Below are 277,339 nucleotides of genomic sequence, written 5' to 3' on the forward strand. Positions count from 1 at the left end.
GCTTAGGGCAGAGCTCCATGCAGCCGCCCCACCTCCACGAAGGCCTCCACACAGCGGTCAATGTCCTCCTCACTGTGTACTGCGGAGATCTGTACCCGGATCCGAGCCTTGCCCTTGGGGACCACAGGGTAGCTGAATCCGATGACAAAGATGCCTGAGAAGAGAATACAGGCACAGAGTGGCAGACAGGCTTTGGGGCTGTGACATATAAGGGCTTACTGTCCCCAGGTCCACCCACAGAGAATAAGGGAGCTGCCGAACTCACAGACATGGGGCTACCTTGTAGCCTGGGCTTTGTTAAGTTTGGACAGATGGTTGATCCAAGAGGTGGTGTGGGCAATGAGGAGCGAGACTTGGGTCTCGGGAAACTATGCAGTCTATAGGTGTTCTCGTCTCTGAGGACACTCTGCCCTCAGTTCTCTTACCTTTTTCTTTTTTTTTAAAGATTTATTTATTTATACAGTATTTATTTACAGATCTCACTACAGATGGTTGTGAGCCACCATATGGTTGCTGGGAATTGAACTCAGGACCTTTGGAAGAGCAGTCAGTGCTCCTAACCACTGAGCCATCTCTCCAGCCCATGGTTTTTTGAGACAGAGTTTCTCTGTGTAGGTATAGTGCCTGTCCTGGAACTTGCTCTGTACACAACGCTGGCCTCGAACTCACATAGATCTGCCTGCCTCTGCTTCCCACGTGCTGGGATTAAAGGTGTGTGCCACCACTGCCCAGCCCTTTCCTTACCTTTCTTTAACATGTCGTCTGCCATTTGAGAAGACAACCGAGCATCACCCAGCATCACAGGACAGATGGGATGATCAACTCCTGAGATAGTGAAGCCAGCAGCTTCCATCTTACTGCGGAACCTGGGGACACAGCTGAGTGTCACAGGTAGCTGAAGGCCATGGAGCCAGAAGAAGAGGCCCAGGATCTAGACCACCTATGAGAGGAAGAAATAAAGACAGAAGTACAGACCCAAAGAGCAGAGGAGGCACAGGCGGGGGCAGACAGAGGCAGGCAGGATAAAGGGAGGTGGGAAAGTAGGGTGAAAAGAAGGGTACAGGGGGGTCCAAGGAGGATGCTGTGACAGAGGCAGGTAGGAAGGAAAAGAGGAAGGTGGGCAAGAGGAGGTAGAAAGGTGTGTGACTACCATCTCTCCCCTCATCTTGCTCCACCCCTGTGGGCATCATACCGCCGGGTCTTAGCAGCCATAGACTGGACAATGGCGCTGTTCTCCATGAGCAGGTCCAGGGCCTTAGAAGCACAGCCAACAACAGCAGGGGGCGGGCTGTTGGAGAAGAGGTAGGGCCGAGAACGCTGACGTAGCAGGGATATCAGAGGCTCAGGCCCTGTGGTATAGCCCCCTGAAGACAGAAAATAATGTGGAGAGGAGCCAGTCAGGTGCCAGGAACTGTCCTCCCCTCCAGTTGCCCTCCCCCTCCTTCTCCACCCCATACAAAGCAGGCACTGCGTGTAGGGAAGGAGACCCCACAGACAGGATCTATAGGCACCTGATGCTCCCCCTAGCGCCTTCCCCAGAGTGGAGTTGATGATGGTGACCTGGTCCATCACGCCTAGCAGCTCATCTGTGCCCCTGCAAAAGAAGCAGCCACTGTTGCCACTGGCCTCCTGACCTCCCATCCACCAACAGAAGCTCCCACCCAGGCCTCAAATGTCCCCACCGTCCGGTGGGCCCGAGAAAGCCAGTGGCATGGCATTCATCCACAAAGACCAGGGCACCATATTGAGCAGCGAGGCGGCAGATCTCCCGTAGAGGAGCGATATCACCATCCATGGAGAAGGCTCCATCTGTGGCCACCAGGCGCAGACGGTGCTTCTGTGGGGCAGACAAGAGCAGGTGATAGTAGCAGGACCAAACCACCTGCTCTTCTACTGCCTTGGGGCTATATCCTGACCCTCCTCCATCTCCTCCAACCTCAGCCACCTTAGCTCTGGCACTGAGAAAGGGCTTGGGCCTCCCCGTCCTGACTCAGACCTCAAGAGGACAAGCTGGCGTGGGACAGGTCCTAGTCACACATCCACACACCTGCTCCTCAAAAGTGCTTCCCGATCTCAGACCATGTGGAGCTATAGAATACAGTCTTAGGCCCGAGGGATGAGGAAGTTCAAACGGCTCTCTCAGCCCTTCAGGCTGTTTGTGAAGAGGGGTCCCCTCCAGGCTGAGTTTCCTTGAGCAGGGGGATATAGACCTTTTTCTGGAGCCCCAGGGCCTCACTGCACCTGAGCCTCCTTCAGCTTAGTTTCCAGGTCAGCCATGTCCAGGTGGCGGTAGCGGTACTTGTGGGCCTTGCACAGCCGGATGCCGTCAATGATGGAGGCATGGTTCAGTTCATCTGACAGGACTGCGTCCTCGGAGGTCAGCAGAGCCTGCGGCGAGGAGTTCCTATATGGCCACCCAGGTTCCCCTTCCCTCGTAACTTCCCCAAGGCGAAACTCTACTTCTTTTGCTTTTTTTTTAATGGTTTATTTAATTTTATTTTATGTGCATTGGTGTGAAGGTGTCAGATCCCCTGCAACTGGATCTTCAGACAGTTGTGAGCTGCCATGTGGGTGCTGGGAATTGAACCCGGGTCCCCTGGAAGAGCAGTCAGTACTCTTAACCACTGAGCCATCTCTCCAGCCCCGAAACTCTACTTCTTCCTAGGTGCCTAGGGCCAGTTGAAAACGTCAGGTTGGCACCCGGCCCCCTCCCTCGCCTTCCAGGGTACATAGGTTGCTCTGCGGCACTGTCACTCTGCCACACCATCCCAGCTGCCTACCTCCACGTCATCCACAGCCTCTACACACCTCAAACAGGCCAGCATTGGCATCAAAACAGCTGGGATAGAGGATGGCATCCTCACGCCGGTGGAAAAGGGCTAGCTTGGCTTCTAGCTTCTTGTGGATGCTCTAAAGGATACAGGCAGGTGAAGGTTAGTACCTGTGGGCTTTAAGGGACAAGTCCTAAAGGACAGAGGCTTAGAGAACCAACAGACCCAGGCAGAAGGCCTGTAGCCTCAGCCACATTCTTGCTTTGGCACTGCACAGGTGACTTCTGGAGCTTGGACTGGAGCCGCTGCTCCCGCCTTAGAGGATAAGGCCTGGTAGGTCTCAATTCCTGAGCGGACCTTTGTTTGTATTGGGGATCTGTCTAGTGTTTGTGGATTCTGAGTGATGCTAGGGACAGAAGATATGTCTTCACATCAGACTGTCTTTTTCTCTGCAGCAAAGAAGTGGATCACATTAGGCAAGCCTATGCTTATTTGGGGCTCAACTTCTTAGATTTGGGAGCTGTTTGGTAAGACTCATGAGTTTTATTAGAAAATAAATGCATTAAAACTAAGCATGAGTCAGGCAGTGGTGGTGCACACCTTTAATCCCAGCACTCAGGAGGCAGAGGCAGGCGGATCTCTGTGCTACCCAGCACCTGCTGCGTACCTGGGTCCCACAGATGAAGCGAGTAGAACTGAGGCCAGCTCCAAACTCTCCCAGAGCCTGCACACCTGCCTGGATCACCTCGGGGTGGCTGCTCAGGCCCAAGTAGTTATTGGCACAGAAGTTGAGGATTCCTGGGGTGGAGAAGACCAACAATAGGGCTCAGAAGAGCGAGGAAGGGCCTGTAAGGACCATGGTGTCAGGTCCTGGGACAGGGGCCAGAGAAAAGTCAGCTTAGATTTGCCCTTGAGAGGCAACAGCTGCACAGATGACCCAAGGTCAGAGGCTTCGAATCTACTGTCACAAGGCAGGAGGGTCAGGGGAGGTTTGTACCTCTCCACCTTGAAGGATGAGAAGTTGAAAACCTCGCTATGAATAACGTCCCATCTGAGAGGATCCCAGACCTTCCTCACAGGTTCTGAAGCCAAAACCATCACCATTTTGATTTTTCTTTTCTTAATTGTGAAAGAGGCCGAGGGCCTCGAACTCCAGTGCTCAGCCACCCATTGCCCACAGAGTTGCAATTCCAGAGGGGTATCTCAGAGACCTCGGCTATCAACCCTAAAAAGTTCACATAGTTGGCCCAAGGAAATTGAGGCCTGAGGAAGGGATGGCTCACGACCTGGGACCCAGACAAAGAATCTTTAAGAACTTGGTTCTCGAGTGTGGTGAGTGCTGGGCCATGAACTCACAGCCTTAGGTGAGCTGGGCAAGCACTCAGCCTGTTGCTTATCTCTCTGAAATCACGTGAAGGCTGAAGGTTCTGTTAGGGGCTGGGAAGTTCTTTCTATAGTCTTAGGAGAAGACAGGCGGAAGACACGATCTCCTAGCTTGCTTAAACTTTAGCCTCTCTGGTGGACGAGGGTCTTCCACCCCAATATCCTGTGACACTTGAGCTGGCCAATGGAGGGTCTGGGGAAACCTAGCTGTATTTCAGCTGCTTCTTCTTCTTTCTTTTTTCTTTTCTTTCTTTCTTTTTTTTTTTTTTTTTTTTTGGTTTTTGAGACAGGGTTTCTCTGTGTCGCCTTGGATGTCCAGGAGCACTAGCTCTGTGGACCAGGCTGGCCTTGAACTCACAGAGATCCACCAGCCTCTGCCTCCAGAGTGCTGGGATCAAAGGCATGATTTCTTTCAATGACAATTGGTCTCTCTAGCCCAAAGGTGGTGTCCCTGTCTTTAATCTCAGCACTCAGGGGGCAGAGACAGTCAGATCTCTGTGAGTTCGAGGCCAGCCTGGTCTACAGAGTGAGTTCCAGCACGGCCAGGACTCCACAGAGAAACCCTATCTCGAAAAACCAAGGGGAGAGGGGAGAATTGGTCTCTCATGCAGATGTCATTAGGAATAAAGGTATAGCAACTGGTAACCTTTACAGCTTGCATTAATGAAAGAATGAGGGTTTTCGTCCACTCTTCCTGGAAGCAGGGTGTAGGAGGCCAATGCAGCTGGATACCGCTCTCTTTTTTTCTCACAGGGTTGGGTCTCTTGGCAGCACAGCCTTAGGCGCCCAAAAGGTGCTGACGGGTAAATCACCTCCCTCCGTCGAACAGGTTTAAACATGTGGAGTTAACACTAGGAAGCCATAGTGTGCCTGGGACAGACTAGAAGGAGACCAGCAGCTACGCATGCACGTGCATCCCCCACACCCACCCGAGGGCCTCCGTTCACATGCAAGCCCTGCAAGGGCTCTGGCCAGACATGATGACTCCCAGGAGGGGACGTTACCTCCGGAGATACCGTCCACACGAATGCTCGGTCCCTGGGGGGACGTAATCACTCGCTCACTCTTCCAGGTGCCAGCCCCGCGGATCTCTTCTAGCTCGCCCTCCAGGATACCGCGCAGCTGCGCCAGCGCTGAATGCGCGCGGCGACCGGGTGACAACGTCGTGCGCCATACGCTGCTGACCCACATCGCGCCCACGGGATGAAATGTGCCTGCCAGCCGACTGCCTAGCTCTCCCCGTCACGTGGCGTGGGCAGGGCCCCGACAACCAATCAGAGTAACGGGAGCTTACTTTCAGAGGTTGGTGGAGGTCCCTCCCACAGGCGGGGCCTGACACCGTCGGCAGGCGACAAAAGTGGATTGATTTGAAAGTCGAGACCTGGGAGGTCCGGGAGGTCCGCGCTGGGGAAGCTACTTCAGGGCCTCCCCGCCCCAGATCCTGCCTACACATCCACCTCTCCTGAAGACCAGCCACTCTGTAGAGCCGGCCGGTCGGCCGGCATCCTGCCCTTGCGTCTGAGTATTCCCGTCTCCTTCCAAAGCTTCGCTTTTTTCCGGCGCTAACGTGGCACCAGGTTTCCCCACATTGCCCATCCGATCGTTCCTCACTCTCCTCCAGTTGAGGAAAAACGCACCACTCAGATTTTTTTTCCTTTTCCAGTTTTATTATTTTAAAGTTTAAAATTACAACCACAGCAAATCTTTCCCGGCACTGATAACACTTATTTAAAAAGGGGGAGGGGGCGCGAGTGCACGAGTTTCCTATTTTATTAAAATAAGAGAGACAACTGTACAGGTTTTTTTCTCCCAGCTCCCGAAGTGAGACTAAGTACTAGTCTTAGATATGGATATATACATATACACACATGCACACAAGCCTGGCTCTCTAAAGCTACCTAGCAAATTCAAATCAACTATTTTATTTCTTAACAGCCCTCGCCCTGCTTCTCGCCCTCCTCGGCTACTTAGAAAAGACTCAAAAAGTACAAGAGGTTGGAGGGGTTTTAAGTGGCAGCTGGTAGAACTGAAGCGGCACCAAGCAAAGCCACATCTTATACAGGAAGGAACAACAAAAAGACACAGCCCATCAACCGTGTGGAAAAAACCCAAGTTTCCATAGGCACACTGAGGCACTTGGCTGACTTCCCACCCCTCCCAAGTCCACTCCCATTTAACAAGAGACCGTTGAAAAGAGCCCCCCTTCCCCAATGGCTAGATCCTGATAGTGAGAAGCTATGGTTTCTCTGGCCAGCTGTCAATTGGAGCCCTTTCCCCTCCTAGACAATGGTGAGGCACTAGGGCATAAGTGACAAGGTCCCCAACTGCTCACCACTGGAGTTTTTCCTCCGTCCCTCTCTGGCCAGTTAGGTGGGGTGTCACCCTCTGCTTCCCACCAGAGGTTTTGAAGCTCTCACGAGGGATGGATGAGCAACTTAAGAAAGCCTTGAAAAGACAAACTTTTGTTCCTGGGTCCCCTCATCTAGCCAGAACTTTGCCAGTTCCATTTTCCTTCACAGTAAACAAACCACCCAACAATCCCCCATCCCTAACCCCGTAAGAAGGCTAATATCAAGTCAAGGGAAAAAAAAATACATCTTCATCATTACAAAGATGAGGTCTGTGGCTATCCTTGCACAATGGGTTAAGAACCATTCCACAATGTCTGTCTGAGGAATCCGAACTCTGTCCTTTTTTGTAAAGAGTCAGAATGGAATGGGCAAAGGGTTGCAGACGAGATCAAGAGAGAAATGTTATTTACAGAAGAGAGGAAGGGGTGTCCACAAGCAAAGCCTTCATCGTCATTTCTTCTTGCTGGCCCTCTTGGCACTGGACTTGGCTTTGGGCTTCACAGGTTTGGCCTTCTTGGGTTTGGATGTCTTGACTGGCTTGGCTTTGACAACCTTGGGCTTTTTGGCTTTCTTGGGCGTGGCAGCCGGCTTCTTCTTGGCTTTCTTGGCTGGGGTGGCTTTGGGTTTCTTGCTCGGGGCTTTGGAGGCAGCCTTCTTGGGCTTGGCTGCCTTCTTTGGAGTGGCCACTTTCTTGACTTCCTTCTTGGTCTTCTTGAAAGCCACCGACCTCTTAGGCTCATCGCCCTTGGCCAGCCTGAAGGACCCCGAGGCACCCACCCCTTTGGTTTGCTTGAGAACACCGGTGGTCACCAGGCGCCTGATGGACAACTTGATCTGAGAGTCGGCGTTCTCACCCACCTTGTAGTGGCTCTTGATATACTTTTGGATGGACTGGCGCGAGGAGCCGGCGCGGTTCTTCTCTGCCTGGATGGCAGCCACGATCATGTCTGAATACTTGGGGTGGTCCGTCGACTTCTTGGAGGCCTTGGCCCGCTTGGGCTTCGCCGCAGGGGTGGACGTGGAGTTCTCGGTCATGGTGGCCGGCCTGCTCCCGCTGCTGAAGGAGCCTTCCGAAGGGTCAGCCCTCGCCGGAGGCTGGGCACAACCCGCCTCGGGATCTGCACTCCCGCTCGACTAGCAGGCCACCCCGAAGTGCGGCTGCAGGGGACGCACGGCTCCTGTCCTCCCCGGCGCGGCGCGGGTCGCAGGCGGACTCGCGGGCTGCTCTGCGCGGCCCAGCCCCCACCGCTGTCGCTCGTCCGGCGCCTGGCGCTGCCTCTGCCTCCGCCTCCTCGGCCTCCCTTTTCCCAGCTCGGCGTCTGGCGCTCGGGCGGCGCATCCGGGTATTTAGCGGCGGCGGGCGGACCGCGGTGAGGACTGGGCTGCTGGCTGCCTGCTCCCGGCCCGGAATGGCGCCGCGCCGCCGCCATCTGTGTTTCTTCCGCCGAGCAAACCCGACCTTTCCTGGCGGTCCCGGCCTTCCCGCTGCCCGCTGTCTCTCGGGGTCCCTGGCCTGATCCCTAGGCTTCCCCGCTGGGGACCCCGGCTCGCCGGCCGCCGTCCCCCGCGCCCGCCACGAGCCCCAAACTGTGCCGAGGAGCGTTGGGGCGCCGGCACATTTCCCCTTTGCGGGGGGCTGGCTCTGCGGGACCTGGGAGCCCCGGGGTTTGAGACCCCCCGTAGGAAAGCTCCCCCCTGGGACTACCAGGGCTCCCACTCCCGGCCGGCTGCGGGGTCCCCCAACCTAGAGGAGCGGCGCAGAAGTGGCCCCAACTAACACACGCGGCCCCGAGCTGGGCGACTCCCAGCCGGGCCGAGTCGGGACAAGGGGGAGGGGTCGTCTCCCCGGGGTCTGGTCACCTCTTGGGGGTCACCCGGCCACAGGCCCCCCAGCACCCCTAACCGCTCTCTGTCCCCGGGGCCTTCAGGGAAACTTTCCCTTGAAGAGTTGGATGGGCACTTTCAAACTTTGTCCCTTCCCCCTCTTGAGTCGCCTCTCTTCTAGACGCGCCCCCAGATCTCTGCGTGAAGATTCCTGTCTGAGCCCGAGCCCCCAAAGCTTCCTGGGACCCCTGGGAAATGGGGACTGGCTTCTGGGGAGGCCTGCTCTCCTCAAAGAAACCCCCACATCTTCCACATATCCAAACCTAAGAGTTCATTTACATGCCTTCCTAGCTTGGGAGTTTTGGGGTATGCAAAAATAGAACCACGAGGCCCACCGTGGGGGTGAAGCTCCCCTCTCCCACTGGCCTCTTGAAAGTAGGGTGTGCCTGATGGGGTGCAGTCCACACCATTAGCGCTATTCCTTAGATGCTAACCAGAGACTCTTCTGGGGGGCCCTGGGATGAGCAGAGGCTCTTGGGTGCTTTAGAAATTTGGAAAAATGGGGGGAGGAGGAAGTCCTCGTTTCTCTGGCCATGACATGTTCAGGAGGTATGCAGTCGACCAGGGAGCCGTGGTCCGGACCACCGCCATTTTGCTGGGAAGATTCCATGCCTTTGTTATAAAATGTGTCCATCTTTCCCGTCCTGCTTGGCACAAATCCATGAAGTGAGCATGGGGAGCCAGCGTCTGTAGTGCAACCTGGGCAATTGGGAGTTCTAGGCTTCGAGGGATTTTAGAGGCGCAGAGATTTGCGGAAGAGACTCCCAGAGAGCTCAGGATCTCTTGTCTGCAGCCTACCTCCCTCTCAAAATGCCAGATCCTCTTGGCAATGGCTCTAGAGTAGGGTTCTGGTGTTCTTGCCTATCTGGGCTCGTTCCCTGGACCTCGGTGGTTTTTTTTAGCAAAAAGGCGTGTAGCTGTCCAATTATATAGTAACCTGGGACTGGGTGATTGATTGTAGCTGATGAAGGAACCTCTGCTAAGACCTGGGGCTTAGATGGTGGGGCTTTGAACTTGGGGGCGGGGTATGGGGAAAGCGCTCCTGAGCTTGGGAGTCCCAGACACTAGGGCAAGTTGGTGAGCCTCCCCACCATAGTTCAATGCAAATGACTGGAGGAGGGGAGGGAAGGAACCAAGACGGGTGTCTTCACCACAGCTTTCTAGGTGAAGCGACTGCTGTCAAAGGCCAGGTTAGTTCAAAAGGTCAAGGCTTTTAATTCTGATGATGTCAGTGACCCCGAAGTTTCCTAATTTGAAAACATATTCTGATAGGTTTGTTTGGGTTGTTTTGAAATCCAGTTCTCTGCGATTCCACTAAGACCTTTCTGAAGGTACCCAAATGCACCTACTTCTGAGATACTGTGCCACCCTCCCCACCCCACTCCCTCGCTATGCATGCCCTAGAATTCAAGTCGAAAGAATCGGGTGACACGTGTTGAAGTTTTTTATTCTCATAGCCCATTAGGGCTTGTAAGGTGCTCCCAGTTCCTTGATCCTTCCTGGGAGGGTGACCCTACCCAGAGGCCTCCGGGCTCGGAAGGAGGAGTGAGAGGCATTGTATTGTGAGGTTCGGCTAGCTCCCACAGACCCCAGATCTTTCTTTAGTCTTGCAACTCTAACATCCTTACCTGCCCCCACAATCCCAGAACATTGGCACTGGGTGGGGGCACCACCCGCTGAGACACAAGATTAACAACTCCACCTCCCCACTGTTTGGGGGAGTTAAGGGAAGAAAGGGGATTTTCTGGGAGATGCCGAGGGTGTCAAGATGAAAGAGGCTGCCCCCAGGCTGGCATTGCCTAGCCTCACCGGGACACTTGAGGACCAGGAGGCAGGGTGACTCCTCCCTGACCCACACAGTCTCCTTGCAGGTGGCTGTCTGGTGCTGGCTTCTATCGGGAGGATGCTCCTACCCACCCCACCCTCTACACCGACCCGCCCTGAATTTAGTGAGAGGCCCTTTAAAAACCCCAGAGCTGCAGCGCTGTGGGCAACCTTCCTGGGAAATGTAGTCTCTGTGTGGAGTCTCCCTGCTAGCCGGGCAGCTTCTTCGCGGGCCAATAAAAAGGGGGTTTGTGTGACAGAGAAATGAAACCCAGCATGGAAAAAACCTGTCCATTGAATTAGGGTGGGAATGACATTCTCACGGGGAGGGGGCTTACTGAGCCCTTGACTGGAACATCTACAAGTTACACACAGGAGCCCTGGAAGGCTCGGTGACTCTGCAGTCTCTGTCCTTGTCTTTTCTTTCCACCTCCCGGTAAGACCCCTGGCTCATGCTGAGCTCCAGATTCCCAACGTGCTGAGTATGTGTCAGGCACTGGGAATAAAGCCATGAGCAGAAAAGAGAAGCCTTCCCGTGTGAGGCTGAAACTGTAGTGGAAAATAGAAGCATAAGGAAGAAAATGAACGGTAAAGATTAAATTTGCTGGGTGGGCATTGTGGTGCTCACCTGTAATCCCAGCACAGGGGAGATTGAGGCGGGCGGATTGTGGAGAGTCTGAGTTCAGTCTGAGCTACATAGATCCTGTTTCCAAAGAAGAAAAGAAAATGTTGTATATATTGAAAAGCAATGATTATGAACAAATAGAGGTTCTCAGAGGGACCTGGTGTTCACCACCAACGCCCAGCAAGTGTGATTTTTTTTAAACTTTTATTTATTTTTTCGAGACAGGGTTTCTCTGTGTAACAGTCTTATTTGTCCAGGAACTTGCTTTGTTAGACCAGGCTGGCCTTGAACTTGCAAAGATCCACCTACCTCTGCCTTCTGAGTGCTGGTATTAATAGAGTGTGCCACCACCGTTCAGCTGTGATTTAAAAAAAAAAGCCACCATCTAGGCAAATATTTGAAGGAGGCAAGGAAAGGAGTCATTCTTTTTACAAGAGAAAGACTCTTCCGTGCAGAAGCACCAGCCGGCACAAAGGACATGTGACAGGAGTGTGCAGAGTGGCTGGGACGAGGGCACGGGGAAGAGGGGATTTAAAATGGTACATGAGGAGGTGGCTGAGGAAGGAGGAGCACCCAGTGTGTGCAGCTAGCGACTTCGGCTTTTTACTCAGTGAGGTGGGAACCCCTGGAGAGTCTTGACCTCACCCACAGTGAACTCCAGCTGCAGAGACCAAAGCAAGACAGGGAGTGCTGGTGGCATCCATATGGGCAGAGTGTGGAGGTCAGTGGATGAGAAGGTAGGAACTGACACCAGCTATGTGAAAGAAACCCAGGAGGGGCCAAGGTGAGTGGGAGGATCAGAGGGAGGGGTGGTGGCCAATGAGAAAGGAGAGTGTCACAGGGGCAAAGAGGCCAGTCATATCAGATGCCACCAACTAGGGTAGCAAGGACATAGTCCACCCTGTAGTATGGCTGCTACCCTCCAGGAGATGAAAGTTGTGACCAAGGGTCCCCAGAGTCTCTGAACCTCTGTGGGGTCAAAGCTCACTCTCAAATATTCGCATATTTGTCTTCCTAGATGAAAAGCAGGGCCTTGATGGGGGTGACGTGGGGGCAGGAGGGCTGGTGGGAACATCAGGTCAGACGAAGAAAGGAGTCGTGTTTTGGAGGACCAGAGTGAGGCTTACATAGGACCACTGGAGCAGCTCCAGCCTTGTGGGACAGCTTGGGCAGAGCCTGGTGATGGGAAAATGGGGGGCTGTAGAGAGTAGGGGACCTGAAAGGGCAGGAGACCCTAAGGAGATCCAGCAGAAGAGGGAACCGGGTACAAGGGGAGCTGCCCCAGTGTGCAGGGAAGCCAGGGTGGGGGGTGGGAAGAAGAGTCTGTGAGAGGGCAAAGTGGTGTGTTCCTGAGGGGAGGGAGGGAAACCTGGCAGCTTCCCCAGTGTTACACAGTATCAGGATGTGGACTATGGAGGAGGGGACATGCTGGGAGCTCCTAAAGGAGGAATCCCTTAGACCCCAAGGTAAGGCTCCTCAGGGAGACCTGGAGAGGCTAGAACTGCAAAGGTCTGCAGCAAAGTGAGCTCTCCAGGGAAGTGTGGACACAGCAAGGACACCAGGGGACATAGCCACCATGACTTCCAGATAAAACAGAGGAATCTATCCGAAAAGAACAAGGATGGGGACAGAAGCGAGCATGAGCTGCCCCTTGCCTCCTAGCCTGAGCCCCTCATTGGAAAAGCCTTGTCTGGGCTAGAGAGATGGCTCAGTGTTTAAGAGCACTGGCTGCTCTACCAGAGGACCCAGGTTCAATTCTCAGCACCCACATAGCAGCTTACAACTGTCTGTAACTCAAGTGTTCCAGGGGATCTGACACCAATGCATATAAATTATAAAAAAAGGGGGGGGGAGCCTTGTCATTGTCTCAGCCTGGCCCATCCATCACTTCAGCGAGCCTGTGCCTTGCGGTGTCTTTACTGGGGTTGATTTTGCATCCCCAAAGAGCACTTGGCAATGCCTGAAACAGAGAGGTGAAGTAAGTGCTCAGAGTCACACAGCTGGACTCCCAGGCTGGGTTGGCCAGGCAGCTGTTTGTCTTGCCCATCTGCCTCCTGATTAAGAATAACTGCAGAAGGAAGTGTCAGACGTAGCACTCAGGGAGGTCCTGGACATTGGTGCCAGTATCCTTACTCCTATTGCAAATTTAAGTTGTTAAACGATCACCATTGTTTTGAAGTAAGAGATCGCTCATCAGATTTTCTCCAATAGACACATGGATTTGTGTGTCTTCCAGTGGGCAGAATCCCACATCCTCTTTTTATGTCCTCAACCAGCCACACAGCTTTCCCTGGCATCTGTCACACCCTCCCGTAGCCCTGTTCTGTCAGCTCTGAGCGCTGCTACAGAGTGCTATTAGCAAGACCCAGCAGACTGCATAGAACACCTCCTAGCCTGCTCACCTGGGGGTCGCACGTGCTGGAGCCTTTTCTCTTCTTTCATCATCAACATCATTATAAATAGTGTCTTACTTTGTATTTCTGTCTGTCCTGGAACTCGCTCTGTAGCCCAGGCTGGCCTTGAACTCATAGAGATCCACCTGCCTCTGCCTTCCGTGTGCTGGGATTAAAGGTGTGTGCCACCAATACGTGGTGAGACACATTACGTAGTGAGACAGGGACTCTTGAATTCTGAGACTCAAATTGGCCGTGAACTAACTAACTAACTTTCTTTCTTTCTTCCTTTCTTTCTTTCTCTCTTCTTTCTTTCTTTCTTTCTTTCTTTCTTTCTTTCTTTCTTTCTTTCTTTCTTCTTTCTGATTTATTTATTATGTACAGTGTTCCTCCTGCATGTATTCCTGCAGGCCAGAAGAGGGCACTAGATCTCATCACAGGTGGTTGTGAGTCACCATGTGGTTGCTGGGAATTGAACTCAGGACCTCTAGAAGAGCAGCCAGTGCTCTTAACCACTGAGCCCCCAGCCTTTAGCTTTCAAAGTAGCCAAAGATGACCTTGACCTTCTCCTCTCAAGCCTGTGTGTCCTGGGATTACAGGTGTGCACTATCACGCCTGGTTTATGCAGTGCTACAGCTTCAACTCAGGACTTCAAGCACAAAGCCCTCTTTTTGTGATGTATTTCTTTTTTAAAAAATATTTTATGCACATTAGTGCTTTGTTTGCCTGTATGTCTGTGTAAGGGTGTCAGGTCCCCTGGAGCTGAAGTTACTCAGGGAATTGAACCTGGGTACTATAGTCAGTGCTCTTTACTGCTGAGCCATCTCTCCAGACAGACCCATGGTGTATTTCTTGTATTTTTGGTTGTGAGCCTAGCCTTTAACGGCTGAGCCATCTCTCCAGCCCCCATGGTGTATTTCTTAGTGGGGCTTCTTTTAGGCAAATATTCTTATCATTAATGTTCTTTTGTTTTGTTTTGTTTGTTTGTTTTTGATACAGGGTTTCCTCTGTGTAGCTCTGGTTGTCCTGGAACTGACTTTGTAGACCAGGCTGTCCCTTGAACTCAGAGATCCACCTGCCTTTGCCTCCCAAGTTCGGGGACCAAAGGTATGCCACCACGCCCAGCTCATTAATGTTCTCTTGTTTCTTTGCTGAACTGGAATTGTGGGCTTGGGTCCTTCGCAAGAGCAGTGAGTGAGTGTTCTCCAGAGATTAGGGAAGAGATAAAGAAAGAGAAAATAGAAGATTCAGGAAGTGACTTAGTGTATCAAGCTCTTATGTGCAAGCATGAGGACCTGAGTTCGAATCTCTGAAGCCCACATAAAGCTGCATGAATTAATGAGTCTGAAACCCCAGCATGCCTATGATGAAACTGGAAGCAGAGAGAGGAGAAGCTGGCTAGCCGGGTATATGAAAAGGCCACATTTGTTCTCGTGCTACTGATGGCAGAATGGACCCCACACTGCCCTGTACCTATTTCTTTCCTCGGGGGGAACAAAGTTACAGATGAAGGCAAGCCCCTTAACCCTGTGTCATCCACATAGGCTCAGTGTCCTCATAGGATCCTCCAACAGGACACCAGAGAGAGGTTTATCTCAGGAAAGTCCCTTCCCTTATGTGGGCATTGGAGGCAGGCAGCTGGGGGAGCTGAGCAAGGTAACAAGCAGAGAGGCTTCTCCCCTGGGGCCTCTAGAAGGGACAGGTCTCAACTGGCCCAGTAATCTTAGCCCACTTCAGACTGCTAACATCCTGGCGTAGAGAGTGATACATTTGTATATGTGTATGTGAGGTTAAGACAGGGTCCTACCAGGAAAAGAAAAAGCTGGGTGTGGTGTGTGAGTTCAAGGCCAGCCTGATCTACAGGGTTCCAGGACAGCCAGGCTACACAGAAAGACCCTATCTTGAAACAGAACAACAAAGACAGGGTCGTATGTACTCCAGACTGGCCTCAAAGTCGCTATGGAGCCACAAATGACCTTACGTTTCTGCATTGCTCTAGAGTGAGGCAGCCGGGAGGCATAATTTTGAGGACAAATCCACAATCAGGCTGGCTAAGGTGGCGGGGGGGGGGGGGGAAGGAATGGGGAGGACTCCCTGCTTTTCAGGTTGGTTAGAGACGTGATGGCCGGGGGTCTAACTCCAGACCCTTCCTTTGGCAAGCTTTCCCGTGCCGATCCCACTGGTGGTGGCAGTTTCTGGACCCTTGTCACCTTTAGCCTCACTCACCCTGGGGAAACTAATCCTTCACTCTCTTCTCCCCAGTTAGGAAATCAGTTGTCATTCCACGTGGATGGAGAGTCAATGGCCAGAAAGATAAACACACACTCTCAAAGTTGTGACGATGCGGGCAACAGTTCTGGGGCTCTGTTTTAACTGATCTAATTAGACTAAGCCAGAACTCATTTCCCTGGGTAGCCTTGGAGAGCATCACAGAGATGAAGGCTGAGGGCCTGACCCTTCAGGGAGCATCCTTCCATCTCCCTAGCCTTCCTCACCAGGATCCAAGCTCTGCCCAGGAAGGAAAGGAGGTTGCTATGCAGACGCGAATACAGCCTCAGGTACAGGCTAAGACACCTAATTTCCTCCAATAAGAAAGTCATACAGTGATACAGTTCACAGTGTTCGATGGAGCAGTCACCATATCCCAGCACTCCCAGTCCTTTGCAATTATTTCTCTTATGGCCAGATGGGGACCGAGGTAGCAGACAGACTCCCATGCTTCACCAAGTCTCAGAACTGCTCCTCCCATAACTGGGGAGGAGGGGCACAAATTTGTAGATGACTAGGGAGCCCTAGTAGGAAAGAGTTCCAGGCCCCTTGTCCTGTGTAAGGGACAATGGGATTAGCTGTTGTCTGGTTCATCAGGATAGTCCTGTCCCAGGTCAACCGGCAGAGAGGACACCTAGACTTCAAAGGAGAGATGCATCACTCTGTGGGGGGCAAGGTGTGGACTGGTGACCTATATCCTGAGAGCCTGAGGCCAGGCACTGGGGCGTGATGCAGATGACGAATGTGTCTTGGGCTAGGAGCCACACTGGACCCACAAACTGCATTCATTCCCCTTTCCAGCAGACTAGGTAGGAAGTAGGAAAGTTATGACCTTCGGGTCTACCGGGGGCCCCTCGTTCTCGTGATGTAACCCTGCCTCCTTTGAACCAGCAGGATTCCAAGACTCTTCTGTAAGAGACCTCAAGAGTCAGGTGCTGGTCTTTTTACTAATGCAGGAACACACACGAGGGATAGGGATGCCTGGGGCGGGAGTACCGTGAGTTCCAGGCCAGTCTGAGAAGTTTACCCCACCCCCATCTTTAACAGACAAGCAAGCAAGCAAACAAGAAACCCACCAACCTCAAGGCTGTGGCCACACCGCATGCTGCATGAAGGTGTGGGCACTCTGTGTTATTACTGATATTTCCTGAGAAATGGGACTGGTTCATAACTGGCTTTTTTTACTTCATGTACTCCCATATTGTTGTAATCATAAACAGCCAACATGTATTACTTCCCCCCTTTTATTGTGTATTTTAATTTATTCTTTGTCAGTCCCATACACGTACATATATGACGTCTCCTGTGTGTGATCCATCAAACTGAATCCGGGTGGCTGACATGCACTTGGGTGGGGTTATTTTGGAGCGTACGGCAACTTACCAGTGGTTACACCATTGAAGAAAAATGACTTCCCCTTCCTAGTGCCTACTAATTACCAAGAGCTCCTCACCTAAGGGCAGGGCCTCATGAACCCCTCCCCTAGTTATGACGGAATGTGATAGCCTCCATCTTGTTACCATACCCACAGCTGTGGGGCAGTTCATGAGGGCAATGGCTGTGTCACCTCCAGAAGACAGCATTTCCCAGCACTTCCTCTCCTGGGCTACTTCTGAGAGAGAGAGAAAAGAATAAAGGCTGGTGAGGTGAACCAGTGGAAGGCAAGTTTCTGGGTTCCAGCCTAAACCACTGCCGCCATCATGTGTACATGTGCGCATGCCTGCACGTGCACCCAGCAAACAGAAAAACCCTAATATCCAAATCATGAATGTGATCGAAAAGCAAAATTAGAAAAAATAATAATCCTGAAATAAGTAAGCATGATAAGTGTCAGATGTCTGTGTGTGTGTGTGTGTGTGTGTGTGTGTGTGTGTGTGTGTGTGTGTGTGTTTCTAGACAGGGTTTCTTTAAGGTTTTGGAGCCTGTCCTGGAACTAGCTCTTGTAGACCAGGCTGCCCTCGAACTCACAGAGATCCGCCTGCCTCTGCCTCCCGAGTGCTGGATTAAAGGCGTGCGCCACCACCATTCAGTTGACAGCTGTCTATAGTATATCAAAGGCTGCAAGAAATCCCTAAAAGAAAAATATTAGTATCTGGAGACATGGTTCAGCAGCAACGGCTCGTTCCACTATCATGGAGACTGGGTTTTAGATCCCAGAACTTGTGTAGCAAGTCAGGGAGCACTACAAACCCCTGTAATCTCAGCCCTGCCAGAGGTGGAGATAGGAAGATGGCCGGGGTTTGCTGGCTTCCAGCCTAGCAGAGAAAATGCAAGCTCCATGATTCAAGGAGAGACCCTGACACAAAGAAACAGGTGGAGAGAGATAATGAACAAACACATATCAGTTTAAAAAAATGTTATTTCCCCAGGACAGACTGTCCCTCCATTGCTGTGATAAAAACACCATGGCCAAAAACTGACTTGGGGAGGAAAGGGTTTATTTCCTTGCGGTCCACTACTGAGGGAAGCTAGCTAAGGTGGGAACTCCAGACAGGAGCTGATGCCAAAGAGGCCATTGAGGATGCTGCTTGCTGGCCTGCTTCCCCTAGCTTGCTCAGCTGGTTTCTTTTATATGACCCAGGACCACCTGCCCAGGGGTGGCCCTGCCGCCCACATCAATCATTAATCAAGGAAATGTCCCACAGACATGCCCTACAAGCCCAGAGGCCAAGCGGGTGGAGGCATTTTTCTCAGTGGAGGCTCCCTCTCCCCAGGTGACTCTGGTTTGTGGAACCAACCAGCGCGGCAGGAAAAGACACATCAGTAGATCTGCCTTAGCCTGGTTGGTGTCGGTAGCTTGTTTCATCTCAGAAAGCAAAGAAAGAGCAGCGATCTCTCTCTGTCTCCTTTCTCTCTCTCTCTGTCTCCTTTCTCTCTCTCTCTCCCTTCTCTCCTTTCTCTCTCTCTCTCTCTCTCTCTCTCTCTCTCTCTCTCTCTCTCTCTCTCTCTCTCCCCCACTACCCTCCTGCTGCCAACTTTCTGCCAACCTACGCAGATCTTGCAGGACCCGAATCTGAGGCCCTGAAAGAATGGGGCACTACAGTCTGATGCTGTAGACAGCCTCACTCAGTTTCAGGGTACTTTATACACAAATACAACAAAGAAAGCAGTGATCCAAGGGAGGTTGTTTGAGTTCAGAAAAACATGATCAGAAATACATGACCAGAAAAACATGTAAATAAACGTCAGGAAGCACATGCTGAATATCAACAGAGCTGCCTTTTCCCAGAACTCACTCAGGACAGACCAATTTAAACACAATTGCCTGGCACGTACTATAGATTATATCTGGGAAAGCACGAAAGCAAGGCAGAAGGCCATATCCAGATTCAGGGCACACTGACCAGATGGGGTTCTATAGCTATGTTCTATAGACATCCAACAAGAACAAACATGTCTTATAAATTGAATGCAAATGGTTAACACAGGAGGCATAAAATCACACCCAAGAAAAATCCAGGGAACCAAATGCACATGGGTAAAAGGCCCTCTGCCTTTTTTCCTGGAGCCTCTCTACAGTCTCCCAAGGCATTGTTTACCTTGGGCCATTCTTCTAACCATGTTCTTAGCACCTCCCTCTCTCTGTCCCTCCCTCCCTCTTTCTTTCTGAGATAGTTCCACTTTGGAGCCCTGACTGGAACTAGCTATGTGAAACAGGCTGGTCTCGAACTCACAGAGATCTGCCTGCCTCTGCCTCTCTAGTGCTGGGATTAAAGGCATGCGCCACGACCACCAGCCTCAACTAAACTTTTTAGAAGCCATAGTGTGACTCAGCGACCGAGAGACAAGCACCACCCGCATCCCACCAGCGGATGCTCAGTCTACACATTCAGATGTCAGTTTGCGGCTAGGAATGAGGGGGCCTTGTTCAGACTGCTCTGATGATGAGCAAACACCAGGACAGGAAGCACATTTTACAGGATGCTAGGCAAGGACCCTGTATCCGCTTGGAAGTCCAGAAGGACCACATGAGATCAGGCATAGAGCCCGAACTGAAAGAGGTAAAGGACAATCAGTGCAACACGGGCCTCTAGATTGACGCTTGGGTTTAGAAAAGAAAAAAACTGCAGCTGGGTGATGGTGGTACACGACTTTGATCCCAAAACAATAAAAAGAGAATAAATAAACAAAGAGGTGTGGCCTTATGGGAGGGGTGTGCCACTGGGGATGGGCTTGAGGTTTCAAAAGCCCATGCCGTTCCAATGTCTCTGCCTCAAGCTTGTGAATCACGAGGTGAGCTCTTAGCTGCTGCCCCAGAGCATCCTGCCTGCCCACCTGTTGCCAAGCTCCCTGCCATGATGGTCGTGGACTCTAATCCTCTGGAACTGTGAACTCCAAATGGATTGGCTTCTTTTTCTTTTTCTCTTTTATTGTTTTTTCAAGACAAGGGTTTCTCTGTGTAACAGCCCTAGCTGTCCTGGAACTCACTATGTAGACCAGGCTGGCCTCAAACTCACAGAGATTCACCTATCTCTGCCTCTTGAGTGCTGGAATTAAAGGTGTGCACCAACACTGCCCGGAAAATGTTTTTTTTTTTTTTAAAATTGTCTTGGCCAGGATGTTTTGTCATGGCATTAGAGATAGATGTATCTAAGACAGTCATGGTGTCTGCAACCATGCCTCTCAGCAACCTGAATTCAGAGATGTCCATGGCTGAGTACGTAGATCCAATCACCTGCCACTCAAATATTCAGAGAAAAATTCTTTCAGAGAAAAGACTGTGGCAGGGAGAGGGGGCGTCGTCGATGAGACAAAAATGCTTGATATGCAAATCTACAGCCAGTCTTTGTTCCTCAGAACCCTTGGTGGAAGGAAAGAAAACCAACTCCTAAAAGTTGCCTTTTGACCTCCAACTGATGCCCTGGGACATCTGTGCCTGCATCTGCATTCTCGTTCACACACACACACACACACACACACACACACACACACACATCAGCAGTAAATACATAATTAAACAAAAAAGGTGAAAGGGCCAGGGGTGTGGCTCAGTGGTGGAGTACCCAGCATTACCAAGGTCCTGGGTTCCATCCCCAGCTTTTATCTGCGCTGAACAAGCCCAGGCCTTTCCAGGCTGGGTCTGAGACAGTGTAGCAGCTGTGCATATAGTATTTACATTGTATCAGCGACTGGCTAGAGTTCGTACAGAGATGACTGAGGGTGTTCTGAAGGCTGTGCACAGTTAATTTGCAAAATCACGTCATTGTGTATGGGGGTTTGGCATTCCTGGCGGTGATTCCTTAAGGGATGTTCTGTTCCCAAGGATTCTGAGGGCCAGTGGCACAGGTAGACGTAGGCGTGTCCGCAGAGAGCACAGAGAAAGTGGTAAGATGGCAGAACCCTGGAGGTTGGTGACCCCAGGTACCAGATAGATATTATGCCATCCACTCATGCAGCTCTTCTATAGTTCTGAGAGTTCACAGGGTCAGTTAGAGGAAAAGTGTTCAACGCTCAGTGAATCTGATGGCCAGGCTCACTCGGGCCCACGACAGGACCACTGGGGTCCTTACCAGCTCAAAAAGGCTATCCCAAGTCCGGCCCTAAATGCCACTATCCCTGCTCCTGCTCTCCCCTCTCCTGAGAACAGCACCTCTTGAACCTCTGGACTGGGAACTTCTGCAGACCATTCTCTTGGAGCTCTTAATCCATTTTTTTTTAGTATTTATTTTTTTATTGATTTTATTGAGCTCTACATTTTTTTCTGCTCCCCTCCATTTGCCTGCTAATTTCAAGATGTCATTACTTTTTTCTGCTGTGTAGTGCTCCATTGTATAAATGTACCACATTTTTCTTATCCATCCTTTGGTTGAGGAGCATTTAGGTTGCTTGAGCTTCTTTACAAACGTCCAGGGCACTTTCCCTGCTGGCCTTGAAGGCAGCAGAATGAACCTGAGGGTGTAACACAGGGCCATGGAAGGCACTCCGTATTTGCTGTGAGGTCTGAGGCAGTTGACTCAACCTCTCTGGGCCCACCTGCTCTCCCGTATATAGTCTGGGGGTAGGGATGGACTTCCTGTGCAAAGTCACGCTGTTTCCAGGCAAATCTCAGCCCCGATAGTTTGAGCTAGGGATCCACTTTCTGGGCCTCAGTTTCTCCTCCTTGGAATTAATCATTATGGATATTGATGGGACCTTACAGATACAGTTTTTATGAGGTCTAAGTGTATTTGGGTTTTAAAATAGAAATATACACCAGGTGTGATGGCGCAGGCCTTTAATCCCAGCACTTGGGAGGCAGAGGCAGGCGGATCTCTGTGAGTTCGAGACCAGCCTGGTCTACAGAGCGAGTTCCAGGACAGCCAAAGAAACACAGAGAAACGCTGTCTTGAAACAAAACAAAACTACACACACACACACACACACACATACACATATATATATATTCCAATAAGGGGTCCAGAGCACATATCCTGGATGACTTGAGACAGAAGAGGAGTAGGGTTTTTTGTTTTTTTTTTTTAATGGTCTTCACTGCTGGCGTTTCTGACTCCTGGACAGGGACTGTGTTTACCTGATAGGCAACCAGACCCTGCACTTCCACCCTCAGTACTTTACAGGTACTGTCTCAGGTATGCCACACCCCTGTACAGATGGCGTGCTGTGCCCTGCTAGAGGCAGCAGAGCCAATCCCAGAGAGGTGGGGCTTTTTACCTGGGGTCATCAGGACAGCCGAAGGCCCCCTGGAGGTATGGTCATGGCCACATATGAGCAGGTGAGCATAGGATGGGGCAGGTATAGGCAGGATGTCGCTACCACCCTGTTCCTGGAATGTGGGCGGGGTATGTCCAGCAAGGGACTCCCAGCACCTCACTCGTGACTTGTTACCCTTCTTGTAGGCACCTTCTTGAGTCTCCTCTCTTCAGCTCTGGTTTGTCTGTGAAGAGACTGGACGTCACTGTTGCCAGGCAGCCTGCCCTGTTTCTTCTGGGTGAGTGGGTCCACCATCAGCTCTCCAGTTCTTATCTTGTTATTTTATCTTGTTATCATCTCTCCTTTCACCCCTGCGGGGTGAGGGCAGGGTACAGGACTTGTCTCTTCACAGCTGTGTCATCCTGATTCTGGAGCAGTCTTGAGAGGGACATTAGAGCAGGCCTATGTACCACAACCCACCCCTCTCTTACAAATAAATATTTAAAAATCTGAGAAATATGTGATAGGCGCGCGCGCACACGCACACGCGCACACACACACACACACACACACACACACACGGCTGGCGCTGCCATGATGTGTGTGGGGACGCCACACTGCCAGAGCCAGCAGTAACGTGTGGTGCCCCCTCATGCTCTTCTAGAGGACCCCAACCTTCCTAGCCCTTTGACAGGAAACGCACCTTGGGAAGCAAGAAGTACCCCAAACCTCCCCATGCGCTCCTCCCAAGTGGGGGGACCCAAGGTTCCTGGTCTCCAATGAAAAACCCTTGGTCAGTCCTGGAGATCGGCTGGACTGTGAGACGGACAGGTCTGTGACCAGGTGAGTCTCTGTCCTTTCTGAGTCCTGGCCCCTCTCCTGCAAATGGGCCGAGTGTGCCGGTCACTCACAGGCTTGCTAGGGGTCAGAGTGTCTGATGGCTGTGAATTGCTTCTTACAGGGCCTGCCTCTGTCCATGACCAGCTCCAGGAGTTGTCTAAACAGGACAGGATCTGGGAGCCGTGGTGGCTGAGGTGTGAGTTACTATGTCCCTCATTGTCCTCAGGTGAGTCACGGCTGTTCTCTGATCATGGTTCCTCCTCTGTAAAATGAGCACTCAGGCACGGAAGGCGTATGGCGAGCGTTAGGAGAGAAGCTGCCTGTGAAGTCTGCTTGGGGCGGATGCCCATCAAAGTGAACCCCTCCCTCCCAGGGCCTCTGAACCCACCAGCCTTTGTTAGGCCCAGATGGGAAGCCAGGATGGCTGAAATGAGTCACAGTTACAGCTGGGCCCTTTTATGTCCAGAAACAGATTAGCCTGCAGCCCTTCAGGTTAGCTTCTGGGATTCCTGGGGTTGGGGTTAGGGTATGGGGAGAAACAGTCTCCTGCTGCTTGGCATGAGGCTGAAGCTATGCCTGTGATCTGCTTATAGGGTGTTTGGCTCTCGATCATTTCCAGTCGATCTGGAAGTCAATCAACAAATGCCCAGCTGAGACCTCAGGTGCTGGTGAATTAGCAAAGTGAATGGATCTGGCTCCCTGGCCAGGGGCTTGCTGCCTGGGAGGGGTACATGGAAGGAACATGCCACACGGAGGGACAGTGGGGACCAGAGTGTCGGGGTCCAGCCTCGACGGTTCACATGTTCCAGGGTAGGAGCGTATGGATTAGAAATTTCAGGCAGAAGAAACAGAGATATGAAAGGAAAAGACACAGAATAGAATCAGGAGGGCAAGCCAGTGAATACTGAATCTGCCCGTCTTTCCTTCTTTCTTTCTTTCTTTCTTTCTTTCTTTCTTTCTTTCTTTCTTTCTTTCCTTTTTTTTTTTTTGGATTTTTCGAGACAGGGTTTCTCCATAGTTTTTTGGTTCCTGTCCTAGAACTAGCTCTTGTAGACCAGGCTGGCCTCGAACTCACAGAGATCCGCCTGCCTCTGCCTCCCGAGTGCTGGGATTAAAGGCACGCGCCACCACCACCTGGCTGCAAGACTTTTTTTTTTTTTTAACCACAGTGCAAGGAACAATAAAGTGATTACCTTCTTAATACCAAAAACACCAAGAAACCACACCCTAGGTCAAGACGTCCCATTTGTAGCCACACCTTAAGTCAAACCTCTTATCAATGACCTTGAAGGAGCAATAGGCCAGAACTCTCTGACCTTTAGTCAAGGTGGAAGGGATCCTCTTCTGTGGGCTCCCACGTCACAGCATAACTCTGGGACCTCTGCATCTGGGAGGGGCTCCTAGAGATGGCAGGTGGTAGGTAGCTGGGCCTAGAGGTTGCACAAAGAGGATCTACCATTGGAGAGGACGTGGGATAGGGAGGGGAGGGGAGGGCAGGGCAGTAGGGACAGGCAGGGCAGCTCCCTGTGAGAACTGCACGCAACTGCCTGTTGGGGTCAAGGGCTGGAAGGGAGTGAAGGCAGGCAAGGGGATCCTGTGCCAAGAGTCAGCCAAAGGCAATGGAGGGCAGAGCAGGGCCTCGTGAGAAGAAACAGCGCGGACATCATTGCTTTGAAAATCTAGCGTGCCCAAGCCTGACACCTGAGTGCAGTTCCAGGAGCCCACAGCAGGAGGAGAGAACCAACTCCATAAACTTGTTCTCTAACCTACACGCATGCCATGCACGCACGCACGCACGCACGCACGCCATGGCATGCATGCACCGGTACATACCAACTCGCCCCACTTCCCTGTCAGGGCGCCCTCATGACCCGAGGCTGACTGAGGACTGTGCTTTCCTATGCAGAGAGCGCCCGTCACAGTCATCCTGCCCGGACAGAGATCTGAAGTCACAGCTTTACCACTGAGCGTGAGCCACGTCAACATTGTAAACTCCAAGCACCCCAAGTTCAGTCATCACAATTAGGGACCATTTGGCTTTGTGCCTAATGTGCCTTTGTGCAGTTGTTGGCACCAACGTTAGTGGAGCCCCAGGAATCCCTGAAGAGTGATTCATGGACATCTGCCCAGATGGAAGGGCGGGTCTGGAGTCTCAGAGGCCGCTTGGCTTTAAAGCTGACCTGGGGCTGACTCGTGAGCCACAGCCCCTACTGGTGTGATGAGCCACAGCTACCTCAGTCATAACAACTCATGTTTGCCTTGTGTTTTATGAGGCACCAGGCACTCTCCTCAGCAGGTCCTGCCTGTCATTAGCTGTCTTCACCTTCACAACACTCAGCAAGGTGGCCACTAGCGTACAGTTGAGGAAACAGGCTCGGAGCAGCTGTATATAACCTGCCCAGGGTTGCAGAGCTGGGAACAAGATGGAGGGCTACTTGTTTCTTAGACCTCCCACAGCATCTGTGCTGGGTGAGGGGAGAGACTGAAGGGTAGTAAGTATGCCCAGGAGGAGTGGAACCTGCTTCCTGAGGGAATATTGCTATTGAACTTGGGGGTCACAGCCTTCGCCCTAGGCCAGGTTCAGACCCCCATCTTCAATAAGACAATTTAAAGAGCCAAATGAATAGTGGAAAGCAGAACAAGATTTGTTTAATGTGGCCTCGACGGGAAGAGGCGCAGACCCATTTTCTGGGTACTGAAGTGAGATAAGTTGACAGAGAGGGCCAAGGATTTGCATATTTAGACAGTCCTGGGGTGGCCCCTCCACACTGACACATAGCTGCCTGACCTCCCTTCGGTCAGCGGCTCTAGGGTGACCCCTGCCACACTGATCCATAGCTGCCTGACCTCCCTTCTGTAAGTGGCTCTAGGGTGGCCCCCTCTGCCCATAACTGTCTGACCTCCCTTTTGTAAGCAGCTCTGGCAAGACGTTAGAGTTGAAATCCTCCTGGTTGTGCCTTCTTCCTCCTAGCATGAGATTCCTGGGGAAGTCCCCATTTCTCTGGGGTCTGTGGTTTCAACAGTCTGAGAGTCAGATTACGAGACATAAGTGTCTCTTTAGAACATCTTCATTTCATGAGTTTGAGGCCAGCCTGGTCTACAGAGCTAGTTCCAGGACAGCTAAGGGTGTTACAAAGAGAAACTGTCTTGAAAAAAAACAAAACAAAACACCAGGCTTCATTTCTGCCAGTCCAAGTGCAACATTCTTCCTTCCCTGCAGGTCCCCAGAGCCAAGAGTGGGGTCACGGAGTCTCCTTGGTAGGGAAGAGGACTTGAGTGCTCCTGTGAAACATGGAGAGGGACAGGCCAGCCTCTGGTAATAGGAAGTGTCACTACAAGGAGCGGGTGGGGCTTGGCAAGAACCTCCGGGAATCAATGAATTGAGTGTGGGGAACCAGGGACATTGAGGGACAGGCGGGATTAGAGTAGTACTACTAGGTCATCAACCTTCCTTCCCCACCTCACAGGCCCTGGGAAGTTCAGCATCCTCTGTGGCCTTTTGGTCCCAGCACTGCTGGCCACCTGTTCCCCACTGCAGGGCGCCCATGTGTCCCACTTCCCTGTGCCCTTGACTGCCCCTGGGATCTACTGTACCTGGCACCTCTCTCGGCCCGCCTCCTTGGCTAGGCTCTTAAGTAGCTTATCAGTGCATCAGGCTCCACCCAAGCCGGGAAGTTTTTGCACCCCAGAAGCTCCCCAAGTCCTAGAGCCCCTTCAGGCCCCACTCTCCCTGCTGCAGTCTGCTGCCCCTCCCCTCTGCAGACTGAGCTCCAGGCTGTAGCAGCAGCGCATTCCTGGAATGAGAATCTCTCTAGACTCAAACACCATGCTCAGAGACAGACCCATTTCCAAGTCCTGGCCTGGCTAATGCCTGCTCAGCTCCAGCACCTCTTCCTCCAGGAGGCCTCCCCTGATCTCCCCATCTGGGTCTGTGCTGATTGTGGCTTCTTGGAAGAGCTACCTGCCTCCAACTTCCCAACCTCCTCCATAGGCCAAGGCAGCCCCAGAATGGGGGGCTGGTTCCTCGGGCCTCATCCAGAAGCTGCACCCAGGTCGGGGAGGAGCTGTTAAGGCACAGATTAGATGGAAGATCCATTCCGTGTCGATCTTGGGATGGAGGTTCCCCAGCTGAGTTTCTGAGAACAGGCTGGATGTTGAGAAGCCAAGGACAAGTGGCCAAGATCAGCACAAACACAGAGGAGCTGAGGGCAGACCCCAAAGAGGACCCTACAGAGGATCCCATCTCAGGAACAGGAGGCTGGGAAGAGAGCTGGCCTGAAGAGCCATCTCTGCTGACCAGGCCCTGCTACTACTCTTTGTGCCTGGGCTGGCCCCGATTTGTTTTTGACCAACAAGAAGTGACGTCATAGCATTTCCAAACGCTGCTCATATGCAGCTTGGATTCCACAGCCCTTTCTAAAGGAGTCAGCCATCCGCTGTCCCAAGACCACCGTGCATCCAGGAAGTAGAGGGAGAGTCACAGCGAAGCAGGCATCCCGCTAAGGTGGAGCACCTAGAAGGGAGAGGCTATGACAGACACCCACGGGGAACCTCGTGGCTTGCACTCTGACCACCTGATGTAGCTGAGGAAGGACACAAGTGATCAGAAAGTTGCCATTCTCAGCTGTCAAGTTACAAAGGCACAGATACCTGAAGGTTACTAGTTTAACACCCACACCCTCCTGGGATGAGCATTATTGCCCCATTTAACAGGTGAAGAAACTAAGCCCAGAAGCTGAGATGACTTCAGGAGGCAGTAGTGAAGTATGAGTCAGTGAGGCTGGTCCAGGTTGTTTCTAGAACAATGTCTTGATGCCTGAGGTCATAACCAGACTGAATAGCCAGACGTCTGTGCTTCAGGCCAAATGTCCAGTGATGGAAACGGCTGAGCTCTTCTCCCACGTGGCCTGGCTAACCTGATACCTGCTGGAAACCTAGTTTGTTCCTTTAAAAGCCAGTTTACTGGGCTGGAGACATTGCTCAGAGCATCGGCTGCTCTCCCTAGGTTTGACTGCCAGCATCCGCATGGCAGCAAACCACTGTCTGTTACTCCAGTTCCAGGGGATCCGATTCCCTCTTCTGTGAGGACCAGGCACTGCATGGTGCACAGACATACATGCAGGCAAAACACGCATACACGTAAAATTAAAAAATATTTTTTAAAAGCTTACCAACTAAGATTTGTATATCATAAGATGCACAGACCTAAGTGTGCAATGTGGTACCTCTTACATGGGTATATGCCCTGTTACCACTACTAGACTGAGTCAGAACACACCTGCCACCCCACAGAACCCTATGCCTACTGTTGGGCAGTATTTCTTCTTCCCCCATTCAGGGCCCCACTGTTTTGCTACTTTTGAACTTCATGTGATCTTCACGGCTTCTGCTTAACTATTAAGTCTGGAAGATTCACCCATGTTTTTTGTATGTAGCAGTTATGGTTTCTTGCCACACTATATCATCATGTACAAATAGACCACAATTGTTCTTTTGGGGGGATGGGAAATTGGGTCACATGTAGTCCAGGTTGTCCTGGAGCTTGCAATATAGCTGAGGGTGACTTTGAACTTCTGATCTTCCTGCCTCCATAACCCAAGTGCCGGTATTAATAGGTGTGTACCACCACCACCCCAGCTTACACAGAGCTATGGACTGAACCCAGGGCTTCACCTTGCTGGGATGGCACTCTACCAACTAAGCCACATTCCCAGCCATTTACGCTACCATGGAGGGGCAGCTGAGGTTTGAACGACCTTGAACGCCACTGTCTAGTGGTGCAGGGGGCTGGCCCTTGATGCTCCTAGTGCCTATATAGGTAGGGAAGCGCTGAATCGGAGGGGAGAAGAAAGTTTATCCCAGGAAGAAACTGCCCCAAAGCTGCCACGGTGTGCCAAGTATGCTCCTGATAGCAGAGCGTGACAATCCTTGGTATCCCAGTCTTGGCCACCTGACACTTGGTACTGTTGGGTCTTTTGAGCTCTTCTAGAGCTGGGGAGTGAAGACTTTGTTTGCCACGACTACTGTGGAGTGCCTGGTGACTTGTGACCCTAACCACAGGAGCAAAAGCTTTCAAGGAAGGCGGTGAGGGATGATGAGAGAGTGGGCTTGGGCTCTCAACCCTGTGTGTGGATGCCGGAGCAGCCAGCCACAGACAGCCATCATCTCTAAGAAACCCTGGGAGAATAGGAATAAAGGAAGCCCGTGCAGAATCACACCTCACAGACCTCCCTTGCATCTCATCAGTGGAATTGCCTGCCATCCGTGGATTCTGAACCAATCACAGGGAAGGATAGAGACAGACACAGAGATACTCTTTAACAATGGTTCTCAACCTTCCTAATGCTGTGACCCTTTACTACAGTTCCTTACGTTGTGGTGACCCCCAACCATAAAGTTATTTTTATTGCTACTGTTATGAATCATAATGTAAATATCCAATATGCAGGATGTTTAATGTGCAACCCCTGTTGAGGGTTGTTTGATGAACTCCACCCAGAAGGTTGAGAATCATCGCTCTATGAGGGTCCCTGGGAGCTGTGCCCTTTCCAAAACACATCAGGGATGTTCAAAGAGCAATTCTTCCTGCTGATGGCTCTGCTTGGAATACCCTTCTTGAATTTTCCATTTGGGAAAACTGATCCTGAAGCTGTTCTTGAACCAGCATTAGGTCAAGCCAGTGTCTCCTGTGGGATCCCAGGCTCCTGGGACTCAATCCAATGTGGTTTCCGGATCTTGGTGACCGTGGGTACAGACTACCATGAGGGTCACATTCACTGTTCCCACTCCACCTTTGTCCAGGGCTGGGGAACCTCTGGGTAGAACCCCCAGCCCAGTGTAGGGAATGATAGAAAACACCCATTTTCTGGAGCAGCAAACTGAGCCTCGGAAGAGGATGTTACGGTGTGTGGGTCAGCACAGTCTCGGCACCTGCCCTCTTTTTGCAACTCCACAGATTCTCAAATAATGAGTTGATAAGTAAGCCTGAAATGAGCCATTGGTGATCCACCAACAAGCCAGGCTAGAGAGCAACTTCTGTTGTTGTCAGGGTAGAGACTGGTCCCCCTACCACTGCTGGCTTAGTGCCCCTCAAACCACTCAAATGTCCAAGACCCAGGGGATGAACTGGACTCAGCGCCATCCTCAGAAACCCACAGATCCCTGCTTCAGGTAAGGTGGAATACAGAAGCCATTCAGAACCTGGTTGTTACTTCCTACCCTGCCCAGCCATCCACAAAGCCAGAGTTGCTGGAAGGTTTTATTAAGTTAGGGTGACTCATGGAACAGGAGAGATACGTCTTCATGGGTAGCGCTAGTAGGCCACACCCAGCGCCCCTCAGAGGAGTGGAGCTATGGAGACAGCTACGGGCTCCTCTCTCTGTCCACTTGTTCCCCAGTCCAGAGGCCATGGTGTGGACCTGGCCAGGGCAGAAGTAGTTAGCAGAGGTAGGGCAGGAAGAGAGGGCTGCTCCCGGTCTTTTCCCTCTGGGCAACTCACCCTGGCCCTGCTTGGGCCTTTGCAAGATGCCCAGAGTAGGAAGGAGGCCCAAGCAGGGGACTGGAAGGGACAGGAGCCAGTGCTAGAGGCACACGCCACCAAGAGATATGCCTTTTAAAAAAGTTTAAAGTGTTTTAGAAAAAAAAAAAAAGGCAAAGTTCTATATAAAAATCTCTTCACATATAAAATCCTGAAGAAGGTGCAAGGTAAGACCCAGTGCGAGGGACGAGCTCAGATCCGCAGTGTGTGTGTGTGCATGTGTATGTGTGTGCATGTGTGTGTATGTGCACATGTGTGTGTGCACGTGTGTCTGCATGCATGTGTATGTGCACATGTGTACATGTGTGTAATGTGTGCATGTGCATGTGTGTGTATGTGCATGTGTGTGTGTGCACGTGTGTGTGTGTGGCAGGTGTGTGCACATGTGACTCAGGGTGGGGAGAAAGCTTGGCTTCTGACTTCTGTAGAGGAGGAGGGTGGCTGGTCCCCTGGGGCCGGAGGGTTCTCAGCTGAGCTGAACCACAGGGACCTGGAAGGCAAGAGCGATTCCTGAGCACTGGGAAGGCGGGCCTCAGGCTCTGGCCTGCCAGCTTGGGCCAAACCGAAGTACAGGCAAAACTGCCCATGGTTGCTGGCCCTGAAGCTGCTCTGCACATGGCTTGGGGTGGCCTGACTGATGAGCCTTAGGAAGTCTAGTCTGGTCAGGATGAAGAGGCAGACAGGCCATGTCATGTCACATCATATCACACATCATATATAATATCATATCTTATAATATCTATCACATGGCAGCATTTCAAGCCCCCTAGAGGAGGGCATCTCTAGGGCTCTATGGTCAGCGCTGGCTGTAGTGCGGAGCTCGGAATGCACCCAGGGTCCCCACTAGCCCATGGAAAGGCAGACTGAGGGCGGTGAACATGACAGTGGCTAAGATGCAGGGCTGTGGGGTCCTGACCCAGCCATGTGTCATCACCTGGGGACGAACATGCACAGGTTGACATAACAGACTCTGAACTGTCGCAGGGCCACAACAACCCTTTGTAGCCAGTACCACAATGTGCCACTTCCAGCATTTCCTTTCCCTGGCCCGTTAAGCTGCATGTAAGTGACCACGCATTGCACTGCAGGTCCCTACTCACCTCTACTCAGCCAAGCTGTTTCTCACAGCCTCCTTCTCCTGCAGGGCAGCCATGGCCAGGCGCAGGTGCTCCTTCAGCTGCTCAATCTCGCGCTCTGAGCGCGTCTTGATGTGGTTCAGCTCCACGTACACATCCTGGTACTTCCCCGTGAAGCGCTTGTCCTAGGGCCACCAAGCAAGCACTGAGGGTTGGAGCTGCAGGTCCTGAGCCCTGCTACACACCCACCTTGCCCCCTGCTGGTAGCACAGAAGGCCAGGTTCCCCCAGTGATGGGGACTTCATTGTCCTTCCTTGTCCCATTAGAGGAGTAGCGGTTAGGGCCCTGAGAGGTGTAGCCTTTGCCCACGGTCACAATGAGTGGCAGGATGAGCCCTAGAAGGGCGTGGCCAGGGGTTTTGGTCTTTCAATGACTTTTCTCTGCCGATTCTCCAAGCACAGCCAGGGTACTGCTGGCTCATACATACATCCATGACTCGATGAGGGCAGGAATGAGCCAATGGCTGTACAGAACTGGATGGGCATCCCAATTTCTAGCAACACTTGGAGTGAACCCACAGGCAGGCTGGGGTAGTGACCTGTTCTGTTCTGTTTATTCCTGGCACCCAGCGGGTGTTCAATAATAATAAAGTCAAACAACCCTGAATGCCCAAAAGCGTGTGACCTTGGGTGAGTCACACCCTTCTCCCTTCTCCTGCTAGTCTGTAATGGGATGGTGAGACCTATGTGGCAGGCCCAAGGGGAGGATAAGGCCCAGAGTGGACGGTGCAGGCGGGCACCTGGAGCACCCCCAGCCCCCACTCCCGCCGCTGCCTACCTTGTGCATCACCTGGAGCTCATCCCGGAGGCACTGCACCTCCTTTTTCAGGTACTGGAGTTCATTCTCCTTGACTCGCAGTAGCACCTAGGGACACATGTGCCAGGCTGAGCCAGGGACCTGGGCCAAGGCGACCAGATCCACACTGCCCTGCAGCCTGGCACCTCGGTGACTCAAGGTTCCCTGTGCAGCCTGCACCCTCACTGAGAGCCCCTGCATCCTACAGCCTACTGCCCCAGGAGGTCCTGTGCCTCTGCTGTCCTTTTCCTCACTCTTAACCCATGTATATTGTGAGTGGGACTCTCCCTGCAACTCAGCGGCAGCTGGACACAGTGCCGGGCTTGGGTGCTAGGGTCGAGGGGGTGGACAGGAGACTGTGTTCTGGCCCAGCTACGAACTATAGCCATATGTCTACCGCAGGAGCACCCCCACTGAACTCTGAGGGGCTGTGCTATTGACATGTGGGGTACATAAGCTCAGCGGAGCAGGAAAGCCTTAAACGTCAGACTGGTGATCTACTGCCTGGCTCCAGACCCAGCTTTCACACCAATAGCCGTATGACCTTCAGGAAGGTCATTAATTCCTGTTCCTCCATCGATTTAATGCAGACAGTAACAGGGCTTGACTAATGAGCTTGACAGAAGGGAACACTCAAAGGGCTTAGACCTTCTAGGCACAGAGACAAACCTCAGAGCATCGGCTCTCAACCTGTGGGTCATGACCCCTTTGAGGGTTGAATGACCCTGTCACAGGGGCCGCCTAAGACTGTCCTACATAGCAGATATTTTTATTACAATTCCTAACAGTAGCAAAATTATAGTTATGAAGTAGCAATGAAAATAATTTTATGGTTAGGGTCCCCACAACATTAGGTACTATTCTGGGTTTTGTTTCGTTTTTTTTTTTTTCAAGACATTGTTTCTCTGACTGCCCTGGAACTCGATTAACCACCAAGCCCAGCATGAGGAGCTGTGTTAAAGGGTCGCAGCAGTAGGAAGGCTGGGAACCACTGCCTTACATGTTTGCTAAGAAATGAAACAAAAAGCTGGGTGATCCTGGAATCCCTCACTTTTTCCTTTCAACTCCCCCTGTAAGCAGAGTGCTGCCCTTGCCACCTTAGATTTTTTTTCTTTTAATTTTCTAATTTATTTTTGGTCTTTTGAGACAGAGTTTCTCTGTGTATCCCTGGCTGTCCTGAAATTATCTTTGTAGACCGTGCTGGCCTTGAACTCACAGAGACCTGTCTCTGCTCCTGGTGTCCTGGGATTACAGGTGTGCCACTACGCCCAACACGTGAACTGTTTTATATTTAAGTCACTGGGACTCACAAAAGCAGGGTGAGCATGGTCACATAGCAGGTAGATGACAGGATCAGATCAGAGTCTAGAATTCTGACTTAGCCTGGAAGACTCAGGAATTTTGAGTGATACCTGCAGGTGACACCCAGCCTGCTAGGGAGCTTCCACATAGGTCCCAGAGCCAGGGTTGCCTAGCACAAGGCAAAAGAGGGGAGGGGAGGGGAGGACGTCTACCTCCAGTTCACAGGAGCTCCTCGCATTGCTGCGCCCGCAGCTGTTGCCCGTGCCCTGCGAGGCGATGAAACTGCGCAGACGGTCGATCTCCTCCGACAGGTGGGCGTGTAGTTCCTGAGAGAACGGAATGGTCAGGGGGGGATACCAGCCCCTCACTGCCTACTCATAGCCTCCCAGGGGCCAGCCTACCTGGTTGTGGCGCAGCAGCTCCTGGCCCTCTTGCTGGCAGCGCCTCAGGGTGTGCTCGCGCTCCTCCGCCTGCTGTGTCAGGGCCCCGATCTCTAGGCACTTCTGGGAGTACCTCTCAGACAGCACCTGCAGCTCCTGCTTCAGTGCCTCCATGTCCAACCTAGCCAGCATAGGATGAGACAGAGATGGACCTTGCAGGCTCTCTTGCCGCTGCTTGGCCTGGAGTCATGTCTCAGCATTGTTGGTTCTAGGTACCTTGTGGTTTTGAACTCAGCCCACTGTGGCTGTGGGCTAGTAACATTTCCTCCTCTCTCTGTGAGAGGGTGAGTTCAGGGACTACCTCTTACACCACCATAGCCCAGGCACCTGGACTGTGCTGAGGCACCCTAGCAGCCAAGAGCAACACTGCAACCCAGCTCTAGGAGACACACTAAAGGGGCACAGAGGCCAGGACCTGGGCACCAACAACCCACGCACCCTCTGCCCAGGGCCCAGAGCAAATCCCCAGTCACATTTATCAGGGCGAGTGGTGCTCCTGGCGCAGAGGCAGACCCACCCCAGACCCTGCTGCCGTCTTACTGGTGTTGCTTCCGAAGGCCATCTGGACCCTGCTGGAGACTCCGTGTTTTGCTCAGCTCCCGACTCAGCTCTTCTTGATATGCCTTCTTCATGGCTTCAATGGCTAGGAGCAGAACAGACAGGCAAAGGAAAGGTTGGAAGGGGATCCGTACAATTCCATTTGTACTGGTGCAGACAGGGCCGAAGCTGTGTCCTGAACCCAGTGGCTTTGGGTGAGTGGGTCAACCCTCTGGGTCCTGCTTGAACTAATCCTGTGGGAGGGGCTCCCCTGGGGTGACATGTCGGTATCTAACCACTGACACCTCCTACCAGCATTCTCTGGCTAGCCTTGCACAGTGCTTTGCACCAACCCCATAGCCTGGAGGCAATCCTTCAAGGCCTATCTGCCCTGCCTGGCCGGTGGTCACTACAAAGCTGTGTAAATCTGACTCAATTCTCTGCCTCAGGACCCTTACTGGAAGGTGCTTAACCATGGTTTTTCCTTCTCTAGAGGTGACTAGAGCAAGGCCAGCCAAGGAGAGTAAGGCCCAAGTGCTGGCTCCTGCTGGCTGCTTCTAATGGGGAGCTGCCGAAAACCCAGCATTTTCCCATACTGCACAGGGTGGGGTACGGAGTACGCAAGCCTCCAGCCTTAAGTTTATCCACAATTCCAAAATGCAACACCTGTGAACATTGGGAGGATCTCATTCCTCCTCAATGGCAGTCCCTGCTACGCAGGGACACAAGGCTGTTGGTGGTCTGCTATTCAACACAGCATCACTTGCATCAAGTTCAAGTTCACTGTGGAAACTTTGGGGCTGGATCACTGGGCAATGCCTGCATCCTGGTGGGGAGGGGTGGCTACTCTAGGCTGCCTGCCCTAAAACATGAACATGGCCCAAGGCTGGCAGAAATGACCATGTAGACTTGACTGCAGGAAACACTTGGCCAGTATCGGCAGGATGCAAGCTCCAGGTCACATGACCTCACTCATGACTCTACAAAGTCAGAGGGGCTGCCCAGGATATGCCATGCACACACAGCAGGTGTGCAGTAGACAGAGGAGGGGATGGAATTTGTCCGTCTCTGGTGTTTCCTGTTTTTGGTTTGGGAGGAGTGAAGCTGTTTAGAGCCCAGCTTTGCAATCAGAGTCGCTACTCTAGGCTCAAAGCACTGCCCTGTCATTTCCAAGCTGGGCCATCTGGACAAGTCACTAACCTCTCTGAGGTCCAGCTTCCCTACTCTCTGGATACCATAAACACGCAGGGTGCTCCCGTGAGGAATGTGTGGGTATAGAGAGGTACACACTGCCAGTACAGCAAAGGTCACGACCATTCTTTGAACATCCCAGGGTCTGACCCAAGTACCTAGGCAGGTGACACTGCCAGAACTGACTGTAGCAGATCAGTGTCGATCCCCTACATGGAAGTAGTATGTGGCCTGAGGTACCCCTCAATGTCTATAGAACTCAAGGAAGCAAAGTCCCAACCTATGGGAGAGGAGGTCTTTTACTGCCTCACTTTCCCCGGTTCAAGCTGGACCACAGATCACTCCTGGGGCTTCCAACCCCTACTGACTTCTTACCCCAAATCCTTCCTCAAGGGGCTTCCCAGCTCAATGTGGAAGCACAGGCCCTGCCCATGGTGCATCCTTGGTCCTCACCTGAGGCTGTGGCCGCCGTCTCCTCGGCTAGTAGCCATTCCTTCTCTTGCTGCAGCCGCTGCAGCTCTCTCTCATGGTGCCGCTGCAGCTGCTCCATCACCTGCTGGTGTGAGGACTCCATCTCTGCCAGGCTGCGCTCACAGGCTTCCTGTGGGCCAGAGGCCAGGGAGGTCACGAGGCTGTCCCCAGTACCTGGGCTAGAAGTCCTTCCAGGCTCCAAGCCTCAGTGCACGCCTGCCCAGGGCCAGGCTCATGACCCTGCTCTGGAATGCAGCACCACGTGTCCACACGGTTCCCACTGCCATCCACCCCTCTGGGATCAGCACCACGTGTCCACACAGTTCCCACTGCCATCCACCCCTCTGGGATCAGCACCACGTGTCCACACGGTTCCCACTGCCATCCACCCCTCTGGGATCAGCACCACGTGTCCACACGGTTCCCACTGCCATCCACCCCTCTGGGATCAGCACCATGTGTCCACACAGTTCCCACTGCCACCCACCCCTCTGGGATGGATGCAGCACCACGTGTCCACACGGTTCCCACTGCCATCCACCCCTCTGGGATCAGCACTACGTGTCCACACGGTTCCCACTGCCATCCACCCCTCTGGGATGATGCCCTATGCATCCACACCGTTCCCAGTGCCATCCACTCCTCTGGGATGATGCCCTATGCATCCACACCGTTCCCACTGCCATCCACTCCTCACCCACTCACAGACTTCACTCACCCCCTTTCTGCTTCGAGTCTTGCAATGATTCCCCAGCTGCAAGACAAAGTCTGGTTTCCCTGGCTCCATCTCTGTCCAGCCCACAGCTAAGCAACCTCACAGCTATAAAGCAAGTTCTTGGGAGGGTGAAACAGCTCCGTGGGCAAAGGCACTTGCTGGGTAAGTCTGAGAATGCAAGGAGAACTGACTCCATGAAGTTGTGTTCTGATTTCCACATGCCGTGGCATGCATGTGTCCACCCCCCTGCAATAATAACAACTTAGAAAAAGCAACGCTGTCTGCCTGCAGTGGGAACTGTTCTCCTTCCTGGATATCTCATATTCCCCACAGCCCATCTTTTGTTTTTGTTTTTCGAGACAGGGTTTCTCTGTAGCTTTGGAGCCTGTCCTGGAACTAGCTCTTGTAGACCAGACTGGCGTTGAACAGAGATACAGAGATCTGCCTGCTGGGACTAAAGGTGCAAGCCACCACCACCTGGCTCCCCACAGCCTATCTTAAACATCTTTACTAGTTCTGCCTCTGGGCAGCCTCTCCCCTGCCTCCCAAGGTCCTGCTTCTCCGAAAACATAATAGCCTGGTGACAAGGAACACCTGATCTAGCTTAGGCCTGGGGTGCAGGCCAGGGTAAGTCACATGGCAGGGGCTGAGTAAGTGAGCTGGAACTGTTGATGCCATAAAAAAAGGCTTTGTAGACAAGATGTAGGTAGACCCATGTGTGCTGCTGGAGTACCCACTGCGGCTGATGGGTATGGGCAGATTGCTGTCATCACCGTCCTTTTGAGAGAGGGTCTTGCTACATAGCCAGGCTGGCCTTGAACTTACAACATTCCTGCCTCAGCCCCCTAAGTGCTTAGGATTACAGGCATCCTTGAGTTTTTTTGCAACTCTAGCCCTTGCCTGGGCAGGTCCACTCCTAGGGACATGCCACAGGAAGTTACCTGCATACAAAGACCAGGGGACAGGGGTGGGGTCTAAACCTGCAAAGGGCAATCGGCAGCTGCTGGAAGGCAGAGATGCCATGCAGACTGCTGTGGAATGAAAGCTGACTCCGGACAAAATTCATGGGTGCAGAACAGGCCACGGCCTGCCCTAGTCCAGGTATGCGAAAACAGAAAATGCTGGAAGGATATTATGGCAGCTAAATAACAGCTCTCCAAGGATATCCATATATGACCTGGGACTGCCTTGGTCCGTGAGGAAAGGAACTAAGGCCTCTAGCCAGCTGACCCTAGAAGCAGAAGACTGTCCTAGACAATCTGGTGGCCGGAGGAACAGACGACGGATGGGGGCAGGGAAGGCACAGAAGATAAGCATCTAGAGACCAGGAGAGGACACAGGCTGTGAGTGAAAAGTTTTGAAATGAAGGAAGGGAACACAGGCAAGGCTGCAGAGCCCACGTCCCACCTGCAGCCTAGGAGAGGAGCATGATCCAGGCCCCCACCCCCACCCCAATTAGCCTGCGTTGGGCTTTAGCAAGAGAACTAGCAAGTCTGTGTCCCTGACCCAGCTGTCGGTGGGGTTTGTCGCCTTGGCCACAGGAAGCTGATCTAGACACGTACAATGTTGGACAGAGGTACACATGGGGCTGGGGGCAGCTTCAAGGTCCATTTCTTCTTACATTTTTTTTAGGGATGGGGTCCCGAATGCCACAGTATACTGGTGGAGGTCAAAGATTCTTTCCTTCCTTCTACCGTGTGGGTGCCTGGGATGGAAATCAGGTCTTCAGACTTGGAGGCAAGTATCTTTACCCAGAGTCATCTTGACGGCCCTTGAGGGCTCATTTCTAACCTTTTAATTTAGATAAATTTTGCAGTGGAACCCGAACCCTTGAGCATGCTAGCTCTACCACTGAGCTACAGTCCCAGACCTTTACTTGATTTTTTTTAAAGACAAAGTCTTGGTCTAAGACTGTAGCCTCCAGTTAAGGCTGGCTTTGTGTTTACTATCTGGCCCCAGCTTCCCAAATGCTGGGATTCTGCACCACCAATGCCTGGCATCTGCATTACTTTAAAAAATGTAAATGTGGTTCTTGTATAATTTTAATTATTTTTTGTTTTGTTTTGTTGAGACAGGGTTTCTCTGTATATCTCTGGCTGTTCTGGAACTTAATCTGTAGACCAGGTTGGCCTTGAACTCATGGAGATCCACTTGCCTCTACCTCCTGAGTGCTTGGGATTAAAAGCGTGCACCACCATCACCAGGCAAATTTTTGGTTTTCTGAATCAGGGTCTCACTATGTAGCTCTGGCTACCCTGAATCTCACTATGTAGACCAGGCTGTCTGAACTCATGGAGATCCGCCTGCTTCTGCCTCCTGAGTGCTCAGATTAAAGGTGCGCACCATCACGCTAGGCTATGTTTCACGTATAATTACAAAAATGCCTGGGAGGTGAAGAGATAGCTGGATGGGCAAGCTACTTTCTGTGAGTAAGAACCTGAGTTCAGAGCCTAGCACCCACATAAAAACACACTAGTAACCCCAGTGCTGGCTGAGAAACAGACAGATCCCCAGCCACACAGCCAGCTCTAGCTTCAGTGAGAGACCCTGTCTGAAAAACATAAGTCAGGCATGGTGGCACACACTTTTAATCCCAATACTTGGGAGACAGAAGCAAGCAAATCTCTGAGAATCTGAGGTTAGTCTGTCTACATACCAAGTTGCAGGCCAGCCAAGGCTATGTAGTGAAACTTGGGTCTCAAAAAGGAAGAGGAGGGGGGCTGGAGAGATGGCTCAGAGGTTAAGAGCACTGACTGCTCTTCCAGAGGTCCTGAGTTCAATTCCCAGTAACCACATGGTGGTCAACAGCCATCTATAATGAGATCTGGTGCCCTCTTCTGGTATGCAGGCATATGGAAGCAGAATGTTGTATACATAATAAATAAATAAATCTTTAAAAAAAAAAAAGGAAGAGGAGGGAATGTCTAGAGAGATGGATCAGTGGTTAATATTTCCTGCTCTTCCAGGGGACCCAGGTCAGGTGGGCCAGTCCCCTGGAACTTCAGCTCCAGCGGTTCTAAAACTCTTTTCTGACCTTGAATCCACACACACAAAACTTGCACACAGAGCCGGGCAGTGATCGCGCACGCCTTTAATCCCAGCACTCGGGAGGCAGAGGCAGGCGGATCTCTGTGAGTTCGAGACCAGCCTGGTCTACAAGAGCTAGCTCCAGGACAGGCTCCAAAACCACAGAGAAACCCTGTCTCGAAAAACCAAAAAAAAAAACCAAAAAAAAAAACCATGCACACAAAATCAAAACAAAAAAAAAAAAGTAAAGAGACAAGGCAGGTGTAGTGGTGCATGTTTTTAATCCTTGCACTCAGGAGGTAAGGCAGGTAGATCTCTGAGTTCCAGGACAGCCAGGGCTACATAGAGACCCTGTCTCAAAAATAAAAACTAAAACAATGCAATAGCAGCAGCAGTTCACTTCTGTTCTCCACATTTTCACATTAGCATGGCGCCACATGCAGAAACACAAAGGAAAATAAACACATTTAAGATCACTAAAAAGGGCTGGGACAGGGAAGAAACCAAGGCACAGAAAGCCACATGAAGGAATATAGTTCTTCCCCCACCAAGACCCCACCCACGTCTCCTGCAGCTACTCCTGGGACCACAGTAGGTTTACAGCAGAGAGAGGCTGGATTCAGATATTCTGAGTATGTGTGTGTGTGGTGGCAGGGGATACCTGTCCTGCTGGGCCCTTGCTCCTGTCCTCTGACTGCCCCTTACAGACCAGGCCACCTCGGGAGTAGAGATGAGCCAACTATACTCCATGCTTCACCTGTGAGCCTCGGGCTCCACCATAGAAGTCTCACAAGGGCCTCCTGTGAGGCTCTCTGGGAACAGCACTCCAAATCTGTGGAGAGCTCAGCAGCACGGGGCTGAGGGTCAGCCAGGTGCCAACTGTGACCTACCTTCCTTAGTGCCCAAGACACTGGCCTGTCTCTGCCATGACATCACGGTAGAGGGAGAAGTGCTGGTGTCCCCATTGCTTAGCTAGAGTGTCCTACAGCTACTGCATGCTGCAGCAGGCTCGCTGCTGAAGTCCCACCCCTGCCCAGCTGTTTGCAGTGGTGTCCCCATTGCTTAGCTAGAGTGTCCTACAGCTACTGCATGCTGCAGCAGGCTCGCTGCTGAAGTCCCACTCCTGCCCAGCTGTTTGCAGTGGTGAGCCCATCCCCAGCCCTTTGAGAGCGGCATCCACTCAGCCTGAGAGAACAGACCGTGGGATCACTCCTGGAAGTCACCTCTCCAGGATCAGCTAAGCTTCTAACCACCTCCTCCTGCACTCCTGCACCTGGGAGGGACGAGTGACTCCGCCCTTCTTTTCTCCAGCGGCTGCCATTCCAGCCACCACTGTTTCCTGAGCGTTTCTGTCTCACCTCTTACCACCTCAGCTCTACTGCCCTACGCCTGCCCTGACTTACTGAGATGGAGTGCTGGCAGCGCCAGTGGGGCAGGAGAGAACCAGAAAGCAAGGGCTCCAGGCCTGCCTACAGTTCAAAGGTCACACCACACTTCTGAGCCCCAGTTTTCTCACTGAGATGCTTAGGCGCCAGAGCCGCGCTTTGAAGTTTTCAGTTGAGTAAAGCAAGCTTGTTCTCAGGTGAAATCTGCAGCTGGCTTTCACTGCAAACAGCGCACACAGCTGCTCTGATCCCAGCGAGTGGGCCCTCCCAGAGAGGAGTCCTCAGTTCCACTCAGTGACCCCAGACTGTAGTATTGACTCAGCCTGCACGCCAGGCCCCACCCAGGGCAGGACCTGACAACACTGGGCTGGGCCACTTCCACCCTCCCTTAGCCCAGGTAGCCCAGGATAGCCTCCTCAACAGTTTCCCAAACCTTGGCTTCTTCAGCTGATCTCCCCACTCACAAGCCAGTGGTAGCCAGCCCCCGCTAGTATGGTGGTCCAGCCTGGGACCCCAAGGGTGCCCTCCCAGACCCTAGGCACCAGGGCCCCAGATCTTCCTTCAGACCTCTGCCAGCACTGTCCTGGCCCTTTAGGCTTGGGCCTTGTCCTCTCCTTATCCGCAGCACCCCAAGATCACCCGTGTGTCACTGTAGAACTCTTGGCCTCCTCAGCTTGCCCTTGGGGCTCTACTGTAGGCACCAACTGGCCTTCTACCCTCACCACAGCCAATATCCCCACCCACTCACCACTAGAGCTCTGATCAGTTGTGACCCTCAGGGTACTTTCCAAGAACCTCCTCGCGTCTCACACCACACACACACACACACCCGGGACCCCAGCGTTCTCTTCTTCTCCTGGCAGCGGTATGTATGGGATAGACTACAGACAGCTGACTGACAAATTATTCAGATTCTGTGACTCGGCGATTAAGCAAAAGTACTTTAAAAAAATTAAACACATATGCTCACAATGAATTACACACACACACATACACACAAAAAAAAGGAGGCTGTGAAGGTTGGTGTTAATTATTAACTAGACGAATCTAGAGTCACCTAGGCAACAAGCCTCCAGACACACAGAGGGATTATTTACGGCTAGCCTCTGGCCGTGCCTGTGCAAAACTGTCTCGAATTCACCTGAGGTGGAGAGGCCACTGTAAAGGAGACCCGTCATGGGCTGGGGGCCCAGGCTGCACAAAACGTAGAACAGTGTCTGAGCACAAGCACTCATCTCTCCTGGCTGTGGAGGCGGTGGGACGGCTACCTCAGACTCCTGCTGCCACGGCTTCCTGCTGACGGACCCTTTCTCCCTCAGGTCACTTTGGCCAGAATATTTTATCGCAGAAATAGAAAGCAACAAGACAGAAAATGCCATGGCTGGTACCCAACATGTGTCCACCCCCCTGCTACAATACGTTTATGTTGTGTGTGCACCCTGACCCTCACCTGGACAGCAGCGGAGTGCTCAGGGCCTACTCAGGGGGAGGCGCAGTGTGGACACTGCTCAAGGCCACACACTGGGACTCAATTTATTGTTTCTACACTGTCAGGAGCTAAGCCAGCGCTGAGAAAATGCTAGGAATGCAGATTCGCCTCGCACGGGTGTCACATCTAGAATTACATTTATACAGGCGGAAAAGGTGAACTCTTCTGACTAGAATATTCTCAGTCTCCACATAAAGCAGTCATGCAGTTCAGCAAAGAATATGCTTACAACACTGATCTTGAGAAGTTCTGACGTCTTTTCATCTTACTCATTAGCATAAAACATCAATCAAGACACAGAGAACCACCCGTGTTTGTTAATCAACTGTGGCCACAAGAATAAGGAGAAATCATTAAAGCAGCCTGAGAAATAGCCATCTCTATATGGAATTCACAATAACAAGGATTGTACACTTTATTTGCACATTACATACATTATATACTAAACAACCTTTTATAATTTATAATAAATATGCACACACACAGTTTATTTCTGGTGAACTAGCTGTCCAGTTGTGAGAACCAAAATCATTCCCAGACATAGACAAATGTCCCCAGGGGACAAAGTCATTTCCCAGGGAGGACAAAGTTGCCCTAGAGGGAGAAAGTCACCCTCCCTTGTTGAGAACTGCTGTCCCAAGCAAACTCCCGAGGACACAAAAGAGGCTCCCAAGTCCCACAGACCTCCTCGTAGGCAGGGAAAGCTCCTCCCTGCACGCAGAGAGTGACACCCAGGGCCACTGGCTCCCCGCTTCCCCAGTGAGGCGGGAAGAGATCCAAGTGCAGAGTGTTGCACGGGAACTCACACACAGGCTCTGCAGTCAGCCGGACCCATGCTCAAATCCCACCTCTGACACCTGCAGGCTGGGGGACCTCGGGCAGGTCACATACCCTCTCAGAGCTCAGTGGCCTTGTCTGTAAAATGGGCACAGTGATCATGCCCACCAGCTGTGGGGAGATTAAATGACACGCTGTGTAGCAAATGGCTGGCACGATTCTCACACACAGAGAGGGCTCCCCAAACACAGCTGCTCTCTGACAACACAGCAACCAGAAAGCTGCCCCCACCCCACAGAGCACCTCCTCAGCTTACCTGTGAGATGTAGCCTGGAGGGACATGGCTGTCGTCCTGGGGTCTGGGGGCATTCTGAGGCGCTTCTCCTCGGAGACGCCATGCCTCCAGCTGGGCACGGAGAGACTGGACCTGAACACAGGAAGACTAGGTCAACAGGCATCCTGAAATGGGGAAGGGTGCTGGTGGGAGGCAGGGAGCCCAGTTTTCCCGGCGTGCTTAGTAACAGCTCTGGTTTGCAGAAGGGGCAGCAGCCCCAGCAAGCGGTGCAGACAAAGGGACTTCGTGGCTGGGTCCAGGATGGCTAGGTCAATGACCCGGGTGAGCTTTGACCCAGACAAGGCTGGGAACAGCACACAATCATGGATGTAGCTATCACCCATGATTGTAATGGGGGACATCCCTGCGCCTCACTTTCCATGTATGAGAAAGGAGTGGGGCCTAGCGGGACAGATGTCACGGAGGGCAAAGAGGCACCTCGCAAAGCAAAGGGCCTGTTCTTTGCCTCTCCTCTGGTGTCTTCCCTGTAGTTAAGGACAGAACAAAGACAAAGCCATATGAAACAAAGTCAGCTCTAAGGGCTGGGGGAAATAGTCGCCTGTGAGGTGCCTAAGATGTCAGTTGGCAGGTCAGATATGGGGTGAGATCCTAGACACTGTAGGGCTGCCAAGCCAATATCAGGTCATGCACACTGGTACCAGAGGAGTCCTGATGGGGAGGGAGGCCTACCTCCTTTTCCAGGGCTTCATGGCTGTCACTTGGGGACCCCTGTCGCTCGCTGTGTCCTTGGTTGAGCAGGGCAGTGAGTGGCACTCTCTTGTTCTCCCGCAGGGGCAGCTTTTCCAATTCCTGCCACTTCTTTTCAATCTCTTCACTGAGGCGGCTCTGCTGGTCATCAGTCAGGGGGGCTCCCAGGCCCCTCCGAGTCCCATCACCACTGGGCGTCTCTGGGGTCCTGCTGTCCGTGGACTCAAACCATTTGCGTCTTTCCTCAGAACGTTGAGCCAGGTCCCGCTCCAGATCCTCATGTTTGGTTGGGCGCTCAGGAGTAGAGCGGGACAGAGTGCGCACGCGCTGTGGGGAGCTTGGCGTTAATGGAGAGAGCTCCACGTAGTCCAGCGACTGTCGTGGTCCATCCACTTTGCGAGGGCCACCGCGGCCGATAACTTCAGAGCTTGTCCGCTGCTCGCCTATCTTCAGGGAGCCCTTCTGGGTGCCATAGCCACGCAGCGTGTTTTCCTTATTGCAATCTGAGAGCCTAGGACATCAGTGGAGCTGCATCAGGGGGCAATCTTTGCCCACTCCAGCTCATAGAGCACTTTGAGAGGGGTCCAGGCCAGGGACTGGGCAGGGACTCCAGGGAGCAGGCAGTTCTGACTAGAGGTGGAGACCTTCTGCCTCATTATCAGACCCTGGGAGGACCCTAGCAAGAGCATCTGCCAGCAGATTCCCTCTCATAGTCTCATCGACCGTATCTGGGACACGGGGCAGCAAGGCCTCACATGGCACAGGTGTGGGGGCTCAGTGTGCAAAGTAAACGGGAGAGTCTTTACAAGTGCCAACGCCTGTGTTATTACAGGCATAAAACAGTAACACGGCTGCAATGCCTGTGTTATTACAGGCATAAAACAGTAACACGGCTTCACGAGGAGCTGAGGAGATGGCTCCGCAGTTAAAAGGTTTGGTTCCTGGAGTTCACATGGTGGTTCACAACCCAGGGGACCTGACACCTGCTTCTGACCTCCAAGGGCCCTGCACGACATGATGCATATACAGGCAACACAACACACAAAATGCATAAGGCTAGGCCCTGGGTTTCGGGTCAGGCTCAGGGTAGGCGATGCTGATGAGGGGAGACACTGACACCTGAGTGAACAGAGCACAGGAGGTTGAGACACCGGTGACAGCTGCAGCTCAGTCCAGCAGTGTTCATTGCCATTCAGCTCCAAACTATACTTCCCAGCATCCTCTGCAGCACTGTAATCATGTGACCACATTCTGGCGTGGGGTAGAAGCGACTCCCTCTAAAGAGCCTCCTCAGCACTTCAGCTGTGCCCTCTGACCTGACGACCAAGCAGTAAGCTAAGGGCTGCTGAGCTGTGCACTGGGTCTGTACTAAACATCTGATCCAGTCCTGCAGAGCACTCCAGCCTGCACACTAAACAGTCCAACAGCACGCTTCTGCAGAATTCACCAAGGCCCCGGGATACATGCCTACACGGTGCAGACCCGATACCTAACGTGCCAGGTGAGGAAGCTGAAGTGCAGATGGGAAAGCCTCTGGCCTAGGGCTGAACAACCACGATGCAGCCAGGCTTGGGGACTCAAGCGGCCTACCTTACTTCTGTCCTGCAGCCACCTCAGCTCCTCACACACTGTAACAGACAGACCCCTGCCCTTTACCACAGCAGCCAGAGGGGGCCGTGTGCAGAAGTCACAGTACCTAGCACACAGAAGAGCCCACTTTGCCTCCTGAGCCTCCTCTCTAAATCACCAAGACCTTCTCCAGCTTTTAGAACGTAAGGGGACCTAATGAAACAGGGCGTCACGCCTAGGTTCTCAATGGATTCTGGATGGCCAAGAGCATGTGCTGGTCTTTCACAGTTGGTTGCTAGCGGAACTGAGCCCCAGAAGGTACAGCCACAGGGCCCTCAGGTGAGTATGCAAAGCCCCACACAGGAACACAGCATCATCCCTCGCCCAGGGCCCAGCCCAACACATACTTGGTGACATCTGGGGCTGAAGTTGGACGCACAGTCTTCCTGAGAGCCTCAATCCAGTTCCTCCGGATGCCCGAGGTCATGGCCGACAAGGTATAAATGGCGTCTTTGGTCTGCAAGGGCATTCTACATGTAGTTTGCCACATGGCCAGCCCAGTGTCCCCTCCCCTTGTGGAGCTGGTTCTTCCTTCCCAGGAGGGTGTATGAGGTCAGGTAGGTAGAAGGTACAAAACCCTCTGCCAGCCTTGCTTCAAGTCTCCCTAAATATGCTAAGTACGGGCATCAGCACTGCTGACCGGCGGAGGAAGGTCTGACGGGAAATGAGCGAGTGAGTCAGGCTGACACCTGCCCAGGCCTGGGTTACACACTCCACCTCCCGGATCTGCATGCGGCCTTACATGGATCTGGAAGCCATAGTTGCGCTGTACCGCGTACTCCGTGACGTCTGTGCAGGAGCGCAGGTCGATCTCACCATCCAGTTCATCCGCCTAAAGCAAGAGGATCCACCGCAGTCTACATGGGCCCTGTGGAGCCCCACTCCACAGTCCCTAACCATGAGGACCCACCCACCCAGGCACCTCACCTCCTCGGCGGTGGAGTCCCTGTAATATTTGAGGCTTGAATCCGTCAGCACAAACCAATGCTTTTTCCACTGTGAAGGAGGAGATGGTGAGGGAAAGGCAGGGGCAAGGAAGACTGTGTGCACTTGTCCCATCCCTTACTCCCCTCCTTACAGCTGAGGGGTTTGACAGGAGTCACAGCTTAGAAAGGCAGATCTGAACAAGCAGACAGTGGCTGTGAACCGGCCCAGCCCGGTAACTATGTCTTCTGTGGCCCCAGTGGACAGCCTTTCTTTGGCCTGCTCACCCCCATGTTACTGTTTTTTGAGACAGGGTCCCATGTAGCTCAGGCTGGCTTTCAGTCTTTGATGTAGCCAGCATGACCAGGATGTGTATGGAGACATGCACCACAGTGTGCGTGTGCATCAGAAGACAACCGTGGAGAGGCTTCCCTTTCCTTTACCGCTACCCGTCCTGGATTCTAGGAATCAACTCAGGTCACTAGGCTTGCCGTGGCAAGTGCTTTACCAGCTAAACTGTCTTGTTGGCCCGACCCTGAACTTCTCATCATCCAGCCTTCATCTCCCGAGTCCTAGAATTACAGGCATGCGCCGTCATGCCTGGACTGTGTGAGGCTGGGGATTGAATCCAACGGTCATGCCTGGTAGGCAACCATTCTGTCAACTGAAGGATTCTCAGGCCACTCCAGACCCCTCAGAAGACATCAAAGCTCAGCATGTGCCTTCCTCCAGCCAGACAAGGGAAGGGGCAGGGCTCTGAGAGGTTAAATGCTTAGCAAGTCAGTGACTAAGTTGGGCCAGACCTCTGCCAGTCTTTTTCCACATGCCCACTGGATTGACACAGTGTCAAGAACAAAGATCTCTCAGACAGGACTAGAAAGAGGCCTGGGGCAAGCAACTAAGTTCTGCTTCCCCATCTGTGCTGTGGGCCGATTATGCACAGTTTCCACTGTGAGAGCGCATTGGTGAACCCTAACGTTTGTGAGCTGCAGTTTGAGTGTCCCTGCTCTGCCTCTTAGGAGGCCAAGGTTAGGCCACCAAGCGAGGTGGGCAAGGGACAGGCAGACAAACCTGGCATTCCACGCGCCAACCTCAGCCTCCCTCTGGGCTCTTGCCACTTTATTGGAATCAGTTGGGATCAGCCCACTGCCAGGATGGGTGTTTCCCTGTCCAGCCCTCCTGGGGCTCCCCTGACACCCCATCCCTGTTGGTGCTGTTTCTTGCTTTTGTTCCCTAAAGACATGATACGGTTTCTAGCATTTGAGGGTGAGTCTTTCTACTTCTTTCTATGTGCTCTCCCCGGAGAAATAGGGTTTAGCACCAAAAACCCAGAGTAAGAGTGTTGCCTTGCTGTGTGCCCATCAGTCAGTGTTCCACTTCCCCAGTCTTTAGTGTTCCGATGTACAGTGGGGATGATAAGAAGTCCCCAGGCTTTGGGTCAGGTTGGAGGCATCCATCCCTCATGTGTCTCTCATGGCATGTGGTACTTGATCTTGGGAACAGTTCAAAGAGGTCAGCCTCTTAGAACAATCTTGCCCCTGGAGTGGACTCAGGTAACACTTGGGACTGCAACTGTCTCTGCAAAGTGGGTGGGTTCTGTGGAAAACGGCGTCTCGGCCCTCTAGGCCTACTCTGTCACTGTTTGCAATAGAAGCTGGATGGAGCTCTGAGGACCTAAGGTTCCAGGGTCTAGGCTTGGGCTGCCCAAGACATCACTTTGCCCGAAAGAGGTCTTACTCTTGGGGGCCTGATTCCCATCTGTGCACAAGGAGCCGGGCTGGCCACACTCCCAAAGCCCTTCCAGTTTGGACATTCCAAAATCCTATGAACGAGCATGAGTAACAGCCAGTTCTGGGTGGGGCCCTTAATCCCTCTGCCCTCCAGGGACCTTGGGTAGGGAGGCCAGGAAGGGGTCACTGGCAGGGTGCCAGGGCTTGTGTGAGCCTGGAGAGCAGCCACTAAGGGATGTTGAGCAGGCAGCAGGGACAGAAGGCTGCTGGCTGCGGGGAATAAAGCGCGTGGGCAGGAAACACAATGCGATTCCCCTTGGCTGGGAGCCCTGCCCGGCATGCGGGCCGCACGCAGATCTGAGCCACAGGCACATGCAGGAGGAGTAGGCAGGGGGCCAGATTAGCTCCCAGCCTCCAGCCTGCCTGGCAGCTGACAGAGCAGAGCAAGTGACCAGTGCTGCTCCAGACACTTCCAAGGACAGATACATTAGACTAGATAGATGGAGGGTGATAAGTTGAGCTCCCAGCAGGCAGTAGAGGCTTCTGGCCCCTCACACAGCAACCTCTGTGACTCTGTTCTCCACTTTGTCCGTCATTTGCACGTCATAGACCTCATGACTGAGGCTGTGATTTCACCAACAGAGCCCCAGATTTGAGAGTGCCCCACTCTATACCCCAGTGTCTGGCAATCCGTACAACTCAGGCTTCTGTGACGCCTCCGCCCAAGACCCTCGGATTCCTAGCTGATGTTGTCACAAGGAAGGAGAGCCAAGATGCTCCTGGTGAGAACTGGGGCTAGCACCAGGAGTGTGCATGGCGGGGAGGCTCCACCTGCGACTTGTGTGTTAAAACTGATGAGGAAGTTCATAGCTGGCCTCCCTTTCCCTGGACCAGAAGTTCTACTCCTTTAGGGTTTTCACCTGGCCCTCATCTCGGACCCCCCCCCCATGCCTACTCCAAGGGCCTTTCCATAGAAGCCCTGCATCAGCCCAGCCAACCTCTCCCCTCCAGCCCAGCCTCCTACCTCTCCAGGCTCATCCAAGATCGACATCCATCCCTTCTTGAAGTTGAGCAGGTCGGGCTGCAGGGAGATGGAAAGGTAAACGGTCAGACTCAGGAGGAAAGTCAAGCAGGCTGCTAGGAGGGACCATGACAGTCATCTTGCCCTGGTCCTGTGACACTGGTCCTGGGAGACCAATGAAGAGGGCAAGGGACTCAGGGAACTTTCCCCCAAACCAAGCAGAACCAAGTAGGCTCCCAGCCACAGAGACAGCCTTGGCTCTTTTCCTCAGCATTCTCTGAGAGCCAAGAGGTTGGGCTGAGTGGCTAAGACACACACCCCAGATGTCCAAGCTCCCTGGCCCCACCCAAGATGGAGAGAGAGGAGACAGAAGAAGTTCGCCTATGAAGAGAGCTCTAGGAAGTCCAGAGCGTAACCTTGAGAAACAGCCTAGCAGAAGTCCACGACCTCTTCAACAGGATCCAGGCGGACCATGCAGAACACAACCCAATGCTCTACCCAAGCCTCTGTTCATCCTCCCACCAAGCCTGCGACCCTAAGGGTTGAGCCAGGCCCAGGCTGAGGACCAGATGGCCTCTTTCCCCTAGGTCTCCTTGGACAGGCCATGGCACCTCAATCCTGGCAAGCCTTACCTGGCAGGTCCTACCCAAGGAGGCAGAGCCCTGGAGTTGGGGGCTCCCAGCTGCAGCATGTCCCAGAGGGAGGCTGTGAGCTAGCTCTCTCTGCCCAGGCCTACATGAAGCTGCTCTTCCTGAACTGCCCATCTGGAGGGCATCATCCCCCAGACCCTCCCTGACCACTGGGGCCCTCACCGATCTAGGCCCCCGTCCTTTAGTAGCCTCAGCTCCTGCCCACTGGCAGGGAAGAGAACTGGGCTGGCCAAACAGGCTGGCAGGGAGGAGGTGGCCACCTGTTGCCATGGCTCTGAGCCCACCTATCAGAGTCTGCAGCAAGTGAGCCTCACCGGGCCAAGGTGTCTGGTTGCGTGAAGGGAGTCAGTGACATAGTGCAGAAGGGTAGCGGCAGCTGGGAACCAGAGCCACCTGACCTGGCCATCTCTGTGGGCTTGCTCTCTGCTAGAGAACCCCATTTTCCTCAGGTAGAGTAAGCGTGCTGAGAGAGCCCCAGGCCAGCAGTCTGAACACTTAGAACCATCCACAGCCGAGGTTGGGGCTCCCTCACTCTGCATACCTGTCTGAGGGAGGAGGCGGGCTATGCTCCAAACCCGGAAACCCCGGGGCTGTGCTCGCCCTGTTTGTTCCCTATTCTGTCAGTCTCCCATCTGTGACAAGGCAACCCAGGATGACCCCCAACTAAAACTGAAGACAGTGACCAACCGTAGCTGGCTCCACTTCCCTTCAGCATGGTCCGCCTACCCCCACAGTCCCAGGATCTGGAAGAGAGGCCTAGTCACAACAGGTCTCAGGAGAAACAGTGTATAAATATCGTCCACCTTCCTGTCATAAATTCCTGTGCTTTGGGGTAGATCCCCTGACCCCAAACTGGCCCCAAGGAGTCAAAAGTCAGGGCTTGGTCTATAGAGCTGGCACTCTCAGTGAGGCTGACCTAAAAAGGAAGGCCCCCAGGCACAGTGTCAGACAGGGACCCAGAGTGCTGCATTAGAAGTGAAGCGGCAGTGACCACCACCTCCCCTCGCCACATGCGCAGCCCCCTCCAGGCTCTGGCTCTTATGTGTGGCAGTGACTAGGGGTTCTGCCCCAATCCCAGTATTCCAAGGGCACTGAACATACTGTAGTCAGAACAGCTCCCAGATGACTCCCAAGACCAGTACCAAGAGAGGCACCGCAGGTCTGGTGTGACCTAGCATGACAACTTCAAGGAGCGAAGAGCAGCAGAGTGAGCGTCAGAGAAGCATGTGCCACACAAACAGGAGGACCTGAGGCTAGACCTCAGCACCCACATAAAAGCCTGGGTACGATGGTACATGCCTATAATCCTAGTTCGGGAAGGTGGAGGAGGAGCTCTGGGGTTTGCTGTCAGGCAATCTAGCTAAACTAGAAAGTTCCAGATTCACTGAGAGATCCTGTCTGAAAAGTAAAGTGGAGTGCAACATACCCAAAGTCACCCTTTAGCTTCTGCCAGGGTTAGGTTAGGTGTGTGCACACACGCATGCATGTGTGCACATACACGTACGCACACACAAATAAAACTGAATCTGACAAGCTGCATCCAGAAAGCCGCCACCTCCCCAGCTCCTCAGGCTCAGCTGCCCATTCTCTACCAGCAAGGCAGGAACACCCAGAGGCTCTCATGCCCTCCTCCCCAACCAGTACCACAAGTCATTCCTGCCCATCACCTCAGCCACAGCTGCAGCCCCTTCTAAGTACACACCTTTAAGGGGTCATCTAATGCCTTAATCTCCCATGCCAGCCTGGCCTGCCCCCACCTATTTATCCCAACGATTCCACCACAGTGCGCACAGATCCCAACACACAGCAACAATCCCCCAAATCCTTTACATTCGCTATGTCCTCAACCTGAAATACTAAATGTCCTTCTCCACTGACCAAACCTTCAGACCTGCCTAACTGCGTCATCTGAGGCCTCTTTGCAGGGCTTACTCCACGCCACCCACCTGCTGCCCACAGCCACCTCCCATAACCCCAAGAGGCCTCTGCTGCATTAAGATTGCTGTAAGCACTTTGGTTTTCCCTCCAGGTGGGCTGGTTAAGAAGGGGGGGGGGGGTGCGGCAGTGCACACACCTTTAATCCCAGCACTCAGGAGGCAGAGACAGGTGAATCTCTGTGAACTCGAGGCCATCCTAGTCTACAGAGCGAGTTCCAGGATAGCCAGGGCTACACAGAAAAACCCTGTCTCGAAAAACCAAAACCAAAACCAAACCAAACAAACAAAAAGCACAACAAAACTCTTTCAAAGGCACCAGGTACTGTTCTAGGGCAAGCTATCAGCTGTGAACAGGAGCCATGGTCCCTGCCCTGGCGGGGAGTTTAGGAGACAGACTGTAAACACGCAGAACAAGTATATAATTTGATGCCCATCGGTGACTGCAGACTGAGGCTCCTTCATAAAGCTTCCCCGGCGAAGGAGAAATGAGAAAGAGCTCTGGAGTCCAGGTCAGCCCGGATCTACCAGCTCCCTGAAACCTTCCTTGGTCACTTGCTCTGTACAGAACACTCAGCTGGTAGCAAGGTGTGTAAGTCAGGGGGATGGGCTCCATGAACAAGGAGGCTCAAGTCTGAATGGTGCCCAGGACGAGCCCGGGGAGCACTGTGGACGGTGACCACAAGCCTGTTCCTGGCTCCAAACCACTCGTGGCTCCCCACTGCTCCTGGCTCAAGCTAGGGCCCTTTCTCAGACCCCTTCCCTAAGTTTCCAGCATCCCTGAGATGGTCATTAGCCACGCCCCTTTATCGACACGCCCCTTCCTCCACAGTCCATAGCCATCTGACAGAGTCACATAATCAGAGGACAACTCCTGCAGGAAGCCCTGACCTCCCACCAGCAGGGATGCGCTTCCCTGCCCCCTGACATCCCTCTTTCAGGATACAGGCACACATGTGGTGCTTAGCAGACTCACCCTGCTTAGCACGTGCTTCCTGGGAGTGGCAACTGTGTACATTTCTTATCTCTCCCCAGAAAGCAAACTGAGACAGACCAGGGTATAAATTTTGGTCCAGTAAAAGGCCAAACTGCATCACCAGGGCTATACTTTTCTCTGGTGCACCTCAGTTTCCCTAACTAAATGACGGAGATGCTATCATCAACCTTGAGAGGATCAATCTGGTACTATCAAAGTATCTGGCAGGCACCCAGTGGGCCAGGCAACCACCTCCCCCTAACCCAGGACACTGACTCAACTCCTCCCCCAACATCCCTCCGTTCAGTAACAGGGAAGGGGAGGCTGCTGACGCCAGGAAAGGCCAGTAGGGAGGTGGCAGGATGTGCGGAGGCCGAGGAAATCCAGGCAACAGAGCCAGGTCATCACACACACACACACACACATACACATACACACACACACACACACACACACACACACACACACGCGCGCGCGCGCGCGCGCGCGCGGCAGGGACCCCACAGGCCACACCCCCAGCAGCACAGCCCACCCCTCACCAGGCCTACCCTTGCGCATGTGCATACACACCCTGTTCATCCTCCTCCCAACCCCAGGAGGGCCAGTCTGGGTCACCAGGCAGAAATCAAAAGCAGCCCCACCCCTCCATTCCAGAACACCATGGCCAGGTGGTCAAACCGTCCTGAAAACAGGCTGTTTCTTCTTTACACCTCACCAGCGCCCCTCCCCAAGTCTCAACTCACTTGGCTGTGAAATGGGGAGAACAGTGCTCTCAGCTGTGAAATTCGATAGAATTATCAGAGCATAGCCATTGATTGATAAATCTTGGTAGAGCCCACCTCCAAGAGAAACTGAAACTTCTGACCCCGCCCAAGGTCCCCAGCGCCCAACGCCTAGAGGACTCAAGTTTCAGCCGCCCCAGGAGGGGGCTCCCAACCGTGGGGGTGGGCGGGGCCGGACCCCCCAAACTCTGGCTAGAGCCCACAAGGGCTGGACAGCTATCACACGACCCATCAAGGCCCGGGGCACCTCTTCCCAGGCCCAAGCCAAGCAGCCTGGGGGGAGTGGGACTTCCACCAGGGGGCTGGCAGGCGGGGCAAGTGTCTCCCTGAGTCTGTCAGTGACTAGTACCCTCCACCGCACGGGCTCCACGGCGGGGAGAAGGGCAGGGGACCAGGGAGAAAAGTCTGGATCGAGCTGCCCCGCACTCAGCTCCCGGCCTCGCCGGGTCCGGGCTGGGGCCACTCACCGTCATGGCGGCGCCCCGGGACGCTGCTCCGGACTCTCGGGCCGGGCTCCGCGGCGCACCCAGCCCGCCGCCCCTCTCGGCCGCCGGCCGCCTCAGCTCCAGCCCTTCCCTTCCCCGGAGCTGCCCCGGCCCCTTCCATCCGCCCATAAAACTTTTTTTTTTTTTCAAACTTCCTGGGAGGACCCGGGTGGTCCAATGGGAGGGCTGGAAGCCGCGGCAAACAGCGGCGGGGGCGATGAGAGAACCAATGGGGGCGAGGGCCGGGCCAGGGGCGGGGCCTGCGCGACGGGGCGGGAGGTTGGGGCGGCGGGCAGGGAGGGCCGGGCTCCGGCCGGCGGCCTGCAGGAAGGAAGGGCCAACGTGCAGGTGACTGCCGGCGACGGCGCAGGGGCGGGGCAGTTTGATCTCCACGGCTGGGGCGAGAGCCTGAGTCCCCCAACCCCGTCCGAATGATGGATGCACCCGGCCCTGGCGCCTGGGTCGCAAGACGGAGTACAACACCCGATAATAACGACTCAGCGAGCTCCACTCGTTATCTACGCAGTCGGCATTCGTGCTTCCCACGGACCTGGGGCTCATTTGTTTGTGTTTTACTCACGAGAACGCAGTGGTTCAAAGATGGATCTACTTGCCCGAGTTCTCACGGGGTGGGGGTGAGAGAAATGGGGCAGAGAGGATCCTAACAAGTAAATTGCGCACAAAACGAGCGCAGCTTATTTATCAGAAGTTGGTAGATTGAAAGAGAAAGCTTTCTCGAAATCTCCCAAGTGGGACTTTCCATTAAGAAGTGAGGGTTACCGGGTGTGGGTGTGCACCTGTTGCCCGTGTTCCCAGCTCCCTTGTCAATATGTTGTGTTTTCTTTGCCTATGGAAGGAAGCTCATCGTGGTCCTTTAGGTGAGAAGGGACGTCAGTAGAATTTGTTGCTGATTGCACCGGAAGTTTGTGTGACAGTAGCCATTTAACCCTGCTAGCTTAAGCAAGCAAGGTACTATAGTACTCTAAGCCTCAATCTCACCCTGGGTAAATGAGTTGATGCAATGACCCGTGGGTGTTAACCAAGTCAAGCAACTAAAATAACTTCTCCATCTCTAGTTAGCCACCCTTAGGTGTGGGCCAGGGAGCCTGGGTTACTTGCAGTTTAGGATACTCTGCCAACTCGATTTGGAGCTCAAAAGCATTGCTCTTGCTGGGCATACTGGTATAGGCTGAGGAAGAGGGTGAGACAGGGAGCTCAAGGGTTTCGATCCAGCCTGAGCAAAGTATGTAATTCTAGGCTAACCTGAGCCTGCGCTAAATAGGAAGACCCCAAACAAAGAAAGAAACAAACATGGGAGTATACCACTATAATCCCAGCACTTGGAGACAGAGGCAGGAGGATCACCACAAGAAGTGAGTTGAAGGCTACATATCAAACCCTGTCTCAAAAATAAAGAAATAAATACTTTTTTTTTTTTCGAGACAGGGTTTCTCTGTAGCTTTGGTGCCTGTCGTGGAACTAGCTCTTGTAGACCAGGCTGGCCTCGAACTCCCAGAGATCCACCTGCCTCTGCCTCCCGAGTGCTGGGATTAAAGGCGTGCGCCACCACCGCCCGGCATAAAGAAATAAATAAAAGTGTATTGTATACTGCGATTACTATGGCGCTCTGATTCTCTGCCCATTTCACAGATAAGGAGCCGGAGGTCCAGGGAGTGAGTTTTTTCCTAGCGTCTCTGTTGAAGTCTCCTTGCAACAACACACACATTAAGTTTACTTCCTCTAGACACTAGTCTTTTGATGCCCATCTGCTTCCCACCCTCCCCCTGCACTCCTTAAAGGTTGTCAGCCCTTGGAAAGTGAGTAAGAAGAGAAACCGCCTCCCACCGGGTGCCTGGGAACAGAAAGCACCAGCTTCCCGGCTCTTGGCCCTGAGAGTCAGGTAAGCTCAACTCAAGGACCAGAGTGACGGTGACCAGCTCACTACACTGGATTCTGCACAGTCAGCTTCCTTTATAACCTGCCTGGGACTGCACTAAATTTTCTACATGCCTCTTCCATATGACGGACACAATGCGGAACTCCTGGAGCCCTGTGGAAGGGCAGACCTTTGGACTCTAGACTGCTGCCTTCTGTATGCATGTGTGTGCGCGCACACACACACATACACACACACACACACACACACACACACACACACACAGAGAGAGAGAGAGAGAGAGAGAGAGAGAGAGAGAGAGAGAGAGTTTCCTTTCCTACTACCTCACAAAAAGATGCATGGAAAATTCCCTTCACCCTTGGAGCCCCAGTATAACAGAGCCACATACCCCAGCCAGACATAGCCCTCACTGCTTAGTGCTCCTATTCCTCCCCTAGCGCTCCTTTCATCCAAGCACCTTTCCCAGCAGGGCCAGGGGCATAGCTACATGATATAGCCTGGCACCCACAAAGTTCTGGGTTCCATCTCCAACACTGGGGGAAAATGTTTTGCCTTGTACTCCCTGCATCTGGCCCTGCATCCTGTGCCCCTGCATCTGATTCCTTGCCCATATCTCCTATGCCCGTTGCTTTGCCTAATACTCCCTATTTCTGTCTCCCTTTTTCCTTGTCTTCTTCTTGCTCCTCACTCGGTGCTCCCAATATGTTGCTCCATGCCCCATGCTCCCTGAATCCACATCTTTGTCAAGTGCTCCCTGTATCTGACCCCTTGTTAATGTTCCCGACTTCTGCCTGTCCCTCTGCTACAGTGTCACTAACCCAGGAGCCTGTCGTGGTATTCGCCTCTATGTGCTCTCTGTGGGCAATAATGGAGCATGTCTTTCTCTATCTTGGAGGCCAGCCCAGGGCCTTAGCCTACGGTATACCCTAAGTAAACACTGGCTAACTGAATGAGTACACAAAGGAAACGATCACAGATCACCCTAGCACAAGAGAGATGCGGGACCTCAGAGGCCCGGAAGTGACTTATGCTGGCAAAGACTGGAGCCACCAGACTTCAGCAATATTCAGCATGGAGCCACATCTCTCCTGAGGACTCTAAGGTATGACTCAGGGAAGGGGAGTGGACCAGAGCACACATCCCGGTATGGACAGAGATAGAATTCCTGCTAGTTTTCTGGCTCTTCAGCAATCCTCAGAGAGACCCCAGACAGTTCCATCTCTGGTACTTTACAATTCTAGTCCCTAGAGAAAAAGATCATTACCCCAGACTCACCAAGCCTCGGCTGCCACACGGCCGGTAGGGAACACGATGGTAACTAAGAGCTGCCAGACGGCTCTGGGAGGCCAGCAACGCAGGGGTGGGTTTGTAAGTATTCAATGCTCAGATCAGCCAGAGCAGGGTTTGCATCTCAGATGCACCCATGTGTGACATGGAACAAGAGACTTCACTTCCTCCTTAGTGTGTGGACAACATGAATCTAATCGTCCTTAAGAAGAGGACCAAACATAGTCAGGCATGTCCTGCATGGGCTATGGAACCCGGAGATATAGTAGATACACAGTAACGGCTGGTAGTGTAGACACTGCACACAGACGTGGGAGTCTAGACTACAAAGATCTGTCCTTCCAGGGGGTTCCAGAAGTCCAGAAGCAAATCTATTATCCTAATCCCCACTTCGCTTATCCTCTCTACACCAAGGCCTTCCCTGCAGCTCCTCCCAGCTCTGCTGTGTGTTGGTGACCTTTAGTTAGTTTGATAAGGCAAATCCTGCCCAAGGCTTGAAGGACCACTGCACCTAGATAGCCAAGTTTGCTTGACTGCCTTGGGTGCCCCTGCCTGTAGGGAATGGCAGGAAGGAACCATAACACAGACAGGAAGCAGTACTAGGGCAGCCCTGGTCCCCAAGCCTCTAGGCATTCTAAGCTTCTGGGACCTTCCCCTTAGCCCTGGGCAGCTCAGCAGTTACCCCAGTCATGTGATAGGCATGACATCCAGTGCTCTGACTTTCTCTGAAACACTCTTTCTTGGGACTGTGCAAAATCCAGCCCTGTGATATCCTGGCTGTCGTCTCAAGTCTGTGCCCACCCTCTGTAAACTAGGCATGCGCCACCAAGGGCCCTGCAGTGTCAGGGCCCAGCACCAACAGGAAAGTCTAAGAGTCACCCAGTCACCAACAGTTAACCCCCAAAGTCAGCCCTTGGTTGTTTCTTGCTTGCTGTGAAGGGGCAGAAGGGGTCAAGTCGTAGCTACCTCCTCGCCCTGCCCTGGAGGAAGCCCCAACCAGAGGCCCCAGTGTTTACAGGCCTCTCTGGGCAGGGGATGGGTTACGTAAGGCCAGATGTTTGTGAAACTGGCCCAGGCCCAAGTCTGAGACACACTCTGTAATCCAGAACCCCTTCTGGCCCTCCTCCTTCTTCCCTCCCACCACCTGGCTCCCTGGCTCAGGCCAACAGTTGCTGACTGGATAGTACCCAAACATCCTTCATCCTAAAAGCTTTCAGGATCTGTGCCTTGCACTGGAGGCAGAAAAGCCCACCATCCAGAGCCTGACAGAGCTTTGTAGCGCCCTCTCCTTCCATGAGGTTCTCCCCCTCCTCCCTTTCAACTCCCAGTTTTTCTTGGCTAGGACCAGCCTCCTCCCCGCTTCCCTTGTCTATCCACCCTCTCCCCTCCAACCCCTCAGGAGCCAGCCTACCCTTTGCCACCTGAGGACCCCCAGAGACAGCAGGTATGGATTGAACAGCGCGGGCCGGTCCCCAGGCATCCGCCATGAAGTCACCAGTCGGCCCTTGAGTGGGCTCTCAGCCTTGCCCTCTGCTGGCCTCTTGGCTGCCTGTCAAACAGGGTCCAGTGTTGGCTGAAGGTCCCTGATGGGATGGAGTATCCCTGGTCACAGCCTCCCCTGACCATTCTGGTACTGCAAAGGCCCGGGGCTCCCACCTACCTCCCTCGTTCAGAGCTACAAAGGAAAAAAACTGGTTATCTTGCTCGCACTGCATAGTGTTTGACCAACAGGGTCTCTAGGACTCCATGCATCCTTGGGACTTGTGTCCAAAAGAGTTACAGATCACGTATGTTTAGCTCACATGGCATGCATCCATCATCTTGCATTTGGTTCTAACATTAATAACCAAGAAGTCTGGGCCAGGTGTGGTGGTGCACACTTGTAATCCCAGCACTTCAGAGGTGGAGGCAGGAGGATCAGGAGTTCAGCTTCAGCAACAGAGAAAGCTTGAGGCCTGCCTAAGCTACATGAAGCCCAAATTAAAACCACATTTTAAAAAATTAAAAAAAAGAAAAGCGGGACAGTAGTGTCCTACGCCTTTAATCCCAGCACTCGGGAGGCAGAGGCAGGCAGATCTCTGAGTTCAAAGCCAGCCTGGTCTACAGAGAGTTCCAGGGCAGCCAGAGCATTACAGAGACAGTGTGTCTCAAAAAACAAAACAAAACAAAAATCTGATTTCTCTTGAAATGTGGGAAAGATGTGGAGACTCTAGGTCCATTGTATCTCAGCAGCAACCACCTGGAGACAAGGGGTCATGCATGTGACCCCAGCTCCTGTTCCTATCACCTTGATTACCTGCCTGGCCTTCGGGGCATTAACATGAAGGAATGGACACAGACTTACACAGATGCCTGTCTCAGAGCCCTAGTGCTTCCATTTTGAAGTCACTTTTGTTGGGGCAACTGAGTCACTAGCAAAGCATAGGCCCTAAGCCACACAGCAGGCTCCAGGCTGAGGAAGGGGACAGAACCTCCTGTCCTCTGGCTGGAATCTGCAAGCTCTGGAAGCGAAGTCTGAAGCCCAGGAACCTGAGAGAACTGAGGAAAGGAGAGAGTCCCAAGATCACAACCCATCACAGCCCACAGCCCTGACCACCACACGGCCCCACTGTGGCTCACCTCAACTCATACCACCACACAGAAGGTGTTCACTAAGTGCTGTGAGTGGAAATGAATGAATGAATGAATGAGTAGTTAATACTCTGTCCAGTAGAGGTGGCAGGGGTGTGTGTCGGGGAAGGCTTTCCACATTGCTAATTTCCTCTTTGCTCACAAAGCCCAGGCTTCAGGAAGCATGAAGAAATCAGCCCGAAAGAGGAAGAGTGAAGTTGTCAGTGCCCCTGTTAGCAATGGGAGACCTCTGTCCCCTCCCCACTTCACAGGAGGGAAGACCAGCCACCAAGTAGATCGAGGCACATAGATGGGACAGAACCAGGAAGCAGTGTGGACAAGGGTGGGAATGGGGAGCCCAGGGATGCTTGTTGTGGAACATTGTTTTAACTAGGCAAAGATGTGTTACATTTGTCTATGCTGCAGACTACTATGCTACAGAATATATAAAGGTGAGCTACTTTTGTTTATGCTGAATGTGTCTAATGATGTAAAGATGTGCTACTTTTTTTTTTTACCTTGACTGCCTAAGGCGCCTGATTGGTCTAATAAAGAGCTGAACAGACAATGGCTAGGCAGAGGAGGGATAGGTGAGGCTGGCAGGCAGAGAGAATAAATAGGAGAAGAAATCCAGGCTCTAGAGAGGGAAGAACAAGAGAAGAAGGAGGAGAGAACGAGGCACACACCTGGGGCAAGAAGTCAGGCAGCCACCGTCCAGTCAGACATAGAGAAGCAGGGGAAGTAAGATCTACAGAAGTAAGAAGGGTAATAAGCCCAGAGGCAAGCAGTAGATAAAGAGAAACAGGTTAATTTAAGCTAAAAGAGCTAGCCAGAAATATCCCTAAACTAGGTGAAGCATTTAAAGCTAATAATAAGTCTCTGTGTCATGATTTGGGAGCTGGTTGGTGGCCCAAAAGAAAAATCCTGGTACAGAGCCAGGTAGGGGGACCAGAGTCTTGGGTTCTATTTGGGTCCAGCCACACACTGGCTGTTTCCTTGTCTGTACAAATGGGTTGGACAGCATAAGGCTGTGTATGACTCTGATCAGTGGCAGGGCCAGACTCAGGAGGCAGCACAGGGGAAGAGAAAAACATAGCCAGAGTCTCCGGCTCATGCTGTCTGCCGCTTGCCACCTGCTGTCTGCCTCTGCCTTCACCCCTCCAGAGGCTTCTGGTGAGAAAGCTCTGTTTGCAAGTTGCAGAGAGGATCAGGGCACAGCCATGCTGTTACAGCCGGGCCCCAGGCAGCCTCCCTGGTCCACCCCCTGCATAAAGCTCCAGCCTCCAGGGCCCTCCAGGTTGCTGCAGCACCTCCTTTAGCCCACTTTACCACTCCTGACCCCAGCTCCAGGAAGCATGGCCCAGCCCCACCCAGGAAGCCTGGCCCAGCCCTCTAGACCCAAAAGAACATTGCCCTCAGGAACTATTGGGGCCAAGCTGCCACTTGCTCAGGGAAAGACAGTGTGCCAGTAAGTGGGAAGCTGTGCCCTGGGCTTCCGACTCCAGGACCATCCCCCACCAAGTCCCCACGCGATGAGTAACACTACTGACCACCTCCCCCAAAGTTTCTCTCCTTAAGGCCTCAGCAGAGCCAGCCTGGGTCTGGATGGCTTCAGGACTCTTTGGAGGAGCTCATCCCACCTCCAGCCTGATTTCCCGTCCTTTTCCCTCCCCATGTGTCCAAGCCTAGGGCCCAACTACCGAGTCAGCCTGCTTCTGGTCAGCCAGTGAGTCTTCACCTCTGCTTGGTTCTGATGACTCAGGCTCTTCTGCCTGGAACCGAAGAAAAGAAAGAACACAGTTTAGCCTGTATCCCTCACGATTCACCCATCCATCTACCTTCTAAATTGTCTGTTTATTTTCTGTACATCCAATGTCACTAAATCCATGTTGCCAACCCAGCCGTCCCTCCTCTGTCCTCCATACCCTCCTGGCACCCTGCACCTCCATCACCCAGTCTGCACCCTGCCTTTGTTTAGGCACCATCTAGCCATCCATTGACCGTCCATCATATTCCACCTAATAACCATATACTCAGCCATCACGGAACAACCACCGCTATCCATCACCCCACCATCTACCTAACACCACCATCTGACCATCCTCCACTCACTGCCCACCTGCCACCTAACTACTGTCCCACCCAATCTCCCTCTTGTGTGCAATGGAGCAGCTGTAGATTCCACTGGTCTGCCATCCACTAAGATGAATTACTCTTGTCTATCAGACCTTGGGCTGAGAGGCAGAGGTCCTTGCCCCCATGGAACTCATCTTTGCTTGTTTGATGATGCTGGAGGTTGAACCCAGGGCTTTGGGCAATGCTGTGCAAGTGCTCTACCACTGAGCTGTATGCCTAGCCTGTGCCCATGGTTCTAAGGGGAAGTGGATATCCAATGTGACGGATGGAAGCAAAACCGTGAGGCCCACGAGGGGACCGTCACCAGCCCCAGGATGGGGTTAGTATTGGAGGACAGGACATTAGACAATGAGCAGACATTTGGCAGGTGACAAGGGAAGGTAGCGTGTACAAAACCCCATGCAGAGTCCTCCAGCCAGCACAGTGAGAGGAAGATATGGAGAGGAGGGAAGAGGAAGGGGCTTTGAATGACACACAAGGATCACTAGAGAAGTACCCGGGACCCCAGCAGGACCTGGAGAACTCTCTGCTTTGCCATCCAGGAGATGTCCCTCATGCCGGATTGACACACGTACGACGCCTGTGGTGTTTCTGTAAAGCTAGAGCCTGAGGGCAGCCCCGCCCTGCCCCCACCTATGCTCTGGGATTGGAGGCATCACCAGGTACAGCACCGGACCCATCCTGGCTACTAGGCTTACTTACCCAGTGAGCACTCTGTAGCCTCTCCTCCCTGCCCGAGCTACTGAAGTGGCCAGAGGTTCTCCATCCTTCATGTCACCATCCCCTAGTCTCCAAGCGATGCTGAGCCTCAAGTAGAGGAGCCCCAATCTTTGTGACCTCCCACCTCCCCTTTGACAGCGGCCACTGGGCCACAGCACTGCACACACATACCCTCCTCTGAGCATCAGGCGATGGCCCTGCCTCCACATTGCCCGATGGCAACTTGAGGGTAGGGCTGTGTCATTTGACCCTGCACCCCTGGTGTCTTAGTGCTAAATTAGATCGTTAACTGAGAACAGCCACAAGGTGGTGTGAGAGAGAGTGTCTCATAGTGCGGTAAGCACAGGCTTCGGAGTGGGTACTTTAATATCATTTACCAAAACTCTGGCAGGTATGGCCCCTAAGAAATTCTATTGAGTACGGGTCTTAGTTTTATCATCTATAGGCTGGGAACAGTGGCAGCTGCCTCTTCACTGTGCATGGCACCTATGACCTAACACACTGCCTGTGAGCTGGTGACACCACTGCCGATACTGTCGGGGAACAGGGTGCACACAGTTTGGAACAGCACCTTTGCTGGACCCCCTCCCGATATGGGACAGACTTACCGCCAGGTCAGGTGGGCTGTGGCTCTCTAGGTGATCTGTTTGCTCCAGAGCAGCCAGAGTTGAAGTTTCTGGTCCACTTGTCACTTTGGTTGTTGGCCACTGGGTGGAGGTACAGGCAGGGCTGGGTAGCTGTGCTGGGCTCTCCAACTGCTGCCCAGGGCTATGTCCATTGGCTTGGGCGACCTTGGCCCATCCTTCAGGCTGGGTCTGTGGCTCTGTCTTCAGGGTGTCCTCTGTTCCCGGGGAACCCAACTCTGGTCCTGAAGCCCTGGCTGAGTCCTTTTGGGGCAGCCGAGCCTGCAAGAGCTCCAACAGGCCTTCCCAGTCCAGACTTGGGAGCCGGGTCCAGGCTCCATCCTCAGGTGCCCGGAGAAGGCCCAGCAGGTCCCTCCAGTCTAGGTCGGGTGGCTTCTCAGGGCTATACTGATGTGGGGATGCTCCCTCAGCCCTCCAGCCTGTGGCAGTGGTGGCCTCAGGCTGCTGGGCACACAAGCATTCTGCTGGGCCTGCCCAGGAGCTGTCTGGGGGGGTTGTAGGCTGGTGAGGCCTGGACAACTCCTGAAGGCTACCTTGGCCCCTTGAGAAACCCCCCTGTCGCCCATTACTGGGAGGTTGCTCCCAAGCCTCTGACTGCCCCCACCTTTCCCTGTGCTCCTGGGCAGGACCCCTCCATATCCCCTCCAGGCTGGGACTATCAAGTTCTGGCCAGCCCCCCAGGCCTGGACCCTCCTGGCTGCCCCAGATCTTCTCTGGGTGTCTGTTAGGACTCTGGGGTCTTGACAGCTCCTCCTGACTCTGCCACCCTCCCAGAGGCTGCCTTAGGCCAGTGCAGCCACTCTCTAGATGTCTCTCTGTCTGAGCCTTCCTCTCAGGGGACTGGGCTGATGTCCTGGCAGGTGCTGAGGACCTCTGGAGTCGCCGGTCTACCTCAGGTCGCTTCTCGGGGCTCTTAGGATGTGGGGGCTCTGTTCGGCTCCTCCGGGCTGGCTCTGCCTGCTTGGCAGAGGGCTTGATCACCTGTGGATGAGGTGAAGGGGTGGGTGAGGCTCCGGACTGCACGGGATAGTCGCTGTCTGTCTTAGCCAAGCCCCAGAAGAAAGGGGGACTGTGAGGTGAGGCTGGATCTTCCTAGAAGCCTAGACCAAAGCAGGTGGAGAGTTGCAGCTCTCTCTCCTCTCACCCAATTTTCTTGGTTCCAGAAAGAGAGCAGCTCACTTTCTGGGCTCCCCCTCCGTAAGATAGTCTTTCCGAGCTGAGCTATCAGGTGCTGAATTTCCACCATGGGTAACTGTGCCCTTGGGGTGTGCATCACCCTCTGAGTTTCATTTGAGATCCAATCCCTATGCTGGACAAGGCAGCCCCTGAGGCACCTGAGGCTCCCTGAGATCTCAAGATAGCAGACACCTCCATGGGGACAGCTCCGAGGGGCTGTCTTCACGGGTTTGTATGGAGTCCTTCACACCTTGCCAAGAGCTTCCTGCCCTTGGAGAAAGTGGAGTCTGACCCCATGCTGTGGCCCTGGCTTTCCCACAGAGGACCTCCCTGCCCAGGACACCCGCCAGGAACCAAGGGTGTAGAGAGAAGCAGTAAGACCACTCATCAGGGCTGGTGGCTAGCAGTGCTCACCTGCCTGCTGGGGGTGGGGCTGGACTGTCTTCGACCTTGGCCGGGCCGCTGTGACCGTCCCTCATCCCGAGCCTGGAAGGCCCCTGGTGCTTCCGACTTCCTAAGAGCAAACGCACCTGTTCCAGAGGGCCTTTGGGACTTCATGCCAGCACCCAGCATTCCCATCCCACCCCAGAAAAGAGACTCATTGAAAGTCTAAAGTGAGGATGACCCTCTCGGGGCCTCAGTTTCCTCTTCTGGAAAATGGGGACAGTCAGCACCATCTAATCTGACTCATAAGGCCATAAAGATGGCACAGGAGAATGAATGGAGGGGGCAGCTCTTGGCCATGGCTCCCTCCTGCCTCATTTGGCACTTCCTATTACTCACCAGCCATCAGCCAGCCACCCCTGACAAAGGAATTCCCCTTGTAGGAATTCAGATTTATTGAGCATCTATTGTGTACCAGGCACTGAGCAAAAAAAATAATGACAATGTTTAAGAAAGCATTTATTGAGCGCTTCCTATGTTCTGGATGACAAGTATCTGTGTGCTGAGTCCCACAGCCTTGCACAACCTACTTCAGGGACAAGAGCAGTGGCTGTTAGGTGCCTCGTTTTCCCATTCTTTCTCCCCTTCTCCATCCATCTGCAAACATAGGCTTTCTCAAGCCTCTGGGAGCTAACAGAACCCCGACACTCAGCTTTGAAAACCCTGGCCCTTCTAGCCATGGGCGAAAGAGCTCCTAGCCAGGTGACTGTGAAGAGACACTCTCTCGATCTTGACAGTCCCAGAAAGGTCACCAGCAAAGGTCATCATACCCAACAGAGATCACCTTTAGCCTGTGCCAAAATCCTCGCTTCCAGATATGTGTGTGGGTTAACAATGAGTGGCTATGGTTATATTCAACATAGCATCACTGTTACTGAGCTAACAGACTGGGCACAGTCTGCCCCTTCTCCTAGTAAGAGACAAAAGACTCAGCCTCCATGAGCAGGTACCTCCTGTGGGGTCTGACTATCGGACTTCATCTAAACTGGCCATGGAGAGAGGCTTGTGGAAGACCCTAGGGTCCATCCCCAGCACAGCAAAAATAAGTCAAACCCACGAATCAGTGGGGCCATGACCACTGGCTGAGCAGAACCAGGAAGGAGAAATGCTTTCAGGAAGCCCAGGGTGAGTCCCCAAAGGAGACAAGAGGGAGGCTGTACAGGTGTCTGTGAGGACTGTCTTTCTAAAGTTTGCCCACAGTTGAAGAACCACGCAGAACACTGTAGAGGTTTGCAGAAGGAATGGACCTTGGGTGGTGATGACCCCTGTGATCCCAGTGCTCGGGAGGTAGGGCAGGGAAGCTGGGTGTTCGGGGGCATCACTGGCTACGCGGAGAGTGGGAGACCAGCCTCTCAAACTGAAGCGTGATATCGAGCTTTATTGTCCTGTGGTCTTTGCTGATGTTCTTAGAATTCGAACTGGAAGCTGTTGGGGTCCTTAGAAGCCCTAAGGTCCCTGGATTTTAAGCTTGAGGACTCCCTGATGAGTCAAGACAGGGTTTCTCTGTGTAGCTCTGGCTGTCCTGGAACTTGCTCTGTGGACCATGGTGGCCTTGAATGCAGAGGTCTGCCTGCCTCTGCCTCCCAAGTCCTAGGTATGCACCACTACTGCTATTTTTAGTAGGCTCCATTTTTAGTCAAATTTGAGACCTTTGAACAAGTTTCCCCCAGCACTGAGGTCTAGGAACTTCAATGAAAGTACCAAAATCCAAAGTCCCAAACATGATGAGGACCCAGTAGGGAAGTGCAAAATTTTTGGTCTCTTTCGAACGCCCATTTTCCAGCTTGTTCAGTGGTCATTCCTTCCAATAAGTCTTCCCTCACCCCTCATAAGCTTTGAAAGATAGGGTTAAAGAACCCTCATGGGAACCCAGCTCTTTGGCAATAGGACCCACGCAGAGCCACCTGTTCCCAGAGGTTGATGTGACTGTATCATGGATGACAAGGAAATGAATTTCCTCTGGATACTCAGATGGGTATATGGGCCTCCAAACAGTGTCAAAGAAGCAACAGGACAGATGGTGCACACTTTTAATCCCAGCACAGGGAGACAGAGGCAAGTGGATCTCTATGAGTTCCAGGCCAACCAGGGCTACATAGTGAGACCCTGCTTAAAAACAAAACAAAGACACTGTGTTCAGCAGATCCAAGGAAGGCTCTTTCAAAATTCAGACATTTAAGGGAGTTGGGTGGGAGGAAAGGCTAAAACACCAGTCAAATGCCTAAGTCTTTGACATGATCCTTCTGGAAAAATGCTCCAGGCTTGGGCAAAGTAGATGCTCAATAAATGTACACATCAGAGGAGTAACTAGGAGATAATGAAAATACAGCCCTGCACAGCCCCATCCCCCAGACTCATAAATTCTGCCTCTTATGCAAATGCATGCTGTCCTCAGAGGGCAAATGGAATTCCACCTGGAAAAGTACTAGATAGAGAAAATACCCTAACTGAGGTGGAAAGACAATGTACTAGGACGGGGAATGAAGTGGATAGAGGTAACTGTGTGAGCCCAGTGTGGTGCTGTATGCTCGTAATTCCAGCACTCAGGAACCTGGAGCAGAAGGACCTAGAGTCCAAGGCTAGTCTGGGCTACACTGCAAAATCCTAATTCAGTCGGGTGGTGGTGGCACGTGCCTTTAATCTCAGCCCTCAGGAGGCAGAGGCAGGAGGGTATCTATGAGTTCAAGGCCAGCCTGGTCTACAAGAGCTAGTGTCAGGACAGGCTCCAAAGCAAAACAGAGAAACCCTGTCTCGAAAAAAACAATAACAAAACAAACAAACAAACAAAAAAGCCGGGCAATGGTGGCGCACGCCTTTAATCCCAGCACTCGGGAGGCAGAGGCAGGCGGATCTCTGTGAGTGCGAGACCAGTCTGGTCTACAGAGCTAGTTCCAGGACAGGCTCCAAAGCCACAAAGAAACCCTGTCTCGAAAAAAACAAAAAAAGAAAAAAGAAAAAAACAAAAACAAAAAAAAAGAAAAGAAAAGAAAAAGAAAGAAAGAAACCAATGTGCTTTTAGTTTTTCCCATTTGACAGATGAAGAAACCAAGGCCCAAGTAGATTAAATTGCTTTAAGCAGATATCACAGGATACAGGGTAGCTTTGAACCCAGGTTTAAACCCAGTTTTGCTTGTTTGCTTGCTCGTTTGGTTTTGATTACATGGCTACACATAGTGTTACTTCAGCCTCAGAAAAAAATACCCTAATATACAGAAAGATACAGTGGCTTGGCCAAGACCACACAGCATGGCTTGAACTCTTGCTTTGGAAACTTTCCAACTGTTCTCCTCCCCAGCCCACCTGACTGCCCCTGCCCTGGCTCACCTGCGCTCTTGCCCGAAGAGGCGCTCCACCTCTGCCCGGCCAGGGCTGCGGGTACGGCCCTCGTTGCTGCCCTGTGTCTGGGGCTCTGGCCCCCTCTGGGCCAGCCTCCTAGGTGGGGGCAGGTCAGCCAGCTTGGTGTACTCCTCCCTTTCCAGGTTGTGTCTGGTTTCCCCTGGGGGTGCTGAGCCCCGAGAACCTGAGCTACCTGGGGGAGGGGAGGGGGCCAGGAGACCTAAATCACTGGGCGGGTGACGGGGAGGAGAGGAAGCTCTGGGTGCATCCCGATAACCGATGCATACTTGAGGGGGCAGCAGTGAGGAACCATGCAGAGAGTCAATAGAAGGGGCAAGGCTCTCCATACTGGTCCCAGGAGGATCCTGGAAAAAGAGGGAAGGCTCAGGGGCCTGGCGTGGTGGGGAGGAAAAGGAGGGGGCATCTCTGTGTCCAATACATACAGGAGTGGGGATGTGGGGAGGCTCATGCAGAGAGTCTGTGGAAGGGACTAGGCTCTCTGTGCTGGCCCTGGGGAGATCCTGGAAGAAGGAGGGTTCTGGGAACTGGCGTGGTGGGGAAGAGGCCCTGGGGGCATCACGGTACCCAATACACACTGGTGGGGGAAATTGTGGGGGATCATGCTGAGGGGACTCGTTCTCAGCATCTGACGTGTCTGGGAGGAAGGGGAAGGGATCGAACTGGGCATGACGAGGTGGTGAAGTAGCCCAGGGGGCATCACGGTGCCCAATACACACTGCAGGTGGCATGTAGGGGGGTTCGTGGTGGGGCGATTCGCTCTCAGAGGAGCGGGGATCTGGAAAAAAGGGGAAAGGGTCATACTGAAAATAGCGAGGGGGCGAAGAGGCGCGAGGTGCATCCCTGTGCCCAATGCACACAGCGCACGGTGGCTGGAAGGGCTCTGAAGCGGTCTGGGGAGCCCCTCGTGCTGGGTGCAGAGGTGAGGAAGTCCGAGAGGCACTGGGATGGCCTGGGTTATGAGAGGAGGCTAAGGATGGGGAATAGTGTTGGGGAGGGTCGTGGTGGGCTAGTTTGGTAGGAGCTGAAGTCTGAGACCTGTCCACTTGGGTTGGTCGGAGAGAAATGGATGCCCAAGGCACCTGATTTTGTTTGGTGCGAGGTGGAGATGAGGTTCGAGGACCACCACTCTGGGTCGGCCGAAGGGGAAAGGAGGCCCAAGGGATATCTTTGTTGGTACGGTGGGGAGAAGGGTTCCTGGAGCTATTGCCCTGAGTGGCACGGCGGGGAGATGATGGTCCTGGGTTGTCCTTTTGGGTACAGGCACTTCGGAGATGTTCCCATCTACTGCAGGAGGCTGTAGTCTTGTCTCCTTGGGTAGAAGGGGTCCTGGGGGTGTTCTGTGGTATGTAGGAAGTCCTGGGGTTGTCCCGCTGGGTGGTTCTGTTGGGAGATGAGGTTCTGGGGTTGTTCCTCTGGGCACAGGGAGTCCTGGGGTTGTCCCGCTGGGTGGTTCTGTTGGGAGAGGAGGTTCTGGGGTTGTCCCTCTGGGCACAGGGAGTCCTGGGGTTGTCCCGCTGGGTGGTTCTGTTGGGAGATGAGGTTCTGGGGTTGTCCCTCTGGGCACAGGGAGTCCTGGGGTTGTCCCGCTGGGTGGTTCTGTTGGGAGAGGAGGTTCTGGGGTTGTCCCTCTGGGCACAGGGAGTCCTGGGGTTGTCCCGCTGGGTGGTTCTGTTGGGAGAGGAGGTTCTGGGGTTGTCCCTCTGGGCACAGGGAGTCCTGGGGTTGTCCCGTTGGGTGGTTCTGTTGGGAGATGAGGTTCTGGGGTTGTCCCTCTGGGCACAGGGAGTCCTGGGGTTGTCCGGTTGGGTGGTTCTGTTGGGAGAGGAGGTTCTGGGGTTGTCCCTCTGGGCACAGGGAGTCCTGGGGTTGTCCCGCTGGGTGGTTCTGTTGGGAGAGGAGGTTCTGTGGTTGTCCCTCTGGGCACAGGGAGTCCTGGGGTTGTCCGGTTGGGTGGTTCTGTTGGGAGAGGAGGTTCTGGGGTTGTCCCTCTGGGCACAGGGAGTCCTGGGGTTGTCCCGTTGGGTGGTTCTGTTGGGAGAGGAGGTTCTGGGGTTGTCCCTCTGGGCACAGGGAGTCCTGGGGTTGTCCCGTTGGGTGGTTCTGTTGGGAGAGGAGGTTCTGAGGTTGTCCCTCTGGGCACAGGGAGTCCTGGGGTTGTCCCGTTGGGTGGTTCTGTTGACAGAGGAGGCTTGGGCACAAGGAGATGATGCAATGTGGGGGCCATCTTTGGGTGTAGAGGTCTTGAGGCTCTCTGAAGTGGCTCTGAGAGCAGAGGAAAGTGGAGTGCTGCTTTGCTGGGTGGACATGGTTCTATGAATGTCCCTTTGGGAAACTCTTGAAGGAGAGGAGGTTCCGGGGCTATTCCGCTGTTTGACTAAGCTCCTAGGGGTGTCTCTTTGGGTGTTACGGGATAGAGAGGGAACTTGGGAGGTTTCTGGTGCAGAAACATCCTGGAAGACATCCCTTTGAGCAGAAGCAGCCTGGGTGGTAGTCCGAGGCCCACTCAGTGGTGTCCCAGAAGAAGCCTGGGTTTGCCCTGCGCGACGTCGCTCCAAGGAGAAGTAGCCGCTTTCTGCCCGCAGCTTCGCCCAGTGCTGGCCAGCACCCTGTCCCTCACTGCCGGAATCTGGAGAGAAATTAGGAAGTTTAAGGTGAGGAGAAGGATCCAGGAAGGACAGAAAAATCAAGGCAGCCCCCAGTCTGATTCTAATAGGTATCAGTGTCTGGTCTAAGAGACACACCCTTGCCATTCAGGCTGAGACCGACCAAGCTTAGACATCAGTCTGCTGCCAGGCCAGGAATTCACAATCACTCATGGAAAGGTACCAGGGCAAGAAGGTCATGGATATGTCAAAGGAGACCAAAACTATGGAGAGAAACGACCCCAGAGAGGGAGAGGTAGACCAGGAGCACTTGTCTGATGACCTTGACTCCTGGCTTCTACTTCCCAAATGGGATGCCCACAAATCACCCCAACTTCTAAGGAATCCCTTTTTTGGGTACCAGAGCATAGGGCCCATGCCTATACCTACACCTGAGGACTCTTGCTACTCCTCCTGCCCCAGAGGCTCATCCCAGACACTGGAAGTGTGCACAGCTAAGGCCGCCCTTGATGAATGGGCACCTGTGTGTCTGCATAGAGCAGAATCGGTACCTGACAGAGCTATCACATGTGACAGTTAATATTGTCAACAGGATGTACTCGCCCAGGGGACAAACCCCTGGGCATGTCTGTGAGAGAGTTTCTAGACTGGGTTAATTAAAGAAGGCCTGGCCGAAATATGGGGAGCATTCTCCCATGTGCTTGGGTCCCAGAGTGGATAAGAGGGAGAAAACAAGCGAGGGTCAGTAAGAGGGCTCAGCGGGTGAATGTGCTGTGTCTAAGCCTGATACTGCGAGTCCGACCCCAAGACCCACGTGGTGGGAGAACTGACTCCAGGAGGCTCTCTCCTGATCCTCACGCAAGCTCCTCGGCACATGTGCACACGCATGTGTGTAAACTCACACCCACGCACGAATAAATGAATGAATCTTTGTTTGTTTTTGTTTTGTTTTTTGAGACAGGGTTTCTCTGTAGCTTTGGAGCCTGTCCTAGAGTTCACTCTGTAGACCAGGCTGGCCTCGAACTCACAGAAATCCACCTGCCTCTGCCTCCCGAGTGCTGGGGTTAAAGGCGTGAGCCACCACTGTCCAGCAATACATTTTTAAAAAGAGAGGACACACAGGGGCAGGAGAGCCTGCACTGGGTGCCAGCATTCAGCTAGGCCAGTGGTTCTCAACCTATGGATCGTGACCCCTGGAAAGTTGAATGACCCTTTCACAGGGGTCACCTAAGGTTATAGGAAAACACAGATATTTACACTATGATTCATAACAGTAGCAGAATTACAGTTATGAAGTAGCAAGAAAAATAATGTCATGGTTGGGGGTCACTGCATGAGGAAAGTTGAGAACCAATGCTCTAGAGGCTTCCTGACTGCAGATCCACGGTGACCAACTGCCATGCCTCCCCTGCCATGCTGGACTGTAGCCTTGTCTTTCTGTCCTTAAATTTCTTTTGCCACGTATAAAGTAACTAACACTTTAGGCACCTCAAGGGCTGCACAGGGGTGCTGGCCTCAGGGGTGAATGTGCTGCCCTCAATAGTGACCATGTCACGGCTCCTGGCTGCCATAAACTGGGGGTCAACCACCACCCCTTCAATCCCTGAACCACCAGCTGTGCGTGCTCCTGTCCCTCTTCTTGAAGTAGCAAGCCAGGAGTGCCTTCACCAGGACACGCCTCCTTTTACATACCTCCCCTTCCCTCCAATCTTGCTACACTGGTAGCTGGTGTCCCTGAAGTCTGAACTCTCAACACTGGAGTGGCCCTGAGGCCCCCTAAGATGTCCCCTAAATCCACTTGCTTCTGTCATCTCCAGTCCACAACCCCACACCCAAGGTCACTGTCATTTTTGCTCAGATAATCCCAGTAGCTCCCCCAAAGCATGAATGCCCTTTTCCCACAGTCATCGTCCCCCCAACAAAGCACGGTGAGTAAGTCTGCCCTGCTCACAACCCTTGAGGAGCAGGCAGGTAAGGAACAGCCAGGAACCTGTCACAGGAGGAAGGACCAGAGGAGACCAGGTGACTAAATGCCGTGAGAGATCCAGCATGAAGTCCCAGGACAGAAGAGGATTTGGGACTGGTGGTGACCATAATCTTAGCACTAGCCTTGAGAGATGGAGGGTGCAGGAGGATTGATTGCTGCAAGGTTGAGGCTGCCTAGGGCTCCAGAGTTTGAAGCCAGCCAGGGCTGCATAACAAGATCTTGTAACAAAGAAACCCAAAGGGACCATAGAAGGAAAAGCGGTGGATCTGATTAGCCTGCAGTTTACAGTTGTTTTAATGTTCTTTATGAGTATGGGCCTAGGGTTTCACTGCTAGGCAAGTGCTGAGACACATCCCATGCTATGTATGTATGTATGTATGTATGTATGTATGTATGTATGTATTTTTGAGACAGGGTTTCTCTGCATAATAGCCCTGGCTGTCTTAGAACTCACTCTATAGACCAGGCTGGCCTCAAACTCACAGAGTGCTAGGATAATGTTTCTTATCTCCAGCCTCTGCATGCAATTGTTCATGAAGCTAACATCCAGGGACCTGGAAAAAGAGTCCAATAGTCACTATAGCTACCATCTTGGCAAATCTAAGATTATTTCAAAACGAAAAATAAGAAAATGCCCTCTAGGGGCTTCCTGCCGGATTTGGAATGAGACCCAGGCTGTGCAGGGGTTGCCTTCTTTCTCCATCCCACCCTCGCCCACCTGCCAGGGTCCAGCACTCACTCTTTGAGGTCCTCCAATACAACACAGGATCCTCACCATCAAGGGCCATTGCTCTTGCTGCTACCTCTGTCTGGAGTGGACAGGGTTCCTCTAGTGCATCTGTTTCCTGGCCAAGGGCTGCCTTCCATGGACCTTCCTTGTGCCTATCTCCTTGATAACCTGCGCTTCCCCTAGCAGTGCTGTGCGACAGGGCCTGGCGATCCCACAGTGCCTCTGGAACTTGCAGAGGTGAGCAGCACACAGTAGGCTTGCAGTTCACACACACACACAGTATGTTTGCGGCACACAGTAGGTTTGCAGTTCACACAATTCCCCCCCCCCCCGGTTTTGTTTCTCCCTCGCCTAAAGTGGGCCTAGACTTTGTGCCATATACTGGCTTAGCTGTCTCCTGCCACCCCACCCATCAAGATGCCCCAGGAGCCTGTCTCACAGGATGAGGCCTCCACGCAAGACAGGTACACAGCTGTGCTTGGGTAACCTGTGTCCTATTTCCCCCTCTTCCCCAGTGAGCAGTGCCAACCAGGATGTGCCTAGCAGAGGCTCAGTCCCTGACTGCAATGCTGCAAGTGGCCACCAGGTGGACAGTGGCCACCGAGTCTGGCTAAGTAGGTCACAGGGAGGACACCACCCACTGCCTAGGGACTTTCAAGAGCCAGGAAGCAAAGCCTGGCTGTGTGGGGCCTGTCTGTAATCCCAGCACGGAGGAGGCAGAGACAAGAGGGTCAGGAATTCCAGAGCAGCTGCAGCTACAGAATCCAAAGCTCATTTTTACCAGGATCACAGGCATGTACCCCCCACACCCAATCGGAGCATTTTAGCATCAGGATTTGAAAGGGAAGGGATGAGGTGCTGTGTGCTATCTTGTCCCCAAGCATCCAATGGGGACACTGAGTGGCCTCCTGGCTGCTGCAGCATCTGCAAAGCTCCCCAGCCTCAGAGAGCCTTTTCCCTGCAGGTCGAGTGTGGTCTGAGGGACACTGTGAGCATCCTCGATCATCCTGTTGGCAGGGAACCTCTTGACCTGGCATTCAGCATCGGCATTAGCCAGTGACAACTCCGAGCTGAACTGGGAATTACTAGGTGGCTCACCTGACTTCTCATCCTGCTCCAATGCATTCTGATTTTGCACTCAGAACCATCCCAAGCCATAGGTTTGATAACGTCACTCTTCACCCCCTGCCCTAACTGTGCTTAGAGAAAAGAACTCCAACTTCTTGGCAAGGCTGAGGAGGCCCAGCACAGCCTACTCCTGTGTGCACCCAATCCACATTTAAACTGCAGCTGCTGACCGGCCACATAGCCCTGCCTTCTTGCCCTGCTTTCCCGTGCCAGCCCTGTACCCATCTATGGTGGCACACATCTTTAATCCTAGCACTCAAGAGGCAGAGGCAGGTGGATCTCTGTGAGTTCAAGGCCAGCCTGCTCTACAGCGTAAGTTCCAGGACAGTCTGGGCTACACAGAGAAACCCTGACTCAAAAAGCAAAAACAAACCAAAACAAAAGATCTCTTCTCTTCCCCCATGCCTGTGTCTGTTCCTCCTCTGTTCTGGACCACTAGAGCTGGTCCCTGTCTGCCTGCTTTGCCAGATGCTGAGCTTTCTAGGGCAAGGGTCCATGCTAACTCAACCTGAGACCCCTAGCATCTTCACCCAAACATCACATGTATTGATGAGACTCCTGCGAGGACCATGGAAAGCCAGGACTGCCATCAGGGAAGGAGGTGGGGCTTCTGGCATTCTAGCTCCAACTCCTGACCACACTGAAGTGAGATACCTGATCAGAATTAGGTGCCCACCATACTGAACTCACATCCCAGCAAGATGCTGGCCAAACTCTCCAACCTCCATGGACTTGGCATAACAGTAGTCCCCTCCCCCATCTCTCTCTGTCTCTCTCTTTCTCTTTCTCAGTACAGCACTCTGACTTCCTCTGGGGACCCACCCCTCCTCCTAGCTCAGACTATGGGGTTTGCATAGGAGGCCAAACTGGGTGATGAAGATGACCCCCAGTGGTCCCCGTGAGAACCTTCCTGAGACTGTAGTCACAGGAAAGATGTGCCCTTCTTCTGTGGGACACAGGAGGGCCCCTCTGGTGGTCAGCATGCTATTTCTAGAGAAGTGTCTGACTAAGAATGGGGCCACGCTGGGCAATGGTGGCACACGCCTTTAATCCCAGCACTGGAGAGGCAGAGGCAGGTGAAGCTCTGGGAGTTCCAGGACAGCCAGGGCTACACAGTGAAACACTGACTCAAAACACAACAAACAAACAAACAAACAAACAAGAATGGAGCCACTTCAGCAGAAGTTCAGAATGGAGAGGAGATTTGGGCACTGTCTGAACACCTGGCCCAGCCACACCTGAAGTCCCTTTCCATTCTATTAATGCGGGCACCCCACTGTGGTCAGCCAGCTTCAGTCTCTTAGAATTTAGAGGCCCTAATCTTTCAACTGAGGGAAATCATCCTTAAGCTAGGCAGCATGGCACATGAAATAAGAACTTCTATTATTAAGATTTGGACCCTCAGGGCTGGAAAGACAACTCAGTGATTTGAGCACTGGCTGCTCTTCCAGAGGACCTGGGTTCAATTCCCATCACCTACACGGCAGCTCACAACTGTCTGTAGCTCTGTTTCCAGGGGATCTGACACTCTCACATAGACATACATGCAGCTAAAACACCAATGAACATAAAATACAAATAAATAAATTCAAAAAGAGAGAGATCCTGCCCTTCGAAGGAAGCCGAGCCAGTGAGATGGCTGTGTGGGGGCCCCAGGCCATCACCACGTTGTGGTCATTGAGACTCACCTTCCTTTCTCTGGCCCGCTGTGTCCCCTCTGGCAGGGGACTTGGTGACCTTCCGAGCACTGTCAGCTCTCAACCCCTCCTGAGGCCTCCTCGGAATCATCACGTTGAGTCTGTACGCGTTGGAGACCACCCCTGGCCTCTCAACAGTGTCCCAATCCTGCTGGGGGAGGAAAGAGCTTGCTGGGGAGGAGAAGAGGGCCCTAGGCCTGCATCCCAGCACAAAGGGTAGAAAAACGGGTTCTTAAGGACACCTGCCGCCTAACTGGGGCTCTCGGTGGACCCTCTGTCAGCTTTGAGAAAGAGGTACGGCCATTGAAACCAAAATCTGGGCCAAAGTCACAAAAATGGAAGAAATGGGTTCAAATCCTAGGTCCACGGCTTCCCGGCTGTGTGGTCTCAAGTGAGTGACTTCCCTGCTCTTGGCCTCAGCCCCTAGCAGGGGCACAGTGGTCTGTAGCATAGAGGGTGCTGGAGAGCCTTGCTTGAGCTCAGACCCATTGAGACCTTTGCACGGCCCTCACACATGCGTGAACAGGCGAGGCTGTTTATGAGAAGCCCATTCTTGTCGTTTCCTTTTGGGGGGTGGGGGTATGATCTAATGGGACAGGTCTGAAAGCATGAAGGTGAAGGGGCAGCCTCTTGACTCCTCTCTCCTGCCAGCTCCCAAGCCTGTTCCCTTCCCTCTGCCTTTGGACCTTAACATCAGGACCGGCTATGGGCTCGTTCTCAGCAGCATGTGGCCAGGGCAGAGCTGGGTCAGCCTCACGCTTGCTCTGGACACCATGCCTAATTCCCAGTCCTGAGACCTGAGCCAGCTGGTGAGTCATCCCAAGTCCCCATTGAACTGGAAAGCCTCCCTCCACCTGCCCACACTGCCACTGCCCAGCAGGAGCCCCACCCTCCCGCCAGGGAAGGCAATGGCCAAGCCTGGCCCAGAGTTCTCTGTAAGAAGGAAGCTCAGCCCTCTGGAGTTTAGAGCTCTTATCTCCAGGACTGAGGACACTGGCTGATCCTGTTCTTGCTCCCAGATCCTGGCCCTCAGCTCACCACAGAGGAAGAATTACTGGTCTCATGAGGGGTACTGCTGTACTGGCTGGAGCTGGTGTCAGAGTTGGCGCCCTCGTTGTCACGGCTACTATAGGCCAGGCCCTCAAGATAGGGTAATGCCTCGGGGTCCTGGTGCCTGTTCCTTGGGGCCGTTGCAGGGCCCTCCGCAGGGAGAGCTGCTGTTGGGGACCAGCCCCTGGGAGAAGAGAGAGACCAGTTATTTTCCCCTAAGGGGTAACAGAGTCAGGGACTGAGTCCCACCTGCCCGCCGCCCTCCCCTGTACATGTGGGCCTACTCACATGGTGCAGGGGTCTGCAGCTACGGATCAAGAAGCCAGTGCCAAGGGCATTTGGTCTGGGCTCTCTGTGGGTCACCAAGAGCTCTAGCTGCCTCCCAAGGGAGAAGGTTCCACCACATAGATGAAGAAACCCAGGATCTGAGGGGTCAAGAGCCTGGCCAAGGCCGCAGCCCTGGGAAACGGCTTGAGTGAGGAGGTGTGGGTTCACTGAGCCGGGTTGGCAGATGAGGGCTGTTTAGCAGTGTGAGGGGAAGTGAATTCCAAGGGCAGGAGCTACAGAAATAGGGTACTTTACAGATGCAATCCCTGCGGCCCCCTGCTCCAGAGGCTTACAGCTCACAGCATTCTCAGAGTGGCCCACCACAGGCCTATAAACCAGCAAGACGTGACTACACTAGAAAAGGGATCTCTAGCTAAGGAACTGCAGAACATCTGCACATGTCCCAACCTTCATGCCTAAAGCCTAAACCCTGCAGTGCAGGTTAGCAAATCAAATGCTCTGTCCAGTTCTGCAGGAAAGAGTCCTCATTTGTCCTAGACTGTCTGAAACGCATTGGCTGTCAGAGCCCCCTTTTCTTTGTTCTTTTTCGCTTAAATGCGCACTTGAGGGGAACACAAGCCCTTAAACAAGGGCTTGGTCCAGCCTCTCTTTTTCAAATGTATTTCTGCAATATTGGAAGTCAAACCCAGGATCTTAGGCACGCTGCCTGCCACAGAGCTACTCTCTCGGCCCTTGTTCTGCAGACAGGAAAAGTGAGACATAAAAGGTGGCCTAGCAGGTCAAAGGCCCCACAGCCCATCACAGCAGATGGGAAACTGGGACCCAGCTCTCTGGACCCTCAAGCCGTGGCCTCCTAAGGTCTCATGACCCAAGCAGGGAACTTTGGGTCTGTTCAGGCCTGGACTAGAGGGAATCTCAAGCAGGGGTAACAGCAGGTGCCCTGGCTGAGAGGCCCATTCAAGCTTTTGGGGGACTGGTGGACAGAGTCTAGCTATGTAACCCATCGAGTTTTGAGCTCCAAATCCTCTTGTTTCCACTTCCTGGGTGCTGGTATTACATCCATCTGCCACCACACCCAGCTCCTCCAATCCCTTAAAACCGTACACAGGAACCAGAAGTACATAACTGTCCCCTACCCCATGGAATTATGGGATGGTCAGGGCTATCAGGAAAGATACCCAGGGTCAGGATCAGAGACTCAGATAAAACAAGGACAGATCAATGTGAGCTTTCCAGGGTTTCCCAAGGACCCCTGAAATGCATTCACTGTCAGAGCCCTCTCTGCCCACTTTGTGCGCTGACCACGTGACCCATGCCAGCTGTTGTAGATGGACACTGCCACCATGAAGAGTTGCATGTAGGGAAGGTATGGACATTCTTCCCCAAGGGAGCCGGTCCCTGGAGCCTGGGGCTTTACCCACCTCTGAGGGCCCTGCCTGAGGTCAAGGCCTTCCACAGAGTGGCCAGCACAGGTGGTGGTTCCAAGTGGGTCCTGAGGGGCCGGCGGGCAGCAGGGCAGGTCGCAGTAAGGTGCCTCGGCACTGGAAGGACTGTGAAGCTCCTGGGCCCGCATTGAAGAGAGGAGACAGCTCAGGCCCACGTGGGACTCCCCTTCCCCCTCCCCCAGACAGCCCCTCCCAGCTCAGACTGGTGGGTGTCTCCAGAAGTCATCTCCTGGGAATCTCCCTGCTCAAGGAGACCAGCCATTCCATCAGCTGGACTACCCTGGGGACTCTGGTCAGAGGCAGCAGGGTGCCTGGAGGGCACATGCACACGTGTACATGCATGAGTCTGGCGACAGGTACATATGCATGTGTGTGTGTGTATAAACACCTGTGGTTTGGGGCACCCATGTGTATATCATTGTTGAGGGATATGTGCCCAATTGCATGTGTACAGGCCTGTCAGCTACACCAATGCATATGTGTGCGCAAGATCATGCAAACACAAATGTACGTGTGCACGCCCGAGAATGGGAACTGCACCGAAGGCCCCAGAGCACCCCTTGCATCCAGAAAACAAGAGGGAAGGAGAGGCTTGGCCTGGTCTGGAAGAAGGGGTCTGAAGGTGGAGAGACGAGCATGATCTTCTAGCAAGATCTAGAAGAAACAAAGGGCCCTGTTCCACTACACGAAAGGCCCCAAGTAGAGGGTCACAGCCCCAAACTAGAGGTGCGCCCTTGGCACTGCCCACAGCAAGGCCACCCCTGGAAAGACTGATATTGGGCTCAGCCAAAAGGAACGGCTGCTCCCCTCAAAGAAGGCTCCCCCGCTATTCCCTCCACCTCCCAGAATGGCAGGGCCCTCCTCTGGTGGTGGGAGACAGGGCCATGGCACCTTGTGCCCCGCCTCCTCTCGGGTTACCTGGGCAGCGGGCTCCGGCAGTGGCAGCTGGCGGCTGTCAGCACCCTCGTTACCGGGGGGCTCCGGCTCAGGCCCCCACACTGCCGCCCTCCCAGGCCCTGACTCTGGGCCGTGGTGGCTGCAGTACTCCAGGCTGCCGAAACCTTAGAGGGGCCAGCCTCGGGAGCAGGGCCCCTCATTACTGTTTCATAAGCCGGGGCCCAGCCAAGAACAATGCAGGACATAAAACCGGAGGAACCCGATCCTGGCGGCTCACCTGAGAGCAGGCCTGGTGGGAGTCTCCCTGGGGACCCTGGAGCCCGGCGCCTGGGACAGTGGCTGTAGCCCCGGCAGCGCCCTGGGTGGGCAGAAGTGCTCTAGAATTTAAGAAAGCCACCATGAGTAAGGCCAGGCTGTGTGAAGGGGTCTGCAGTCACATCCAGGCCAAAAAGGGCGAATTAGGATTCAGTTTCACACCTGCCCCATAGCCAGATTCTGATCAAAGCCAGGCAGCCCGAGGTGTCAGATCCACAGCCGGGCTTGGCGCCGTGGCTACCCAGGGGACAGCATGGCATGAAGGAGGGAGCCGACTCTCAACCCAACCCTGGCACTTCCAAAGGCCCCACCCAGCATGAACCCCAGGCTGACATGGCACCCGATTCTTGCTTTCACCCTTAGCCCCATCCCCTCCCCCTGTTCACATGACCGCGTCCTGTGGTCAGTCTCCGGCTCTGATTTCCTGCCTAGTCAGTGTCGTAGTCTCTGCCTATGACAGACCCGAGTCCCACCCCAGCTGGATGACCTCACTCAGTGGCTTCACCCCGCTCTGGGCCTAACTATCTATGAAAAGGAGGTGTGTGACCAAGACCTTGGCTAGGTGACTTGGCCTCAATTGCCTTACCTATCAAACGGTCATGATAACCACATCCGCCCCCTAGGGGACATGAGGAGAATTACATGACATGACATAAGGTTAAAAAAAAAAAACCCGAGAGAACATTAAGTAGAATCTTATGTTAGATTAGTAGAATAATATTAAATACAATTAAGAATAAATAAATTATCCAGAACTAGTGATGTACACTTGCAATTGGCAGCACGAAGATGGGAGGATTGTGAGTTCAAGGCCAGCCTGGGCTATGTAGAAAGACTCTGTCTGAAGAGGGTGGGGGAGTGCTGACGATAGCAAATAAATTATAAAGATCTGTGTGGCCCCCCCACCCAAACTATCCCCCCCCTCCAAACCTGGCCATAGCCTGCTCAATATCACGTGACTTCAAGGGCTCCACTTCCACCAGCCTCCCAGCCTGTGGACTCAGGTGTGTCTGGAGCCCAGGGGGTTCAGAAGCTGGGGATGCCAAGAAACTAATCATTTCCACTTTGTGACCAGAGCCATTTTTACATATCCTAGAACAGCTGAAGGCATGAGCTGGGAAGCCTAGGCCATCCCTGTGGCAGATGTGGCAGGGACCTAGCTAGGGGTGGTATTACCCCACTCGGGCCGGTGAGGCTTTTAAATATAGACCTCTTTGTGCTCCATGTGTCTGGATTGAAAGGTAGAAGCAAATGGGGCCAAGATTTCAGAGTCCTTTGGGGCAAGGTGGCTGCCTCTGGTTCCTTGGAGATGAGCCGTAATAGCGATCTGGAGAGATAGCAGGCAGTATAGACAGAGCGAGCTGGGGATAGGGGGCACCCCACAGCCGCACTTGGGCAGATGCCGGTTCCCTGGGAAGCAGTAGAGATTCTCCATCCTCAGAGCGTCACGGAATGGGGTTCAGGGAGGCAGCCAGAAAGGTCCAGAAGAGGTGATTGATAAGGGTCAGATAAAAACCTGGCTTGTTAGCAGAGCGGAGTGGCACACACCTTGAACCCAGCACTCGGGAGGCAGAGGCAGATCTCTGAGTTCGAGGTCAGCCTGGTCTATAGAATGAGTTCCAGAACAGCCTGGGCTCCACAGAGAAACCATGTCTCAAACAAACAAACAAACAAGCAAACAAAACCCAACAACAACAACAACAAAATCCCAATAAAAAACAAAACCTTGACTTGCTTTATGTAACATTGGGAACGCAAGTCATGGACTCAATCGTTTATGTTAGGAAAGTATCCTACTTCTGAGTTACACTCCTACACTAAGGTCAGGTGTGCATGTGTGTGTGCGTGCGTGTGCATGTGTTAGGTACGCATGAACATATGTGTATATGGAGACTGGGAATTGACACCGCACAGGTGTCCTTCCTCTATCACTTTTCACCTTTTATTTATTTATTGAAGCAAAGTCTCTATAGCCTTGGCTGGCTTGAAACTCACTCTGTAGCCCAGGCTGGACTTGAAACTTACTCTGTAGCCCAGGCTGGACTTGAATTCTTCAAAAAGATCCACCTGCTTCTGCCTCCCAGGTTCTGAGATTTAAAGGTGTGCACCACCACAGCTTTAAAACTTATTTTATGTCTGTGTGTGTGGTTGCTGTGTACACGTATGTCCGTGCATGTGGTGTGCACAGAGGTCAGAAAAGGTGTTGGATCCTCTGGAACTTGGGTCACAGCTTGTTCTGAGCCTCCATGTGGGTCCTGGGAACTGAGTCCTCTGCAAAGAGCAGCAAAACGCTCTTATACATTGAGCCTCACCTGCAGTTCCCACCGCTCTATTCCTTTTTCAGGGGGCGGGGGATCAAGGGTTTCTCTGAGTAGCCCTGGCTGTCGTGGCACTAGCACTCGCTCTGTAGACCAGGCTGGTCTCAAACTCACAGAGATCCTCCCGCCTCTGCCTCCCGAGTGCTAGGAATAAAGGTGCCTGACACTACCACCCAGCTACACCCAGCTTTTTTTTTTAGATTTATTTATTTATATGCATACATTGTTCCTCCTGCATGTACATCTGCATGCCAGAAGAGGGCAGCAGATCTCATTACAGATGGTTGTGAGCCACCATGTAGTTGCTGGGTATTGAACTCAGGATCTGGGGAAGAGCAGCCACTGCTTTTTTTTAAAAAATATTTATTTATTTATTTATTATGTATACAGCATTCCTTCCACGTATGCTTGCAGGCCAGAAGAGGGCACCAGACCCCATTACAAATGGTTGTGAGCCACCATATGGTTGCTAGGAATTGAACTCAGGACCTTTGGAAGAACAGTCAGTGCTCTTAACCTCTGAGCCATCTCTCCAGCCCAGCCACTGCTTTTTATGTAGGTGCTTGGAATAGAACTTAGGTCCTCATGCTTGCTGGTGAAATAGGAGTTGATAAGCCTGGGGATGGACAGGTGAAGCCTGTGGCTAACTCCTAAGGGATGAGGTTGCTCAGGCACAGTGAGTGTGAGCATCCAGAGGACACAGCGGAGATGATCCAGAGCTGCAGCTCAGTGGCTGGACCACAGCAGGAACAGGGGCTTGGGGCTCTGGCAGCACGAAGTAGCCTGCGTTCACAGAGTACTGCAGAGTGAGAAAAGGCCCTTGATGGAGGCTGGAATCACTGTGCCTTTGGGTGCTGCTGGCAAAGGGGTTTTTGTGTTTTTGTTTTTAATTTTCAAAACAGGATATCTCTGTGCAGCTCTGACTGTACTTGCACTGTAGACCAGGTTAGCCTCAGACTCACAGAGATCCTCCTGCCTTTGCTTTCTGAGCGTTGGGATTAAAGTCATGCGCCACCTCTGCCTGGCTTGGGGCTGGATCTCAGAGCATCATGTTCTAGGCCAAGGGATCTTCACTGAGCCAGCTCTTTGACAGCACCGGCAGCTGTCCAACTCTCAGTCAGCCTTTAAAATACTTACAATGTTCTACACATGGGTGTGTGCACCTGGGTGTATATATGCACACTGCCCTACGCAGGTGCCCATGGAGGTCAGAAGAGGGCATTAGATTCCCTGGAATGGAGGTCCAGGTAGTTGTAAGCTGCCTGACCTGTGGCTGGAGAACCAAACCTCAGCTGCAAGGGCAGCAACCGCTCTTAATGGCTGACTCATTTCTCAGCACCTGCTTCTTCTTTGTTTTTGTTTTTGATTTTCAAGACAGGGTTTCTCTGTGTAGTCCTGGCTGTCCTGGAACTTGCTCTGTAGACCAGGTTAGCTTCAAACTCATAGAGATGCATTTGCCTGGCTTTGTCTCTCCTGAGTGCTGGGGATTAAAGGCTTGTGCCTGCCACCAACACCTGGCTCCCAGCTTCTTTAAATGTGTGTGTGTGTGTGTGTGTGTGTGTGTGTGTGTGTGTGTACGCATGCATGCATGCATACATGCATGTATGTATCTAAGACAGAAGCAAATTGCAAGGGTCAGCTCTCACCTCTTACCACGTGGGCCCAGGGACTGAACTCAGACCATCAGAACTGGCAGAACCCCTTACTTATTGAGTTACTTTGCTGGCCACGAGTTTTTAATTTCAAGTAACAGGAGGCAGAGGTGGCCCGGAAGATGGAGGTGAGTAGCCGGAGGGCTGGAGACACGCTCCCCTGTGGCCCTCCTTCCCAGGAGGTTAGGGGGATTCTTCACTGGAGTCAGACCTCGTTGGCTTCAGTGGCGACCCAGCTAACCTCAGTGATAATTGCTCAGCTCTGAAGGTACAGGAAGGTCACTGAGGAAGCCCTTGCACCCAAATTCAGGAAGGACACAAGTTTCTGTACATGGGACATGGTAGTAAAAACTGACTCTGACTCTGGGGGCTGGACAGTCCTCTGTCCTTGGCCCAAGGCTACTATCATCTCTGGAGGAAGCAGTTCCGCCCCTGTCCCCGCTCCCTTCTCTCCTGCCACCCCACACTTTGCCAGCATCATAGCAACAGAGAGAATGAAGATTGGATCACCTTAGTCTCTTGTTTAAATCACGACAACTGAAATGCAATCTAAGTTCCTCACAGTGTCCACAGAACCAAAGCACACAGGCTGGAGAGACGGCTCAGACATTAAGAGCACGGACTGCTCTTCCTGAGGATCTTAGTTCAATTCCCAGCAGTCACATGGTGGCTCACAACCATCTGTAGTGAGATCGGATGCCCTCTTCTGTGTACAGATGCACAAGTAGGTAGCGTACTCGTATACATAAAAATAAATAAATCTTAAAAGAAGTAAAACAAACAAACAAAGCCAGAGGAAGCCAGGCCCCAACTAGTTATCCATCCTGTATCTGTGTGACTCTCCCTCTCAATGACCAGTCCTCAGCCCTCTGATGCGCTTCATCCTTTCTGTCTTAAAACCTTTTACATGCCATACCGTTCCTTTCCCTTTCCTTTTCTCCCTAGCGCCAGTGGCAAGCCTTCATCCTTCACCAAGCCGCTGAAAGTCCTCCCCAAGGCCTAACAACCCCTGTTCCTTCAGAGCATGGATCACAGGCATGGTGAAACAGCCATTTCTGTGGTTCCTTTCCTCCTGCCCATGGTTTTTTTTTTTTTTTTCGAGACAGGGTTTCTCTGTGGCTTTGGAGCCTGTCCTGGAACTAGCTCTTGTAGACCAGGTTGGTCTCGAACTCACAGAGATCCGCCTGCCTCTGCCTCCCAAGTGCTGGGATTAAAGGTGTGCGCCACCACCGCCCGGCTCTTTGCCCATGGTTTTGATTAGACCACCAGTCCCCTGGAGCAGGGATGTGACAGCCTCTTTTAACATCACTGCCATAGCAACCAGTGCAACCCTGGCTCAGGTCAAGCAACTGTTCATTCCAAACGACTGCACAAGCTGACCCAAAATCTTGGCTGGGAAATGGTGGGACCGAGGCTGTATGTCAGATCTGACTGAGTCCACCATCTGCTGGTCCATGCTTCCATCTCCCCTTCAGCTGGGAGAAGATCATTTGAATAACGGCCATGCTCAGGTAGGAAGGACTCAATCATTTGTGTAAGAGTTCAAAGTTACCGAAAGCAGATTCAACACAATGCCCATCAAAATCCCAGCACAATTATTCAAAGACCTCGAAAGAACGGTACTTAACTTCATATGGAAAAGCAAAAAAACAAAAACAAACAAACAAACAAAAACCAGGATAGCCAAAATAATCATCTGTAATAAAAGAACTTCTGGAGGCATCACAATCCCTGACTTCAAACTCTACTACAGAGCTACAGTACTGAAAACGGCTTGGTATTGGCATAAGAACAGACAGGAGAACCAATGGAACCGAATAGAAAACCCGGATATCGACGGGCGATGGTGGCGCACGCCTTTAATCCCAGTACTCGGGAGGCAGAGGCAGGCGGATCTCTGTGAGTTCGAGACCAGCCTGGCCTACAGAGCTAGTTCCAGGACAGGCTCCAAAGCCACAGAGAAACCCTGTCTCAAAGAAAAAAAACAAAAAACAAACAAATAAAAAAAACCCAACATTTTTAGGCCGGGCGATGGTGGTGCACGCCTTTAATCCCAGCACTCGGGAGGCAGAGGAAGGTGGATCTCTGTGAGTTCGAGACCAGCCTGGTCTACAGAGCTAGTTCCAGGACAGGCTCCAAAGCCACAGAGAAACCCTGTCTCGAAAAACAAAAAAAAAAAAAAAAGACCCGGATATCAATCCACACATCTTCGAACACCTGATTTTTTGACAAGGAAGCAAAAAATATCAAATGGAAAAAAATAGAGCATATTTAACAAGTGGTGATGGCATAACTGGATATCAACATGTGGAAGAATGAAAATAGACCCATATCTATCACCATGCACAAAACTCAAGTCCAAATGGATCAAAGACCTCAACATAAAGCCAGCTACACTGAACCTTATAGAAGAGAAAGTGGGAAGTACACTTGAACGCATTGGCATAGGGAACCACTTCCTAAATAGAACCCCAGCAGCACAGACACTGAGAGAAACAATTAATAAATGGGACCTCCTGAAACTGAAAAGCTTCTGTAAAGCAAAGAACACGGTCAACAAGACAAAACAACAGCCTACAGAAGGGGAAAAGATCTTCACTATCCCCACATCAGACAGAGGGCTGATCTCCAAAATATACAAAAAAACTCAAGAAATTGGACACCAAAAGATCACATAATCCAATAAAAAAATGGAGTACAGACCTAAACAGAGAACTCTCAACAGAAGAATCTAAAATGGCTGAAAGACACTTATGGAAATGTTCAACATCCTTAGTCATCAGAGAAATGCAAATCAAAACAACTCCGAGATTTCATCTTACACCTGTAAGAATGGCCAAAATCAAAAACCCTGATGACAACTTATGCTGGAGAGGTTGTGGGGAAAAGGGAACACTTCTGCATTGCTGGTGGGAATGCAAGCTGGTATAACCCCTTTGGATGTCAGTGTGGCAATTCCTCAGAAAATTAGGAAACAACCTTCCTCAAGACCCAGTAATACCACTTTTGGGTATATATCCAAAGGATGCTCAGTTGTGCCACAAGGACATGTACTCAACTATGTTCATAGCAGCATTGTTAGTCATAGCCAGAACCTGGAAACAACCTAAATGTCCCTCAATCGAAGAATGAATAAGGAAAATATGGTATATTTACACAATGGAAAGATCTCCTGAGTAAATTGGAAGCATGGGGACCTTAGGAGAAGGTTGAAGAGGAGAGGTAGGGAGGGGAACAGAGAAAAAAATGTAGAGCTCAATAAAATTCTTTTAAAAATTGAGGCCAGCTTGGTCTACAAAGCAAGTTCCAGGACACCTGGGGCTACACACACACACACACACACACACACACACACACACACACAGATACACATACAAAACCAACCAACCAAAGAAGCAAAAAAACCCTGTCTTTTTTTTTTTTTTAAATAAGTCAGACATGGTGGTGCATGCCTTTAATCCCAGTATTCAAGGGTCTGAGATCTCTGAGTTAAAGGATATCCTAGTCTCCATGGTGAATTCCAGGGCAGTCAAGGTTACACAGTAAGACCTTGTCTCAAAATAAATAAATAAATAAAATAAAGGGGACTGAAGAGATGACTCAGAAGTTAAGAGCACTGCCTGCTTTTCCAGGGGTCCTGAGTTCAATTCCCAGCAATCACACGGTGGCTCACAACCATCTGTAATGGGATCTGATGACCTCCTTTGTCTGATGCTCTCTGCTGTCATGCAGGCATACAGGCAAATAGAGCGCTCATATACATAAAAACAAACAATACATAAATATAAGACCTCTGGAAAGTGGACAAAGTGTAGGCGACATCCTCCTTCAGACGCAAGTTTGTGGCCCAACCCATCACTGACCCCACATTCCAAACCGCCCTACAGTGGAAAGCCCGCCTACCTGCTGTCTTGCTCCATGAACCTTCTCAGGGTGGCAGCAGCTCAGACAGCGGTTCTTAGGAGATATGCTGGCTTCAAAATGTACACTGGGGACATTCATAGCCACTTCCTCCATAGCAGGGGAGTCACAACAGGCAGCTCCTGCGATCCAGTGGCTGGCTCTCTAGGTGGGGCCTGGGAAAGATTTGGGAACAAGAACCTAATAACTGGTGGCCACTGTGTAAACCCTATGTCTCATTTGTCCAAGCCAGACAAAGCTGTCATCCATTTTTCTGTTCGTGTGTTCATTGACAGTCACTAAGTTTCCAAACATACTGTCAAGTACTTACATATGATTTCTAATCCTATATATATATATATATTGTTGGTCAAGGTTCCAAGGATCCTGAATTGCACTCTACTGTAGTGTTCATAAAAATACAAGTTTCAGCCGGGCAATGGTGGTGCACGCCTTTAATCCCAACACTCGGGAGGCAGAGGCAGGCGGATCTCTGTGAGTTCGAGACCAGCCTGGTCTACAGAGCTAGTTCCAGGACAGGCTCCAAAGCCACAGAGAAACCCTGTCTAGAAACCCCCCCCCCAAAAAAAAGCAAGTTTCCTCGAGGGGGGATAAAACAGTCTGACAACGTCGGGCAGTGGTGGCACACACCCCTCCGATCCCAGCACTCGAGAGGCAGGGGCAGTCGGATATCTGTGAGTTCAAAACCAGCCTGGTCTACAAATCAAGTTCCAGTACAGCCAAGGCTACACAGAGAAACTCTGTCTGGAAAAGCAGACAAACCAAACCAAATCAACAATAAAGGCAATTTCCGGCTATATGTGGTGATGTGCACCCCGATCCCAGCTACGCAGAACAGCGAGGCAGGAGGATCCTGGGAGTGCAAGTTTGGGGTCAGTGTAGACAACGTATACAGTCTCCATTCTTGAAAAAACAAACAAACCCAAAGAGCTGCAACAAGGTGAGGATCTGCATCTGAACACCCAGAACCCAAGTACGATGTTACTACATTAGGGAGGTTCGGGGGCTGGGGGGGGAGGGAGTTCCTCGTGCTCACTGGCAAGCTGGTCTAGCTGAATCATTCAGCTCCAGGCTTGGTAAGACCTCATCTCCAAAAATTAGGTAGAGAGTGACTGAAAAAGAAACCTAGCATCACCCACCAGCCAGTGGTGGCATGCGTGTTTAATCCCAGCACTCAGGAGGCAGAGGCAAGTGGGTCTCTGAGTTGGAGGCCACCCTCGTCTATAGCACAAGTTCAAGAACATCTAGGGCTACACAGAGAAACCCTGTATTGAAAAACAAAATAGGCTGGAGAGACGGCTCAGAGATTAAGAGCACTGGCTGCTCTTCCAGTGGTCCAGAGGTCTGGAGTTTAAATCCCAGCAACCACATAACCATCTGTGATGAGACCTCATGCCCTCTTCTGGCCTGCGGTCATACAAGCAGGCCAAACACTGTATACATGATAAATAAACAAATCTCAAAAAAAAAAAAGGAAAGAAAAGAAAAAAGAAACCCCAGCATTATCCTCTTCCCTCCACATGTCTCACACACATATGCACACACATATGTACACATACACAAACATGTAGACACCTGTACACCCATCAAATAAAGAAGTCAACAGCCACAGAACCCCCATAAGTCTGTTTTCTCTGCTGCTCTATCCAGTCAGAATCTCCAGCGCTGGTCCCGGGGTACACCATAAAAGAGAATCCCTAACTCATCCCAAGTCTCTAGCTTTGTAAACTGAGAGCTCCCCTCTTACTCAGCTAAAGTTAACGCCAGTTTCAGAGGTGCAATCAAGGCTCTGAGAGGTTCCCTGACACCCAAGTGGTGCTGGTCCAGCTGGAGGCCCTGGTCTGTCTCCAAAAGCTCAGAGGTGACCGTGAGGGTGCTGGACCACACTGCCAAGTCCCCCAGGTTCCTTGGCAAACAGAGTGATGCAAAGGGCTGGCCAGGTATTTTCAGACTTGAGGACAAATCTTAGACAAAAGTGAACAGCCACCTAAGGTCACAAAGCACATATGTGACTGCGCTTAGCCGAAAAGGAACCACTGGTATCTCCCCCCACACACCTCCCTCCACCCCAGATCTGAAGATCAAACCCAAGCCCTGGCAGGTGTTAGACAACTGCTCTACCACTGAGCCACACCTCCATCCTAGCTGGGGGTCTTTTTTTTTTTTTTCCGAGACAGGGTTTCTCTGTGGTTTTGGAGCCTGTCTTGGAACTAGCTCTGTAGACCAGGCTGGTCTCGAACTCACAGAGATCTGCCTGCCTCTGCCTCCCGAGTGCTGGGATTAAAGGCGTGCACCACCACTGCCCGGCTCTAGCTGGGGGTCTTAAACCAAGTCCAGTCCTCTCTGTTCTAGAGGCCACAATGTCCACACCCTGGAAGTGACTCTGGGTCAGGAGACTGATACAGCCTGGAAGGGTATTGGAAGGGAGGGTATCCAGCATCCCCCAAAGCACAAGTACCTCTGGGCACCACAGGGGTCACCTCATACCTGACCTACTTGGTGATGACAGAGTTCCCAGGAGAGCAAACCTTTGTTGCCAATCTCAGCTGAGCTGAGGAATTTTGGGTCCTCCCCTGGGGCTCCAGGTCCTTCCTTTGGAGAGTGGAACTCCCACTGGAAGATCCACAGGGCTTGGTCTCCTCCCTGGGCGACCATCTATCTGCCCTACTTAGTCCCTGTTCTGTATGGTGGATGGATAGATATGCCCCACCAAAATGGGCTGTTCTTTCCTGGTTCAGCCACCAAGTGGAGCATCGTCTTGGAAGGAGAACAAGGCTCCTTTTCCAGGGGTCTAGACAAGGGCTTTTCATGTGCTCTTTTGACTCCAGTGTCCTCCACGAATCTTCCCTAAAATGCACATTAAATGGTAAGGATGTAACCACAAAAAGCTGTCACGCATTCTGCACACACGGCCCGGAGAATGGACCCTTAGTCCCCTCTTCCAGCAGCCGGTCCGGCAGCTCCTTAGGGTCCCTCATCCTCCCTCCCCTGATTTCCCCCTTCGGCCCTGGCCCTCTAGGTTCCGCTAGCGGCGGGTTTCTGACCTGGGCTCGGATTTCCACTTACCGGGAGGTGGAGGTGCCAGTGCCAGGGTCACAGCCTCTATTTAACAATGAATCAAAACGTTGCCCGGGAGGTGCGCATAAGACCACACCCTTGCCGCGCTCCAATAGGCTCGCCCTCAGAGCCTTATTTGCATGATCAGTGTGGGATTGGACACAGCGAGGACTGGGGGCAGGGCAGAGGAGGGCGGTGCCCAGGCGCCTCGGAGCGCGGGATGCACGGCACGTTTTGCCTGCGCTACCCGCAACCTCGTCCAGTCGGGTTCCCCTGGGACCTGAGTGCTGTTGCTGGCCCAGTGGCCTCTTGTCTCTTTCCCATTGGCTCGTTCTGGCTAAGGTCTTCAAAAGGGCAGTAATGCATACGTGGAAAGTAGAAAGTGTGGCTAGCTGGGGGTGGTGCCACAAACTAAACTTGTCACCTAACTCTTGAAAAATCTTAAGCAGGAGGATGGATGCCCACAGTTCGATCGGCCTAGCTGCAAGAGCGAGACACTTCCAGAAAGCAAAACCAGAGGTTGGTGATCTACATCTGAAAGTCCTGCAATCGGGAGGTGGAGACAGTAGAGCAGTGATCTGGTGGTGAAGGCAAGAAGATCAGGAGGTGGGTCGGGAGGTGGTGGCGCACGCCTTTAATCCCAGCACTGGGGAGGCAGGCAGATCTCTGTGAATTAGCGGCCAGCCTGGTCTACAGAGTGAGTTCCAGGACAGGCTCCAAAGCTACAGAGAAACCCTGTCTTGAAAAAAGAAAGGAAGGAAGGGAGGAAGGGAGAAAGGGGGGAGGGAGGAAGAGAGAAAGGAGGGAGGGAGAGAGGGAGGGAGGGAGGGAGGGAGAAGAAAAGATCAGGAGGTCAAGGCCAGATTTGGCTACAGAATCAGTTGGAGGCCCTGTCAAACAAAAGCAAAAACACCAAAAACTGAAACCAGCTAACAAAGTGGAATGTACAGCCCTACCCCAGCTTACTCGAACTCACAGAGATCCATCTCCCTTTGCCTTCCGAGTGCTGGATTAAAGGCGTGCACCACCAACGCCCAGCCCTGCCCCAGCTTTTAAAGTTAAGCTCTACTGTGCACTGGTTACACACCAGCTCCTAAGCCAGTCCTTTACACATAGCAACAAAGATCAGAGATGTCAGCTGACTTGCCAGGGTCACACGGCTAATAAAGAGCAGAATCAGGACAAAAATCTTGGGATGTCTGACTCTGCAGACCACTGTGGGGCATCCTCATTCGCTCATTCGCCTGTATCTGGTGAAGCACTCAGAAAGAAAAGCATGAATAAACGGTGGCTTCTTCCCAAGTGAGGGCAGAAGTGAGGCCCGGAACAAGCCGTCCTGGCCCAGCACGGAGCTGGCTGACAAGCACAGTGGGCTTCCTCCGTGGCCTGGCTAGCTGTAAGACAGGCTAGTGAGACCTGGGTTCAGGGTCAGCCTTTTAGCGCTTCTTGGCTGGGTGATCTTGAGACAGTTACAGTTACTTGACCTCTCTGAGCCTGGGGTGGAATGGGTATTTCTGAGTTGAAACTGAGCAAGGTCCCAGCCCTCTGGCCTTCCCACGCAATGCAACCTAGAGCCGACTGAGGCAGATGAGCCTGACAATTCAGCCATGAAACATTTATGGAGCCCTTTGTCAGTCAAGATTGTTGAGGGTTCATCAAAGAACAAGAGACCCGTGCGCTGCTTTTGTGTGTCTGTATGGTGGAGGAAAACCGACCCAGGCAAGAGAAACAAGCAAAGCATGACTGGGCTGACTGGTGCTCAGGAGAAAAGAGAGCAGAGCAGAGAGGCACGCGAGGCCTGGCCTGGCCAGCGTGTTTCCAAGGAGGTCGTCAGCGAGGTCTTAGAGTAGTGGCTCGCGCACCTCAGCAAAGACCCAGAGGGAGTGATTCTGAACAGGTCACAGGCTGAGGGTGGCAGGACCTGGAGTGGAAAGCAGGTGAGGGGAGCAGGTGGGCACCATGAGTAAGTACTCAGCTTTGGAGTGTTTGCCCAAGAGGATGGCAGAAGGCAGGGAGCAAAGGGAACTGTGGGAAGAGGTCCCTCTTGTAGGGGTGGGTGAAGAGGATGGCGGAGCCCAAGAGTCCAGGAAATGGTAGCCAGGAGAGGAAGTCATCCCTACACGGAGATGTTTGTGCCCCTCCCCCATGCTGTCTGGAGCAGAGACCATACAGACCTCCTCGACCTCATCCTGTCAGGGGGAAGCCAAACTCTAGCAAGCTGCACTGTGGCCCCATGAGGACGTCCCCCAGCACATCCCCGGCCTCTGTGAGCTGTTCAGAGGGTTCCACTCAGGGCACCGTGTCACTACTCATCCCCCTGTCCCCTGCTTGAGCTCTGGACTCGCTGGCTTCATACCGATTTGATTGTTTTATTGTATGACATGTGAAGGGCACGTTCGTGGAATTCAAAAGACAACTTTGTTAATCCCAGCACTCGGGAGGCAGAGGCAGGCGGATCTCTGTGAGTTCGAGACCAGCCTGGTCTACAAGAGCTAGTTCCAGGACAGGCTCCAAAGCCACAGAGAAACCCTGTCTCGAAAAACCAAAAAAAAAAAAAAAAAAAAAAAAAGACAACTTTGCAGAATGGTGCTTTGCAGAATGGTGGTTGCTAAAATTCCTTCCCAGAGGAAGGTGTAAGCAGTGTCTACCCATCTAAGGGCCCAACAACACCCTCTGCTCCCACTGGGGAACCAATGAGTTCATTGGTCTTCCTTACAGAGCATAAGTGAGGGGTTACTTACAGAAATGTTGGTGCTCCCCGACAAAGGCTGCACTGGGAAGTCTCTACCGAGCAGGGATTATGATTTATGGCTTACCCTGAGTTGCATAGACGGAGACCCCTAGTTCCTCACCTGTAGCCTGAGGCCACAAGCTATTAGTGCAGAATTGCATATTACTGATAGGGAGGGCTGGCATGCTCAGGTGAGGGTCCCAGGATCCTCTCTGTCCCCCCCCCCACGAGGGAAGATAACAGTCAACAGGCCCTGTTGTAGTGATCTTTTATGATCTCCTATGGGCAGAGAAATGACAACAGTGAAGAGCACTTGTGCTCTTGTTTGCTTGTTTTTGAGACAGGGTTTCTCTGTGTAGCTTTGGAACCTGTCCTGGAACTAGCTCTTGTAGACCAGGCTGGCCTCGAACTCACAGAGATCCGCCTGCCTCTGCCTCCCAAGTGCTAGGATTAAAGGCATGCGCCACCACCACCCAACTAACACATGTTTTAAAAATAATTTAAACTGGGTGGTAGTGGCACACGCCTTTAATCCCAGCACTCTGGAGCCAGAGGTAGGTGGATCTCTGTAAGTTCAAGACCAATCTGGTCTACAAATATTTCAGGACAGCCAGGGCTACTGAGAAATATTGTCTTGAGAAAATATAATAAAATAATAATAATGATGACGATAATTTTAAAGATAGCAGGAATTTGACTCAGAGGATAGTCTTGTACAACCATTGGTTCTTTCCTTCCACTGTTACATTGGTTCTGGGGATCAAACTTAGGTCTTCAGACTTGAGAGATGATGGTTAGCTTCAATTATCAATTTTTTACAATCTGCTGTCATGTTTGCAATCATGTCTCAGTGAAGAACTGCCCAGATGGGGATGGCCTGTGGATGTGTCTGTGGGGTTGATTACTGAAAAGCTGAGCACAAAGAAGCATCCATGTGTTTGTTCTCTCTGCTCTTGACTGGGTGTGTTGACTGTGACTAGCTCTCCAAGTCCCTGCCTTGATGTCCCTGCTATGGTGAATTGTGACCTGAAATAAACCCTTTCTCCCATAAGTGGCTTTTCGTCAGTTTTTTTCTTTTAAGCCTCTCCAGAGTATGCAGGCTTCCTGGGTTGAGACGCTAGTAACCTAATCACTTAGGGTATCATTTTTAAGACTATTTATTTATTCTTCTTTTATGTGCATTGGTGTTTTGCCTGCATGTATCTGTGTGAGGCTGTCAGTTCCCCTGGAACTGGAGTTACACACAACTCTGAACTGCCATGTGGGTGCTGGGAATTGAACCTGGGTCCTCTGGAAGAGTAGACAGTGCTCTTAACTGCTGAGCCATCTCTTCAGTCCCTTGTCAGGGTATTTTATCACAGCAACAGATGACACTAAGCCACACTCTACCTGGCTTGTCACTTCATAGGGCCTTTGCTTGGCTCACGGCCCTAGCTGAGACCCCTCAGAGAGCTGGAGAGTGCCATGACTTCTGTTCTAGCCCAGAACCTGTCTTCACCAGGCCAGGGGAAGGAGCACCCAGCCCTCTTCCTCCCATGGGCAATGGAGGGCAAGAGCCTGGGTGGGCAAAATCAGACTGTCGCGATGGAAGCTCGCTTCTATCCAAGGGAACGCAAGTGTCGCTATGACGTCAAGTTGGCTTTCTACACTGTGACTAAGGCCACTCTAAGCTGGAGGCCTCTCCTGTGCCCTATCTGAAATGGTGAACCACAGCATATTTTCACTGCCTTGTGAGGGCTCAAGTTCCCTCCAGGAAAGCCGGCTCTGTCTCCCCCACTCGGAGCAAGAGCGCTCAGCTGAGACCCTGGGCAGGGCTGTCTTTCACCTCAGCAACCCCTGAATGGCCCCCTCTGGAGGCAAGGCCCTGAACCCTACTGCCAGCCAGCTTGGTGACTTGGTCTTTGCCACTGATGTTGGAGTTACCATCTCTCCTGGGTGCCCTCCTTGGAGTGCCCACCGCAGGTTCATGGCACTTGAGCTGCCTGGCTCGCGGCTTATCTGCAGTGTCCTGAACCTGGCTAGCAGCCTGAAAATCCTTGGAGAGTTTAGGCCTGCAGGGGGAGGCCCTCCCTTCTCTCCCGGTTCATCCAGGGTTTGTTTCAGATCTGTCTGCATACACCCTCACTGCCACCAGGGGGCCTCGCTAACATACAAAGCCCGGACTCTGGTTCCATTCAGCCTGGGTGAGGGCTTCCTCCTCCCCTGACCCACAACCCCTTGCTCTCCAGGGACCTTGAACTACACAACCTTCTCTCCCGTTGCCCAGTTCTGGAAGAGCCTCTCCAAATGCGTGAAGGGACTTCTCTGATCAGACGCCCGTGTCCTGTTCTGGATGCCTCAGCCGGTTGCCTCCCTGGACTGAGTCACTGCCCATTGCTGTCCCACTCTGTGCTGCTGGACAGCCTCCCAACTCTTCCTGTGTCCCAATCCTTCTTCCCTCTGCTAGCAGACCAACCCCTAGTCCTGTGGGCACTTGCCTTCCTAAAGCAGCCAGGGCTGAAGTTCCTTCCAGCAGGGAGCGCCCCCCTCCCCACCCCACGCCCCTGGCCTTTGCCTTCTATTTAGCCGGCAGAACACAGCAAGTGTGTAGGCCTTTTAAAAGGATAATTATGTCCTTCTTTATTGCTTTCTCTTCCCTGCTAGCTGAAATGCATCTATCTTGGTCTGTGAGGCAAAGTTATTAAAAAAAAAGAAAGAAAAAGAAATAAAAGGATGATCTAAAAGCCTGCCACCCCAGCTTCTAGCCTTCCCAGCTCCAGGCTGGTAACTTTCTTCTTGTCAGCCTGAGAGTCCTTACTACACGATGATCCAGCTGTGAGCTTTTGATGTGTGGAGCTGAACTTCACTGTCCTAAGACATGCTATGTAGCCCAAGCTGGCCTAGAACTTGGGGTCTCCCACCTAGGCCTCTTGAGCTGCAGGAACTGCAAACGTGGCCTCATAACGTCATCATTCCTTTTCTTGTGTTTGACAAGATAGAGACACGCTGTGAGCCGTGAGGGGTGAGCCGGTGTGATGTAGAGAATCCTATACTCCTCACACTCGAGCCTCAGGGCAGCCTGAAGGAGGTTCACACAGGGAAACACACCCAGCAGGACAGCACTGCTTGAGGCTCACATGGGGAGCAAATCCCTGCATCTCCTGGCTTGTTGTTCTGCTCAGTGGTCTAGAGGATGAGGCCCAGGCCTACAGTAAAGTGACCCCTCCCAAAGCAGAGAGGGCAGGGAAGGAGGGAAGGGGCTGAGTCCCAGGAAAGGCCCTGCCGGAGCTGAGCTTTCCATCCCTGAATGCGGCCTCTGACTCAAGTCCTCAGTCTTCAGATACCACCTGGTAGCCAGCCCAAGATGGCACAGAAATCCCCATGTAGCTGAAGATGACTGTGGATTGAGTCTCCTGCCTCCGCCTCCTTGGTGCGGTATTACCGTACACAACCACAGCTGGCCACAGCTCTGGAGTCTACATGGAACACACTGGTCTCCAGCTATGACTAGGGGATCCACATATGACAGGATCTTGTAATACCCTCAGGAAAACCTCGAGGTGGAAGGTGGACCCCTGGCCATTCCCACCGCCCCAGAAGGCAAAGCCAGGACAAACCACAAGCACACACGTGAGGAGTTTCAAGGACTGCTGAGGCCCAGGTGATGTACATTGGTGAGGAGGCCCGGACAGTGCTCTGCAGGCTCCAGGACCTGGGCTCTAGGAAGTCCATTCCTTCTGGGCTCAACCCCGGGATGGTCCCCAAGCAGGGACAGCCCCAGGCTGGAGAAGTCCTGCTTTCCAGGCTTAGGCTGTAGTTCCTCCTCAACACAGCTGGCTTACAGGGACAGCCAGGGACTTCGGCTGGGGACCCGCAGGCTTCTCGAGCGCTCACTCCCCGCTGTGCCTGGCTTTTCCAGTCATCCGGCGGCGCTGGGTCTTGCTGGTACGAGTGGCACTAGGAGGTTTCTTGGTGGAGTCCTGGGCCCGCCGAGGGTGTTTCCTTTTGACCTTTTTCCGGCCGTGCGCGTGCAGCGTGGCTGTGAGGGAGGAGATGCTACGGGGGAAGTGGAGCTGACTCAGCTAAGTAGAATGGGAGAGAAGCTGGGACAAGCTCCCCACACATCTCAAACTCTGCCTGGTCTGGCTCCACAGAGCCGGGCAGACCCCCGCCCCTGCCCCCACAGCCCCTCTGGCTAGGGTAGTTCCACACATCTAGCCACTAGTGCAGATAGGAATGGGACCAGGAACTACAAGCCAGAGCTCACCGCTGGGATAGCAGGGGATCTTTGGACTTCTTGGGCAAGGCTTTAGTTGGCTTCTCCGTGGATGGCGCCTCCTCCTGGTCCCCTTGCTAGAGAAACAAAGGACAGACTGTTATAGGGAGTGGACTGGCGCATCGAGTCCTGACTTCAGAAGTCTGAGCAGGGCCCAGAGAAGGCTCTGGGTAGACTGTGGATGGCTCAACTGTCAACTTGACACACCCTAAAGTCATCTGGGAGATCCTCAATTGAGAAACTGCCTACATCTATGAACAAGCCCAAGCCTACACAGGGTGGTATCATTCCTTAGGCAGGTGGTCCTGGGCTGTATAGAAAAGCTAGCTAAGTTGAGCTAGTGAGCGAGTCTGAGCGAGCGAGCAGGATTCCTCCACAGTTTCTACCTCAGGTTCCTGTGTTGAGTTTCTGACCTCACTTCCTTCTATGATGACCTGTGACGTGGAAGTACAAGATGAAGAAACCCTTCCCTCCCTTAAGTTGTCTTGGTTATGGTGTTTGTCACACTGGCAGAAAAGAAACTAGGACACTATCTGAGAACCAGAATGACAAAGGACAGCCTGTACCCAAGCATTCACCAACAGCGACATCCGCGCAATGATAATGAGACTCTGGGTCAGGCTTTAAAGGACATGAATAAAGCAGGCAGTGGAAGTCAGTCAGGCCGCGGCTTTCCAGGATGGAGACACTTCAACTCAGAGAATGAACTTCTCTTTGAGACAGGCCCCAGCTGGGCTCGAACTAATGATCCTCCTGCCTTCACCCTCCTTGTGTGCTTCCACGCCTGGGCCTCAGCAATGGGTGGGATTTTGCTCTGTTGTTTTTGTGATCCTGGTGACTAGACCTAGGGTCTCATATTCTGGGCAGGCTGCATCCTCAACCCAGAAATGCACTTTATACTGAGCTCTCTGGGAAGCTGGAGTTGACCAGCTGCACAATGAAAAGAAATAAAACATCTGGAAGGAAACACAGTGTCTGTGCTGAGACCAGATTTCTTGTCTTTTTTTCTTTAAGTGTTTTAAATTTTAAATCCATTTATGTGTATAAATATATTGCTCGCACGTATATCTGTACAGCATAGGCACACCTGGTGCTTGCAGAGGTCAGAAGGTGTCACATCCCTTGGAACTGGAGTAATAGATGGTTGAGAGCCACCATGTGGGTACTAGGAATTGAAGCTGGGGCTTCTGCAAGAGCAGAAAGTGTTCTTAGCCACCGAGCCTCATCTCCAGGACCCAGACTCTCGCTATCCTTTGAACACTGCACTGTAATAACTCAGCCAGGACCTTCAGGGTATTCGGATTTTGTTCTTGTATTATTTAGTGTGTGTGTGTTGGGATGGGGGTGTGACGTGCACACCCCAGGGTGTGTGTAGGAGGTGAGAGGAGAACCTGTAGGAGCCAGCTCTCTATTTCCACTATGTGGAGTTCCAGAGCTCCGGGGACTGAACTCAGACCATGGAACTCTGGTGGTGGAAGTACCTTTACTCTAAGCTATCTTGCTGGCCGGGCATTTTCTAAGTAATGAGAGGCCAATTTAAAGGACAAAGGAGGACCTGTGTAGGTTCTATGTAAATAGAATAGCATTTTATTCAAAAGACTTGAACATTTGCAGAACTGAAGGACCCTGATTATAGAAATTCCTATACAAGCCACAGGCGCAGTTTTAAGTGGAGCGGAGGAATGTTTTCCTTACTGGGATGCTGTTGTTTTCAATTACTGAACAAGTCATGGAGGATGCAGGACCCACATTACCAACTCACTGCCCCTGCATATATGTGCCACAGTATGTTGCTTATCACGCAAGGGTTGTAGTCTGCTGAGCACTTACCATAGCTGAACTCAGTACCAAGGACCTCACAAGGCCTCACCCCTGCATCCTCATGGTTACTCGCCCCCATATCCTGGGAGGTCTACCATGGCAACACTCAACTGACTGATGAACTGAGCTTTCAGGGGCACACTTCCTGCAGGATACCCTTGGCATGGGCAGGCACTGAGCAGCCCCCACAGACCAATCTACACCTTCCTCCTCAGGGCTGTCCTGGGACCTACCTCAGGCAGGGGCAGACCTAGCAGCCGGGCCCCGGAGAGGTCCAGGTCACTGATGGTGGTCACGGTGACTGTGTGGTTGGGGTGGTCATACTGCACCGACTCCGTCTTTGCTGTCACTAGCCGCTCCAGCTCATCTGCCTCCTCTGCAAGATGGACACAGACCAGTCTTCAGCCCTGGCTCAGCCACCACACCTCTGCAGCATCCCTCTGAGCCCCAGAGGGATGAGGACTGGCATGCAGTGTGTTTTTCTAGAGCCCTGCCCACCCTTTGTTCCTGCACCTCCAGAGTGGTCCAGAGTCCCACCCACAGGTAAGTGCTGGAAATGACCCTCTCTTCCCTTTGTGCTCCAGCTTGTCCTTGCCCTGGAGAAACTGAGTGACAGCAAGAGCTGTTCCATCTCTAGGCTCTCTGTTCAGCCTCAATTTACCATGTGGTCTGGGTCTCCTGGTTTCTGATCCACGTGCACGTAGACCTCCCCCCTTGGCCCCTAAGTCACCACCAAGATCTCTATGGCTAAGAAAATCACCCTCTATCCAGCTTTCTCCCCATTCTTCCTTATCCCCACCCAGGGACACACAAGCCCAAGCTCACTAGATGCTCTCCACAGAAGACCTTGGTGGGGGCTTACCTAGTGCCTCCTCTCTTTCTGCCAGCATCTTCAGGTATTCCTGGTGGCGCTGAAGTCAGACAGGAGGATGTGATGGTGTTAACTGTTAAGCTGACAGAATCTAGGAAGGCCCGGGAGATGGGCCTCTGAGCATACCTATGGGATAGTATCTTGAGGTGGGAAGACCTGCACCCTGTGGGTGGTGCTAGTCCCTGGCTGAGAAAAAGCTGAACACCAGCATGTGTTCATCACTCTGCTTCCTGACTGGGGATGTGACGGAACCAGCCAGTTCAAGCTCCTGCCACCTTGCCTTGACTGCCTTGATGGACTGTCCCCTTGACCCCAGAGCTAGAACAAGTCCTTTCTCCCATAAGCTGCTTCTGTCAAGAGTATCTCATCACAGCCACAGAAAAAGACACTAAGATAGAAATGAACACAGCGAGAATGGCCTTTCAGCACATCGGGGCAACAGCCCTGCTCACTTCCACAGTGTGAGACCAGAGTTCATAGGGTAAGCTCAAGGGGAGACTCACCCTTCACACACACACACACACACACACACACACACACACACACACACACACCAGGGTCTCTACTCCTGTGACAGCTCCAGCCACGCTCACACACCATCTGCTCTGCTGCCCCTCCCCTGCTAGATGAGCCCCCACCCCTTCAACTCTCCATCCTCCTCTGTACTGCACCTCTTCCCGGAGCTTCTTCTGCTCCTGCTTCAGCCTCTGCTTTATCTCCTCAATGGCCGCCTTCTTCCGCTCCACCTTCCGCTTGTGGAAGCCTGTCAGGTACTCCCTGCAGGAAGGAAGCAGGGGAGTGAGCAGAGTCGGGAGGAGACATGAGGAAAGAAGGGCTCTGGAGAAACCCTCCAGTGCCATAGGGCCAGGCTCTAACCTACCCACTAACCCCTCTACCCTCTCAACAGCCTGTCCTTATTTTACAGATAAGGACACTGAGGGGAGACAAGAGTACTTATCCAGTGTCACAGAGAATGTAGTTATGGGTCATTCAACGACAAGGGTACCTTAAAAGAAATGAGTTGCTAGTCCTGCTGGACCATCACAGAGTACTTTTGTAATCCTAGGTGGTGTAACCTACCACACACCTTTGCTGGAAGCAACAGTCTTACTACACTCTATCACTGAGCACATCACCACAAAATGTGTGACAGAGAATGCTGCCTCTTCCCAGGCTTCTTTCTCCTGAGTACCTACTTCACCTGCGTTTCTTGCCCCTTGGCGGGTACACACAACGCCAGGTTGTTGAGAGGAGACACAGAGCAGGTGGACGCTGCGTCCACACCGGTAGGAGTCGTCCCTAGTGGGGCTTTCCAAGAACGCCTTCACCCATACCCCAAAACTCTTTCATTGAACCAACACCCAGTCCTCAACGACATCTGAGCCCTGAATCCACCAGTGGGATGGGACCTAGGGGTGCCCCCCACCTTCCCGACTCTTGCTTCCTCCTAGCTGGTATCTGCTGCTCCTGATTTTGTGGTTGTACTGGAGAGTTAAACCTAAACTAATTACTTTATATTGATTTGGGGACAGGGACTCTACACATCGCCCAAACGCCCAGACTGGTCTTGAACTCTCTCTGTAGCCCTTAACTTTGCAATTCTCCTGCCTCAGCATCCCGGGTGGCTTGGATTATAGGTCTTCACCACCAGGCCTGGCAACTGAGGTTTCGTTTGGTGCTCTGCACTAGGGTTTTCGCAGACCCACTACAACGTGCGATTTATCCACGGTGACACCGAAGCACAGAGGTTCAGCCTCCGGGACCCAAGCTTGGTTGAAACACAGTACGATGAGAGAATGAATGAACATAAACTTCTCTCATCCTATTCTCTCGTCGTTCGTCTACGGCAGCCGGCTGTGTGCCGCGACCATGGACCGGGCTGGACTCGAGAGGTCCAGGGCACTGCTCTACGCAGACTGGGACCTGCGGGGTAAGAGCGGGAGTCTGCATCCCGCTACGTGGGGAAAGCGGAACGAGGTCTTCAGGAACGTCCAGGGGCGGAGCCGGAAGAGCCCTCTGCGTGAACGTGCGCACCCAGGACTTAGCTAGGCTTCTCCCGGCAGCCCGACGGGAATCGGGTTCGACCCAGCCACTCACCGCCGCTTCTCTTCATCAAAGCTGAGGACGAGCCGGGGCCGCCGGTCATCTCCATCTCGCTTCTTCTTCTTGTTGCGGCCCATTACAGCGAAGCTTCCGGCAGCGTGGCTGCCGCTAGCCTAAAACACTTCCGTGTGTAGCAGTTTCAGACTTCCGGAGAGCGCGCTTAGTGGCCTTTTTCTATAGTTCCGCCGATTTGTTTCCGCCTTTTAAAGGAGCCTCCATCCTGTCTCTCACAGTTTTGATTCAGGTCTGGGCGATTTTCCCAGAATGGCTTCAGTGAGAACTAGGCTCCCCGATTCCATCACCTAGCCTGGCCCTAACAGGCGCTTAATATAGAGTTATTCATGAATGGCTAAAAACTACTGATCTTAGATGGGCGGCGGCGGTGGTGTACACTTTTAATCCCAGCACTCAGGAGGCAGAGGCAGACGGATCTCTGTAAATAAGAGGGCAGCCTGGTCAACAGAGCAAGCTCCAGAATAGCCAAGGTTACCTGTCTCGAAAAAAACAAAAGGGGGGAGGAGGACAGATCCTAATTGAGTTCTGGTGTCAATTCTTTAGTGATTTCCATAAGGAAACTACGTGGATTCAAACACTGGTACTCATCTACCAGCTGTGTGGCCCTAGAGCAACTGCCTTTTTGCTTTTAAAAGATTAAAATAGCCGGGCAGTGGTGGCACACACCCTTGATCCCAGCACCTGGCAGGCAGAGGCAGGCGGATGTCATGAGTTCAAAGCCAGCCTCGTCTCTACATAGTAAGTTCTTGGACAGCCAGAACAGAACTACATAATAGAGAGACCCTGCCTCAAAAACAAACAAATAAATAAGATTTTTAAAAAAGAAGGAAAACGACCTGCCTGAGTGAGTTTATGTGTACTACAGGAGTAGAGCGCCTGCAAGCCCTGAAGAAGGTATCAGACCCCTGCCACTAGAGTCACTCACAGATGTTGTGAGTCATCACGTGGGTGCTGGGAATCAAGTCCGGGTCCTCTGCAAGAGAAGAGCTGCTAAGCCCTGAGCCATCTCTCCAGGGTCATCTCCCCATTGTCTTCTTTTTTGTGCCTTATTGACCCATCTATAAAGTACAGATAATTATAGCGACTTTGTGGGGTTATTGGAAAGAAGGGGTTCTAGAACTTGGGCATGCACTAGATGTCCTAGAAGGCTTGATGAAATTTAGATCCAGGGTTTGTGGTTCGGCACATATGGACAGAATATCCATTTCTAGCACATTCTTGGATGGCCCGAACACTGCTCCTGCTCACAACAAAGTTTGAGAGCCACGGCAGTAGCGGCACAAGTGAGCTGCGTCAGGAGTGTGTAACACAGCTCTGCCACGCTCAGGTTTGGTGCACAAACCACATCCAGCTATGTGCCTCAGTTTTCCCAACTATGGAAAGGGAGTTTACCAACACACCTTCTACTATCTACCACACGCGTTTGAATGTGGGGCACTGGGTAAAATAACAGTAGACAGGGCTTTTAGCGACTCCGTTGTGCAGTTGACTTCCCCCATTCCAAGACTATGTGCATTTGGTCCTGTCAAGTCCTGTGCTGGGTGCTGAAGACATGGCTGATGCTCTTGACTCTGTGAGGCCTGTGGCCAAGTAGGTGATCGTGATAGTGCAGGGGAGGAGGCCTCTGCAGCAAGAAGCTGAGGAGGCTGCAGGAGGTCAGGATTGCCTCCAGCAATGTGGAGGACAGCAAGGAGTCCAGAGCAGGTGATGATACACAGGGTAACAGGCAAAACCCAGACTCTTAGGATCCAGTACTCTTCCAGATGGAAGCCCAGAGAGCCAGTAAGCCACACATATTGAAAGCCTCCAGAATGCCAGGCACACAGAGAGGCAAGATGTCAGTTAAGAAAGGACTGTGCTTGCAGGGTATTGGTGGTGCTCACCTTTTATCCCAGCACTCAGGAGGCAGAGGCAGGTGGAGCTCTATGAGTTCTAGGGCAGCCTGGTCTACAGACTGAGTTCTAGGACAGCCAGAGTGAGCCAGACCGCCTGTCTTTGGTCTCCCTTCCCAGCTCCCTGGCCACTCCCACAGAAGCTGATTTGTCTGCATTTGGAAGGCAGGATGCAGACTGTGAGGGTGGTTTTCAGAAGGAGCCTCACCTACAGGAGGCATGACACCCCATAGATGTCGGGTTCCTCCCACAAGGGTCCTCTATTTGGAGACTCCATGTTGGATGCTGAGAAGTTATCTTCAAAGTGGGGGTCCCCAAACTGGGCTGTAGTTCTAGGAAGTGGAGATATGAGGATCGGGAGTTCAAGGTCATTCTTTAATATCTAGAAAATTGAAGCCCAGCCTGGGCTACTTGAGACCTCATCTAAAGAATAAGGTTTCAGGGTGCTAGACAGACATGCTTCTGAGTGGTCACTTCTGCTCCCTAAGGGTCAAACCCTCCTGCCACCCTTGGAATCTCCCCTCTGGGAAGAGGCATTGGCCAGCCACACTGTACCTCCTGGAGAAGCCTTGAACTGCCTTCTGCTGTAGGGCTCCCACCTGCTGCTCCCTCGTCTCCTGTGGCTGCTGACTAAACAGACGTTCTGTGTGGCCTGACTTGGTAAATCTGCTTTTCCTGAGAGCCCCTTCTCAGACTCCTCCCGATCTGTATCATTCACTTGATGCCTTCTGGGTGGAGGCTGTGGTCTGTGCTGCTCTTTTTTTCCTCTTTCTTTCTTTCTTTCTTTCTTTCTTTCTTTCTTTCTTTCTTTCTTTCTTTCTTATGTATACAACATTCTGCCTGCATATGTGCCTGCACGCCAGAAGAGGACACCAGATATCATTACAGATGGTTGTGAGCCACCATATGGTTGCTGGGAATTGAACTCAGGACCTCTGGAAGAGCAGCCAGTGCTCTTAACCGCTGAGCCATCTCTCCAGCCCGACAGGGTCTCTCTTTATACCCCTGTCTGTCCTGGAATTCCCTATATAGACCAGGCTGGCCTTGAACTCACAGAGCTCTAGCTGCTGAGTGAGGATTAAAGGTGTGTACCATCTAGCTGGTAGTCTGTGCACTTTTATTATTGCTATTACTTGTAATTTATTGTACTTATGTGGGCATTTTGCCTGAGGAGATCAAATGAGAGTGTTGGGTCCTCTGTAACTGGAGTTACAGATAGTTGTAGATGGTGGTTAGCTGCCATGTAGCTTTTTTTTTTTTTTTTTTTTTTTTTTTGGTTTTTCGAGACAGGGTTTCTCTGTGGCTTTGGAGCCTGTCCTGGAACTAGCTCTGTAGACCAGGCTGGTCTCGAACTCACAGAGATCTGCCTCCCGAGTGCTGGGATTAAAGGCGTGCGCCACCATCGCCCGGCTTGCCGTGTAGCTCTTAAGTGATATTAATCACTAAGCCATCTCTCCAGCTGCAGCCCTGTGGCGATCCTTAAGGGCCTTTCCGTCAGGCTAGTGCGGTTCTTATCCCTGCTGTACAGATGATAAGGCTTAAAGAGGAAAAGTGCCTGGATCGAAGCCACTCAGTAAGTAGTGGGACCAGAGCCCTGTGCACAGTGCGGCCCCACCCTCCCACAATTCTTGTGTGTTCCAGAGAGGGGAATGAGATGGCTGCTGGCTGGGGACCTCAGGAGAGAGCCCTGCAAGATTGCCCCTCCCTCAGTTCAGCTGTGAGTGCTGCAGGGCCTAGGGAGGCCATGGCAATTCCAAGAGAGTGAAATGTGCTTCCCCATGTCGGCTCTGCTGTCCCGCACTCTACTCGTACTGGCGAGATTTCTGCCTGCAATTCTTTTTACATTTACTGAGTATCTAATGAGTGCCAGGGGCAGCTGGGGTTGCCACAAGGACAGGAAGAAGACAAGAGCCACGACTGTTTATTCAGCTATTTTTACATGGTGTCTGGAGGGCTGACCCCCATTCCACCGAGAAGACAGGCTCAGTCAGCTGCAGCCTGAGGCTACACAGCTGAGAGCTGGTCCAGTGGTCAGGAGGCTAAGGCAGGAGGCTCAGATGTTCAAGATCATCCTTGGCTCCTTAGGGAGCTTGAGGCCTGCTGGGCAGAGGGGTGGGTGTGTGCTGAGGTAGCTGAATTTCTCTAGACTGGTTTGCTAGGCTCCTGGGAGACACTGAGCCTTAAAGGGAACCAGCATTTTCAGAGCCCCCACCAGGTGCCAGGCACCACACATCTCTGTACGTCACCTCGGGAACCTCAGCAACCATTCTGAATATGAGCCACTATTAACTCTATTTGCCAGAAAAGGAAGCTGAGCCACAGCGATGCTGTGTAACGGGTTCAAGAACACACAGCGGTGGAGCTGGTGTTTGAACTCGGGTCTGTCTGATTTTATGCCCTGTGGTCTCTCTCTGCTCTGTGGTCATCTCTCCCACAAGGTTTGTGCTCAACTCCGATGGGGAGACTCCCGTGGTGAATTGTGAAGACGGGAAGACAGTCTAAGGGACATTTTCTTCGGAGCCCAGCAGAGGGCGCCTCTTCCACAGCTACACTTCAAAGCTTTCTCTCTAGGGGCCACTTAGGAGCCTCAGAGCAGTAGGGGAGCCCAAGGCATGTGCATTCCATTCTCTTTGAACTTTTCCTTTGGGTGACCCCCCCCTTCCTAAATCCCAGGGGACCCATCAACATGAGAACATCCTGTTATGGATGGGGAAACTGAGGATGGAAGATGCAAGAAACCCTGCCAGGTGGGTGCCAGATGTCCTAGAGAGTAAGATCTGCTGCTCTTGTGTGTGCCTGCCCCAGCCGCAGGATGTTATACCCAGGATTTGAGAGTTTCAGAGAGCCTAATAAGGTTCACATTTGAAGTCTTCCAGAACCTTGGCTCATTTCCTTCAGCTGTTTCCTGAGTGAGTGAGTGAGTGAGTGAGTGAGTGAGTGAGTGTGTGTGTGTGTGTGTGTGTGTGTGGACAATGGTGGCCCGCAGATCTACTGCAGTTACCTGTGCTGGTGTGGCAGGGCTCAGCTAAGAGCAGTGCATCCCAAGGAAGCAGAACCTAGGCTAGTGCTGGGAAGACACCTGCCTCTAGAAGCCAAGAGGAGACCACAGTGGCAGGCATGCCTGTCAGGGAGCTATCTGCCCTCAGGAAGACCTGCTTGTGGGCCTTCCAGGCAGCCTCCTAATCCCAGTCTCTGAAGGGGCCAACCCAGAACCCCCAGTCACATTAGGGGCTGACTCTAGCCAGCTCAGGTTCCCACAGTTAGGGAGGGGACCTTTCCAGGGTCACAGTGTCAACAGCTTTTAGCCTAGTTGTCTAGCTGCCTTTGGATTCCACAAGAGTGGCCATGTGGCTGAGGATCATGAAGCTAGGAAGCCTGCTTCCCTGTGTGCTCAGCTGTCGAGGAGTCGTTTTGTCCCCCAGGGCCCACAGGACCCGTTTTCTCCCCTCTCATTGGTAGGAATATGAAGGCAATAAGGTGGCGCACGCCTTTAGTTCCAGCACTTGGAAAGCAGAGGCAGGCGGATCTCTGAGTTCGAGGCCAGCCTGGTCTACAAAGAGTTCCATGATATTCAGGCTGTTACATAGAGAAACCCTGTCTCAAAACCCCGCCCCCGAAAAGGTAGCATAAAAGACTACAAATTACAGGACATTGACCATGATGTATCCAGAGCAGGACTTGGCCTCCTCCTTAAAAATCTCATTTAACAGGGCTGGAGAGTTGGCTCAGAGGTTAAAAGCACTGACTTGGTCTCCCAAGTAGTTAGTAGTATAAGGCTGCATACTAGTCCAGTCTGGTCTTTTACTAGCTCTTGTAGACAAGGCTGGCCTCGAACTTACAGAGATCTGCCTGCCTCTGCCTCCCAAGTGCTGGGATTAAAGGCGTGTGCCACCACCACCCAGCCCCAGATTGGTCTTGAACACTTGGCGATCTCATAGGTTTCAAGTATGTGCCACCATGCCCAGTAGCTTTCTGGCCCTTGGTAAATAGGGTCCCATTGTTCATTTTCCCTTCACCTTCCACTGTTCTGTCACCTTGGGACAGGTTCACACTAGGCCCCCTATGCTCTGGACTCTTCTTGAATATGGGGGAAGAAGAGAGACCACTGGGACAAAAAGGGACACATGGAGGAACGAATGGGAGTGAAGACTGATCAGGCCCAGGCAGGGCCCCTCACATAGACAGACACAAACACTTTTACATGAAGGTCTGGGTTGTGGGGAGCAGAGGCAGCTGCCTTTATTGACGGCCATGGGTTCGCTGGCTTCACTCAAAGGACACACACTTGATCTTGAAGTCGCCATCTGCTGCCATGTAGTTGATGGCCTCCATGTTGAGGCGGTTGGGGAACTTGAACTCATGCCCATCTGGCAGCTTGATGGTCAAGTCGGCCTGTTCAAAGGTGATGCACACCTGGTGGGTAGAGAAGACCAATGAGTGACACCCAGGAGCATCTCATAGCCTGGACGACAGCCCCTATAGAGGTGAGTCCCTGTGCAGGTTCCGAATGGGATGACATCAGTAATCAGATAGTCAGGCAGGGCCAGCCTGTCTCTGAACACTAAAGCCAGCACTGCCCAGCATCCCCAGCCCCCCCCCTCGGCTCCAGTCCTGCCCACCTCTACTATGCTTCCAGGCTGGAAGGGGAAGGCAGGCTCACGCTGCTCGGTCCCCCAAGCTCCGCCATCCTTGCTGTTGCACACGATAGTGTTGGCATCCCCGTAGGCATCGAAGCGGGGGTTGAAGTGCAGGCACAGGTTGTTGCTGTCTTTCCCCAGGTTCAGCACAAAGCTAGGGAGTGACAGGTAGGCTTGAGGCTGCGTTGGCTAGCTCTAGACCCAAAGCTCACTGAGAAAACATTAATGCACCTTGTTGAAACCCGGTCAACAGGAAGACCAGGAACCTGGACTCTAAGCTGTCCAGAACCTTGGCTCGGTTCCTTCAGCTATTTCAAGAAAAGACAGAGCCCCGCAGGGCCCCCTCGTTGTGTGAGTTGAGCTAGAGCCTGTCATTTCTCTCAGAGCCACAGTTTTTTCCTATCTGTACAATGGGGGGGCTTCCCTGAAGGAATCTCTCTCCCAGATATTGATTGGTGTCAGTCCCTTTGGTCAAGGGGGGCTGTGTGACTCTCTAGGTACAGTCCTGTCTGTCTTGTGTATCTGAGTCACTGCTCAGGACACACGCCACAGATGCTCCATCATTGTGGAGCAAAAGAGTATATAAACCGGGTGGTGGTGGTGCACACCTTTAATCCCAGCACTCGGGAGGCAGAGGCAGGTGGGTCTCTGTGAGTTCGAGGCCAGCCTGGTCTACAGAGTGAGTTCCAGGACTGCTAAGACGGCTACACAGAGAAACCTGTCTTGAAAAACCACAAAAAAAAAAGTAAATAATAATATGGGATTTGATTTGTTGCATGGGGACTGGTAACAGTACTTGCCACCAAGGTCTGGTTTCAGGAAGAAAGAGAAAAGAGGGCCAAGGAACTCACTACAAGCAGTGAGCCAGCTGCTTTGATAAATTTGGCCCGCGGCTTTCTCCACACCACAACTTGCCCTTTGGCTTTATTAGGAAACCTAGGCTCCTCCGGGTGTGGAGTGTGGCGGTGCACACTTTGAATCTCAGCGCTAGGGAAACAGAGGCATGTGGGTCTCCGTGGAGGCTAGCCTGGTAGACATTGTAAGTTCCGTGCTAGCCAGGGCTACCTAGTGAGACCCTGTCTCCTCATAAAAAAAGAAAAGCTGAGGCTTCCTGAGCTTGGGTGACTGGTCCAAGGTCACATGGCTGCTGAGAAAATAGGCGGCGGAGCTGCATGCCTGAGAGAGCAGCATTGAAAGAAAAGTCCGAGCCCCGGCGACCCCTCCCTCCCCGCCAGCAGGCACGTGGGTGACCCCTCCCTCATTGCCAGGCCCCACATTACCCACCCCAAGCGGAAGGGGAGGGAGTAAGCCGAGGTAGCAGTTGAGGCAGCAGCTGGTTTAGTTTAACAAACTCCAACGCAGAGAGAGGGGCGGGAGGGAGAGGGAGACCACGGTGAGGTTGACCAGATCCAGCGAGGAAGTGACTCACCCAGAAAACGCAGCAACTGCAGCTGGCCATTAACCCCCTGCGGGCGGGCAGTGGAGAAGCGGCTCTGGCCGGCCACGCCCATCCCTAGCCTCGGGAGCCAAGGCCTGCGAACCGCGCCCCTGCCACCGCCACCCCGTGCTGCTCCCATTCTCACCTCTTGGCGTCGGGGGCCACCTCGCCCCGAACTCTGAGACACTCCCCAGGTTTGAGATTCAGATTGCTTGCGACCAGACCCTGTGTAGACAAGAACACCTAGCTGCATTTAGGGTCGAGTTAGGACATGGTCTGCACTACCTGCAATAGCCTGGGGTGTGGGCATGGGGTCACCCCCACTCTCAGTGTCCTGACTAGCTGTAGGAGAAGTCTAAGGGTGGGGTGGGATGGACAGGACAAGGTGTAAGTTTTAGTCTTTTTTGTCCCTGTGGTTAGGGACAGTCCCCATTCCCTAGGGTATGCTAGTTTGAAACTTATGGCTGTCCTATGGACAGCGTAGAAGATTCAGTCATCCTCCGCTTGGAGATTTTTTTTTTTTTTTTTTTTTTTTTTACTTAGAATGAAGGGGAAGATGGGGTGTTCCGGGAGAGAGAAAGCAGCCTGGAACTTTCTAGTTCCCCTCGTCGGCCAGAGGCACACAGCCATGCCCGCGTGGAGAAGCTGAGGCGCAGGGCCGCTGGGCAGGAGAGTGCAGCCAGCGGGCTAGAGAGCCCAGCAGATAAATCTGGTCATTGCTGGGCACCTGCCTGGGTAGGTAGACAGAAGTTAATTTGTCTGAGGGGTTTCTTTGGCATTTGAACCCTCTCCCTGAGGGCTTGTGGAGGATTCGGGCTTCAATCTATATCTGTCTATTTGTGCAAATGCACGCCGCCATCTGACCAGCAACCAGGAACAGCCCCAGCCTGGCCTGCAACTTATCTAGGGCTCAGGAGGTTTTCTGGAGCAGAGGGTGATCTACTGGGCCCTGGCTCTGTGACTGGGGACAGCTGCGGTGTGTGTGTGTGTGTGTGTGTGTGTGTGTGTGTGTGTGTGTGTCAGAAGCCTCTAGAATAAAGGGAAGCAATGAGAAGCCTTGGCCAAAATGTCCCCCTTCCTTCCCCCTCCCCAAGTGGCCACACCCTTCCCACTCCCACTTCTCAGAAAACTGCAAAGTGGCAGTTTGGGACCTTGCAAGACATAAGTATGCAGCCGGAACTCGGAGAAATCCAGAATACTCTTTAGCCACAGAGGCTTAAGGTTTTAGGGGGAACTATGACACCCACCCCCATTTTACAGATGTAGCTACTGAGGGTCCGAGAAAACACCTGTCCAAGGCCGCACGGCTGGGACTAGAAGCAGCTCCCAAACTGGCCACTCTCCCATGCCCATCTGCGTCTGCTCAGTCCCCTAGACCTTGCAGTGGAGGGTCTCGCACTCACACAGGCCATGACTGAAGCGAAGATTCCGGCGATCTGCTACACCAGCTGTCTGAAGACTCCACCCGAGTGACCGGCCCCAAGCCCTCGCCCTACCCTTTTAACTGGACCAGACCCAGTGAGTCCCGCCCGCCCCGTAGGTTAAGCCAATTGAATGTCAGGACAGGGATGGGGGGGCACCAGAGGTGGAGTCAATTGATTATAAAGCCAGTTTTAGAGCAGAGGTGACCAGTCAGAGAGGAGAGCGCCCTTTCCTTAGTCCCTCCCTTGGAGTCCAAGCAGCCGCCCCTTATTCTTCCCCCATCCCTCTCCTCCCACTAAAAAAAGATTTGTGCTGTTGCAGAGATTGGGGGGAGCCAGTGGAAAATAGTTTGAGGATGAGTTAGGCGCAAGAGTTGGCGGGAAGGGGCCTGGGGCCAGCAGGCAGAGAGCCCTTGGGGCCCAGCGCAGCGGGTGGGGGGTATGTGTGTCGAGGTCTGCAAAGAATTAGAGCAGTGCTAGAAGAAGCTGCCCCTTGGCACACCGGGGTGTGGCTTCAGCTGTGGCTCTGGCTTTGGACCTCTGTAGAGGGCTGAGAAGGACCACAAAGCCCAGGCCCCACCCGGGCTTTCCCCGGAAGAAGCAGACTGTGGCTACAGCTCAGTGCCGCGGCTCACTAGGGCTAAAGAAAGACTGGGCTGGGCGCCAGGCCTGACGCTGGTGTCCTTGGCTCATACCTTGGACTTCAGCCCACTGCAGGGCCTGCAGAGAGTTCTGAGTGGCCTGACTCTGACATCCCTGGGCCTGAGAGGCAGCCTAGGGACTGCCGACTTTACACCCTTGGCCTCATTCTCCCTTTTGGATACCAGACATGGCCATCCATTTAGCGGGTATTTTCCTGAGCACCAGCTATGTGTCTAGCCCTGGGCTGGCCTCGCAGGATCCAAACCGAATCTGACCATAAGTCTAATCGAATAACGCTGCGCTGGCTCTGGGGAAGGCACAGACATGCAGTGTGGGGGGATGGAGACCGTCGGATGTGAAGCAGGGTCTTGAAGGACCCAGCATTCCGAGTGGGCAAAGGGTTTGCTCCGTCTAGGGAGCAAGTCGATGAGCGTTAGGAGAGAGAGAGGATCAAGGATCAGGAAGGGCCTTGTGGGCCAGGTGAAGGGTTTCATTGTCATTTCGCCTGAGGGTCTTAGGGAGCTTCAGATAGTGATGGAGTGAGGAGTGCCTTTGGGAGGCTTATGAGCAAAGTACAGGGTTAAGTGGTAAAACAGGCACTTCGAAGCTGCTCTTGCTGGAAAGCCTGGACCCCAGAAGGCTACGGACAGGATGAGTCGTTCGTCTCCTTTACTTTGGCTCAGACTCCTGTTTGACTCAGCCTTCTTTACCTACCTCAGCCTCCTTCTAAGCTGAAGGCGCAGAGACAAGTCGCTGTCCCAAATCTGCAGTCCCCTTGGATTCTGGAAAGAGCAAAGTCTTTCAGGACAGCCCCTCCCCCACGTGAGGGCAAGTGTTCCGAGGTGAGCCTGCACACCCTGAAGCAGGAGTGGCCCTCTCCTGAGAACCTGCCTGTCCCCTTACACAATGGGACTTCTCTGAACCACCTTACAGGGCCCGTCTGCTCAAGTAGGCATATCTCCTGCTACCTGCCCCAGTTCTTCCAATATTTAAGGTTAAAATGCATGATGGCTCATGTCTGTAATACCAGCACTTGGGAGGCTGAGGTAGTAGGATTAGGAATTCAAGGCAACCATTGGCTATAGGAGACTCTGGGGAAAAAAATTAACTGGGTGGTGGTGACACACACCTTTAATTCAGCATTCAGCAGGCAAATCTCTGTGAGCTCGAGGTCAGCTTGGTTTACAGAGCAAGTTCCAGGACAGGTGGGACTACACAGAGAAACCCTGTCTCAAAAGAAAAAACAAAAATAAGTAAATAAAATATCAACAGATAATACAGCAGCAACAACTGACCCCCGCAAGAAACCAACATACATTAGCACCCTAAAAACAGATTTGGGGTTACTGGATCCCTGTAACTCTTCCCAGTGTGGCCACATTGAATAAATCTTGCTTTTTACCCATTATCCTCTTAGCCTCTTTTGAGAGTCTCATGCAGTACAGCCTGGTCTCGAACTTGCTATGCCAAGGAGGACCTTAAATCTCTGATCCTCCTGCTCCTGCCTCCTAAGTACTGGGATTACAGGCCTGGATCATCATGCCTGGTCTATGTCTTGTTGGGGACTGAACCCAGGCCTTTGTATGTGTTAAGCAAGCAGTCTACCAAATACTTAACTCTTTTTTTTTAATGTGTAGCCCAGGCTGGCCTCGAACTCCTGATCTTCCTGCCTCTGCCTCCTTCAGCAAATCCTACCGGCTTACGCCACCACAACTGGCAATACTTAACTCTTTAATTGACGTAGAGGCCAAGCCCCGCCTGGGGCTCCCAGAGCTCACTCTAGTACCCTAAAATCTCTCTGGTTAGTTAGAGGAGTTCTCAGTTCACACTGGGGAATAGGTGGGGAGAGCATCAGGAGTACAGGGAGTCCATGTTGCCGTTCCCCTTTTGAAGCTGCCATCTTGGAAGAAGGATGCAGATGTGGAACCCTGAGTCACGTCTGAAGGTCAGGCCAGCAATCCACCTTGCCTTCCCAGGCTCACCTATAGCTCCTTCTTCCAGGAGAGGGAAGCCCGAGAAGAAGAAAAAAAAAAGAAGAAGAAGAGGGAAGCCTCACCAGTCCGCAGCCCAACCCTCAGGCAGCTACCAGGGAAACTAACACAGAAGCTTCAATCTTTCCTCTGGGGCCTCCATAGATGCCAGGCACAGGGAAGGACTGTCAGGGCCCCGCCCAGGTCCTCCATTCTTCCCAATGTGTGCCCCTCTGCCACATCAACAACAGGACACATCAGGCACAGTTCCAGGTAGAGGACCAGAGATGAGGCAGGCAATCGCCAGGGCAACCCAGGTGCTGGGAGCTCAGGGCTCTGGGAGCTATCCCTGCCAGGTCATAGCCTGAAAGGAAGGTCCCACACCAGAAAGTGTCTGAGTGGGGGGACCCTTCTCTGTAGGTGCTGTCTGCACAGGCTGACCATGAAGGAACATGATATGAGGGTTCCCATATCTGTCTGCTGACTGGGGACTGGAGACTCAGGTTCTGCTTCTAGTCCTGCTAGTTCAGGGTCTCCATTTGTGAAGCCCTGCTTTCCTGCCTGAGGGTAATGTAGGGCAGGACTCAGGCCATAGGTGACCTTTTTTTCAGTGGAGCCCATAGGGGTTTTGGGACAATCTCACTCAGTAGCCCAGGCTGGTCTGGAGTTTGAAGCAGTCCTGCCTGGGATAATGGGTGTGAGTCGCTATGCCTAGCTAAGTTTAATTTTTATTGTCCCCTCTTCCAAAGTTACCTTTCCTTGGGGTCTGGCAGAGCCTCACCCACCTGGGTTGTAGTGTGGGTTTGCCAGATGCTAAAATCTCTTGTAACAGGCACTGTGGATTTTAAGGTAGGGTGGACAGTGATAAAGTCCCCTTTGTGCCCTTCCTGAAGTTCTCAGGGCTTCCTGGTAGTGGCACCCAGGGCACCCACTTATCTGTCAGGCTCAATGCCCGGCGCCTGGCTTTCATAGCCTATGTCATCTGAGCATATCTTCTTTGTAGTGTCTGCCCACCTGGCGAACGCCTGCCCAGGGAACAGCAGCTGTGCCCAGACCCCAAGCAGAGGCAGGAGAGCAGTGGAGAGCAAGGAGTGGGGGGCTGTAGCCCAGGACCTTGGCTACTCTCAATTATGTTCCGATCCTGGAATCAGGGATGCCGGCCATTCCTGCTGAGTTGAGGATTGCAGGTCTTGAGTTTCAGTGTTTTCTCCTCCTCCTCTCCCAAGGCCAAAGCCCAGCCCTGGGGATTCTCCCTCAGATCAAGTCCCGCAGCAGCCAGCCTAGCCCTCAGATCTGGACTTAGCTTATCCTTACAGATCCTAGCCAGCAGGGCCCTTCCCTCCTCCTCAGCCCTGACACAGTCTGTACCTCCTTCAGTCAGCGCTGGCAGCAAGCCATGGAGCACACGGGTACCATCCACGGCACCCACCAAGCTGGCTCCCACATGGAGTCCTTGAAGACAGAGCGGGGAGGGACCCCAGAGATGCTGCACCTGACCTGCTCCCCCACATCTTATACTGCAGGTTAAGCATGTGGAAACTAGAGAGGGAGGACGTTTGGCTCTGCTCTCACAGGGAGCTGGGGCTGAGAAAACAGCGTGGACCTGGGAACTTCGACTTTAAAAGCTGCTTTATGAAGGGTAGGAGGGTGTGTGTGGAGGGTGCCTCCAACCCTGCTAGCTTGTGCTGGTACCCCCTCCCCAATACACACACTGCACTTTCTTGCTACTGCCCACTGTTCCACCTTTCCAGGCTCTCATCCTTCTCATCCACCTTCTCATCCACGTAGTCTCCTAGGGTCTCTGGGGTCCGTTCTCTCTGATCACGAGCTCCAACCTCCAGGGCTCAGGCCTAAGCCTTCTATATGCTTCAGCATATTGCTTTGAAATGACTGTATTCGTTACTTTTGTCATGGCTCTGACAAAGGCAACTTCAGGGAGGAGGGTCTGACTCATGGTTGAAGTCACCATCCATCATATGAAGAAAGGCATGGTGGGGCAGTGGAGGCAGCCAGTCCCATGGTGTCTGCACTCTGGGAGAGAGAGAGCGCTGATGTTCACCTCACGGTCTCCTTCCTTCCTAGCCCAGAGGATGGTGCGGGATGGGACTTGCTTCATCAGTTAAGACTTCTCTTGAAACGTCCTCACAGGTGTGCCCAGAGACATGTCGCCTAGGTGCTTTTAAGTCCAGTCGACAGGGAAAATGAACCGGTGCAATCCATTTCTTGTCAACTTGATACTCAAATATGCTTGAATACACAATACTCCACCTCTGGCTCCAAAGTCTCCAATTTATCTCTTATCACAAAAAGCATTTAGTCCATCTCTAAAAGCCCAAACAGTTCTAACACTGTTTGAAAGCCCAAAGTCCAAAATCTCTCCTGAGACTCAAGGCAATCTTAGCCATGAACTCAGAAAAACTGGAAAACAAGCGGCTTCCAGTATACAACACTAAACATTCTTATCCCCAAAGGGAAGAATGGGATCAGATGCAAACAAGTCTGAAAGCCATCAGAGAAAATACCAGCCCTGGAGCTTCATGTCTGGCATCTGGCGCTCTCAGCGGTGTCACCTGGGCCCCACCCATTCCAATTCTGTGGCCTACAACACACGCGGAAACTCTTTTGGGTCCTACAGCCCCAGTTAACGGGAGCCTCGCTTTCATAGCTTCCAGTGATCATGGCCTCTTAAGGCCTCGGACTCCAACCCTGTTGCACATTGCCTGGTAGTTTCATGGAGCCTCCATGACCTGGCAACCTGCAGTTTGTATGTTTGTAAAGCTAGCACGTGCAGATGCTCCGAGGTTCTGCTGACAGCCTGATACATGCTCTGGGCCCCTGGCTCACAGGTGTAGTGTGTTTTGTGTGCCCTGGTGGGTAGACCTAGAGAACCTTTCCCTAGGGGTGACGTTTGAGCAGGGGAGCCCTCCAGAAGTTTCTGTTAGGCTGCTTTCAAGGTCGTCGTCGTCCCCCGCTCCAAGACAGGGCTTCTCTGTATAGCCTTGGCTGTCCTGGAACTCCCTCTTAGACCAGGCTGGCCTCTGTGCCTCCTGGGTGCCGGGACTAAAAGCGTGGCCACTACTACCTGGTTCAAGACTGCATTTTCACAAGTTGAGTCTCTTTCAGAGGTTGTAGTCTTGCTATCAAGAGATGTTTCCTCTTGTAGCACACAGCTTCTCTGTCATGGCACTAATATTTTTTAACCATTATAACTGTTTTCTCCATACCCAACTTCTCTGCAACTTTCTGTGCTTTTGCTTTAGACCCAAGAACACTGAGCCACAACCATGCCACAGCTTGGATGTTGTACTGTCTTGAAAATTCTAAACAGACTCATCCATTGCTTTTGAATACAGCTTCTTACAAGTTTTCAGGACCTATGGCTAAGTTCTTAGCTAGAATAGAACACGAATGGCCTTTAGCCCAGTTCCTGATGGAGTCCACATCCCCCTATAAACCCTATGAGCACGGTATCTACTATTCATCTTTTTCTTTGTATTTTGGTCTTCAAAGGACCAGAATGGCCCACTAAGCTGTTTATAGCATTTGAGCTTCTCTAGCCAGCAGCTCCAGACTCTTCCACATTCCTCCCCCATAAACCAGTTCCCACCTCCAACAGAGACTTTTCTGTGCCGATTCTAGCTGCTGTGACTACATGGTAAGTAACCAAATGGAGGAAGGAAGGGTGTGCTTTGGCTCATGATTGGAAGGGAAACGGTCCGGTCCATCATGGTGAAGAAGACATGGTGGGAGAAGTGTGAGGCAGTCGGTCACGTGTTTGCTCTCAGCAAGCAGAGAATGAATGCTGAGCTCAGCTCTCTTCCTTCCTTTTCTTCAGTCTGGGTCTCCAGCCTGTGGAATGGTGCTGCCCACATTCAGGGTTGATTTTCCTTTTTTAGTTAAACGTCTGGACAGGCATACACTTACTCCAAGCTGTGTCTTCCTCCCAGCATCCACACAGTGGCTCTCAACTACCTGTAACTCCAGTTCCAGGGAGCCCGATACCTTTTTCTCACCTCTACGAGCACTAGGTACATCACACACAATATATACACTCATGCAAAAGGCCTACAAACTTGTCTCCCCCTCACCCCCAGACAGGGTTTCTCTGTATAACAGCCTTGGCTGTCCTGGAACTTCCTCTGTAAACCTGCCTCTGCCTCTCAAGTGCTGGGGTTAAACACACGTAAAAAGCAAAATTACTGCACTGCTGAAATTGTTTGCTGTATTCAAACACAATGGAATATTACTGGACTAGTCTCAAACCTTCCATTACATTTGAAAGTGGCATTGCAGGTTAGGCTTTTCTTTCTCGGAATTTCCAAGTACTCCTAGGGTGAGTCAGCCCACTGGCTCCTGAGGGCCACGCTGTATCTTTTCCTTCGTCCCTAAACAGCATGTAAACAAAAGTATAAAGGAGTTCTTAGTTCCCTCACATGCTGCGTCTTCACGTGTTCTACATCACTCTCCTGTTGGGCTCCATTTACCTTCAAAGATGTTACTTTTCTTTTTTTTTTAAATATGTTGTCTGTCGGAGGCCAGAACAGGGTGTTAGATCCTGTGCAGCTGGAGTTACAGGTGGCTTTGAGTTGTCAATATGAGTACAGGAACAGTCGGTGCTCTTAACTGTGGCATCTCTCCAGCCCCTCCACCCCCCCAAGGTCCTGCACTTTGCCTGAAAAGTTGAAGAAAGCTCTAAATCCCTGCACAGTGCTCTAGGAATGCTGGTGTCATGTGTGGTGCGTGAAATGTATCATTCATGGGAGATAGAGAAGCAAATAGATTGTGGATTCATAGCGTCTGTTCTGATAAATTGCAGTGATAGAAGGGTTGAAGGCTGCAGAGCGGGGAGAAGGAGTCAGGAATGAGTCATCCTTTCAAGAAATCGCAGTCTGACAGATTTTTAAGGAGTACATAATGCTAAACTATCTAAAAGCTAAGGAGGGGCACGGCGGGACAACCCAAGGGTGGTGATTTCATCCAGTGCCCTCTTGTTCCTACGCTCTCCAGAGGGTGCTGTGGCCTTCTGCACAAACATCAATCTAGTTCAAAGCCAAGATCAGCTGTCCGCCCCGGTCTGGGTTCACATCACATTTCTTCTTTACGGTGCTGGATGGTGCTGGTACCCGAGGCACAGGAGGCCTTTGATTTCCCAGAGCCAGCCACATCCCTGCCCTCAGCATTGCATACCTGTTATTTCCCAAGAGCAATACAAGCACTGAGCTCTGTGTATGCATGTCCCTGTGTATGCACATGTGTGTGGAGGCCAGAGACCTTCCAGTATCACCCCTCCAGCAACATGCACTTTGCTTTTTGAGACAGGCTCTCACTATCCCGTAGTAGTCTATAAGGGTTATGAGCTCAAGGATCCATCTGTTTCCACCTCCCATGTTGGGATTACAAGCACATGCCACCACTCCTGGCATTTTCAGTGGGTTCTGGGGAGCCAATTTTGGCCCTTGTGCTTGTAAAGTAAGCATTTTACCAACTGCATGAACCCCCCAGCCCAACACTGGGCTTTTAAAGGACTTAAATGGACACATAAGGTCTCAGAGTTGCTAAAAGCTCAAGAGTCAAAGTACATCTGTGCTGAGAACACAAAAGTGGGAGGCGTCGGTACTTCAAGGAGGCAGGCTCAGGCTTGGGCAGGACTCCCCACTGCACAGACTGGGGTACAGACACTCCCACTTACACTTTATTAATTTCAAGGACTGTTTACAAGGGTGGAGGTGGTGGGAAGGTCCCACCCTGCCCCCATCTTCACTGGCACACAATAAATAAATAAATAAACAAACAAGTAGCTGGGAATGAGCAGCTGAAGAGGTGGCACAGCAAACACTGACTTCAAGGGGCGGGACACAGGGCCCCTCCCAAGCTGTGGCAACCATCAATACTGGACGGTACTGCGGTGCGAGCCTCTCCATCCCACCCAGGGTCACAGAGGGCCCACGGATCAGTCCTGGAGGAGGCTGACTTTCAAGTTGGTCTTTTTGAAATGAGGTCTTACTCTACAACCCAGGCTAGCAAACTCAGTCCTGCCTCAGACTCCCAAGAGCTGTAAGTACAGGCATTCATCATCCTGTCCTTCTAGGACCTGGTCTCCTGGCTGATCCAGTCTCTTGGCTGATCCAGTCAGCCCAGGATTATCAAAAAGCCACTGTGTCGCGGACTTGCAGATTGTTCTGTTTGGGATCTAAGAGGCCAGTGGATCATTGTTGTCCTGATGGACATCCTGAGGTCAATCAATGTCCCTTAGCCTTCTGACTGGTGCTCTGGGGCTCCAGGATATGCAAGGTGATCTTTAAGCTCCTACTTGGTCCAGAGGGCCCACTGTGAGACACTACATACCAGTCACTACTGGTAGCTTTCCTTCCACAGGCCTGTGCAGGCCAGGAATAGCTGGAGTTCCCTAGGCTTGTTATTGGTCAACAAGGACCTAAGGACATAGCATTACAGCTCCCAGGGAAGGGAAGGAGCTTAATAAAGTACTCAGGGTTGGAGAAAATTTTCATTTGGCTTTGGGGCCCATATATATATATAGTTCAAGAAGGATAGGCGACAGGGCAGGAAATAAGGCTACCTGGTGGGGTCAGGCCAGGGTGAACCTTCAAGATGTGGAGGGACAGCTTCTGAACAGCAGAGTGTCCAGTCACTGCTGGGAGGGGTATGAGGGCCCACAAACCTTCCTGGATTCCAGCTTCCCTTCACTGGGGTAGACACCTGGGCCAGGCAGCTCATGTTGCAGAATGTGACTCATGGCCTGCAGCCTCCATCTATAGGAGTGGGGAATGGGGGAGGTGGGTTCAGTCCTCCAGCCCCTCCATCAAGTCTGCAATGCTCTCCACGTAGTAGTGAGGCACAAGGTCATGCTGACCAGCTGCTAGGTAAGCCTGGGCTTCTTCGAGGCGTGAGACCCCTGTGAGCGTGAGCACGGTGGTCATGCCACAGCGGTGGCCAAAGAGGATGTCGGTCTCCAGGCGGTCACCCACCATCAGTGTGCGGGTGGGGTCCACACTGAAGTCTTCAGTGATGCACTGGAACATGTAGGGGCTGGGTTTGCCCACCACCAGGGCCTGGCGTCCTGAGGCTGTCTCCACTGCCGCAGCCAGGCTTCCGGTACCTGTGGGGAGGGAACACTTGGTCAGCAGGAGGGAGGCAGCTGAGGCTGACCTAAAGGCTGGGTGCCGCCTGTGCCAGACACCTGAATTCAGAATCCATCACCACTGCTCGGGGTACGCTGTGTGCTTAGTCTCTCCGTCTAACATGAAGGTAGCAATGGCCGTCCCCTCCTGTGTATACTCTCAGCCTATGTGTGAACAGGCCTATCCCATCAGTTCTGCCTGACAGCTGTGTGTTTGGGGGCAAGCCCTTCAGTCTCCCTTGACTTCCTCTGAACTGTGGTAAGATGGGAATCAAGTAACACTTCCCCTGGAGGGATGCTGTGGGCCTCACAGGGAGGCACTTTGTAAACGGAAAAGCATTTAAAGAGCCATGGTGGTTACTGCTCTGAGAACCCACGATCCTGGCGTGGAAAGTTGGCACAGCCCGCCTGGAATGCAGCAAGGCACAGAAACGTTCACACCTCTGACCCAGTCCAACCCTGCAGGGGAAAATGATCCCCTAGAGAAAATTCCAGCTGTAGACAAAAAGCTACATGCTTGAAGATGTCTGCGACCAATGACCATGGGAAGAAACCAAAGCTGGGGAAGGAGCCCAGGAGCCCGACAATGGGAGGTCTGTTAGAAAAGCAGTCCTGGTACCCACACCCCCAGCACCATCCTGGTGGCACGAGCTTGCTCTCCCTGCCCACAGGAAGTCCTCGTGCCAGAACATCCTGCCTTTACACCAACAGCCATAACAAAGAGAAGCACCACCACTCACTCAGTGTACCTCTGAAAGCCCATTTCACGGACAAGAAAGTTGTGACATTAACCTGCCCTGAGGGCCGGGTGGTAGTGGCACACACCTTTAATCCCAGCACTTGGGAGGCAGAGGCAGGGGGATATCTGAGTTTGAGGCAAGCTTAGTCTACAGAATGAGCTCCAGGGCAGCAAGGGCTATACAGAGAAACCCTGTCTCAAACCCCTACCCCACCCACTCCCAAAAAAAGGGAAAGAAAAGAACTGGCCAGAGCTGAGCTTCCTCAGTGTGGTGGTTTGGATGACATTACCCCTCAGTCTGGGTCACCTGAACTTCTCCTCAGGTGGGGGTGTCTGGACAATTTCAGAGGAGGGCTGGCTCTGCAGCCTCCCACCATCTCAGGGTGCGCTCTCAGTTTCCTGCTTGCAGGTTAAGATGTGAGCTTTCAACCTGCTGTCCTAGCCACCAAGCCTATCACCTCTGGAACTACAAGCCCAAGGAAACCTTTTCTTCTGTAAGTTGCCTTGGTCACGGTGTCTCACACAGTGACAAAAAAGGACCTAACATACTCGGGATCCACCTGCCTCTGCCTCCCAAGTGCTGGGATTAAAGGCATGTGCCATGACCAGCAGTTAAAACCCGTGATTTGGAGGCTGCATCACTCACAAGTGTGGTGGCAAATATGTGTTAATCTGTCTCCCCCTCCAGGCAGTAGGCGTGACCAGCAGGTTGGGTGAGCACAGCTAGGTAGGTATGGAGACATAAGTCAGGAAGGGTCCAGCAGAGGCTGGGGGATAGCTCCAGTCTCTCTCAGGCTCCTCACACCACTTTCTGAGACCCTGGAGAAGCCCTGTCCCACAGCCTCAACCCAAGCGGAGGGAAATCTAACTTGATGGTAGCGGGGTGGAGGAAGGGATGCTGCAGCGGTGACCTCTCTCAGATTTATGGGAAGAAGGCGCACGTACTGGGTGGCAAGTAGGTCTCAGGGGGAGCCAGGAAAGGCCCTGGCATCCTTTTTCGGCTACACCATCCTAACAGGATGCCAATATCTCCTTGTGCACCGTCACCCTGCCCGGCAGCACACTTCATCCAGGAAGGACCCCAGGTCCTCTCCACACACACCTGCCTCGCTGCCCCATCACCAAGCTGTGCCTACCTCACTTTCTGCAATGCCACCCTGCAGAAGCCCACTGCCTCCCAGGATCTGGCATCAAGGACTATTTGGGCCAAAGGCCAGCAGAGTGGAGCCCATGCCACATCCTGGAGTAAAGAATCTGTCCTTACCCCATTCATCACTACCCAAGAGTCTCTGCTGCCTCACTCCAACCCTCACTGCTCCGGCCTAGGTGCAGGGCTGAGCATCCCCAGTAACAACAGCCAGGAGTGCCCTTAGATGGACCGATGGGGAGGAGGGGTGTTCTGAGGGCCAAGTTCAGGTTCCCCTACTCTATGCTCAGTGTGTCTGCTCTGGAAGCTCACTTCCACTCTCTGAGCCTCGATATCTGTAACTGAGAAATGGGCCAACATTCTTAATTTTTGGAGCAATCTGGAAAGGAAGAATTAAAAACAGCATTAAGAGGCTTCAGAAAGCGATCAAAGGGCTGGCAGGCTGGTTACATGAACCTCCAGTCAGGGGCCCTGGAATGACCGGCACGATGAGGAGCGCCCCTCGCACCCAGGCAGGGATGCTCCGAGGTTATGTAACTCCAGAAGGTTAACCGAGTGGGCTCAGAACTGGAAGTGAGGTCAAGCTCCACGACCCTCCAGGCTCCACATCGGCCTCCATCCTGCCTTTGCACGCGAGGATCCAGTTCTCCACTCGGATCATCCTTCCAGAGCGGTTCTCCAAACCCACCTGCAAAGTGGGTGGGGCTAATGACAAACCGGCCCAGGAGGTCAGTTCCAGACTAGGATCCCACCTGCAATTCCCTAAGCCACAGTGAGCCTCGGCTGGCTCGTCTGTCAAACGGGTCCTCGGCCACTACCCTTCACGGGCGGCAGGTGCAGGAATTGTGAGACGCACGTCGGGCCCTGCACACACATCCCCGCGCCCAGCCCCACGCTCACCGGGGGTCCGGCTTCCGTCGCTGAGCGGGTGCCAAGGGTCACGATCGGTGGCTACGAGCAGGCAGTCGGGGTCGCGCAGGTGCGCGCACGCCTCGCTCAGCCTGGAGAAGGAGAAGTGCTCGTCGTAGCCCACGAGCACGGCGCGCACGCGCGAGCCGTCGTCGCCGGGGTCCCCCGCCAGGCGCAGCCCCGCGGCACGCAGCTCTGCGCGCAGCCCCTCACCACCCAGCACGAATACGGTGCCGGGCGCGTCGGGCGGCCCGGGTAGACGCTGGCGCAGCAGACGCGCGGCACACAGCGCTGAGCTGAAGAGCTGCTCAGAGCGCAGCCCCGCGAAGCCCAGGCGGGCGAAGCGCAGCGCCAGCTCGGGCCGCGCGCGCCGGCTGTTGTTGCTCACGAAAAGCGTGGTCTTGCCCGCCCGCGCCAGCCGCTGCAGCAACTCGGGGGCGCCCGGAACGATGCGCTCGCCGTTCCACAGCACCCCGTCGCAGTCGAACAAGACGCCCTGCGCCTGGCCCAGCACGTCGCGCAGGGCCGCGCCGCGCAGCCGCTCGCAGCGCGCCATGCAGCTGGCTGGCCGCTCGCACGCGCGCGCCGCGCTCCCTCCGCGGCCACGAGTCAGCTCTGCCAATTGGCGCGCAGGAAGGGCCGAGGGCGGGGCTACGGCCGCACGCCTCAGCCAATGGGGACGAAAATCTAGTCGAGGGCCCGAGCCGATCCCGAAGGAGCTCGGAGAAAGGGGCGGGACATGGGGAGTCAGCCTTGGTCTGGAGCGAATCGCCGCGCGCTTCTCAGCCAATTAGAAGCAAAGGCCAACTAGTTGCTAGGAGGAAAACAGGCGGAGAGAGAGACATTGCCCTCGGAACCATTGCCGCTGTGGTTCTAAGCAGAGTCCCGAGAAACGTGAGGCTGTGGTGGAGCCAGACCACAGTACCCGTGTCTTCTTAGACTCTGGGCTCTTGGGCCAAGCCAGTGCTTCTTGGGGCCCTCTGGCTGTGCTGTAGAGTCCCCGGGGGAACTTGGTGTTTTATTTATGTGTTTGTTTGTATAATTTTACATTCAGTAAGATGTGTAATCTTGAATGTACAGTTCGATGGCTTTAGATAAATGCTTTTCAAAACACGAATGCAGGGTTAGTGAGAGGGTCAGCAGGTTGACAGCTCCTCACGGTGGGCGAGAACATACTAGTGCAAGTTTTCGGGCCTCCACATGCGCATCCTAGTGTATGCACTCAAATAAATGCTAAAGAATTGTAATACACGGCCCTAAGAAAGGAGCCCACAGGTCTGATTTTATGACTTGTCTATGTGGGACCTACCCTGGGCATTATTTTGGTTGCCAAGGCGTTAGTTGTCTGTTCATATTGTTAATGGGGCGACCCGGCCGCCTCGATACCTATTTTGTAGATGAGACCTTCAAATCTGGTGAGCCTCTGAATTACCAGTAATTCAAAGTGTGGGACCGGGAATGACTCGGGACCTGTACTGTCACAACCTGTGGTTCTAAGCAGAGCTGTCCAACCTCCAGAGAAAACGAAGCTGAGCCCAGGGGAAATCCACCGAGTCTATCATCTCTGCCTGCCCTTTCCCAATAGTTCCTCGGGGGCAGAGCTGAATGGGCCGTTACCCAGGGTCTGGCACAGAGCGACTCAGGAAGGTCATGGGAAGGCAGATCCCTGCTCGTGGGAAAGCTGTTCGTGTGTGTGCCAACAAGTGCTTTGGTCTTCAGAACAGAGCGTGACACTTCTTGACTGTCTCAGAGGAGGAGTCCACGATCCTAAGAAGCTGAGCAAACTGTCCTGGGTGGGAGGAAGGAGTCCAGGCTTCAGAGCTAATCTCAAATATTTCATCTCAGGCCCAGGCTTTGCTAGCTGTCATCTGTGCAGTCTCTTCTCACTGGCCTCAGTAACTTCACCGGCAATGGTGCCATTACCTTGACGAGAAACTATTATATGGGAACCGTACCAGCAGCTCCAAGAAAGTGGCAAGCACATGGCCCGAGAAAGGAAGGAGGCAGAAACTATGACCCCACCCCTCCTTGTGGAAGCAGATTATTCTTTTATATATATATATAATAGATATATAAATATATATATATTAAGTATACAATATTCCATCTGTGTGTATGCCTGCAGACCAGAAGAGGGCACCAGACCCCATTACAGATGGTTGTGAGCCACCATGTGGTTGCTGGGAATTGAACTCAGGACCTTTGGAAGAGCGGGCAATGCTCTTAACCTCTGAGCCATCTCTCCAGCCCCGCAGATTATTCTTTATCTCCAGGAGAGAAAGCTATTGCTCAGCCAGTTGCTCCAGTTTCGTTAAAAATAATTTATTTACGAGCCTTACAAAAATACATTGGCAAGAGAAAAATAAAAGTTGTATAGGGAATGGGCAGGTCCGTCCTTCCTTTTGGTAGCTCCCTTGAGACCCCTGCCAGAGAGTGGGGAGTCAGGTGGGAGCCCCCAAGCTCAAAGTGGAAGAGGAAAAGAAAGTAGAGGGCTGACCTGAGCCCTCTTAGCCATGGGGACCGACCCAGCAGGCACCCAGGCACAGGGCAAGGGCTGTCCTGGGAGGACAAGGGAGGCAGGGAGAGGGAGAGAGAGAGGGAAGGAGGGCACACTGAGGATATCTCAGGCAGGAAGGCCTGCTCAATCTGTCTCTGAGGTGAGGCCCCTGGGCCGGGGCTGGGGTGGCAGAACTGGAGTGGGATGTCCACCTACAGTCTCAGGGCCTTCCCTGTCCTCTGTAGCCCCTCCCTGGTCCACCTGAGTAGGCATGTTTGAAATGACCAGGCCAGGGGAGGCTGGGCTGGGGGAGCCTGGTAAACGCCTGCTCTGGCGCCGGGCAGGCTGTGGAGGAACAGGGGGTAATGGGGGAGGCACGGTGGGGGCCCGGAGGCTGGTGCCCACCAGACGGCGTGGCAGAGCTTGGGGAGTGCCAGGGCTACCAGAGCCAGGGGGCAGGGATGGAGCTGGAGGAGATGAGCGTGCACTGGAGGGTTGGGGAGGTGGCATGGTAGGTCGCGCTGGTGCGGGGCGCTTGGCTGTGGAGGAAGGGAAATAGGAAAGTTAGGGGTTTGTGTGTCTGAGTGCATTCCTCCTGTGTGGTGGGAGGGGGCCACTTTCCCCAGTGGGTTCTTGTCATTTAGTGTCTCTTCACTCCTCCTCTGTTGTCCTCAATGTCTCAGCTCACAGAAGATGCCCCAGCCCCCCACCATGGTAACGCTGTCACCATTCCCAGTTTCGCAGGTCTCTGAAACCATCTTGTCCATTTTCATCTTACTTGGCCCTTACTTGTGCCTCTCCTTTGAACATAGACCCAACATGGCCACTGGTTATCACAGTCTAGGTGTCAAGCAAGAGTGGGAACACATTTGTTGAATAGATAAATGTTACCCGTCCCTGCTAACACACGGGTCCTGCATGCCTCAGAAGCCTCAGGTCCTCCGGTAAGCTTCGACCTTGTGAGGCAGCTGGGGGGCTAAGTGGAGTCAAGATCAAATCTCTCCCTGGCTCTCTGCACTGGACTGTCTGGGGTGACACATTTACTTCCTGGGGCCCATTTCCTCACTGGTAAGAGGGGGTGAGAGCCCCAGTCTCCCACAGCTGCCAGGGCCAGGTCCGGTGACTCCAGCAATCCCTGTCTTTCAGGTCCCTGTGTGGTCTGCAGGCTCCTGCTGCTGTTCTCCTAGCTCTACTGAAGCAGCCAGCTCTAAACCCCCTCGTCCTCAGGGCCTGGGGTGGGGGCTCCCAGTGATCCAGCCCCCACAAGGATCCTTGTTCTCTTACCTCTCCATTCTGGACCAGGTTGACATATAAGTCAGGAGCCTCCAGGACTCCTTCCAAACCTCTCTTCCCTCTACCCTTAAATACAGTTTTGGCCCTATGCTTTGTAGTCCTTTGGGCTTCTGGGGGGCTGGAACACCCATCACGCTCACATTGGCTAGCTTTCTCTCGCCCTTTCTGTGTGCCGGAGTCTGGCACGCTCCCTGAGCTCCCAGGCCATGCAATTCTTCAGGGTCAGGGCAATTACAGTTTCTACCACACCGCACAGGAGGGTGCTGAGGCAAAGCATCACCTTCCCAAGGGATAAGAGCTAGAATCTGGGTCCAGAGTGCCAGGCTGCAAACCCAGAGCATCTCACTCCACTACTGCTGGCCTTTCTGGTGGTCCAAAGACATGGGAGGACTAGGATTGCCAGCTCTCTGGCTCTTCTCTCCCACACCCAACTTACTCCTCCGAGTCATGTCCTCTGCTGAAGCAGCCGTTTCTGTGGTGCTCCTGCTGACCTTGGGGGAAGCTGGCTTGGGCAACTCAGACTCTGTCCTGTTAAGGGAAGGAGAGGGGCAACAGTCAAGCTTGGCCATCTCCTGGCAATCTTCTAGAGTCGGGCATGATTCCAAACTGGTGGGTAGGACTTGCTCCCTACTGCCTATGGCCGTGTGGAGACTCTGTCCTCACTCTCGGTCCCTTGGTAGACACTTCTGGGATTGGTAGGAGTCTGTGTCCTAACTTGACACAACCAAGAGTCACATGCAAAGGAGGAGTCTCTACTGAGGGACTGACCAAATCAGACGGGCCTGTGACCATGTCTGTGGGGAACTGTATTCATTGCTGACTGAGGGGGAAGGCCCAGCTCACAGTGGGCTGTGCAGTGCCTGGACCATTGATGGTCCTGAACTGTATAAGAAAGTATAAGAAAGCTGGCTGATGGGAGGTGGCAGTGCAAGGTTTTAATCCCAGCATTCGGGAGGCAAAGGCAGGCAGAACTCTGTAAGTTCGAGGCCAGCCTGGACTATAGAGAAAGCTCCAAGACAGTCAAGGCTACACAGAGAACTAATATCTTGAACCATGCCTCCCATAAAACAAAACAAAACAAACAAACAAAAAACCAGAAAACAAAACAGCTCCAAAGAGCAGGAGACTTTGACTTTTGGGGCTGGAGAGATGGCTCAGAAGTTAAGAGCACTGGCTGCTTTTCCAGAGGTTCTGAGTTCAATTCCCAGCAGTCACATGGTGGCTCACAACTATATAATAATAAAATATAATATAATAATAACAATAATATATAATATAATGAGATATAGTGCCCTCTTCTGGCATGTGGCATACATGCAGGCAGAACACTGTATACATAATAAATAAATCTTTTTAAAAAGAAAAGAAAGGAAGGAAGGAAAGAAGGAAGGAAGGAAGGAAGGAAGGAAGGAAGGAAGGAAACAACCTGGCTGATAACCAGTCAGGGCATGCAAGGCAGTGATCAGCATTCTCCTGACCCTGCTCCTGCTTGAGACCTGTCACAGACTGCTCCCTAGAGGTGCAAGCCCAATAAGCCCTATTCTTCCCAAGTTGTTCGCCACGGCAGCAGAGAGCATCTAGGACAACACCACGACTGAGCTATAATCTGGTGGACAACCCACGGAGTGAGAGGTGGAATGCCAGGTGACCTCCCTGCCTTGGCGTCCCAGGTGGTCTTTTCCTCTTTTTTGAGATTGCCTTGTGCAGCCCAGGCTGGCCTTGAACTTTCCACATAGGAAAGATGATCCTTCTGCCTGCACCTCTCCAGTGAGAGCTTATAGGTTAGCACCAAGTCCGTGCTATGGAACGCTGGGGCTGGAACTGGGCAAGCACTCTACCAGGTAAGGTGCACCCCCAGACCTCCATGTGATCTTTAGGGGATGTTCTGCCAACAGAAGTCAGAAAGCATGTGAGCTGAAGGAAATAATCCATGAGAGCCTGGATTCCAGGGCGCCCTTCCTTTCCTCCCTAACTGTTACAGCTCTTCACAGTACACATACACTGCCTCCTCCCACAGCAGAGCATGCATCCAGCCTGGCATCATCACAGGGCCACTCTCCCTGCCCCACCCATGTCAAGGGTTGAGGGTGGCATATGTCTGCCTCATCTGAGGGAGTACATGGCCATGGTGTGAGCCACTGAGGCCCTTGTCGGTACCACAAAACCCTTCTAGACTTAGAGAATTGGATACAGGACAGTTATAGAGCCCAACCATCCCCTCCCAATTCCCTAAATTCCCAGGCCATGAACAATGCCTGGCACATAGTAGGTGATATAGAAATAGCCATGCTACGAGGAAGGCTAAGGGTAGGCTCCTTCCACCTACTCCAACCAGTGGGACCAGATCTGCAGGGCAAATATCGCCATTCCATCCCTAAGTCCTCAGAGACAGTGCCCCAGGCGAAAGTCCACGTGGCCAGGGAGAAGATAGTCATTCTACTTAGCCCTTACCTTTCTTTCACGGGCATCGAGGCTGGACCTGGGGTGGCAGCTGGCACAGGTACAGCAGGTGGCAATTCCTCAGAGGTCCGTTGGCTACTGACCTTTTCCTGGGGGGCCAGGGCTGAGAAGATGCCTGATACACTGAAGTTGATATCTAGAGACAGAATGAACAGGTGTCAAGTTCAGAGAGTTCCCCATTCTGACCCGAGGCTACTCGCTTTCCCTGAAATGACGGGATTGCTCTTGGCCTTCTCAGTCCCATGGGCCAGGCAGGACTGTTCCCATTTCACAGATGAGAAACTGAGGCCCAGTGTGAAAAAGCAGCTTCTTCTAAGTCACAAGGAGGGTTTGTGGGGGAAACAGGACTGAGACTGGGTCGGAGTCCAGGAATGGGGTGTGGGGGTGCCTAGAGATGATATGAAGAAAGGACGTCACCTCCAGGGAAGAGGGTGTCTGTACTCTGTATCAGCGCCTCGACCACACCCACCACCTGAATTGAGGACACAGAGGCTGCATCTAGCTGGGCCTGGTCCCTGGTACAAAAGAGAAGCAAGAGTTTTAGCGACCCTAGCATCGTGTGACTCCGCTGGGCACGGCTGACGGCACACGTATAGCTCCCGTTCCCCATCTCCCACTCCGTCACCTATGACAGACATCACTCATCAATTCTGGGCTCTTTCTCCACAGTTCTTGAACTGATTACCCCCACTGAGCAACCACAGTTCAGCACACGGAATGACACCTTGTCATCTGTCTGTGGCCTGGAGCGCAATGATGATGCTCCTGAGTCACCACACCTTACAGTGTGTAAAGCATTGCCCATCTAATTCCCACAGCAACTCCCTTAGAATGCATGGAAGCTCTCCAAGGCCCATGTCTGGAGGGATGGGAGTAAGGTTTCCATCATCCTCCATGGTTTCCAGAATCCACACCAGGTCACCACGTAGGTGCCCCATCACTACCAGGCTGGTGACTAGCTAGGGACAGGCTCCTGTGCTCATGGCCCTCACCCTTCTTTCTCAGGAGGCCACAGCAGGTTGGGCCCCAAGACAATGGCGATGTTGCTGGGTGTCATCTTGTTCACTTCTTGCTCTTCTGCCAGCAGTGCCAGAAACTTCATCAGGTACCTGGGTTGGTGGGTGGCAGAGGGTCAGAAATGCTTACCAATGCCCTTAAAGGCCTGAGAACTTCATACCCTTGAGTTTCCAGAGAGGAACAGATAACACATGGTATGGTTACGTTTTTACCAGCTAAGTTCCCTGATCTATTTTTTTGAGGGTCAACTGTATGTGAGAGGAGAAGCTAAGCTGAGAATCTTCTGGCTGCCACAGGCAGTCGGGACTGTCTCCAGTGCTGACACCAGACTGAATGCCCAGGGTCTGAGAGTGGCAGGGGTGGGGTCTGAAGCCAGGCAACACAGTTTCACAAGTGTAAGAGGTTTGGCTTCTTTGTTTGTCTTTTAAGACAAGGTCTCCTAGCCCAGTTTGGCCTCGAACTCTCTACAGCCAAGGATGACCCTGAAGTTCTGATCCTTACGCTTTCTCTAACTGCAGGCATGAATACCTCCAGTATATACCGTGCTGAGGAGTAAACCCAGGGCTTCGTACACTGTAGGTATACTAGGTAAGCACTCCACCAACAACTACATCCCCAGCCGAATTATCTTTGCTTAAGACAGGGTCTCACTCCATAGCCCAGGCTGGCCTCAAACTCAGCCTCCCTTGTGCCGGCATCTATAGGCACAAGCTGGCTACATTTGTGTCTCCTGGGATACAGTCTAATATAAAACAAAGGACCAGAACATCACAGGTGAGGTTCTGTGCTCAGGCACAACACAGGGTTAGAGTCGAAACCAGAGCTTTGCGGGGCTGGGTGTGCGGGGGTGGGCCAGGGCTCACCTGAGGTTGTTGAAGTTCTCTTGGGGCAGGCGGCTGCAAACACCATGAAGGGCCTCCAGGCGAGCCCCAGGCTCCTTCAGGCTGGAAAAGGGAGACTCACCAGTGAGCCAGCTCAGGGCCACATTCTTAGCGCTTTCACCTCCCCATACCCCTCAACCCCACCTCCTCACCTGGCTGCTCTCATCCACTCATCATAGAGGTCAGAGGTCATCAGGGGCTCTGGCAGCTCCCGGAGATAGGACTTGAGAGCACCTGAAACAAGGCCAGGGGAAGGTGTAAGGCAGAACCCCCAACTCCCCTTCTGTGTGCCCGAGGACCCAGCGCTCTCCACTTGGAAAGAACCTCTAGCTGTATTCTCACTAACTATTAACGTGTCTAAGTCTGATAGTTTCTGTGGGTCACAGGCCCTTTTAGCGAAGTAATTAAAAGCTTGTCCTAAAAATAAATGCACATACATTTCAAGGGTTCATCACAGATCTGCATCGCGAACTCCTATGTGCCCCAAGGTGTCTCTTTGGTAGCGTATCAGACCTAAAGCCGAACTCTGATAGTGTTACCTTAGGCAGCTCTGCCCAGTCCCACCTTCTGCCTAGAGTTCCCAGTGGATCAGGTACCTGCCACAGCATGGGGGTCCGAGCAGAACTCCTCTAGGCTGTGGGGATCTGAGGCCATTGTTTGCTTGAGGCGCTTCAGCACAGAGGCCCCAGCAGCCAGACGGAAGAGGCCCTGGGGCACAAGAAGGGACATACAGTGTGTCACAGAGAGGGGGGCAGGAGCAGGCTGCTGGCCTTCAGTGTCCCACACCCCTGGTGGTCAGAGATGGCATTGTGGTGTCTATGCCACCCTCCCAATGTCAAGGCCTGGAGTTCTGAGCACAAGGCAGGACTGGGAAATGGCTGTGTGTGTGTGTGAGAGTGAGTGTGTGTGTGTGTGTGAGAGAGAGTGTGTGTGAGAGTGAGTGTGTGTGTATGTTTGTGTGTGTGAGAGAGTGAGTGTGTGTGTATGTGTGTGTGTGAGAGAGAGTGTGTGTGTGTATGTGTGTGTGTGAGAGTGAGTGTGTGTGTATGTGTGTGTGTGCGTGAGAGTGAGTGTGTGTGTGTGTGAGAGAGTGTGTGTGTGTATGTGTGTGTGTGAGAGAGAGAGAGTGTGTGTGTGAGAGTGGGTGTGTGTGTGTATGTGTGTGTGTGCGTGAGAGTGAGTGTGTGTGTGTGAGAGAGTGTGTGTGTGTATGTGTGTGTGAGAGAGAGAGTGTGTGTGTGAGAGAGTGAGTGTGTATGTTTGTGTGTGTGTGAGAGAGTGTGTGTGAGAGTGAGTGTGTGTGTATGTTTGTGTGTGTGTGTGTGTGTGCGTGAGAGTGAGTGTGTGTGTGTATGTGTGTGTGTATGTATGTGTGTGAGTGTGTGTGTGTGTGAGAAGCGGGGGCTGGGAGAACAGTAAGGAACAGAAGTCTCATGGGGGGAGAGAAGTCTCAGTATGATTGGTGGGGAGCCTGAAATCTACTTGTTGTTGGGTGATTTTTCACCCAGCAGTCTATCTTCAGGAAAGGGCCAGCATCTAACAAGGACTGGACTGGGGACCCCTGGTTCCTCATGTGACTCTGAGCACATTTACTTTTTGCCAAACACAGCCAATGAGAAGCCCCACTCACACCCAGGGCCACTGGGATTAGTAAGTGGAGCAAGGACACCTCAGTTACCTGTGGCACGGTGCCAGGCCCCTGAAATGCCAATCAGTGAGTCAGAGTCAGTTTGGCAATGGGAGGTTACGCCTTCCCCCTGAGAGGGGAACTATGGATAGCAGCGTGGGGGAGGCACACGGCCCTGCCAAACTCCATGCCTCAGCTCTCACCTCCTCCTGCATGCCCTCTGATAGCAGCATTAGAACGCAGGCCTCAATGGGCAGGGCAATGTCACGACCCAGCTCTTGCAGGTGGGTTCTCAGGGATACCCCATATACCCTGGAGATGGGGGTAGCCGTCATCAAAGGGGAGAGATCTGTGGAAATGAAACACATCAGAAGCCTGGTTCTTCCTGCCCCAGGCAGTAGGGCCAGGGCAGACCGGGCACCTCTAGGAACCTGCCTTCCAATCTACTTCAGTGGCACACACAGCCATCTAGTCTACCTCCTGAGTCTGCCCACTTCCACTGCCCTCCCTTGTTCAGATTCCAACCTTCTAGAAGGTCTCCTGGCTCCTGTCCTCTTCCTTCCCCACAGCAGCAGAAGTCCACCCACGAAGACTGGATCCGGTCCTCTCCCAACTCCCACCTCACCCATGGCTCCCTTCTGCCCTTCTGGGTAAGGAGCAAACTATTTTTGTTTGTTTTTCCAGACAGGGTTGTCCAGGGACTCTCTGTGTAAACTAGGCTGGCTTTGAACTCAGAGATCCACCTGCCTCCGCCTCCCGAGTACCAGTACTAAAGGTGTTAGCGACCATGCCTGGCTAAGGAGCAAACTTTTATAAAGCCCTAAGTATTCTATGGTAGGAGGTGTGAGGCTGGCTTACTCATGTCCCCACCTGATTGGCTGTGGTTGTCCCTCAGCTCTGCTAGGGCCGTGTCCAGTGAGGTCAGTGACCTGCGATGGTAATCAGCCTGAATTTCCAGGAGCTGTGGGGACAAAGGACGTCCCCCGGAGAAATGAGGGAAGTGGAGAATTCCCCAGGACTCTTGGGGGGGGTCCCAGAAGTCCTTCCCTGTGGCGTTCACCCTGATTTCAGGTAGCTGGAGCTGGGTCATGGGCTCACATGAATGAAGTAGTTGGCGTATGAGTCTTCCTTGGTGGCAAAGTGGTACAGGTCGGCCAAGTACTCATCCTTAGAGACAGAGGGGAGAGGGCAGGTGAGGCTGGGGGCTGGCAGGGAAGCTACTGGAAGATTAGCTGCCCAGAGCTGAACAGCTGCACATGGAAGGTCCGCACATGGAAGGTCCCAGTCAGCTTTCTCGCTCGGTCAAGGTCTACACTTTGTTCTTTACGATTTTCAGTTCTTTACATTGGGTCCTCAGATCTTTAGCACAATCTGTTCATATCCACCATGCAATCATTCCTTCACCCACCCACCCACCCATTCATTCATTCATTCATTCATCCACTTGGCAAGCACCACTCGCTTCGTTCACTTATCCAGCAAACGCCAACTCTCTCTAACAATCACTCATCGTACAAATGTTCTTCATTCGTTCGACAAACACATTCATTCATTCATTCACTCGCTAGACACAGAGAGTCCCAACAACCACATCCCAGCTGCTAACGCACTTGATAAGGATGGCAGGGGCTCTGGGTCGTGCTCCACTACGTAGATGCTGACCCCTAACTGCCTGGAACTAAAACTCAGGGCTGCCGAGGCCAGCTTTGTCCCTTCTCTGAGTTTAATTCTCCCACCTGTCAAATGCACAGGCTACCCGCACCTGTCCCCTGTGTGGCGATTCCAAGTGACCTCACCTTGCACTGCTCCACCTTTCTCTTTAGCTCCTCCTCTTCTTCCTTCAGTGTCTCCACCTTGTTGGCAGTGGCGGTGTGGCTATGACTGCTTGGGCCGCCACCCAGGCCTTGGCTGCTCCCTGAGTTCTTGGCTGCCTGGCTGAGCCTGGGGAAGGTCCCAAGGTGGGTGGTCACTGGCCCCATTGCATGGTCAGAGCTAAGTGTCCCCTCCATACACGTAATCATACAGGACTCTAGGGTTTATAGAGGCAAAATAGAAATTCCTTGGGCCTCTGCCCAGACTAGGCCAAAGTGCTGTAGGGCTCCCTCTGGTGGTGTTCCTGGTGATCACAGCAATCCAGCTCCAGAATGCAGAATAGGAGCCCTACAACCATATAAGGATCTTGGAAACGAGTGGCTTTCTTAGTTTTGGGGTCACCTAAAGGGAGCACATGCACACCCTCACATATATATGTCTTTCCCACATGTGTTCCCAAGGACCAGCATGGCCACAAGTACCCAACGGGCCCGGCAGAGCCCTACTATGTCTTGGCCTAGGTTTAGGTACTCACCTGCTCTTGATTGTGTTCCAGTCGGACACCAGCTTCTGCAGGCTTTTCTTGTGTTTGAGGATGGCAGGCAGCTCCTCCTGAGGGTAGGCACAGGGAGGGTTCAGGGGCCTGGGTGGGTGAGACAGGGGGAGCAGGAGGTTAGGGAGGCTGGGGCTGCCCGCAGGGTCACCTCACTCAGCCTGTTGAGCGGCTGCAGGACATCTCTCTCCAGGGTCATCTCGAACTCAGCCAAGATTCGGGCCAGCTGGTTCTGGATGGCGCAACTCATCTCCAAGGCCTTCCTGTGTGTAGAGAACACAATAGGTCAAGGCTTCCCTGGCCCCTCACCTTCACATAGAAATACTTGAAGTTCCCTGTGGCTCCATTTCTTGCTTTCTCAGGTCTTACTGACCTGGACAGTGCTCTCAGCTTGGTCAGCCTTTTGAGGCAGACACTGTGGCTGATATGGTCCCCTCATTGTTTGCTGGCATCTAGTGAAGGCCAGGTCCCCATTCATGCTCACCCCATGCTAGAATCGGGACCCACAGACCCCCGTCCATGCTCACCCCTTGCTAGAATCGGGACCCACAGACCCCATCCATGCTCACCCCATGCTAGAATCGGGACCCACAGACCCCCGTCCATGCTCACCCCTTGCTAGAATCGGGACCCACAGACCCCCGTCCATGCTCACCCCTTGCTAGAATCGGGACCCACAGACCCCATCCATGCTCACCCCATGCTAGAATCGGGACCCACAGACCCCCGTCCATGCTCACCCCTTGCTAGAATCGGGACCCACAGACCCCCGTCCATGCTCACCCCATGCTAGAATCGGGGTCCAGTTCTTTGAAGCTTTCCGCCATCGTGGTGGAAAGAGCCATGAGAGGAAGCTTCTTCTGCAGGGAGGGCGGGGTGAGCCGACGTGAGTTTACCAGTCTCCTCCACCCAACCTGAGCCCAGAGCACCCGGCCACACCCACACTTCAGCAGAGGGAGGAGCCAACCAATCAAGTCCACAGTCACAGGTAAAGCGTGGAAATAGGATGGCACGCGTGTGTGCGTGTGTGTTTGTGAAGATCTCCGGCCTACCTGGGGTCCCCCTCTCCCTTCCTCTCTCCCTTCCTCCCTCTCCAATTACTTGACTAGGCAAGAAGGAATGATCAATCCCAGGAAAAGGGAGCTGGAAGCTGTTCCAAGGTCACACCACAGCAAAGAGAGCTGGCCTGGTGGCTGGGAGGAGGGTGGCCTGAACTCATTCCCTGCCTTGGGTTGTAGGTGGTTTAATCCGGTCAACATCTAGTTTAAGCTCTCCAAGGCTGCCTATTGCCTTATAGCCAGGCCCAAGAGTGACTGATGCCTTCAGGGCATTGGACAGGTTTGTCAGAATCCCTGAGATTGGGACTAGATAGTTGTGGGAACCCAACCCAGGTCTCTTCAAGAGCAAGTGCTTTTCCTCAGCCAAGCCTCCAGCTCTAGTCACATGAATCTCTAATCATCCCCATACTTCCACCTGGAGCTATGGAGAACACGCCAGAGGGACCACAGGGTCGGTTTTGCCACTTGTTAGCTATGTGATCTCGGGTTAGTAAATTTAGGTCCTGGTCTCCCATTAAACACGAGCGACTTGTACAAGGGACTCTTGCCAGGGCTCTTGGGAGACAATGCACTGGCAGTCTTAGCAACAGTCTGGCAGGAGTCAATAAACGCAGCCTGTTGAGTAACAACAGTGAGCATCCTCCATCCAGCTCACACGGCGCTCCGCCCACCTACACCGCCTGGGGGTGTGCTGGTTTGGAGCAAACTGGAGAATCTGCAGCCGAACCAGAGGGCCTCATTGCCACCCCATCCCTCATCACTCAGGCCCCTCCCTCCTCCTGGAGACCCCCACTTACCACCCGCTTGTCCATGTCAGCCCCGCTTTGGCCCTGTAGACAGGCCTGTAGCCGTTTGTGAACATTGTGGGCTGCTCGCTTAGCAGGTTCCAGGCGCTGCTCCACCTGGGAGGTAGAGGGGAGGGCGGAGGGGGGGGGCACTGTAGATTGTAAGGGGTGACTGCTCTGTTGTCTCCCCTAGAGCAAGAATCACTTTTCTCTTCCCTCCTGGAGCGCCCCTGGCCAGCAGGGAATGACTCAACCAGGCCCTCCTCTGCTGTCCCCACCTGTCAGCCTCTATACTGACAGCCTGCACGGACCTGCCTCCCAGTCCAGCCCGCCCAGGCACGTACCTGCAGCAGGTCCTCACCCAAGAACTCGGCAGTCTCTGGGGTGCTGTGGGGGAAAGGGGGCCTTCTGCTGAGTCAGTCTGGGTTAGGAAACCCACCACCTCCCTCGGTTCCCAGCATATGGCACCTGGGCCCCAGTTCCTTCCAGGACCCACCAAGCCTGGGTGGCCTGTCCCCACCGCAGTTGGAGCACATTCCGTAGGTTTTAGAGGATGCATGCCTGCTTCCTTCTCCACCCAGGGCTGTGCCCTGGGAGAGGGTGGAACCGTGACACCGAAAGGGCAGGAGGGAGCTACCCAGGGCTCGGTTTTGGGACACAGAGGAAAAGTTTCTCTTCTTCCCATCCCCCAAATCGTTTGCCTGCCCCGGAAAGAGGAGGTCTAAGCTGGCCCCCAGAACGGGAAGTGTGGAAGCTAGCCTCCGGGGTGGTCAGGCCCACAGGCACACGACATTGGACTGCAGCTGTGGGCAGGTCCCCAGACTCTGGCCAGGGACACATAGGGACATGGGTTCAGAGCATAGTGGCCTGGCTTCGTAGGTGCACACAGGTGTCTATGTCACCGGAGGACAGGATCAAGTTTCTGGATACTCCCTCCCAAGGCCCAAAGAATGGGGAACTCCCAGGCTGGGGAAGAGGAGCAGAGAGAAAAGCTCCGAGAAACTCCCCAAACTTCCGCTCCCCTAGTTCTCGGAGCTGGGGACCGAGGAGAACGGGGGTGCCTTTACCTGAGCCTGCGAAAAGCAGAAGCAAGACTTTGCTGCAGGAGGCCCCTGGGCTGGGGGAGGGGACGGACACCCAGCTCAGAGCAGGCCCCTCCTCCCCAGGCTAGAACACTGCCAGTCCCTTCCCCCAGGGTCTGGGGCCCCCAATTGGCTCTGTTCCTCCCCAATCCAGCAGTTAGAAGTGGTTAATTGTTCCCATTGTCCAGAGAGGACAAATGAGGCTCCGGGCAGCGTTCCGGCTCAGGGCGCATTCTGCTCTCAGCAGCCTTTCCAACCAAGAATGGAGGTGCCTTTTACCCCCTCAAAGGCCAGCAGTGCCTGTGCGACCACTGTGGCTTCAGACGCCAGGAAGCTAGGTCGGGGCTCTGGCATGCTAGAGGACCGCTGCCCAGATGTCCCCGACCTCTCTGACCGGTTCCCGACTCTCCTGCGCCCGCTCAGGTCCTGCGGGGAGACAGCAGAGCTAGAAGGGGGTGACACTCACCGTCCCAAGCTGCCAGTGTGGGCCAGCTGCCGCATGCGGTGCAGCTGCCTCTTCATCATCTTGGGTCCGGACTGGGGGCCGAGGGGTCACCGTGGGGGGTCGAGGCTGGCAACCCCCGGCCCAGCCTGCTTCTCCGCGCGCTTCGCCCCGGATGGGTGGGCGGCGCTCTGGCTTCCTGGGCCGCCGCGCTCCTCTGGCTGGCGCTGGCGCTGGCGCTCTCCTCCCCCGCTCACGACTCCGCCCCCGGCCCCCAGGTCACTCCTCTCTCCAAGTTTGGAGTCTCGCTTTCTCGCGGCTTCCGGGCCCCAACGACCCCCGGCTGGTCGCCTGGCGAGTGTCTGTCGGTCTGTCTCTCTGCAGTATGCACGTTGAGTGCGGGATCCTTCTTCCCGCACCCTGCCCCGCTGCGGCGACGGGTGGCGGGAAGCAGGTAAGCCGCTCCTGCCACCGCCGCCCTGGGCATAAACAACCTTTGCTCTCTTAAAGGGAAAAGAAGGCTCTGTGCCTTGAAGAGACAGGCGGGGGACAAGCCTTAGGAACCTGTGCAGGCCAGTAACCAAGGATTGCTCCTTGGAGATTTCTTACTCCATACCATCCCGTGGCCATCCCTCAGGCCTGCTAGACCATGACTGGGAAACCTGGGCTACCTGGGGCCACCAGACACTAATGTCCTTGGACCGGTCCCCAAAAGTTCTCATTCACTGTGTATAGTGGTCTGATAGGGCAATGCCCTGGATCAGCCCATACCACAGAGTAAACAAGATACCCCGATCTGCTTCTTGGCCTTAGAGGTACTCCACTTTAAGGGTCCTCAGTTTGGACAGTTTCCTCTATTTGTAAAGCTTTCTCGTCCCTCTTGGAAAATGTTCCTGCTCCCTAACCTTCCTTCTTGTCAGGCACTGATATGGGTGCCTGCTCTGAACCCCCAAACCCGATAGAAGTTTTCCCTTTGGAACTTGCCGCTGGGCATACAGTAGGTGTTCATAACTGGTAGTTACTACCCGGCAAGAGAGCCCGTGGGCAACAGCAAGCTGACTCCCGTGTGAACCCTTCAGCCATGGGGAGGCGGGAGGGAGGCTACAGGAAGCCCTGAGCACCACACCACACTTTGCTCCGTTAGTTTCAGTTCAGAACCACACGGCTTGTGCACCTACTGTGTGGGGCGTACACAGCCGCTGAGCTTCTCAAAGACAGCCGCCTCTGCATACCCTACTCCCAGCACAGGCCTGGCGCCCGGTAGGCACTCGGGCACTCGCTGGGAGCTGGCAGCCCCTTTATTCATTCAGGAAATCCTATTGAAGCTGGAAGGAGCCCCAGGGGTCCCAGCAGCTAGTGCTGCTAGGGCCAGAGCAAACGGCTAGAACAGCGCCCCTCCCTGGAATCCTGGCTCTGCGTGTCAGGAGATGGCAGGCCAGGTTCCTTCCCGACTTCTTTTTTTCCAGTTAGAAGGCTGCTGACCAGTGTTTGGAAAAGAAATGGCAGAAGACCCCTTGAGAGGGGTCCAACCTTGGGGTGCACTGATGGAGACACCAGAGTGGCATAGACCTGGGCTCCTGATGTTAGACTTGGAATGTTTAGCTTCTGATCTCGGCCCCCTTTTTTTTCCCCACCATCCAGGTCCTACCCAGAACATTCTTTTTGTTTTTTTTTTTTTTTTTAATTTATTTAACTCTTTTGAGACACCGTTTCTCCGAGTAACTTTGGAGTCTGTCATGGAACTCACTCTGTTGACCAGACTGGCCTCAAACTCACAAAGATCTGCTTGCCTCTGCCTCCTGAGTGCTAGAATTAAAGGCATGCAATGCACCACCACTGCCCAGCTCCAGAACATTCTTGAGATTCAGTTTTCTCTGACTTGGCAATGGGCACACTCCCGCTAGGTGAGTGAGCACTTGGCTCCAGGTGCCATCTTCTTGCCTCTAGGGAGGTTTCTGAACTCCATGGTCCTTCTGCCTTCATGTTCAGGGCTGGTCAGGCTATCAGGTGGCTTGACTGGTCTGGAAGTTCCCGAGGGCAGGCCTGGCTTATACCCTATGCTTCCTAGGTTTGTCCCGGCCTAGTCCTAACTCTAGCCTGGGGACAGGACAGCTCCCTGGGCTAGAAAGCAGGTTGTTTTGTTTTGTTTTAAAGAGATGACCAGAGTCTCTAACCACTCAAACTCTTGCCCAGCCCCCATTCCCCAGCTCTAACTTCCCTGCAGCCAGACCCAGGGCCCTTCTGGGCCCAGCCAGATGTGCTATTGTGCTTCTTGGCTGGGTCACCTTGTAATGAAGCCCTCCTGTGTCACACCTGTTGAATCATAGACGATTGGAAGCCCCAGAGGTTGGACCATAGGCTATTCCTTCAAAGGGTGTTGTGATCAGAAAGTTTTGATTAGTAAATACCAAGATCATGGGCACCGGGGTGGCTTCTCTTTCATGGGGGTGGGTATTTTGGTTTTTGTGGTTTTTATTTTTTCTAGACAAGATTTCTCTGTGTAGCTTTGGAGCCTGTCCTGGAACTTGCTCTGTAGACACTGGCCTCGAACTCAGAGATTCACCTGCCTCTGTCTCCCGAGTGCTGGAATTAAAGGCATGTGCTATCACCCCCTGGCTCAGTGTTTTGGTTTTGTGGTTTTTGTACTAGGGATCAAACCCAAGGCTTTGTGCTGCTTGGCAAGGGCTCTACCACCAAGTCCCAGCCTCAGATCTCTTTTTACTTAAAAAAAATTTTTTTAATTTATTTTTGTTTTGTTTTTCAAGTCAGGGTTTCTCTTTTATAGCCCCGGCTGTTCCAGAACTCTTCTGTAGACCAGGTTGACCTCAAACGCTCAGAGATACACCTGCCTCTACCTCCTGAGTGCTGGGGTTAAAGGCATGTGCCACCACTGCCCAGCAAATTAAAAAAAAAATAAATTTCATTTTATGTGTACAGGTGTTTTTCCTGCATGTATGTCTATGTATCGTGAGTGTGCAGTCCCTTTGGAGGCCAGAAAAGGGTGTTGGATCCCCGGGAACTGGAATTACAGATCATTGTGAGCCATCATGTGGATGCTGGGAATCGAACCTGGTTCTCTGGAAGAACCTCAGCTCCCTTAGCCACATTTTTTAATTTAGTGTCTGCATGTGTGCACATGTGCATACATTACTCTCATGGGGAGGTCAGAGGTCACTCCTCTTCCACCATGTTGGTGCTAGGGGTCGAGCTTGGGTCCTCATGCTTCATGGCGGGTACCTTTACCCACGGAGTCACTTTGCCAGCCCTTCTTTTTATTTTGGGAGAAAGTCTTGCTAAGCTGCCCAGTTGGTCTTGAACTTGCAATGCTCTTATCTTCCCATTAGCAGGTATTACAGGTATAGGCTGACAGGAGCCACTGAAAAGGACCACAGACTTCAGAATGGTACAGAAGTACTTCCGAGGTCACCAGCTAACTCCTCCCTAAACTATAGGCCTGTTGACTCAAGTGGAGAGCCACCCAGCGTGGTCTTGTCCAGCTCACGGATGAGCCCTCTGGGGCTCAGTAGCTCAGCAGTATGGTGTCATGAATGACTTGGAGGATACCAGATCAGTGATTCCCTGCATCCCCAAAGAACAGCCATGGGACTCGGGGGGGGGGGGGATGTCTCTCCCCAAAGAACAGCCATGGGACTTGGGGGGGGGATGTCTCTCAGCAGCACACTAACTGAATGGATAAGACAGCTCACCCCTCAGCCACAAACAGCACAAGCATAATAGGATTACAAGAATTAAGCATGTAAAATTCTCAGAAAAGTGCCTGGCACTACCTGCTGTTAGTCATTACTCAACCACCGAAAGTCAGGAGGGACAAGAGCCTTGGCCATCCCTGCCTCAGTCGCTCTTGAAACATGTCCAGCTGCCTTAAGATAGCAGAGCTCATCCTCCCCTAAGGATGCTGTCTTTGCCTCCGTTTGGCAGCCATGCAGACCCAGGCTCTTCGAGCAGATGTGCACACCAGTTGGCTGTGTGGTGGAGGCCGGGTCAGAGGACAGACCTCAGGCCTATGAGCCATAGCCTTTCTGCTGCACACATGGCTTTGTCTGGAAACTCCCTCAGGCCTTCGCTCCTGCCTTCAGTGTGGCCACTGAAGGACCAACCAGCCTCCACACACATTTGCCTGCCATCCCTGCGACAGTCTGGCTGGCATCTGCTAGTGAGACTACTTGAGCGGATGTGGTCAGGGTAGCCAGTAGGCAGGGTGGGGTGGAGGCTGTTGGCTTCATCCTACCAGCTGAGGCACTTTGCCACATGGCTAGATTGTGGCAATACTAGAAAGCCTCCAAGTATTGGCTTCTGCCCACAGCAGCCAGCACAGGTGCATTTCCTGGGGCTCTGATAACGCCCTTGCCCACTCCCACTTCCACAGGTCCAAAAGCCTTTCCAGGAACCCTGGGGTGGGGCTGAGGCAGGACTCCACCTGCCACTGGTAACCCTGGAGCAATGTGTGCTCTTGGCCGCAGCTGGGAGCAAAGTAGAGCAGGTGACAAAGCTGGAGAGCAGGCCCAGGTGGCTAGAAAATCTGCAGTCTTGATGACCACCTCCTCCTCTGCTGGTCCAGTCTCAGGCTCACAGGACAGTTCTGAGGACTCAAGGCAGGGGGGAGGGGAGGCTGCAGGCAGCAGGCCCAGCAGTGTGCCAGGGTAGATGGCTCCTCCACCTGCCCTGGGAGTAGAGGCCACAGAGGGTGCCCTAGGGCAGCAGAAGCCTCTCCATCACTCTTGGCTTCTGCTAAAAGATAAGCAGCCTGCATTGTGGTTACTAAAGAATTAACTGCTGGCTCTGGCTAGTGTCCCATAAGTGGAAGTGTGGCTTTGAGGTCTGGGAAGTCCCGCTGGCTTGGTGTGGTGATGGAGTTCATCTTTTAAGAGACAGAGGAGATGCTTCCCAGGGTCCCCATGCTAAGACAAATGCAGACCTCCAGGGGTGCCCCTTGTCCCCCACTCGCTGAGAGTGCCATGCTGGGCTCCAGTCTCTCTAGTTCCTACCAGATTTTGATAGGCCATATCAGGCATGGGACTGCTCAAGAGCTGTGCACTAGACAACTAGGCCAAGGTCAGAGGTAGCGTGGGGCCAGGAAATGAAGGGATACCCCTACGACAGCCTGGGCTCTTGGGCCTATAGATCCCTCGAAGGGGCCTCTACCTTGTGACCCTTTTGCACAAGGAACCTAGAAGGGAGAACAAGCCAGTGAGTGACTTTGGAACCAGCACGCCAATTCCTGGTCCTATGACCTCATGCTAACCCTCACCCATCCAGGGTCATCTAACAAGATTATAATGGACACGACTCTGAGGCCCTTTGCAGAAAGGACAGGTACTAGGACAGGCCATCAGCTGAGTCACGCACTGGCGTCTGGTCGGAAGAGGCTCAGAGGGGCTGGTGCCTCCTGTCATTTTGCTGTACGGTCCGCCCCAGACGCCTTCACTGGGTATGTGCAGCGTGGGCCTGCCAGGAGTTCCTCCCGTGGGACTCGGGGAGCTGTGTCACATGCAGAAGGTCTTCATAGGATCTACGGGAAGGGTTTTAGTAGCCAACTTCAGATTAGGAACTGGCAGATGAGACAAAGCGAAAGTGTTTTCTCACATGTGGGACTTCCTGGAGTCTGCAACAATCAGCTGCTCACAGGAGAGTGGGCTGCCTGCACCATGCAGGGGCTCTCTTCCTGCAGTTTCTGGAGTTCTACGTCAGCTCCTCACCGCACCCCACTGGCAGATTCTCCTAGCCGTGTGGCTTCAGCACCCTGCTTGGGTACAGCCCTTTATCACGCCAGCCAGGAGAGGTGAGGATAGCAGGGAGTGGGTGTAGTGCGGGGCTCCTGGATTAGGCCGAACGCATCTGTTGTTAGGGTCCTGCTTCCCAGAGCAGCACCTGGGGCTGCAAGAGTCTAGCAAGAGAATCTGCAGCAGGAGGAAGTGAGCAGCCAGGGCTTCCCTGCAGCTTCTGCAGCAGCTGAACCTCCTAGTAGCCTCCTCATTTCCAGCTGGGACTGCTCTGGGTCACCACAGACCAAAGCTTCCTGAGCGACTAGGCAACCACAGGCCCCCAGCAGGGCCTCTTCTGGGGCAGAGCTAAGGGGCTAGGACGGGTGGGAGATGGGGACAAGACTTTAGGGCAGTCCTTAGGCCCCCAACTCCTGGACCTTCCCTGCCTCCCTCAATCTCACAGGGGTGACAAGAACGGCTACTTCAGGAAAAGTTCATTTTATTCATAAATACTCCCACTGTCACCCATACTGACCCTACTTTTGACCACAGATGGTTGGGCAGAGGTGAGGTGCTCACAGGAGACCCCAGCACTGATAAATGAAGCATGGAACTCTGGGAGCTCCATGGCCCTCCGGGGGGACATGTCCTCTGGCTTTGCTTTTCGTTGCCATTGCCCCATAGGAGGCCCGAGAGCAAAAGGAGACCTCCAGAGGGACTGGGAGCTGAGTGGAGCTCCTTCAGCTCTGTGACCACAGGGCCATTCCAAAAGAAAAGCAAAGAGCCAAACCACACACCGAGTGCAAACAGCTAGGGCATGGGCAACACCCCCAGTCACTGGGTTCCCACAGAGGCGGCCTGGGCTGGTCCCAGCTCCAGCATGGCCTCCAAGTTATGGCTGGGCCTTTCCATAAGGCATAAAAGACAGGTGGGAAAGACCCCACCTCAGGCTGGGGTCAGGGCTGGGCCTAATGGCCATACTTTTTCCCTCACTCCCGAGAGTCCTTCTAGGGCACAGAGGCCCTCCCTGTCCCAGGCTCCCACTGGTGATGGGGGTCCCTGCAGCTATGGCAAGCCCAGGCCCAGCCTCCTGTTGGGCTGGGCTCAGCAGGAGAAGAGGCCTAGGGAGAAGGAAGAGTCACTGGGAGCTACAGGAAGGAGAGAAGCACCAGGCTGAACAGGAATAGGTCCTGCTGCCTCTCCTCTCTCCAGGCCCCCTGTCCTAGAGGCTCCCCCAGGTTTCTGGTGGGGGGAACTGATCCACATCGCCCATCTCATTGTAGGTCTGGTCGCCCATGGTGAAGATGAGCTTGTAGCGAAGGCGAACCTTCTCCTGGGCATAAATGGCAGAAGTACAGGGGTTAGAACAGGAAAAAGAGGTCAGTACCACCCTGGGGCACTGCCCTGTCATGGCTGGGCCCTCACCTTCTGGGGGTTAGCAAGGAGCAGGACCTGGGTGATGGCTGAGGGGTGGACGATGGGGTTAAATGCTGGCAGCTCTGTGCCGGAAGGTGGCTGCAGCCTCACCTTCATGATCTGGGGGCAGGAAGTGTACAGCTGGTCAGGCTGCCGCTGCTGAGCAACCAGCTCCCCTGCCAGGGATCTCCCCTCTGGCTTCCCACCGCCCTTCCCCCAGCTCCCCAGTGAGGGAGATCCTGCCCCCACCATGCTCAGCCATCTGGCTGCCCACCGAGTCTCAGGTCACCCTGCCTGCCTGGTCTGCCCTGTCACCTTAGGGACAGCTGACTGGAAAACAATGTTGCGGATGGGTTGGGGAGCGGTGCTCAGCATGGAGACCACCACCACCAGCACGTCAGAGCGCCCTGGCAGGGGGTCCCGAGCAAAGTGGAAGAGGACGCGGAAGCCATGCTGGTCATAAACGGTCACTGGCAAGATGCTGCCTGTTGGGAGAAAGGTTGGAGGGTGATGAATGGGTGGAGCCTATCTGCCCCCACCCAGGGTTTGGCCTCCACTGGAGGTGAAGGCGCACTGGGATCAGACAATGGAGGCAGGATGCCCACCCCGGAGCCAAGTCAAGTCACAGCAAGGTTCCCTCCCAGGCTGGGGTCAAGAGCTCCTGTCACAGTCTGGGTCATACACTCTTTGGGCCCCAGGCCAGTTCTACTGGTAAGGAGGATAGAGAAGGTGTGATGCCCTTGGTCACAGCTTCTGAGAATGTCAACTCAGGCCAAGTGTCAGCCAGTGCTACCACCTGTTCCTGGGTGAGAAATGCCTGGGGCTTAGGCCTGGATGTTCCTTTGAGGTTCTGTTTCATAATCTTATAGGAACCTTCTAGTTCTGGCCCCTGCCTTCTCTAGGAAGGAAGGGTCAGGGTTCAACTCTAAGGAGTCCCCTCCTCTGTGACCCAGAGATTAGAAAGTAGCCTTGCATCACTCTAGGAAGGGGAGGCCTAGTACAGGGCTGCACGGAGTCAGCAGTGGCAAGCCCTGGGCACAAGAGCTGACCTAGCCCAGCCCTCCCGCCCCACCTATCCCCACTCACTGGGTTTGATGGACTCCAGGGGCACAGTGATGTTGGCTAAAGAGAGCTCGGTGGGTGCTGGCTGTGGTGGAGGCCCAGGGGGCTCCGGGGATGTGTTGTGGAGAAGGCTGGTGGTCCCTAGACTGGGAGAGCTGCAGTTGCTCTTACTCTGCAGGTCACGGAGGGTGAGCCGGGGGGCTGGCTGCTGCTTCTCCCTTGATGGGAACAGTGCATTAGCGAGTGACTTTCTGGTGCTCTTGGTAGGGGCCCTGGGGACCGAGCTGCAGCTCTGTGGCTGCAGGTCAGTGTCTCTCGCCTTGGGCGTCCTCACCTGCAGTGAGAGCACCTTTGCCTCCCCATCCTCTCATGCTGACTGACCCCCCTTTTATCTTTCTCTAGGGGGCATGTTGGCGGGCACAGTGCCCCATTCTCATCACCTCTGTGGCATGAAACCCTTGTCACAGTGGGTGATCCAACATGCTGGGATCCCAGGAACTAGGGTGATGGAGGATTTCCTGTTGGATTCCCTTGTGGAGAAAGGGAGAGCACTGGCAATAGCAGCCCTCACCACCGCACTTGCTGGGCCTCTGGGGGCAGTGCCTGCTGCAGGAGGGTTTTCCCCAAGAGGTCCAGGTCGTCCAAGCCGCTGCTTGTTGGTGGGGGTGCCTGTGCCGGAGGTCGGCAGTCCATGCTGGGGGCCTGGGCTGGAGGAGGGACTGAGGGCTCCACGCCATCTGATGACTGGGGGAGGAGACAGGGTAAGACCCTCTCAAGTGTCTCATTTACCACCCGGGCCCTGATGCCCTCCCCTCCCTGCAGGTGACAGTTGAGAAAGCTGTAGCAGACCACTGGACCTGGCTGGAGCTCCACCCTGTGACCCAGAGTCACCTTTAAGGGAAGAAGAGCCCCCAGCTTAATCTTGAAGGCTGGGCTGTGGTCTTGTCAGGGACCAGAGACTGAGGCCTAGGTACCTCTACTGGAGGTTAGAAGAGACTGCTAGGCTCTTCCCTAGGGTGGAACTTCCCTGTCCCAGGGAGCCTTGCCTGGTACCCACCTGGCTGTTTGTCACCCCTCAGGCTACTGGCTCCAGCCCTCTACCCCTGGGTGTCTCATAGGCTGAGCCAGCTTCAGCATTCTTACCTGGAAGCTGTTCCATCCCACACTATCTGAGCTGGGGCCTGAAGGTGGAGTGGGGTCACTTAGGCCTGCGGAGAAAGCAAGACAGGGGGTTGGACTGGCGAGCTAAAAACTAACAATGTCTGATCCCTCCCTTTCTTAGAGGCTCAGGAGTAAAACCCACGCTTTCAGAGGGAACTAGTGGCAGAGCAAAAATAGAAACCATTGTCCCAACAGCCATCTTGCAGCCCACACTTGCTTCCTCTCTTCCTGGCAAGGCCTCACAGAAGCCAGCTTATGGGAAGAAGTTGGAACTTTAACCTCTGTCCCTCAGCAGCTAGGAGCGGGAGCTGAGGTAGTGAGGAGGGCAAGAGTCTCTGAGCTCACAGGTCCAGGAGACCATCTATGGGCCAAGTGCTATCCTGGGAGAGCCCGTGTCCACTGCTACCCTGGGAGAGCCCGTGTCCACTGCTACCCTGGGAGAGCCCGTGTCCACTGCTACCCTGGGAGAGCCCGTGTCCACTGCTACCCTGGGAGAGCCCGTGTCCACTGCTACCCTGGGAGAGCCCGTGTCCACTGCTACCCTGGGAGAGCCCGTGTCCACTGCTACCCTGGGAGAGCCCGTGTCCATTGCTACCCTGGGACAGCCCATGTCCACGTGGGCAATGGCACGGCAGATCAGGTAGACTCTGAAGTCTCTGGCATAGGTCAACAAGGCCAATTAACTGGTGCTGGAGGCCCTGGGGACGATCCCTCGACTGGCAGGAAAGCCAGCATGAGCCCTGTCTATCCTGAACACCTCAGCCATGCTTGCCCTGTATTTGACTTAGAAAAGATTGGAAGCGCTGTTTTTAGCAAACCGTCTCCAGCAACTGGCAGGTCTTCCCTGTGGCATTCCTTTAAGACCACAGAGAAGGGTTTGTGGTGGTAGAGGCAGACAGATCTTTGAGTTGGAGGCCAGCCTGGTCTACAGAGTGAGTTCTAGGACAGCCAGGGCTACACAGAAACTGTGTCTCAAAAGTGGAGCTTACTGTCCTTCCTGTCTGGAGAACCTGCTGATCCTTCCCCAGGACAGCTCCACTCAGAAATCACCCTCCTCTGCCAGGCAGCCAGAGCTGGCCAGCCTTGCCTTCTGCCAGGCTGACCTTGTTCTTAGTCTCCGTGAGCCTCGGCTTTACCCCGTACAGGGAAGGCATGTTGATTACCCCATGGCCTCCACCAGCCTCCCAGTGGAGAGCAGAGCTGTCGCCCACAGGCTGCTCCTGCACCACCCTCTTCCCCTGTACTGCCCTCTTCCTTACCCAGAGACATGAGTTCATCATCAAGCAGGGACACTGAGGCACTGGGCTGCTCTGGACTGCTCTGGTTGCCAGGGTGGGTGGGCGTGGCTGGGTATGTGGTGCCCGAGGGAGGGAGGTCCAGGCCTGAGAGGTCCAGCAGGGCTGAGGTACTCCCTGAGTGGAAAGGAGAGCCAGGCAAGTCCTGGGCGCCACTCAGCACAGCAGGAGTGGGGACAGCTGTCTTCATTCTCTACTCCTTACACAGGCCTCCTGGGCCCTTGTGGCCACTCCAGCCCCGTTCAAATGGCCTGCCAAGCCCTTTCTTTATCAGATGGTACTTGTGTTTAGAATGCAATCAGCTAGGCTGAAGGTCAGGGATGTGCCCCAAATATGGCATCAGCATGAATGCAGTGATACCAACTGAGGCACACACAGCCTTAGATCGCTGCTGCTCTCATACCCGAAGGCTCCGCTCGTGCTTGACTGCCTCTGGAAGGTCCTCCCACCCTCCAAGGGCCACTCACCACTAGCATCTCCTGTGCCCCACCCTCATATACCACGCTGCCATTTCCCGAGTGGTCCGTATGTCTATGTCTAAAGCTCTTTCCTTTTCTACAATCAAGCCTAGGGTATGATTCAGCCACACACAGCTGGCAGCGGATATATCAAAGAAAACCTTCCTTCTGCTCCATGACAGCTTTGGGCTTCCTTCCCCAACAGCTTTAGGCTTGCCACAGAATGCCTCAGCTCCCTTCCTGGCACCTTCACGGTCTTAAGGGGCCAGAGTCACACTGAAGGTCATGCCACCCTGCACTCTGGGCCCCCGCAGCACTCCTCCTCTCTTCTCACCAGGAATGGAGCTGGCTGTGGCATCGCCATTGACCTCCTCTCCCCTGACCAGCTGCTTGTACAGGTTGATCACCTGGGTGAGATTGTCGTTAGCCTGCAGGATCTCAGCTGGAATAGGAATGGAGGGGAGAGGTCAGGCTGGGGAAGTGGTGGGGCCTCTGGAGAAGCAAGAGGAGCCTCCCACACCCACCCCAAAGGGTATGTGAGGGGGAAGAGCCATGCAATCCACTGCATCTATGGGGTCCAGGGAGCGGAGCTGGTGTTGAGACTTGTAGGTGGAAATGTACCCAGAATGTGCAGGGGACAGTCAGGCAGGGAGGAGAGTGAGACAGCAAGGTAACAGAGGGCCTGAGAGGCCAAGGGGGGGATGAGCTGCTACACTGGAGCTCTGAGACCTGAGCTAGCCATTGTTTGTTGAACCCCAGCTGGGAAATGGGGAGAGCTCCCCCTCCTGGGCAGGAGATGAGATGCCTGCTCAGGACCTTGTTCATGGAGTCCGCTAGAGCAGTCTCTGCTGTTTGCGGCCTTTTCAAGTCAGTCCTGGAGAAAGGGGGCCCCCTCGTGGTGGCTCTTTCCAACTGCGGGTGTCTAGCAGGGCCTGAAGTGGGAGGAGGTAAAGGGACAGGGCTGGATCTGCTCTCAGTGACCTGGGGACTCACCTAAGGCCTCATCATTGTCTTCTGTGTCACTGGCCAATCGGAAGAGTGTGGGCCGCATGCGCTCACAGCGCTGATACAGTTCCTGGGGGAACAGGGTGAGTGGATGAGGGCACTCAGGGGGCTCGGGAGCAGGTTGGGAGGGGGCTGGAGCAGGCCCACCTTCATGAGGTCCTCACTGCTGCTGGATGCGGCACCCTGGCTGTGGCTCATCACCATCTCGGTCAGCAGCTTCACGTTGTTGTTGACCTCCTCGATGGCATTCACCCGCTTTGAGATCTTCTCCATCCGCTTCTGGTCCTGTGGAGCAGCAAATGGTCAGAGGCTGTTTCAGGCCTGCCACTGGCCCTGGAGATGGGACGTGAGTGCGGGAGGAGAGCTGCATGGGCAGGATTTCAGCTCTGTGTGGCCAAGTCCTGCTAAGACCTGTCCAAGAAGCCGTCTACCACTATTGTGCCACTTCCTACTCTTCTGCCAGAGTCTCCAATCCAGGGGTGGCCCTAGATCACCTCAACAGTTTCCAGACTCATGCCTGTGGTCCTGGGCTGTTCTTGCCCTCACTATGTCTGTCTCTTGAAGACCACATTCCCATACTTGACAGTGAAAGCAAAGGGTCCTGGTCAGCACTCACAACCTAGAAACAAGTACGGTGTCCTTCCTTGTGTCTGTAGGTGCCTGGCAAGTGTGGAGGACACACAGCCTTTAAAGGCAGCTATAGGAGGCCATCTCACTCTCTCCAGCCCAATCTAGGTCTCTCCGCTTCAGGGGTGAGTACATTCAGGGTGGTCTCACATGGCCTGCCCCTTTATCACAACCTGAACATAAGCCATCCAGGACTATGACACCCTCTCCTGCTGCAGGGGACCAAAAAGTAGCCCCTGACAGTCAATCTGGGGCCCAGGCTTAGCCTGACTAACTTGCACGACTAGATCTTGCCTCTGAGGAAGAGTGAACTAGCAATTTCTGTGAGGAACACACTTTTAAAACACCTGGAAAATTTCTATGCTGCTATCATTAGTGATCTGGGAGACCTGAGGTAGAAGTCTGCATTTCTTTTTGTTTTTTAAGACAGGGTTTTTCTGTGTAACAGCCCTAGAACTCACTCTGTAGACCAGGCTGGCCCCAAACTCACAGAGATCTGCCTACCTCTGCCTCCTGAGTGCTGGGATTAAAGGCCTGTGCTACTATGCCTGGCTTGAAGTCTACATTTTCATAGAAAAAAATCACCCCATGATCTAGATACACAGGGCTGCAGGTGAGTAGTCATCTTAGGTACATGATGGGCTGTTTCTGCCTCAGAGGTATCTGCCTTGAGGCCTTCAGCCTTTATTTCCCAGCTGCCAATCCTTAGCCTAGAGAGTTGTGTTACATTTGGCTTCTTCTGTTTGTGCTACTAAGTGCTAATCTGAAATCTTTAGTTTGGTTTGTGACAAAGTTTCATTCTGTAGATCAGGCTGGCCTGGAATTCAAGTCAAGGCTATCTTCTTGTCTTGACCTTCCCAGTCAAGAGGTCACACTAGAGGTGTGAGTCACTTTGACCATCCTAAATACTTTAAAAAAATTTTTTTTTCTGTTTTGAGAGTCTCGTCTCTCTATATATAGCCCTGTCTTGGAACTATATAGACCTTGAACTCACATAAATCCACCTGCCTCTGCCCCCCAAGTGCTAGGATTAAAGGTGTGCACCAGCACACCCAGTCTTGAACATCTTTTTGGATGATCTGGCCTTATTAAGTTTCAGTGTACACTTCCAAAATATATAATTTACACATTAATCATATTAACATCTGTGTTTTGCTCTGTGTATGCACATCTATATACATACATACATATTTACATATATATTTAATAAATACTTTATGATTCAATTTGTTTGGGGGTATATGCTGAGGATGGACACCAGGACCTCATCCAAGTCAGAAAGGAGTTCTACTACTAAGCTATAGGTCCAATATGTCCCCAAAGTACTTCTTCAAATGTGTGCATTTACTTACTTATGTGTGTATGTGGGAGTACATGTGCCCTAGTGCACGTGGAAGTAAGGACAACTTGTGGGAGTTGCATCTTTCTTTGCACCATGTGTATCCTCAGGTATCCAGCTCAGGTTGACGGCAGATACCTATATCTACTGTGCCATCTTGCTGGCTCTCAAATTTCTTTTTCTTTTTCTGAGACAGGGTCTTGCTACATGGCCCAGATTAGCCTCAACCTCATGATCCTCCTGCCTCAGCCTCTGGAGTTCCAGGACTATATACAGGTGCATGCCACCAATTCTTGGCCTCATTACTAACAAATACTAGCCCCCAGGAGCTCATGCATAGCAGGTTCACTTAGACTACTGGGCAGTTCTTCCCACTAAACATCAGCCTCTTAGCACCTGATGGTTCTTTGCTGTGGCAACTGTCCTGATGGGCCACTGTGGGGCCTCATATGTACACATACACAGCTCCTCCTGCTTGGTGGCCGAGCTCCACACCCATCCCTTCTTCCCTGGTACCCCAGGCCAGCCATCACCTCCTGCACCATCTCCTTAATAAGCTTATTGGCAGCCCGGAGATCCTCAGGGTGTGAGCTCTTCAGCAGGCGAGCCAGCATCTGCAGAGACAAACAAGTGACTGAGGGCGGTACCGGGCCAGAATCTACAACCCCCACCCAACCCTTCAGTGACTGTATGTGGGACCTGGGCAAGATACTAAAGCTCTGGGTAAAATGGTGACATCTGATGGGTGTCCATGCAGATAAGTGAGATACTGCACACACTCCCCACAGAGCACTGAAGAATGTCCTCAGCACACGGCCCTCCCTAGAACACACACCAGAAACCACAGTGGTAGCTTTGGGGGCTGGGTAGGGAAGAGCTGAAATCCTTATTTCAACAGCTCCCCTCCAAACAAATGCTTCTTTAGCTAAAAGCTAGTCAACTGGTATAGAAAGACAAAAAGCATTGCAGCTCCTCAACCAACCCTGGATCATAAACTGTGCTTACTGAATGCAGATGCTTGCATGGGTCAGTGTATTCAGCAGGCACTAAGTGCTGCTTCCTCCCACAGTCACCTCCACGGGGATCACATTTGGCATGAGCCTCTACTCTAGAGGGCAGAAGCCTTGACACGCAGGCTGCCACTCTGCCTTACCTTGGACTTCTCCTCATCTTCAAAGATCACATTCTTGGGCCGTGGAGGGGGAACGGGAAAGATGGCATCCTCTGGAAGCTTGGGGTCAGACTTTACAATGCCTGGGGAAGACAGGGTTAGGAAGGCTGTCAGTAGGTGTCAGGACCAGGGGTAGTAGGAGGGGGATATGAGAATAGAGTGGCTAGGTCAAAGGTGTAACAAAGGGAGTCTGAATCACGGCACCAAATGTAAGCATTACAGCTTGCATGGAAAGGTATCCTGGCAGCCAGGAGCCAAGGAATATCATAAAGTCACATGGAACAACAAACCTCACACAAGAGATTTACTGGGAGGGAAAGAACCAGGTGGGTGGCTGCCTCTGCTCAGGTGAGAAACAGCAGCAAACTGAACAGGAATCAGGACTTATATGGAGTTTTTTGGGAAGCAGGTGGAACTTTGCAGGGTGGAGCTTTCCAGGGTGGAGATTGGTGGGGTTTAGTGTTCAGAGATTAGGCTTTTTACTCTGTAGGGTGGGGACAGGGTCCAGTAGTGAGGGCAGTTAGAGGTCCTTGGGGGAGGGACCTGGCCATTCATGGCTCCAGGGGCTTACAGAAGGGAGGTTAATCTTTCATTGGCTTACCAGCTCTGGACTTTAATAGACAGGACTACCTTTTTTAAAATTTTTTTTATTTTTGGTTTTCTTTTTTTAATAAAGTTTTTTTTAGATTTATTTATTTATTATGTATACAACATTCCTTCCATGTATGCTTGCATGCCAGAAGAGGGCACCAGATCTCATTCTAGATGGCTGTAAGCCACCATGTGGTTGCTGGGAATTGAACTCAGGACCTCTGGAAGAGCAGTCAGTACTCTTAACCTCTGAGCCATCTCTCCAGCCCCCCTTATTTTTGGTTTTCTTTTTCAAGACACGGTTTCTCTGTGTGGCCCTGTAGCCCTCCATGTAACTTGCTCTGTAGACTAAGCTGGCCTTGAACTCAAAGAGGTCCACCTTCCTCTGCCATCTGAGTGCTGGATTAAAGGTGTACACCACCACCACTTGGCAATGGGACTACCTCTGACCTGCACAGTGAACTCCATCAGAGATGGTTTGGGTCCAATATATATTAATATATATGTAATTTATACAAATATAATTTAAATAATAGTTCCTTTTTAGTTTTCAAAGATTTATTTTTAATTATGTATGATGTGATCGATGTCTGTGTCTCCATGTGGGTATGGGCATGTGGAGTACAAAAGCGTCAACTCCCTTAGGGCTGGAGTTACAAGTGCTTGTGAGCCACTTTAGGAGTACAGGAAACTGAACTTGGGTCCTCTGGAAGAGCAGCAAGTGCTCTGAACTGCTGAACCATCTCCCAGCCCTATACATACTTTTTGTGAAAGGCTATCATGTAATCCTTCAGAACTCACTATGCAGCCAGGGTGGTCTTTGGACCTCGGGTCCTCCTGCCCTTTTCCTAAGTGGTGGGATAACAGCTGTGCACCACTGCACCTGGAGTATTTGGTGCTGCAGATGGAACCCAGAGCTTCATATATGCTAGGCAAGCATTCTACCAGTTGAACTACATCCCTGGCTCCTGGGCACCCATGTTTTGAGGACACCCTCTGAAGGTAAGCTTGACCCCATACCACTTTTTCATTCAAGTTGGCCTTGGGCATAGCCACAGAGAAGCCTCGCTGGTTGCTGGTTGTGTGTTGGAGACATTAAGGGAAGCCCCGTGACCTTGCTGACAGAGCCCCTGAGACTACAGGTATGGCATGTTTCTGGTTCCTGATAGCCTGGGGTGGGGGTACGCTCACCCTGCTTCTTCAGCATCTGGTAGGCTTCTGCAATCTTCACCTCCTCAGGCAGGCTGACTGTCCAGCTGTACAGCAGCTCCAAGATCTTATTTTTCACCTTCTCTGATGTTCGGGAGCCCAAGTACTTCAGAGACATACAAAAGGGGAGCTGTCAGAGACCGCTCAGCCCCACTCACTCGAGCCCCAAGCCTCCCACCAACGCCTTCAGATGCCCTGCAACCAGCCTGGTGTAAACTGAGATCAGTTCTTAGCCGAACCACCACTGGCTGTGTCAGCTGTCTGTGACTCAGGTTCCTCATTGTGGGCATGTGGATCTTGAAGGCCCAGAGCAGGAAATCCTGCTCAGAGCACACAGACCTGAACCTTGTGACCCCAGCAAGGGGCCTGGGGCTCCAGGTGTGGAGGGAAAGCTCATGTGCAGCCATGAGCTCCCACACAGCATTTCCAGCAGCAAACTAGGCCAAGAGACTTTCACTGCACAGTTCTCTACTGGGAGACATGGGGCTGCCCGGCCCACTTGGAGCTCTGTTCAGAGGATGGGCAAGGGGGGTGGGCATCAAATATGCACTCAACCTATGAGAAGATTTCTCAGGCCAAAGGCCAGTAGCCAGGGTGTGGCCCATTTGCTAACATAACTGACTCAGGTTTGTGGCTTCAGATGCTGAGGCTCAAGGAAACCACATCTAGGTGATGGGGACAAAGAGAAATGTCAAACACCTAAGAAACCTGGGCTGGGCACACCCAATGACAGCATGTGTAAGCCCTGGAATCGGCTCTCCTTCTGTACTGAGTTGTTTCTCAGCAGCCAGGCTGTCCTGACTCAGCCAGGTCCCTAACAGGGAAGGCCCCAGGGACCCTTTCTCTTCAGCCTCCATCAGACCCAGCACTTCAAGCATTGGCTAGGACGCACCTTGGGAGACACGACCTTGATGAGTTCATTCAAGAAGCGGAACTTGCCCACCTCGTCATGAAACCGCTTGCCGCAGCTCTTCATGCATGTTTCCAGAACCTGGGAAGGGAGGAGTGAGGGAGTTCCTGACCTGGTCAGTGCCCAGAGTAAGGGAAGGACCCTTGGGAGGGCTCAGGTGCAGAGGCTCAGAGGTCTCTGCGCTTGCTCATCACTCCCTAGAGTATGGAGTCAGAAGTCCCCACTGACAAGCTCTGCTCAAGCTGCAGGATGACCACAGGCTCCTCCATGTCGTGGGCCATGTATCACTTGTACATGGTCTTTTTAGTGTTTTTCTTCTTCTGAAACAGGGTTTTACTCTGTAGCCCTGGCTGTCCTGGAACTCACTCTGTAGATCAGGCTGGCCTCGAACTCACAGAGATCCACCTGTCTCTGCCTCCCAAGTGCTGGCCTTAAATGTGTGTGTCACCACTGCCTGGCTATTTTTTCTTCTTTTACAAAACAATTTAGCACTACTCTGGCCTTTTCCAAATCTGTGAAATCACAAGATCCTCGCATACTTGACGAAGAAACCCCAAACAAAAACTAACATGTTGGAACATGTATAGTTACTCAGAGAAATTTTCACCTGGCCTCAGACAAGCTCATTCTAAGGTAGCTGGTATGTGGGCTGTGCAGGGAGTCACAGACAGTAGACCCCTTTTTTTGTTCCTGGTATAGCTATGAAATCTCAATCCTGAGCCTTGCTCTCACTGAAAAGGATGGTATTGCCCAGGGTCTGCAGATCCTGTGTGGCCTGGGTGACCCTTGCAGAGAACCCGGGAACTTTACAAACACAGACCCAAAACCATGCATGCTGCGGGCCCTGATTGTATTTAACATGTATCCTGGGGAGGAGTCCACTGGGCAGCTGAAGTGGAGAATCCCTGCCACCACCATTAGAGGCCCAGTTGTGACAGGAGGCTAGCCTAGTGTCTGCTGCTAGGAACCCTGAGGGCTGGCCCAGACCTATATCCTGGATCACCTGGTCACAATTCCCCTAGGCTCATGGAACCCCAGGATCTTTTCTTACCGTCAAGGCCTGGATGGCCTCCCACTCCTGCGGGGACTGGATCTTGTGGGCCAGCAAGCGGGTGGCAAGCGGAGGCCTGGATGGAAGGAACAGAGTCGTGACTGACATGGTACCTGATTCACTCAAAGGGACAGTCACATGTCAGTCTGTAGCACTTCAGCCCTCTGCTGTTGGGGATCGTGGGCCACCAGACCCTGAGTTTCAGCTTGCAGCTGCTCCGAGCAGAGACCCTGATGGCAGGGGAGTGGGTTCGGATGAGTCTGCAGCTGAAAGATCCCGAGAGCTGGGGCGTCGCCAGAGCACAGTCAAGTGGACATTCTTGCTTCAAGGATGTTCCCGTGGCCCCATCTATTGTCTGTCTTTGTCTGTGTGTGTGTATGATTTTAAATTCTCAGCCTCATTCCCGTAGCGCGTGGCGACTGGAGCGTGGACCAGACCGGTATAGTCTTAAACTCTACTGGCCCTGTGAAGCACAAAGGCCCATCTCTCTCCAGATCAAACAGGACCTGGGATGGTGACAGCCAGTGCCAGGCAACCAGTGTAGGCAGGGACCTTTAAGAGGTATAAACTTAGCCTGTTTTGGTTTTAAGAGCTATGACATGGGACTGGAGATGTTGCTTATTGATGGAGCACCTGCCCAGCATAGGTGAGTGAGACTCTGAGCTCAAATTCATCACCAAAAGCAAAAGCAGCTATGTCCTTGGCCTGCAGAGGGGAAGGGAAGAACAGGTGGCCGCAGCCTGAGTGCTAAGGCCATGCAAGGGGGCTCACAAGCACCTCCGCTCCTTGCTTTCCTCAGTGGCAGGAAACCCCAGTAACCCCTGCATATGCAGCACTGCCAGTGCCAGGCCCAGTGCCAGCTGAGGAGAGCGAGGCTCAGAGTGGTAAATGACCTCCCCAGGACTAATCAGAGGTGGGGCTCATTTGCCCCAGTGCCCATGAACCCCAAACCAAGGGCTGCTAGAGAGGCAGTGCACTGTGACTCTGTCGCTGTGATCCAGCAGCACCAGGGAACCTAGGCATGTCCAATCCAAGTCCTTGGGGCGGTCACAGGTGCATTTCTAGTTCTTTCTTACATGAAGGGCCTGCTAGGGACGGTGTAGCCTGCCTCTGAAAGGCCCCAATAAATCATCAGTCATATTAGGCTTAGATTTGACCAAACTTAGGACTGCCAATGTCCTGGTGAGAGTCAAGAGCAAACAGCTTAGCCTTTCTTCATTTATAAAACAGGTCCAGGAAGGTTTCCTCAAGAGGGTGACACATATGTAGCCTCCAGCAAAAAGTGCCACTGTCCTTGTTAACTGTGACTGCATATAGAATATGAACTGGATTTCTAGCCTGCCCAAGACCAGGTTCTGGAGTCTGCCTGACAGGGACACAGTGTGCTGTGTTGAGCGTGTAAGCCAAGTGGAGCCACCTACCCTTCAAAGTCTTCGTTGAGCTGCTCGCAGAAACCGTTGATGCTGGCCCAGTTCAGCTCCTTGTTCAGGGGATTTGTGGCTCTATCTGCAGGAGCAGAGGGAGCTAGTGAGGCCAATGGCATTTCTGTCTCCCCTCACTTTTCCCTGCAACTGGCATGGGTCAGGAAGAATTTGAGCACATGGGAAAGGCTTCCCTCCACTTCCTGCTGGACAGCCCCAAGCCCGAACACCGACAGTCCAGTGGAATCAATGGGCAGAAGAACATGTTACTGCCGCTCACTGTGCCTTTCCACCCAAGGGCCCCGTCTTCAGAGACTACATTCAGGTACCACCTTCCATGGTTGTATCCCAGCATGCTGACTTTACCATCTCTGATTCCGTTATCAAGAAAGCATCCTGACTCTCCTGGAATCTGCACTCAGGAGATTTAGGGCTAAGGAAAAAGGTCAGGGTTCTGGTCCTTGAGGAACTGTAGGGCTGGGGAGTGCACCAAGAAAAGCCAGGCTCTCAAGAAAAGGAGAATGGCCAAGAAACCATAGAAACCCAGGGTAAGAGACTTGGGTCAGCCTTGGGTCAGGGCAACTGCCAAGAGGAGGTAACAATTCAGCTAAGTCTGGAAGGAGCCAACCAGGCTGAGGGCTCATCTGCCCAGCTAAGGGCACAGACATGGGAAAGACTGTACCCTGGACCTCATGCCTCAGTCTGCCAGACCTTGTCCCTGGGGAGTGGCTCAGGAACACCTCGTTTGATGATCCTCTCTAGTCCTTCGCTTCTGCCCAGGGTGGCAGCGGCTATGCCCTAACTGTTCTTTACTGTGGGCCCAAGTGGACTATTCTACAGTGTTACTGTGCACTCCTGCCACTGAGTGAGAGAATGAATGGACGGATGAGGGATCAGTGGCAGGTAGGGCGAGGCTGGGAAAGTCGGAGTGCAGGAACAAGGAATAGCAAAGAAGAGCGGGGTCAGTAATACCAGATAATCCCCTTCTTGAGCACCCAACACTGGCTGGGTGAAGATCTCTGAACTCCCACTGTCCCACCTGTAGAATACAGGTTGGATGACAAATGCTTCATTCCCAGACACTTCTGCTCAAGCTGGCGGTGCAGAGGGTCACAGCCCAAGAGCCAGGGCTGTGAATGATCTGCAGACAAGAGGAGGCCAGGGCCCAGTATGTGGCACCTGCCCAGCTGGGGACCTAGACACTTGAGTGCCTGGCAGCCAATCACCTGATCCATATTTATTTTTAAAAAATACAGTGGTGGACAAAAGCCCTGCTCTCCTGAAGCTCACTGGCCTAAACAAAGCAGCGCTGACTACTCAGATTAGTGATCACACAAGAACTATAAAGAAAGGCAGGGCAGGCAGAAAGGATGGAAGGTACTGGGGTAGGCTGTTCTCTCCTAGGCACTCAGAGGCAATACGGCTGGGCAGAGGATGGAGAAGCATTATCTTTGTGGGGGCCCTACCTAGTCCTTGAGAGGAACAGAAGTCACAGTGAGCCTCCAGCGACACCAGGAATACCCCCTGCTTCTTTGGCGAAGGCTGCACATTTACTCCCAGCCCCCCACAATGGCCAAGGACTGAACACTGAAAGAGACTCCAGTCTGGAGTCAGGGAGACTATACAGGCTACTGGCCTCTCAATGACAGCTGGGAAAAGGGCTAAAACAGGAAGTCCTTCGAAGTGTCAAAGGCACGTGAGCTCCAGCGAGGGTGGAGCTAGTCAATCTGAAATCAGGAGGCAGGGAGGAGAAAAATCTGACTGCCCAGACCAGCGTCTCCCCAGCATTCAGCAAACTGACTATCTTGGAGCTGGAGGAGACAGGCCTCCTCCCCTTCCCCCGGCCTCCACCTAGGGGAGCATCTCCCTGGCAGGTGGCAGGGGAGTACTTGAGGAGCAGAGAGGTGTTTCACAACTGGGAGTGACTCTTCTGATGGTGAAAACATCTATGGTCCTCCCTAGAAGCTACCATTGACCTCTGACCTCCTGAGACCTGTGCAGTAGTGGCCTCTTAAGTTTTCTTCCAGGCCCATCCCTCCCCACTGGCAGGCTAACTCTCCTACATTCCCCTAGACAGTGTGGTTTAGAATCAACCTCCCGGTCCAACTCTGTTCAAAACTGGCTTCAAAGGTGCTGCCCTGACTTCCCACAATAACCTGCACAGATCTGTGTGTGCCTGACGCCAAGAGGTTCAGCTGAGGACAGCCCCATTCAGAAAGGCCACGAGAGAGACCTGTCACTAGATGGACCAGAAGAGGCGGCCTGCAGCTCCCAGGGGCAGAGTCTAGGAATGGGGGTTGCAAAGCCAAGGATCTTCAGCAGGGTGGGACAGGGAGAGCAGAGGGAGGGGCTGGGGGCTTGGAAGCCAGAGCTGTAGGAAGCTGTTTCTGAGGAGACAAGAAACAAGGGCCCCGAGGCCTTGGGAGGAAGCTCAGGAGGGGCTAGGGAAGCAATCTGGGATGTAGAGACTGGGCTGGGTGCAGTGACAGGGGACTTGGATTTCTTTATGGAGTCTTAGACGGGACCCTTCGAAGCTCAAGCACTGGGAGTTTCTCCCAGCATGGCCAGAGCTGGATCAGTTGGCCAAGAGTCCACCCCTTCCAGGACCGGGGAATGAGCAGATCTGAGAAGAGCTGAGGGCAGAGTGAAGACTCAGGCCCTGGGCTGGGGGGAAACTCTCAAAGGGGGCTGCTCTTCAGTGCAGCAGTTAGGGCCTTCAGGGTTTCGGGGTGCTCTCGGCAACCGGGTCACCGGGTGGGTGGGCGGCGCCCGCTCACAGCCAGGCTGCGCAGCTGCCAGGGTCCGAGCGGCGGACTGGGGCGCCGCCCCTCCCGGGTCGGGGGCGGGGCGTGAGGAGGGGGCGCGCGGACCCCGCCCCCGTCGGGAAAGGGGCCAACCTCGCGCCCCCGGTTCCGGTTCCGGTCCGGCCCGCGCCCCTCCCGGACACTCACTGATTCGCGCCTCCAGAGTCTCCGGCTCCATCGCGGGCTCCATCCGCCACGGGCCCCCGCCTCGGCACCGCCCCCCGCCCCCCGCCGCTCTCGCGGGAACTCGTCGGCTCCGCCCTCGGCCGGTTAAAGGGGCCGTGTCCGCCTGGAGAAGTCGGAATGGGGCGCTGGAGCTCTGGGCACCATCGAGACGCAGGCGCGCTTGCCCAGAGCGTCAGCTCCTTGCCAACCCCTCCCCTTGGCGGCTGGCTGCTTCGCGGGTGGGACCCGCCGTCGGCCTCACAGCTCCGGGCGTTCAGGCGGGAAAGGAAGCGGAGAGCCTGGGGGTTGCGGGCGGCACCATAGAAACACCACGGGACGCTCTAAGTCGGTCAGCGTGACGCAGATACCCGTGACCGCTTCCGGAACAACGCTCCGGGGCCATGTTTCTGAGGGGCTCTGAAGTCACTTCCGGAGCTCTCGGGGGTACTTCCGCTTAAGTGGGACAGTGAAGATGGCCCTTAAAAGGGCGACTGGGCACAGTGGTCCCCGCGAAAATGATCAAGTTGAGCTAACGATTGTTTAGCGCTTAGTGCTTCAGGCATGGGTCTAAACATTTTTTTCCCCTTTGAGACAAGGTTTCACTATGTTGTCCTGGCTGTCCTGGAACTCGCTCTGTAGACCAGGCCTTCATGGAACTCATGAGATCTGTCTGTCTCAGCCTCCCAAGTGCTGATATTAAAGGAGCGCTCCACTACTTCCAGCAAGGGTCTAAGTGCCGCCCCCCCCTCCCCCCCGTGAATCCATTACTCAAACCCGGGAGCCAGGTAATGAGTTTGCTTGCGGTCACCCAGGGGTCAGAGCGCTTGCACAGGGAACTTTCTTCTGCAATCAGCTTACAAAACCGTGAAGAGGCTCATTGTATTATGTGTGACCATCACTGAAGAGAAAGGCAGGCCAGATAAATATCCCACAAGGTGATGAGGAGCTGGGCGTGTTCTCACACGTCATAACGCCAGCACTAGCCAATGTGGAATATCATATCTCAAAACACACGACACACACAAGGGAAGCCCGAAGAGTGGTAACAAAATGAGAGGGGCTCTTTCCCCAAACTGGGATAGTGACGAAGTCTGGCTCTTGCTTTGGGGGCAGTTCAGGTGGCTACAAGGCGAGATACTCCGTTCTTTCCTCAGCTTTTTTCAGCCTCTGCGGGTCGCCTTGGGTAGGTCTCAGGAAGACCCAGTCAGATGCTGTCTGTCGCCCCTGGTGGCCAGACTGGGAAGTGACCATGGGTGCCTTCTCCAGCGAGCCCGTGCCAGGGAGAGTTAAAAGGGAGACTAAAGAACCGGCGAATCCAGTTCCGCGAGCCTGTGGCCTTAGGGGAGGGATCTAGCTTCACCTTGCAGAACCACAGTGACCTCATTTCGGGAGGTTTTCTCCTGAACCCATCGTTCACTGCGACATTTAATTCTCTGCCGCAACCCAGAAGACACAAGAGGGGATATGTGTGTTTATAGTCCCTCGACGAAAGCCAGTACGAGATAGGCTTGGTTTCCTTTTATTAAAATTGTTGATGGAATAAAGCCCAAACTGCGTTTGTCAAATTGATTTAGAGTCAGATTTGGAGTCACAGGCACATTTTGGGGGCGACGGAGGCAGGTCTCATGTAGCCTTGAACTTCTGTGATCCTCTTCCTCCGCCTTCAGAGAGTCCCACCACACCTGCAAGGGATAGGGCTTTTTGTTTTGTTTTGGTTTTTATATTTTATTTGTTATGTATACAGTGTTCTGTCTGCATGTTGTATGCCTGCAGGCCAGAAGAGGGCACCAGATCTCATTACACATGGCTGTGAGCTATGGCTCCAAGGAATGGAACTCAGGACCTTTGAAAGAGCAGGCCTTGCTCTTAACCACTGAGCCATTACTCCAGCTCTGGGAGTGTGTGTGGGAGGGTTACGGCTTTTTGCAAGCTAAGCAAATACTGCACCATTTGAGCCACATCTCTAGCCCCTCAGTCTCTACTTCTCTTCAGAGTCTTATAGCCCAGCCTGGAGATTTATATGGCGCTGGGGATTGACCCAAACATTTAGGCAGACACTTTACCAACCCCCACCTCACCCGCTATTTATTTCTTTGCACACTTATGGTTTGTGTCTCTCCCCACCCAGAACATTAACTGTCTAGAAAGCGTCTTCCCTGGGGAACTGATCTGGTGAATTCCCGTTTGAGTTTCTTTGCCCATTGCTGTGCTAAAATACTCTGGCAGAAGCAATTTAAAGGAGACAAGCTCTGCTCTGGCCTGCAGTTCAAGGGCACCCTCCATTCTAGTGGAGAAAGCAAGCTGGCAGGAAGGAGCCTGAAGCAGCTGACCCCATCATGCCTGCACCTGGGAAACTGAGAGCTCTGAACGCATGGTGCCGCTCACTCCCTTTCTCCACTCACAGTTCAGGATCCCAGTAGGGGACGGTGGCACCCACAGTGGGTGATCTTCCCACCCCAGTCAACTCCTCCCGAAGCATGCTCAGCAGCTCATCACCGAAGTGATTTAGATCTGTCCAGTTGACAGTACTACTTATCACAATCTCCTGAGACCCACAGCAGCTGCTGGTGTCCAGAAGGAGCTGGTGTTATGGCAAAAGTAAAACGGCTTTCTCCCAAGTGGTCCATAGGCCATGAGGGTCAGTGGGTCCTAGGCAGGGAGCTGCATGGCGGGTGAGAGCCATGGGTGAGAGGCAGAGATCTATTAGGCATGCCATGCAGAGAAAGTGGGTAATTATTTAGTGGGTTATGGAGGGGAAAGGGTGAAGTGGAGAAGGGAGAAAGGGGTAAGGGGAGAAGAGGGGAGAAGGGAGAGGGGCAGAAGCTGCCTCTTCAGGAGAGAGAGGGAAAGGAAGGGACTCAGGCTGGAAGCAGAAGGAAGATCTGCTTGCCTCAGCAGATGGGGGAGGGGTGGGCGGGGCTTGTCTCTTTAAGAGACAGGACAGACCATTACATTCCCATTTCTTTTTTATAATAAAAAGGCTGGAGGTTAGGCACAACAGGTTAAAAGAATTGGGACAGCAGATTCTCAAGATTGCTTCCTGCTTTTTTGTGGGCATCTTTGGGGGTGGGGAAGCTGAGAAAGCTGGGTGCTGGTTACATCCTGGCGTAGCTGATCTCTTTGCTCCTGTCCAGTGTTTGTGGTATGGAACTGTCTGGTGTCTCTTACACCTGTTTAAGGTATTGGCAGAACAGAGGACAATGTTAAGTTTACCGAAAAAAAAAAGATTTAGGACCAGGGAATTGAGAGGGATGTATCTGACCTGTTTAAGGTGGATCCTTCTATTCAGCTCTCTGGAACTTACAAGAATCTTTTGGGTTTATGAAAACATAAGTTTTAAACAGCAGCATATTTGTATCAGAATGACTGTAATGAAAAGTATCTTTAAGACTACGAAAGGCAAAAAAAAAAAAGACTACAAAAGCAGTGTGGAAGAGACTATCTTATTGAAATTTATTTGGTGAGGTTGTCTTTTTAAAACTGACAAAACCTCTCAGTTGTCAAACTGCATCAGAGATCTTTAAGAAGGATAAAATTTTACTTGAGTTATTGATTTAAAAACGACAGAGAACTTCCTTGGTTGGCATCTAGAGCTATTCCTCACGGTCCTCCATGGTCTCTGAGGGTTGTTTTTGTTTTGTTGTTTAGCACAGGGCCTACCAGGCCCCAGAAGATCCTGTGAGCTAAGAAATCTGTAGGAAGACAAGCCTACCTTGATCTGAGCAGCTAGGCTGTCGATTCCAGCGATTCTGTCCATGTCTGGTGATCTTCAGTTTAGGTAAAAGGCAGTTTTTCCCAGTGGTCAGTGCTTGGCATTTGAAATGAATTGTGGATGGACGTTGTTCTGTGCCCATTTGTCTTCTGTCTTCTTTGGAGGAAATAGAGTGCTGCTGCTAGGAGCCAACCTGTCTCTTTTTGTTATGAAAAGTTTTTAAATAACTAAAACACTTAAATGCATATTCCCCAGATCTCTAAGCAGTTGAGGGCTGTTTACAGGGTAAAGATAAATTATAGAATCTGCCTGGAGAGCTGGGTCTGAGCTTGACTGTACTGGCTTTCAACTTAACAGGTAAAGCAGGGTTGGATTAAAAGACTTAAAAGTACATACCAGTTTAAAACATGATTGTTATTGCTTTGTAGTCTGGAATGAGATACGATGAACAGACAATTATAACATTTAATAGTAAACATAGGTGCATTTATGTTACATGTATGAACACACACACAACCACAGAGTGAACAGGAATTGGGTGAAGTGGATGCTCTTGGTGGGCCCTACCAAAGGCATGCCACTGAGCAAAACAAACATGCAGCACACTCAGCAAAAGGAATTTAGAGACAAAAACAAAGTAAACCGGGGGACAGGCAGGGTATACCTCAGTAAATATGGCGGGACTTGGTCATCTGACCTGGCCATCAGTTAAGATGGCAGTGAAATCACCTGGCCTCAGTCAAGATGGTGGTGGTTATGTGTAGTATGGAAACGTCATGTTTTTTGACGTTTTAAACATAATAACAAGAGAGACCTATGGGCATGATCCGCCCTGTTGCTGAGCCACCACACCACAAGCCACGGCAGGGAGCAGAGGCTGAAACTAAAAACAGCTGCCTCGTGGAACTGACTAATCTTGTCATTTCTGCAGGACCAGTGGAAGTGGTGGCAGGGATAGTGTGAGGAAAAGCGGAGCCTGTGGGACACCAGCAGAGCATCCACAGCCGGGTGGCTGATAGTTTGAGGGCTTATACCATAGCTGAAAGCATGAAAACCTACGAAAACAGCAAACAAACACCACAAGGCCTATAGAAGGACGTCTCCTCTCAGCAGGCAGGGTGTTAAAGCCTGACTTGCTCTGGTCTGGGAGACTAGGAAGCCAGAGGCGAGAGGCCCTCTGAGTGGTCTCTCATGGTGGGGACCACTTATGAGTGGCCCAAAGGAAAAAAAAAAAGAAAAAGAAAGGAGAAAGAAAAATCCGAGGGACCCTGGGCCGCAAATCAAATGCACCACACAGCATGTGCAGTGCTAGGCACAGGAGGACCAACCCTGGGTTGTCCGATCACACTTTTAGCTATGGGAAGCAACCACAGATGAATGTCAGCGAAGGGATCAACTGCAGCCATGAAGGCTGTGGTTGGGGGCTGGAAGGGGAAAACTCATCACCGAAGCTGCTGGTATGCGCAGAGGTCGGTGTTTAGGCAGAGCTGCTGTAAAGAAACCCGGTTCCCGAGCCTAGGGTTCCACGTGTCCTCAGCCAGCCCGAAGGAACGTGGAGAGAGCCTGGCCGAGTCACGAGCACCAAATGTTATGGTAAAAGTAAAACACTGTGGGTCCCCAAATGGTGGCAGTGGGCCACTGCGGGTGGTTTAGGGGAGCAGTGGGTAAGAGACCATGGCGGGCCACGAGGGCAGCCAGTTCCACCACCTGAGGCCTCTGTGGGTCCCAGGCAGGTGGGAGGTGGCAGGTGAGAGACCAGTACATGTTATGGTAAAATGCCCAGGTCCCCAAGTGGCAGCAGTGGGCAGCGGACATGAGACCATGGCAGACCACAAAGGCAGTTGGTCCCAGGCAGGAAGCTGCATGGCAGATGAGAGACAGAGACCAATTAGGCACGCCATGCAGAGAAAGTGGGTATTTATTTAGTGGGTTATGGAGGGGAAAGAGGGAAGGGGAGAAGGGAGAAGAACAGAGAGATGAGGGGGAAGGGGGAGAGTAAGGAGAAGGGAGAGAGGTCCTCTTTGAGAGAGAGATGGAAAGGATCTTTTTTTAAAAAATGTGCGTGTTTTGTCTGCACACACGTCTGTACATCACATGTCTGCCTAGTGCCCGAGGAATCCAGGAGAGAAAGGTCGGATTCCCTGAACTGGAGTTATAGATGGTTGTGAACCCCTATGAGGATGGGGAGACATGAATCCAGGCTCTCCGGAAGGCAAGAGCAGGCAGTACTCTTGAATATTGGGCTATCCAGCTCCTGAAAGGATCACCTTTGTCCATGAAAGGGAGGGAGTGGTCAGGGCTTGTCTCTTAAAGAGACAGGACAGACCATTACAGCTGGATAGCATCTCAAATCATAGCACCTGTCTACGCGGTGTTGGGATGGAAGGCATCCAGACACCAAATTCTAAGCACAGAGGAGATTTTATTTACCTGGGAGGGGACAAGTAGGGGTGCTACCTCTGGGTCAGGTGAAGACAGCAGCAGCAGTGTCTCTGCAGGAGAAGAGGAGGAGGTCTGTTAGGGTGAGTTTGCTACGGCCTGACTGGACATGTTAGTGTAGCCCAGTGATGAATTTTGATTGCCAGGCCTTGGTGTCAGCCTCAGGAATGAGTAAGGCATAAAGAAGTGGCCAAATAAGAGAAGAGACCTTGGCGGCTAGCTTTAGGAATGTAATCTAATGGTTTAGCAAGGGAGAGGGAAGTGGGGAGGGGGAAGACCTGCTGGTGCCATGTTTGCCATGCTCGGGCCTGTTAGAAAGCTCTTCACACATTGCATTTGGATCTGAAGAGAACTGGAAGGAGGCCTACTCGCCTCCCACCATCCTTTCTCCTTCTTTTTTTCCCCCTCCAGGCAGGCCATAGAAACTAAAATTCTTCACACCCAACCAAGGCAAGTCATAGAGACTAGCAACCCTTTCCAGAATCTCTTCACTCACCTGGCCCTCCACAAACTCCCCAACCTTCTGGGGGCGGAACTCAGCCAGAAGGATGCGGTCTCACCTACCTGCGTCCAGCTAATAGGCTATGAGACCTTCATCTCAGAGGGGGCCTGCCTCCCACCCTGGAAGAAGAAGGGCAGCTGGGCCTTATGGGTCTCCCCCATCACATTTTCTCCGTCAGCCCACACTTGTCCGCTTGCATTCTGCATGGCTGTTTCTGCTTTGTCAAACTGGAACATGAAAATGGAGCGCTAATCCCAGCACTGAGGAAGGCAGAGGCAGGATTTCTGTGTTCGAGGCCAGCCTGGTCTACAGAGTGAGTTCCAGGAAAGCCAGAGATACACAGAGAAACCCTGTCTCAAAACAAAAACAAACAAAGAAAGAAAGAAAACGAGCTCTCACTCAGGGTCTTTGGGCCTTCCTTCTGAAGTGCCCTGCCATAGAGAACTGACTAAATAAATTTGTTACACTTTTCCGTCAGTTTTATTTCAGGCCTAGCCAGGAACTCCAGGAAGGCTGAGGAAGCTTCTCCTCCCCTGCCGTGTTGGATAAATATGCACCGAAAAAACAATGCCAGCGCCCAGCACTCTGCAGTGATCTTCCGTGGGGGTGATCCTCTCTGGAACCAGAGATTCAGACAGCTGTGAGCTACCATGTGGATGCTGGGAATTGAACCTAAGTCCTCAGTAAGAGCAGCCAGTGGTCTTAACCACTGAGCCATTGCTTCAGCAGCCCCCCCCCCCCTTTTTTTGGTTTTTCGAGACAGGGTTTCTCTGTGTAGCTTTGGATTCTGTCCTGGAACTAGCTCTTGTAGACCAGGCTGCCTCTGCCTCCTGAGTGCTGGGATTAAAGGCATATACCACCACTGCCCGAGTAGGCCTCCCTTTTTAAATCTGAAAAAATGTATTACAGGTTGGATCTGGAGAGATGACTCAGCCCTTAAGTGCAGTTCCTGGTACTCACATTTGCTGGCTCCAGTTACTCCAGGCCCAGGAGGATCTGACACCTTCGGCCTTTTGCACTCTTGTGTACACACACACACACACACACACACACACACACAGAGATTACACACACACACACACACACAGAGTTTACACACACACATAGATCATACACACATAGATTACACACACACAGATCTTACACACACACACAGATCACACACACACACAACACACACACACAATTAAAATGAAATCTTCATAGTGGTGCTCACCTTTAATCCCAGCACTCAGGAGGCAGAGGCAGGTGGAGCTCTGTGAGTTCAAGGCCAGCCTGGTCTTTATAGCGAGTTCTAGGATAACCAAGACTATATTGATGCTGCCTCAAACAAAACAAATCTTTTAAACATCATTACGTGTTTATTTACATATGTATGTACACAACAGGCCCCATGTGTGGAGGACAGAGGACAACTTTCAGGAGAGGAGCCTTCCACCTTACCAGGGGTTCCAGCTCAGGTACTCCTCTTGGTGGCTGGTGCCATTAATCACAGAGCCATCCTGCTGGCTCCACACCAGGCTTTCTGTGGCTCTGGCTGCTAAACCTAGGGCTTTGTGCATGCTAGACAAATCCTCTATCTAGTGAGCTACATCCCCAGTCTGGCATTTAATCATGAAAGACAGCTGCAGAGGGAAGCAAGCTCAGCATTTGACCCGCCCCTTTCTCTTCTCTCCCCCAAGGCACCCACCTTCACCTCCCTCGCTTGCCAGACCTGCACACTAGCACTTTGTCTCCCTGCCACCTTGTCGGACAAGGGTCCCAAGGACGGCAGGAAACACTTGGAGAAGGGCCAAGGAAGGCCTTCCTTGTCGCTCTGTCACAGTCACAGCTGCCGGGGGCCAGGGGGATGGACGGTCGCCGCAGATGTAGAGAATCTCCGAGTTGGCAGAAATCTCTGGCCTCATCTGAGTGTCCAGAGCTTCTGGATCATTTTAAAAACCAGATATCCAGGGTGATCAATTTGCTTACAAGATGAGGTGATCTCAAGGTTTTTTTCGGAGCCTGAACTTTATAAGCAATTCAGGGACAGCTTAAAAAAAGAAATTGAGGCCAACCTGGTCTAGATAAGAGAGCTCCAGGTCAGCCAGGACTCCAAAGGGAGCACCTCTTCTGTCAGTCACTCTCCCGTGCACACAAAGATGCCGCCAAGCTCAGCATTCTGGGGGCAGAGGCAGGTGGATCTCTGAGTTCTAGGCCTGTCAGGGATATACAGTGAATCATATCTCTAAATAAATAAGTAAATAATAAGAGAAAGAAAACAGGGCTGGAGAAATGGCTCATCAGTTAATTATTATTATTATTATCAGTTAATCATCATCTATTGCTCTTCCGGAGGACCTCAGTTTGATTCTCAGCACCCATGTCAGGGGGCCCACAGTCACCTGTAGTTGCAACTCTGGGGGATCTGACATCTCACCTGCATTCACCGTAGGCTTACACACACCCATAAGAAAAATACGCCCTGTGGTGGTAGCGCATGCCTTTAATCCCAGCATTCAGGAGGCAGAGACAGGGGATTCTCTGTGAGTTCCAGACCAGCCTGGTCTATAGAGCAAGTTCCAGGGCAGTCAGGGTTACACAGAGAAACCTTGTCTCGATGATAATAATAATAATAGCAACAATAACAAAAAATTTTAAATTAAAATTAAAAAATATATTTTTTAAAGATTTATTTATTGTGTCGCATGTATGCCTACTCGCCAGAAGAGGGCACCAGATCTCATTATAGATGATTGTGAGTCACCGTGTGGTTGCTGAAAATTGAACTCAGGACCTCTGGAAGAGCAGACATTGCTCTTAACCTCTGAGTCATTTCTCCAGCGCCCCCACAAATAATTTTTGAGTGCAAACTTATAGACTTATTTGTAATGAAAAATAAATTCTGATAAATATGAGCTTTGAAGATGGATGTGGAGGTGCGCATGGTGATTTCAGCACTTGGAAACTGAGGCAGGAGGATCACTATGAGTTTGAGGGTAGCCTGAGCTTCATAGTGATTTCCAGGACAGCTTGAGCTACAGAGTAAAATCTTTTTCTTTTTTTTTTTTTTTTTTTTTTTGGTTTTTCGAGACAGGGTTTCTCTGTGGCTTTGGAGCCTGTCCTGGAACTAGCTCTTGTAGATCAGGCTGGTCTAGAACTCACAGAGATCCGCCTGCCTCTGCCTCCCGAGTGCTGGGATTAAAGGCGTGCGCCACCATTGCAAGGCTACAGAGTAAAATCTTATCTCAAATCAGCAAACAAGACAAAACATAGAACCCAAGGCCAAACCCAGGCTAACCTATAAATGTGTGTGGGATTTTGTTGCTGTTTATTTGGGTTTTGGTTTGTTTGCTTGTTTGCTTGTTTGTTTGTTTTCTTTTCTTTTTGAGACCGAGTCTCTGTAGCTAGTCTCTAATTCTCTAACTGGTCTATCTTAGTCTCCCAAATTCCAGGGTTACAGGCTTACGTAGCCTATTTTATTATAATTAGAACAAGTCTATTATAATCAGAACATTTAATCAGAACATGATTTTTTTTCTCTACCTCCCTGCCATGCTGCTAATTCTTTTGTGCATTTTTTGTGTGACACGCTTGTCATGAAGCAAGGATTTCATTGTATTTCCCACAAAGAGAAAGATCAGTCAGCCTTTGTGGACAGTTGATCAAAAAGGTTTTGGGCTGGTGGCTTAGCCGTGAAGATGCTTGCTTCTAAGGCTGACAGCCTGAGTCCCACGCCCGGGTCCCACATGGTGGAAGGAGAGACCTGGCTCTGTCGAGTTGTCCTCTGATCTCCACATATGACATTCAAGCTCCACCCTCCATCATCATAATAAATAAATTACAAGTGGCCACTCCAGAATTGCTGTGTTCCTTCCTTCTGCCCCATGGGACACTTGAAGTTGCCTGTCACTGCCGGGCTGGACTCTGGGTTGTGTGAGAGCTCTGTCTGTCTGCTTCCTATAGCACTCCTAGGCTGGGCTCCCAGCAGAGGCTTCAAGGAACGACCAGAAACAACTGGCCCAAATCTGGTTCACACCCTTGACTTTCTCCTCACTCTCTTAGATCTCAACCCATAATCCTTTTAGGCCGAGGAACTGCGTACAGCCTTGGTAAAGGGTCGAACAAACTGTACTCTTCAGATCAGCCAAACCGCCGGGCGATGGTGGCGCACGCCTTTAATCCCAGCACTAGGGAGGCAGAGGCAGGCGGATCTCTGTGAGTTCGAGACCAGCCTGGTCTACAGAGCTAGTTCCAGGACAGGCTCCAAAGCCACAGTGAAACCCTGTCTCGAAAAACCAAAAAAAAAAAAAAAAAAAAAAAAACCAACAACAGATCAGCCAAACCCAGAAATCCAGTCCCTTTTGATCTGGCAAAGTCCTCCCCCTAGTGTAGGTCATGTCTTTTTCTGATGTACACAGAAGTGCTGGTGGCCCAGCACGAGTCATGCCTGGATCTGCCCGGGTAAGGGAGCTAACCTCTCTGAGTGTCAGTTTGTTCATCTGTAGAATGGAGACAGTAGCACATACTTCAGAAAATGCTGTAAGTCTCCAGATCTGATAGCACGGGTCTGTCATCTCAGCAACTCAAGACAGCCTCCTTGGATTAGAGTGTGTTCAAGGCCAGCCTGGTGACATAGTTAAATCTTGTCTAAATAAAAACATAGGAAAAATGCTGGGGGTATAACCTAGGGGTAGGACCCCTGCCTAGCAAGTGTGAGGTCCTGGGTTTGATCTCCAGTAATTGGTGGATGCTCTTGCCAGAAATCACTGTCCAAAGTGCAGCATTCAAGAATCACCATGCAGCTTTGTCTACAGAAGCTCGGGATTAGAAACAACCCAAGTGGGTGGGAGAGATGGCTCAGCAGGAAAAGGTGCTTGCGGCCAAGACTGAGGGTCTGAGCATGATCTCTAGGAGACATATAACGGAAAGAGAGGACAGACGTCTGAAAGTAGTCCTCTGGCCTCCAGTTGTAGTGTGACACACACACACACACACACACTAATGAAAGAAAGTAAGAAAAAAAACCCCACCAATCTAGGCACCCACTAGTGGAGACTGGCTCAAACAGCCCAGGGGAGGAGCTGGAGAGATGGCTCTGTGGTTAAGAGCACTCATGTCAGCTAACAAAGCCGTAACTCTGGTTTCTCTTCTGGTCTCCGTAAGCACCACACACACACGTGTGCACACATACACACGCAGGCACGATCCTCACGCACATACCATAAAATTAAAAAACAAAACCAAACCAAAATGGTCCAGGGTAGATGCAGAACAGCTTTCAGGGTATGTTGTTCTGACGTCTTTGTGTATTGTTTGGGTCTCAGGCGCCTAGGCTGGTCTAGAACCTGTCATGGACCTAAGACTGATCTGCCTGACCTGCCTCTACCTCCTGAGTTCTGGGATTACAGGCATGCACCACCACATCAGATAAAAAAAGGAAAAGAACCCAGAGGCAGCATAGCACGTGTTTGCCCTTTTCTGTGTGGCTGTTAAATGTTCCTGCAAGGAAACACGAGATGGTTTCTGGGCTTCTGGGACCTGGAGGCTGAGGTAGAACCTGTTTCTCCTTTTAAACTGGGTGTGGTGGTTTGAATGAGAATGGGCCCTATAGGCTCACACATTTGCATGCTCAGCCCCCAGTTAGTAGAACTGTTTGGAGGGATTAGGAAGTATGGCCTTGTTGGAGGAGATGCGTCACGGGATGGGCTTTGAGGTTTCAAAAACCTAGGCCAGGTCCAATATCTCTTTCTCTCCCTGCCTGCAGACCAGAGTGTAAAGGTGTCAGCCACTGCTCCAGGGCCATAACTGTCTGCTTTCTGCCATGATGGTCATGGGCTAACCCTCTGAAACGGTAAGCATGTCCCCAGGTAAATGCTTTTCTTTCGTAAGGGTTATGGTGTCTCTTCAAGAACAAGACAGGCCGTGTGAGGCCTATTTCCCCTTTGTAAAAGCAAATTGTTTTTATCACCTTTTATGTATATTTGCATGCATGTGTGGGTGCCCATGGAGGCCAGAAGAGGGCGTCAGATCATCTGGTTCGTAGTCACCTGATGCAGACACTGGAGATCAAACCCCGGTCCTCTGCCTGCAAAAGCAGCAAGCTCACTTAACTGCTGAGCCATCTCTCCAGCCCCCAAGTATTTCGCTTTTAATCCCATGGGTGCCTTGATTTATTTTTGATTTTATTTTTTGTTTTGAGGTCAACATTCCCTAATTTATAAGCTGTTTTGCCTCCTGGATTATTCTCTTAGTGGCCACCAGGAGGCAGCAAACACTTTGTCTCTCCTGATTCCTCCATGTAGCCTGAAGAGGTAGTGGCTCAGCCCTGCCGCAGGACTGCAGACTTCAGAAGTTGATGCCTGTGTAGACCAGTGGTGGAGCTCTTGCCCATCACGTTCAGGGCCTCAGGGCTGATCTGCCTCTAACACCATAAGAAAAAGGCCCAGAGGTTAGGGCCTGCAAGCAGAAGCTGGCACTGTGAACTTCAGCCCCTGCTCAGACTTGTAGAACTGCTTCACTGATATATTCACGTGCTGTACAGCTTGCCCAATTAATGTACAAAATATTCTTTTCAAATATTATATAATTTAAAAAGGATTTATTTATTTATTTTATGTATATGAGTGCTCTATCTGCATGTATGCCTTTATGCCAGAGAAGGGCATCAGATTCCACTATAGGTGGTTGGGAGTACCGTGTGGGTCCTGGGAATTGAACTCAGGACCTCTGGAAGAGCAGCCACTGCTCTTTTAACTGCTGAACCATCCTTATGGTCCCCATCACTAATTTTTTTAAGTGATAGTAAAAATATTTAAACCATTGTTATTGTTATTTTTTTCTTTTTAAAACAAAGTCTCACTCTTTAGCACAGGCTAGAGTGGAATTGATTTTGTAGCCCAGGCTGGCCTCAAACTCACGGTACCTGTATCACTCAGTGTCCTCTAGAGGAACAGAACCAACAGGGCGAATATATATTTAAATGGATTTATTATACTGGCTTACACGACAGGTTAGGTGAGATCGGGTGCATTCAGGGAGGTAGGGCCTATGGTCATAGACAGGACACAGGTTATGGAGTCCAACAATGGCGGTCTACGTGCTGGAGAGCCGGAGAAGCCCAGAGCTGCTCCATGGGGCTGGGTGACTCCACGGTCCTGATTTGGTGCTGGAGGCCTGGAGGATTTCACCTTGGAAGTCTGAAGAAGCTAACGTCAGAGCGGAGGACTCACACTGAGACACCAGGGCAGGGAAGCGCAGTAGAGGCGTTTCCCTCTGACCTTCTCCAGCAGCGCCAGCACTGAAAGGGGCAGCCATGCTTAGGGTGGATCTTCCTGCTTTAAATAACAGGGTCAAGTTCTCACACAGGTATGCCCAGCGACTTAGTTCATAACTGAAACTCCAGATCCAGTCAAGCTGACAGCCAGGATGGACCATGACAGCTGTCCCCCAGTCTCAGCCTCCTGCATGCTGGCATCAGGCACAAGTCACCATAGCCGGCTTCCACTCTAATCCATTAAAGTGCACAATTCAGGGGCGCTGTTTACAGCTACACTGTGGACAGTTGTCTCCATTATCTATTTCCAAGCAGAAACGAAACCACTAAGCAGTGACTTCCCACTCTCCCTTCCTCCCAAGACCCCGGGAATGTCTAATCCACTTCCTGGCTCCATGAATCGCCTATTGTAAATATTCCATAGCAGAATCAAACAATGGGAGTTCTTCTACATCTTCCTGCTTTCACTGGCTGTGTTTTCAAGGCTCCTCCATGTCGCAGCAGGTGCCCATACTCAGTGCTTTTTCATGGTTGAATAATGTTCTCCTGTGTGGATAAGTCTCATGTTTTTCTCTTCATTTGTAGACAGATGCTGGAGTGTTTCAACCTGCTGCCCCCTGTGAATAATCTTGTTATGAACATTGTGTTGCTGGTGTGGCTGCTAATGTCTATGGTCTTAGCACCTGGGAGGCTAAGGCAGGAGGATCAGGAAATTCAAGGCCAGCCTTAGCCACCTAAAGAGTTCCAGGCAAGCCAGGCACGGTGGAGCATGCCTTTAATCCCAATAATTGGGAGGCAGAGGCAGGAGCTCTTTGTGAGGTTGAGGCCAGCCTGGTCTACAGAGTGAGTTCTGGGACAGCCAGGTCTGTCTCAAAAGCAAACAAACAAAACAAAGCAGATGTCCATTATCCGCCAGGAACTGTGCTGAGATAATCTAGCGGGGAAGCCTCTTCCTCTTGGCTGTGTTGAGAGCACACAGTGAAGGAGAGGGAGGGGCTGGAAGATTCTGCAGGGACAAGGGCAGGCCAGGTGAAACTACAGCCTGTGAGATTTGTAGTACTACAGGGGCTGGTGACAGAGGGGAAACTGAAACCCCCAGAGCCTCTGGACGCTGAGCTGTCAGGTGATTGTATCCAGCCCCTCCCTTTGCAGCTGAGGAGATCGAGGGTTAGATTGCCATGCCTCCATGGAGAATGCCGAGTGCCACCTCCGGCAGGCTGGAGGAATTTTTCTACTGATACAGTGACAGGCTCATGACCATCCAGCCAGTGCCAGCAAGTTAGCCAGGAACCACAGCATAACAGCACCTACTATGTGCTGGATTCAGAATGCCAAACCTACTACGTATGTTCTCTCCTTCAGTCTTGTGACAACTCTGTGAAAAATCTTTCGGCTGAGGAATTTGTTCCATTGGCTCTGCTGGGCACAGCTACTAAGAAGCAGAGTCCAAATCATGACCACTGTCATGCCACCCCACCCCAAAGCAGGCCTCTTCCAGCATAGCGTTGGCATCTGGGGACTCCTCGGGGCCTCTGAGAGATGGGGAGCTTCATTACTGCTCTGGTTGCTGGGTCTCTGGTCTGGGGTTGTGAACCTGCCATGCAGGGTTATTAGGGAAGCTGGCAAGAGGACTCAGTGGGTCAAAGTGCTTGCTGCCAAGGCTATGACCTGAATTTTATTCCCAGGATCCACACATTGGAAGGAGAGGATCAACTCCTGAACATTGTTCTCGACCTCCACACGTGCCCATAAATCAATGCCATAAAAATTTAAAACATAACTGAGCATGGCGGCTCACTACTTTAATCTCAGCACTTGAGAAGCAGAGGCAGGGGTAAGTTTGAGGCCAGCCTGGTCTACTGAGTGAATTCCAGGACAGCCAGGGCTACACAGAGAAACCCTGATGTGGGATTCCCCTCTGTATGCTGTGAATACCATTGGTTAATAAAGAAACTGTCTTAGGCCTGCGCAGGAAATAGAGGTAGGCAGTAAAAATAGAGGTAGAAAACTACTGAATGCTGGGAGAAAAGAATGGCGGAGTCAGAGAGAAGCCATGTAGCCCAGCCTGAGCCAGATACCAGAACTTTACCAGGGAAGCCACAGCCACATGGCAATACACAGATAAATAGAAATAGGTTAAATTAAGATGTAAGAGTTAGCCAATTGCCAGGTGGTGCTGGCGCATGCCTTTAATCCCAGCACTTGGGAGACAGAGGCAGGTGGATCTCTGTGAATTCGAGACCAGCCTGGTCTACAAGAGCTAGTTCCAGGACAGGCTCCAAAGCTACAGAGGAAACTCTGTCTCAAAAAAACAAAAACAAAACAAAACAAAAAGCAACTCGAGGATGGAAGGGGTTGTATTGGCTCACTGAGGGGATAATCTCCATCATGGCAGCAGTTGTCACCCATGGGGAACATGAGGTAGCTGGTCACACTGAAGTCGGGAAGCAGAGATGAACGCTGGAACTCAGCTGGCTCCTCCTTCTCCCTGTTTCTATGCATTAGAGACTCCAGTCCATGAGATGGTACTTCCCACATTCAGGATGCACCTTCCCTCCCCAGACAAACTTCTCTGGAATCTCCCTCAGCTACTACCAGTAGTGCCTCTCTCGGGCGATTCAAGTTGATGCTGAAGATTAGCTATCCCGCTGTAAGGGCGGCTCTGACGGTGAATGCTGATTGTCAACTGGATGGGCTGTGGAGTCTACTTAGAGATCTGCCTCAGGCTGGTCTTGTGAGAGTATTTCCAGGGAAGATTAATGGAGAGAGAAGACCCTCACTCCGAGTGGGTGGCAGAAGTGGCAACATCTTTGCCTTTGCCCAGTTCTTCTCCTCCTCCTTCCTTCTTCTCTCTCCCAATACAAGACAGGTTTTCTTTGAGTAGCTTTGTAGCTCTGTAGACCAGGCTAGCCTTGAACTCACAGAACTCACAGAGATCCTTCTGCCTCTGCTTCTGAGTGTTGGGATTAAAGGCATGCGCCACCACTGTTCGGCCCAGCTCTACTTCTTGCTGGTGTGCCCATCTTGTCGTTGCTACCACCCTCCAGTGTAGACTTTGCAATCCATTGTCTTTGGCGTTTGGACTTGGGCTGAAGACCGGTAGCTCTCCAGGAGTGTTCCAGGCCTTCAGCACCAGGTGAGGACTCCGAGGGATTCAGCCTTGTGGACTGAGAAACTACAGGGCTCTCAAGCTCTCCAGTGTGCTAGCCATTACTGGACCACCCAGTCCCTCGCTTGTAAGCCAATCTAATAATTCCCTTGTTTGTGGGTTCTGTTCCCCTAGAGGACCCTGACTAACTTGGCACCTGTGGGTTCTGTGTGGGACAGCCATTCCCAAGGCCAACTATGAGCCCCAGGAACAGCTCTCAATAGGAGAGGGAGTTTGCTAGTGGCCTTGGGTGCTGGAAGTGGACCACAGGCCTTGGCTGGGGGGAGCCTCCTGTGACTAGGGCCATACTGGGCTGGTCACCTCTGCTTGTCATGTGAGGGAGGCAGGTGACTGCCCCTCTCCCGTTGATTTAGAAAGATACTTTGCTGTTCCAGAGTTTGCCTAGGCTTGGGGTGGGCATGTGGGTCAGGCTGTAATCTAGACACTATCTCCGATGCCCCCACATATCCACTTTCTCTCTCAGCCATGATGGGAAACTAAGGAATAGAGGGCTCCATTGTCCACAGGAAGATTAGGTAGCCTAGGTCAGAGAAGAGGAGCCAGGCTCAGGGCTAAGGCTCCAGTCCCAGAGGAGAGCTACTCTTACTCAAGAGCCATCATCTCTTTTTCTCTCCCTTCCATGTGTGTGTATGATGTATGCAAATAGGTGCATGCATGGGGTCTCCATGTGTACATGTGTGTGAAGGCCAGAGGTTAATCTCAGGTGCCATCCACGATGGATTTTTTTTGGAGTTTTGTTTGAGACATTGTCAATAAAATGCTGACGAGCCACTGACCTAACTCTGGCAGAGTGCTACCACTGCTGCAAGGTCAAGATTTTCAATTCTCTTCGGCCGTTTTCTAAAGATACTTTTCATGGTGCAAATACATCTGTGACAGACATTCTGGCATAAATATGCTGCTGTTTATATAATGTATGTGTCTAAAACTTATGTTTTCTCAAACTCAAAGAATTCGTTTGAGTTCCAGAGAGTCGACTTGAAAGACCCACCTTAAATAGGTCAGATACACCCCTCTCAATTCCCTGGTCCTGAAAATTTTTTTCTCCCTAAACTTTTTTTTAAGGTTTATTATTTATTTATTTATTATGTATACAGTGTTCTGCTTTCATGTATGCCCACACACCAGAAGAGGGTGCCAGATCTCACTACAGATGTTTCTGAGCCACCATGTGGTTGCTGGGAATTGAACTCAGGACCTCTGGAAGAGCAGCTAGTGCTCTTAACCACGGAGCTATCTCTCCAGCCCTTTCTTCCTAAACTTAACTTTGTCCTCGGCTCTATCAACACCTTGCCAGGTCCAAGAGACACTAGACAGTTCCACACCATAAATCCTGGGCAGGAGTAAAGCTAACCAGCTCCCAGGATGTGACCAGCACCCAGCTTTCTCAGGCCTCCCCTAAGAAAGACTTTGATGCCCACAAATAAACAGGAGGCAGTTTTAAGAACCGGACATCCCAATCTCCTCAACCTGCCTTGCATAGCTCCCCGCCTTTTTATTATAAGAGAAAGGCGGGAATGTTGTAAAAGTAAATCTGCTAGCCTGGCCTGTCACCTGCACACTCTGTCCTTTTAAGAGACAAGGCCTGCCCACTCCCAATCTCCCCCTTCCCTCCAAGGCATCTCCTACCTCCTCTCCAGCTGGCACTCTCTCTCTCTGTCTACCCTTCTTCTGGAGAGGCAGCTCTGTCTCTCTCCCTTCTCCTCCCCTTCCCCCCTTCTTTCTTCTCTTTCTCTCTCTCTTCTTCTCTACCCCCCCCCAAATAAACTCTATACCCAAGCTCTCTCTGCATGGTGTATCTGTCTCTCACCCATCAGGAGACCCCGCCGCCGCCCCTCGTGGGACCCGCCTCGGGTTATCCGAGTCATGAATGATAACACTAACTACCTCCTAACCCCAACCTCTGGGGAGTCAACTTCCTACACAGGCGCTTTGGAGGAAAAACTCAACCAAACCACAGCAAAGACCCCAGACAGAGAGCTGGATGGCTCACTAGGCCAGAGGCCCAGGCTGGCTGAACATCCAAGACAACCTGGGAATCACCACTCATAGCAAACACCTGCTTAGCAGACACGAGGGTTGGTCCCAAGTTTAGCCCTCACACATCTCCCTGGAAACCCACATCCACGCTGAGAGGTGACTGACTTACAGACTGAGGTTCAGAGAGACTGAGTGATTTGCCCAGGCTCGTACACTGTAGAAGGCTTCCTAGGTCCTGAGGCTAATGCCTGAAGAGACACAGTAGTTGTAGAAGAGTTGTACATATATATGCATGGAGTCTGGCACCCACAGGGCATGAGCCCTAGTGCTGCTGAAGGTGCCTGGCCCGCTGGCATGAGCCAATGGTCTCCAGATGTGGTAACAGTCACGTATGTCAGCCACTGGTATTTTTCTCCTTCCCCACGAGCTCACTGAGCATACCCATCCTCCTGAGGGGGAAGAGCACTGATGAGTTAGAGCCCGCGTTGCTGGGTTTGTGGTAGATTCACTCCCATTGTCTTGCTAGACACATGGCCTTCTCCTCTCAGGAGAACCTAGGCCATGGGGGAATCTCCCACACCAAGGAAGGCTGGCTTAATTTTTATCTTTTGGAGATTAAAGTCTCATAAAGCCCATGACCGCCTTAACCTGACTGCGCAGCCAAGGATAATAACCTTGCATTTATGTTTCTCCCATCTTCTCCCAAGTGCTGGGATTTCACAAGGTTGCACCATGCCTAGTTCGTGCATGCTTAGAAAGCATCCTAACCAATTAAGCTACACCCCTCGCCTGACATTTACTTTTGGAGGTGGAGTGGTAAAAGTATGAAGTTCAGTGTAGCTTTGAGCTCATAGCAATCCTGCTTCCACATCCTGAGTGCTGAGATTACAGGTTCATTGCCACACTCAGCTGTGATGACTAATTTTCTCTTTTCTCTCTCTTTCTTTCCCTCTTCCTTCCTTCTCTTCTTTCTTTCTTTCATTCTTCCTTTCTTCCTTTCTTGTTTTTTGTTTTCCCAGACAAGGTTTCTCTGTAGCTTTGGAGCCTATACTGGAACTAGCTCTTGTAGACCAAGATCACGAACTCAAAGAGTTTCATCGGCCTCTTCCACCCGAGTACTGGGATTAAAGGTGTGTGCCACCACTGCCTGGAGACTAATCTTTTTTTTTTTTTCGAGACAGGGTTTCTCTGTGGCTTTGGAGCCTGTCCTGGAACTAGCTCTGTAGACCAGGCTGGTCTCGAACTCACAGAGATCCGCCTGCCTCTGCCTCCCGAGTGCTGGGATTAAAGGCGTGCGCCACCACCGCCCGGCTTGAGACTAATCTTTTTTTGTTTGTTTGTTTGATTTGAGACAAGGTCTTACTAGCTCTGGCTGTCCAGGAACTCACTCTGTAGACCAGGCTGGCCTTGAACTCACAGAGATCCACCTGCTTCTGTCAGTGCAGGGATTAAAAGTGTGCACCACTACGCCTAGTTTTGTGAGGATTAATTTTGGCAATCTATTTAGCTGGATTGAGAACTGTCTAGAGATGAGTAAAGAGTACCCCTGAGTGTATCGGTGGTAGAGCGCACAGGGGGTTAGATCCTGAAGACGTCATCATGATCAGTGGGTTAGCACCCTGCTGGATTCATGATGTAACAGCATCACTGAGGAAGGGAGGAAGAGATCCTGCTTGGAGAAAGTAGGTCACTGCGAGTATGGCCCAGGGAGCCTGAACTGGTTCTGGGCCATCTTCCTGTACTCTGCTTTAGAGGGTAAGACGCTTCTCCTACCACACACCCTGCCCCATGTGGTGATGTCTTGCCCAAGTACACGAAACCAGGCAATCATGAGCTGAGCCCTTTGAAACCATGAGCCCAAACCAACCCCCCTTCTTGTACTAGTTACTCATCTTGTTGCTGCAGTAAAATACCTTGAGAAAAATAGCTTGAGGAAGGAAGGGTGATTAAGGCTGAGAGTTCGAGGCTATAGCCCACTATGGTGGGGAGGACCTGGTGGCAGGAGCTCAGACAGCTGGTCACACTGCGTCTGAAGTCAGGATGCAGAGAGAGAGAATGCCGGGGCTCTGCACCAATTCTATTTAATAATAAAAACCTGGAGTTAGCTATCAGGTGAACACTGAAAGATCAGAGAAGCAGAGCAGCTAGTCACTGGTTCTTACCTCTACCTCAGACCAAAAGGGCGATCCTGTCTCTATGAATCCTCAGACTACATTGAGCTCCTGTCTCCTCCCGCCTTATATTCCTCTCTGCCCAGCCACATCACTCCTGTCTCCACCTCCCTAGTGCTGGGGTTAAAGGCGTGGGATCCCAAGTGCTGGGATGATCTTTGTGTGAGCTCTGTTTCTCTTTTAGACAGATTCACCCTCACGTAGCCCAGGGTGGTCTTGAACTCACAGAGATCTGACTGTCTCTGTCTCCTGAGTGGTGGGATTAAAGGTGTGTGCCACCATTGCCTGGCCTCTATGGCTAACTAGTGCCTTAGCTCTGCACTCTGATCGTCAGGCAAGCTTTATTTGTTAGATCACAAACAAAATATCACTACAGTGCTCAGCTCGATTCTCCTTTTTATGCAGCTCAAGACCCAAGCCCAGGGGATGGTGTGCCAGTTTTAGGATGGGTCCCCTCACCACTTCCCTTTGCCTGGTCACGATAGCTCCTCACAGGTGTGCCTAGTGGCCTGTCTCCTGGATGATTCCAGAGCCTGAAAACTGACAGTATTAACCACCACACTCGATGAAGCTAGTCTTGAAGGTATTTTGGCCATAGCAATCCCAAAAGTAACAAATATGCTTTTAAAAATTAAAATTTAGCCGGGTGTGTTGTGTGTCCCTTTAGTCCCAGCACTCGGGAGACAGAGGTAAGCAGATCTCTGTGAGTTCCAGGACAGCCAGAGCTGTTACACAAGAAACCCTGTCTCAAACAAGCAAACAAACAACCCCCCAAAAATTAAAAATTTAAATTTAAAAATTTCTCACAACCATTTGGGCAAGTGGATCTCTGTGAGTTCGTGGCAAGCCTAGTCTACAGAGTGAATTCCAAGACAGAAATCCTGTCTTGAAAAACAAACAACAAAACAAAACAAATCTCACAGCCAGCCTAAGAAGAATTTTTTTTTTTCAAGACAAAATCTCGGCCGGGCGATGGTGGTGCAGAGGCAGGCGGATCTCTGTGAGTTCGAGACCAGCCTGGTGTACAGAGCTAGTTCCAGGACAGGCTCCAAAGCCACAGAGAAACCCTGTCTCAAAAAACCAAATAAATAAATAAATAAATAAAAAGACAAAATCTTGCTATATGACGTAGGCAGACCTGAAATTTACTATGTAAGTGAGGCTGGTCTAGAACTCATAGTGAGCCTCCTGCCTCACTATGAATATTGCAATCAAAGCAGTGAACCACCATAGTCCTCAGGATGCTCTGAGCTCCACTTCCCAGATGAAAAAACTGAAAAGTCTACATGTCCTTCCACGGTCACTCAGTTTGCAGGTGACAGAGCTGGGACTTGACCATAGTCCTGATGCCCAAACCGTTCTGTTCCCCACCCCCGCCCCCTGCCAGCTTGTCCTGTTTCCTTCTGTCCCTCTAAGGAAGCCGTTGCTGCAGGGTGGACTGGGAGGGAACAGCCTCGTGTCAAAAAGAATCTGTTTGTTTTCTGGGAGGACTGGGGAGGAGAGGAGAGTCCTTGGCTATCTCAAGACCAAAGTCCCCCAACAGCAGGTGGCCTGTGGGAAAAGATACCAGAAGCCAAAAGACTAAGTGCCCCTCTGGGCTCAGCAGGCATGATACCCTGGGCCTCTAACCCCTAAATGCTTCAAGTGCTTTAATTCAAAGAAATATTTTATGTGTGGGGTCAGATCCGAGGCCAAGATCACACGTGTGGCTGGAGACAAGAGTTTTTTGGCACACAGACCTTTACCTTGGGATCCTTACAGCAAGCTACACTGCGGGTACCAGAAAACAGAGCGGGAGAGCTGTGTCAATCTGTTTCTGCTGCTATATCACAATACCATAGACTAAACAAAACATTAACGAGAGAGGTTTACTGTCTGTGTCCCGGAGGCTAGGAAGCCATGAGCATGCCATGCACCGGGCTAGGGTACTTGTGCTATCACAGCAGGGCAGGAAACGAGAACAGACGGCAGGCAGAGAGGCGTTGGACCCAGCCCAGTGATTTATTAGAAGCCCATTCTGGCATTTATCTGCCAGGTGATTAGGTGGCCTAATCACCTCTTCGAGGTCTAGCCTTGTAATTTGACCCAATGGCCTTTTTTTTTTTGAGATGAAGTCTCTAGTAGCCCAGGTTGCCCTCTATCTCCTTATATAGCCAAGGATGACTGTGAACTCTTGATCCTCCTGCCTCCACTTCCCAAGTCCTAGAATGATAGGCCTGCACCACGATGCCCAGCTGGTGTTAATGAATTCACCACGAGTTTGGGGGAGCGCATTCAACCCCCAGCACTAACCTTGACGGTGTCACCTATTAACGCTGCTGTCTCTTGTAACTGTTTCGGTGGCAGCCGATGCTGCTGTAGTCTGTAATAACCGTCTCAGTCCAGTGACAGCCGATGCTGCTATAGGCTATTTATAACTGTTTTAGTTAGAAGCTAATCACCAATCCAGCGATGTGAAAGCAGTTGATCTCACAAAAGCGTGCCTGTAGGGCCTGGAGCCCTCTGGGGAGATGGCTCAATGGGAAAGAGCACTTGTTCTGAAACCATGAGGACCTGAGTTCAAATCCCTAGCATCTATACGACTGTGTATGCCATTTCCCATCTCTGGAAGGTGGAGACAGGGGGGGTGATGAGAGCTTGCTGGTCAACCAGCTTGTCCAAAAGGGGAGAGCATGTGGTCCAGTGAGATCCTATGTCTTCTGTCTCCAGGCATAAGACAGAGAGGAGTAAAAGGAGATCCTTGATATCTTCCAAATGCACGTGCACCTGCACACACGCAGGCATGTGCCGCACAGATTCACACCATATATGCACATACACATGTGAGCACATATATACACGAATCTTTCATTGCCATAAAATGTACACCCAAGCTTAGCTTCATGGTACACAGTTGTTATCCCAGCACCTGCGTTCCTAAGGCAGGAGGATCAGTGTAAATCCCAGGCCCGCCTGAGCTATAACTAGTGAGGTCTAGGCCAGCCTGGGTTATACAGTGAGACGCTGTATGAAAACAAACAGACAAACAATGCAATGTATATTCATAAAGGCCCAGAGCTGTAAGGACGGTTATGTCCTCCGGCTTCAAAAATTCTCTTCAAAACACGAACTTTATGTGCTCTTTCCACAGCTTCTGTGGCGAGGGAGAGTGAATGCTGTCATTAGAAGGCCATCAGCCCCGCTTTCTTATCTCACTTGGCTCCTGAGAGACAGGCCCAGATGAAATTCATTTCCTTGTGGGTAAAATAAGGAAATCAACCACTCCCCTTTTGGCCTGGCACAGAAGGTGTTGTCCCATGGGAGCACTGGGCAGTGAGCCACCCACCAGCTCCTGGCACGACAGGGGCCGCAACAGGGCTGGCCTCCCAGTGCCCTGCCCAGTGCAGTCACTGCCAGCTGGGATGGAAGCCTCTGTGGGTTGCCAACCCAGAGAGCTGGCAAGGTTCTTTTTCTGGGAATGTGCACAGCGGAGGTTGTTGGGTGCAGCCATACTTTGTGTGGGAGAGAATGGAGCTGATTTTTATTTTTATTTTATTTTTTTGTAGTTTTCCCAAGACAGGATTTCTCTGTGTAACCCTGGCTGTCCTGGAGCTCACTTTTTAGATCAGGCTGGCCTTGAACTCACAAAGATCTGCCTGCCCCTGCCTCTGAAGTGCTGGGATTAAAGGCATGCACCACCACCGCCCCACCCCACACGGAGCTACATTTTTAACAGGGAACAGGATGAATGTCGGTGCTCAGAGGCAGGAGACTGGTCCCACAAACTAAGCCTTGGAGAGTTGGAGGATTTCTCAGCCAGGGACACATGGTTCAGAAATGCAGATCTGTAGGTCTCGGGGTTTCCAATGAAGCAGGATAAACAATCATACAGACTGCCTATGGCATAAATCCACCGACACCACTGGAAGGACAGACGGAGAGCAGGTCCTCTCCTGGCAGCGGTACTATGTTGGAATGCCTTTCTTTATCTAACGGTGTAGATCGAGCCCGACCATCACAAAATTCACAGAAAACAATGGGCGAAGAATGTAAACTCTCAGCACCCCGAGCCCTTGGGCTCCCTCTGCACATTCTATCTGTGTCCCAGCAGAACACACTGTTTCATGCATGGTGCCAGGGGTGGAAGCTACAGGGTGTTCATGCTGAGTGCACGCTCCACCGCTGAACCACCCAGCCCTTACAGAATGGTCCGCTTTTGCTTCCTCTTCCTTCTGCTTCCTTTAGTAATGGCTGAGGCTGAGGCGATTCCAGGGACCTGGGCTTGCTAAGGAGAGTGTTTCAACACTCAGCCATGCTCCAAGGCCTTTTAAAAATACTCTTTTGACAGGAATAGATATTTATAGATGCTTTTAAACATTTAAATTATACTTATTTGTGTGTGTGTGTGTGTGTGTACATGTGCGGAGGTCAGAGGGACAACTTGTAAGAATTGGTTCTTTCCTTCCATCATGTGAGCTCCGGGAATCAAACTTGGCTGGTCAGGCTTGGCAGCAAGTCCCCTTATCTGCCGAGCCATCTCACCGGCCCTAGATGTTTCTTTGGCTCTACCATGTTTCCCTTTTGAAATGGACATGCATGTAGCTGGATGTGGGGCTTCTGCCTGGAATCCCAGCACTTGGGCACAGAAGTGGGAGGACAATAGAGCGTTCAAGGCCAGCCTGGGCAAAATGGGCAGACTCTGTTTCACAAGAAGAAAAAGAAGAAACGAGTTATATGTGTAATCAGAAAAAAGAATGGATGAGAGAAGGAAAAAAAATGTCTTCGAATGATTCATGACATCATTGAAAATTAGAAGCCTGGACATTTTTACAGCCTTAGCCTGTCTTTTTGTGGTTGTAGGAGCTGGGCTCAGCAGGGGGATTGGGTGGCCTGCCAAGCTCTGGGTGTCTGTGGTTTGTGTGGGGGTGGTACTAGGGCCTCCTCCCCTGGGCTCTGTGGAGTACTGACCATGGAGGCTGGTAGGAATTGCAGGGAGACCAGGAGGATGCTCAGAACTGGGAGGCGGGGTGAGGATCTGTCTTCCTGTTTGTTGAGTATTTGCAAATGCAGGCCAGGAGATATTAGGGAATAATAAGGTCAAAGTCCTTATTTATGGCCTTGGGGTAGTTAATGTGTAATATTCTGGGATATAAACCTGACCAAGAGGTGATACCTTGCACACGAGCCTCTGGGAGTGACTGGGAGAGCTGTGGCTGGGAGCTGTCACTATGTCGGTGAGGATGCTGGTCCTTGGGGCCCACTTCCCTCCACTCGCTTGTCTTTGCTTGAGTGTGTGGGTTAGGGTAGGGTATTTGGGGGTCCTCTACTGCTGCCCTTCTCTTTGTCTCAGTTTCTCCATGAGCATAAAAAAAAAAGCTGGGATTAAAGGTGGCAGCGCACACCTTTAACCCCAGCACTTGGGAGGCAGAGACAGGTGGATCTCTTAAGTTCAAGGCCAGCCTGGTCTACATAGTGAGTTCCAGGATAGCCAGAGCTACACAGAGAGACCCTATCTCAAAAAGAAAAAAAAAAGAAAGTTGGGTGGATGGTCTCTATACCCCTTAGTGTTGAAGCCGCCCATCTCTCTGCCTCCACCAGGCTCAGGGCCAGGACCTCTTTGTGAGAATAGTGATGGTAATATTAATTATGACTGATAACCACTACTGAGTTTCACAAAGATGAGAAATTGAGGTTCAGGGGCTGGGAAAAGGTTCCATATCAATGAGAGAGTGTGTATTTAGTATGTTCAAGGCCCTGGGTTTGATCTTCAGCACCAGTAAAAGAATCACATGGGTAGAGTGCTTGCCCAGCATGTACGAGGCCCTGGGTTTGATCTCTAGCACCACACAAACTGTATGTGGGAATGCAGCTTGCAAGGACCAGAGGCAAAAGGAGCTCTGAGTTTGAGGCCAGCCTGGTCTACACAGTAAGTTCCTGGCCAGCCAGAGGTACATACGGAGTCCCTGTCTCAAAAGAGAAAAAGAGGCTGGGCATGGTGGCACATGCCTTTAATCCCGGCACTCTGGAGGCAGAGACAGGCAGATCTCAGTGAGCTCGAGGCCAGGCATGGTCTACAAAGTGAGTTCCAGGACAGTCAGGGCTGTTACATAGAGAAAACCTGTCTTGATAAACCAGAGGGAAACGAGAGGGAGAGAGGGAGGGATGGAGGGAAGGAGGGAGGGACAGAGAGAGCAAGAGCGAGAGCCAGAGAGAGAGAGAGAGAGAGAGAGAGAGAGAGAGAGAGAGAGAGAGAGAGACCGAGGTTCAAGATGACATTAAAGGAGGCCACCATTTACAATTCGCAAAGGTGTTTCGCTCTCTGAAGATTGCTGAGCCTTTGTTCCAATCTGGCTCAGCTGTGACTTTAGACAAGTGGATGCCTCTCTCCCGGGGCCTTGGTCTCCCCTGACGTGTATGGGATGGGACTGCATGGCATTCTCTGGGGTTTAGATGATGGGTTCATTTCCTAGAATTGTTGAGACAAGCCACTTTGAAATAAGGGGCTGACCACCAGAGACTTCTCTCTTCGTCCTATGTCTGGAATCCAGGGTGGGCAGGGCCTGGCATTCCCTGAAGGCTCTGGGGAGGAGCTTTACATACGTATTCCAGTTTCCTGTGGACGTGGGCACCCATAGGTCCTATCTCCAGATGCCCCGTTACAGGGCTTGCCCCTCTGCATATGACCTTCCCTTTGGGGGGCGGTGTTTCTGTACCCAGTTCCCTTCCCTTTCAGTTTTTTTTAAAAAATATTTATTCTGCATTTTTTTCCCTGTGTATGTGTATGTGCACATGTGTATCTATATCATGTGTATTCTTGGTACCCACAGAGGCTAGATGAAGGCATTGGATTCCCTGGAACTAGAATTATGGATGGTTGTGAGCCACCCCGTGGGTGCTGGGAGACAAACCTGGGTTGTCTACAAGAGCAGCTCTTAACCACTGAGCCACCCCTCTGGTCCCATTTCCCTTCCTTATTCATCTAGCTCCAGATGAATCTATCCTAGACCAATCTGGTCCCGTATTAGGTTGTACCAAGACCCTATTTTCAAGGTCACAGTAGCAGGTGCCAGGTGGGGCAAATAGGACGTAGGTGTGTGTTTGGCGAATGACATCATCCAAGCCAGTGTAGGTAGTATGTAGGATGTCCGTGTGACTGGGTGTCCGTGCTGGAAAGGACAGTGATATCCTCGCCCCTGCCCCTCAGGGAGACCCTTGGTGGCCCAGACACACCCTTGGCCTTCTCTATTCCAGTCACCTTACCACTCTTTTACTTTCTCTCTCCTCCCCGATAATCCCCTTATAGGACCAATAGGGAACCCAGGCCCAGAGTGGTGAGGCTGCCCTCAAGTCACTTGACCAGAGGTAGAGCTGGGGAGTCAGTGTAGGAGGATCACCAGTTCAAAGGCAGCCTGGGCTACATAGCAAATGGGGGTGTTTGGGCAGGGTGTCAAGCCTCCCTTGCGTTCGAATCAGCCATCCCCCATCCTTCCCACAACTTCCTTCCCACAGCTGTGCTCTTGACCTCATCCCCAAGCCCCACCCAGACAGGGGACTTGATTCAGGAATCCTTGGTGACGCTTGTCAACAAAATACAAGGCAAGGGACTGGAGATGTGACTCAGTGGTTTAGAGCATTGGCTGCCCTTCCAGAGGATCTGGGTTTGGGTTCGATTCTCAGCACCCTCATGGCAACTCACAGCTGTTTGTAACTCCAATTCCAGGGACATCCAATGCCTTCTTCTGGCCTCTGCAAGCACCAGGCATGCATATGATGCACAGACATCCATGCAGGTCATACATACAATACTACTACTACTCCTAATAGTAGGCTAGAGAGATGGCTTGGCGGTTAAGAGCACTAATTGCTCTTCCAGAGGTCCTGAGTTCAGTTCCCAGCAACCACATGGTGGCTCACAACCATCTGTAATGAGATCTGGCGCTCCCTTCTGGCCTGCAGAGCACTCATACATAAAATAAAAGAAAATAAGATTTAAAAAAAAGTAATACAAGGCAAGAAGGAATCAGATAGATTCATGTCGATAAATGAAGCCCACAGTGCAGAAATGCTGTCCATAGGAGCTGCTCAGCTCAGCTATCACCCTCTGGTCGCAAGCGTGAAGGATGGGCATTTCAAAGCAGTGGGCTTTGGAAACTCAGCCTGGACACTTTCCCTTTCCCCAGTCAGGGGCTGAAGAGCTGGCTCAGAGCTTAAGAGCACTGGCTGCTCTTCCAGAGGACCCAGGTTCAACTCCCAGCACCCATATGGCAGCTCACAGCTGTCTGTAACTCCAGTTCCAGGGGATCTGACACCCTCACCCAGTCATACATGGAGGCAAAACACCAAAGCACATAAAAACAAAAATAAATAAATCATAAAAATAAATTCATTAGGAAAAGATAGAGGAGTCAGCTGCCAAGAAACTGGGGTACTACTGAGAAACTGGGGTACTACTGATGCCCTGGTTAGAGGCGAGGGCAGAGGAATACTAGATGCAGAATACAGAAATGCAGGGGTGGCCACCCCCATTTCTGCCATCTGGGTCAGGCCCTATGCTTGGGCCTCGCAAACGGGATGCTGAACTTCCTGCAACCGGCTTGAAAGTGGGTGCTATTGGTCTCGGAGCCTCCCTCAACATCTGTCGCAGTGGGTACTCAGCAACTGCTTCTGACTTTTTTTTAAGGGGTGGGCTTGGAATTCTGGGACTTTCTGCATGCTAGGTAAGTGCTCTACCACTTAGCTCCATCCCAGCCTGGACTGATTGACAAGTTTTGTTATTTGACAACTTTATACTCACACATAATATATTCTGACCATTCTCTCACACCTCCTTTAGTGTATGTGTATGGCTGCACTCACGTGTGTGTGTGTGTGTGTGTGTGTGTGTGTGTGCAACCTTAGCCATCACCCCAAAAAATGCTTCCTTTGAGACAAGGTCTCTCAGTCTGGACTGCCTGATCACGGAGCCCCAGGGATCTTCCTGACTCTGCCCCCCAGACTTGGATTGCAAGCATGGATCACCACGTCTTATTGCTTTGGGTTTTTGTTCGTTTGGTTTTTTGAGACAGGGTCTCACCATGTAGCTCTGGCTGGCTGGAAACCTGCTGTGTAGATCAGGCTGACCTCAAACTCACAAAAAGCTACCTGCCTCTGCCTCCCAAGAGCTAGGATTAAAGGTATATGCCACCATGCTCAGCCCGACGTGGTCATTTCTGCATTACACCAATGTTTTGGGTGTGCTAAAGGCAGCGTGTTACTTGAACACTGGGAAATTGTAAGACCTGCAGAGGCCAGGCTGCCCGTTCCGTGACCTTCCAGCCCTAGGCATTCTCTTCTTGGGTTGTGGGGTGGAAGAGAGCGAAGCAGAGGCTAAGGGGGCTCTGGGAAACCCGAGTCACAATGCTGTGGTCTCCATGAGGGCAGAGAGGTAACAGAGACATCCAGAATGGCGGGGTGGCATAAGACGGTAGCGGGGCAAAGGGTCCCTTTCATGATTCCCTGAAGCCTTCTGTTCTGTTGCTCTAGGAGAAATTTGAGATCACAAACTTGGACATGAAATCAGGGATGACCCTGAAAATTAAAGGCAAGATCCACAAGGATGTTAACAGGTGAGCAAGGTGTGGGTGGGGATAAGGACTGGGACCTCAAAGGCTAAGAGAGCAGCGACTCTTTTTTTATATGCTCCTTACCACATCCTTGCTGGCTCCTGTTAGGAGTTGCCCTTGCGTCTTTTGGATTAGGAACCCTCAGAATGTCAGGACAGACACTGCTCTCTGTTCCTGGTCTCGACTGTCAACAAAGGGGCAGGTGGAGAAGGGTGGCACTCTGCCCGACCCGGCAGGTCTGAAGCCTGTGCTGAAGTGTACACATCCTGCTCACCACCCTCTTAACCAGCTCCTGTGATTCTAACCAGAGGCTGTCACCAGGGGGCAGCAAAGGCCCCCTTTTCCTCTACCTGAGCGTGCTGCTGTTAACTCCCTGGCTGCTCAGCACCGCCAGCATTTCGTGAGATAAAACCTCTAGTTCCTGTGTTAGGAAGGAGGCAGACACACAGACTAGGAGCTAAGAGAAAAAGGCTCCTCGCTTGCAGAAACATGCGGCTATGCCTGGTTTGAGAACCCTCACCCATGACGGAACCCCACACCCCAAAGGTCCTACTTTCAGGGACTCTGACTCGCTAACCCAGGCTTCTCTAGTGATCCTGCCAAGCCATAAACCCCTGCCTGCATCCCTCTGGTGACAGTCCTTCAACTGTCTCCTCCAGGACAGACAACCTGCAGCTGTCACTCCTAATCACCCCGCTAACAGCCTGTGCCTACTCCAAACAGAAGGTGCCACCGCTGTGCACAGCCTACTGGCTGCAAGTTACAGATCTCAATAGCAGCATCTTGACTCTCTCCTCCAGCTTGTGGTCAACCAAAGTCCCCTGTCCTAAGCTGTTCTCCTGCCACTCCTCCCTGTAGCTTCACCATTAACCTGGGCCAGGAGCAAGACAAGCTGAACCTGCATTTTAACCCTCGCTTCAACGAATCCACCATCGTCTTCAACTCTCGTGATGGTGGCAGGTGGGGACAAGAGCAACGAGAAAGTAACAAGTGCTTCAGTCCAGGAGAGGACGTCAAGGTGAGGTCAAACGGGAGCCCAAATGATGGCCCTCCTGCCTGGACATGGGAGCACCGTCAGGCACCGTGAGGACCCTTCCCAGGCTCTCCTGACTTTGTTTCCTTTCCTCACAGATCACTGTGGCCTTCCATAATAATGAGTTCAAGGTGACATTACCTGACGGACACGTGGTGACCTTCCCCAACAGGCTGGGTCAAAACCACCTGCGCTACCTAAGTATGGCCGGGCTCCAAATCTCCTCCTTCAAGCTTGAGTGAGCACGCAGCACCTCCTCAGAACAAGACCTCAGTCCCTAAACCCGTTTCGGCCCTCTCTGCGAGCCCTATTAGGACCGCGGTCTTTAGGTCCTGTAATTTCCCACGCTCCTTCTGACTAACCCCAGCCCCTAGGTCAAGAACAAATAAAAGAATCCGCATTTATTATTTCCACAGTGAGAAATGTTAGCGCTTCCCATGCGTGTTAATGCTCCCCCACCTTCGATGCAGGGTTGGAAACTGAGGCACAGAGTGTAGCGCTGCCAAGGGAAGAGGATGGGGGGGGGTTCCCAAGCCACCCCGTGCCTGTAAACTTCCCTTCCTCCTGGTGACCTGAGCACCTGCCAAGCTGTCCCGCAGGATTATGGGGCAGATACTGGTTCCAGGCACCTGGGGCCAGGGTGTTCCAGGAACTGCAGATAAGGGTCCCACCTGGGCCTCTTATCGGTTAAGCATTCCAGGCTGGTTACTCATTACCTTGCCTGCCCCCCTTCTAGCTGGGGGGCCTGAAAGGGGGTCCTCAACTTTCCAAACTCCCAGGAGGGGAAAGGGCACCTCAGTAGGGGCTGCCTCCCTTGGCTTCTAAGGCAGTTAGCTTTTACGGTCAGGCACAGGAGGCGGATCTGGGGTTCACAGAAGACTCTACACCTGACTTCTCTCTGGGAACTGGAGAGGAGCCTGGAATAGGGCTATTGAGGACACAGTGGTGGCCTTCTGGGGCAGTCTAAATGAGCAGGAGCAGGCAGTCCCACAGAGACAATGGCCCTGTATGGTCCTTAGCCCAGCCCCACCCCACCCGGGAAGCATCCTGGGCACAAAGCCCACACTGTGAGGCCATGGGGTTGGCACAGGGTATGACTGAAGGGCTAGTGGGCCTAGAGGCAGCGGAGGGAGGTGGGTGAGAGCTGTAAGGACCCCCTTACCAATGTCTGCCTTCCATACACCAGGAAGGATGTGGGGCTAACTCCAGTTGGGCAACTGTCCATGTCTTGTGGGCAGTGTAGTTGTTAGGTGATGGTGGGTGAACTCAGCCCCTCTGCTTTCTGTGAGTCTTCAGGATGGCAGGACCTGGAGCCCATTCCCAGTCCCTCACACCTTGACTTCGTCATCTTCCTCAGCGTCAGCAAATTCAAAGGAATTGACCTGCACCGTGCTGGGCACTGGGGTTCTGTCACTGGTCGAAGGTGTACTCCATTCTTCATTAAGGCTCTCCCAGGAGCTGTGGACTTGAGGTAGCACCCCTGCCAGCTCCCGCCGAGCATCCATCTCGGTGTAGTGGCGGCTGGCCCGGCTGGCACCCCAGCTGGCTCCGTGCCTGCCAAAGGCCAGGTTGGGAAGCACCTGGGGATTCTCTCCCACCGGGCTGGGCTTTACTTCAGCCACAGCGCCCAGCACAGCAGTGACCCCATTGGGGAAATGTCCACGGGCTGGGGGGCTTGCTGCAGGAGCTGCGAGGCTTGCTACAGGGTCTGGGGTGGTTATGGCACGGGCTGGGGGTTTTGCAATAGGGGCAGCGGGGGTTGCTGCGGAGGCAGGGGGCTTGGCAGCTGTGGTCTCAGCTGCTGGGGCTTCTGAAAGGCTCATGACCCCTAGCATCTCGCTGAGGAGTGAGGGGCCTAGGTCAAGGTCAAAACGGAAAGACAAAAGGGAGTCAGAGCGTCGAAGCTCGGGCTCGGAGGGGAAAGAATTTTGCTCTCGGTCTTGAGCATGGTCGCGGCCGAGGTCACAGTCACGGTCTCGGTTGCTGTGCTTTTCCGCACGTGGCAGGCGTGAGATGGTGCAGAACCCAGAATCCAGGCCTAGCAGAGAAATGGAGCAGAGGTTAAGGATGGGGTTCCTAGTCCGTTCTTGGAGACAAAGAGCCAGGACAATCCTGATCTACCATGGGGCCCTTGGAAAGCTTTATCCCTTGCTGGCCTCTACACGGACCCTACAGCCTTCCACACGATCTGAAACTAATCCTGATGCCACTTTACAGAAGAGCAATGGAAGTTCAGCTTGAGATGGGCAGACCTTGCCCAATGCCAGTCTGTCGGGGTTGGAACTTTGCCTGCACCTTGAATCTTGACACTCAGTTCTGATGTGGACTTGGCCATGTTCCTGGTTCCCTCTATGAAACTGACTGATGGCTGCATGTTAGTTTATCTGTGGTCATACGAAGGAACAGAGAAATCATAGGTTCTCAGGACAGAGACATGCCCTCCAAAGGTTACCAGCCCAACCCTTACTTGCAGGACCACCAGGTCTGATACAGTGGCACCAAGACTGTAATGCAAAACATGACCATGAGGGGGCAGCAGTAACCCACGGTCCCTTGGAGAGTTGGCCTGCCAAGGTGGCATTCACACCTGAATCAATTTGCTAAGTTACAGGAGCCTTTGTTCAAATAACAGCTGTCCTGAGCAACTGCTACAGAGCTGCCTAGGTCACGGCTGACTTTACTCAATCTTTTCCTGTCTGGTGTTTTGAGACAGGGTCTCTCTATGTAGCCTAGGCTGTCCTGGAACTCACTGTGTAGAGTAGACTGGCCTCATCGCTTTGCTGAATCTTAGCACTGAGACTAAGGGACCTGTAGAGGTGAGGACTGGCGGGCAGTCCATGTGCTTACTAGGACTGGAAACCAGAGTGGGCTCAGAGAGCCTCACCGTGATACCCTCGGACACTGAGGTGGGGGCTGCTTCACGGAAGGAGACAGAAAGGGGTGGACTAGCCACAAAGCCCAGAGATGAGAAAGGTTCTCCAGAGTCACAGAACAAGTTAGAGGGTTGCTATAATACAAACTTTATATCTATCTCAGCCTCGGGGTTATGAGGCCTAAGCAGGCCGGCACCCCAAGTCCCTAATGCCGCCACCGCCCCCCTCATCCTCAGCCTAGGTTGGGGGCCAGACTCCAACAGTTCATAGACTTGAACAGCTATGGGGAAAAGTTGCTATGGAGGCCTGGCAGAACCCCACAATTTCTCTGGGTTTGAATCCCAGCAATGGAAAAGAGACTGTGAACCCAGGTCCTCACCGTAACCAGAGCGGCCATCCGTAGAGGCGGCAGGACTACTGTCAAAGCTGAGCTTGCCCACCACCAGGCTGTCATAGGTGGCCTGGTTGAGCTGGGGCAGGGAAATGGCATTCTTGATGATGGGGGAGATGGCAGGCGGGGCGGGTGACGCTGAAGCTGGGGAAGCCATCCTTCGAGGAGGCACCCCCACCCGGCGCACCTGCTGGAGCTTCCTGGCCAGAAAACTTCGGGGTGAGCGGTGGGTGTTCCCAGAGCGACCCCCATGGTTGCTGAGGAAGGAAGTGTCACCGAAGACGTCCCCACCACGGCCCACGTGCATGGTGTGGCGGAAGTCCCCAAGTGGGGGGCTGATCATGTCTGCTGTCAGTCGTCTCTTTCCGTGGGAACTGGACACCCATCCTACAGGAGACATCTTGCCCAAGCTCATGGTGGGGGCTCCTATGCCCCCCTGGGGGCCAGGCATCAGCTTTGGCTGCTCACAACTGCTGGTCCATGCCCAGCTAGGGCCAGGGGAGATGGCAGGCTGGGTTCAGGGACCCTTCTCAGCCTCTTTCTGTGGATGAGGATGGTGCAGCAGAAGCCAACCCTTGACTCTGTTAAGGCGCTGTCCCCAGTGCTGAGGCTGAGGGTGTCTACTCCTTCTCTCTCCCAGAGGCCCTGTCCCTTGCCCCTGGTGAGGTTGAGGATCCGAGAAGACACCAGATGGGTGGTCCCTGTCCTGGGGTGGAGACCTGAAAGGGCAGAGAGACAGCATTGTGGCATGGCAGCAACAGAGGAAATCCAAGTCCAAACAGTAGCCACCCAAGAGAACAAATGCAGCCGCCCAGCCAGGCACAAAGGAGGACCCGCAGAGTCTGTGTGTAGGGGGTTCAGGAAGGATCTGGGGGGCGGTGGTGGCAGAGTGGAGCCCGCTTACAGCACAAGCTGAAGGACCTTGAACTCAGCAACACCCATGACAAGGTCAAGCGTAATCCCAGTGTTGTGGGGTGGAACCAAAACAAAACCAAACCCACAAGTTTCAGGTTCAGTGAGTGGCTCTGCTTCCAGGGACTCAGAGAGACCGAGCAGGACTTCTGTATGTGAGCACGTGGACCTATGCACCCACACACACGTGCACGCCACGGCTGAGAACCGGCAGCGTGGATGGCAATCGCAGTCAGAAGTGTGGATGCCTCTGAGCGCCACTGCCTGGGCGAGGACAGAGACTCCATTCTGCTCTGAGTTCACAATGGGCATCAGTGAAGCGGAAAAATGATCGATCATGACATAAGACCTGCAGGTGAGGTGTCAATGGCTCTCCTGCCCACGTCAGGCGACTCAGACACTAGACTTGCCAGAGGCACTAGAGCAGGAATGAGAAATGGATTTGAAAGTGTAGTGACTTGCCCGTCACTTCTCCGGAAGAAACAGAGAGTTGGGTTCCCCATCTCAGCGACCTTGAGCCCGCTCCAGACACCACGCCTCTTGCCGGCGTGTTTCAGTTCTCTGGGGGTTCAAATCTATTCCACCTGGAGAGGCCAAGAGAAAGGAGGCGCTCTGCCAAGGTCTTGTGAACTGCTGCGTACACAGCCTGCCACAAAGGCAGCACTGACGCTCCTCAGGGCCCTCGGCCTCCAAGGTGCTTCCTGGAAAAGGGATCCTGTGGTCAAAAGTGGCTTTTTCCAGCCAGCTCCTGTGTGCTGAGCATTCTAAGATCTAAGAAGGCCTGCAGAAAGGGCTTCATCAGTTGGTCAGGTTGATGGAGGAGCCTTGTTGTTGGGGAACAAGTTTTAGGGAAAAAAAAGTGCCATGGGTGCCAAAAGCTAGTCCCTACATACGGACGTCCCTCCTGATCCCTCACGTCCTTCCTCTGCTGTGCTGCCCTTCTCAGAGGGCACCTCTGCGGCTCCTTTTCTCTTTCCCTAGGTGGCTGAGGGACTTAGGGTCCTGAAGCCCATACTCTGGTTTTGTGTGACCCAGAGAGGGCCAAGTTTGCTTAAGGTCTCGCCAAAAAGCTAGTCCAAACTTGAACTCGGGGCCTCTGACTCACATAAGCCCTTGCCGGCTTTCAGGGCCCAGTCTCGTTTCCCTGAGCACTTTGAGGGTGGGGCGATGCCTGGATTTTCCTGCCTCTCTCCCTCCCAGCGCTTAGCACGTGGCCAAATCCATAGCCAGCCTAATCATTAGCTGAGATAACCTTCTGGTCAGAGGGACCACCCCCTGCCACCTTCTGAGAGGGTAGAGTAGATTGGGGACTCAGAGTCCTCACCCTGTGACCTTGGGCAAGTCACCACCACACACCTGCTCAACTGATAAAGATCTAAACCTGAGTTTCAACTTTTTTTTTTTTAATTTTCTTAACCCTAACTGCCACCTCCAAGCTTAAGATTCTCAAGGCAGCCCTTCTATAGTGTTATTTGAAATTCAAAATAGGTTAACTAACGAGATAAAACAAAGAGCAGAACTGGACAAAGCTAGCTTTGTTTTGGGACTGCATTCTCTTCCGCCCCACCAGTGGATCCTCCTCCAGTCCTAGCTCCTCCCCTCCTGGGGGGGGGGACTTCTGAATCAACCCTTTTCCTGGCACCCCCAGCGCAGAGAAGCCCTCCTGGAATGCTTGCTGAAGTTATAAAGCATTCTGCTTGTTGTTGGCTGACCAATGACGTGACGTCATCAGATGATTCTTCAACACCCCCTGGAGGCTTGGAAGGCTGGCTCAGGCTACAAAGAGGGTTGACAGGCCCAGGGAACAGACTCATCCAAGGTCCCGTGGCAGGTAAACACTGGCCAGGTTTCCCAGCTCCACAGAAACTAGTCTCTACACTTCAGAGTCTAAAAGAAGGAACTGGGGAACCGGGTAGGGCTCACTTTGCAAAAATGGCACAGGGAGGGGTCAACTGTGTCTAAATTGTGACACTACCAAATTCTCAAACTTCTGAGCTTCTTCCAGGCTCCTACCCTACCCAACCTCCTGACCAACCTTGTGATGAAACCACCTCCCAAAGGCCTCTGGGCACCTGTAGATAGCATCCTCTATGTCTACACCCATCTACTGCAGCAGAGCGTCCTGGACCAACTTCAGCTACTCTCTCTGTCTTCCCATGGAGAAAGAGGAAAAGCCTTCCGGCCAGAGAAGACAGGAGAGAGCAGAAGATGTAGAAGAAACTCAATTCTCCCACTCTGGAGCAGGGTAGGCATGGGTTCAAATCCAGAACTTCACAAGTAAGGGACATCTTTCATTCTAGTGACCCTTCGATGCAATGGCTTAACACTGGGTGCCAGCCACAGACTACTGCTGGCCTTAGCGTCACGCCACCTGCACTGGGTTTGAGATACGAGGACCCTTTTCTCAAAGGCCCAGGAAACAGCCCCTGTAAATGCTCCATTCACCCATTTTCCACGGGAAAAACCGGGCTCTAGGTCACAGAACAAAGCGGAGTGTCCGGGTGCTTGCTTACGTTCTACCAACACTGGCAGAAGTGACAATGGCAGACGTTGGGAAGTCACCAGAAGGAGAAACAGGATCCTGGTTCTGCGGTTCAGTATCCACGACCCAGGCATGAGCTGTCACCGGTGAGAGGCCAGTCTCTGGGGAGAGCTCTTAAATCAACTCACCAACGGTATGGACACGTGCTCAGAGCTCCTTTGGTAGTAGTGACCACAGGGACAAGTTTGGGGGGCTTTGGCAGGGCGCACTCACAGGGCGCACAACAGGGGTGGCTGTGGGCGCAAGGAATTTGGGAAAGAAAAGCCACTCCGATGGTGGGGAAGGGTCAGAGGGTAGGGGCAGCCGCTCCTCAGAGTACCCTGATACTCCCTTAAGCAGGTGTGCAGTCCCCCACAATCCAGGCAGCCTGCTGGGGGGCGCGCGCGCGGGGGGGGGTGTTCTTTGACATCAACACAAGACTGGGGGATTCTGTTGCTTCAGATTCCCCCCAACCTGTGACATTTGGGATTAGAAGTTAAGCCCTCCAGGGGCATCCTTTCTAAGTCCAGCACTTTGAGGTGGTGGAAGATAGGGAAACTGAGGCCAGGAATGGGGTAAGCTGTTGAACTTCCCGGCCAGTGGGCTAGGAGGGAGCGCCTCGGGCCATTTAGGGAGCAACTCGGAAAGCGGGAGGAAAAAAACTAGGTTTTGTTTGTTTACAAGGTCTCGCTACATAGCCCAGGCTCACCTCGAAATTGTGATCCTCGCGCCTCAGTTTCCCAAGTGTTGGGATTAACTTGTGTGCCACTACCGACTTACTAAGATGCATTCTTGCTCCAGTACCCAAAGTTAAAGCTAAGCCCCCTCCACTCTGCCGCTATGCTTTCTCAGTCTCAGTTTCCCAGTCTAGAAAATGGGCTTCAAACTTGGCGAGTCTGGCATAGTTGGGACAAGGACAGAATCAGCTGGAATGGGAAGTCCAGGAAAGACTTCAACTAGAAAACTTTCCCTTCTGGGGACCTTGGAGGGGAGACTTTGGAGAGTCTTGGTCCGGTCCGGCGCGGGCAGCGGCTGCCGTGGCCAGAAGGGAACCGGACGGGATGACCTCATCCGCTGCTCCAGTCTGGAATGCAGCTGGGGAGGGGGCAGGGTGCCCTGTCCTCGTCCTCCCCCCCCCCCCCCCCCAGCTTCCCGCTCCCGCTCTGGCGTCGCCGAGGGGCCCTGGGGTCTCTTCCCTTCCGCTGCCCGCGCAGGAATGCGCGCAGACGGCCCTAGGCTCGCCCTCTGCCCGCCTCCCGGTTTAGTGCTCTGTCCTCCGATCCTTGGTCCCCAGCACCCTCCCGCAACGTGACAAAACAACCCTAGAAAGTCTGCGCGTCCCGGTCTTCTAAAGGTTGGCCCCGCGCTCCCAGGATGGTGCGCACTCCCCCGGCCCGCGCTCGCGGTTACCTCGTGTCGTCGAGCCCGAGGGTCCAGGGGCTGGTGCGCTGGCGGGTCCCTGCGAAGCCCAAGAGTAGCTGGGCCGGTCTGTGCCGCCCTGGCCGCGAGCTTGGCGGCCGGATCCCCGGGCGGGGGCGGGCTGCGGGCTCCCTCCGCCCCTGCTCCGCCCGCGGCGGCCGCGCCCCCTCCAGTGCTAGCCACGCCGCGAGGACTGCAGGGGCGCGGCGGGGGTGCCAGGCCAGGCCCCATCCCGCCGCCCCTAGGCGGGGCGACCTCGGGAATGTTCACCCTGTCCTGAGTTGGGAATGTCCAGAGGAGGGCACAGGGACTCTTTGCTGCCCACTGCTCCTCAGATGACCTCGGGGAGTCCAGGACTGACAACTTTGGCCTGGGCCTCCAGCCTTTCTCTGTTGGAGCTGGGGGAACTGGCCAGAAGACCTTGAATTTTTTTTTTTTTAAGTGTGGGCATTCACTCTTTCCCTTTCTCTCCAGTCTCCTCCTGCCCCAATACTAGCCCCGTTTGATACTACTTAGCTACTCTGGGGAAGAGGTCATTGCTGCAGGCCACATGTAGAGAGAGAGGGGTGTTGTATAGCATGTGATCATGTCGTGAACCCTAAAGCTGATATAGCCGTGGTTCCTTCCTTGCCTTTCAGTGCCTCAGTTTCCTCAGGGGGCTGGAGAGATGGCTCAGCTGTTAAGAGTGCTTCCTGCTCTTCCGGAGGAGGGAAGTTCTTTTCCCAGAATAAACACACACACACATGCACGCACACATGCACACTCATGCACACACATGCATGCACGCATGCACATTCATGCACACACATCTATTAAAAGCAGAGTTATCAAAGCAGACATCAGACATTACATTATCTCCTGTTCGCCGCTCTAGCAACTAGGCGAGTTGTTGAACTAGTAAATGAGGTCACACCTTAGAAATCTTTGGTGAGGCCCCCTACTTCAAAGAAGGCACAGAGTTAGTCATGCTCAAGGAGAGCAGACACATCCTGGCCCCCTACATGGCCTGTGCTCTCTTCTTCCCTCTGAGGACAGCGAGGAGTCCTAGAGGCTGCGTGTGGCACCCAAGGACCCTTAAGGCAGTCTGGGAGTGGGATATTGAGCAAGGGTCCCTGGAAGAGAGAAAAGTCCGTGAAGACTTAAAGAAACAGAAAGAGTAGCAGAGAGCCTAGGAAGTTCACACTGGACAGACAGAGGGCAAAGGTTTTGAGTTGTGGAACCAGGAATGAAGCTGGGCAGCACTGTCCCTGCAGGGGTGAGGGACCGACCATAAGGGCAGGTGGATGGAGGAGACAGGCTGTCTCAGAGTGATATGCCTCTAGAGTTGACTCTGTATTTTCGTGCTCTTCTCCTTGGGAAAGGGGCTATTTTTGCAGCTGGACAAATAAAGAAAATGAGGCACAAACCATACCAAGTGGCATGCTCAAGTGGCGTGCAAATAAGATTGGGATATAGGTGGTTCCCTAGGGCAGCTCAGAGAATTGAGAACAGTCTCCCCAGGACTCAGGGGCACTGCAAGGCGTGGATGAGGAGGCTGGAACACAGGACAGAATGGAGCCGGGCTTAAGTATTTAACATGGCCAGGTGTCTGTGTGCGTAGATTCAATTAAAAATCTCCCAGCTTTTATTGAGCACCTAATGTATACCCTGCATAATCACATTTAATTTTTGTGAGCACCCTCTGGGAAAAATTGTGCCATCATGTCCCTTTTGCGGAAAAGTGAGGTGGCTTGTCCAGGGCCTCCTACTTTGGTAGGAAGACGACATGTCCTGTTTGTCGAGAGCACCAGTGTCCCAGCTTGATTACCAATAGCACTTGCTCTTGCTCTCAAAGGTGCTCTGGTTGGTGGGAAAGCTACTCGTCCCTCCAGCCAGGGTTCCTGGAGCAACTCAGAAAGGAAGCCTTTGGCTCAGCGTCAAAGACCCAGAGTTCAAGGCTGTCTGTGCACACAGCGCAGGCTTCTCTTTAAAATGGGTCTAGCTCCGGGGCAGGCATTCACCATACCTGAGGGTGTGTTGCAAGCCCGGAGAGATGACCCAGAAAGCTGTCTTTGTTTATAGAGACAGCACCTCACTTTGTAGACCTACTTGGCCTGGGAACTCATGATATAGACGAGGCTGGCCTTGAACTCACAGGCGCAGAATCTGTCTGCCTCTGCCCTAGGAGTAAAGACCTGCACTGCCCCACCCAGCTGAGAAAGCTGTTTGGGTGCAAGTGGTTACCTTCTGTCCACTCTTGCGTCATCCTCTGTACCCTGGCTCAGTGGTTCAGAACCTCCCAACCTCTGGACCAGATTCCAAATGCTCCATTTCTCCCAGCTAACTGTGTGGCAATCTAGGCAGACATTCTTGTCCCATTGTACAGATGGACGAACTGAGGCTGAGGGGGCCCTTGCTCACATTTGAGGTTGTCTCTAGAGAAGTCTATCTCCACATAGGCTGCAATCCCTGTTCCTGGCTCCACTTCTGATTTAAGGATCTGACTCGGTTTCCTCTGGGAAAATGGAAGAAAAAGAAGTGCACCCCTTCCGGAGTGGTGGTGGGGAGCGGATCTGAAGACATGGCTCAGCGGTTAAAGTTAAAAACACTGGCTGCTCTTCCAGAGGACCAAGGTTCAATTGCCAGCACCTACATGGCAGCTCACAACTGTCTGTAACTCCAAGATTTGACACCCTCACACACGACACCCGCAGACATGCATGCAGGCAAAATGCCAATGCACATAAAATAAAAATAAATTATTTGAAAAATAATTCTCATTTCTCTTTCTCATGTCTTTCTCTGCTGATTTTCCCAAGTCCCCTGCCTGCCTCCAAAGCTGTGCCAGGAATGCAGGGGTTAACCCTGCCAGAGCCTTAATTACCACGCAGGATGCAGAACAAATGGCTCCCAGCTGGGAAAGAGAAGGGAAGTTGCTGCTGACATGATTTGCCTGGGTTCTCCTGTGCTGAAGGCACCAAGCCCTCAGCCTATGTCCTGTCAGGGCTCAGCTGCCCTGACTACACCCTACAGACTGGGGGTGGGGAGGATGGGGCTAATGGGGCATAGGGATTTCTGACCAGGGAACTTTCTATGGAGGTGTCAAGGACACAGGCTGAGATGGGGTCCTTTCCACTTGAGACAACCTACTGTGGAGTCTAAAGAGCTGAGGACCTTGGGCTGGGTGAGTTGGTTTCCTGGGCAGCATGCTTCCTTGAACTCCAAAATCTGTCTGGATTGCTGGCCAGTTTATCCTTCTGCTCACTGGCCCTGTCTTCCCAGTCCCCATCTCTTACTGTACAAGGGTCTATCCAGCCATAGTTGCAAAGGCCCATTTATCCGGCTGCCTAGCTGCCTGTCCCCTCCCACCTACCTCCTCTCCTTCCACCCGTCCATTTACTCCCCTCACTTCCCCCCACTTCCACCCATCTGTTGATCCAAACCTAATCCATCCAACCATCTGACCACTTACCCACTGCTCCGCTGCTCCCCAGTCGCTCATCCACCCTCCACCCATCCATCTAGGATGCTTCTGCTCCCCAGGTATCCACTCTCTTTCCACCAGCATCCCTGACCACTGCTACCCTCTACCCATCCAGCTCACATCCATACAGTCAGCAACTCATTTTACTTTCTGCTGGTGACTCCCTTACACAGGCTCAATCTTGGCTTCTGCTGGTGACCACATCTTTGAGCCTGGGCGCGCGCGCACACCCACACACACACACACACCGCCATGCCCACTGATGGGCCACTCGGGCCCTCCAGATGCCATCTCTCGAGCTGGTTAGCCTATGGTCTGATCTCTGTGTGGACATCTATTTGCCAGGGAGCACTCAGTGAGATGCCTGCTTTGTACTCAGCGTGTTTGGGGAATGGTCAGGGCTGTTACAAGTCATGGGTCCTCATCCTTTCACCTGGCACAACCTCATGCAGGCAGGCCTCTTCTTAGGGACTGGATTCCCATAGGGCTCAAGCATGCATAGACACCTCGGAGGGAGGTTTTTGGGGTCTCCAAGAATTTTGTGCTGTGAGATGTCATTATACCTAGAGATAAGGTGTGGGGCAAAGGAGTGGCTGCACCCCATGCTCCCATGTAAAATACAGGATTCTTTTTAAAAGGCAAGGTCTCATTATGCAGTGTTGGCTGGCCTGGAACTCACTACGTAGACCAGGCTGGCCTTGAACTCACTCGTGCTGGGATTAAAGTTAAGTACTACCATGCCAAGCCCCAGGATACATTTTTCATTTCTTTCTTTTTTTTATTTATTTTTTATTTTTGAGATAATGTTTCTCTGTAGCTTCAGAACCTGTCCTGGAATGTGCTCTGTAGACCAGGCTGACCTCGAACTCATAGAGATCCACCTCCCAAGTGCTGGGATTAAAGTCGTGCGTGACTACTGCTCAGCTCTTTCTTCTCTCTCTCTCTCTCTCTCTTTAACTATTTGAGATTTTCTTATTTTATATGTATAGGTGTTTTGCCTCCCATATACAACCCATGTACATCTGTGCATCATGTGTGTGCTTGCTACCTGCTATGTCCAGAAGAGGAACTGAATCCCCTGGAACTGGAGTTACAGATGATTGTGAACCAATGTGTGGTACTGGGAATCAAACCTGGATCTTCTGGAAGAGCAGCCAGTGTCCCTAACTGCCCTGGAATACATTCCTAAGTCAGGTAAAGTTAGGTTCACGTCTCAGCATTGCCTGCCACTGGCAGTGTGACCTTAACACAGACCCTTTGCCTGGGATCAACTGGACAGTCTACGACAAAGCAGGGATGTCACAGCTGGTCCTGTGGTTGTGGCCAGGAAAAGGTGGCTGCTGTGGTTGCTGTGGTAATTTACTTTTCCCAGGGTTCAAATTCAACCTGTGTGTGCCAAGGGAAGAGCAGCTGGGAGCAGCGCTGGGCTAAGACTCGCGGGGACTCTCAAGGAAGGCTGGATAATGCCTGTTTTCCCTAGGGGTAAGAGCCTAAAGAGGAAAACCAAGAGTCTAAAATCCTGGTCAAAGGAATCAGCAAAGCGTAACCCTGGCAGGGAGGCTTCTTAGAGAAGGTGGCATTTGAGTTGGGCCTGTGTCTTGGGGGATATGGAATTGGGTTTGTGAAAGCAAGGAGGTAGAGGTGAGCTTGGGCACACCTAAGGATGCTTTGTGACCAGGTAGAAGATGAAGGATGCTTTGTGACCAGGTAGAAGATGAACCACTTCCCTGCCTTACTATGGAGGATAGCGAGGAGAGATGCACCAAGGCATGCTGAGAGAAGTGTGTGGGGTGGGGGGCCCCGTGTTTGACACAGGCCAGTGTGGATTGTGCACTTGGCCCTGGGATTACTCGGGTTCCTTTACTTATTTGCTTGCTTGCTTATTTATTTATTTATGTTTTTTTTCGAGACAGGGTTTCTCTGTAGCTTTGGAGCCTGTCCTAGAACTAGCTCTTGTAGACCAGGCTGGCCTCAAACTCACAGAGATCCACCTGCCTCTTCCTCCCGAGTGTTGGGATTAAAGGCTTGCGCCACCACCTCCTGGCCTCTGTTCCTTTATTGACTGCTGGTGTTTTTCATTCCATTGCTGACCTTGAAGGCTGGAGCTGTTCTGAGAGGTGGGAGACCTGGAACCTTCTGGAAGGGCTCTTTGACTTCTTCCTCTCTCCTATCCAAGAGCCCCAAGAATCAACTTGGTAGGGAGTATTAGGGCCCACAGTAACCTACTGGGGACACTGAGGACGGAGGATAAGACCCGCCAGGGCTGCATAGCAAGGTGAACTCCGGAGTGACTTTGAATGTGAGCTGTTTCTGCTTCCTTCAAAAGCAGCATGACAGTAAGGACACAGGGAGCTGCCACAATTCTAGGAAGGCTTCCTGGAGGAGGAAGAGGCTCCACGGATGCAGTTACAGGAGGCTCTGCACACTAGCAGGCCTGAAAACCAGGATGGGCACACCATGCATATGTGTGACTTGTGGACATGTGGCGACCACGATGAAGCATTATCCAAGGAGGACTGGCACCTCAGAGTTGAGGAGGGCCTGATGACCCCATTGAGTGCCCGTCTGTCTCTCCTAGGTGCTTCTTAAGGCTGGGTGTGAAGCCACGGGCTAAGACAGGGTTTCATCGAGCATGGAGCTTCGAGGCCCAGGGAGCGGAGCCCAGAGACAGCTGTCAGGCCGGAAACGCCTCTGGAATTCCAGGCTCTGGGAAAAGGGCAAGAGTGGTGGATGAGTTTTCTCCCAAGGAGTTTTCTGGGCGGCTCAGCTCTGGTTCCTAGCTCCCTGGTCCACAGGGAAATGGGGGTGGAGAAGTCTCCCCCCACCCTACTAGCTCTCTTTCTCCAGGAGAACAAGACACAGGGTGGGGGCAGGGGGCTGAGGAAGGATGTGAGGCCGGTTTCTCGGCCCCACCCTGAGGAGGACAGATAGATGGATGGACACAGGGGAACGTGTCGGTGGGGGTGTCTGGGGCGCCTACAGTTGCAGAGGGTGGGAAGAACATCAGAAGGGGTCAGGGCCAGGTAACCCATTGTCTCCTGGGTGGTGGGACTGGATACTTCCAAGCTGGCCAGGCCTGGGATGGAAGGGTGGGGAGGGGTCCACATCCAGGAGACCTTTGTTCTTTACTTGAGGGGGTGGGTGAGTGGGGAGGGGCTGGGGGACAGGAAGCACGTTGAGAGCAGGACAAACAATAGCCTATTCTCCGTGGTCCAGCCTGGCTGGAGAGATAGGCCCTTGGGCTGTGGGCCAGACATGAGCCCAGATCATCACCAACATGGCCTTTCCAGCCTGGCCTAAGATATGCAAGGAGAGGCTTCTTCACCCTTCCTGTGGGCCCTTGCCTGTGGGTTTGACAGTTTCAAGTCTAGGAACAGAACCCAGTGGCACTCCTGGTCCAGTCCCTGGTTCAGCCAATGACATCCCTGCCCCTGCCTCCACCCCACTAGGCTTGCTGGCTCCTGGCTTCCTGTTCCCTTTGCTGATGATGGAAGGAAGATGGTCAGGGCTGGACCCTGCTGCATGGAGCTGGGCTGGGCTGGCTGGGTTCTTTCTTTTTCATCCTCACAGCCCATTGTCCAGTGAGGACCCCGGGGGAGGGGGGCACGCAGAGACTTCCTTCTGGGCAGTGTGAAAGCCGCCCTGGAAAATGGGTCTGCGGCCCCTCACGGCACGGTAAAGGCTCCAGTATCACACATGGTCCCTCTCCCTGCAGTCACTGAGTGTCTGAAGGCATCTACATGTGGTACCCACTTCCTCCAGGGCAGGAGCTACTGAACATGTCTGATGGACGAATGCTACACACATCCTTTGGGTGAGAGGGCAACTCCAACCCATCAAGACATCTCCCTAAAACAGCAGAGTCCAACTTCACCCATCTGTCTTCTGCTCCCCATCCGCCCCTCCCTCCACCTCAATTGCCACACACAGAGATGGCCCTGAAAGCTCCTTTCAAGTATCAGAAGGCCTGGCTCCAGCTAGTCCCAGCTGGGACTCTTGGGCAAGCTTCTTACCCTCCCTTGCCTCAGTTTGTTTGTCTGTAAAATGGGAAGAATAAATGCCTACCATCAAAGCAGTCGCCTGGGAAAGCTGTTTTACAAATGCGGGCTGGGCTGTGCGTCATAGGAACTGCAGCCACCCGGCTCAGAGCTTTGTCACGGACTTCGCTGTCACAGCCCAACAGACTCATTGAGGACCAGGTTGGGGGGGGGGGGACAGAGCAAAGCCATTGCCTTTGAAGTCCCTTTGTTAAATCACAGAGACTCCAGCATGGATGAGCCTCTCATGGTTGAGAAAAACGGCCCAGAAGGGGGCTGTGACTTGCCTGAGGTCCCACAACATTGTCTACAGGCCCTCAAGGGTTAACCCTGTCAGCTGGAGCCCAGAGCAGGAGGGGGAGTCTTGGAGGGAGGGAGGATGGGAGCAGGCTGTCCTTCCTTCTGGGTCTCCAATGCTGCTTTGGTGGGCAGTGTGAGCTCCAGCCGGCCTTGTGTTGACTCAGCGAGGTCTCCTGCCAAGGCTTGCTGGCCGGAGCCCCCAAGGGAGGCTCAGGCCACATTCTTGGACTGCCAGAGCCTGCGGGGTAGGGAGGAGGGAAGAGTGGCTGGCACCTCCTGGTAGAGACTGTGTGCTGGGGAGGCGCTGAGGGGTTTGTAGATGCTGGGGTGAAGGGTGGGCTGAGGCAGGAAATGCTTTTCAGGGAGCCAAGGCTGGCCGCACAGAGGGCCACCACAGGATGAGTGGGCTGGTCTGCAGTAGGCGGGTTAGTCTGAGGGCTGAGCCCTTCAGCTCACATGGCTGAGCATCGTGGAAGTAGGTAGTGTGGGCATGTCACCATCATTGCTCTGCCCCGGCTGCCTCAGTTTCCCACCTATCAGATGAGGATATAGTAATAAGCCCTCCTTGCCTTACCTCCCTTCTGGGAGGATCAAAGGCAAGAACAAGTTGGGTCAGAGCGAGAATGCCATGTAGATCAAGGGAATATCACACATTGATGGGCCGGCCAGTCTGGCGTTCCTCATGCAGTGAATGAAGGAGAAGGGGCACAGGGCAGCCCAGAGAGGGTCCACATGTCTGTCTGACACTCAGCCTGCTCCAGCTTCTTCTAGGGACAGCCAGAATAATAACAGCTCCTTCCATGTCCTCTATGGAGACCTCTCCTGCCTCTTTCTGTCTCTGGACTTTTGTGCTCCCATTCCTTCTGCCTACAGTGCTGTTTGCCAACATAACAGAAAGGTGCCCAGCTCACTCAGAGCCCTGTGAGACCTCAGATCTCAGTGACTCCCCGTGGCCCCCTCCACAGCCCATCACTAACCTTCGTTTCTGTCCCTGCTCTGCCCTCACAGACTATTGTACAATGAATGACCCTCTCCCCCCCAGCTCCACGAGGGAAGGGACTGTGACTGTCTTGTCCCTGCAGCATCTAGGAGTGACCACAGCCCTCCATGATGCCTCTTGTCCTCTCCTGTCACAGGGGAGCAACTGAAGTTCCAGAGAGGTTGAGTGAGTTTCCCAAGGCCAAACAGCTGGAAAGGGCTGGAGCTAGGCCTGGGCTGGGCTTCTTGGATTCTAGTCAGAAGCTCCTTCTAGAGCTATTCCGCCATCCCAAAGCCATCTCCTCTGTAGTAAGTATACCTCACTACTCTCTCCCCCACAGGGCCCACTTGTGCCTCCTTTTCTTCTCTTAGGAGATGCTGTGTCTCAGTTGGTTGAGTTAGATATGGGGGGACAGTGACTCACTCTGTAGCGGAGTATGCCACTAGAGTCATCGCACAATCCAGTTGCCACCCTAGTGGGCCCCTGTTCCTCCACTAAGGACAATGGTTAGTGCCTCGGGCCTGAAGTCTGGGCATTCCAGGGCTTCCTCAGCAGGGCAGCTGGCCTCAAAGCCCTCCCAGAATTGCCCAGCAGCTGCAGGGTGGCCGGATGCCCCGCCCGGCGCCTCTGGGCCCGAGCCCAGGCCACAGGCTCGCTGTGGCTGGCATTGCTCCTTAGGCTCAGGCAGGAACACCACAGGGATTTTAAAAATAAAGAGCCTTGAGACAGTGGCCTGGCTCAGGCTACCAGAGCTGGGGCGGGGCCAGACAGGGACAATGGGGGGATGCTGAGCCTTGGGGACCAGGCCATCAGCGCTGCCAGGCCACGGTGGTCCAGTGTCCACCCCTTCAATGGTATTGCTCTTCTGTGGGGGGATGTGGGAGCAGGCTTTGGGCTTCTGACCAAGCTTTCCTGAATACCTACTATGTGTAGGAGTGTTCTGGATCTTTCAGGGTCTGGCTCTCCTCAGCTGTCATCCTTCCTCTCCCCCACCCCCTCCCCCTCTGACCATTTCCATCTCCTTCTCTCTAGCCTGGCTAACAGGAAGCACAGCCAGAGAGGTCAAGAGTCCTGGGCTTTCGGAGTCCAGTGTCCGCACAACATGGCGCTGTCTGTGAGGGGGGGAGCGGCGGTTTCCTGTTTACAGGAATCCCAAGGACCCTCAGGGGTGGTGCCTCGGACAGGCTTAGGGGCAGCCCCTCTGCTCTGACTGCCTGGGAGGGGCCTCCAGGACATCAGCCAGCAGGCTTGGACTGTACCCCTTATGGGATAGGAAGTGAGGAGCCTTTGAATAATGGCTGGCTGGAGGAGTTGAGTACCTAAGCATCTGGAGTAATATCCGGGGCCTCAGTCCCCTAGGCAGGGCTCCCCCAAGCATCCTCTTCCTGCTTCAGCCCTTGCAGTTTCTTTAGGGGAGAGTGGGGGGACCCTGGAAGGCGGCTAGATCCTTTCTGCCTGCGGGCACAGATTCTGTGGAGGCCAGGCTTGGGGACCCGAACTCCTCTCCTCAGGGTGGGTGAAGGGGTTCCTGGCTAGCTCAGACTCCCTCATACCCTGAAGAATGGCTGTCTAGGGGCCAGGACCTGCTGGGTGGGAGACAGTGGCCAGATACACTTCATAATGAAGCTCCAAGGCCCAGTGGTGACAGACAACAGGGTAGAGATGGCCAAAGGCCACCCTGCAGAAGTAAACAACACAGCCCACCTCCCCTCCCCTGCAGGCCTTCACAGCCAGCTCTTCCTGTGGTTACCCAACAGGTAATTGATCCAGGACCTGAGGGTCATGACCTGGTGAGAACTGACCAGCTGTGCCAACAGGAGTTTGCCCTGCCACTGCCCCTTACCTAACTGGAAGAAAATCGGTGCAGCCTCCCCCCCCCCCATTTATTTCTGTTTTCCTCCACAGCCCCCCTAGCTCAGAGTACCCAGAGACCAGCCCTTAGGGCACACCTCTGTGGGCCTCTGAGGCTGCTGTGTTGGAGGGAACTGGTACAACAGCAAGCAGCAATCCCAGAGGGCTTCTTGCAGGAGGCAGTGGCTTCTCACCATGGATTCCTGAAGCTTAGCCCCGAGACAGTCTGGCCATTTCTAGAAAAATACTGGCAGTGTGGGGGGGTGGGGGACAGGACCAGCAGCAGGAAAAGGTGGGGGTGGGGGTGGTGAGGCGCTGAATTTCTCTGAGTTTAGCTTTCCTCGCTGTAGATTGCCCTCTTTGGCTCCTCAGGAATGCAGTGTGGAGCCTGATAAAGGGAAGGTCAGGGATTTGGTGTGTGTGGGCTGCTCTGTGGTGACAGAGAGGCCTTTAGCCTGTGACTTGCCCTGGGAGGAGCAGCAGACTTCCTAGGCCAGCTGGAGCTAAGAGCTTGTCCTGGCGCTGGGACTGTTTGTGGAGGGGCTGTGCTGCGGCGCTAAAGCGCGCTCAGGCTGGGCCAAAAGGCCGCCCAGCTGTGGGACGCTGGGCCTGTCGTTAACCTTCCCGGCTTCAGCTGCTCCCCCTGTAAGAAGGAGCTGAAGTAATTGCCTCTGAGGCCAATTAACTAACCGTTTAGCACCGGCTCGTCTGGTGCTTGCACCACGCTCCGTTCTGATTTGCGAGTATTATTATTTTTAGGGAAGGAAAGTTGGTTCTGGTCCAGGGACAGGTTAACAGGTGGGTGGAAGGTGATTAACCGGGAGAAGTCTCCAGCAGAGACCTGACACTCCACGGGGGTTCCCAGACTTGCCTAGCCAAGGAATCTCCAGAAGCGGGACCTCCCTCCCACCCAGCCCCCACCACCTCTGATGAACAGGTTGCGGGCAGACAAAGGCCACAGGACAGTTCTGACAGGCACGGGACACATTCTTCTCTGATGACAGCAAGGACCTCTTCTGACGTGTCTCCATGTGGAGTCATTCTTCCAAGTATCTTATTTTATCTAGTTATGTATGTATAATAATATGTATTTATTTTGTGTACACACACATACTTGAATGCATATGTGCAGAGGCCAACACTGAATGTCTTCCTCAATGACTTTTCCTCTTTCTTTTCTTTTTTTTTTTTGTTTTGTTTTTGAGGTAGGGTCCCTCTACGTAGACCAGGCTGACCTTGAACTCATTGAGATCTGAGATCCACTTGCCTCTGCCTCCTGAGCTTTGTAAATGAAGGCATTTGCCACCTTGCCCCACATCTACCTTATATTTTGAGACAGGGTCTCTCAGTGAGCCTGGGGCTCCCTGATTGGTTAGACTAGCTGACCAGCAGGCACCAGGAATCTGCCTGTCTTCATCTCCCCAATTCTATGATTATAGGAACCTGTGTTGTGTGAGCTGGGCGGTGTTGGTGCACACAAGTTTTATCCCAGCACCTGGGAGGTATAGGCAGGTGGATCTCCTAGTTTGAGGTCAGCCTGGTCTACAGAGCAAGTTCTATGACAGCCAGGGCTACACAGAGAACAAACACGAAAGAAAGAAAGAAAGAAAGAAAGAAAGAAAGAAAGAAAGAAAGAAAGAAAGAAAGAAAGAAGAAAGAAAGAAGGGAAAGGAAAGAAAAAAGAAAAAGGAACCTGTGTTGCAATGAATGCTTGTTTTTGACATAGGCAATGGGGATTGAACTCTGGACCTCATATTTCTGCAGCAAGCACTTTACCAACTAAGTGATCTCTCCAGCCCGCCCCCCAAATGTCCTTTGCATAAAGCAACTTTTCATCCAGAAGTTCTGGAAGCCTTGCTCCTGTGCCCTCTATCTCCCTCTCAAGAAGCCCAAGATACTGCGGACCCTCATTCCCTCCCATTTACTGTGGGGAAAACTGAGGTCCCCAGAAGCTAAGAAATGTGTCCAAGGTCATAACCCCACGGACTGTGAATAGTGGGTTTGGGGTCTGAACCTGGACCTGGGCTCTTGGTTTGAGGTTCCCCCTATCTGTGGCTGTTAACCCCTTTCTCTATTAAGGTGTTTGAACCCAGAGATGGCTACTTCTGCCTACACAAGACATGGACAGGTGGTTTGTGAACCACTTGTGTTGAAGGTTCCTTGGGGACACTTGGGTTTTGACCTGGGGCAGGAGAAGTGGGGCCAGAGCTGGGTCCCTGTCTAGATGGTGTCACTGAGACTTGCTGTGACGGTGGCAGCACTGAGGAAGGCAGCCACGTGTCAGCATCCTGCTTGCCCCACCTGACACCCAGCCTGTCCTGGCTGGCGGCCACAGTGATTCACCAGCTCTGAGCCCCAGTTTCGCCTGTAATCAGGAAATGGCTGGTGGAGAGCCCGGGGCGCTTTCTGCTGAGCCCTATACCCTCCCAGAAGCCCAGGGAGAGGCTGAGGAGGGGAACTGAATATGTGGCCAGAGGTTTGGACCCAAGAATTTGCATAATTTGTTCTTTTCTTTGAGGAGGGTGAGAAATTCCCAGGATCTCATTTCCCTGGAAACCAGCCCCATTCCTCAGCCATTCCACCCTCCCCTGTGCCAGTTGCCAGGGCCCTAGACAAGCGGGGCTTTCCAGAAACTTCCTGGGAGAGAGAGACCACTGCAGAAGGGGCTGATTCCACATTGCAGCTGGTGGGTGAAGTGACTTTTCAGGACCCAGTGTGGCGGTTCTGAGGTCCCTACCTAGAAGGAGGGACAGACAGTGCAGGCAGGGATCAGCAGCTGCCTTGTCACCATGGTCCTTTCTCCTTGGGGCCTTTGGTTTTCCCACCTGTGGGCTGGACAGAGGAGTGATGTCTCTTTGCTGGGGTCATTATGAGAACTCCCAGGATGAAGTGTGGAGAGTGCTTGAGATGGCGTGATCAGCCTTGGAGGTGGTAGCTTGTTCAGTGTCAACCCTCGGCCGGCCTGTGCTGTCTTGAGCAAACCCACACTACTGAGCATGCTAGCAGCGAAGGTAAAGGCAGCATCTGTGCAGTGTCTGTGCAACGGCCCGGATCGTGTAGTGCGGGGACATGCTGCTCACTAGAAGGGAGTGATAGGGGAAGGGCATTTGAAGGTACCACGTTTCCCTTTGGACAGTTGCCTTGGGGAAGCAGGGAGCCACAGCGGGCTTTGGAGGCTTTTGAACAGGACTATGTGATATGTGTGAGCTGAGCGTCAGGACTGTGGAGTGGTGACTGCCTGGGGGGGCCAGACCAGGAGCAGGACCCTGGTGAAAGATGGGGACAGTGGGTAAGGCGCTTACTGCACAAGATTGAGGACCGGGGTTCTGATTCTCAGAGCGCACGGAATAAGCCAGGTGAGGAGGCAATGAACCTATAACTCCAGTGTTGAAGGAGACACTGGCAAACCCTGGGGGATTCACTGGCCAGCCAGTCCAGCCAATCGGTGAGCTCCAGATTCAGTGAGTGACTTTGTCCCCCAAATTAAGGTGGAGAGCGGATGAGCTGACTCAGCAGATGGAAGCTGACCCCTGACCTCCAGGCATGTGCTATAGCACACTTACACACCTGTGCAACTCTCTCACACATTATTATAATAATTTATTATTATAAATAAATAATACATTTATTTATTAAATAAATACATTTAAGGACTAATGCAGAGATCAGCGGAGGGAGGCATCCAGCCTCTGCCTCTGGCCTCCATGCATGTACACGTGGACACGGACACACAATACACAGACACAAAGATGGGGATCCCTGAGCTAGAACAGTGGTTCTAGGGGTGGAAGGGCCAGGGCTAGGGGTCCTGGGGACACACAGGGCTGAGTTGACCCTGGCGGAGAATGAGTGGATTCCGTGGCAGGGGAGTTGGTAGAGACCAGGCTTATGGTGAGCCAGTAAACTGTTTGGCAGGGGGCATTTAAGAAGGGCCTCAACGGGTGGGCAGGAGTTGTGCAGAGGCCCAAGGGGGAAAGGGAGGCTACCCTGGACAGGGACCACCAAAATCAATGCTGGAGAGGAGTGAGAGCCTGGGTTGGGGTCCGGTGGGTGGGGAACGTTAAATTTGGAGGGGATTTTATGGGGCCAAGTGTTGGGTGGGGGAAAGATTGGCAGGCAGGCTGAGTGGCTGGGAGATTTTCAATGTGTATTAGTTTCCTGCAGCCGCTGTAACAAAAGAGAGTGCAGCTGGTGGCTGACCGCCAAAGAAAGGATGCTTTCTTCCTCTGTAGGGCAGGAGACTGAGATCAAGGTGTGTGTGTGGGTCACGCAGGCTCCAAGATCCTTCCTGCCTCCCCTGGCTCCCAGCTCTTGTGCCAGCCTCAGCCGGAGCCCATGTGACCCTCCCTGAGTCCTCCTTCGCTTGTTCTAAGGACACTTGTCATTGGACGGAAGGTCTTCCCAGGTCCTAAAGTCAAAATCGTTGGTTCCAGGTAGACCTGTCTTTTGAGGGAGTGGAGCTGGCGATGTCCCAAACCAGTATTCTCCTCTGTACCCCAACTCCTCAGGGTGAGAACCCTCTGATTCCTTTAGTCTAGCCTCCTGACCACGAACGGGTGGCCCTCAGGCACATGGTCACTCCTCGGGGAGCAGGGGAAGGGGAGCGGGGAGGGGGCGGAGAAGTTACCTTTTCATCCCTCGCTGCTGGGACGAAGTGGCAGCAGTCGATGAGCTGCTGGCGCCACCGTGTGTCTATCGTGGAGTACTGCAGAAAGAGGCTCTCACCCAGTCTTTTTACCTATCGTTTCACACACTCATAAACACACATATGCGCGTGTATCATACAGATTATGTGGGCTGCCCACATGTGGGTTGCCATGTTTATATAGATTATGTGGGGGTTCACCTCTCTCACTACGACAAACATACACCATCATACATTTTTAAAAAACTATTTCTTTATTTATTGGTTTTTCAAGACAGGGTTTTTCTGTGTAACAGCCCTGCCTGTCCTGGAACTCTCTTTGTAGACCAGGCTGGCCTCGAACTCACAGAGATCCACCTGCCTCTGCCTCCCAAGTGCTGGGATTAAAGGCGTGTACCACCACCATCTGGTGATGCCCAGCTTTTCAAAATGTAAGTTTAATGTGGCTTTGAACTTGGGTGGTTGTAAAGGACCTAACTGATGGGGCCATTTCTCTATTTCTTCTTGTTTTCTTCAATGTTTAAAATTCCATCCCAAGGGGAGAAATAAACAGCATCTACCCCTCCTTCCAAGGTCTCAATGAAAAACTGAGGCACAATTCACCAGAGTTCACTCTGGAGAGCCAATGACTTTCCTGGACCCCCTTACAGGGGGTTACTTACAGGGATGGAGGTGGTCCTGCCCCAGAAGGCTTTACTCAGAGAACCTCCACCCATCGGGGATGAGGGCTCTCCCATAGCTGCGTAGAGTCACGTGCTGGCTGGTTTTATGTCACCCTCACAAAAGGGAGAGTCATTTTGAAAGAAGGAACTTCAATTGAGAAAATGACCCTGCTAGACTGGCTTGTGGGTAAACCTGTGGTGCATTTTCTTGACTGAGGATGGATTTGTGAGGGTCTAGCTCACGGCAGGTGATTGCCACTATTGGGTATATGTTCCTGGATGGAATAATAAGGCAGACTGAGCAAGCCATGAGCAGCGAGTCCGTAAACAGCACTCCTCCAAGGCCTCTGCATCAGCTCCTGCTCCGGGTTCCTTCCCTGTTTGGGTTTCTGCCCTGACTTCCACACTGTGATGTGGAACTGTAAACTGAAATAAACCCTTTCCTTCCCAAGTTGCTTTTGGTTATGGTGTTTTGGTTTTGCTCTTGTTTTTCTAGAGAGGGTTTCTCTGTGTAGTTTTGGCTGTCCTGGAACTCGCTCTGTAGACCATGCTGACCTCGAACTCGCAGAGATGGATTAAAGGTGTGCACTGATACCAGCAGCAGCAGCAGCAGCAGCAGCAGCAGCACCACAGTGCCCAGCCTGGTCATGGTGTTTTATCACAGCAATAGAAAACCTGATAAGACAAGCACCCCCCATTCTTCGGTCCCCCCACCTGTATATTCTAATTCCTCCCAGGCCACACGCAATGAAAGCAGAGTAAGATACAACACATAGAGAGTGGCCAGCTGCTCAGGCGAGGGTCAGACGATCCTCCCTACCCCTCCATGAGGGGCACGAACAGTCAGCAAGTCCATCTGGGTTAACCCTCTTGCAGCTGGGCACAGCTGTATTCCCCAAGATGGTGGTTGTCTGACTTGGACGATAGTCACGCCACAGTAACTAACATCAACGGTTAATCTTTTAAGCTTTGGTAGGAAATTATTCTCTCTTCCGAGGTCAGGAGTTGTCTTGCCTTGAATTCTAAGGTTTAATTGTTTCAAGCCTTCGGAACTAGATCTGGAATTTTTGTCCTTGATCTGAGTTAGCAAACCCGTCGCTCCCAGCCTGCCAAGGCACCCATCCCCCAACTCCCTGGAGCCTGTCAATGTCACCTTCCAAGCACAATCTTTGCAGGTACAATTAAGTTTAGAATCTTGAGATGATCGTGGGTTATTCATATGGGCGCAAATTGCATCACAGATGTAAGGGAGGTACAGGAGATCACACACAACACACACACATGCATACACACATATGTACACACACACACACACACATAGGAACACGCACACTTACATGATGTCAAGGGACAGTAGAGAAGCTGGCTATACATCCAATACCTGTAATTCCAGTACCATTGATGTGGAGGCAGGAAGATAGCTAGCTGCAAGTTCAAGGCCAGCCTGGGCTACTTAATGAGTAACTCGGACTACATAGAAGAGCCCCTTCTTTCCTCCCCCACCCTTTCTTTCTCTCTCATTTATTTTGAGACAGGATCTGGAAGTCCTTTTGATCCTCCTGCCTCCACTTCCCCTGGATTACATGGTGCACCGCCACACCTGGCTCAATACTCTCATCTTGAGAAGGTCTGAGAGCGATGAACCATAAAGACGGAGCTGCCTGGCAGAGCTGGCAGAGCCCACAGAGGGACCCTAACCCTGGAGATGCCCTGACATGGGCCTAGATACAGATTTTGGTCCCAAGAACTGTGAGGAAAAAGAATTCCATTGTTTGAAGCCACCAATGTCATAGTGCTTAAAAAGGAAATGTTACATCTTATATTTACGTGTGTGTGTGTGTGTGTGTGTGTGTGTACTGGAGTTAGGATCTTCACTCTGCTGGTGAAGAACTGTGTGAATAAACCACTAAGCACACCCGTGTAGAGATTCAAGTTAGTTCTCTTATTCCCTATGTGGGTTTGAGGGTCAGGCTGTCACCTTGGTGGCAAGCACCTGTCCTCACTAAGCCAGCTCGACTGAACTTGTGCTGATCATTTATTTTCCTGCAGCTCCAGGAAGCTAACAGGGAGTCAACACATCCTTTCCGTGACTGGGATGTCTGTCCCAGCCTTCTGTCCGTGCAGACCTCACAAGAACACTGCTGTAGTCAGTACAGTTCTTGCCTCAGGCATCGAGGGCTTCCAGCTCTGGTCTCAGGGTTTGTATTTTATACAAATGGCTTTTCTTTTTCCATTTTCCCTGGAAACTTTAAAAACAACTTAGATCTCTTTTAATTTCTTTTTTTTTGTTTGTTTTTTTCTGAAACAGGGTTTCTCTGTGGCTTTGGAGCCTGTCCTGGAACTAGCTCTGTAGACCAGGCTGGTCTCGAACTCACAGAGATTCGCCTGCCTCTGCCTCCCGAGTGCTGGGATTAAAGGCGTGCGCCACCATCGCCCGGCCTCTTTTAATTTCTTATCAGCAATGTTTTTGTTGATGTTTTGAGATAGGGTCTGTTGTAGCCCAGGCTGTTCTTAAATTTCTAATCCTCCTGCATCCATGCCCAGTGCTGAGTCTCTTAAAAGGCTCCCCCATGTGCAGCTCATAATGTCTTTAAAACTGAAGAAAAAAAAATAAAATGAACTGGGATATAGGCTGGGTATAGTGGCATATGCCCTTAGTCCCAGCGCTCAAGAGGTAGAGGCAGGTGGATCTCTGAGTTAGAGGCCAGCCTCGTCTACATACATAGCAAGTTCCAGGCCAGCCAGGGCTACACAGTGAATCCTATTTCAAAAGATAAGTAAACTGAGATATAACACACCTATCATGAAACCCACGCCCCACAATACCTTTTCTTTTTCCACGGGGATGAAGGCTAGGCAAGGCTCTACTGCTGGGTTACACCATCAGTTCCCCAAACCCACCTGTTGGAGTGTACAGCTGGGGCAGGTGAGATATTGCGTTTTTTGCCGTCAGGATTGAGGACCCGAGTTCTGTTCCTGGAAACCACATGGTGGAAGAGGAGATTAGCTTCCTGAAGTCGTCCTCGGTTACACAGGCGAGCAAAGTGGCACACAGCCATACCCCCCCCACAACACATAAAGTGTGTAAGTGCCTGGTGTGGCGTGCACACCTGTCCTCTCAAGGCCTTAGAGGTGAGCAGCAAGACCACCTTGGTAAGTTTGAGACCAAACTGGGCAACATGAGACCCGGTCTCCAAAAGCCTCATAAATGCATTCATAGAAACAAGGTGGACGTTTCTGTAGATTCTCCTATGTCTACATCATTCCTGAATATTTGCTTCTTCCCCAAATGCCGCCTGCTCAAGCTGGCATGTGTTGGCAGTCACCTCTCTCCCCACCTCCCCAGTCCTTAGTCAGTTTCTACATCCATGACACTGCCTATTCTGGAACCTTCATAGAAATGGAGTCACATGATGTTTGTCCTTTTGGGATTGATTGAGTTCTCTCACTTAGCATAGTGTTTGCAAAGTTAGTCTACAATATACACGTTGCAACTTGAGGGGGTTTCTCTGAACCTTTGGAGCCTACCGCGGAACTTGCTCTGTAGACCAAGCTGGCCTTGAACTCACAGAGATTGCCTGTCTCTGCTCCCGAGTGCTGGGATTAAAGCGTGCACCACCAGCTCTGGGGAGTTTTTTTTGTTGTTGTTGTTTTGTTTTTTGTTTTGAGACAGGGTTTCTAAGTGTAGCCCTGGTTGTCCTGAATCAGGCTGGCCTTGAACTCAGAGACCCGACTGCTTCTGCCTCCCAAGTGCAGAAGTGCAGACAGAGGTGCGGAGGTTGCAGGTGTGCCCCTCCGTGACCACGTGCTTATTTTTATTCCGCAGTGTTAGGGATTGAACCCAGGGCTTCGTGCATAGTAGGCAAGCACCCCACCATCCATGCGGCATCCCAGATCCTCCTTTTTATGGTTAAACAATGTGCCCGTCTGCTCCAGTTACAGACCTGGGAACAGTTCCGCCTAGGGTGATGTTGCCCAGCCCCTTAGGCAGCCCAGTTTCTTCTCTGACGCTGGGATGAAACACTGGCTCAAAGTACCTTAGGGGAGGGAAGGGCTATCTAGCTTTGACTTTCACACTTTGTCCCTCTTCAGGGGAAGTCAAGGCAGGAACCTGGAGGCAGGAATTGAAGCAGAAGCCGTGGCGGAAGCTGCTACTGACTGGCTTTCCTATTCAGCCCAGGTCCACCCGCATCATCCACAGTGGGCTGTGCTCACTCGCATCAATCAGAGACTAAACTTGCCCACAGGATAGTGGCAAGTCCTCATTTGAGGGTCCCTTTTCCTAAGTGACTCTAGTTTGTGTCAAGTTGGCAACCAGCACAGAGGGGAAGATTTTGTGTGTGTGTCCTTATTTTTCCTGGGTACTTTTGCCCTTCTAGTTCTGGGGAATGGAACCGGAGCCTGAGAGGACTTTCTATTGAAACACACCACCAGTCCTCTTTGGAAACTGAAGAGACTTAAGGTAATTCTGTGTTTAGACTTTCGGGGACCTGCCAAACTGTTTTCCACAGCAGCCACGCACCCCGCATTCCCACCTGCAGTGGTGCAGTTCCAATTTCTCCTGGCGCCTGCTCTATCTGTTGGAACAAGGCCATCATCTGTGGGTGTGAGCTCCATGCTGGTTTGTCTGTCTGTGTCTTTCCTAATAACTCCCACACAATGATGCTTTGTGCTTTTCAGTGTTGAGGTTCTTTGCATCTCTCGTTGATTTATTTCTAAGATGTATTTTTTTCTTGGTAGGGTCTTTTTGTAGGTCTTAATAGGGTCATTGTGTAGTCCTGGCTGTCCTGGGACTCATCATGCAGACAGGCTGGCCTCCAACTCACAGAGATCTGCCTGCCTCTGCCTCCTGAGCCTGGGTTTCTGTTTTTGTGATTCTTTGAGTCTTACCGTGTTAGATGAAGCCTAGGTAAGTGCTCTACTGCTGAGTCACATTCCTAACATCTTCCTGTCTTTTTTTTAAAAAAGTTTTTTTTAAGAAGACTTACTATGATTTTTTATTTATGTGTATGGTTGTGTGTGTTTGCCACATGAGTGCAGTGCCCTCAGAGGCCTAATTCTCATCCTGGGCAAGTACCACAGAGCGCGATTGTTGGATGGCACGGCGAGAGCATTTCTTTTTATTTATTTGTTTGTTTTTAGATTTATTTATTTATTTATTATGTATACAGTGTTCTGTCTGTCTGTATGCTTGCCAGAGGAGGGCGCCAGATCTCATTACAGATGGTTGTGAGCCACCATGTGGTTGCTGGGAATTGAACTCAGGACCTTTGGAAGAACAGGCAATGCTCTTAACCTCTGAGCCATCTCTCCAGCCCCGAGCATTTCTTTTTATTAGAAATTAAGCTGAGTCAGGCGGCGGTGGTGCACACCTATGATCCTGGCACTCGGGAGGCAGAGGCAGGCCGATCTCTGTGAGTTCAAGGCCAGCCTGGTCTATAGAATGAGTTCCAGGGCAGCCACGACTACACAGAGAAATCTTGTCTTGAAAAAACAAAACTATACACACAAAAAGAAGTTAAGCTGGGCCGAGTATGGTAGCACTCTCCTTTAATGCCAGCACGGCGGGGGGGGCAGAGGCAGGAGAATTTCTGTGAGTTCAAGTCCAGCCTGATCTGTAGATTGAGTTCTTGGACAGCCAGGGCTATGTAGAAAGACTCTGTCTCAAAAAAAAAGATAAATATCAATAATTAATGAAATGAAACTGGGTGAGGTATCACATGTCTGTAGTCCCAGACAGAGAGGCTAAGGTGGGAAGACTGCCTTAAGTTCAAGGCCTGTGTGGTCTACAGAGCCAGTAGTGAGTTACCCAGGGCTACATAACAGTACAAAACAAGAGACCAAAAACAAACAAACAAACAGATCACTTAAAACAAAACAAAATAAAACCAAATAAAAATGAAACCCAGAATACAACCTTCCCAATCTATCTCTTCCTCCCTCCCTCCCTCCCTCCCTCCCTCCCTCCCTCCCTCCCTCCCTTCCTCCCTCCCTTCCTCCCTCTTTCCCTCCCTTCTTCTTTCTTTCTTTCTTTCTCTCTCTCTCTCTCTCTCTCTCTCTCTCTCTCTCTTTCTTTCCTTCCTTCCTTTCTTTTTTTTTTTTGTTTTATTTTGTTTTTCGAGACTTGAGACAGGGTTTCTCGGTAGCTTTGGTTCCTGTCCTGGAACTCACTCTGTAGACCAGGCTGACCTCAAACTCACAGAGATCTTCCTGCCTCTGCCTCCTGGGAGCTGGGATTGAAGGTGTGCTCCACCATGGCCTGGCTCTCCCTATTTTATGAACTCATCCTCCTGTGTTTCCATCAGCAATGACATCATTTCCTGTTATTCTTCATATTCCTCACCCCTACCCCCGCAGACAGGGTTTCTCTGTGTAGCCCTGGCTGTCCTGGAACTCACTTTGTAGACCCGGCCAGCCTTGAACTCACAGAGATTCAACTGCCTCTGCCTCCCGAGTGCTGGGATCAAAGGTGAGCGCCACCACCTTGCTGGTATTCTAAACTTTTGAAAAGAAGTTTTATTTATTTTTATTATACCCACAGGAGTTCATGTGCACTAGGTGCACACAGGGGTCCAGGGGAGCCAGAATATGTTGGCACCCTCAGAACTCATAGTGTTACAGACAGCTGTGAGTCTTGAGAACCAACCCCAGTTCCTCTGCAAGAACCATAAGTGATCTTAACCCCTGTCCTGTCTCTCCTGCCCCAGTTCTGGACTTTTTTGTTCGAGACAAACTTGGACTCACTGCGTAGTCCTGGGTAGCCTGAAGCTCACTGTTTGGATCAAATTGGCTTCAAACTCACAGAGATCTGCCTGCCTCTGCCTCCTAAATGCTGGTATTAAAGGTGTGCCACCACAGTCAGCATGAAGTCTCATGTTTAGAACCACTTTAGAGCTGTCACTCAGGTGGTCTCTTGTCACGATCAAGTGTTTTTCCCTAGAAACATTTCCATATACTTCCTATTACTGCTCTTACTTAAAATTATTTTGTTATTATTTTAGGTGCATGGTGTTTTGCTTGTGTGTTTGCATGTATACTGGTATCCATGGAGCCCAGAAGAGGGCATTGGATCCCCAGAAATAGAAGTTAGAGACAGTGGTGAGCTGCCATGTGGGTTCTGGGAATCAAACTCAGGTCCTCTAGAAGAGGAGCCAGTGCTCTTAAACACTAAGCCATCTCTCCAGCTGCCCTCCGCCATTATTACTTTTAATTTCATAGTCCAAAACCACTTCACCATGGTCAACAAAATACAAACTAAAGCAGAATTAAATCAAGCACTAGCAAGATGTCCTCTGGACCCACACTATTGTATCTATTGTATCTGGGGTTGCTCCACCTTTGATCTCTCTTAGCCATGGTGATTTTTATGAGCTTTCAGACACTTGGTCTCACTTCTGTCTTAGTTATGTTCCCTTCTGCTCTGGCAAAATACCTGACAGGAACAACAGAAGGAAGGGAGGGAGGGAGGGAGGGAGGGAGAGAAGGAAGGAAAATAGGGAAGGAGGGAGAGAGGGAGGGAGGAAGAGAGGAAGGGAGGAAAGGAGAGAGAGGGAGGGAGAAAGGAAGGGAGAGAGGGAAGGAGGGAAAGATGGAGGAAAGAAGGAAGAGAGGAAGGGAATGAGGGAGGGAGAGAGGGAGGGAGGGAGAGAGGGATGGAGGGAGAGAGGGAGGAAGGAAGGTAGGGAAAGACAGAGGGAGGAAGGGAGAGAGAGAGGGAGGGAGGAAGGAAGGGAGGGAGGGAGAGAGGAAGGGAGAGAGGAAAGGAGAGAGGAAGGGAGGGAGGGAGGGAGGAAGGGAGGGAGAAAGGAAGGGAGGAAGGAAGGAAGCAAGCTTACAGTTTATTTTGGCTCACAGTTTGAGGGAACAGTCCATCATGGTTGGGAAAATCCTGGTGTCGGAAGCTTGAGGCAACTGGTCACATAACATCTACAGTCAGGAAGAAGAGAGATGAATGCTTGTGCTCTGCCCATTTCCTCCTTTTTATGCCATCCAGAGCTCCAGCTCACCTCAGCTTTTCCAGTCCTTCATGGCTATGCCCAGAGGCTAATGTTATCTAGACTGGCTTCTACAGGTGTGCCCGGAGGCCTGTCTCCTAGGTGACCCAGGGCCTCTCTGGTTGGTGAGCATCATTACCTACCATAACTTCAAGAGACTGATTGATAAAACACCGACCCTCAGCATGAGGAAACTGAGGCAGGAAGAACACAAACTCACTGTCAACCTGACTTCATAGCCAAGTCTCCTCTCAAATGAAACACCCCAGGTGTTGGTGGGATGGGAGCTGGAACTCACACAACACCGACTGGAGGGTCAAATGGTACCAGGATGTCACAACACCACTTGGCAGATCTACTGAACATAAACCCACCCTGGTGACTAAATGGCCCTATCCTTGGTGAAGCCAGACCATGGACATGCCTCGGGTTATCACAGGAAATACATGTGCCTTAGAGGTGATTCTTAGAGTCTCCATGCAGGACTGGTCCAGAGTGGTCTATTAACACACAAGACCTTATACAGCAAGAATGGTCTGTCTGCAAACGCATGCTCCTTGACGGGGACTCTCACCCGCTGACTATAGCAAAAGATACCACCGCACACACCAGCACGTAGGGCTCAGTCCATCCAGGAAGAAGAAAACAGGTGGAATGGATCCTTGGAGAGAGGACAGGTCCTCCATGGGAGGACCTGGCCTGGAGGGCTTGTGTGGGAAGCTGTCGGAAGTCACTGGACCTGACGCAGGCTGATGGTTACCTTACTGAGAGTACAGTTAAGCCCCAGAGGTATACTTTAAGGTCATTGTAGCTGGCTGATTAGCTGTGTCTTGCTTGCTTGTTTGGAACTGATTTCAGGCTTGGCTGGCCTGTAGTTCCCCCTGTAGCTCAGGGTGGCACTCCTCCTGCCCTAGCCTCCCAAGTGCTGGGGCACAGGTGAGGGCTACCACCTCAGGCCTTGCTGTATTTTACATTTGTTCGTGAGTGTGTGTGTGTGTGAGTCTTGGGAGTTGGGTCTCTCCCTTTACTATGCGGGTGCTGGGGATTGGAATCAGGTTTCACCATTAGGCTTGGTGGAAAATTCCTTTATCTGCTGAGACATCTCACTGGCCCTTTTACAGTGTTTTATGTCTAAATAAAAGGGAGGAGAAGAAGGTCTAGACATAAAGCCACCCTCTTGCCAAGCCAGTCCTGGAACCCACCATCAGAGTGTCCTTGGCTGACACTGGTCCTGTCCATCACCCCCCCTCCCGTGGTGAAATGAATTTCCCAAATGGACCTAGTATCTCTATCTAGAGCGGTGGTTCTCAACCTTTTTAATGCTGTGACCCTTTAATACAGTTCTTCAAGTTGTGGTGACCCCTAACCATAAAATTATTTTCTTTTTTTTTTTTTTTTTTATTTTTTTTTTTTTATTTTTTTTTAAAACTGGAGAGACAGCCGTGGGTGCTGGGAACCGAACTCTTTATATTTATGGTTGTGAGCCTAGCCTTTAACGGCTGAGCCATCTCTCCAGCCCCATAAAATTATTTTCATTGTTACTTCATAACTGTAATTTTACTACTGTTATGAATGGTAATGTAAATATATGATATGTAAAATATCTGATGCGACCCACAAGTTGAGAACCACTGATCTAGAGGCACCTTGGACACTGTTATTCCCTCCCCCAAGCCCAGGCACTCTTGGGACTGTTGTGACCCACATTGCAGAAGTGACACTGGCTAACTTCCAAGGGTAGATTGTAGATGGCGTGGTTTCCTCTGGATGTCTTTGACATACGGTTTTGAAACCATGATGTAGGAAGCTGATGGTCCTGATGCCACCATGCCATGGAGACCAAGCAGTGAGCAGCCCCAGCAGCTGTAACCAATGAATGGCTCTTGCTATTCTGCCAGGTTCTACCCCACACAGACTCTTGAGTTCCCAGCTTCAGCCTGCCCCATCCTAGAGTGGGCTGCTACACAGCCATATTTAATGGAAACACCTGGCTGCCTTCTTCCTCAGGGCCCTTTCTACTCCACCCCGCCAGTTACACCAGTGTGCCCACTTCCCCATTGCAGAAATGCCTCCCTTCCAGGCTACGGCAACCTGGTTGCTCTTCCAGGCCAGATGTTGCCTCGCCTCTTCCAGGAAGCCTTCAGCTTGCAGTGCCTAGCAGTGGCAGGAGTAGATCATAACTGGGTTCAAATCCCAGGCTACCTGCTTCCCAGTTGGGTCCCTGGGCAGGGTACATGTGAAGCCTTAGGCTTCTGATCTATAAAGTCTGGGTAGGATCACATTACGGGAAGTACACAGACTGTCCCAACCACAAGAACCTTCTGGAATGTTGGCAGTTATTGTTGTCCCAGGTCCCAGGGACTTGTCCTCTGATATCCAGAGTCCTCTTCACGGTAACTTAATGATATTAGTCATTCATTTGTTCCTTCTTTTTATATGTGGTGATCTGGGCTCATTTGGCGGCCAGCAGAATCCACGCATCCACTTGCTAGTCCGTTGGCATTGCCCACATCTCTGGGACAAGCTGTGTTCTGGTATTGAGCCCAGTAGCAGGGAATCAGCGGTTGGGGAGGTGGGACCCACCTTGGCCATCAGAGGGTTACATCCTCTGGGGAAAGGATCACATGCCTACGGAAGGGAGGCTTTGATGAGAGCATCAAAGAGGAAATAGGAGTGCAAAAGGAGAAATAGTTGAGCGTTCCCCTCCCTTGCCAAAGGGGAGAGGGGGCAGATGTGCAGTGAGAACTGAGGAGTGGGGACACGGGAGCCAGAGATGAGGAAAGGGTGGGAAGGACAGGGCAGGCAGAGCAATCAGAATGGCAGGAGGGTTCAGCAGGGAGGTTGGGTGGACGGTTGTAGCCTGAGGCCATTTGCATTGCCAGTGTCCAGGTACGGACTTGGAAATCACAACATGATACAGAGAGGCTTTCCTATGCCCAGCTTCTAATTCATAGATTCAATCAACTTCAGATTGGAAATATTCAGGGGGACTAAAAAAAAAAAAACCCAAACCAAAACCTCTGGACATCATAGTGCGTATTTGTAATCCCTGTTCTTGGGAGACTGAGGCAGGAGGATCGCAGGAAGTTTAAGGGCAACCTTGTTTACAAGCCATACCCTGCCCCTCAATACAAAAGCAAGGGGCTGGAGAGTGATTGGCTGGTTAAGAGCACTTGTTGCTATAGCAGAGGACCTGGGTTTGGTTCCCAGATCCTGCTTGGATGGCTCACTATTGCCCATAGCTGCAACCCAGGAGATTTGACATACAGGCAGGGGAGATAAGATCACAAAAGAAGTGAACCCTCTAAATTCCAGGACTACAACAGGCCTGAAAAGGGGTCTGAACCCAGCCATTGTCTTCCAACCTAGGGTGCTCATTCTACCAGGGACTGTGAAGGTTGGGCCCTGGCTATGATTGTGGCTCTGCCCCAGGCCTTATTCCTTACCTGGTCAGCAGCCGGTCTACATCCAGACATCCAGGTTGGTGAGATGGAGAGTTCAGGACTTGGCTCAGGGCCAGCAGACCATCAAATGGGGTGGGAAACAGACAGGTGAGATAGGAGGGGAGGTCACAGCCACACACCAACACACAGTCACTGGTGCATGCAACTTCAGGAAAGCTGTGACCTCTCATCAAGGGACAGGCTGATAGTTCGTGCAGCTGATCGGAGGCCCTACGGTAACTGCACAGGGCACAGACAGACGTGTTGGTATATAAATGGTCACTGACTTTGTGCTAAGCATTACCTTGGAGTCACCAGATACATCCATTGTTGTCTCCTGCTCAGCTCAGGTCACAAAAAGGGATGGGGGCTGGGACTTGAATGGGACATCAGGTGGGGCAGGCAGCAGCAGGAATCCTGCCAGGCCCTGGGGGCAGTGACTCAGTGGCAGGTCCCCACATCCCTTCTCCCACCCCTCCCTCTTCAGCTGACTCAGTCAGACTGTCCAGGGCCTTTCTCTGGAATTCTGGGCTTCAGGCAGTGTTTTTGGTCACCTCCTCTCGTCAGGCAGGGCACCCCCTCCATAAAGACACTACACGAGCTTCCTTCCACCTTCAATTTCCTCTCTGCTTCAGGTCTGCCGGATTGAACATCTCTTCCAACCACCTTGGGGGAAGAGGAGGCACACACAGGACCCTTGAGGAAGCTGGGTGGTACACCCTGGGGAAGGCATGGCCAGCCCAGCCTTAGTATCCTGTGTCCCCACAGCTGTCCCCCGTTTGTCCCTACCTCTCAGCTCAGCCTCACCTCTGGCCTCCTGCCCCACCCGAGGCCAGGTGGGCACAGATCTCTGCCACTGCCTGAAACTAGAATGAGTCACCATTTCTGCTCTGTGCTGCCAAGCTGCTGGGGATGGCCAAGTGGGGGAAGGGATGCAGGGACAGGGCCACCACACACACACCCCTCCTCTGTCTGTCTGTCTCTTTCTCCCTTTCGGATGTTCCCAGCTCTCCAGGAGATCCCAATTCCTGGGATGCCATCAGAGGTCTTCGGAGAGGAAGAAGTAGGTGTTAGAGCCCAGGGACCCTGAAAGATGGGGAGAAAAAACGGGGTCCCAGCCTCTGTGTACTCCGTGACTGGCCTGGGGAAGACACAGCCTCCCTCCTGACAAAATGTGAATGTGGGCACCCTGTTGGTGCCCTACCAGCCTGTGCTCCGCTCCTGACCCTTGTCCCCTCTAACTTCTTCTCCTTTCTGCCCCATTCCTCATCCTCAAATCTGGAACATTCTAGCCTACTTCTCCTAGCAGGTGAGTAGGGTCGTCCCAGGGAGATGGGGTGTAGAGAAAGCAGACAAGTGGTCAGAGGGGTAGAATGAAGTCCTTGCCTGCAAGAGGGTGATGGTTGATCTCAGCTCTGCATGGCCAGAAGGAAGGTCAGGCTAGGAGCAGAGAGAGAGGGCCACACATTCTAGGTGGAGGGAAAGCTGAACTAAAGCAGCTGGCAGGAACTGGTTGGGGCCTGTCGGTGAGTGGGTGCGGGGGGGGGCGGAGTACACATAGCTGGCAGGTCGGGGGGGCATTTATATCTTCCAGTCTGGCGGAAAAACCAGGAAGGTTTAAACCTGAGGGGTGTCTGCCTTGAAATGATCTCTCAGGGATGTTGTGCGGTTGTAGTCCCAGCTACTTGGGATGCTGAGGCAGGAGGATTACTTGGGCTAGGGAATTTGAGGCTAGTGTGATCTCATCTCAGCAACAAAATAAAGAACAACCCTTCTGGCTTCTCAGTGGGAAACACACTGTGACTCAGAGCCGGAGGTGGGGTGTGGAGGTGTCAGAGGTGGGATGTGGAGGGGGTTTAAACCCAGGGATGTGCTCCTTGAGGAGCTGGGAAGAGAACTGACTTTGAAGGTGGAGGCGCCTCAGCTCACTCACGCCATATGTTCCTGCACAGGGAGGATTCATCATTACCCACATCCAACCGTTCCTCTAAGGGGAGGGCCTTTGTCCAAGAATGCATGGCTAAGGCCCAATGTCAGACCCCAGGAAACAGGTCTGTTCTTCCCCTGTCCTCCCTAGGTGTGGCTGGCACAGCTCACCCTGTGTCATCTGCAGACAGGGAAATGGAGCCTTCGGGAGGACCAGCACTCCTGGTCAGGAGCCTGAGCACCAAGGAATGCTGGCACAGGAGCTCTGGCCTCTGTCTCCCTGCCACATCCTTGCTTCCTTGGCGTGGTGACGGGGGAAGAGTAATGGAACAGAAGCCACAGGAAGACAGTATTGGGAGGGATGCTTAGTGGTATCCATCCACCCACCATGCTGGTGACATCTGGGGACAGCAGACTGGGCAGGGGCATCTGCTGACTATAGGGCTGTGGCATAGTACTGAGTGTCTGCTGCCTGGCTCCAGACCCACAGAGGCAAGTGTGTGTGCTTGTCTGTGTGTATGTGTATGCAATTGTGTGTCACCATGTATGTGCATGGATGTGTGTCTGTATAACTGTGCATATGTATCTGTTAGATATGTATGTAAAATTGTGTGTGTGCCTTTGAATGTGTCTGTGTGACCACATACATCCATGTGAGTGTGTCATTGTAAATGTGTGAGTGAGACTGTGAGTGTGTGTGTAACCACACACATGGCATGTGTGCAATGTTGGTATGTCTGTAAACAGAGAATGTATCTGTGTGTCCATGGGAATGTGTCTGTGAAACCAAGTGCATGCTTGTGAGTGTGCATGTGCGTGTGTGCACGTGTCGTGTGTTTCTCCCTACAGCTTCTGGGACCCGATTTGACCCAGTGACCCTCACGTTGTTGCTTTCAATTGGACTCTAGTTTCAGTGCCTAATCCTTGGCCCTGCTTTCGCCTCTGATGAGAGAATAATTAACCAAAGGCTCATTTCCCAGGCTTCCTTCCCATTATCCCTGCCAAGTGAAAATATTCACGATGGGGAGGAGAAGCTGCTTGCTGGGGTAGTATAGAGCCAGAGTGTCCGCGGCCAGTAGAGGCGAGGTACTCCTTGGGAGGGAGTCTAGTGTGACTCTGGATCCTCAGCCTTGGGAGAGGAGAGGGACCAGAGTGGATTTGCTACCTCACTGTGTGGCAAGTTCTTGCCCTCTGGGCCTCTGCTTCCTCCTTTGTTAATGTGTAGGTTTGCACTCGAATTTAGACTTTCTAAAGGAGTTCTTCTGAAGGTGAAAAGGTGATATTCCAAACAAAACCAAGCAACGGCATCTGTGGTTCCTTAAGTTTGGGAAGGGATAGGTTATGTAGGTAAACTAGTTTCTTCATGGCAGGACAGTTCACTTGGGGCTTTTGCCGTTAAACTTTGTTTCCTTGGGTGGGTGATGCATCAAATTCAGAAAGTATGGGTGGGTTTGGGGACTCACACATCTTTCCAGCTCGTTCTGTGTCCTCTCAGCTGTGCCCCCCTCCCCCAGGGCACTTTCCAGGACCTAGAGAGCAGCTATCACGTGAAAGCAGACAGACCTTGTTGTGGGAGTGACTGCTGGTCTCCAAGGTGGAGGGGAGTTTTGAGGCCATTTATCTCAAACATAGTTGTCTTTAACCACAAAGCCCTCCTCCAGCATTGGACTACAGTCTGAAGAAACAGCCATTGAGAAATACAGTCATCCAGGTCCCCATGTACCATCATCTTCACCCAAGGAAGGGAGCTGCAGTGTGCATGCCTGCAGGGACTGATCCCACCGTTGGAAAGCTGCCCTTAACCCCTCCCCTCGGCTGTCCACACAGACTGTCCTGAGCTTGCGGGAAGACGCCAGCTCTTGACAGTGTGTTCGGGAACACTGAGACTGGGGAGGGGCAAGCCCTTGTCCCGGTCACTGGCTGATAAGAGGCCCAGCTGGGAACAGGATGCAATGATTCCCACACGGAACTACAGAGGCGCACAGCTGATCAGGGTCTTGCAAATGCTAGCACACAAGATGTTTCGGGGAGTGGGGATAGGCATGTGAGTGTCTTGTCTCGGGTTGAAGTCCTGCCCAACACTGTGAGGCTATTATCCCAGAAAATGAACAAGTGTGAAAGTTCTGCCGGCTTCTGAGGGCCCTGTCCCACACTCTACAGCCATTTCCTGAGAAATAGACATGGGTTATGCCCAGGAATGTGACTCCAGGAAGAGTGGATATGCCATGCAGGTTGAAGTGGGTGTTCTGGGGGTCCTGCATGTGACATCTGAACCCAGAGCCGGCTGAGTTGATATGACCTGTTTGCCGCAGGGCGTGTGTGGGCAGCGCAGCGGACACTTGTCCTGTCCAAGGCTCCGGGTAGCCGGCTGCACCCTGGCGTTCGGCGTGTGGTGGGTGCGGACAGCTGTTGCGCGCGTGGCCGGGACAAGGTGTGCGGCGGTGGTGCGTGGGGGTGTGATCGTGCGTGTGGCGGCCCCGCCCCGTCGGGGGCCGGGCAGGTGTGGGCGGGCCGCGGGGACCCCGCCAGGACAGGCCGGGAGAGCCGGCGGGAAACAGGAAGCGGGGTGGGGTGGGGGGTGGGGAGGCGCCGCCGGCTCGGAGAGCGGCCGGGAGCACGGCCGGATCGCGGCGGGGCGCGGGCGATGTGGGGAGGCCCGGGCGGCTGCGGGGTCGGGGGCGGAGCCAATGACCCCGAGGGCACCGCCCCGTCGCGCCGCCGGAGCCGTCGGCTGAGCACCGAGCCCGGAGTCCAGGGAAGTTGCAGCACCCGCGGTGAGTGCGGAGAGGACCAGGGCGGGACGGAGCGTGGATAGGGAGGGACGCGGGCGGGACAGCGTGAGGGTCCGAAAGGACGTTGACGGGATAGCTGGGGAACACGGGAGGACGCGGGCAGGACAGCTCATGGACGCGGGAGGGTACAGGCAGAGCAGCATGGGGAACCGGGAGGACGGAGCGGGACGGCGCGGGGACCCGCGGGCGACGCCCAGGTGCGATGGCCGCGGCTCCGTGCCCACCGTGCCTGTTGCTCGCAGACTCCGAGGACGCGACAATGCAGGGCCGGGCGGACGCGGGCGAGGCCGATGAAGAGGCGGGGGCCGGCTCGGGGTCGGAGGCCGAGGAGGACGCGCTGTGGGAGCGGATCGAGGGCGTCCGCCACCGGCTGACGCGCGCCCTGAACCCGGCCAAGCTCACGCCGTATCTGCGCCAGTGCCGCGTCCTGGACGAGCAGGACGAGGAGGAGGTGCTCAGCACATACCGTTTCCCGTGCCGTGCCAACCGCACCGGTGAGCCCGCCGCCTCCAGGGGTTTTCTGGGCTCACTCCAGATAGACGGCTGGATGTGGTTGCGGGTGCGGATGGCGATCCTCGTGGGAATCTTTACTGTGCTCTTTGACCTCTCTGGTTCTCCCTGTCTGTCCCATTTGTGTGGCAACGCACCACAAGAGAATCATTTTCCTCAAGTGCTGAAGTTTGGCCTCAATTTTCTGAGACTTCTCTCTCACAGGGTGTCCTTGGGCCGGAGCTGGCAAGGGAGCCAGGAGTCTCAGGGAACTTAAGCCACTGAGGGTATTTTAATAATGCCTGGGAAAACAGGCATCGATGCCCCTGAGCTTGTGTTTGTGTGTGTGTTTGTGTGTGTAGAGGGTGCTGGGATCTGCTGCAGTGCAGGTGCTGTGGGGAACGTCTTTTTTGCCAGCCAGAGAAGACTGAGTTTGGCTCCCTGATGTGTTGGGACAGGCCCGTGTGTGTCACAGTCCAAAAATCTGGGGAACGTGGGCCCTGGAGCATTGTGGTGTTGGAGAGCAGGGGCACTGGGGAAGCCTTCATCCTGACCCCACTGCTTCAACCTTTGCCCTCAGGGCGCCTCATAGACATCTTGCGCTGCCGTGGCAAAAGGGGCTTCGAAGCCTTCCTGGAAGCCCTGGAATTCTATTACCCAGAACACTTCACGCTGCTCACTGGCCAGGAACCTGCCCAACGCTGCTCTATGATCCTTGGTGAGCAATCTCAGTGGGTGCCCCAGCCTCACTGCCAGGCCAGAGGTTTCTTTACCCTAGCCATATCAGGACCTACTCTCACTATACCTGCTGGACAGATAGAGAAACTGAGGCAGAGACTGCAGAAGTTTACTCAGGGCTCCCACCGTAGGTGGAGGGCAGGCTGGATCCAGAGTTCAGAGTCCATGTGCTTAGCAAGACTCTTTCTCTCTAAGCATCTTCCCAAATGGTATGACTTGCACACACAGCTTAGAGTTTTTCGTATAAACATTCACGAGTCAGTGAGATGGCTCAGTGGGCAAGGACGCAAGCCAGTAAGCCTGGCCACCTGAGTTCAATCACCAGGACCCACATGGCGGAAGGAGAGAACCACCTTCTGAAAGTTGTCTTTGACCTCCACATACATGCTCTCCCCTGTCCCCCAATAAATAAATAAATATCATAATAATAAGAAATTTAATTCCAGTGCGGTGTGTTGGTCTGTAATAACTCTCAGGAGGCAGAGGCCAAGTTCAAGGCCAGCCTAGGCCACATAGCTGCAAGCCAGCTTTGACTACACACCCACACCTCATGCCTTTTTTGTTTTTTGTTTTTTTGGGACAGTTGGTGAGGCTTTTTTCATGAGCAGTTAGACGTCACACTCAGGTGTGGCCTGGCTGTCTTGTTCAGGATCTTGGTTTTTGTTGTTGTTGTAGTAGTTTTTTTTTTTTTCAGAATTGTTGGTCCCATTTGTTTGAAGTGACAGCATAATCAATGAGTATTGGTGAAGCTGTAGCGTAAACTCATTTGTGGGATCCTTTGCTGGTGGACAACCAGATTGTTTCTGGTTTTGTAACATTTTATCCTCCCGTGGGCAGTTCTGTGCAGCTCTACCCTGGGCTGGGGGGAGTTTCTGAAGTGGAGTTTCTCAAAGAATGCGTACATTTTAAGTGTTTTATGACCACGCCTCCCCACCCCCCAGCAGAGTGTAGGGTCCCCTTTGCTATACCTTTACCGCTCTCGAGCATGGTCTTGAAACATTTTTGTCTGACAGATATGTAAAAATCATGTTTCGAGGTTGTATCTTCTGGTTTTTGTTTTTATTTTTGTTTTTCCCTTTGAGACAGGGTTTCTCTGCATAATGCCCTGTAGAACAGGCTGACCTCGAACTCAGAGACTCACCTGCCTCTGCCCACCAAGTGCTAGGATTAAAGGCACGCACCACCACCTCCCCAGCAAGGTTTTTATCTTCTTAAGTAATGTAGTTCATAGCTTACTATGTAGTGATCAGCGAGTAAACAAGATGGGTCCAGCGGTGATTATTTTGTAGTGCTTATTAGGTTTAAATAAGTTGATACAGTGTCTGGTATGAAGAATGACACCAACAAACACTAGTGCCTGGCTAGTGGACTGGAACGTGTTTAGGTTTTTTTTTCCTCCTGGTTTTATTTGTTTGCTTTTCTTGTTGTCTGTGTATTAAGGCTCTGAGTCCCAGGATACCTTTTTCCTCCTTTAGTTTTGACTGCCCTTTAACCTGGTTACTTCTTTCACTCTTCAGACTTTTGTATTGTTTTGGTTTTTTGAGACAGAGTTTCTTTGTGTAGCCCTGGCTGTCCTGGAACTCTATAAACCAGGCTGGCCTCGATCTTAGAGATCCACCTGCTTCTGCCTTGCTAGTGCTGGGTTTAAAGGCATGTACCAGTGCACCTGGCCAGAGATTTAAAATAAATAAACAAGCAAATAAACAAACTTTATTTTAATATAGATTTTTCTACTTTATTTTTCTCTAACTCCTGGATTTTGTGCCTCATTTGGGAAGAACTTCCTTGTCTAACAATAGCAAGAATATCTTCCCTGAAGTGATTTTATGGTTTGAGTTTTTCTGTGCAGTCCAGCATCTCCCTTGGTTTTATTCAACCCTCCTGAATATTCTTTTTTCCTGTCCTGGCAGATGAGGAGGGGCCTGAGGGCCTGACCCAGTTCTTGATGACTGAGGTTCGGAGGCTTCGGGAAGCCCGAAAGAGCCAGCTACAGCGAGAGCAGCAGCTCCAGGCCCGGGGCCGGGCACTGGAAGAAGAGCGGGCAGGGCTGGAGCAGAGGCTGCGGGAGCAGCAACAGGCGCAGGAACGCTGCCAGCGGCTGCGTGAGGACTGGGAGGCCGGCAGCCTGGAGCTGCTGCGGCTCAAGGATGAGAACTACATGATTGCCATGCGCCTGGCTCAACTCAGCGAGGAGAAGAACTCAGCTGTGCTGCGCAGCCGGGACCTGCAGCTCGCGGTAGGCCCTGGGGAGGCGGTGGGGTTGGGTAGAGAAGGGAGACGTTTTAACAACAAAAAGGTGGTAACATGGTCATCAGTATATGCTTCAGAGCCGTCATCCACCCAGTTTTGACTGAGAGTTAGTTCTTTAACTGCTCTGTGTTCGTGTCTCGTTATATTATGACTGGTTTGGTACTCAGGGAGACGCCCCCACAAAGCATGTGGCCATTCTGGGACTAAGGTTATTATTATTATTGTTATTATTTTGAGACAGGGTCTGAAGTATCCTGAGTTGGTCTCAAGCTTGATATGTAGCAAATGAGAGCCTTAAACTTCTGATCCTCCTGCCTCCACTTCCCAAATACTAGGACACAGGCGTCTCGCTTACTTGGTGTGTAGTGCTGGGAACTTGGTGCATGCTAGGCGAGCGCTGTGCTGAGTGTACCCCTACGGCCTGGGAAGAGCTGTGCTGAAGTGTACCCCTACATTCCGGGAAGAGTTTTGGTTGTCACAAGTAGGACAGCGATGCCATTAACATTTAGTAAGTAGAGGCCAAGGACGCTGCCACATGGGTACCATGCCCAGGATAATCCCCTGCAACAGATTATGCAGCTCAGAATGTCAGTAGTGCTAAGGTGATGAAACTTTGGGCTGTAAGGATTCAGTGAGGTGCAGGCTCAGAATGTCAAGTGCAGAGAATGCTTGCCAAGGGCAGTGTTGAGCCTGTGCCCTGGCAATCATTGCAGTCATCCAACACAGGTTCTGTGCCTGGCTTGTCCTCACAACACACGACGCTCAAGTTCCTGTTTCCAAGACACAGGGGCTCACACTGGTAGAGGGTGTGTCCAAGGACTCAGAGTCTAGACATGAACTGCACTTGCCTGGTACCTCAGCAGGCCTCCTCCTGGGGATGCCATGTTGCCTGTCCGTGGCTAGTGAACTCCCATTGGGTCCTCTCCAGTGGAGCCCCAGGTCACCTCTCATGGACTGAGGGTCTGTCAAAGGCCGAGGGATGGAGTGCCTTTCTCATTCGCCTCCATTCTGCTTGAGACTCCAAATGGAGTTTCTGCCATGTTTGATGAGCGCCATGTGTTGCCCAAGCACTGAGGAATTATATGGCTCAGAGGCTTCCTGTGCCAGGGGCACACAGCAGGCCTCCTCCAGGAATTAGTTTACAGTGGCTTCTGATCTTGGTATTTGGAGTCCCTCTCTCACAAGCCTGGCTTCAGTGTTGGTGGTGATGACATCAGGACTGGGAGTTGGGAACAGCACGTGGGACTCTGAGGCACCATTGTCTGGGTGTGTACTTACTGGTCAGCTCAGTGTTTTGGGGAAGGGAGCCCAGATAAGATTCCTGAGGCCGCGTCCCCGCTTGAGGTGCAGGTGGTGTGTTTGCAGTCGGGAGCCAATTGTACCTGGGTGACTGGGGGATGTCCTGCGTGTGTCATGGGGAGGGGCACTGCTGGGCTGTGCCAGTGGCTGGAAAAGATGCAGAGGAAGGGTCCTTTGCTCACAAATGGGACCGTGTGCTTCAGCAGCTGCGCTTGCAGATATGGGTAGAGGGTGAGGAGGAGATGAACAGAGGAACCCACCCCTCATCCACCTGCACATCTGGGAGCTTTTCCTGTCTTAGAATTTCAAGAGGCCTCGCAGGTGGAAGTTCTCAGCGCTGCCAATGGGCCTGGCTCCCCCATCTTGGCCTCCTCCCACCGCGGACAGGTGTCTGCGGTGGCTGATTTAATACCGTGTTTTATAGGGTGCAAAGTTAATGAGCTGTTATTTCTAAGCAACATAAATTTAAGGAGTGAACGCTGTAATTTCGTGCTCAGGAGTTTGTACACTGGGATTAAAGGCATCCGGGTTTCCCGGGGCTTGGTTGGCTGACCTGTGTTCTGAGCTCACTGGGAAGCCGGCTGGCCCGAGGGTCAGGCAGGAACCTGGATGTGCATTTGCGGTTTGCTGTGAAGGGTGTGGCCAGGCCAGCCCTTGAAACCCGCTGTCTTTCTCCTCTGGGTCACAAAGCATGTTTTGTGAGTGGAAAGGAATGCGGGGGTCAAGACTTTCTGAGTCTGCGGAGGAGGAGAGCACTGTTCATTTGAGGAGCCGCCCACCCAGCTCCAGCCTGGGGTGTGTATGTATGTGCTGTTCTGGGCTCCGAGGCCTGGAGGACCAGCAGTCATTTTTATCCAGGACACTCCCAGGACACCAGGCATTGGTTCTCTTGAGAACTTCACCAGAGGTCTTTGTCCTCTTCCCCCCTCTCACCCCAGCGACCTCACTGATGGTCTGCACCTGTTGCTCCTCTTCCCTCAGCTTGGCCACCCCAGAACCCACACGCATTTGGCAAACATCCCCTGGAACAAGAACACTATACTCCAGCAAACTGACCATGCGTGGTGAACCTCGGGCCAGGCATCCCCAGCTGACCACCCCCACCCAGCTCCCAGGCCAAAGGCTCTGGCTTCCCACACTGAGCTGGTGACAGGCCAGGCCTCTTGGCTTTCTTTCTAACAGCCCCACAATGGCTGTGCCTCACTGGTGGTTGCCTCATAGCCTGCTTTGCCCCATCATTGTCTTCCTCAGTTCTCAACAGCTCTGGAAGGCAGGGGGAGGGGAGGGGCCCACCGTGCTGATGATAAAGCTGAGGCTGGGAGGGGGATGAGGGACTTGCTTGGGTTGGCACCGCACAGGCGGTCAACACTGAAGCCTACGTCTGGATGTGGGGGAGTTGGGCATGAACCAGCAAGCTCATCTCTTGGAGAAAACTTCTCTGTAAGGAATTTCTTTCCTCTTTTTCTTTGTTTGAAGACACAGTCTCACTATGTAGCCCAGACTGATTAAGAATTTAATAATAGCCCAGGCTGGCCTTAAACTTTCGGCAATCCTCCTGCTTCAGCCTCCTGAGTGCTGAGATTATGGGCATGTGCCACCGCACACAGTTCCTTTGTGAAGAATTTTCTGAGCCCCCCCAACTCCCCTGTGTGTATGGGGGGCTGTGTGGGTGGGATCTGGGCTGGATGAGGCCCTCAGGCCCATCATTTCTTTCTTCTCCTTCTGGTCTAGTTAAGGACATTCAGGGAGGCACAGCTAGAGGCCTTGACTTGCTCAGGGCCACTCTCAGTTCAGGCAGAGCTGGGACCAGACCCTGTCTTCCTTCCATCCCCTTCTGCCACACTGTCATTGGTCAAATTGTGTGTTATATGCAGGACATCTTTTCACGACTGTCCCTGGGAGGATGTCTTGGCTTTTCCCCTTCCCTCTTCCCTCTTGGCTGCCATGTTTGCCACCCTGGCTCCTCTTCAGAACTGAGTCTCAGGCCAAACCCCTGCCTAGGCTTCTCAGGGACCTGGGGACACATTGGGGGTGGTTTCCAATGGGTCCCATCCAGGCTGATTCATGTCTCGGACCTCAGGTGGATCAACTCAAGCTCAAAGTCAGCCGGCTGGAGGAAGAGTGTACGCTGCTGCGGAGGGCCCGGGGGCCACTGCCTGGGGCTGAAGACAAGGAGAGGGAGCCAGATGGTGCCGAGCTGCTCTCCGAGCTCCGCGCAGAGAACCAGCGGCTGACGGCATCACTACAGGAGCTTCAGGAAGGCCTTCAGCAGGTAGGACCCTGGTGCTGGGGATGTGGGTCAGCCAGAAGCCAGCCTCTGCTGCCCACTGTCCTTCTGGAACCAGAGGCTGAGAGAGGGCTCACTTCTCACCTGAAGCTCTAGGCCTTAGCATACTGCACTCCCTGGGGGTTCAATCTGGTTCTGTAGCCAATCCCCAGAGGTATCTGAACCCCATAAAATTGTACCCTTGGGTATATGTGAGCATTTTCCTAGAGAGAGGGGTCCCAATTTCTCTTTTAAAATGTGGTATTAGAGATCAAATCCAGAACCTGACCTAGTTTCTCCTGCTGTTTTGACCTGGGCTCACTCTAGTCCTGGCTGCTCTAGAACTGGTTCTGTAGCCCAGGCTGGCCTGAGATTAGTGGTGATCTTCCAGCCTGTGCCTCCTGAGTGCTGGCATTATAGACTTGGGCCACCACTCCTGGCTCTTCAGGAATTTGTGACGGAGTCTCGGACCCTGAAGTGGCTGAGACAGTCCTCAGGTTTGGGTGACCCCAGGACTTGCTCAGTGTCCGTGGTGGCAGTGACAGTGTGGACTGGCTATTGTTCTACACCGAAAGAGGAAAGAACATTGTTTATTTTGTGGGTTTGGGGGTGCTTGACCAGATGTGGGCCTAGGGTCTGGATCTTGAATTCGGGGCCAGCCAGCCCCATGAAAGCCTGTAGTCAGAGGGCTGGGGATAGGTCTAGGTATGGGACTAGAGCAAGTGGGAGCAGGCTAGGGTTGTGTTAGCACCCATGGCCCTGACTCAGCTCGGAACACACCCTCATCCACTCTCCTCCCTACACATGTCTCCTGGAGGCCAATGGGGCCGGAGGAGCCACCCACTCTCCACATACAGAACCTGAGGTCTAGGTGCCAAGTCTTGGTTGATTCGGAGCGTTGAGGGTTGTGTGTCTCCCTGTATGCCCAAGGGTGGGGTCAGAGGGCTTAGGGTTGAGGTGCCCTCTTCACCTGGCAGGAGGTGTGCCGGCAAGGGCCTGCAGGCTCTGAGCGCATCCTGCTGGACATCCTGGAGCATGACTGGAGGGAGGCGCAGGACAGCAGGCAGGAGCTGTGTCAGAAGCTGCATGCGGTGCAAGGCGAGCTACAGTGGGCGGAGGAACTGCGGGACAAGGTAGGCACTACTGCCCACCTCCCCACTCCCACCCTGCTCCACCACCTTCTGCTAATGCCCTGGTCTAGGAGGAGGATACTGCCAGGCATTGCTCATGTACCCTAGTCGCCTTGCATTGGTGTCTTCAGCAGGCACTGGGCTCATTAATCCACACGCATTCATCCTTGTGTGTCAGTAGGGCCGTTTTAGGCTTTGCAGGATCATTAGAAAACACATCTAAGACTCCCTAGAATGAAGAAATAAATCTTAAATAAAGGAAATAAATCTTAAATAAAAAAAGAAAGTCCACAGGGTTTGGGGATTGAGCTCAGTGGTAGAGTCCTTGCCTCGCAAACAAAGGAACCTGGCTTCAGACTGAAGTTCAGTTCTGAGTGCCTATGTCAAGTTGCTCCCGAGGGCTCCAAGGTATCTTCTGTTGGTTGCCTTGGTCTGTCCTCTGTCGCTGTCTATACTCATGTGCACATAACCTCCCACCCTCACATATACACATACTTAAAAATAAGATAAAAAATAAACCTTCAGCTCCAAGGCTCCCACTCCTGTAGAGGGTGTTTCTAGCAGACAGGTAGGTATACAGAGTGCACACCTGAGAGCCCAAGGCAATGCTGGGAAAGAAGCTGAGAAGAGTAAGGGGGTGTGGGCCGAAGTTTCCCGGGGAGACCACGGCATGGAGGATGCTGTTGCAATTAATTATCAAGCCCACTTTATGAGCTAGGCAGTTGAGGCCCAGCAAGACAAAGACAATGTCCGAGGATATCCCCCCGCAGAGGTGGCCACTTGTTCCTGGGTTTCTGGGGTTCTGAGCCAGGCCCACTTGCCTTGCTCGCAGTACCTGCAAGAGATGGAGGATCTGCGGCTCAAACACCGAACGCTGCTGAAGGACTGTGATCTCTATAAGCACCGCATGGCCACTGTGCTGGCCCAACTGGAGGAGATTGAGAAGGAGCGGGACCAGGTGAGCAGCGGCTTGCTGGGTGGCATCCCTCCTTCTACCGCTGGTTCTGATTTAGGGAGGAGGAGACAGAGGCAGGACCGGCATTGCAGGAAGAGACATTAAAAGTGCACTGGTGAATTGAGATGAGGTTGGCAGGCCAGGGAGACAGGTAAGCATCCTCACATATACCCAGGCAATTGTGCTGGATTGTGAAACATGCGCCTCTGATGGCCACTGGTCCAGTATGGGCCTCACAGTCCCCCAGAGACTCTGCTCTGATCCTCTCATGGCCCAGGACCCAGAGAGGGTCGGCCTTGCTGATAATCACTTGGGCAAGCGGCACTGGAGCTGGGCTCAGACCCTTGGTCAATCACCCAGGGGTCCTTGCGTTGCAGCCGGGAGTTCTGCCTTTTCCTAGGAGCACTTAGAGATCCACCTTAGACCCTGAGCTCCCCTGCCCTCCAGGATCCATCCTCCTGAATCTCAGTTCTCAGCCTGGAGGAGGGACCTGCAAATATTTGCTGATGGAGAAATTCCCCAAGGTTTTGGCTTTGTGTTCCTGGCATCACAGGCGGCCTGTCTCCTGTGAGGGCTGCAGGGCGGCTTCAAACCAGTTCCTTTATGCCCCTGTCCACTGTGTGGGAGCCCCCCCTTCTTAGTGGGTGGGGTGGGAGGTTTTTGTCCCACCACTTGTGTTAGAATGGCTTTCTGAATCCCTTGGGAGTCTTTAGAATGTAGGTTTGGGATGTCATTCCTGCCATTGTGATTCTGATCCTTTTGGGGCCACTATGCTACCCAGCCCCCAAGCCTTTGGTTCTAGTTTCCCCAGAAGCACTGTGGGCAAGTCTGAGCCTGGACCTAGCTCTTGAGGACTTACCTTCATGGGAGGACAGAGCATTGGCTGCACCAGGCTGGGATGGATTACTGGATCCTGTAGGGACCCAAGTGCTGTGGTTAAAGTTGGGTACACAGTGGGTTTCTCGGAAGCCTTTTTTTTTTTTTTTGAGACAGGGTTTCTCTTTGTAGCCCTGGCTGTAGAGTAGACTATGCTGACCTCAAACTCAGAGATCTGCTTGCCCCTGCCTCCTGAGTGCTGGGATTAAAGGCATGTGCCATCACTGCCTGGCTTGGAAGCCTTTTAAGGACTCTGGCCTTTCCAGCTAGAGCCACCCATAGCCCTGATGGTGTTATTTTTCCACCTGTAAGTGAGGCCAGCGATCAGTCCTCTTAGTCAGTCTCCGTATAGATGAATGAACTGATGCTAAGCCCAGGCCCCCCATACAGGAAGTGCCCACAGGCGACAGCACCATTCTCCTTCCATCCAGCCCACTGAGCCTGCGTGCCTCCCTCAGAGGCTGGCTGTCCTGCTCTCTCCAGGCAATCCAGAGCCGAGACCGGATCCAGCTGCAGTACTCCCAGAGCCTCATTGAGAAGGATCAGTACCGCAAACAGGTGCGGGGACTGGAGGCGGAGCGGGATGAGCTGCTCACCACAGTCACCAGCCTGGAGGGGGCCAAGGCAATGCTGGAGGCGCAGCTGCAGCGGACGCAGGGGGGCTCCTCTCTTAAGGTGAGTGTGGGCAGCAGCATAGTGTTCTGGGGCTGGGGTGCCGTGGACTTGGGGAACCTTGCTTCATGGGGAAAAATGTACTGGCTTAAGGCTGGGCTTCTGCGGCAAGCTCTGGGCCAGGGCTGGGAACCTGTGAGGTCTGGGGGGGGGGGAACCTCAGCTGGGTGGGAATGTGGTTGAGATTAACAGTAGCTGGCAGCTGAGAGGTGGGCTGGCCTCTGGGTTTCTGCTACTGCGCTGTGAGCCTGGTTGCCGGAGGACCTGTGAGCAGGACCCTCAGAGGCAGCGAGGCTAGTCTCGCCTAGACCTTGAAGTTCCACGAGAGACCAGCTGTCTCAAGCCTTTCATAGTGCGGGGCCCGGAGCGGGTCAGGGGTCTGCTGGACATCACACAGTCAGGGGCTTGGACCCTTGGAGAATCAGAGAGTGGCCTTTGGGCTCTGCCAGGAGCTCTGCTGTTTCCTGTTTTTGGTCACTTGTGGTGAGCTCATGGGCTGGAGGAGTAGAAGGAAGACACATGAGTGTGTGATCTCTCTGTGTCAGAACCTCGGTGGCTTTTACGCTGAAGTAAAAACAGACCACCAGTTCTGCTTCCCAGGCCCAGTAGGTTGGGCCTCTCCACCCCCTTAGCCAGGTCCCATGGGTCTCAGTATTGCAAATCCTAGAATCTGTCATGGTCCTCAGGAACCTTGCTCATGCTTCTGCCCCATCTTCCTCCTCAACTGCACCTGCCGTAACTCCCGTGACCTGAGTCCAGCTCAGGTCCCACTTCACCTGGAAAGCATTGAATTCCAGGCAGGGTGGGGCGCTGTTGTGCTCTGTGCCCAGGGCACATTCCTTCTCTTGCGCTCACCTTTAGGGGTGATTTTGTTCCTCTGCTGGCTTTCGGTCTCTCCCACTTTGAGGCATGGACTCCATGAAGGCCCCGATCTGACACCCTGTGCCCAGATCTTCCCTCTGCCTGGCATGTGGTAGGTGTCCTGACTGTGGCCAGCCTGGGCTCAGCTCTGCTCACATCCTCCCTCCTCCTCTGGCAGGCCTGTGCCTCTTCCCATTCCCTGTGCTCCAACCTCAGCAGTACCTGGAGCCTCAGTGAGTTCCCATCCCCTCTGGGAGGCCCTGAAGCTGCAGGAGAAGCCGGGGGATCTGAGGCCCATACCTCGGTAAGCTGTCACCTGCCCCAAACAAGAGAAGCCTGGGCCTTTTCTATATTGCCAACATGCACATTGTCTCCAGTTTGCCAACTGTCGCATGTCGTGGTCAAGCACATTAAGGCCCAGGGAGGCTAAGAACCTTTTCCCCCCTCCCTATGTGTGTTTCTGTGTGCAGGTACATGTGTGTGCATGGATATAAAGATTGGAGGTCAACCTCAGGTGTCGATCTTCAAGAGCCATCTGCCCTATTGTTTTTTAAATTATTTTATTATTCTATTATATGTATGTGTGCATATCTATGTGTGTGTGTGTGTGTGTGTGTGTGTGTGTGTGTGTGTGTGTGTGTGAGTACGGGTGCCCTCAGATGCCAGAAATGTCTGGTCCCTTTCAAGGTCCAATTATAGGCAGTTGTGGATGTCTCATGTGGGTGCTGGGATTGGAACTTAGGGCCTCTGAGAGCAATAGAATCTCTTAACCATCAAGCAATCTCGTTGGCCCTTACTCTCTCTCTCTTTTTAAAATTTATTTATTTTTATTTTTATGTGCATTGGTGTTGGGTCCCTTGGAACTGGAGTTACAGACAGTTGTGAGCTGCCATGTGGGTGCTGGGAGTTGAACCTGGGTCCTCTGGAAGAGCAGTCAGTGCTCTTAACCACTGAGCCACCTCTCCACACCTCCCCCCTTTTTTAAAAAAAACTTTATTTATTTATCTATCTATTTATTTATTTATTTAATTGTTTGTTTTTGAGACAGACTCTCACTGGGACCTGAAGCTCTCTGATTAGTTAGGCTACTAGCAATCCACAGAGATCCTCCTATCTTTGCCTCCCCACCCTTGGGGTTACAAGTGCGTGTGCCATTATGCCTGGCTCTTTTTTTTTTTTTCTTTTGTGCGGGAGCTGAGGATCCAATCAAGTTCCCGGCTTGCTCAACAGGCACTTTGCTGCCTAAGCTTCTCCCAGAGCCCACAGGTGTGGGGGGTGCTCGTACACTGTTGTCTTGTATGTGTGGGCCCCAGGTCTTACCAGTGAGCTGAAGGCTGGGATAGGTGGGCTGGAGGTGACAGGCCTTATTCTGGAGTTGCAGGAGGAAGCCACAGACAGTGAGAAGGAGATCAACCGACTCTCCATCCTGCCCTTTCCACCCAGTGCCGGCTCCATTCTCCGCAGGCAGCGCGAAGAGGACCCAGAGCCCCCTAAGAGGTAACTGAAGCCAGCAGTGGGAGCTCCCTCCTGAGGAAGGGTTGCTGGGTCCTGAACAGCTGCAATCTTTTTGAGTTCAACTGTGAGTCAGGCAGGACCAACGGTCCCCTCGCTTGGCTGCCCTGTGGCCATCAGAGCTCTAGAAGCAATGAGGTCCAAAGAGGAACCAAGTCAGGTCAGGGTAAGGTCAAAGGACAGAGTGGGCTCAGCTGCAGCCCAGCACTCGGCTGGGGAAGTCACCACAGGCAGCCTGGGAGCTCAGATTCTCAATCTTAGAAACCGCTTGGCTTAGGTTGGGGATGGAGAGGTTTCCAGGGGCGGGGCACTCAAAGCAAGAAAACCAGGCCTCAGCTTCAGCAGCAGGCAGGTCAGAAAGCCCAGGCCACATCCGTAATAGCCAGAGCAGGATGTGGGATTTCCTGTCTCCTGCTTCTTCCCATTACAACCTTCCCCCTCTAAGTGGCCTCCTGATGGGAGGCTGGGGAGGGGGGAGGCTGTGGTGCCCACAGGCTTGCTGTGAAGTGACCCTGCTCTCATAAGGGGTGGGTGTGAGGAAGGTGCTCTAACTCAGGAAGTACAAGTAGGAGTCAAGGGTCAAAGGTAGCAGGGGAAGGTGATGGCAGGGTCAGAGGTCAGGGGAGGTGGCATCGAAGGACAAGCCAGGTGCGGATCAAATAGTTAACTCCTTGCCTTGTGACTTTAGGGGACTGGGTAGCTGGGTGCCCTGGCCCTAGGGCCTGACCAGTGTTTGCTGGGGGGCTAAGTTAGGACATAGGGCAGGGTGGTGCAGGCCTCACCTGCCACCCCGTCTTCTCTTCATTCAGGTCTTTTAGCAGCATGTCGGATATCACAGGTAACTCCTAGGGCCCTGGGGGAGGCTTACTTTGGGGGAGTTTCTTGCTACTGGCCTGAACCTGCGTGTTCCCTTCCCCCTGGACTGTCTGTGCCCCTGTCCAGGCAGAGAGGCTGTGTGGGAGGCTCCTGATGATTAGGGTCTGGCTTGCACACCTGCTCCTGGGTGTGCCATGTGGGGCCCCTCATTTCCTTCCCACCTCTTCCTCCTCTAGGAAACTGGAGCCTCCCCCTGTGGCCCTGACCCAGCTTTATGCCTGCCAAGACCCCTTTCGTTGCCTTTGACCGTCTCTGTTTTCCAAACTCCTGACCTTCCTCTTCCTTCCTAGGGAGTGTGACCCTTAAGCCCTGGTCCCCCGGCCTCTCTTCATCCTCCTCCTCCGACAGTGTGTGGCCTTTGGGAAAGCCGGAAGGCCTCCTGGCCCGGGGCTGTGGCCTGGACCTCCTCAATAGGTAGGCAGTTCTCCAGGATGGTGGAGTAGGGTTTGCACGTCACCACACGGCTGCAGAGGGTCCCGGGCTTAGCAGGGAGACAGCCGGCCACACCTCTACTTCAGGCATGTTTCAACAGTGAGGTCTTCAAACATGGCAACTCTGGGATTCTGTGCTCTGTGAGCCCCAGCTGCTTGCATCTCCCTGGGCCTCAGTTTCCTTACACGGCTAAAGGCAACAATGATCTCTTCTGCATGTGGGCGTCTGGAAACTTCTGGCTCATTTGAGAGCTCTGCCGGGCCCAGTATTTGCTGCTCATGCCACCCTCACTCCAGCTTCCTCCTTGCTAGTCATCCCTGCCCTGAACTCTGTGGGCAGTACCCAGCTGAGCCACCGAGCCACTTAGGATGGCCAGGGCTGGGGCCACCACGGGAGCCCCCGTAGCTGTTGTGGCCACAAACCCAAAACAGAAGTTACAAAACATTAGGGCAGGATGCCCCTGACAATGACCCACTCTGTCCATGGTGGAAGGAGCCCCTCCTCTACCTCCTCAGGGCCACATGACCTTTGAACTCAGAGCTGCTGGGGGAAGTAAGGAAAGGTTGGCCAGGGAAGGGCCTGGAGTCAGTGAACTGGAGGGAAGAAGGGAAGATGGAAGGTGAAAGGTCAGGCCAGATGAGTCCCAACGGGCTCCATGACTCAGGCTGAGGACATGTGGATTTTGGCTTGTGTGAATTAGATGCCTGGGAGGGTTTGGCTGCTGGTGAGTGCCAGGGCAGCTGCTAGCTGCTGCACTCCTGGGACTAGGTGTTTTTTGTTGTTTGCTTTGTTTTGTTTTGTTTTGTTTTTGTTTTTCAAGACAGGGTTTCTCTGTATAGCCTGGACTGTTCTGGAACTTGCTGTGTAGACCTGGCTGGTCTTGAATTTGTCCAGGATCATAGAGCAGAAAAGTACAAGGGCCATCTTCAGGGACCCCATCACACTCGGGTTCTGGGACAGCCTTAGGAAACACTGAATGCCAGTCAGTGTGAGATGGGGTTCGGGGCAGGGAAATGAATCTCAAGTCAGACAGATCAAGACAGAGCTGGACCAGAGGCCTTCTGCCTCCTAGAGGCAGCTTGGCCAAGCCTCCAGCACCCCACCCACCTACCGCCACCCCCTGCTCCTGTTGCAGTCCCAATCCGGCAGTGGGCCCAGTGTGACATTGTCTCAGCCTGTGCAGGATGTGCTTATGGGGGAAGGGGCGGAGGTCCCTCCCTTCCTGCCTGCTGTAGCCCTTCCTCCAGCCTGGCTTGCAGCGGCTTCTGGCTGTCGTCCAGGGGGCGCCAGGATGCAGGACCAGGAGCAAGGCTCTGGTTCGCCCCTCCTGGGCTTGGGCTGTCTGTAATCACCAAGGTCACCCCTGCTGCCCCTGCTGTTCTGGGAAGGCAGGAGTTGAAGGAAGAACACAGACTGAGCTGGACTCAGGGGTGGCTGAAAGAGGAAGGGGGACAGGCCCTTCCCTAACTCCAGGCCAGGGTCACCACTTAGGTCCCAGGATGGGATTAAGGTGGGGGAGAGCAGGCTTGAGTTCAGATCTTGCTGTTTAATGCTACCCTGGGAGCTTGGGCAGGCCGCTTAATTTCTGAGCGCCTCAGTGTCCTGTGTGGTGTGGATTCACGACAGGGCCTCTCTCTCTCAACAACAAAAATGTTGTTGTTTTCACGGTTCCTGATTTGAACAGAACCTGGCTTATTCTTGGGTATTCTGGCTACTGCTATGGCTTTGGAGAACCCGTGTGTGTGTGTGTGTGTGTACACGTGTATGTACGAGTGTGAACATGTACGCGTGCACACAAGCAAACGTGGTCTGTGGGAGTGTATGCATGCACGGGTGTGCTGTCATGGGTGTGCAGGTGTGGTGACCAGAGTTGACATTAGTGACTTTCTGCATGGCTGTCTACCTTAATTCCCTGCCCTTGGGGCTCACTGTTTCGTCTAGACCAGCTGCTACCCAGTAAGCTCTCGGGATCCTTCTGCCTCTGCTTCTCCAGTGCTGTGCCGGGCTTTCATGTGGGTACTAGGCATCCCAACTCAGGTCCTGCTGCTTATGCAGCAAGCACTTTATTTACTGAGATATCTCCCAAGGCCAGAACCCGCTCAGGATCTGTTCTAAGTCCAAAGCCACCGGAGGCTGGTATAGTTTGGGCACACCTGCATTCTGTCTGTGATGCTCGTGTTGGGCGTCATACACATAGTTCTGTCACTCCTGCAGCCTCTCCGCTCCTCTGTTAGGGCACAGGACAGGGCAGGGCAGGGACAGCAGGCAGTCAGGCACTGGGGTGGGTGGAGCAGAGCTAGAAGATGACAATAGATGGCAGTGTGGGGGGAGGTGGCAGGGAGGAGTTCCAAGAATGGTGGGAGAGCGGTAGAGAAAGTTGGTCTGCCGTCTTTCAGCAGAACCCTGCAACTGTCTATACTCACTCATGTGGTCTTAGAGACCTCTAGAACCTTCTGACCACACACAGAGAAAGTTCTAACAGTCTTTGTCCACGTCCACTACCCACGGCTTGGGCCACCATTGGTAAGTGGTAACTGCTTTGTACCCGACATTTCCCACATCTCTAACATGGTTGTGGTGTTGCTACCTCCCAGAGGGTTATCAGGAGCCCTCAGCCCCAGCATCCCAGATTCCTGACTGATGGAAATCAGTTGCATACACAGCCTGGAGATCGTCCCACAGTGCTTGAGACAGGGACACTCACAGGCAGTTACCACTCATGGCTGGCAGAAATGGCAGGTGGGGCTAGGAGCCCTTCTCGGAGTTGGAGAGCCCCTGTCCTTCCCAGGCCCCAGTGCCTTAGTCTCAGCCAGGGTCAGGGTCAACTGGTCTCTCCAGCTCTCTCCCCCTCCTCTGAATCTGCCAAGGTCCCAAACAAGAGGATCTCTGCACTGTTCCCACCCAGCCCTAGGGCGTTCCCAGAACTCCAAGTGCTCAGAGCAGGCTGCTTGCTCCTGGAGTTCAGAGAAGTTGCACGGTCCTTTGGGGATGCTGGGAGGGGTGGTTGTCCACAGTGTTCCTGAGTCTTTAGGTCGTGGGGAGCACAGGGACACGAGAGGAATCTGAGAGCAGCTGTTCTGGTGCAGTTATGAATGATAACTGTAGTCTGGATTTGCAACAGTTGGGGAAATTGGGCCAATGGGATTGTCCTCAGTCCTGTCTGACGACAGGAAGTTGCCAAGGTATTTTTTTGTTATTATATTTTGCTTATTTATTATGTGTGCTTATGTGTGTGTGCCCATGTGTGTATGTATGCACGTGTGTGTGCATGCATTCGTGTGCTCGTGCATGTGCATGTGTTATATGTATGTAGATATGCACGCGTGTGTGTTGTATGTGTGTAGGTGTGTGTGGTGTGTGTGCGATAGAGCATTCGTGGAGGTTAGAGGAGGTTGTGGGATTTGTTCTTTTTTTTTTTATCTTGTGGGTTCCAGAAATGGAACTGAGGCCACCAGACTTGACAGCAGGCACCTTTGCCTGCGGAGCCATTTCATCAGCCTGGCCAGAGTTTTTTGAGCGCTTGCAGTCTTAAGGATATAGATGCTGACACTGTGCTGAGGGCACGCTGAATTTCCACTTGTGGCTGGACATGTCAGATGAGCTGGCGTTGAGGGCTGGGACACAGGCATCGGTGGCGTCAGGCCATACTGTTTCCCTCTATGGCGCTCTCCCCTCTTGGCTTTTCTGACCTTATACCTTGGTAAGAAAAGCCTGGGAAGAACCTGAAATCAACGGCTCATGAGACAGTGGTCCTGGCTTGGGGCTGTGGCTCCGCTGACAGAGGACTTGCCTAGCATGCACAGAGCCCAGCGCTGTATGAACCAGATATGGTGATGGACACCTGTAATCCCAGCACTTGGGAGGTGGAGGCAGGAGGATCAGAAGTTCAGGGTCATCCTCAGCTACATAGAGAGCCAGCCTGGGATACCTGAGACCCTGTCTAAGAGAGATGGAGTATGTCCTATTTGCTTGAGAGGAGGCAGGCTTGCATTTTGTATTCAGTTCTGCTAAGACCAGAATTGGTTGGGCCGGAGAATTCCTCAGCCTACTGTGGCTTCACAGCTGCTTGCCTTGTCTGTCCTTCATCTCACGCCACGGGGCAGAGGGACACCATTGGCATCCTCATTTCATGGACGAGCAGCTGGTTCATTCTTGTGAGTCCAGGATGAGCTTGTCACCTACATAGTTTACACTCTGTGCAACCGGGTTACAAAAAAATGCCAGAAAAAAAATCCCATAATGTTTTAAGTAATTTATGATGTTGTGTTGGGATGTACTGATTGCTGTCCTGGGTGGCCTGTGTGCTATGAGTTGGACAGGCTTAGTAGAGTCTTCCAGAATATTTTGCTCTGACTGCTGGTTGGACAAGTGTCAGAGTTCCCCATTCTAGGCCTCCACGAGGCAGGACAGGCCCCATGGGCCTGGCTTTCTCATTTGACTGAGGGGACAGCTGCAGGGGGCAATGTCAGTGCTGTTAAGTAAAGTAGGCTCTGCTGGAGGAGAAGCTGCTCCTCTGCAACTGGCCTAGCCTTAGCCTCATGGAAGAGACCTGGGGCTAGTTTGTCTGAGCCCTACTGGTTCTCATCCAGGGATGGCAGGACTCTGCCTCATGGGGATCCCAGCATTTCTTTGGCTTCATAGTAGCCCCAATTGTGTCACGGTATCGGGTGGACAGATGCCTTCCTGTGGCTCAGACAGTTGGCTGGTTCCAGCTGATTTTCCTGGGAACCATTGCTTGGATTCTTCTTCTTCTCCTCCTCCTCCTCCTTCTCTTTCTTCTCCTCCTTCTCCTGCTTTTTTTTTTTTTTTTGATTTTTGAGACAGGGGTTCTCTGTAGTTTTTGGTGCCTATCCTTGTAGACCAAGCTGGCCTCAAACACACAGAGATCTGCCTGCCTCTGCCTCCCAAGTGCTGGGATTAAAGGCGGGTGCCACCACCGCCTGGCATTGCTAGGGATTCTGAGTTGGTAATCAAAGTACAAAGCTGGGGTGCTGGTGGGGAGCACGTGGGGCACCTGGACTATCTTGCTGCCTCTGCTGCTGCTGTTGGTATTGAACCGCCTATAGATCCTGTGTTCTGTGCCCAAGCCTCCCATCACCCTGGAGCCCCGACTCTTCTCATTTGTCACTGTACGGCTGTTCCTCACTGAGAGGGGACCCAGATGTATCTTCCCCTGGGACTTCTTCCTACCCTCTGCTCCCCCTGCAGCTGCTTTCAGATTAGATTCCAAACCTGCCACCCTCCTTGGTCTGTAAGCAAGACAGGCTCTGGTTCTTCATCCTAGGTGTGTTAGACATCAGTCTGGGAATTAGGGGTACAGGCTGGGTTCCACAGGTGTCTGGGCCTGAAGGGTTCTAAAGAGAAAATGCAAAACCTGACAGGGTGCTGCTGGAGTAGGCTTGAAACTGGGGTAGGGGTGGGGCCGGGTGGGTGTGTGGGTTTGTCTGGGAGGGAGAGGCTGTGTCTGACTTGAGCTTTGGAGCAGCAGCAGTACGACCAACCAGGCTGGGGAGGGGGGAAAGGTGAGGGCACTTTTCAGGGGCACTGGCCCTGCGTGAGACTCGTGGCCTGTTTCAGGCAGCAGAATCCTGGCTGCTTTTCAGGTAGTGTTACAGCCCTGACTGGACTCTTCTTCCCATGTTCTTCCCCTTTCTCTAAGGTCTCTGGCCATCCGAGTCTCAGGTTGGAGTCCTTCTGGGGGCCTGGAGCCCCAGGATAAGAGTCCAGATAGTCTGCCAGTCCTTGGGGACAGATGGTCTGGGGCCGTGGTGCGAAGGGTGCTGTCGGGACCTGGTTCGGCCAGGACAGAACAGAAAGAGGTGAGGTCCCTCTCTCTGAGTCGGGGAAGAGAATCCTGTCTAAAAAGGATAGATGTTGGTTGGTGGAGCAGCATCCGTGGGTGGGGCTCCTGGGACTGACGGAAGTAGAACTGCTGTGCCCTCAGCCTGCCGTGACTAGCATCTATTTCGGTAGAGTGGGAGGTGGGGCAGGATGACAGACAGCATCTTGACAGAGCCACATCCCTAAAAATCACTCCCTGCTTGCTTGGGTTGTTCAGCCAAGGGCAGAAGGCACTGGCCTGGAGGGGGCAGGCCTGGACGCTGGGGCCCAGCAGAGGACCTTGCCCTGGAACCAGGGCTCTACACTCCCCTTCCTGCTGGACTCAAAGGGTAAGCCTGGTCTGTGGGTGGACCTGTTGGACTCAGGGACCCAGGCAGTGGGGCTCCTTCAGTCGAGGATGGGGGTAGCAGTAGAAGGGCCCAGCAGCGGATGCAGAAGTCCACGTCTGGTGTCCCACAGGGCTGTGGCCTCCTTTTTGTGTGTTCCCGTGTCCTTTCTCTGTGTTCACTAGGTCCTAACTATGAAAGCAGCGCTGCATTAAGAGTCCAGAGATCTGGCTTTGAGTCTGGCACTGTTTGTTAGGGACTGGGGGGCTCTGAGCAAATCCCTTACTCGTCTTCACCTAAGCTCCCCACTTGAAAATGGTCCTCGCAGCCCTATAGAGGGTTATATCACTGGCCAGCAAGGTTCCTTGAAACCAGTCCCTGGGCTCACTGGCCTCCTATGTCCTCCCTGTTCTGCCCAAATCCAGCCTGTCAGTCCTTCCATGAGGCCCTGGATGCCTGGGCAAAGGGACCGGGTACAGAGCCCTTCTACATTCGAGCCAACCTCTCCCTGCCCGAGCGGCCAGACCCCCACGCCCTTTGTGTGAAAGCTCAAGAGATCCTGCGGCTGGTGGACCCCGCATACAAGCGGAGGCAGGAATGGTTCTGCACTCGGGTTGACCCCCTCACCTTACGGGACCTGGACCGGGGCACTGTGCCCAATTATCAGAGGTGACACTGGAGGCCTGGGATAGGGACCCATGAGATCTGGTGCGGGGATGTATTCCTCTTTCCCCTGGACTCCCTCACTGCCTTCTGGGACAGGATGAGTTGGAGGAGGAGTTGGGGCTTGTTTTTCTCTTCAAATGTGTGACCTAACTTCCTCCTGCAGGGCGCAGCAGCTTCTAGAAGGCCAGGAAAAATGCCTGCTCTCCAGCAGGCACCGAAGTCCTCGAAGCAACGTAAGCAGGGATGGCGGGCAGAGAGAGGCATTGACAATCGACCAGTAGGATGGTGTCCAGAGGGAGGGGTAGGCTGAGTATTCTTAGCCTTCTTGAGGAAAGAGCAGGGGTGGGACTACGTTACGATGTCAGCAGGATTTGATTGACTTACTAGGCACCTAGGAAACAGACGGCATTAGTTTCCTCGAGCGGGGCGGTGGAGAAATGAACTGTAATGGGATGTGCCCTGGGCTCAGGAGTGTGGCTCGTACACTGTGGGCCCGAGAACAGCCATGTGCTCAGTCCCTGGGCCGGGTCACCCCTGTGCCCATAGCAAAGTGAGTTTCCCTGAGTAGGTTCCCAGGAGACCCCTTTGCCGGAGAGTTGGCAGGGAGTGTGTGTAGCAGGTAGACTGAAGAGCCTGTAGCTACGGGGTTGCCTCTGCTGCTACCAGAGGTTGTTCTTCCTGCCTCCTGGATAGCAAGCAGCGTCTAGGAGTCTCCACATATCTGGGGCCTAGGGCCCACCCCCTGTGTTTGCTCCATAGCTGTCTGGCTTGAGCTAAATAGTGTGGGTGTCATTGATTTTCCTACCCAAGGTCTTGCTGCTTGTTCACTGGAGGAACTAGCTAGGGGCTGGGCTGGGCTGGGCTGGGCTGGGCCTGGGGGGAGACTTATGTGCTGGACCTATTGAGCCTGGACAGCAAGTGGCAGGAAGACCCCCCTTGGGATGGGCACCCTCCTTGGGATGGACTGCTTTGTGTGACGATCTTCCTTCTTGTGCTCCTAGCTGAAGAAACGAGCCCTGGGGCTGGTGAGGCCCAAGCCTGCAGGGGGCGCTGCAGGAGACTCGCCCGAACAGCTATCAGCAGAACCCTGCTCAGGTGAATCTGAGGGCATGGGGAACAAGCCCCACTGCTCAAGTGTCCAGTGCGTCTCTGAGCGGAGGCTGGTTTAGAGGTGGGGACAGTCTTGAGGGACAAGACCCCTGATGGGATGGATTGAAGGTAGCTGGTTGGCAGGTGCTGGGATGTGTATCTGATGAGGGTTAATATCTGCACCACCTATCACAACAACAGGGGCTGGGGAGGAGCTGGGTGAGGAAGAGGCACTTCTGAGGGGCAGCCGAGGCTAGGGAACACTTTGGCAGAGAGGCCCTTTCTACCAGAGCCTCCAAGGCTTGACGGGAGCCCACTGCTGAAACAAGAGCACAGCTCAGGCAGAGGCTGGATTCTACCCAGGCCCTCAGGCAATACTTATGTCACTACTGGGAGGATGTGGCCTTTGCCCTGGGATGTGTTGGGAAGTCAGTGGCGCGGCACATTGAAAGCAGGGAGTCACGTGATCTGGTTGGCTTTTGGAAGCCTCTCCCTAAGTGCTGAGCGGGGAGTGGCCTGTAGGGGGCAGATCTGAGACAGGATCAGAAAGCCGCCTTCTGCAAGAGTCCCAGCTTGTGTGTGTGTGTGTGTGTGTGTGTGTGTGTGTGTGTGTGTGTGTGTCTGTGTGAGCACAGCAGGACTCTGGAAGGGAAACTCGGTGGCAGAAGATGATGTTGGTTTTAAGTATCCCGTGGAGCCCTTCATCTCTTCCACTCCCCTCTCCTCTGCAGAGCTAGAGCGAAGCCTTAAACCCTACAGTCTGGTGCGGCCACTATTGGTGTCTGCCCTGCGGCCTGTGGTGCTCCTGCCTGAGTGCCTGGCACCCCGGCTCATCCGCAACCTGCTGGATCTGCCCAGCTCCAGGCTAGATTTCCAAGTGTGTCCTGCAGGTGAGTCTGCCACCTGGGTGGTTGGGTGGAGGGGCGCTGGGTGGCACTGGACGGCCGAGCCTATGGCCCCTCGTCTTGCACGTCCTTGTTCTCAGCAGAAAGTTTCTCTGGAGAGGAACAGTGCGCATCCTCAGCTCCTGGAGCCCCCAAGGCCTGGCCTGCCACCCCCGGGCTGGGCAGCAGGATCCGTGCCATCCAGGAGTCTGTTGGGAAGGTAGGTGCTGCAGGGTGCTAGGCTAGAATGCCATTTGGGACCCAGAACCAGCATCTGCACTATCTCTCGGGCTCTTCAGTGTCTTCCCTGTCATGACTGGGTTGGGACCATGACTCTTGTGGTCACTCTGAGGTGTGGGCTGGTATTTCTTCCCTGAATATCCCTATTTCTGATCTTCCACTGTCCTGCTTGCTGGCTGGGGCTGCGGGAGGTCACTGATGGGGGAGTGGCAGTTGAGATCTAGGTCCCTCATGACCCTGGGTCTCCAGTCTGCTTTGGTCCTTTGCTGATGAAGTAGGACTTTCTCCTGGGAGGTGGTGACAGGGTGGGTCAGCGGGAGGGGGGGTGTCCCAGGAGTAAACTGTCTGTCTGTCTGTCCGAGAAGAAGCACTGTCTGTTGGAGCTGGGTGCACGGGGCGTGCGGGAGTTGGTGCAGAGCGAGGTCTACCCCATCGTCATTCATGTGGAGGTGACTGAAAAGAATGTCCGTGAGATCAGGTGAGTGGTGGCCACAGTGGGTGCTCCCTGTGGAAGCCTCTGTCTGCAGCTTTCTGTCACCTGCCTGTCCATCTGTGTGTGCATGCTTGTGTTATGTATGTGTATTGTGTATTAGAGAGGGTTAGCTCTGTAACACAGGTAGGTCTGTATTTTGTGTATCATGTGCATGTATGTATCATAGGTGTATGTACTATGTATCTCAGATATGCAAGTTATCATATGTGCGTTGCATGTGTATCATATGTATCATGTATGTATACGTTCCAGATTATTGTATCCCAGTGTATTATTTATTTATTATATATTTATATTTATTTATATCATGCTTTCAAGTGTATCTTGTCTATGTATTATGCAGGTCATGTCATATGTATAACCCTCATGCCCTCATGCCAAGTGTACAGCAGGCTTGCCACACATAATATACATTATGTATTATATACACATCATGTGTCATATGTATATTGTGCTTTTGTTGAATTGTCTGTGTTGTAGCTGTGTGTATTGTGTATCAGCATGTATTGGTGTGTCATATGTTGTCTTTTATATATGTGTGCATATAATATGTATTATGTGTCTATGTCATATATGTATCATAGTATGCGCACATGTGTGTGTGTGTGTGTGTGTGTGAGCACGTGCACATGTACAACCTGCTCTGACTGCCATCCTCCTCTGCAGGGGCCTGCTGGGCCGTCCAGGCTGGCGGGATTCAGAGCTGCTTCGTCAGTGCCGGGGCTCAGAACAATGGCTCTGGGGACTGCCATGTTCCTGGGTGCAGGTGCCTGCTCATGCATGGGGCCATGCAGAAGAGCTGGCCAAGGTGGTGCGTGGCCGCATCTTGCAGGAACAGGCTCGCCTTGTGTGGGTGGAGCGAGGCAGCAGCCGAGGGGGCAGCGGCAGCAGCAGTGAGGCCTGAGGACCATCCTATGGCCAGGACTCTTCCAGACCTCTTCCATCCAATGCCTGGGCCTCCTCCACCCAGTGCCTGGACACTCCCCATTCATGCCTGGTTTCACCTGTGCTGAAGAGACTGCTGGTGGATGCGACGCTGTGTCTGCAGTGGAGTCAGACTTCCCACTTGGGGCCTTCCTTGTCCCGTGGATGCTCCAGCGTGGGACCTCGGTCCCAGACTCTGATCAGAGTCAGCCACTGGTTTTGCACAGGCTGTGGGGGTCCACAGGGCAGACCTTGCACCTGCCCCTGACTTGCTGCTCTGTCTCCTCACTGGCTCCCCGTATCCCTGTGTTTACCCCAAGGTTTCTGTTTGTGGGCCTTACGTGTGTGCCTGGGCCCTCTCCTTTTTTTTTTTTTTTTTTGAGACAGGGTTTCTCTGTGGTTTTGGAGGCTGTCCTGGAACTAGCTCTTGTAGACCAGGCTGGTCTCGAACTCACAGAGATCCGCCTGCCTCTCTGGGCCCTCTCCTTACACATGCGCCCTGGAATAGAGTTCTCACACCGTGGTCCAACTTTGCACACTAATGGCCTCATGGATCTCTGATTCTGTCCCTCCACCTGGGTGCCCAAGGCCCCCGGGGTCCTCAGCCTGCTCTGCCACCATCATGTGGCCGCCACAGTCCACATCAGTTTTTGTGTGTACTGTCATGAGATACTATGGCTGCCCTGGTCCGCTTGAACCCTTATGTCTCTGTGTCATCTCTCCTTGTGTGTAAACGTCACACCGTCCCTGTGACACAGGGCACTAACAAATGTGTGTTCTGCGCAGCACACCAGGATATGTTCTCTTGGCCGGCTTCCTGTTCCCCACCTGCCTCTAGGAGGCCAGGGTGGCGGTGCTGCTAGGCCGGCCGCCCGAATGTCCGGCTTGTGGGTGACTCCCAGGCCCGTTCACGCAAGCTGCATATAATGAATCATTAAAGTTTGTCATAGAAGTTGGTGGCCTTCTGCTTGCTTCTGTCCCTGGCCTGGGGCCCCTGCCCAACCCCTCCCCTTCTCTCCATCCCCATCGCGGGCAGATTCCACCTTTCAGGTCCCTGCCAGCTTGCTGGGTTGGTGGGCAGGGTCACATTACCCTTGACTCCTCCCAGAGAACGCAGCCATCTGTGCAGGAGTCACCTCACCTGCCACAGTGCCAGGTGGGGGCCCTCGGCCCTGCCCTGCCCCGTCCACAGTGTCCTCCGGAGCAGGTCACTGAAGCCAGCAGGAGTGAGTGGCTTAAGGAGGCTGTCCAGGAGACCCAGAGCTCATCGTGGGTGTGTGGATGGCCCTGACAGAGCTCCGGCAGAGTGAGGATGGTCACCTCTAGGAGGAGCAGTCCTGGCAGACTGACTGGCTTTGAGGGCTAGGATTTCACTTACAAAACTGTTCATTGCGTGAGCATCCGGGAGCAAGTGTGCGTGCAGCGTATCACTTGCAGGAGCTACTTCTCCCCTTTTGTCATATGGGTCCTGGGGCTCAAACGTGGGCCATCAGCCTGTCAGTGGGCTGCTTTACCCTCCAAGCCTTTCACCTGCCCTGAGATTGCTTCAAGGGCTTTGCTGTGGTAACGCACACCTGGGCGGAGGTCAGAGGGCAACTTTCAGGAATGGGCATTTGCGTGTACCTGGGAATTGAACTCAGGTCCTCAGCTTGTGTGGCAAGCGCCCTTGCCCGCTGAACCATCTTGCCAGCCCTCACCATCATTTTATAAATGGCAGAAGTATCTTGTCTAATGCCGCCCAGCCAGGGAGTGGTCCTGTCTGGGATCTAAACCCAGGACCAAGCCTATGCCTTTCCCTGGTGGCACTTTGAGGAGGTGGGTTGTGAAGGGGACAGGCAGGGGCTGACTTGCCTTCATTGTCCTAGTGCAGGCTGAGATCCAGTCACAGCCACCAAGGACTTTCCTGTGCTTAATTAACAAGAATTGATTGAGCGCCTAGTGCGTGCCAGGCACCGTACTGGGCTCTGGATTGTCAACAAAAGGGAAGAACCCCTCTGACCCAGCAGTCTCACGAGTAAGACAATAAATATGTAAAATACGCTGTGCAGATGAAAGAGAGAAAGGAGAGAAGGGTCTAGGCTTCCCCAAGAAAGGAGGATTGTTTAAATGCAGTAGACAGGGAAAGCCTCATGGCGGAAATAATGTTTGTGTAAAGACTAAAAGAAAGCAAGAAGTGATGATCTCTAGGGAGCGTGGTATGGTGGGCACAGTCCTGCGGCACATATAGGCCTGATGTGTGGTGGGTGATGCCAACGGCAGGCAGGAGGGAAAGTGAGCCAGGACCCAAGGCTGGGTCCACCAGAACTCTGTTGACTCTGAAATTACGGGTATTGAAATAACGGGTATTGTCGCTGTGGGAGCCAGAGTCAGGGCTGTGGGGCGTAGGGTCTTCCCATGCAGGGTCTGGTGTGTCTGCAGCCAGAAGGCTGTGCTGGGCCCCCTTCAGTGGGTGACTCCCTGCAGTCGCCTTTGGGGCTTCCCAGGCCTAGCCCCGCCCCTCGGACTGAAGCAGGGGCGGGGCCAGGAGCCAAGCGGCCCTGCCTGGAGGGAGGGCGGAGGAGCAGGTGGCGGGCTTGTGGCCTCTGCCGGCTGGCGGCTGGCGGGACAGTGGTGGCTCAGCTCTAGATCTGGAGACCCAGCTTCCTTCTTTCCCATCGGTACCCGCCCCTGATGCCTGCCAGACTTTTGCCCATACCAGGGCCCCCGCCTGACCAGCCTCCCACTCCAGACTGATTGGGGAGTCGGGGGTTGAACTGTCTGGGGGCCCGGTCCCAATGCACTGTCGGGCCTTTCGGGGCCTGGCAGGAGCCCTCTTTACCCTCCTGTGCGTGGGACTCCTGTCTCTACGATACCACTCAAGTTTGTCCCTGCGGATGGCGCAGGACAAGCTCAGGTTGAACCAACAGATCCTGCAGCTTGACGACATCTTCATCGCAGTGAAGACAACCAGGGCCTTCCACCGCTCTCGCCTGGACCTGCTACTTGACACGTGGGTCTCCAGGACCAGGCAACAGGTGACAGGCGGCCGCCTTGAGGCCTGAGAAAACTCCTGGCTGAGGAGCTTACCGGGGTCTTCCTGATGGTCTGGGGAGAAGCTGCCCAGTGGGGGGTCTTTCTGGGGTCTCTCCAGTCGTTCATTCCTCCATGCCTGCCCCCCACTGCCATGCTCCAGGGACTCCTCGGATTCACAGGTCTATGTCTGTTGGGTTCAGTCTGAGGCCCTGCTTTAGGCTCCTCTGTCCCATTTTGGGTCCCCCCTCTCTTAGATTCTTGGTCCTAACTTACCTCAGGGTCATGGTGGATATCTGAGAGCCCACAGGAAGGTGCAACCCACCAGACCTGAGTAGTTGCCTACCCCTGCTCTGGGGATGAATGAGGCTGCCTGTAGCAGGGGTGTGGTGTGGATGCTGGGCAGACATTGAGGTGGGGCCTGCTGGAAGGAGGCTTCCTCTCAGTTCCTGCCCCACTGTGCTGCCGAGGGTGTTCAGGGAGTGTCTAGCCTCCCGGTTTCCTGTGCTGCCATTGGGAGGCAGTGGCTAAGGCAGAGTGGGCAGGAGGTCAAGGTGAGGTGGAGATCTGCCCGGCATGTGGAATACCTGTGTGTGTGTGTACATGTGCTCACACACAGTCACATATGCTAAACACAATAATAAGAAAGTGTGGGGAATAAGTGTGGTTCCTGAAAGCCAGAGCCCTCCTCCCCATACTCAAGACCCCATCAGTCGAAGCCAGGGACGGGGGCACTGGAGACCACCTCAGGAGGTAGAAGTGGTTTCAGACATTTGTGCATACACATACTCTGTCCCCATTGTGGCTGCTGGCTCTGTGGGAGGAAGTGGCTGAGCCCGAAGAGGGGAGGCCAAGGAGAGGAGGCTGTTCAGTGAGGGAAAGGTGGGGGTACCTGAAGAGGATGCCCGCCTCCCCGTTTCCTGGCACAACATCCGGTACAGGCATGAGCCCTTCCCAGTAGAGTTTCCTGCATCCCCAGAACTCCCATGCCAATACAGTTTTCTTTTCTTTTTTTGTCTTGAGGGGAGCATGGTTCCTCCTCGGAAGCCAGCAGGGCTGGCCCTCCACGCAGACCTTCCTGTTTATGGAGTAGCATCTATGTGTACCAGGGAGCAAGACCTCACGTGGTCCCTGCCTTTCCTGTCTTGCTCACCATGATGGTGCCCTAGCCCCAAATGAGGAAACTAAGGCTGCAGAACAGAACAGGCTGGCCAGAGTCACCCAGAAGGCCTGTGGGCCACAGCATAGTGGGTTTCCCTCCTGCTTCTCAATGGGGCCCCTTTCTTTCCTGCCAGGCTCCCAAATCAGAGCTGCCAGGGTTACTGGAAGGCTGGCCCTGGGACATCAGCTGAGGTGCTAGTGCCTGGCAGAACAAGGCTGGCAAAGAGGCTGAAGCCTAACTGATCTGGTCAAGGGGCACCTGCAGGCATCTCTGAGGGGCTTCAGTCAGAGGCATCGAGCTGGCTGTGCTAACTATGTAAATGTCAGGTACTGACTTCCCATCCACAGTGAGGTTAGGCAGGGGCAGGAGAGGTGTTGGAACCCCAACCAGAGCAAAGGAAAAGGCTCTGGAAGGACAGGAGACAGGGAGACCCGTTTCTTACTTCTGGGCTTTATTTTTTTCCTGTGATCTTGGCTACAGGCCCTCAGTTTCCACATTTGCACAAGTGTGTCTGGAAACAGCCCTAGCTGGTTAACTCCAGTGCTGGGCACCCGGCTGGTTAAAGGTGATGGGGTGACAGGTGGCCCCGGCTTAGTGTGCCTGGATAGACTCATGTATGGCCTTTGTCTGGTAGAGGGGGTGGGCGGAGAAGGCTGTTTTGTGTGTTTTGAGCTTCAAGGAGCTTTTCTTCCTCTAGTCTCCTCCCGGGTGGGGGCTGGGCAGGGGGAGAAGGCTTCAGCCCTGGCTCCCCTTCACTGCAGCAGATGGTCCCCGGCCACCCCCTCCCCTGCCCCAGCAGCCTCCCATTCTCTTTGTTTCCCCGGCCTGTGAAACTGCAACTAACTATTGTCTGGGTCTCTTGCTTAAATAAATCAAATGCAGCCTCCTGCTCCTACCCACCACGCTGTGCAAAAGCATGGGCTCCTGGGCCTTCTCCGGTCCCCCAGACTCTGGCCTGGACCCTAGTTCTTTCTTAACTCTGCTCCACCCCCCACCCCACCTCGTCTCATGCTCTGGACGTGCGTGACTTCTGCTACCCCAGAGCCATTTGGTGGCAGATGTGGTCAGGCAAGAAAGGCCTGACTCATAGGTCGGCTCCCTTTAGACCTGTGTTGTGAGTAGGGCTTGGGTGAGAGCAGAATACAGCCAGAGGCCAAGGAAGACAGCCTGGGGACCCAGGAGGAGGGTGGGCCTTGGGAGCAGAGAAAGCTAGAAGCAGAGGATGAGGTGGGTGCATAGACCCATGGGGCACAAGGGGAAGAAGAAGAGAGGCACTGTGGTTCCAGGGCTCTGGAAGTGGGAAGAGGATGTGTGTGTGTGGTCTTACTGTTTTGATGCTGGTCATGGAATCCAGGGTCTCATACAGGCAATCAATAAACCCTGGCTCTTGCCTTTTTTTGGGGGGGGGGTTCTCCCCTTCTTCCCCCACCTAGTGTTAGAGATTGAATCCAAGGCCTGAGCATGCTGGGTAAGTCTTAGGTCACAGCTTCAGTGCTGGCCCTTGCTTGTAGTTCTTAGGAGCTCAGTCCTGATGCTCTAGCCTCCAGGGAAAAGTTACGATGACAGGGATTTGAGAGGCTGGGACTCAACAGGAGGCCACACAGCAGTTATGAATAGGGGTGCCAGTGTCCAGGTGACAATGTTGTGTGTGGGGGAGGGATAGAGAAGATGATACCAGGCCGAGGTCACTTAAGCTCCCCTGAATATCCAGGGCTCTGGCACCAGCTCAATGTGATAGGCAAAGGCAGACCCCAGGAAGAGGGCTCAGAAGGTGGGAGGGGCTGAGGAGAAAGTGGGAATAGCTGGCAGATGTCAGGGAAGGTCTCTTGGGGGGCAGAGCTAGAGTTGGCAGTTTCAGGTTTAAAGGGCTCACACTGTGCAGAAGATGTGTCTGTAATGTGTCAGGGTAACTGAAAGAAATCTTAGAGAAGCCCCAGGGGCAGGGAAGGAAAGGTTGAGGTAAAGGTGGCAAGGGTCAGATGTCTCTTCCTTGACCACACTTAACTTTTTTAGAAAAGTGTTTCTTGCCTGTTTTTGCCTGCATGTATGTCTTATGCATGCAGTACCCATGGAGGCCAGAAGAGGGCAGTGGATCCCTTTGGGATTGGAGTTACTGACAACTGTGAGCCACCATGTGGTTCCTGGAAAGTGAACCTAGGTCCTCTGGAAGAGGAGAAAGTGTTCTTAATTGCTGAACCATCTCTCCGGTCCAGACCACACTTATCCTAAGGGAAATAGGGACTCATGGCATTAACAGGTGCCATCCATCTGATCCCAAGGGGACAGTAGTTCTGAGGATCAAGGTAGAGATATGGCAGTGGCTTGGAAGTAAACTTGGGGTCACAGGCCTTGGGAGAGAGGTCTAGTTCCATCATGCCCCCCTTTTCCAGTGCCCCCCCCGCCGGCTTTTGGCATCCTGTGCCCTGCTCCCTGTGAGATATAAGAAATAGAGCCTGCCTCCCCTCTCAACTCCAACTTCCTGTTCACTCTTCCTGTCTTACATGAATCTCACTTTGCTCACACAGCTGCTGTGCTTTCCTACTTTACAGATAGGTAAACTGAGGCTCAGGACAGGGTCTGTTTTGGTCTGGGAGGGTTTGTGGTGTGAAGACATCGTGGGTGAACAAGGAGGATCGCTATAGCTGAACTCCTGGTCTTGGAAGGATGACAGGGGAGGGCCACACAGGCCTGAGTTTCTTCAGCCCTCACTTAGAAGTGGTTCAAAATTGTTCCAGATGCTGGCTGAGCAGCTCAAAGGTCACAGACATTACCAAAGGCCTTCAAGATGTTCTATGATAATGTGCTGTTTGGGCAGTAGGGAAGGTCTGTATGCACTGGGCTAGCTCTGGAGTGGGGGACTGAACGGCCAAGGGACCAGGTGGAACAGAAACTTTTAACATTTTTCTCTTCTTCTCCTTCTGTTTGTTGAGAGAAGGTTTCTATGTGTAGTCTTGGCTGTCCTGGAGCTCACACTGTAGTCTAGGCTGACCTTTAACTCAGAGGTCCTCCTGCCTCTGTCTCTGGAGTGCTGGGATTAAAGGTGTGAGCCACCACTACCTGGTTTACAGCCCATGTTCTTTCTTATACAATGCAGAAGAGGGATGAGTTGGCTAAGGGTGTGTGGTCCTGGAGAGCAGCCACAGCAGGCTGGTTTACCCCAGTGTGTGTCCTTGAGAGCTTAGTTGTGTGTGTGCACACGAAGAGGGTGTGTCTGAGGACAGAGGACAGAAGTCTGCAGTCCCTCCTGTGTGTGGGTTAATCTGGGGTGTGGCCTTGATGTGCTGGGGTTGGGGGCCTCCCTCCATCAACCTGTCCTGATGCTTCCGTCTCCCCACAGACATTCGTCTTCACTGACAGCCCAGATGAAAACCTCCAGGAGAGACTGGGTAACTCCTCGGCTGGGGTGGTGTTCCTCCACTGTGGGCAGGAAGAGCAGGGAGGCTATGATGGGGCCTTGTGGTCCCCAGGAATTTTGTCTTCTGCCATTAGCATTGGGGACTACCTCGTAATACCCCGGAGCAGAGTACACGTAAGAGGCTACTGGACAAGGCTCCATTCCATCTGCTGCCTCAGTTCCCCTGGGAGGGGATGAGCCCTCCAGGTTCTCTGAGGTCTAACCCGGGGGGGGGGGGTGTCACTGTTATGAGGGGAGGGGCTGGGCAGGTCCCCTGACTGCTTCCCATCTCCAGGCTCCCACCTTGTGGTCACCAACTGCTCTGCAGAGCACAGCCACCCTGCTCTGTCCTGCAAGATGGCTGCAGAATTTGACGCCTTCTTGGCCAGCGGACTCAGGTGAGTGTTGCTAGGCCGCTGGGGCTGGAGTGACTTTTGCCTCGGGCCATCATCTCTTTAACATGTTTTTTTGTTTTGTTGTGCTTTTGTTTGTTTTGAGTCAGGGTCTTACTGTGTAGCTTTGGCTGTCCTGGCACTGCTATGTAGCCCAGGTTAGCCTCAAACTCACAGAGATCTGCTTGCTTCTGCCTCCCGAGTGCTGGGACTAAAGGCGTGGCTGGCTTAGTTTTTTTGAAATTACATTTGTTTGTTTGTTTGTTTGTTTATCTATGTGTGTGTGTCTGTGTGTAAACAACTGTAGGCGTGTGTGTGCCAAGGCATTGTGTGAAGGTCAAAGGACAGCTTTTTGGGAATTAGTTCTCTCTTTCCACCGTATTTCCTTCCTGAGTCATCTCGTTGGCCTCAGACATCACCTTCTGAATTGAGGGCCCTGTCAAAGAAGTGGAGTGGCGGGGCTGAGATGGCTCAGCTGTGCAAGCCAAGGACCTGGGTTCAATACCCAACACCAACCCCCAAAACACGAACATATGCTTCTAACCCCAGTGCTAGGCAGTGGAGACCGGCAGGTCCTGGGGCTGGCTGGCTGGTCATCACATCCTAAGCTCCTGGTCTCAGTGAGAGATCCCATCTCGGTGGATGGTAACAGGAGGAACACCTCCCAAGGTTGGCTTCTGGCTTCTGGATGCTTGTACCTATCTGTGCCTAAACACGTACAGACATACATACCCCAGCACCCTGTTCCCCCACAAAATGGAGGGACCTGGGCCCAATGAAGGGATTTTGGGGCCTCCTGGGGTCTGACTCACCCTTTCCCACCTAGCAGGCAGGAGGTGGACCACCTGGAATCAAATCTTGTCATTCACTGGCTGCATGGCCTTGAAGTCCGTGTCTTCATCTGTTCTGTAGATATTTCTTCCTCCTAAGGTACCCAGCATGCTGCCTGACCCAAAACACTGGGTTTGGGTAGAAGCTACCTGTAGGAAGCACGGCTTGAAGTACGCATTGGGAAGTCAGGATTGTCTGATTTTCTTGACTGGAAGGAAGTGACTGGTGCGTGGTTACCGGGAACACCAGAGAAAGCGGTCAAACTATTCTGTTAGGAGCCAGCCTCCGCCTGCATCCCCTGGTATCCTGAGCATTGTTCAGACTCTAAACCTGGGCTTTGTCTCTCAGTAATCAGAACCCGTCCCCATGGAAGAGGCCCATGTAGTTTGCATTCTCCCCTAGTAGAATCTATAGTAGTTGGTTGTTTTATTACTCTCTACTCTTTGGTGGGGAGCCACCACCCAGCTCCCAGATAAATCACACAGAGACTTATTATTACTTACGAATGCCTGGTCTTATCATGGATTGTTTCTAGCCAGGTTTTCTTAACTTAGTTTGTCCCGTCTGCCTTTTGCCTCTGGGCTTTTCCCTTTCTCTGTTTCTGTATATCTTTGCTTCACTTCTTACTCTGTGGCTGGCCATGTGGCTGGCCTTCACCTTCTCTCTAAGATTTCTTCTCCTCTTTATTCTCTCTGCCCCCCAGCCCCACCTTTCCTTTTGTCTTAGGCTCAGTTCTTTATTAGACCAATCAGGTGTTTTAGGCAGGCAAAATAACACAGCTTCACAGAGTTAAACAAATGCAACATAAAAGAATGCAACACATCTTCGCATCATTAAAACGAATGTTCCACAGCATAAACAAATGTAACACATCTTAAATTAATTTTCCACAACAATCTATCCTTATGCTTATCACAGATCCTTCCTGTAGGCCACTGGTTCCCAACCTTCCCAATACTGTGACCCTTTAATACAGTTCCTCATATTGTGGTGACCACAACCATAAAATTATTTTCATTGCTACTTCATAGATGTAATTTTGCTACTGTTATGAACCATAATGCAAGTGTCTGATAATTCTTTTTTTTATTTTTTTAATTTATTTATTTATTAAGGATTTCTGCCTCCTCCCTGCAACTGCTTCCCATTTCCCTCCCCCTCCCCCAATCAAGTCCCCCTCCCTCATCTGCTCGAAGAGCAATCAGGGTTCCCTGTCTGATATTTCTGATGGTCCTAGGCATCCCCAGTGAAAGAGTTGTTCGACCCTCAGAGGTGTTCGGTTCCACAGTTTGAGAACCACTGCCCTAGGCCCTAGCCCTGAACTCTGTTTATCAGCCAATAGCATTCATTCTTGTTGTAAAGGTCACAGGTGTTTCACTATCCTGCTAGGGAGTTTTGATGTAGCTATGCTAAAGCTTTGTTGTGATGATTGTCACGTGGTAGTCTTTTCCCAAAGCTTTACTGAGCCTAACTAAGAAGAATAAACCACGAGGGCAGACTCTGGAGGTTTTTGACCTAGTGCCTGCAAAGACAGCACCGAGTCTCATTGTTAGCTCTTGACTGTGGGGGCCCAGGGACACAGCATTTCCACAAGCTCATTGCAGGCCCCATCCCCGCAGGTGGTTCTGCCACGTGGATGACGACAACTACGTGAATCCCAGGGCACTGCTACAGCTGTTGAAAACATTCCCACGGGACCGTGACGTCTATGTGGGCAAGCCCAGCCTGAATCGGCCCATTCACGCCTCTGAGCTGCAATCAAAAAACCGCACGGTGTGTCCCTTCCTCCTTTTCCAATTGGCTGTTGCTCTCAGGGGTGGGCTTATACCTGGGGGCGGGACCTGTCCAGGAGGTGGGACCTGGTTGCTTAGTAAGGCCTGGGTCATCCAGGAGCCCCGCCCTGGCTTGGCAAGAAGACCTCTGTCTCCGGCTTTTCTGACTCCGCCCATGACCCAGCCCCCAGGCACCCGGTATCACTAAGGATTTGTACAGGATCTTAAAACACGACAGTCCTGGGTTGGGGCTGGAACTCAGTTGGCAAAGCGCTTGCCTAGCAGTTACAAAGCTCTAGGTTTGATTCCCAGCACCATTGGGTGCATGGCTGTAATCTTACCACTCGGGGAGGCTGATGTAGCTATCGCCAGTTCAAGGCCAGCCAGGCTAACATGGTGGCTTCCCAGGACAGCCTGGGCTACAGATTGAAACTGTCTCAAAGCCAGAAAAATACCAAACGATTTGCCGGGTCAGGGGATACACCATGGTTGCTCAGAATTGTAGACTCCTCTAACTTCTTCACTGCCCAGCCACTGAAGTGTGGACCCTGGGAGCTAGGGGTCCAGATCCAGCCTCACTGCAGACCCAAGTGACAGTCGTAGGATGTCATTGTGGTTAGATTAGAAAACAAACAAAGCCTAGGAGAACTGGGCCGTGCTTCAAACAGACACCAATGAATAGTGAGGTTTGGCCTGTGTTCCTCTAATTGCACAGTTCTTCCCTGCCCCCAGTCTGACTAGTTTCTGGAGCTTGGGTAGTAACCGCAGGGTAGGGAGAAGGCAGGAAGGAGGAGGAGGAGGCCCCCTCTCAGGAGGCCCTGCTTGGAGCAGGAGCTGATGCGTGGGGCTTCCCCTACTTCCCCAGGCCACCATCTGCTGCTCTGGGGAAATGGGAGCCTTAATTATCAGTAGCTCATCAGCCACTGAGCCCTAATTAAATCCTCCTGGGCCCCAGGGTGCGTGCATGGGCCACTCCAGGTGAGCCAAGGGGTATCCCCAGCCTCCGCTCTGACCTCCCATCCAGCCTGAGCCCCTTGTCCTCCAGTCCTGAGGAGTCCAGACTGGAGCCTGTCTCCCTGGGTTCGTATGGCAGCCCTGTCACTCCTGGCTTGGTGGCCCTGATTGAAGTTGGTGGGCCTCTTTGTGTGTCAGTTTTTCATCTGTGGAGCAGGTGATGACAGTCCTGATTCATGGGGTGGTCGTGAGCCATAGAATCAGGTGGGACCATCTGTCAGAGTCCCTGGACTGGGGACTGGATAAACATTACGGGAGTCATTTCTTAGCCATGTCTTGCCTGGCCAGCCCAACATTTGACTGGGTACAGCCAGACCCTGGGCCCCACTGTCCTGGTTTGCTTTCTGTTGCTGTCATAAGTCCTATGACCAAAAGCAACTTGGGGAGGAAAGGGTTTATTTGACTTATGTATGCCAATCACATCCCATCTTTGAGGGAAGTCAAGGCAGGGACTCAGGTGGGAAGAGAGGCAGGAACCCATGGAGGAGTTACTTACTGGCTTGCCCCTTACGTCTTGCTTAACTTTCTTTCTATTATAACCTAGGATCTCTTCCCAGAGATGGCACCATCCATTGTGGGCTGGTGGCCCACACAGTGGGCTATGTGACCCTTCCACATTAACCCATTAGTCAAGAAAATAAATGCCTCATAGCTGGGTGCTGGCACATGCTTTTAATGCCAACACTGGGGATTAAAATCTCTGCGAGTTTGAGGCCAGCCTGGTCTACAGAATGAGTTCCAGGACAGCCAGGACTACATACACAGAGAAACTTTGTCTTCAACTGCTCCCCCCACCCCCCAAAAGTCTCACAGACTTACTTACAAGCCCATCCCATGGAGGCATTGTCTCAACTGAGGGCCCCTCTTTCCAGGTGTCCCAAGTTTGTGTCAAGGTAACCAGCACACCCAGACATGCACACAGCGCCAAAGGGACTTGCCTCTTACCCCTTCTTCTGCCTTGGACTGTTCCAGAATCCCAGAGTCCCCAGGCCGGTGAGAGCCTGGAGTTCTCCAGAGTGGGGCAGCAAAGGCCAAAGAGCTCTGGCCTGGCATTGGTTCCTGCTCTGTGCTCTGAGGCAAGTGACCTCCGTCCTCTGTGCCTTGGTCACTGTGGTTGGGGTACAGTCCTTCCACAGCCCTCAGCACAGGGCCGGGCACAGGGATGGCTCAGACCGAGGTCCAGTCAGTGATGTTGTGGTTGCTGTAATTACACAGGGTCAGAAGCCACACACTTGTTAATTTTTATAAAACACATTTATTGAGCACTTCCTGAATGCTGGGTCCTCAAGAGATGTCATTCTGCTTCTTGGAACCCTAAACTGTCTCTAAAGGACATTCGTGGACGTAGATTAGAAAGGAGGGCCATCGGATGACAGAATTGGAGCATTTGTGCTCCCAAGTCTAATTTAAGGCCCAGGCCCCGGAAGTGGCTCCCTTGAGGTTCCGCAGCTGAGCAAAGTGGGGAGATGGAGGCTTGGGTCTCTTCCTAGGGCTCTTTCTACAAAAACATCATGGGGAATGCTCAGTCCAATGCAAGATGCGTTTGTTAAACACCGACTGCGGACCTGCGGGAAGGTACGGGGGAGGGCATTGTTAGACCAACAGATGAAATGGCAGAAGGGAAAAATTCCCCAGAAGATTTGAAGAACCCACAGGTGAATTCAGGGTCGTCACAAGAGAACCGGGAAGAGGCCTGGGCTGAGGCAAAGGTGGCAGAGGACTTAGAAAATGGCGGGAGGGCTGCTACCCATTACTGGGGATGGTGATGTCAAAGGGTTGCCTACTCATAGGTGCTCCCAACATTGCTCCCTCTTTACTCCAGGGGTGGCTTCATGTTCTTCATCCGTGGAAAGCCTTTCTCAGCCTCAGGGATTGGGAGCGGGGAAAGTGAGAATAGGAGGCCTGGTGTTGGTGGCATCAGGGAGTCCTGATCCTCTGGTTAGTGACCCTGTATGGAGATCTCTCCTCTGGTCTTCCCAGAACACTCCGGGAAGGGCTCTGATTGACCCAGCCCTGTACTTCATTCCAGAAGCCCCTGGCCAACTCTGTGACCTAGGGGAGCAGGTGCCAGGTCCCCCCAAAGGAAGAGGTAGAGTGGCACATGTCTCCTTGTCACTGTGACCCCTAGGATCCCTCTCCTATGGGGGTTTACAAGGATGTCTCAGATCCAATGCCTCCCCTTCCAGGAAGCCAGACTCTGGCTGGGTTTGGGATTCCCCTATAGCCTCACCAGTCCTAATTAGCTGTGCAGCACTGGGCCTTGGCTCCCTAGGTGTGAAGTGGACATGCTAAGGCCAGGCTTCAGAGCTTTGGGGTCATGGTGGTGGGAGGACGGGGCGGTCTAACTGGTGCCCCTGAGTTCCCTGGGCTCAATGCACGTCTCTGTCCTCCTTTTTTCAGAGGCTGGTACGGTTCTGGTTTGCCACAGGGGGCGCTGGCTTCTGCATCAGCCGCCAACTGGCTTTGAAAATGGTCCCGTGGGCCAGGTAAGCGGAGGCCCAGGAGAGAGGGAGGGGTTGTGGTGTACCAGAGAGGCCTTTGAGGCAGGAGGGGCAAGAGGGTGCCCAGAGGAAATGTTCTCTTACTCAGTTGCGTCAGGACAGCCCAGACATGTGAGGAACATTTCTGTTGACTTCTGGGAATGTGGTTCAGTACACTCAGCCTTAGTTTCCCCAGGTATAAATGGAACTGGAAATACGTGGCCAATGGCACTGTAAGGGCTTAGAGGGAAAATGTCTGGGCAGACAGCAGCTGTGGATCAGGGGGCCTTGGCAGCCCTGCCCTTATCTTCTGACAGTTGGCATCATGGGGGTTAAGCATTGGAGCCCTCAGAGATGGGGGAGAGCGCTATTGACTGGGGACAGGAGGGCTTCCTGGAGGATGTGGTATTTTATCTGAGACAACCTCAAAGGCTCCCCCCACAGGAGAGAGGGCTCCTGTGAGCATGGGGGTGAGTGGGTGGAATACTGCCATTCTGGAAGCAGCTGACTCTGACCTTTTCCCAGGTTGCTGTCAGTGGACATAAGCTTGCATGGATCGTTGCCCTGAGTTAGGCTGGAGCAAACAGGAGGGAGGGCAGTGCCATTTCTAGAACCCTCATGAGAGGTTGACAAGCCTTAGGTTACCCAGGTTCAAGGTCACCCAGCTGCTCCGCCACCGTCCCTGTCTGCCCTTTGCTTCTCAGAGGATTCAGGATGTCAGTAGGCACGCTGTCCCTAGGGCAAGCCCAGAGCAGGCTCGCACCTGTGACCAAAGGTTGTCTCTGGGACTAGGGTTGCCCCACTGTGCTCTGCCCATCTCTGTGGTCCCATCCCATCTCCATGGGCAGCTGGGGGGCTCTCAGCCTGGATTTCTGTGCCCACCACACCCCTGGCCAGGCATCCTGGAGAAGGGATATTGATGGCCCTGGACAGTCAGGAGCTGTTCTCTGGGACACTGGTTGATGCCTGTGAAAGCCTGCTGCGGCCTCTGGGAAGTCCACCATTTCTCCCAGCCCCTAAACCACATGCTTCCCTCTGACTTAGCCCCAGCCTCAGTACCCCAGTCTGTGGCAGGCAAGAAGCGCCCCTTTCTCATGTCTGGGCTCTCCTCGCTAGTACGGTACAAAGATGGGGTGTCAGGCTGAGCAGCGGATCTATGAGAGAACCAAAGAAAGGAAAGGGGGAAAAGGAAGGGTACATTTAGCAGGGCTCCACCCACTCCTCAGGGGAGGAGCCAGTGTCCTAGTGGCTAGCCTGCCCAGCGCAGGCCCTGCTGGGAGGTGGGAGGGGGCTCAGGTGAGCAGGGCCTGGGTCAGGGGCCACCACCCAGCTCTGTCCTCCAGCGGCTCCCACTTCGTGGACACTTCGGCTCTCATCCGCCTGCCTGACGACTGCACTGTGGGCTACATCATTGAGTGCAAGCTGGGAGCCCACCTGCAGCCCAGCCCCCTTTTCCACTCCCATTTGGA

At 52.7% G+C, this 277,339-nt stretch overlaps 12 protein-coding genes across 24 annotated transcripts in view; 3 read left to right on the plus strand and 9 right to left on the minus strand.

Moving 5' to 3' along the window:
* The window catches only part of Gcat (glycine C-acetyltransferase), a 5,550-nt gene extending 168 nt beyond the window's left edge, over positions 1-5,382 (minus strand). Inside the window, exons 1-9 of one of the 2 annotated variants that reach the window (XR_012909558.1) lie at positions 5,159-5,382; positions 3,439-3,569; positions 2,809-2,910; positions 2,242-2,388; positions 1,683-1,837; positions 1,512-1,594; positions 1,193-1,364; positions 745-940; positions 1-154 (exon numbers count right to left, since the gene is read on the minus strand). The exon at positions 1-154 is cut by the window's left edge and continues 168 nt beyond it. Coding sequence is in view for 1 of the 2 variants with exons in the window: in XM_075959921.1 (XP_075816036.1) it covers positions 3-154; positions 745-866; positions 1,193-1,364; positions 1,512-1,594; positions 1,683-1,837; positions 2,242-2,388; positions 2,809-2,910; positions 3,439-3,569; positions 5,159-5,345 (1,251 nt within the window). In the remaining variant the exon portion in view is untranslated. The remainder of the gene's footprint in view (positions 155-744; positions 941-1,192; positions 1,365-1,511; positions 1,595-1,682; positions 1,838-2,241; positions 2,389-2,808; positions 2,911-3,438; positions 3,570-5,158) is intronic. The other variant, XM_075959921.1, reaches the window with a different exon arrangement.
* A 417-nt stretch (positions 5,383-5,799) lies between these two features.
* On the minus strand, positions 5,800-7,823 carry H1-0 (H1.0 linker histone). The gene has a single exon (XM_075959923.1). It carries the CDS (start codon positions 7,538-7,540, stop codon positions 6,956-6,958), a length of 585 nt encoding a protein of 194 aa, XP_075816038.1. The 5' UTR covers positions 7,541-7,823; the 3' UTR covers positions 5,800-6,955.
* A 22,388-nt stretch (positions 7,824-30,211) lies between these two features.
* Triobp (TRIO and F-actin binding protein) lies at positions 30,212-92,354 on the minus strand. Of its 3 annotated transcripts, XM_075959926.1 has the most exons (24): positions 92,313-92,354; positions 89,229-89,401; positions 81,318-81,417; positions 80,120-80,259; positions 78,399-78,594; positions 77,352-77,508; positions 69,183-71,841; positions 65,829-65,928; positions 64,203-65,219; positions 62,439-62,510; positions 59,540-59,677; positions 50,121-50,177; positions 47,370-47,438; positions 47,185-47,274; positions 46,790-46,899; positions 44,796-45,324; positions 44,088-44,198; positions 36,361-36,508; positions 34,720-34,822; positions 34,141-34,300; positions 33,952-34,065; positions 32,420-32,506; positions 31,607-31,767; positions 30,212-30,996 (listed from the first exon to the last, which is right to left on the minus strand). In XM_075959926.1, the coding sequence occupies exons 2-23, from the start codon at positions 89,243-89,245 to the stop codon at positions 31,609-31,611; spliced, it is 6,333 nt and encodes a 2,110-aa protein (XP_075816041.1). In that variant the 5' UTR covers positions 89,246-89,401; positions 92,313-92,354; the 3' UTR covers positions 30,212-30,996; positions 31,607-31,608. The 3 variants fall into 3 exon arrangements, with proteins under 3 accessions (XP_075816041.1, XP_075816039.1, XP_075816040.1); XM_075959924.1 differs by lacking the exons at positions 59,540-59,677; positions 62,439-62,510; positions 64,203-65,219; ... (6 more) ...; positions 89,229-89,401; positions 92,313-92,354 and adding an exon at positions 54,927-55,073 and having other exon boundaries at positions 30,214-30,996; XM_075959925.1 differs by lacking the exons at positions 30,212-30,996; positions 31,607-31,767; positions 32,420-32,506; ... (13 more) ...; positions 89,229-89,401; positions 92,313-92,354 and adding exons at positions 43,715-43,942; positions 54,927-55,073.
* A 6,294-nt stretch (positions 92,355-98,648) lies between these two features.
* On the minus strand, positions 98,649-104,221 carry Nol12 (nucleolar protein 12). The gene is made up of 6 exons (XM_075959928.1): positions 104,079-104,221; positions 102,653-102,758; positions 101,973-102,021; positions 101,344-101,486; positions 99,281-99,366; positions 98,649-99,069 (listed from the first exon to the last, which is right to left on the minus strand). The coding sequence occupies exons 1-6, from the start codon at positions 104,159-104,161 to the stop codon at positions 98,904-98,906; spliced, it is 633 nt and encodes a 210-aa protein (XP_075816043.1). The 5' UTR covers positions 104,162-104,221; the 3' UTR covers positions 98,649-98,903.
* A 5,972-nt stretch (positions 104,222-110,193) lies between these two features.
* Positions 110,194-113,594, minus strand: Lgals1 (galectin 1). Its single transcript, XM_075959929.1, has 4 exons — positions 113,470-113,594; positions 112,212-112,291; positions 110,611-110,782; positions 110,194-110,404 (listed from the first exon to the last, which is right to left on the minus strand). Exons 1-4 carry the CDS (start codon positions 113,476-113,478, stop codon positions 110,258-110,260), a joined length of 408 nt encoding a protein of 135 aa, XP_075816044.1. The 5' UTR covers positions 113,479-113,594; the 3' UTR covers positions 110,194-110,257.
* An 8,175-nt stretch (positions 113,595-121,769) lies between these two features.
* Positions 121,770-126,620, minus strand: Pdxp (pyridoxal phosphatase). Its single transcript, XM_075959930.1, has 2 exons — positions 126,024-126,620; positions 121,770-123,216 (listed from the first exon to the last, which is right to left on the minus strand). Exons 1-2 carry the CDS (start codon positions 126,586-126,588, stop codon positions 122,900-122,902), a joined length of 882 nt encoding a protein of 293 aa, XP_075816045.1. The 5' UTR covers positions 126,589-126,620; the 3' UTR covers positions 121,770-122,899.
* A 1,713-nt stretch (positions 126,621-128,333) lies between these two features.
* Positions 128,334-141,790, minus strand: Sh3bp1 (SH3 domain binding protein 1). 2 transcript variants are annotated; one of them, XM_075959931.1, is made up of 18 exons: positions 141,564-141,790; positions 140,360-140,420; positions 140,028-140,132; positions 138,956-139,032; positions 138,324-138,435; positions 138,155-138,231; positions 137,604-137,748; positions 136,906-136,974; positions 136,678-136,768; positions 136,011-136,156; positions 134,777-134,888; positions 134,333-134,414; positions 134,163-134,243; positions 133,275-133,391; positions 132,700-132,797; positions 132,274-132,418; positions 130,259-130,350; positions 128,334-129,068 (listed from the first exon to the last, which is right to left on the minus strand). In XM_075959931.1, exons 1-18 carry the CDS (start codon positions 141,620-141,622, stop codon positions 128,674-128,676), a joined length of 2,064 nt encoding a protein of 687 aa, XP_075816046.1. In that variant the 5' UTR covers positions 141,623-141,790; the 3' UTR covers positions 128,334-128,673. The 2 variants fall into 2 exon arrangements, with proteins under 2 accessions (XP_075816046.1, XP_075816047.1); XM_075959932.1 differs by having other exon boundaries at positions 140,360-140,402; positions 141,564-141,766.
* A 5,951-nt stretch (positions 141,791-147,741) lies between these two features.
* Gga1 (golgi associated, gamma adaptin ear containing, ARF binding protein 1) lies at positions 147,742-165,289 on the minus strand. The gene is made up of 17 exons (XM_075959933.1): positions 164,930-165,289; positions 161,979-162,063; positions 160,558-160,633; positions 159,489-159,587; positions 158,579-158,702; positions 156,779-156,879; positions 156,159-156,239; positions 153,807-153,944; positions 153,648-153,729; positions 152,989-153,096; positions 152,161-152,313; positions 150,884-150,948; positions 150,312-150,484; positions 149,765-149,958; positions 148,994-149,163; positions 148,688-148,798; positions 147,742-148,595 (listed from the first exon to the last, which is right to left on the minus strand). Exons 1-17 carry the CDS (start codon positions 164,970-164,972, stop codon positions 148,485-148,487), a joined length of 1,914 nt encoding a protein of 637 aa, XP_075816048.1. The 5' UTR covers positions 164,973-165,289; the 3' UTR covers positions 147,742-148,484.
* Positions 165,290-191,340: 26,051 nt separating this feature from the next.
* Positions 191,341-197,033, plus strand: Lgals2 (galectin 2). Its single transcript, XM_075959935.1, has 4 exons — positions 191,341-191,388; positions 195,677-195,759; positions 196,615-196,774; positions 196,888-197,033. The coding sequence occupies exons 1-4, from the start codon at positions 191,383-191,385 to the stop codon at positions 197,029-197,031; spliced, it is 393 nt and encodes a 130-aa protein (XP_075816050.1). The 5' UTR covers positions 191,341-191,382; the 3' UTR covers positions 197,032-197,033.
* A 142-nt stretch (positions 197,034-197,175) lies between these two features.
* Positions 197,176-205,035, minus strand: Cdc42ep1 (CDC42 effector protein 1). The gene is made up of 3 exons (XM_075959934.1): positions 204,897-205,035; positions 200,042-200,772; positions 197,176-198,827 (listed from the first exon to the last, which is right to left on the minus strand). Exons 2-3 carry the CDS (start codon positions 200,502-200,504, stop codon positions 198,118-198,120), a joined length of 1,173 nt encoding a protein of 390 aa, XP_075816049.1. The 5' UTR covers positions 200,505-200,772; positions 204,897-205,035; the 3' UTR covers positions 197,176-198,117.
* Positions 205,036-233,323: 28,288 nt separating this feature from the next.
* Positions 233,324-262,766, plus strand: Card10 (caspase recruitment domain family member 10). Of its 8 annotated transcripts, none has more exons than XM_075959943.1 (21): positions 233,324-233,342; positions 237,240-237,491; positions 238,067-238,204; positions 240,135-240,460; positions 243,854-244,045; positions 245,017-245,172; positions 246,002-246,127; positions 247,391-247,675; positions 248,712-248,837; positions 249,909-250,030; positions 250,855-250,883; positions 251,212-251,335; positions 257,013-257,172; positions 257,412-257,523; positions 257,946-258,189; positions 258,350-258,419; positions 259,188-259,281; positions 260,007-260,165; positions 260,261-260,379; positions 260,765-260,877; positions 261,559-261,945. In XM_075959943.1, exons 2-21 carry the CDS (start codon positions 237,257-237,259, stop codon positions 261,794-261,796), a joined length of 3,168 nt encoding a protein of 1,055 aa, XP_075816058.1. In that variant the 5' UTR covers positions 233,324-233,342; positions 237,240-237,256; the 3' UTR covers positions 261,797-261,945. The 8 variants fall into 8 exon arrangements, with proteins under 8 accessions (XP_075816058.1, XP_075816059.1, XP_075816051.1 ...); XM_075959944.1 differs by lacking the exon at positions 233,324-233,342 and adding an exon at positions 236,618-236,636; XM_075959936.1 differs by lacking the exon at positions 233,324-233,342 and adding an exon at positions 236,812-236,979.
* A 1,588-nt stretch (positions 262,767-264,354) lies between these two features.
* The window catches only part of Mfng (MFNG O-fucosylpeptide 3-beta-N-acetylglucosaminyltransferase), a 16,652-nt gene continuing 3,667 nt past the window's right edge, over positions 264,355-277,339 (plus strand). The window contains exons 1-6 of one of the 2 annotated variants that reach the window (XM_075959945.1): positions 264,355-264,830; positions 269,325-269,373; positions 269,677-269,779; positions 272,224-272,377; positions 275,791-275,876; positions 277,214-277,339. The exon at positions 277,214-277,339 is cut by the window's right edge and continues 40 nt beyond it. In XM_075959945.1, the coding sequence (XP_075816060.1) occupies positions 264,591-264,830; positions 269,325-269,373; positions 269,677-269,779; positions 272,224-272,377; positions 275,791-275,876; positions 277,214-277,339 (758 nt within the window). In that variant the 5' untranslated portion in view covers positions 264,355-264,590. Of the gene's footprint in view, positions 264,831-269,324; positions 269,374-269,676; positions 269,780-272,223; positions 272,378-274,262; positions 274,624-275,790; positions 275,877-277,213 lie in introns of those variants that run through there. The other variant, XM_075959946.1, reaches the window with a different exon arrangement.

Source organism: Microtus pennsylvanicus, chromosome 2 (genome assembly GCF_037038515.1).
Source record: "Microtus pennsylvanicus isolate mMicPen1 chromosome 2, mMicPen1.hap1, whole genome shotgun sequence".
In the NCBI taxonomy this organism is placed as follows: Eukaryota; Metazoa; Chordata; class Mammalia; order Rodentia; family Cricetidae; genus Microtus; species Microtus pennsylvanicus.

Coding starts and splice junctions, on each gene's coding strand:
- H1-0 (XM_075959923.1), bottom strand. CDS start 7,540: ATGACCGAGAACTCCACGTCCACCCCTGCGGCGAAGCCCAAGCGGGCC.
- Triobp (XM_075959926.1), bottom strand. Junction 34,301..34,719: donor GGCCTTCGGAAGCAACACCA/GTAAGACGGCAG, acceptor TATGCTGGCTAG/GTTGGACATGGAGGCACTGA. Junction 31,768..32,419: donor AGCTCCAGGTGATGCACAAG/GTAGGCAGCGGC, acceptor TGGTGGCCCTAG/GACAAGCGCTTCACGGGGAA.
- Nol12 (XM_075959928.1), bottom strand. CDS start 104,161: ATGGGCCGCAACAAGAAGAAGAAGCGAGATGGAGATGACCGGCGGCCC. Junction 102,022..102,652: donor AGAAGAAGCTCCGGGAAGAG/GTGCAGTACAGA, acceptor GTCTGACTTCAG/CGCCACCAGGAATACCTGAA. Junction 99,367..101,343: donor TAGGTCTGCCCCTGCCTGAG/GTAGGTCCCAGG, acceptor TTGTTTCTCTAG/CAAGGGGACCAGGAGGAGGC.
- Lgals1 (XM_075959929.1), bottom strand. Junction 110,783..112,211: donor GTGGCCCCCGACGCCAAGAG/GTGAGAATGGGA, acceptor GTCACTCCCTAG/CTTTGTGCTGAACCTGGGGA. Junction 110,405..110,610: donor AGCCTGGAAGCATAGTAGAG/GTGGGCAGGACT, acceptor TCTACCCACCAG/GTGTGCATCACCTTTGAACA.
- Pdxp (XM_075959930.1), bottom strand. CDS start 126,588: ATGGCGCGCTGCGAGCGGCTGCGCGGCGCGGCCCTGCGCGACGTGCTG. Junction 123,217..126,023: donor CGACGGAAGCCGGACCCCCG/GTGAGCGTGGGG, acceptor CCCTCCCCACAG/GTACCGGAAGCCTGGCTGCG.
- Sh3bp1 (XM_075959931.1), bottom strand. CDS start 141,622: ATGATGAAGAGGCAGCTGCACCGCATGCGGCAGCTGGCCCACACTGGC. Junction 138,232..138,323: donor CGCTCAACAGGCTGAGTGAG/GTGACCCTGCGG, acceptor GCCTACCCTCAG/GAGGAGCTGCCTGCCATCCT. Junction 136,769..136,905: donor ACGCCAACTACTTCATTCAT/GTGAGCCCATGA, acceptor TTGTCCCCACAG/CTCCTGGAAATTCAGGCTGA.
- Gga1 (XM_075959933.1), bottom strand. CDS start 164,972: ATGGAGCCCGCGATGGAGCCGGAGACTCTGGAGGCGCGAATCA. Junction 156,880..158,578: donor CCAGATGCTGAAGAAGCAGG/GTGAGCGTACCC, acceptor TGTCTTCCCCAG/GCATTGTAAAGTCTGACCCC. Junction 149,164..149,764: donor CCTGGAGTCCATCAAACCCA/GTGAGTGGGGAT, acceptor TTCTCCCAACAG/GCAGCATCTTGCCAGTGACC.
- Lgals2 (XM_075959935.1), top strand. Junction 195,760..196,614: donor ATCCACAAGGATGTTAACAG/GTGAGCAAGGTG, acceptor TCCTCCCTGTAG/CTTCACCATTAACCTGGGCC. Junction 196,775..196,887: donor GTCCAGGAGAGGACGTCAAG/GTGAGGTCAAAC, acceptor CTTTCCTCACAG/ATCACTGTGGCCTTCCATAA.
- Cdc42ep1 (XM_075959934.1), bottom strand. CDS start 200,504: ATGCCTGGCCCCCAGGGGGGCATAGGAGCCCCCACCATGAGCTTGGGC. Junction 198,828..200,041: donor GGATGGCCGCTCTGGTTACG/GTGAGGACCTGG, acceptor TTTCTCTGCTAG/GCCTGGATTCTGGGTTCTGC.
- Card10 (XM_075959936.1), top strand. CDS start 236,850: ATGTGGGGAGGCCCGGGCGGCTGCGGGGTCGGGGGCGGAGCCAATGAC. Junction 245,173..246,001: donor CGGAGGAACTGCGGGACAAG/GTAGGCACTACT, acceptor CCTTGCTCGCAG/TACCTGCAAGAGATGGAGGA. Junction 251,336..257,012: donor GGCCTGGACCTCCTCAATAG/GTAGGCAGTTCT, acceptor CCTTTCTCTAAG/GTCTCTGGCCATCCGAGTCT.